The 288,358-nt window shown below is 42.7% G+C and overlaps 2 protein-coding genes, 2 non-coding genes and 2 pseudogenes across 7 annotated transcripts; 3 read left to right on the plus strand and 3 right to left on the minus strand.

Annotated features, from left to right (window-relative positions):
- Positions 1 to 10,962: 10,962 nt before the first annotated feature.
- DOCK8 (dedicator of cytokinesis 8) lies at positions 10,963 to 231,962 on the plus strand. Of its 4 annotated transcripts, XM_037061714.1 has the most exons (48): positions 10,963 to 11,186; positions 55,750 to 55,852; positions 76,517 to 76,692; positions 79,591 to 79,662; positions 99,060 to 99,183; positions 103,188 to 103,400; positions 107,736 to 107,821; positions 111,758 to 111,824; positions 113,970 to 114,119; positions 117,553 to 117,633; positions 118,721 to 118,880; positions 121,689 to 121,825; positions 123,397 to 123,490; positions 124,473 to 124,635; positions 150,200 to 150,317; positions 151,795 to 151,865; positions 152,916 to 153,054; positions 153,807 to 153,908; positions 157,379 to 157,474; positions 158,168 to 158,402; positions 160,923 to 161,087; positions 162,279 to 162,448; positions 164,650 to 164,745; positions 167,816 to 167,911; positions 174,215 to 174,364; positions 176,374 to 176,487; positions 178,482 to 178,637; positions 180,530 to 180,669; positions 184,059 to 184,228; positions 189,692 to 189,831; positions 191,710 to 191,892; positions 192,251 to 192,380; positions 193,307 to 193,394; positions 197,236 to 197,332; positions 198,724 to 198,858; positions 199,734 to 199,886; positions 200,922 to 201,080; positions 201,788 to 201,888; positions 202,934 to 203,126; positions 207,296 to 207,439; positions 208,937 to 209,068; positions 209,520 to 209,654; positions 211,145 to 211,234; positions 214,697 to 214,933; positions 217,552 to 217,695; positions 219,192 to 219,298; positions 230,320 to 230,490; positions 230,894 to 231,962. In XM_037061714.1, the coding sequence occupies exons 1-48, from the start codon at positions 11,134 to 11,136 to the stop codon at positions 230,952 to 230,954; spliced, it is 6,297 nt and encodes a 2,098-aa protein (XP_036917609.1). In that variant the 5' UTR covers positions 10,963 to 11,133; the 3' UTR covers positions 230,955 to 231,962. The 4 variants fall into 4 exon arrangements, with proteins under 4 accessions (XP_036917609.1, XP_036917610.1, XP_036917611.1 ...); XM_037061715.1 differs by lacking the exon at positions 164,650 to 164,745 and having other exon boundaries at positions 184,059 to 184,227; positions 189,691 to 189,831; XM_037061716.1 differs by lacking the exons at positions 10,963 to 11,186; positions 55,750 to 55,852 and adding an exon at positions 57,002 to 57,104 and having other exon boundaries at positions 184,059 to 184,227; positions 189,691 to 189,831.
- LOC118997842 (peptidyl-prolyl cis-trans isomerase D-like) lies at positions 130,598 to 131,863 on the plus strand (annotated as a pseudogene).
- On the minus strand, positions 139,763 to 144,519 carry LOC118997843 (angiopoietin-related protein 3-like). Its single transcript, XM_037061718.1, has 3 exons — positions 143,921 to 144,519; positions 141,213 to 141,323; positions 139,763 to 139,867 (listed from the first exon to the last, which is right to left on the minus strand). Exons 1-3 carry the CDS (start codon positions 144,395 to 144,397, stop codon positions 139,796 to 139,798), a joined length of 660 nt encoding a protein of 219 aa, XP_036917613.1. The 5' UTR covers positions 144,398 to 144,519; the 3' UTR covers positions 139,763 to 139,795.
- Positions 220,880 to 220,986, plus strand: LOC118997893 (U6 spliceosomal RNA). The gene has a single exon (XR_005068751.1). It is a non-coding gene; the product is annotated as a U6 spliceosomal RNA (small nuclear RNA).
- A 38,914-nt stretch (positions 231,963 to 270,876) lies between the features above and the next one.
- On the minus strand, positions 270,877 to 286,187 carry LOC118997880 (lysine--tRNA ligase-like; annotated as a pseudogene).
- LOC118997889 (U6 spliceosomal RNA) lies at positions 273,398 to 273,504 on the minus strand. The gene has a single exon (XR_005068746.1). It is a non-coding gene; the product is annotated as a U6 spliceosomal RNA (small nuclear RNA).
- Positions 286,188 to 288,358: the final 2,171 nt, after the last annotated feature.

Consider the following 288,358-nt stretch of genomic DNA (forward strand, 5'->3'; position numbering starts at 1 on the left):
GTTGTTAATCTAGTCACTCTGTACTCAGCAGTCAGGCTTAAGTGCTATAGTTCAGGGCATAATCCCTGCTGGGGGTGGGGCTATTGCTTCCCCTTAGGTTGCTGCCACTCAGAGGGGAGTGGTCTGCTTGAACAAGATGGCTGCTGCCATATGGAGGATGACTCAGCACCAGGATCCCAGGGGCTACTTTCTCAGTTCTTTTCCCAAAGCCTCTGTCCCCACTCTCTCCTCAAGCGTCTCTAGTCCACTCTGCCCCCCCTCCCCTTGCCAGAACCCAGGGTAAGTGGCTGCAGATGAAAATTTATGTGTTGGCCCTTCGAACAGCTCTTTGCATTCCCAGCCGTCTGTTTCCGGCAGAGAGCAACCCTGCTGTTTTTCATAGTTGAATGTTATCTGTGTACTTTTCAGGCTCTAGTGCTCTAGGCTGGGGAGCCCAGATTGGGGTTTAGACCCCATACTTCTCAGGGGGGATCCCACCAGCCACTTAAATATCCCTCTGGCTCTTCAGCTGCAGCCTGTGGGCCCCCAGCCAGCCCTCTTGCATCTCTATTGCACTTCTTTACCACTCATGTGCTAAGGCTGATTCTTCTGTCTGTCTGTCTGTAGTTATAGGCTTGTCTGTCACTATTGTTCAGTTATTTATTTCAGATGATTTCTCCATAGGTCAGTTGTAATTCCAAATTGGTCCTGGGAGGAGGTTAGTGTAACTTTCTGTCACTCCTCCGCCATCTTCAGTTGTAATTCCAAATTGGTCCTGGGAGGAGGTTAGTGTAACTTTCTGTCACTCCTCCGCCATCTTGAATCCTCTTCTGGTTTATAAATTGTGTGAACTAACAAAAGCCCAAATTATGTTTTTAATTTTTTTTCACTTTTTATTTATTTATTTATTTTTAAAATATATTTTATTGATTATACCATTACAGTTGTTCTATTCCCCCCTTCATTCCCCTCCACCCGCACACTCCCTCCCCCACCATTCTCCCCCCCTTAGTTTATAACCACATGTCTCAATTTCTTTAGATTCTATATTTCCCCCACCAGTGTTGCCCGCCCCCGGATCTAGTTTGTACCTACTATATGTCCAATTTTTTTTAGTTTGTTTTTTTAAAATATATTTTATTGATTATACCATTACAGTTGTTCTATTCCCCCCCTTCATTCCCCTCCACCCGCACACTCCCTCCCCCACCATTCTCCCCCCCTTAGTTTATAACCACGTGTCTCAAGTTCTTTAGATTCTATATTTCCCCCACTATTCTCGCCCTCCCCCCTATCTATTTTCTACCTACCATCTATGCTATTTTCTGTGCCTTCTCCCCCCTTCTCCCCCTCCCACCCCCCTGTTTCTAACCCTCCATGTGTTCTTCATTTCTATGGTTCCACTCCTGATCTAGCTGTCCTCTTGGTTTGCTTTTGTTTTAGGTGTGGTTGTTAATAACTGTGTGTTTGCTGTCCTTTCACTGTTCATATTTTTCATCTTCTTTTTCTTATATAAGTCCCTTTAGCATTTCATATAATAAGGGCTTGGTGATGATGAACTCCTTGAACTTGACCTTATCTGAGAAGCACTTTATCTGTCCTTCCATTCTAAATGAAAGTTTTGCTGGATAAAGCAATCTTGGCTGTAGGTCTTTGGATTTCATGACTTGGAATACTTCTTTCCAGCCCCTTCTTGCCTGTAAGGTCTCTTTTGAGAAATCCGCTGACAGTCTGATGGGTACTCCTTTGTAGGTGACTGTCCCCTTATCCCTTGCTGCTTCTAGGATTCTCTCCTTCATTTTAGTCTTGGCTAATGTAATTATGATGTGCCTTGGTGTGTTCCTTCTTGGGTCCAACTTCTTTGGGACTCTCTGAGCTTCCTGGATTTCCTGGAAGTCTATTTCCTTTGCCAGACTGGGGAAGTTCTCCTTTATTATTTGTTCAAATACGTTTTCCACTCGTGGCTGTTTCTTTCCCCCTTCTGGTACCCCTATAATCTGGATATTGGAACGTTTAAAGATGTCCTGGAGGTTCCTAAGCCTCTCCTCATTTTTTTGAATCTCATTTCTTCATTCCTTTCTGGTGGGATGTTTCTTTCTTCCTTCTGGTCCATTCCATTGATTTGAGTCCCAGTTTCCTTTCCATTGCTATTGGGTTCCTGGACATCTCCCTTCATTTCAATTAGTTTAGCCTTCATATGTTCCTCTAATTTGTGACTGTACTCTACCAATTCTGTGAGCATCCTGATAAATAGTGTCTTAAATTGGGCTTCTGAGAGCCTGGCAATCTGTTGGTCGCTTAGAGTTATTGGCTCTGGGACTTTGAGTTCTCCTTGCACCATCTTTTGGGCTGTTCATGCCTGTTAAGTAGCAGGGTCGGAGCCCTAGGTTTTCACCAGAGCAGGGCAACTCAGTGGCTGGGTTGTGACCTTGTATGTGGGGGCGGGGTCAAAGAGGGACAATGGCTTCCCTCTGCCGCCTGCTGCCGTGACCCCCACCGGCACCGCAGCCACCACTGTCACCAGGCCCACGCGTTTCGTTCCACTGCACGCGAGTGTGCCACCGCCGTCAGCCCTCCACCACTGGGTTCGCCCCCTGGGGCCTCTGTGGTCCGTCTCACTGCGCGCGAATGTGTGACCTTGGTCAGTCTGCCCCGCACTCCGACTGGTTCTGGGCTGCCTGCGCTCCTAGGTCTGTCCTGTCCGACCCAGCTCCGCTGCTGGCTCCACCTCTCTTACCGTCCTCGTTGAACGGTTCGTAGCTGTCGGACTTCCGTATAATTCCGTTTTCTGGTCTCTGGGTGTGTCTTAGTTCTCCAAAACTTTTGTTGTATTCAAACTTGGTTGTGGGAGAAGGCACAGTGCTTCCACCTATGCCTCCATCTTGGCAGAAGTCTCCTAATTTTATTTTTTTATCTTTAATATTTACTTTGAAAGTGTTTGTAGTTACAGAGCAGGAATTTCTGTATGCTGTTCATCCAGATTAACCAATTGTTTTATTAAGTTATTATTATTGTATTTTATAATTTTATTTTGATGCTATTAATATTATCATTACCATTATCATCATTATTGATGACTATCTGAGAGTAAGTTGTAGACATTATACCATTCTTTTCTTTTACCTAAATACCTTCAGTGCATGTAAGTATCAAATTTAGGAAGTGTGACTTTGATACTATACTGTTATTAAATACACAGTCAAGATGCAGAACTTTGCAAGTTGCCTGGGTAATATCCTTCATGTTTTTTAACCTGATCCAAATCCACTCTACTTTCTTTAAAAAATATATTTTATTATTTTTCAATTACCATCTTTTAGTCTTTTAATCTGTACCAGTTCTTGAGCCTTTCTTTTTTCTTTCATGACATTGACAGTTTTTAAAGATTGGCAATTGTTTAGTAGAATGTTCCTCATTTAAATTTGTCTGTTATTTCCTCATAAATTAGAATCAGAGGGCTTTTTTTGGCAAGAGTTTATAACTTTTGACCTAATAAATTCCACTTCTGGGAATCCATTGTGAGGGAATAATAGTAAACATGTAAAAAGAAAAAAAACCCCACCAACTTGTATGACTTTAAAGCAACACAATGTTGAGTAATAATAAAATCACAGCCCACATGTTCTAGGATCATACTCAATATCCAACAGTTTACTCTGTCCTTTATGTGCATTATCTTACTTAACCTTCTCAGTAAAAGTAGCAGCCTCTGTTCACAAGTCTCCCCTTTGACCCTCTTTTGTTTTGGCAGCTCAAGAGAATGAATCAGTAGTGCTAAACCAACCGTGATTGCGACTCCTGTCTCCAGATACTTTTTCCCAGCCTCCCTTGCAGCTGAGGAGAAGTATCATACTCATTTCTTGTCAGTGAGTTCGAAAGGCATGTTTCCTGGGGGACCGTTGGGAAAAGCAGAGCCTCGTGTGGAGAAAGATTTGGCCGACTTCTCTCTTTCTTCTTAAGGTGTTGGTGTATGCTGTGCCTGCTTGGGATCCTGGGGACCACCTTGTAGCCTTGAGGTCATACGAGTGACAACTGAAGGTCTATGTGCTGAGGATGATAGAGTGGAGTGAGGGAATAAACCAGGATGCCTGATGGCATGGTGGAGTTGCTGACCTAGTCCTGGACTGCCTACCTTGGGTTTACTTGGGTAATAAGAGATTAGCCAGCTTTATTTGGACTTTTGGTAACTTTCCACAATAGGTATTTCATGTAATGATAATGGGAATAATTATATATCATTATAAAAATTTTATATTATTTAATCTTTATAACAACCCTAGAAAGAGGTACCACTGTTAATCACACTTTATATGTGACAACTGTCAACTACAGCCTGGACTAGAAGCCCACCACCAAATCCCCCCAAGCATGAATCAGAGCCCACTTTTTTCCTCTGCAGGGACAGCAGAAACTGGGAGGCGGGGCCGGTATTAGAGTGCAACATTTAGCAGATGCCTGGCACATTGCCCATACATAGAAACAAACTGAGGCATGGGGAACTGATTCTTCCTTTATGGAAAAGAAAGTAGGCTGATAGGGAAGTGGGTAAATTGAGAGGCCTGAGGGAAGTCAGGGAAAGAACTGGGAGTCAGGAATGAGGCAATGACCACATCCAGGTAGGGTATTTCAGTCAGGACAGAGGTAACCAGACCAGAGGACCAGTACCTGACTCTCTGCTCCATAAATCTTCCTCTTCTCTATGAGATACAACTTTGGGGAAATTGCCTAAATTTTTCCGTAAAGAAGTTTTTATTTCTTCACTAGTGTCCAGTATGTAGAAGGTAAGAATGGCAGTGCCAGATTTAGGAGGTATAATTCTTTCTACCCTGTGCCTATACTCTACTGGACCTTATCATGAACTGCCTGGTGGCAAGAGGTAGGCTGCAGGAGACAATGACCTAGCTATAGAAATAGCTAGCACCATGTGGTGGTTTTTATAGCCTGTGGGATAAAGTCCAAATTCCTTGATAGGACCCTCACACTCAGGCCCTGCCCACCATCAAATCTTCATTTCCTGCCACTTCACCCTGCACCCCTGAGCCCCCATCGCCCTTTTAATCCTGGGATAGGCAGTGGGGTCCCATCTCCCTACCTTTGCATAGAGTGCTTCTTCTGCCTGGAACATCCTGAACACACTCCAATGCTTACGTGTTGAAGACACAGTTCCCATGTCTGTGTCGGCAAAGTCATTCTTCCTCAGCGTCAATCTTTCTGCCAACACCCTCTCCACAAGAATAAATCATTTCCTCTTTGTGCTTCCTCTTGCTCACAGAAGCCTGTGTGGCAAAACTCTCCTGCGTGGCCTCCCGGAACTCGAGCCTCCTCCATCCCTCAGAACGTGTTTCTCGTTCCTAAACCAGGCATTCTCTTGGAAGTCAGGGAAAAAGTATTGTTCATTGTTTGCCACTCGTATAATTTAGTACAGAAGCTTGACATATGGAAACCACTCAGTAAATGTTTGGGGAATAAATAGAGGGCACATAAACAATAATGAGAGAATTAATTCATTCACGACTCATTCACAAGGTCCTTTTAGTTATAAAATTCTGTGGTATAAATATTCCTATTAAATATGAAATAATGCACACTAGAATATTATCTAAATCCTAAATTTAAAATAGTAATATGTGTCATGAAATATACCTGTAAAATGTATAATATGTGCATACATATGTGTGTGGGTATATATGTATATATTGCCATGATAACTTTAAAAGAAAGTTTCTTTTTTAAAAAAATATTTTATTTATTCATCTTTAGAGGGGAAGGGAAGGCAAAAAGGAGAGAAATATCAATGTATGGTTGCCTCTTGTGCATTCCCTGCTGGGAACTGGCCCCCAACCCAGGCATGTGCCCTGGCTGGGAATCGAACCATGATCCTTTGGTTCGCAGGCCCATGCTCAATCCGCCAAGCTACACCTGCCAGGGCTAAAAGAAAGTTTCTTAATCTTTATTCTTTTCATAGATTTCTCATGATAATATAAAAGTGAAGTGGAGAAAATAGGAACTCTAAATTTTAATGTCTGAGCTACAGCTGGCTTTAAATACTAGCACACAGAACTTTTTCTATCTGTCCTCAAGTTATAAGACAACAATAAAGATATCTGTTTGCTAGTACTGGTTTCATTTCTCACTCCAGGAGACAAATACAAAAGAAAGCTGGAAGATATTCATAGAACAACACAACTGAAATATTCAAGAGGATAAAACAGATTTTTACATCCTTCTGAAAGACACATGAAACCTGGCCACTTATTCAAGTTCACTTTAATAATAATTTATTGAGTGTCTGTTGTGTTCAATACTGGATCAGTTACTCATTCGTTTATTCAACAAGTGCCTATTAAACACTTACTCTGTGATGGGCATTTTTCAAGGCAATAGAAATAATAAATAAAACCAAAAAAAATCTCTGCACTCATGGAACTTACATTCTAGAAGCACGAGTGCTAACAAATACACAAATAAATACAACATATATTGTATCAGGTAGTGATAACTACTTTGGAAAAAAGCAAAATTGAAAAAGGAGTTGGAAAGTATCTGGATTCAGGAAGGGGGGCATGGTAATATTAAATTGATTGTCAGGGAAGGTGGTGTCTGTTTCTGCTGTCGCTGAAGGGAAATATCTGATGCCGATCTTGAATGGTTTGGGGAATATGGAAGATGTGCAAGTGGACATGCTTTTCTCTAGAGTCCTATGGACCTTGCATTCTATTAGGCTATGTGTATTGGTGACAACCTGCACTTTTTAACCAGTTAAAAGGTGCTGTCAAACTAGAAGAGTTACTCTTTTCAGTAGAGGTAGAATTTAACAAACTGACTCAAAATTCGAAGGATGGAGAGTGATATGCCCTGACAGATGTCAGTTGAGGATGGCAGGAAGAATGACATAAGCAGAGGATGCCCTAGGTAAAGAAAAATACTGCCTTCTTTAGGGGCAAGTGGGAGAGATTCCCTACTTCATCAGGGAGGAACAGGATAGTGCCAGTTATATGAAGCCAGGAAGCCACTACAAGCCAGTTGGAGAAGGTCCCACTTGGTCATAGAGACTATGGGAAGCCACCAAAGTTAAACGAGCAGGGAAGAAAGATGGTAAAACAAGTATTTTAATAAAGTTAATACTGCTAACCATGTATTAATTTATAAGGGCCTGGCTGAAAGTGGTGAGAACAGTGATATTTTTAAAGGAATGATATTTATAAAAATAAAAATGACAGGCCTTGGTAAATGATTAGATCTGAAGGGTAAAGAAGAGGAAAAAGTTAGAGCAGACACACTCATAAAGTTCAGAGAGGTGAATGAATTGTGTTATTCTAAGACCAAGTAATCTGTGACCCAAACAGAGTGTGACTCATTCAGGATCACAGTAGTTTAACGCTTGAAGCCAGAACCCAGATTTCCTGCTTCCCACTCCAGATGACTCCAAAGTTTTAAACCTGGCAGATAGAGAAATAGTCCCACCAACAGAAATGTATCAGTATGGAGGGAGAGCAAGCTTACGATTTGGTAGAGGAGATGAGAAGTTTCAATTCTATATTCGTGAAATTTAAATATATTAACTGGAAATATCTGGGAGATAGGCAAAACTTCAGGTTTGGAAACCACTCTGTCCCTTACCAGCTTGTGATCTTGGGCAAGTCACTCAATTTCCTGAGCCTTAGTTTTCCCAGTTACAAAGTAGGGATAATGTTAATTATGTAATGGTTACTAATTAATTAATTAATAATCGTAAAGAGCTAGGAACAGGCCTTGGTACAAGGTGAGTGTTATTTAATTGTGTGCTAAATAAAATAGGTAAGGTGCAATGGAAGGAAAGAGGTTGTCTTTCCTGGGAGGTAAAAGGAGATGTGGAGAACACTATAGAATTTGGGATGATTGATATAATATCTGTCACAGAAGTCAAGGGTGGAGTTTTATGAAGGTGACAAACAAAATCAAATGACACAAAAATGCAGAGAAAGAGGCCAAGAGAGGTAATAAGATGTGGAAAAGGGAGGCCTTCAAAATACGCTTTCCACAGAGGGGCAATGAGGAGACAAGCCAAACCAAAGGGACCTGAGAGGTCACAGGGACTCAAAAGCAACGCACTTAGCTATTTTTGAAAGTTGCCAATGATCTGTGAATGTATTCAAGAGCAGGTAACGTTTTAAAATAGGCGTTTGACTAAATTAGTGGAACCATATTCGCAGTGGATTGTCGAAAGCTATTTAGAAAAATTGGAGTCATTTCTAACCATCAGAGAATAGACAGCATGGAGGATGTTAATCCTGGCCTAAACTCCATAGTTAGGTACCGCATACTAAGTAGAATGCAGCATGAATTGACAGTAAGATGGGAGATTTTATGATTTCCACCCTCCCCCTCATATATATTATATATGATATACATTTATTTATATATTATTTGTTAATATGCATTTATTTATAATTTATAAAGATATATAATTTCTATTTATAAGTTACTTATAATTTATTTATAATTCAATAAATATATGTATTTCCTTTAGTGAAAATTCTCAGTTTGAGATGCTCGTATTATATTTTTTCAATAAAGTATATGAAAGTATATATCACAAACATTCAGAAATTTAAAGAAGCCCATCCAAAAGGCCAACTTACTATATAGTGAAATAAAGACTCTGGTTTTAAAATTTCACCTTGTATTTGTTCCCAGTTTGAAGAAGTACTCATAGTATTGTTCTCTTAATTGTTTTAAGAACAATTGAATTAGAATTGTGTTTCTATCTAAATGTTTGGTTATGGGGGGGAGCTGAGTTTGCCACCCCAAAATATGCCTTTTGGGATGTTGATTATTTTAAGCTGATTATTTTTTAAGAAAGAAAAGAATGAGGAAAAATCTTCCCTCAACTGCTTCAAAGAATTTAGATGGAGAACCTGTTCCCAAAAGGGAGATATCATCATGGATAACCACAGTTCAACAGAAACTAGTGTGACAGACAGGGAGGAACATAACAAGTCCTTGACCAGAGTCCTCTCTGTGTCCTATTTTTAAAGATGGCCCAGCAAGCATTTATTTGCCAGACACTTGCTTTTCCAGCTCCATGTATATTACCTTTCTGCCCCTTAAAGATCCGAACCACAACCCCCTTCTCCTTAGCTCAAAGTGGAATATAGAGTATGAGCCTCAACAGCCCAATCTGTCCTTCAGCCCCATATTCTTGTGGAAACCCCATATGCCCATATGTAATGGATTTAGTTATTTTTCTCCTGTTAATATGTCTTACATTAATTTGATCATTAGTCCAGCCAGAAGAACTTAAAGGGGAGAAGGACAATTACTTTTCCTTCCCTACACTTACAAATCTCAGTGCCGTAAGAATACTTCAGAGAATTTAGAAAGTCAGAAACTCCACATCTCAAGAAGCTTTCTTATCTTTGGATCTCTTTTTCATGTCCATGCAATGTTAGACTAAACTTTGTCTTAGATGCTTAAAGGCATTGGTATTTGGGAGCAAAGGTTACCTAACCAGCTTTGCAGTGTTGCTAAATTCCCCAAGGCATCCAAATCCAGAGAAAGGAAGGTGATGGGAACAGACCAAACTCAGTGCTCAGGCATTTCGGTATTAGGTTGTAAATTGCAAACAAGCACTGTCCAATAGGAATATAATGTGACCCTCGCACATGAGCTATATATGTAATTAAAACATTTTTAATGCAACACATGTTAAAGAGGGAAAATAAACAGGTGAAATTAATTTTAATAGGTTTTATTTACTTAATATATGAAAAGTATTGTTTTAACATGTAACTGACATAAAAAAATCATCAACAAGGTATTTTGCATTAATTTCTCAGTACTGTCTTCAAAACTCAGTGTATATTTTACACATTCAACACATCTCAATTCAGACTAACCATCACTTTGCATGGTCACTAGCCACTTGTGGCTAGTGGCTAACACATTGAATAGTAGTGCAGCTTTGAACCAAAAATATCTTGCTTTAGCGTTTTATTTAAGGGCAGGTTGACAGAGGCATTATTCAGCGAGTGTTCTAGTAAAGGAAGCCTTAGTGCAAACCAGTAAGTTGAAAGAAACATGGACTTTCCCACTCCAGCAAGCAATGGGACTTGCTGATTCCTCTTGAGTTTGGAGCTGGGCTTCTTAGTACAATTCTTACTCCGAAGCTGAAATAAACAGGGCGGCAGCATATTCTTGAATTACAGGAAAGCTGTGTGCAGTATTTCACAGGAGAAAAGCATTTAACCCCAGGCTGTGTGTTTATTCCTTGGATAGATCATTATTATTTAAGGTACCCCAGGAAGCATGATGGACATATTGTCTGCAAAAGTTTATTTGTATTCTGAAGTATCCACTGGTTCGTTTTTTTGTTGTTGTCTTTTGTTTATTTGTTTTTAAGCTGCTTTTTCCTAGTCAGGGGGTGACCCCTTAATGAGGCCTAGCGTTGCCCTGGCGGGGTGACTTGGCTGGAGTGTGGGCCGCTACACCAAAGGGTTGCGAATAAGGATTAGGGTTTGATCCCTGGTCAGGACACAGAAGTTGTGGCTGGATTCCCGAGTGGGGAGCTACGGGAAGCAACCTATCAATGTTTCTTTCTCACATGTCTTGCTTTCTCTTAAAGTAAGAGGATTTAAAAATAAAAAAAATAGTAATAGAAATAATAATAGTAATAATAATAATAATAAATACTACTAATAAGGCCTCGGGTAGAAAGTTCCTGAGTTGGTTTTCCGACTTGCCAACTCCGGGATTCCCCCGGGAGGTGCGGGACGACCCCTCGCCCTTGAGCCCCCGCCGCTTCGCCGCTCTGGCAGAGGGAGTTTCCGGAGCTCAGTGGTCGCCGGGTCACCCGCCCGCGCTCCTTTCTGCCTGCGGTCGGGGAGGGCAGAGCGCCGGGTGGCAGCATCCGGAGGGCAGTCCGCGCTGCGTCCACACCCTCCTCGTCCGCCCGCATGCCAGGCCGGCGCGGGTGGCGGGGCTGGCCGCCCAGAGAAGACTGGGCCCTCCCCCCGGGTCATCTCAGCGCAGAAGGTGGAAACGCGGAAGTTTGCAGCCAGCGCTGACAGATGCGGCTGTGGCTCGCTCCGAGTGCACTGCCGCGGCTCTGCGGCACCCCGGGTCCCCTCCGTCCGCCACCCCGACCCTAGAGGCCCACCGCTCGCGCGCCCCGCCATGGCCACGCTGCCCACCTCTGAGCGCCGCGCGTTCGTGCTCAAGATTAACAGGTAAGACGCGCCCCACGGGGAGGTGCACTAACGGCCGCCCGGTCCCAGCCCGCAGAGCGCAGCACGGGGCAGCCGAGCGGGGCGCTGCTGGCCGAGTCCCCGGGAGTCCGCAGCGGGGCACTCCTGAGACCCGGGAGTGCTGGTCCCCTGGGCCACCGTGGTGGGACACCTGAGCGTGCACGGGTCCCTGCGTAGGGCTGGGCCAGCTTGTCTCCGAGAACTCTAGCCCTCACGCTAGTCTCCGGCCACCACTGTCCTGAGAGCGACCTACAGGGCCCCCTCCCTAACCCCTTGCCCGAAACGCCCTCGGGCTTCTGACAGGTGGCCGGCAGGGGAGTGTGAAGGGCCCGGGGTTGGCTCTGCTGGGCGCGCCACGGAGGCTCCGCTGAGAAGGGGAGAGTAAAGAGGTGGTTGAAATGAGATTTTGCCCTGAGGCAGCTGCTTCAAGACTTCAGTTGTCCCCAGCAGGGCTCTTTCCCCTCTTGTTTTATATTTTCAGAAAAAGTTTGGCTCCTGCTAACATGGCTATTTTTATTCCCCTGGTCCAAAGGAGCCCTGAAGTGGAAAAAGTGATTTTTTTAAATTCTCCATTTAAATAAACAAAAGGAATGGCCTGTAGCTGACATTTTTACATTTATAGTGCTCCAGCGAAGAACTAAGGACATGGGTCCAACTCACAGTCCAATTCATAATCAAAATTGTACCAGCCAAATGTGAGCACATCAATGTGTACTCCTTGTGTAAGTTCTCACCAGAGGTGTTTTAACTGCAGTTTTTCCACCACTGAAAACTGCTGACGAGTGTTTGGAGACATTTTTGTCTTGCCCTGAGAAATCTAGACTCTGCTGAAAAGATAATGTGAAACTCCTTCTGAAGGGTCAGCTTGTTATTACTGCTCTCACTACTTTAGGACTTGGTAGTCTTTTAACGGCCTTTGCAAAGGCTGGCTTCACAGGAGGTTTATTTCTGGGTTGGTAGTGTGTGAAGAAGTTTGAAAGGAGGAATTAGAAGCCAGGAATAAGGAGGTGGTAAGGACCTCCAGAGGGCATATTGAGCTTCATAGGTGATTTTATTTCCACATGCTGTGTGGCTATGAGCAAACCATTTCTCGTACCTCTTTCTTCATCTTTAAAATGAGTTTAGCCCTGGCTGGTGTAGCTCAGTGGATTGAGCATGGGCCTGCGAACCAGACGATCGCGGTTCGATTCCCAGTCAGGGCACATGCCTGGGCAGACTGGTTCCCTGCAGGCCAACTCCCAGCAGGGGATGCACGAAAGTCAACCATACATTGATGTTTCTCTCCCTCTCCTTCCCCTCTAAAGATAGATAAATAAATAAATAAATAAATAAAATCTAAAAAAAAAAAACCCATTAAAAAAATTAAAAAATAAAATGAGTTTAATTACTAATGTGTACTGTATATCAATATTGGAGACCAAAGGTCTAGTCAAAAGGCATAAGGTCCCCCCTACATTAGGTTTCCTAGCTGTTGCACACCAGGAGGGGCAATTCATTTGGGAGTCAAACTGAAGTTACTGATGGATGTACCGCTTTCCATAGCTGCTACTCCGTCCTTGTAAAAGCTGAGATCAGAAAGCGCGACTCAGACAAAAAGAGACTGTGGGTTGGATGGAGTTAATTGGTGGAGAGCAACTAATCCTATACTCAGTCTTGAAAGCAGCAGTGAGATTTGCGTAGACTGACAATCATATTTGCTTGTCAGTAGGCTCTCTGTCACAAACTACGTGACAGTGAGCATGTTATTTAACCTCTTTACACATTAGTTTCTTTATACTTCAAATGGGGCTAATTATAGTACCTATCTCTTATTACTGGTGGGAAGGTTAAGTGAAGTAATACCTACCCAGTGCTTGTAGTGCCTGGCTCAGAACAAATGTAGCTATCCTCATCAGCATTACCATCAAATTAATCGTTGTCATCATCATCTCTATTATCACCTCTTTGAGATCCTAAGAAAGAAAGGTAGGAAGAAAAGTTGAAGTTGGAGGACTTCTCATGCAGAGGCTGGTTTGGGCTTTTCATGGTGATGCCAATGGCTGATTGAAGCTGCCTTGGGGTGGATATTCTTCCTCATACACCTTCTCTCTGCACTGAGAATATCAGACACATCCAATGGAACAGAATGTGCGATGCAATCTGTGTAAGAGTCCCCCTCAAGTTAAATAAAATATAAAAGTTTTCCTAATTCTCAAGCAAGAATAAATATTGGATATTCCTATTTTGAAGGTTCATTTTGTGTATGGGGGTGGGAGAGCTGTACTAAGGAAGTTGGCCTTAAGTATAATTTAAAGGAGTCAATTAATAAGGACATAACTAGTATTAATATAATCTTCAAACTCACTGTTCATTGATGACTTAACTATGTCTCAGAGACTATTATATTCTTAATGGATTATATCATTAAGTCCTTACAAAAATCCTGAGGCTCACACGAAGCCTCACATAGAATAAGAAAATGAAGCTTGGAGATGTTGTGCCTGAGGCCACATGATTTGTTTAAGACCATACAAACCGAAGGGGCAGAGCCAGGGTTCCAAACTGCTCCCCAAACTTTGCTTTTAATTGGCCATAAGCTATTCTGATCAATGCATGTTAAGAATTTCCCTTAAAAGCAAGAGGGAATTAGTTTTTTAAAAAATTGTTTCAGTAGCAGAACTGACTAATTGTCCTATATTTTGTTCAGTGTTTAATATTTAAACAAACTAATAACGTGATGTTTTGCAATTTTGAAGCTGAAAAAAATTTTTTCTCTTGGGTGCCTATTTTGTCAAATAGATCAACTTGCAAAAGTAAAACTGTTGAAATAAGGCCATCAGTATATTCTGCATGGGTTCATGTTCTTTACCTTCCTACACAGAATGATACAAACTAACCCCTGGAATTGCTTATGGGGTAAAATTAATGTGCTTCCTATTAAGGACATGTTGACATCTGCTGTGTTAAAAATCTTATTTTTCAAGAGGCTAGTTCTCCCCCCTCCAATCTCAAGAAAGAGTGAGCAGACTACCTCACAGTGGGAAAAGAATGTCCCTGCACTTTTCAGATTCTGTGGCTTCTTGCAAGCTGTACTGCCTGGTGTAGGGGCAGGGCAAAGTGAAGGAGGCAACTGGGAGTGTCCACCAGTGCCCATTCTCCCACAACTGCCCTAGCTCTCTCATGCTTTTATCAAGCCTACTCTTCCACGCGTTGAGAATCATCATGTAAGCCTTTTTTTTTTTGTCTTGTGTTGAGCACCAAGTATAATTGTGTGACTTGTTACGGTTAACCATTTCTCTAAATCCACAGCTCAGGGAGACGTGAGAGAAAAGATCCACCACTGACTTTTTCTGAGCTGGAAGAACAAAACAGTTTCTTATAAGTGTTATAGACTTGTCTTTATTTCAGTTTAATTGTCACTGACTTCCTGTGCCCAGAGAAAGACTAGATCTGAATTAGGCTATTCATAATAATGTTTGCATTTGGTATTTGAGGCACTGCTGCATTAAATGTCATGATACAGTTTTTGTACGAGCACCAAACGTTGTCAACTACCTTTTCTTCTTACTGGGGTTTAGTGCTTTCATAGACTATAAAAATATTAATAATGTCCTGAAAATTTATTAAAAATCTTTGTTTTTTCAAACACAGTGGATGTAGAACTTGATCAAATATTTAAAAAAATAAGGATTTTGAGCAAGGAGGACAAAAGTGCAAAATGTAGAAAAAACATTAATGACCCTCTGGACATTCATGATTGAAATAAACAAATAATAGTGGCTTATGCTTGTATAATGGTTACTGTATGAGAGGTACTGGTCTAAGTCTTAACATATTATAACTCATTTGTCTCATAAAATAGGAACAATATTATCTTCATTTTACAGGTGGAGAAACTGAGCACAAAGAAGTTATAAAAATTGTTCAGAATCACAAATAGCTAATTAGAGGCAGAGCTGATTCACATACCAGAAGCCTGGCTCCAGAACCCTCTCCCTTACCACTACAGCATGCTGCCGTCTCAGTTTTATTTTAAAATAATAATAAAATAATTGATATTTATTAGCTATTTACCATGTTCCAAGAACTTTATATATCCTCATTTCATCATTGTAGAAAAGGAACAAAATGTTAGGCATAATAATTGCCATTAGTGAGTGATTTATGGAAGATAAAAACAAGGAGCTAAGCACACAGATTGAATGAAAAAAAAACCCTAATACTTTTAGGCATAAGGACCAGACAAGTTGAAAGTATAGAGATCTTCCTGAGAAGTATTTGCTAATTTCGTGTGCAGAGATGATGCAAGCATGATATTGTATATGTATTCACAGGTATACATGTATGTCTGCAGTGTAACCGTGCTGTACTTCAGTAGTGATGACAAAGTGGGGTGTTGGTGCTTTCAGGAATTGCTTCATTTGCCTGGTATGTTCTAGGTCAAGGACCAATAGTAGAAGCTTCAGACTTAGAATTTTGGTCTTTCACATTCAAAATCATTTTCAGATTTTTGGGAAAGCCTCTTGAACTTTAGGCATCTTGTGTGATTGAAAAAACCTGCTAGCGTGAAACTTTGAGCTCTGACAATTCATGTGTATGTGTGACTTGATGTTTACTTCTACATGAAAAAGAAAATATAACTACCTCATGTGGGAGATACATGATGTAATTATGTCATGGGAGAGAGGTGCCACTCAGGGGACTAGGTCTCCATCTCAACTCCCTGCATTGAACTAGTGGTGCAGTGGGATGATATTTAAAATACCTCCCCTTTCCATCCTCTCTGACAGGCACTTTGAGAAGGCAGGCATGTGGCAACACTCAAGACTTCTTGCTGGAGAAAGTTAAGAAATAGGAGCCCTTAGTTCTTTTGCTGGGGAAAGTTAAGAAATAAGAGCACTTTTTTGCAGCATTGAACAACCAGGTGCTTATTCATGTCTTAGTCAATAATGAAGGGTTAAAACAACAGAAATGTACTGTTCCTAGTCCTAGTAATGTTCAGTCTAATTCATTACCAATTAACAGCCATTGAGCTTCTCTTGGCTATAAGAAAACACCACAAAGCTTGTACAGTGTGATTAAGTGTGGTCCCTGTGCTTCTGGAGTTTGCAATGTTAGTGGTACAGTTTTTTGTATTGACAATTTGGGGGCGCAGAGAATAAAAACAGGTTGAGATCTCTGAGGGTATACATGAAGGCATCTGTATGCAGGGGTTCAATGAAATCAAGCAACTTGGTGGTTAGTGTAGGAATAAGACATTGTGTCCCACTGCCTTCTGATCAAATGCACAACCAGAAAGCAGAAATGGTAGTGGCAGAACCAGAGCTTCTCCTGCCCTTTATTCTTTTCGTTCATGTTCATCATTAGAAGTAGAAAAGTACAGTCAGTAAACATTTCTACTATCCATGAGTTACAGCTGCTAACATTTGGATGTGTATCCTTTCATTTTTACAAAAATGGGATCATATTGCATATATTGCCCTAGGATTTGTTTTTTTAATTATAAAACATGAACAACTCTCCATGTCATTCAATGTAGATCTATATTGTAATTTACATAGGCTGTGTAAAATCGTCTTGATTGGATATGCAATGATCTATTGAATTCTTTATTACTGGGCCTAAAGATGGTTTCCAATCTTTTATAATAATGTACAGTGCTTGATGGAATCGTCTTATACATACATCTTTATGTGCTAGTGCAAATATTTCCTTGAGTATTTCGAGAAGTGGAATTACTTGATCAAAGGAGAGAAACATTTTTCAAGCTTTTGTCACATGGTAAACTTGTCTCCCAGAGGTTATTCCTATTTACACTTCCACCAGCTGGCTTAAGTGTGATAATTTCCTTACATTCACACCCTGCTGCGTTTTATCATTCTTTTAAATCTTTATTTGAAGTTTTGATCTCTTCTCTTTAATGTGTCAGGCCTCTTCCTGTCATTCTTTGGGGATTAAAATAGCCATGAATTTATCCTTTTTTTTTTCTTGATGTACAACTAAAGATCGTGGTAACCTCTGCCTCACTTTCTGCCTCTGTTCATTGAGCAGATGGGTAAATGGTAACGGTAGGTTGTACTAGCAACTTAGTTCTTTCTTGATTCTGTTTTAGACTCTGTCACACTTGCCCTTGCTTTTTACTTTAACAATATAATCCAGTCTACCCTTCCTTGCATAAGCTCTAGCCCTTTTAAATGGCAAATAGAACATCAGGATCCCTGTCTATTACAAAGTAAGATTCCAGGTGACATAACTCACTGTGTTTTCCCTTGAATCAGAGTATAGAGAAATGAGCTTATTTCACACTTTTTGGGTGCTCCTCTTCCTCTGGGATTGGCTTTGGTGTTAAGACAATATGTTAATATCACTCTGCCCGGAAACCTCAAAAGGCTTCATGAAGTTCTATTACTCCCATCATACAAAAGATAAAATTCATTGTTCTTCCTTTTGAGAGGCGAAGCATAAAAACAACATACAAGTTATCCAGTGATATTCAAGCTAAACTGGAACGAGTTCTTAACTTGTTCACTGGAATAAGTTAAGAAATGCAGAACTGTAAAGTAATTGACCCTTCTGCTCTCTCCCTTCTCTTGACTTTCTGGCTCATGGATGAGTTAATAGGCTTGTAAATCCTAGACTGTTTAGTTTGACTGTTCATTTATTCGTTCATTCATTCATTCCAGCTATGGAGGGTATTATATTCTAAGTACTGTGGTCGGCCCTGGAAATACAAAGACAAACAAGTCATGGCTTTGCCTGCAAGGAACAAGAGGTTAACCCCAAATCATGGGCTGAAAAAGGAGGGAGACTTCCCTTACCTCCTACCCCTCCATGCTGGGTACTGTGCCTTCTAAGTAGTCATCTCGGCAGTGGCAGTGGCAGTGGCAGTGGTGGGGGTTGGTTCTGTCACTTATTTCAAGGATAAAAGCATTATCCAAAAAACATATCTGGAAATCCTTTTAGAATTGCTCTCAAAAACTGGAGTACAATTATTTTTAAAAATAAGTTCAGTGGTATGAAATCTTTTTCCTTTGATGGAGAATTTCCTTTTTTTTTCTTAGAAAGTGTCAAAAATATGGCAAATTTAACGATGTGGCAAATAGTGGAGGGCCCACTGACCAGAATTAACAAATGTTAACATGTGGTCACGTTTGCTTTAGAAACGTTTAAATTAAAAAAGAGAACATTACGGATGCAAAAAACCAAAATTCATCCAAGTTAATTTGGAGACCTAATTGGCTTTATTAAGCGATTCACGAGTCTGGGAGCATGAGATCTACCAACCAAAGGGCACCCTGAGAGGTTGTACAAAATGGAAGGTTTTTCTAGGCAAAAAGAGGGTGGGACTGAGACATTAAAGGAGAGTTATTTCAGGCAAGGACACCTTCCCTTAGGGGAAGGCGAGGAGTCTTATCAGGAAGAATGCCTCACTAGTATTGTTCAGGAGATTTCAACTGAGCAGTTTAAAATTCCACTTCTGGAAGAGGTTGAAACTGCAATTAGGTTAGGCGTTAACTTCAGTTTGGTGATGTGGCTTAGCAAAAGTGACTCTATTTTGGCTGGTTTTTTGTTTTTTAAGATTAAAAAAAAATATGTATTTATCTTTAGAGGGGAAGGGAGGAGAGAAGGAGAGAAATACCAATGTATGGTTGCTTCTCATGCGTCCCCTGCTGGGAACTGGCCTGCAACCCAGGCATGGGCCCTGATTGGGAATCGAACTGGGATCCTTCAGTTTGCAGGTTCGCGCTCAATCCACTGAGCTACACCAGCCAGGGCCTGTTTTGTTTTGTTTTGTTTTGTTTTGCTTTTTAACATGATAAATTTGAACACAGCCTTTGCTCTGCTCAGCACTCCTATTTTCCTCACCTTCAGAGGCCAGCCCTATCTCCAAGTTGCACTTTTATTGTGTGTATGTCCACACATATCTATAAACAACACATTGAATGGTTTCTGGCATGAACCATAGGCATTAGTATTCAAGGAAGCCAGTTAAATTAGGTAATATCAGTTTGAGGTAAAGATAAGATGGGACTATCTGTAATATGAATGGAGCTATGTTTCAGATGCCTCTTTACATGGTCCTGAAGGCAATCACAAAGAGGGGTTCCAAGGGGGACTTCAGGAAGGCAGCTCTAGTAGAGTACATTGTATGACACTTCTTGTGTGGAATTATTAAAAACAACAGTTACTTAGATATGTACATTCTGGTAATATTTTTCAATAATTATTTACCTTGTATTCACATTACTCGTTCCCTAGAATGGTCAGCAAATTTTTTAAGAACATTCTTTTCTCCCTCAGATGAATGTAGCCATGATTTTCATTTGAGCTAAGTGTTTGAGGTGATAACATGTTTATTTTTAAACAATATGTTTTAATTTTATTTAAAGTAAATAAAACAGTAAAGATTTTGTTTTCTTGCCTGGACATTTGATTAGGGAAAGTATGTGGATTAACAAAAGAGGGTGTGGTATTTGCTCAAAAGTCTTTATGTTGTTACTGTGGCCTTGGTATGCCTGAATGGGCAGGGCTGATTATCCTGTGTTCAGGGATACATAGTCTTTCTGTTGTACCACACTTCAAATTTAGACAAACAGGGAAGAATGGCCGTGGGGAGAAGAATGGCTTCTCCCCAGTTTCCGCTTCCCCTCGCCGTTGCGCAGGGCCGTCCTCGGCACACAGCAAACAGGTTCACTGGTGGAACTATTAAGAGTTCTCGGTACTCAGCTCCCTGCTGTGGACTGAGAGCACTGAGAAGTTGGGCTCCCATCAAGGTTACCGACCTGGGGTGCAGGGCTACTGGGGAAGCAAACAAGGATTGCCTGTGGGGTGCTAGTTATGATGCAGTAATTTATAGTAAAATGACAGTCCCCTTTCCCTTCTGCTAGTAAAATCTCGGGTTCAAAGTCCTCTAAACATGTACTTTATTCTACTACTTAACATAAATGTTGTTTCAAGACAACAGTGACCATCTGTTCTCGGTGGGAACAAGATTGTCATCTCCCTGTTGATAGTCTGGCTGGTTTGCTTCACCTCCAAGTATTTTACTCTTCATTCCGAATCACTGCTTGTTCTCATAGTATCCCTTTAGATGGGGTAGCCAACTCACCTACAATATTTTGTTCCCTGTCCAATAATTTCATTCAATTCAACAATAATTTTTTAGATTACCTGTAACTTTCTAGAGGCATTATGAGAGGCAAAAAAAAAACAACCAAAACCAAAACCAAACCAGTATATGCCCTCAGAATTCAGCTGGAGTGAGCAGGTTAACGTAAACGCAAAAGACAGAGAACACGGAGGTGGTGTTTCTGCAGCTGGGTAAGGGTTAAGGACAGGAATGCTGGCAGAACTCAGGGGGCAGGAGTTGCAGCAGCCCTGGAGGGTGAAGAGATGAGACTTTAGCCTGTCCTGAAGGACAGGGTTGTGACAGACACTGATATAATGAGAAGATTAACTAGCAGAATGCAGAATGGTTGGAGGGGATTGCATAAGAGGGATAAAGAAGGAGCTTCAGTCATTCTGATATGAGGTGATAAGGTCTGGGATTAGGCTGGTGTAGGGAGAAAGGAGTGAAAGGGGATTGTGTCTACAGGTACTTCATAGGGAATCTGCTGAATATTTATTCATTTGCTCATTTTGTCATCATCGATTGTAGCCTACTATATGCCTGGCAGTGAGTGCAGAGGATAGAGGCATAAGACGGACAAGGTCATTGTTCTAAAAGCAGCAATTTTCCAATGGAAAGACAAGAAAGAAATAAACAGGGAAACATCAGATACAGTAAATGCTATGCAGAGAATGCAAAAGGGCCATTAGGAGGGTGTAGACACTTTAGAGAGAATGGTCAAGGAAGGCATTCCTGAAGAGGTAACTCTGGGCCAAGACCTGGCCATGGAATTAGCGAATACTGGACCTGATGCAAGAGAAAGTTTGCAGTGCTGGAAGGAAACAAAGTCAGCGAGTGGTGTCTGAAACAGAGTGAAAGAGGAAGAGAGTGGTAGAGATGAAGAGAAAAGTAGGCAGAAACCAAATTACAGAAAGGCCTTATCCGCCATGGGAAAAGTTTAAATGTTATTCTAAGTGCAATGGGAAGGTCTAGGAGCAGAGGCATGATGTAATTGACTTTTGTGTTTACAAGATCACTCTGGTTACCATATAGAGAAGCAAAGAGTGGAAGCAAGGAGAGCAGCTGGGAGGTAGTGCAGGATCCTGGATGATGGTGGGGGGACAGGAGCTGAGATTAGGGAGGGAGTGAAGCACTCAGCTCTGGGATGTGTTTTGGAGGTTAGGCTGACAGATTTGTTGTGTGGTGAGGGACAATGAGAGTAAAAAAGAAATCAAGATGTCTCCAAAGATGGAGTGGTGTGTGGATCCTGATGTTTCTAACAGAGATCGAAAAGACTGAAGGAGGAGCAGGCTTTTCGGGTAAATCAAGAGTTTCATTAAGTCTGAGATGTGTGTTAGAAAGTCAAATGGCATTACCTATTAAGTGGTCTTGTCTAGGCCTTTGAGACTCAGGGGAGAGGCCAGAGCTGGGCATTTAAATTTGCAAGTCATTACCATATAGATATTTTTAAATAAGGGAGGAAGAGAAAAATATTTAAATTATCTTGAAAAGTTTTAATAGCCACAAGCTATATGCATGGTATGATATTTTAATCGGAAAATAAATATGTGTGTATCTCCCTGTAGAAATAATACAATAGAACAGCAAGGGAACCAGAAGGACATATACCAACATGTTATGAGTGTTATACCTGGGTTAGTGTAGTGATGATGTTTTGTTTACTTGTTTGTGAAGTATATGAATGCTTCATATACTTCACAAATCTTCACAAAGATTTTCCAAATTTTCTTCAAAGACTGCTTTTGTAATAAACTAATATTTGTAAAAAAGATAATACCAAGAGGATGCCTATGAGAAGTTAATGAAAATTAGGAATTAGAGTTAGTTTTGGGAGGATGATTTTGTATTTCTCTTGTAGAGTTTTTGTTTAAGAGAATATAGTAGACTGAACATTTACATGTATTTGCCCTCCCTTGCTGTGAGTGGATTTTACTTTTACCTTATTGAAGTTGACATCGATGTGGTCATTTTGAGGTGACGCTTTTTAAAAACTATGTTTATTAATTTTAGAGCAAGAGGAAAGGGGAGAGAGATAGACAGAGAGAGAGAAACATCAATGTAAGGGAAAAACATTGATTGGTTGCTTCCCATAAGTACGCAACCAGGGATTGAACCTATAATCTAGGTATGTGCCCTGACCGGAAATCAAACCTGCAGCCTTTCTTGTATGGGATGACACTCCAACCAACTTAGTCACCTGGCCAGGGCTCCATCTGAAGCATTAAGAACTGGCATGGCCTTTGTCACATCATTTTTTTAAATGTATATTTTATTGGTTATGCTATTACAGTTGTCCCAATTTTTCTCTCCCCTTTATCTTCCTTCTTCCTGTACTGCGCCCCTCACCCTCCAGCACTGCTCCCCCACCACAGTTCATGTCCAAGGGCTTTACATATAAGTTCTCTGGCTTCTCCATTTCCTGCACTGTTCTTAACCTCCTTCTGTCTACTTTGTACCTAACTATGCTGCTTCTTATTCCCTGTACCTTTTCCCCCATTGTCCCCCTCTCCCTCAACACTGATAACTCTCCGTGTGATCTCCATTTCTGTGATTCTGTCCCTGTTCTAGTTGTTTCCTTAGTTTTTGTTATTCAGGTTCAGTTGTTCATAGTTGGATTTTGTTGCCATTTTGCTGTTCATAGTTTTTGATCTTCTACTTCTTAGATAAGTTCTTTTAACATTTCATATGATCAGTGTTTAGTGGTGGTGAACTCCTTTAACTTGACCTTATCTGGGAAGCACTTCCTTATCTGCCCTTTTATTCTACATGACAGCTTGCTGGATGCAGTCATCTGGGATGCAGGTCCTTGCCTTTCATGACTTTGAATATTTCTTTCCAGCCCCTTCTTGCCTTAAGGGTTTTTTTGAGAAATCAGCTGATAGCTTTATAGGAACTCCTTTATAGGTAACTCTTTCCTTTCCTCTTGCTGCTTTTAAAATTCTCTCCTTATCTTTAATCTTGGGTAACCTAATTATGATGTGCTTTGGTGTGCTCCTCCTTGGGTCCAATTTCTCTGGGACTCTCTGGGCTTCCTGGACTTCCTAGAAGTCTGTTTCCTTTGCCATATTGGAAAAGTTTTCCTTCATGACTTGTTCAAATAAGTTTTCAATTTCTTGCTCTTCCTTTTCTCCTTCTGGCCCCCCTATGATTCAGATGCCGGAACGTTTCAAGTTGTCTCAGAGTTTTCTAAGCCTTTCCTTATATTTTTGCATTCTTGTTTCTTCATTCTGTTCTGGTTGGATGCTTATTTTCCCCTCTTGTTCCAAATTGTTAATCTGAGTCCTGGTTTCCTTCCCTTCGCTATTCCCTGTGTATTTTCCTTTATTTCACTTTGTATGGTCTTCATTTCTCCCATCATTTTGTGACCAAACTCAATAATTTCTGCCAGCATCCTGATTACCAGTGTTTTGAACTTTGCATCTGACAGGTTATCTATCTCTTCATTGCTTAGTTCTTTCTCTGGAGTTTTGATCTGTTCTTTCATTTGGGCCACACTTCCTTGTCTCAGTGCACTGTCTGGTTGAATGTTTCTTCAACTCCTTGGTTGTTGGACTTCTATGCAAATGTTTTTCTGGCAGTTCTGGTTGTTCTTTGATTTTAAATTGGTTGTTTTCCTTCTTTTGGTTGTGTGAGGAAGCAAAGCGTTTCTGCCTACACCTGCATCTTGGCCCTCTCCTCTCAATATTTTTGTCATGTCATTTTTTCCTTATTCTATACAACCAGCAATGTTCCAGGCAGAGGCTGATCTGTTGGCCTGCATCCTCGAGTAAAGATAATTAGAGTAGAGCCATTGTTGCTCTCTGGAGGTCCTTGTTTTTATAAGCCACTAAGATTTTTGGATTCTTTGTTAGCACAGTATCACTGAGCCTATCCTAACTAATGAATATAAGTGAATATAAAATGTGCAACATTTTCTTTCATTGGGCAACTCGAGATATAGGATTAGGCTTGAATGATAAGTAGGATAGAAGATATTAATTAGCGAGTCATCAGTGAGTTGGGAGTGGGAATGAAGAATAGACACATTTCTTAGGTAGGAAAGTGTAGTGGAAGAGAAAAGGGATGGGCGTAGGGGAAGAATCACTGCCAACTGGTGTGAGAAAGAAGAGCGACAAAAAAAGGAAGAGGAAGCAGTATTTGGCCAAGATATGACTGACGGAGGTAATTTAGAAAAGGGAGTTAACAAGACAGTTTAAAGGGTCAGATGTCAGATGCCAAATTATGAGGACAAAGAAAGAGCCATTGGCTTTGCCTTGACAGTGGTCAGTGTGAACCTCTGAAACAGCAGTTTTTGTGGAGTTGTGGGGAAGGAAGTCAGATCTCGTAGGGTTACAGAGGGAGGCAACGCAGAGGAAATGGAGGAAGCTGGTAGAGACCACTCCTTTAGAAAGTTTGGATGCAGCAGAAGAGAAATGGGTCAATGGTAACCAGAAGGTTCTGACTGTCTTTTACACAGATATAACATGCAGTGCTGAACAGGGTAGAAGGGAGAAAGATATATTTTATTATTCCCATAAAATATATCTTACATGGGGATAAAGATGATCTGAATACCCAGTATTCTTTAATGTATAACAAATTTTGCTTTGCACTAGCATTAAGACTCCTAACAATAAGTAAAGTACTCTCTTTAGATATTTTCTTCCTAGGAGATTTTGGCTCTCTCTTGCATTGTTATCTTTAAGAATATGATAATTCTTCCTATTTTATTATCTGCACATTTATCTTCTTAAGTTTGAAGTATGAAAAAGTATAGGAAAGAGTGCCCCTATCAGCTGTGTTTTCCTGTTTAACAAACCACCTGTTGTGGGTTGATTTGTGTTCCTCCAAAAGATTCCTACACCCTGGTACCTCTTAATCCCCTCTAATTTTAGAAATATGGTTTTTACAGGTGTAATAAAATTAAAATGAGATCACGGGGATTAGGGTGCATCTTAAACCCAATCACTGATGTCCATATAAAAAGAGGCACAGGGACAAGCAGGGAGGAGGCCATATGAAGACAGAGGGAGATATAGATGTTATACCACCATAAGCCAAGGAACACTGAAGTCTGCCAACAACCACCAGAAGGTGGAAGAGGCAAGGAAAGATTCTTTTTCCCTAGTGACTTTGGAGGGCTCATGGCCCTGCTGACACCTTGCTGTTGGACTTCTGACCTCCAGAGCAGAGAGAGTGAATTTCTGTTTTTTCAGGCCACCAGGTTTGTGGTGATGTGTTCCATCAGTCCTAGGAAATAATACACTACCCCAAAGTTCAGTGACTTAAAACAACAGTAATTTGTTATCTCACATTTATTCTGCTGGTCTTGCTGTGGTCATTCACTTAGCTGCAATTACCTGGTGGCTCTGCTGAAGCTGGGGCGACTAAGACGGCCTCACTCACATGTCCCAGCAGTGCTGCTGACTGTCCCTCTTTACATGGCCTCTTATCCTTCATTGCTGCTGACTTATCCTTCCATCCTTCTCTTGGTATTCCTTATGTGATACTGGGAACATTCTAAGAGGATAAAGGTGGAAGCTGAAAGGCTGCTTGAGGCTTAGTCTAGAATTCATACAGCGTAACTGCCGCCACATTCATTGGTCAAAGCAAGTCACAAGGCAACTGTTCTTCGAGGATTAGGGAGATAGATAGACTCAGTCTTTTGATGGGAGGAGCTACAAAATATTTGCCCATTTTAATCTGTTTCAGCACACAACAAAGAAAGTAATCATATCCCATTTCAAACTTCACATATTTAAGCAGAAGGCCTTGTCATTCCTAGCGAAGATTACAATACCCATTTTACTGGCAGAGAAACTGGAAACAGATTAAATGGACTCCTTCAAAATTACCAGTGAGTCATACTTTGTGAGAGACTTTTTTGGCCCAAGGAAGACAGCTATATGTTGGGAAGAGCTAATCATAGTTCTGCCTGGAGGCAGGTAAGTGAACTTAATAACTTCTTAGGTTTCTTTTAAATCTCATAATAACATTGATGGAGCCCAGATTGCAGAGCTGTCTGGTTCAGAGATGAAGCAGCAGTTTGAGACTATCAGAGAGAGACTATGCATGAAAATTGCTATGTGTCACTCAAAGGAGCAGTTTTAAGTCTAACTTCAATGACTAGGAAAAGGGTCAGTGAGCTCTTTGTCCTTGAGAGTTACCCAATGGGCTTGGAAATTCAGTGAGCACTGTGGAAGTGCTAGGCTGGGAAGAATTAGAGTGAGTAGAAGAGAAAGGAGCAGAGAGGCAGAGAGACCAACTTGTCAGGAAGATTCATGCTATGGGTTGTTTTAGAAGGATCGCCTTAGTATCTGTTAGGATTGCTTTTAGCAGCTGCAAAAAACAGACCACCCAGCTTAAATAGTGACTTAAAGTAGGGGCTTATTTACTTTCTACATAACAAGAATTCCAGTGGCTGGCCATCCAGGCTTGGTATAATAGCCCAAGATTCCACTGGAGACCCTTGTGTCTTTGTGTTCTACCATCCTTAGTGTGTGGTTCTCATCCTCATGGACTCGAGATGGCTCCTGAAATTCTATGTATTGGAAGAATATTGAAGACAGGAAGAAGAGGGAAGGCAAAGAGGCATGCCAGCTAATTTTTCTCCCTTTTAGGAAGTTTTCTGGAAACTCATACAATGGCATTTGCTAGATATCTCATTGGTCGTATCTGTAGTTTTATTATGCCAATACATTGCCATTCCAACAAAACTAGGGTTGAGTTAGAAGGAAGGGGATAGTGGCTATTGAAAGGCAACTAGTGGTCTCTGCCATGACCCCCAACAATTATTTTATTGGTGACAGGACTTCCATTGTGGTATCATGACACCTCCGCCCCATTAATAATTATAGTAGATTCAAGCTCATCTAATTCCAGGTCCTTTGCATACTGAGGAGGAATATCTGGGCTTCTAGGTCCAATATTCGTTCATCAAGGTAAACTATCTGCTGTAATAAGTAATCCCAAAATCTCAGTGGATTAACCCCACAAAAACTTACTTCACATTCATGTTGTAGTCTGATGCATGTCAGGTAGCTCTCCTTCAAGCTAAGGGACCCAGGTTGCTTCTGTTTTGTGAGTTTCAGATTGTTCTGGCATCATTCAGCCAATGGTCATGAAAGAGAGTGAAAGATTGTGCATCCAGTTCTCAAATACCTCAATTCAAAATTAGTGTGTATCAATTCTGGGCACAATCCATCATAAGGTTACTTACAAGGTCCATTGATATACAGGAGGCCTTGGGAGTATAGTTCTTGTCTGGCAGGCACTTTACATCAACAACTCTTCACTGTGAAAGGGGAGTGTGAATCTTTAAGAGTCAGGTAGCCATCTGTGCTGCAGGGTCCCAGTCACAAAGGAGGAGCCAATAAACATTTGTGTTGGCCTGGTTTGCTGTGCTTTTGGCAGATAACAACCATGTGGTCTAAGTCACAGGGATATGGGTGTGGAGGCTACAAGGAAAGCAAAAACCAAATCATATGGCTGAAGCACTTGAGATTCCAGGGGGAGACAGTGAGAATACAAAGCACAATTATCCTGTCAGGCAAGGTGGCTGATAGTAGAAAAACAGTTTAAAATCTAAGCACAGGTCAAGGAAACCAGAAGTGCCATGTGCAACCCAGCCCTTTCTAGAAATCCCACAGATGGATAAGGAACCAAATTGTTCAGCTACTTTTGTTTTCTGAGCTCAATTGACTTTAAAGTATTTTAGGAAAAACCACAAGATTAGGCTAATTTTAAACAGCTTTTGAGTGATTAACTTAGAATTAATATTTTATTTGACAGGTAACAAGATATTTCTGGTGTAAGAGAAATGAGCATTCTAAAATGCTTACTCCCATGTGAGGAGGAAGGGGTCACAGTCCAACCTCCTTTCTAGCACAAGACAATTTTGATGAGACGTTGGGTCACTTTACTTTTTGTGACGGGTTCACTTTGGGTCTGTTGAATTCTGTTTTATTTGCCTTTTAATCATTTTAATAATGATTAAATTCGAATCCTCCTGTTTTATTTGCCTTTTAATCACCTTAATAATCTGTGAAATCAATCTTCCTTCTTCATGTTAACACTTGTAGTGATGATACCAACTCACAAAGCCCTCACTTCAGACAGAAAACAGCACAGACATTCAAGTTGGAATTCGGGGAGGCAAACAAGTCAGATTCCTGTCCCAACTCCAATCACTGATTCTCAAGGGGAGCATTTTACACAAATTCTATAACTTCCCTGTCTGAGTTTTCTCATCTGTAAGACAGAAATAATAATACCAACATCACAGGGTCAAGTGAAATATCATCTCTGAAAATTGCTATATAAATCAAAGAGTACCAAACACACATTAATGAAATGATTATAAAATGGGAATAAGTGTCACATTTCTGTGATTAGTCAGTGAGGTAACATGACATACACTTATTACGGGGTGTCACACTTGGTAGCTGCTCATAAGAGAAAACAAAATTAAAAAAGGACAGAGTAAATCCACTGGAAGGGAGAGTTGGAGAAATGTTAACAACAGCCACCACCACAACAGCATAAATTAAGGTCTTGACTCATTTCAAAGCCTGTTCTCCTAAAACACACACATAGATGCGCATGGACACATAATGGTAAACTTGTAAGGAAGGAGATGTAAAGGCAAAAGGGGAATTTGGATCTTAAATTTCCCCATGACCTCACATTTTATGAATACTGAAAGAGATGACAGACACTGTTATCTTTTCCAAAAAATAACTTTTATGGGAACTTTTGGCAGTTATGAAAGACTACAGAGGAAACTTGGTAGAGCCACTTAGGTAATGCATGTCATATGATCCCAGGAATGCTTATAGGAGACATGGGAAAGAAATGAAATGTTAAAAAAGTAGAACCATTAAGGAAAATATGCAATTCATTTTGAAGAATAGAATCTAGAACTATTGGAAACCTTCAGATGTGTTTCCTAGCTTTTCCTAGAATAAAAAAAAATGGCTTCCTATGATGAAAACTATGTATGTGAATTATAGAAAGGTCAGAAGTGCACATAAACAAAAATTTTAAAAATAAAAATTAGGTTCTGGTCAAGATGGAGTCACAGGTAGAAATGCTTCACTTCCTCGCACAACCGAAAGAAGGATAACAATCAATTAAACAACAAAAAACAACCAGAACTGTCAGAAAATCAAACTGCTTGGAAGTCTGACAACCAAGGAGTTATAGAAGAGACATTCTTCCAGCCTGGTAGGAGGGATTGAAATGGGCATCGGTGGGGAGAGGACTCACAGCAAGGTGGTGGCAGACTGTGGCAGGTGAGGTGGTGACTGGAGGTTGGGATTTCCCACATATGAAGGTGAATAAGCCAGGAGGAGCAACTGGGGAGTGAGTCAAACTGTGCAACCCAGGGTCCCAGTGCAGGGGAAAAAAAAGCCTCAAAACCTCTGGCTGTAAAAACCTGTGGGGGTTGTGGCAGTGGGAGAAACTCCCAGTCTCACAGGAGAGTCTGTTGGAGAGGCCCACAGGGTCCTAGAATGTACACAAGCCCACCCACCTGGGAATTGGCACCTGAAAGGGCATAATCTGTTTGTGGGAAGTGGGGGAAGTGACAGAAAGTGGGGTGAAAGCTGAGCAAGCTAGCAATCGACATTATTCCGTGTTTGACCCCTCCCCTATGTACAGTGCCACAACTCGGCAATGTAAGTTGCCCCTCTCTAGCAAAACCTAGGCTCTGCCCCTTACAACATAACAGGTGCACCAAAATAAAGGAATATGGCCCAAAATAAAAGAACAGATCAAAACTTCAGAGAAAGAACTAAGCAACAAAGAGATAGACAACCTATCAGATGCAGAGTTCAAAACACTGGCAATCAGGATACTCACAGAAATGATTGAGTTTGGTCACAAAATGATGGAAGAAATGAAGACCATACAAAGTGAAATAAAGGAAAATGTATAGGAAACTAACAGTGAAGGGAAGGAAACTGGTAGTCAACCCAATGATTTGGAACAAAAGGAAAAAATAAGCATCCAACCAGAACAGAATGAAGAAACAAGAATTCAAAAAAAATGAGGGGAGGCTGAGGAACAGTGGGGACAACTCTAAACATCCCAACATCCAAATCAGGTATGCCAGAAGGAGAAAAGGAAGAGCAAGGAATTGAAAACTTATTTGAGCAAGTAATGAAGGAAAACTTCCCCAATCTGGCAAAGGAACTAGACATTGCAAGTCCAGGATGCTCACAGAGTCCCAAAGAAGTTGGATTCAAAAAGAAACACACCAAGACACATAATAATTAAGTTACCCAAGATTAAAGATAAGGAGGGAATCTTAAAACCAGCAAGAGAAAAGGAGACAGTTACCTACAAAGGAATTCCCATAAGACTAACAGCTGATTTCTCAAAAGAGAACTTAGAGGCAAGAAGGGGCTGGAAAGAAGTATTCAAAGTCATGAAAAGCAAGGACCTACATCCAAGATTACTCTATTCAGCAAAGCTGTCATTTAGAATGGAAGGGCCGACAAAGTGCTTCCCAGATAAGGTCAAGTTAAAGGAGTTTGCCACCACTAAACCCTGATTATATGAAATGTTAAAAGGACTTACCTAAGAAATAGAAGATCAAAAACTATGAACAGTAAAATGGCAACAAAACCCAACTATGAACAACTGAACCTGAAAAACAAAAACTAAGCAAACAACTAGAACAGGAACAGACTCACAGAAATGGAGATCACATGGAGAGTTATCAGTGTAGAGGGAAAGGAGGACGATGAGGGAAAAAGGTACAGGGAATAAGAAGCATAATTGGCCCTGGCTGGTGTGGCTCGGTGGATTGAGCACCAGCCTGCGAACCAAAGGGTCACCTGTTCATATCCCAGTCAGGGCATATGCCTGGGTTGTGGGCCAAGTCCCCGGTTGGGGACTTGTGAAAGGCCACCAGTTGATATATCTCTCACACATTACTGTTTTTCTCCTTCTTTCCCCCACTTCTCATTTCTCTAAAAATAAATACATAAAATCTTTAAAAATATTTTTAAAAAAGAAACATGGATATACAGGGGAAGTTTATGAATTATGTAGGAAATGGAGAAGCCAAAGAACTTATATGTACAACCCATGGACAGGAACTAAGTTAAAGGGGTTCTGGAGGGCTGGGGGATACAGGACGGAGAGGGTAAAGGGGAGAAAAATTGAGACAACTGTAATAACATAATCAATAAAATAAAATTTAAAAAAGTTATTTCTGGTTCTTTGACCCAAAGTTCATTACTTTTAACACTCAATTTTTTTCAGATACACATATGCATGTTTTCTACAAAATTGGAGCATGCTTATATACTGAATTTTACCTGACTTTTTGTTTATAAATATATCATGAACAACTTTTCATGTCACTAAATATTCTTATATTACATTTTTAAATGAATGTACAATGTTCTATTGTGAGGGTGGATCATAATTTAGACTATTGCTCTACTGAGCTGAATTTATTTTTTTTATTCACTACTAGAAGCAGAACTTCACTGAATGAGTTTATGCTTTCATCTTTAATTACATTTTTAATGATTTCTCAGGATAAATGCTAGAAATTGAATCAAAGACTCAAGGTGTCCACTGACACATAAGGCTTCCCAGTTGTCTTTCTGGTTGGTTTTGTGTGACATCTGTTTTTAAAATGATGTGTAAAAATACTTGAAAGATTTGGCACTCCTTAGCTTTACCTTGATACTTAGGGAAAGTTGTTGAAAGATGGTTTGTGTTCAAATAAGTATAAACTGGTAAGGGTAATCTTTTGTAGATGCCTTCAAGAAAAAGTCAACCTCAAAAGACTGAACTGAAACTATTATAACTGCATTAGTGAACCTAAATGTGAATTTATTTTGGACAAATACTATTATTGCATTGAGTTTCCTTGTGACCACAGCTCTTAAAATGAATGCTTTTCTGGATAATCTTAGTCCTATTTTAGGCCATCCTTACATGAATTATCAACATTTCCAGCTATACCCAAAAATCTAAAACTAGCCATTTCAGGCAGTTAAATGTAGATTTTCTTTTGGATTAATTATTGTGAATTAATTAGACTGTACATGCAGTTTACTACACAATTTATTTAAGTTATTTCTATATAATGTTAAAGTACATATATCCTTTATAATATTTAATATCATATAGCTATGGTAATGCCATAAGAATAAGTAAAATTAACATGTAGGTAAACTTGATATTAATTCATAATCTCTAGTCATTGAGGCCTGTCCTTTTCCTCTGGTTTTTATTTGCTAATCTGCTTCTGCTGTCCTCGCTATTCATTCTCCACAGCATTTCAGACCTCTCACAGTTATATCTTTTTTAAAATTTTATTTTTCAATTACAGTTTACATTCAGTATTATTTGGTAATAGTTTCAGATGAACAGCATAGTGGTTGAACAATCATATACTATATTTCTTAAGGAGAATAACGTTATGTGGAAGTATACGATCACCTAGAGAAAGCTGTTAATGTATTATGCACAATGGTTTTTAATTGCCAGAATTACATACCAATTACATTTTTTCATTCCATTTACATTTAATTCTGATGCTTATTTCTCTGTTATATCCCCTTATCAGTTCACTAATTAACTAATCCATTCTTTCATTTACCCATTCATGCCACAAATATTTCTTCAGCACTTACTATGTGACAGGCATTGTTCTAGCCTTTAGGGTTATAGAAAGACTTGGCCCTCTAGAGTTTCCAGTGGTAAAAACATCATGAATAAATACACAGATCAATGCATAGTATAATGTCAGGTGGTGTTAGGTGCTGTTCAGGAAAACAACATAGGGTGAGGGCTTATGAAGACATTAAAGTATTTTCAACCAAACATGAATATGAGTCACCCTAGGGTTCAAATACCTGTTTTATCACTTTTTAATCAGTTTTCAGCAAGTTGCTTAGCTTCTTTGGGCCTCAGTTTCCTTATCTGTTAAATAAAAGGGTAACATTCTATTCCATAGACTTACGAGGATTAAATGAAACTATGTGGAAATTACTTACCATGTAGGTGTTTGATAAATATGAATTGTCTTTCCTCTTGGCATTTAGAAAAGAGAAAGTGATTTGGTATAAATGATTTTCACTTGAGATTAAGAAGTTAGCAAAGTCTTTACTCCTCTTTAAAAGAAGGAATAGGCAGATTTTTTAAGTGTTTGGTTGTGTTTGAGAGCAGCTGCTTCTTTGCAGAGGAGGTGCCGGAGCCACCTCACCAAGTGGTTCCGGTGGTTCGGGTCCGCTCTTCCTGTCTTGGAGCACAGCCCCTTTGGGTTGCTGCACACCACCTGAGGCCCTTAGGAGAATCACACCTTTCGTCTTTCTGGGTCTCAGTTTTCTCAAGATAGGGTTATAGTGAGCTTTGTAAAAATTCCTTTCCAAGATAACATTACTTTCTCTGTCTTTTTCTCAATTCTTTGCCTGCTAGATCCTCTCAAAAAGATGTCTGCCAGGCCCCAGACTATCCTTGAGAAGAAATTTGGGACCTAGGCCTTTCAAAATGATAGCAACTTGACTATGACTTTTCCCAAAATTCTGTTTTACTGAGAAGTGGAAAGATCAACTGTATAATTTGTCTTCATTGACAGGGGAAGACTGATACAAACTAGGAGAAACTGAAAAACCAGTGTATATTTCTTGTCATGTCAGGGACACAATGCAATCGCTAATAATTATTTTAAAAAATTAATTCTTGCATTTATTGGACACGTAACTAAGTCCTTCAGATGGATTACCTTGTATGATTCTCCTAACAGCCTAGAAAAGGTTGAGGGTGTTCTCATCATCCTGAGGACGTGGATTTGGAAGCTGAGGCTGGGTGAGGCTGTGCCATCTACCCAGGGAGGAGTGGTAAGGCTGTGCTAGAACCCCAGCTCTACCTGAGACCAACCCGAGCTCTCCACCACCTGCAGTTGCCACTGCCGCCTGCAAACCATCGCCGCCAGCAAACCAACCCTCTTGCTGAAACGAACTTCATCATGGCCTTGCCATGGAATCTGTTGAGCCTGTTTTTTCCATATGCCATAATATATTTATGGAAAATAATCCTCAGACTGGTCAGATGATTAATTTTCAAGAGAAATGGATCATGTCCACTCTAAACACAACCAGAGGTAGCCTTACAGCATCTGAAAATCCCATGGTGGTATCTTTTCACAGCTTGAATATGATTCTATGGGTTTTTTTTCTATCATTCCATGACAGTGGGCCAAAACTGCCTTGATTTGTCTTTGACATTAGCTAGGAGCAAAGACGCATTTTCAAACTAAAGATTCTAACTTTTTTCTAACTCACCACACTGTCAAAAGTAGAAACAGTCCACTAAAAACACTGCCTGGCCTCCAGGGGCGTAAGCAACTCAGGAGCGCATAATGCATGAAACTTGGTTTTCAGATGGAAGAGAGAGTGTTCGGGATGTTGGGAGGTGACCTCTCTGTGCTTCAGTGTAACAAATATATTTCCATTCACCTTTAACCCCTTCAAACCAGTGCACAATTCCACCCCTGAGTGCTACTGACATCATGAGTCACTGCAAACCCACAGAAAGTCACTGTGGTGTTTGTTGTTTGGGGAGACATCAGGGTGTAGAGAAAGAAACTCTGTCCTGGTGATGAGACTTGGGTTCTAGTCTCTCCTACCAATGAACTGTTCTCTACTATCAATGAAATTAGAGTTTTAGAAACAAAGATGAAAGACCTGGTTAGCACCATGAGAGTTTACTATTTACTGGTTGGTACACGTTTTCTTCAATGTCCAGATTCCCAGGGTTCCCCACTTTGGATGACCCCTGTGTCCCAACTGCAGAGCTATGTTATTTCTTCTCTGCACTTCTCCTTGAGGCCCCAAGTGGCTCTAGATAAAGTGGAGTGGGTGGAGTGGGGTCAGGTGGTCCTATATGTCTCAGTGCCCAAATCTAGACGACTCTGCCTCCGAATGTGTTTCCCGCCCCACCCTCTGGAAGAATATGTCAGTAAAAGGGACCCCTTGGCTCACAATCCCCCTTCCTCTCCACAACTCTATTTATTATCCATCCTTAAAGACAATCCATGGACCCGCTACTCACAGTCTTGTTCACTTGGTCTTTAGTGTCAGCCTTCCAAGTTTTGTCACCACAATTCATGAAGGAAATACACTTTACATTTCAATCTAGTACTCTCTCCCTCACACACACACACACACACACACAGAAATGAAACCTTCAAGAAACCATATTCACTTTGTATTGTTTCCAGTACACATTGATGTTTTCTATTCTGTTCTATTTTTTTACATGCTGGTCACAGCCTAGTAAACTGATCTTAGATTCATTAGTTAGACTCCCCTTTTATATGCAGAGAACACCCCATGCTCCTCCTTATTTGCACTTATCACAATGTGTAGCCCTAAATTTGTGTGATTGTTTACGTAATGCCCCCGACTCTACCTGCCCCTGTAGACTGGAAGCTACAGGAGGGTACGTTTTTCCCTCATATGAGTCTTTAGAGCCTAGCATACACAAAGCATACAGGAGACATTTCATAAATATATATTAAAGAATTCATTAATTGATTTGGCCAAACTTCCCCAGGTCTGCATGGTTTTCCCCTGGAATTCCATCACACTTCTTAAGTTCAATGTCTCCTCCCAGGTGTGGAAGTTTGAAGTTCAAAATTACTGGAGGTTCTTCCCCATTATAGACCTTGAAGGTCCCGTTGCTGTTTTCTTCCTAGTTCATCTGTGCTCAATTGGGAAAGGTGGGCCAGTGCCTTTGAAGAAGGCTGGTTTCTGCTCACCAAGCCCTGAGGGGCAGGTGCCTCCCTCCCAGGGAGCTGGCGGAAGGGCTCTCCACAGTGGGGCAGACCTCTGAAAGCCACAGCACACCTGGTTTTTCTGAACTGCTGGCCGCTCGTTTTGCCTGTGTCAGGTGGGTTTATCATTCTGGCTCACCTGCCTCCCGAGGTTCTCTGGCCTTGGCTGTTCTTCCCTGTAGTCTCCTTGACTTGTGCCTCTGAGATAAAACAGGTTAACATCACCCTGTTCTTTGCCTCCAGCACTGAATTATCTGTCATGCTGCATAGCCTGACTCATGACTGGAGGTGGTCAATTTTACATTTCTTCCTTTCAGAGAAGTAGCATTCATCTATGTCAAGTGCTCTTTTTTTCCTCTCTGATTCATCTACCGAGGCCGGAATAAAATTGGGACATAAGTAATATTAACTGTAGATTCTCCACCTTCCTGTTCCCTTCCCTGCATGGCTCTACCCACTTGAGCAGGTTCTGGGATTGTCATCCAGACATGGTCTCCTAGGGTTCTGTGTGTACCTGTCTGTCTTGTTTTCCCACAAGCACCTTCAAAAACAGCCTTCAGCTGACCCACCCTTCAGCATGAGTTGGTCTGTGTCTGGTAAGCGTTTAGTGGATAATTGCTCTTAGAGTTACTTGCATTTTTACTGAGACAATGCTGTTACCAAATGCAGAATTGCTGCCTGAGGCAGCAGAACTGACTCTGGAAAATGGGGACTTCCCAGAAACATAATAATCTTATGGATGGGCACTTGTGGCCCGATATTGTCATTCCATTCTAGATGACAGAGTGAGGTGAGTGTAAAGTTGAATGCAGACTTATGAAAGGAGGATTATGCTATAGCAGGGAGATCATATTCTCCCACGTTGAACCCGGTGCTTCTTCCCACTTCTCTCTTTGACCTTGCTTGTCTGTGCAGCTATTGTTGCTGCTCTAAAGTACTTCCTTTACCTGGCACCTCACGGGATGGGGTGAAGGTGGAGGCACACAGGTGCTGGAGAGTTGCCCCAGATCTTGGTCAATGGCAAGTTTTCAAGAGCAGAGATACCCCTATGATGTGACTTTTGGGGAGAATTGTGTTCACCAGAGTATTCACCTCACCCTAAATTGGCCTGTTGAGTTCTCATCTCTGAGAGTGGACTCTGTAGACAGTGCAAAGACAAGTCACCATTGAAGGCTCAGCCTCCTCAGACCTCAGCCTATTCCTCCATGAAGGGAAATAAAGAAAATCAGTGATATTTTATATACCATCAGTACCAGTCTGACAGCCTCAGTGAATTTGCCTTCAAACATTTAATGTATCAAACCTTTTCTTCTCTGTTCCTGGTTGGTTAGAGTGTATCTCATTTGCCATGCCATTTTTAGCCCTTCCAAGGCTATCTATCCTATTACTTTTAATTATAGCATCAAGAAAATGTATAACATCCTGAAAACTCTACAAACTTGTCATTGGCCCCAAGGCCGTCTCTTATTTTAGAACACAGGCTTTGTAAGGAGGAAACATGTCTTGTGACCATCTGAACTTTTTGACTGTATCCCCCACACTAAGGGTCATTTACGTTGTCATTATGTCATTATGCCCTGGCACAAGCATTTAGCATATCTGTAGGAGCATGTAGGGTTCACGATGTGAGGGCAAGAAGGGCTGGGTTGTTTATTATTAAACTGACAGGAAACAGCAATGGCTCAGGCACTACTGCATTCTGTTGGGCAAAAGAGGATAAGTTAATTGCTTTACAGAAATTCCTTTCTGTATTCTTTAGGGAGAATTTTTCCATGTGAGCTAAATGATCCAAATGGGCAGTGTGGGGCTCAACAGCTTTGACATTGTCCCTTGAAGGAAGGAAACCATTAGAGCAACTGATTTCCTGTGAGAAAAGGCCATGTATAATAATTTGTCTACTCCACAGAAAACATTCACAGTGGACTCCTTACAACAGGACACTCTAACACTGACGTAATACCGGATTTCTCATTACTAGGAGTCCCCCCTTTTTTTCTTCAGTGCTTTCCCATGTTTTAGGAATGAGATTACTCATCTTTTGCAGCTGCTGATTCTTTGCCCCTCAATCTCAAATGCATCCAAGTACTGCCATTTGGGAATGAACAACACCTAGGGGGCATAAAGGGGAGGGAAACCAATTCAAGAAACTGAGGACAATGGACTAGTAGAGTTGAGAGTTTGTGTATAATCCCAGGGTGGTGTTTCAGCAAGGATGGAGAAGGTCAACAGTGTCTGATGCCACAGAAAGGTCAGTCTAAAACTGGACTGGAAAGAGGTCATTGGTGGCTGTATCAAGGACAGCTTCTATGGAGGGTGGAAGCCTGAGAACACTGGATTAGGGAGTGCGAGGGAGTGCAGGAAGTGGAGGCTTCAGGGCAGGAGAAGAAGAGAGATAAGGGACTGGAGGATGAGGGGTTTTTTTTTCTGGTGGAACTTCATTGACCCAGTTTCTAGGAAGAAAGCGAGGAGCCTGGGTGTGGAGAGAGCTGGTCAAGATAGTATAGGAAACATTTGATACAAAAAAGACTTTGATTACAAATTTGAATGAAATTTCTGTTCTAAGCACCACCTCTGCCTTCCCCATTCTGCACTCTAGAAAAGTATTTGTTGCATTTTGGACTTCAAAGGCTTCACTTTTATTGTATTTGAGATTTTTTTTTGGTGAAACATGAAGAGACAAAATTATACACAAAAAAGAGAATTGTTGATGAAAAATCAGTCTTCAGTAATTGCTCTTAAATCTTTCCCATTCTAATGTGAGCATTCGAATTACGTTTGGAACATATTCCAAGACTGCTCAGCCATGGAAGGATTAATGATATTGGAGCAGGATTCAAACTTTCAGCGACAAGCCAAAACCTGTTCTCAGTAGTCAGGATAAAGTTTAATATACTTCTTTCAGAAAGCTCTCACACATTAAGCTTTCCATTGCTGAGCTGCTAGAAAAGGAAAATGCCAGAAGTTTAACTCCTACAGGAACTTTCTTATGCAAGTTTCTTAGCCTTTCTTGGTCTTAGTTTCCTAATTTGTAAAGTAGAAAGAAAAATATCACCTCAAAGGACTGTTGTGAGGATTAAACGGGACTAAAACATTCCCTGTCAGAGAGTAAGCACTCGTTAAGGTGACCCAGCATTGCTAAGTGAAGTAATGGTAGTTATACATAGTAGTAAGATTTTCTAGGTTATAATGATTATAGATACTCTCAGGTTAACTCAGATAATGGTTAATTATTTTACAGATACAGCAAAAAGCAAGGAGAACAAAAAACTACTTAGCCAGAATTAGGTCTGCAGATCCAAGAGTAATTCTTGTGTTTTTTTTTTTCTCCCTTGCCAACATTACAAACTGCAGATTTCACATGAAAATCCAGGACTAGGCATGTACTCCTACATACCAATGATGGCCTGGAGCTGAGTAGTCACATCCCCAAATGTGTCTGTGATCTTGGCTTTCCTAGGTTAGTACCGATCTGTGCTACTAAGCATGGACCCAGGCCCTCCATGTAAGGAAGGCTATGTAGGTTGCTCACCGCAACCTACTGGGAGGCCAAATACGGGCTGAATTCCTATAGTTTGGCAAAGGCAACTCTTATAGCCCAACAGCTTTGAGATTCCAGGTCTCCCTCTTTTCTTCATTTCTCTACCTGCCCCCCTTCCTCCTCTGATAGCCCTGTCGACATCCCATCTCATGGCTTCTGCTCACTGTGGCTTCTACTGCTTTGCCACTTCTGCCCACTTCTGTGTGTCTCCAGGCTTCTGCCCACTTTGTCATGTTTAACAGGGTCAACTAATTTGCCCAAGATCATACAATCAGTATGTGATGAAGCAGGATTTGAGCCAAGTTATCACTTGTTGGAAAATGATTATTCTGTAAATTAGCGTAAAGATATTAAAGATAATATTGTTAGATTTGCTTATTTTTATTTTATTTTTCAATTTCAGTTGACATACAATGTTACATTAGTTTCAGGTGTACAATATAGTGATTAAACATTTATATAACTTACAAAGTGACCACCCACATAAGTCTAGTGCCCATCTGACACCATGACATAGTTATTATAATATTGTTAACTATATTGCTTATTTTGTACTTTACATCCCCATCATTCCTATGACTATTTTTATAACTGGCCATTTGTTCATCTTTAAATATGTTTTAAATTTATTTATTTGAGAGAGAGAGGTTGATTTGTTGTTCCACTTATTTATGCATTTATTTGTTGATTCTTGTATGTGCCCTGACCAGAGATCAAACCCATAAACTTGGAGTGTTGGGGTGATGCTCTAACCAGCTGAGCTACCTGGCCAGGGCAATTCATACATCTTAATACACTTGATTATTATAAAAAAATTTCCTGTGTAGAATTTCTTGCATATATTAGGGCAGGCTTTTATTGTTTACTTTTATTTGTAGTCAGCATGCTTTTGCACTAACTCATTTTCTAATCCAAGGAAAATGGGAAATGGGAAAAGTTGGTCCTGGGTACAGAATGCATTATTCTGTCCTTGGGACAAGGGTTTGATCCAAAATGCATTTGTTTGAGATGAGCCTTGAAAGCCTGCTTATACCTTCTTTACTCTTCATCCCTTCTGGGAAAGGACTGGATCCCCATTCCCACCATTGCTTCAGGGATTCATTGTCTTCCTCGGCTCCCTACGTCCCCACAGTCTAGGGGGGTGGTCTAGGCTTCCTTTCCTCAGTGTTCCTGTATGAAATTAGTGGAAATAGACTGAGCTGATGTAGTGATCTGACACTATCGTAGGTTTACTTTATAGATTATTCTCTAAAGTCACTAGTCATTCAACCCAATGGAATAGTTCGTATACGATTTAGAATGGTGGGAATTACAAGCATAATAAATTATAGTTGGCCAGGGATTTTTTTTTCTTTAAATTACAACACATAGATTTCTGCCTATTGTGACTACTTAAAGCAACTTTCTTTAGAAAAAGAACACAGTCTACTTTCTTGGGCATTAAGAGAACGGAGTTCTTGTCCCAGCTTTGCCACTTGCAAGGCATGTCAGCTTTAGGCAGTCCTTCAACTTTACTGAGTGTTGACTTGTCCCTTAACTGAGTGCTGACTTGTCCCTTAACCTCCCTAGGCATTGTTGACTTGTCTTGCCTACTTCATAGCAGTGAGGCTCTTGACGGGGAAGGTGAGCCTTTGTAAGGCTCTGAAAATTATGCTAAAATAAGATACTAGCAAGGGTAGAGACATGTATAACTGCCTTCCTGTGGGGAACACCTTGTTCTTGACCAAAAATGATGCTGCAGAAAGAGCTATGTGAATATTGGCTTTGCTCCCACCACACATCCTTTCCACCATTTTATTTCAGAAACCAGTTTCAAGCTTTTTGATCTCATTCATGTTGATTACTGTGCATTAACTCCACCTCAGCATGTGTAGTGCAGTCAGCTGGTGTGATAACTACACACTCATGCACTGAGACCAAGATTTTGAATTGTGTTCAAATACAAAAGGCTTTTAAAGCACAAAGTATTGTACTGTAGGAAATTAAAGCTGTTATTCCTTTGTTGAAGGTAAAAAAGAAAACTATTTTTTGGGAGAGTGCTTTTCCTTGTGTGTTTGATATTGGGAGCTGCATAGGAGAGCATTTCAATAGGAGTTGTGATATCAACAGTAAGATACATTATTCAGGTAATAATAGCCTGACCCAGAGCAGAATTTGCAAACCCCTGGTGGCGTGCGGGTAGCTACTAAAGAAGGGTTGGTCAGCAAGATCTCACTGAGGGATGAATTCCACTCCTCAGTTTGTTACAGATTAAACTTTCTGAACAAGGCCATCCTTCTAAACCTTTATGGACTCTGCAGAAAATATGAAGCCAGAAAATGAATAATTCCTGACTCTCACTATTTAGTTACTGGCCGGTATGCTGGCTTAGCTGAGTCAATGCCTTCTGAAGCAGATTCCGCATTTGCAGTGCAGTTCTCTCTACTTATGTGAGCAATACTATGTTTCTTTTCTTTTTTCCTATAAAAATTCCTTTTCTTCCTGCCCATTCCTCTTTTCTCTTTCCTCTTTCTTCACTTGTGTAATCTACAATGCCTTGAGCTAGTTTACATAGTGGTGAAGAGGAAAATATTTACTTGGGGTATCCTGGGAACCTCGACTTTACTGCCTTATGAATAAATAATTCCCCTGCAGAAGAAGTGGGGAGTCACAGACAGAACCATGTAGGCGCACATTCTCCTAGTTCCAAGTGAGCGCCAAGTATGTATTATTACCTGAGATTTCCAGGTTGGTTTAATGATGAGCTAAGTTTCTGTCAGGTTTTCCATTGGCTTTGAGTTCATGAGGCAGTTGTTTCCTGTTTCTCAAGGTGTGCTTAGGTGTGCACCTGACCCCCTGGGGTTGTTAATTTTTAACAGATTCTGGCCATGCTCAGGCTCATGAATCAGAATTCCGGAGATGGGACCCAAACATCTGCATCACTAACCTGTTCCCTACCTTTTTCTTTTCTTTTTTTTAAAGATCTTATTTATTTATTTTTAGAGATATGGGAAGGAAAGAAGAAAGAGAGGGAGAGAAACATCAGTGTGTGATTGCCTCCTGTGTACCCCCTACTGGGGACCTGGCCTGCAACCCAGGCATATGCCCTAGGTTGCCCATGACCTGAATTGAACCAATGACCCTTTGGTTTGCAGGCCAGCACTCAATCCACTGAGTTGCACCAGCCAGGGCTAATTCTTATGTATGCTAATGTTTTGAGGCTCATTGCCAGAAGGAAAAGGATTCCAGGACAGGCATGGCAAAGGCAATGTTCTAAGTTTGGTTAAGTTAGCCTTGTTGTTATGATATTAACTTGAAAATCTGGAGGTTTCACATTAAAATTTTCTTAGAAAGAAAAATTGAAGAAATAAAAACATCATCTTAGAACATAAAAGAAAGACTGTTATATATATGCCCAGTTACAAGTATTTTGCATAATTTTCTAGGAGGCTAAATAGAATATCTTTAGGTTGTCTTTAAAATTATTTTGAGACTCTTATGACAGTTTTGATTTTAAGATGAATAACAAAGAAGAAATGATCAATTAATGGAGTTTTTCCCTATACAATCTTTACAATGGCCATTTGGCTCTTAAAATTTTTTTCTGTAATTTTACCAATCATGAGCACTATTCTCTTATCATTTCTCAGTATTAAGTAAAATTTATATCCATTAGTATAAATTTTGCAATAAGTATAGTATTATCAAGAAGTATACAAGAAGTATAGTATTATACTATATTTTATATAAGAAGCATAGTATTATTTTAATATTCTATTATTCTAATATTTTGAAAAATCCTATATAAGAAATTTCTTTCCCCCCCAAATTAGATAAACCGGTGTTTTTAGCCTGTATTCTTGACATAAAATACCTCCTTGGTCCATAACTCAGGCCTCACAATTTTGCCAAAGCAAATACACTAAAAACAGTCACCTTGAATAACTGTTTAGTAACTAGAGTGTACTCCTCTTTATTAAGAAGTGATTTAAGGGTGTTTTACTTCTGCATGTGTCTTACTAACATGAGCAACATGTTACCGAGGGATGAGTAAAGGAGCTTATTTTAACTAGATAGAAGTTTGATTACAGGTACAGCATTAGGATTTTTGTGGCAAGTGGCAGGTAGAGCACAGAAATGAGCCTCTTCCTATCTGAGGCCAGCAGGAAAAGATATTTACAGAAATGTTAAAGGGCATGGTGGCTTCCCAGAAAATGTCAGGAGACCGGGCCTCACTTCCAGAAAAGGGTGAGTGTTAAAGTTAAATGAGTCTAAACATGCCCGTCCAGGCAAGGGGAAGAAAAACCTAGGAGCAGATGACTTGGTTCCTTAGGTCAGAATAGACTCTATCTCAGAACTTGATTCGATCACCCAGCTCTTCCCTGCTTCAGTTTCCTTTTCTGTAAAGTGGAGCTATGATTTCTCTCATGGGAGTTCTGCTATAAAAATGATTTTGGCTTTGTAGAATATGCATAATACTTGGAACTTATAAAAAATACACAATTTAGAAGCCTCAGGGATGTATCCTTTGCTCTGTGGGGGGCTAAATTTGGTTAGTTGAGGCGGAGTCTCGTTTGCTTTACTTTCTAAATAATTGTTCCTTACTTGAACCACCTTCTCCCCTCCCATAGAGGCACCAAAAGATTCTTGCCGCAGACACCCACTGCCATGCAGCACGGCAGTACCATGGGCTGGAAGGTCATCTAGGGCAAGGTCATCTAGGGCAATACTTGATACAAAGTAATGATGGCAGAAGCTCAGGCATCAATGCACATTCAAATATAAGACTCTTAAGGGCAGGGACTTTCATCTGCTTTCCTCACGGTAGAACCTTGAATAAGTGGGTGCTCAGTGAATCTTTGTTGAAAGAACAAATCAATGTCAGACTTCTGGGTATATGTCTCAACTTTCCTTTCTATTCTTAACTAAGAGATTTTCTTCATTCTACAACGTTCCTAACCTTGCTGTTTTTCCCCCAAATATCCTCCTACTAGTTTCCACTCCCCCTTACTTCAGAGCTTTTGTCTGAAGTAAACAATAGTTAACCATTTATATATAGCTTAATAATTTTGGAACAGTGCAGTTTCTCTGGTTTACAAACCATTGCTTTCATTCTTCAATCTAAAATAAATTTCGAGAGAAGATGGAGATGGTTTGGGGAACAAGGGAATGGAGAAGTGTGTTTATTTGGGGGCAGACTAACTATTTGTGTGAAGTAGCATATTTTAGTTAAATCTGACTAAGTGGGAAATACAAGCATCATTGGAAGAATGTCTGTTAGAATCTTGATTTTCGAATTAACTAGCTGGGTAGGGTTGTTAGGCTGAGGAAGGGTCTGAAGTCTCTGAGGGAGGATGAATGAAAGGCGAGGAAGGAGTGGCCGGTCGAGCTGGAATTGGTCTGGTCAAAATGGAGTGCTAGCTCTCAGACTTCAGAGTGCGGTCCCCTCAAGGGCTCGTTAAAATGCAGACTGCTGGGCCCCACCCCCAAAGTGTAGGATTCGCTCCGTCTGGGGTGAAGCCCAAGAAATCACATTTCTAATAGGGGATGTTGATGTTGTTGGTCTGGGGACCACACTTTAAGAAGCATTGCAGTTCAGGTTGCCCACAAAGATACAACCAACCTTACAGTCCTCAACTTAGTTCAGCTGTCTGCCACAGGCCGAGGCTGTGTTGAAGGGTGAAAAAAAAAATACCTTTCCAGTCTCCTTGTAAGTTCTACAAGTTGGTGAAGGAAAGTCACACAAGTGGAGGGAGTTATGATATCCCCATTTTACCTCACAGTAAAAGGCATTTTTAATTCACAGTTGCAGTCACCTTGGGTAGCAGCTGCCAACTGTCGGAGTCTTATTGAAGCAACCTCACCAAGACACAGAAATGCTGCTAATTCACTGACCTGAGCAGTATATCCGAAACAAACAGCCCCATTGTGGCCCTTGATGAAAATGCAGTATGTGGCCTCTAAATGGCCAAGGAGCTGGCCGTGCCCAGGACAAATCACTTAGGTACATCACAAGTCGGAGTAGAAAGTGCAGTGCTTTTAATCAGTACCACCCAACAATGCTTGTTGAGTTTAATTGAATTGGGTAGATAGGGAAGTGGATACGAGAGGTCAAAGTGTGCTGAGAACACAGTTTTACTTAGAAATTCCAGGAGGAGACTGGGAAACAAAATAGTAATGGTGAAAGGAGCCCTTAAGAGACTCTTAAGATGTTCAAGCTCATTCCTGTTTTTCAACAGAAGAATTTACATTATTCAGAAAGCTGACACGAATGTAGGTTAGAAATGTGTGTGTGTGTGCGCATGATTTCTAATGGCAACCATAGCACAATTTGGAAAAAGAGAATGGGGGAAAACATTCTGTTATCTTGCCTCTCTAATATAGCTGTGAATAAGATTCCTTCTAGTGGTTTTCCTTCTGTATATTTTTAAATAGTGTACTTAGATTTAAATACATGTTTTTAACTTTATATAGTTGTAGTGACTAAGAGCAAGGTCTTTGAAGTCAGATAGCTTGGGTTCAAATCATGAATCCAGACATTTTCAGCCCTGAGTTTCCCCTTTGTTAAATGGAGAAGACAAATTTGGTTCATAATGTTGCTGTGAGGATTCAGTAAAATGAGCCAGAAATTTATAGATTGGAACTAGTGTAAGCACTCAGTGAATACTGGCATGATTTTCTGTTCTCACTATAAAGCTATGTCAACCTTCCACAATCCTTGTAATTGGGAAATTCTTCTCAGCATCTAGAAGCATCCCTATTTTTATTTCATGAGTTTGATAAGATTTCATCCCACAAATTCTTCTGTGGTTCAGATGCTGCTTTCCAGATCTTTGACCAGCTTGTCGAGAGCTCCTATTACCTGGGTTTTTCTCAGAGATCGAATTCATGAAAGAGGAGTCAAAGTCAAAACACATGGATGACCATTTGTTTTGAGAGGTTGGTTAGCTGCGCTCTCAGCTAGATTGTGTGGCTTTGCTCCAAGACCACAGATTCTAACCACACCATTGCTAGGGAGATGGGTGAGAAACCAGAGGTGGAGAGGTGGAGAGCTCTCACTGCTACTGGAAAAGCAGCCTCAGACTCAAGCCTAGCCAAATTGACATCTGCACCCTGAACCTCTCATTTCTGCTCCAGATCTGTTTATCCAACTGCCAACTTGACCTCCACTTGGAGTCCTCATCAGGCCCACAAACTCAGTACACCTAAACCAAATCTCCAGTGCCTTAAAGTCCTTTTACCTAGAATTACTATAGCTACATCATCTTTCTTTCGACTATTTTTACATAACTTTTCTTCATCCCTTTGTAAACAGTTTATCTAGGAATTTACCCGAGAAATGAAAGAATATGTCCATATAATGACTTGCACATGACTGTTTCATAGGAGCTTTATTTGTAATAGCCAAAACCATAGATAAATCTCAAATTAATTATGCTGAGTAAAAAAAGCCGGATAAAAAGAGATGAATTGTCTGATTTCATTTATATAAAATTCTAAGAAATGCACATTAATCTACAGTGACAGAAAGCGTATTAGTGGTTACCTAGGGGCATGGGGGAGAGATAAAGAAGGGGCATGAAGAAACATTGTGATTGACATGCTGGTTTTTTATGGGTGTGTACATGTGTCAAACTTATAAATACACTCTTTTAAAAAAGACTTTATTTTCGAGGTTCGATTCCCAGTCAGGGCACATGCCTGGGTTGCAGGCCAGTTCCCAGCAGGGGACTCATGAGAGGCAACCAAACATTGATATTTCTCTCCCTCTCTCCTTCCCTTCCCCTCTAAAGATAAATAAATAAAATAAAAAAATACTTTGTATATTTATTTTTAGAGAGAGTAGAAGGGAAGAAAAAAGAGAGGGAAGCATCAAAGTGTGGTTGCCTCTCAAGCTCCCCCTACCTGGCCTGCAACCCAGGCATGTGCCTGGACTGGGAATCAAACCCACGAGTCTAGTCCACAGGCCAGTGTTCAATCCACTGAGCCACACCAGTTAGGGCTATAAAATACACTTTCAATATGTGCAGTATACTATATGTCAAATATACCTTAACAAATGTCAAAAAATAAGGCATGTTTCTTGTAAGTAGCCAAGTTGTTTATATAATTCGGTGACTTTTGTAATTGGAGAATTTATCTGATTATATTTAATATAATCACTGACATATTTGAGTTTAAATATATAATCTTACTGTGTTTTGTCTTTTTTCAGTCTGTCTCTTGTTTCTACAGAGATTACAATACATACTTGACTTATTCAGTTTCTAATGTTAATTGGCACTTTCACCATTTCCAAAACAGTACAAGAATTTAGGACATACGAACTCCATTTATGCCTCTCACCTTTTGTGTTGTGGACATGTATTTTAATTCTGTGTGTATTTTAAATGTCACATTATTATAATTATTTTTTGTATTTTCACTGTCACAGAGGTTTCCTTGCATATTTACCCTACTGAGTATTTTGTTGTTTCAGCACTTCCGCGCTTCCATCTGGGGTCACTGCCTTCTGCCTGAACAACTCTCTTGACTATTTCATTTAGTATGGCTCTGCTGGTAGTACATTTTCTCACTTTTTCTTTGTCTTTATCCTTTATTTGTGAAGCATATTTTCACTGGGTAGAATATTCTACATTGGTAGTTTTCTTTCAGCACTTTAAAGATGTTGTTGCATTGGTTTTTGGATTCCATATTTTCAGCTGAGGAATCAGTATTATTACATTTTGAAGTAATATATTTTTGAAGGTAATGTGTTTTTTTCCCAGATTTTATCATTTAAGAGCATTTAAAGAGCATTTAAAAAGCATTTAAAACTTCTCTTTGATGTACAGCAGTTTTACTGGGAAAGGTCCAGGCGGATTTTCCTTATTGATTCTGATGGGCATTTATAGAGCTTTGTGAATCTGCATCTCCAGTATTTTCTGTCAACGATACTTCTTTAAATATCACTTCTGATCCTGTTTTATCTCTCCCCTTTTGGGACTTCAGTTTACATATGTTAGAGCTGTTTCTTTATGTCTCAACACAATTTTCTGAAAAAAAAAAAACCCAAACATTTTTTCTGTAAAATTACAAACACAAAGCACTTGATATTTATAGGTGTCCTTTGAAGTGATTATGCTGCCTCATCCGCAGGTAGCGATCATGTCAGGAGAGACACTACCGTACATGATGATAAATAAGGACTGGGGAGAGGGGGTGCCTTTAAGAGACACTGCAGATAATCAGTAATCCTTTTCTAGGATTGCTGTGGGAACCCTCACACACTTAAGTCATCCAATAAATATTTTTCAGTAGTCAGAGGAATTTTCCAAGGGGAAGGCATTCAGGCTCCCGTGTGAGGGAGAAGCATAAACTCCCCAGCTTGTTAACAAGGAGCAGACGTCTCTTCCTGGTCATGTTTTCACCTGTTGAATCATCTTTATGGAAGTTGTATGTTTATGGCGTGTCTTTTTATGACAAGAGATGGAAAATATGAGAAACATTAAACCTGAAATATCTATTATGAAGCCTCAGGCTGGCAAGCTTCTGAGCAATTCATTCAAGACTTCATTTCTCAAAACAGGTATGCAAGTATATGTATATGTAAGAATAGAGATATGTGAATGGGTATTATTATGTGGTATGTATTATATAATATTATATATAATACACATATAAGATTTGCTATGGAAATTAATTTTCTAGCCCTTTAAATTTAAAGGTGTACTTTACTGAAAGTATCTGAGGATAAACCTCAGAATAAGTCTTAGTTTATTTCTCTGTGGTCAACTCCACGAACTACTCAGTCTTGAGCCCAGCCCTGTGATTTTGGCCTTATACACACCACATACTGTGATCTAACCCTGTGTTATTTACATCATTGGAGCTAGTTTTTCTGTATACAACAAATTTTAAAACATTTATTTTTTAGTACTACAATGCCATAACATTGTAATTCAGGAAGTCTGGGGGTAATATTCTTTCAGTGCTTACTTGGTATAAATTATTTCTAGTCATGAAAATGGCTATTTTGTAAGATTCAGTTATATCATGTGTTTGTGGCTACATATGCCACCCACAAGTGTCCATAATTGTTGTTTATTACTAGCTATATACTTTACACTTTGTGTTTATTGGGTGTTTTCACAGTCAGGTATTAGTTACTAAGAGTAAATTATATGTTTGCTTTTATTCTACCCCTTTCACTATTGTTTAAAACCTGTCAGATTCAGGAAACCCTAAACTTCTTTCAATACTTATAGACAAGGTTTCTTCTTGAATCAGTTTTAAAATCCTTCCAACCATCTTGGCTGCTGGCCATACCAGCATAGTGAAAGAATTTTCTTTCAGGGATGAAAGCCAGAGCAAAGCCTTCCGGGGCTGTTTGGTTTCCTAGCACAGCTGCTGGTGTAGATCACGGTGCTGATTGTTCTGCCTGAGATTCTTAAGTGTCTTTGCCAGTTAGGGCTGGAAGGGTGCCCAGGAGATCATGTAGCCCAGCCCCTTCATTTTACATCTAATGAAACTAAGACCCTGCCTGGTTAACTAATGTACTTGAACTCAAACAGCTGGCAAATGGCAGAGCTCAGGACTAATTCACCTTCTTATTCTTTGCTCTTTTAGCTGTGTTAAGAAACAGGACAGTCTGATGGTTAAAATACTTGAAGTAGGAGTATGGGAGACTAATGTGTAGATGCTATGAAATATTTTAAAAAATGCTTGAAATACATTGTCTTCTTTTCCATTAGTCCTACTCTTACTCATTTTTTCTTTTTTTCAAAATGTGGTTCAAAGTCCTCATATCCCAGAAGCTTCCTAAGCATTCCTGGGCTGAATTAGTAACTTCCTTTTCTTTACTCGTAAGACACTGTGTTTATCCTGCATTATAATAGTTATTTTTTTGTATTATAATTATGTATCCAATTATCCATCTGTCCTCCTCCTTCCTACCCACTGGACTGAGCTTCCAGGAATAGCATAGCATCTTCCGGACTTGACAAAGAACCCGGCATTTTGTGTGCCCTCCATGTTTTAGGAATGAATGAATGAATGAACCACTCTCTCATAGCCTTTAACTATCAATGAATGTTATGTTTTATTGCATATGAAAATCACCTGGACTTGGTTTAAAGTGCAGCTGCCAGGCCACAACACAGAGATGCTGATTCAGGACGGGGGTAAGGTTGAGGAATCTGCACTTTTAAATGTATTTATTTATTTATTTTTAGAGAGAGGGAAAGGGAAAGAGGGAGAGGGAGAGAAACATCAATGTGTGGTTGCCTCTTGTGCACCTCATCCTAGAGACCTGGCCCAAAACCCAGGCTTGTGTCCTCACTGGGAATTGAACCCGTGATCTCTTGATTCGCAGGGCAGCACTCAGTCCACTGAGCCACACCTACCAGGGCAAAAATCTGCATTTTTATTAAGCAGCTGATGATTTGATGCAAAATGGTCCTTAGGCCACATTTGGCAAGCTCTGCTCTCCCATTAGTTCTACTGGTATTTAGTCCCAACTGTATACATCCCAATTATCTGTCCATCTGACTACACATAGAGCTTCTCCCACTCTGACTCCTCTGGTAGGGGTGTCAACATTTTAAACAACCTCCAAGGCCTCTTCCCAATTAAATTTGTAGAAATAAAGATACTATGTATACAGCATTTTGAGTGACTAGAAGTACAGTGTCTTTGTTTATCAAGGAAATATTATCGTGATATAAACCAGGCATCATGAAAATTATGTTAGACATGTTGAATTTGGTCTGAGATTTAAATGCAAAGGAAATAAAAACCAATATACAATGCTTGCATGGACACCAAGCTGTATGAACTCTTGCCTTGGCTGGATTCTCTTATTTGTGTAGGCAGGCTTCCCCCTTCTCTGCGGCTGGCATAGAGAAGAAAAGGGTTGATTTAGACAGTGGGGTGCTAGGTTAGCTGATGTTTACATTATTTTTAAATATTTCAAGTACTGCATGTATGCCTGCATCTGACTTTATATGTATGCATTTTTTAAAAGTGATGAAATTAAGCGATTTTACAGGAGAAAGAGCTGAATGAGGTAGTTACTAAACTGCCTTTATATAACTACCAAAAGGATTTCTCATCCTTGTGGAATATTTATACATATATTTTAAGGTATTTGTATTCAGTTTGACATATTACTTTTTTTAAAAAGATTTTATTTATTTGTTTTTAGAGAGAGAGAGGGAGTGAAACATCAATGCGTGGTTGCCTCTCACACACCCTGTACTGGGGACCTGGCTTGAAACTCAGGCATGCACCCTGACTGGGAATCGAACCAGCAACCCTTTGGTTTGCTGGCCGGCACTCAATCCACTGAGCCACACCAGCCAGGGCATGCTTTTTACTTATAACTTATTTTGTATGCAAATTTCTGTGGATCAAACTAATTCAAATTTTTTTATTTTAAATAGTAAAACCATGTTTCATCTATTTTATGCTATTATTTACTTACTGTTCTGACAAGTATTGGATGCTTTGGTTTTTTTCAGATATTTGCTATCATATACAGAGTTCTTACGCTCATTTCTGCTTAAATTATATTTTCATTTGTATGAATTCCATTGTGTATATTCTCCAAAGTGAAACAATTAGATGAAAGAGTAATGACAGTTTTATAGTTCTTGTTGCATATTGCAGTATTGCTTTCCAGAGACACTGAACCAATATACAGCCCACAGTGATGTGGGCGTGGTGGCTTTCCCCCAGGATTGACCAACGTGTAATTTTGTCATTCCAGCATAGTTCTGCTAGTTTAATATGAGTGCAGGGCCTCTCCAGACATATTTTATTGTGAAGTTCTTTAAGTGATATGAAGCAATTCTTTTTCACGTGGGGTAATTAACTATTTTCATTTTGAAGGCAAACAGTTCATCTCCTTATTGACAGTTTTGAAGGGACAGGTGTAACTTCCATTTGTAAAATTTATTCTGTAGAGATAGGAAATAAGATCCGTAGGTACTAGGTAAGGCTCAATGTGTCGAGGAACATCAGTTGTATAGATCCGAATTAGGAAACTTATGTGAATGGCTGCAACAGAAATATCAGCTGACTCCACTGAAGGAAGACTGGAGAGCAGAAACATGATAATTTCATGATGAAATAAGTATGGGGGCTTTGTCGTAGGATGAGATATTTTGCTTCAAAATGAACACCAGAGACTATTCCTCCCGTCGATCTTTGATATTCTCATACAATTGCACTTCCTTTCCTGAAATTTCAAATACCCCAGTTTCAGGTAGATTCCTGTGGTGCATGACAGGAAGGACTTTAGAATGACCAGGGAACTAAAATGTGCTATTTGAGAGGTCTTGGCAAGAGACCTGGAGACAGAAGTCATAGGAGCAGCCAGTCTCCTCTGTGAACAGTCAACTCGGATTTTAAAAAACACGCCTTTTCTGGGTTGTCTCAGTGCTACAGGGGCATGGCCACCTTGTCGAGTAAACAAGCAGCGTGGCTGACATGCTGGTGTGGGTTTCTGTGGTGCCCAATGCAATGCAATGCAGTTTATGTAAGATGGGCCTTTTGTTTTGGACAGTGGTCTAATTTGTTGATTTTTTTAGGAATTGGTGACAGTCCAATGTATAATGCAAATCAGCCTATCGGGATCATAATCTGAATGTTTTCCTCCATTCCTGGCTGTCATGGTAAATTTGGCAGTTCTTACCTTCACTCTTGTCTCTGTAGAATACTTATGCACACAGACACATTTGTATCTATGTCTGTCTGTCTATCTATCTATGTCTGTCTGTCTGTTTTACCTGGAAATAATTCACATACCACAAAATTCACCCATTTAACATGTACGATTCAATGGATTTTAGTATATTCACAGAGTTGGCATTCATCACCACAGTCAATTTTAGGGTATTTTAATTCCCCCCAAAGAAACCCCATTCCCATTAGCAGTTACTCTCCATTTGTCTCCAATCCTCCCAGCCCTGGGCAATTAGGGTCTATTCTAGACATTTTATATAAGAAATCATATACTACATGGTCTTTTGGTTTAGTGCCTTTCACTTAGCATAGTATTTTCAGGATTCATCTATGTTGTGGTATGTATCAGTATTTCTTTCCTTTTTTATTACTGGATAATACTCCACTGTATGACATGCCACATTCTGTTTATCATTCATGAGGTGATGGGTTGTTTCCACTCTTTGGCTATTATGAATAATGCAGCTTCAAACATTCATGTGTGAGTTTTTGTGTGGAAATATGTTTTCAGGTTTCTTGGACATATACCTACGAGTGCTGGGATGTGTGGGAACCCTGTTTAACTTTTTTTAAAAAGGTTTTCTAATTTATTTTTTGACAGAGAGGGAGGGAAGGAGAGAAGGAGAGAACTATCAATGTATGGTTGCCTCTCATACGTCCCCTGCTGGGAACTGGCCTGCAACCCAGGCGTGTGCCCTGACTGGGAATCGAACTGCGATTGTGTGGTTCGCAGGCCCGTGCTCAATCCACTGAGCTACACCAGCCAGGGCCCCTGTTTAACTTTTTGAGTAACCGCCCAACCAGTTTCCAAAGCAGCTGCACTGCTTTACATTCCAACCAACAGCGTATGAGTGCTTCCGTTTCTCCACACCCTCACCAGCACTTGCTACTGCCCATCGTGTTTGTTGCAGCCATCCTAGGCAGTGACATCTCCTTGTGGTTTTGATTTGCATGTCCCTGATGGAGAATGGAATCCTTACTCCTTAGCTTAGTATTTTTCTTATACTGTTATAAAAATACGTAGCATGCTTTAGGAAAGTAAAGAGGACAGTGAAAATGGGTTGCTATAACTTCCTCTGGGGTTTCTCACATCATTGCATCATAATGTAAGGAGCCACCACTGAGTGAGTGGGCGGCAGTCATTTTCTTCCATTCTCACTTCCATTCATCATTCACAATCCTGGGAAGGAGAGATCATCGTCCTGTGTTGGGTTTTGTGCCCACCCCTTTGCTTTGTAGTTATGGCTAGGACTAGACAATGCACAACAGGAGTGTGCAGATCCTGAAAGGAAATTGAACTAGAGCACGTTTCCTGCCTCTGGATGGAACACATTGCCAAGGTTGGGAGCCAAGGACACCTTGTCAGAAACCTCACCAATAATGTCAGGAGCCTGTGTTATTAATTATGCACTAGCACACATTATAATGGAGAAAATATAAGAAGCTTTATTTCTAATGTTTAAATACTATGTTTTAAAATTATAAAATTTAAAATGTATATATCCTATTTGAAACACAGCATGTTTCAAATACTCATATATGATCTCATTTTGTCCTCAATAATCAGTTAGTTTCTAGTCATATTCTACAGTGGCCTCATTGTGGTTTAAGGGCAGGTTTGTGAACTAGCCTCGGAATCTAATCACCACCAGTGATTTCCTGAGAACGTGTTCTGAGTTCCAAACAAATGACGAACAACTGAGTGCCCAAATGTCAACCTGCTCGTAGGCCAACGTATCACTGGTCATCAGGGTTGTGCTGGCAGGGGTGGGTGGACAATGGAGAACAACTTTCATGTGCTCCATCTGGCTACCAGGGATGTTGACACCAACGTCGATACAGTGACTCAAAGGATCTCTCTACTAGGAGCAGTTTGGAAAAAATGCAGTCCTTGGAATTCCAGCTACCATCTAAGGTGCCTCAGGGAGATAGATGTGTTCATTTAACAGTTCTCTAATGTTTTCTGTTGCAGCAGGCAGCTGACCAGAAGGGTTTAACTGCTAGAAAGGAGAACGACTAGGTCATAGTGGCAGATGAGGGGTTTAAAGGGCTCCAGGCAGAGACAGGTGTTCTTGTGCAGGGACACTGCCTCCGGACGGCCTGGGAAGAAGGAACCAGGTGCCCTGGACCTTTTCTTGGGCTTCAAGTTCTTCCTCCTCTTCGTGCTGTCATCCATCCCTCCAGTACTGGGCAGAAGCCACGATTGCAGCCATCCTGGCCTCTGTGAACTTCTCAAGGGTACCTATTATCACACAAAAGTCCACCCACAGGACACTGCAGACATTTTAGTCAGTTCTACCAATTTCTCCGCCCAAACAGAAAGTTTATAACATGCCATCCGAGATTGTATCTATAATTGTGATGATTTTTAAAAATAATCACTTCATTTAGGTTTCTCTATTTTTAACCCAAGGTATTCTTCACCGGATGTAAGGAAACAGTTAACTCTTCCACCAAACCTTGGCCAGTACCATCGACAAAGCCTAAGTACCTCCGGCTTCCCTTCTCTTCAACTAGTAAGTATGGGTTACAGCTTTGCTTAGAGCTTGGTCAAGTGCAGAAGTACCCGGTGAACGCTTCTGGATTCTCCTTAGGTCTTCCCGCTGCTGCTCCCTTGCATGACTAACCACCAGGATGACTAGGATGACTAGCTCTGTGCCCAGTTTTTAATATCAGTTTCCCTCTCCTCCTCCCTCAACTAGGGCTTAGAGTGCAAAGTGGAACGTTAAGAGTTGTGGTTCTGACATCCCCGGACTTAGTGAACTCTAGGCTACTTGATTTCACCCAAACGATGAGTCGTATTTTAGGGAGGGGGAGGATTACACTGGAAAATGACTACCATTTGTAACATGCTTTTATTGGGGAAAGATTGTATTCCAAAACCTGAAAAACAAAGTTACAAACCTTAATTTTTAAAAATTGTTTTCTTGGAAGTATAATTTTCATACAATAGAATTAACTCGTTTTTTATTGTGTGGTTTGGTGAATTTGGCCAACTTGTAGTTATTTAACCTCTACTCAATATAGAACACTCTTTCCCCTAACACATTGAGTTATTCCCCTTTTGTATCTGTCTCCTCTCCCAGCCCCCAGCCCCAGCCCTGGGTAATCACTAATCCACTCATGTCCTCATAAGGCTACCTATCTGGAACTTCATATAATTGGATTCAGACAGTTCAAACTCCCATTTAAAAAACCCACTACCACTATGTATGGTGCCATGTGGGTATTGGCAATATCAGGGGGGCACACTTTGAAAAGTATATGATTGTCTAACCACTATGTGGTACACCTGAAACCAATAGAAAATAAAATTGGGTAAACTTCAATTGGAAAAGACCTGAAATATTTTTTAAAAAAACCACTCCCCCTTAAAAGTTGAAGGTTGCTTTTTTTAACACCAGTTATTGAGCATACATATATGTGTGACATTATCTGAGGACTAAATTCCATCTTATTCTGATAGCTACAGAATCTTCAGATTTAAATAAGATGGTTTGTAAAACCAGAAGTGAGTATTCACTTCCTTTGCGAGAGAGCTACAGCCTCCACTGTGCTCACTTCCTCAGGCACAGCACAGGGCACTTGTTTGCATGTTCTGACAGTTATCTTGCAGAGGTTATGGGTTTTTTTTTTTTTTTTTTGCTCACTTATTACTTCAAAACCACTTCTGCTCTTAGAAATTTTGTAACCTTCCACTGTTTCCTGTAGCCGCCATTTTGTCTGCTATAACAATTTGCACGCCGTGTGACTATGTTTCTTTTAAAGGTATGTTTACTGGAGTGATTGGTGCTTATTTCAGTAGGATAATTTGTGTGTTGTGTCATTGATGAAATAGTGCTACTAAAAGTCTAGCACCTTGTACTGCAAGAGGGAGATTGTGATGACACTTTTTCAAAAAATCTGTTTAATGACTTTGGTGGCTTGCTAGACTGCTGTTTTTGTTTGCCCCTTTCCTGCCTGTTTCAGAATTGCAGGTTATAATGAAAGCCTGGGAGGTGCATAATGTTCATGCTTTCTGAGATATCAGATAAACTTTGAACCAATATAAATTAGAAATGCTTTTTGGTTTAATTTGGTGCTAATATATGTTTTATTGAAAACCCCCAAATTATTATTATATTTCTGGCTAGCATGTACTCCAAAATATGCACAATTCATTTAAAAAATGACTGGGTACACTTTCTAGCCTAAACAAGGTGGGGAGATGGGGCTTGGTGTTTTGCTTCTTTGTGAGTGAAGGCTGCAGCTCTCTGCCCTGGCAGTCTTGAGAAACAGTGTGGCCATCACTGTGGAGAGGCGTGAGGAAGTGTAGCCAACAGGCTTAACCCCTTCTCTGCAGGCCAGCTCCGACTTGAATACTTGGAGCCTTACATTTCTTTGGGAGAAATCTCTTAACTTTGAAGTCTCAGAGAAAGAATTCGCTGAATGTCTGTGGGTGTTCTTTGGCTAGTTATGCTGCTTCATCAGTAGGTTTTGACAGGAGTAAATTTTGATGAATTGCTTCATTAGCTGGATAGTCCAGTAACATGTGGCCTAACGACCCATTTTCTAACAGAAGATACCAAAGAAGTAGTGAAAATCTTTGACTGTACAAGAATCATGTGTTTGTACCTGTCATAGTTTATCCCTTGTTCCATTTGCAAATGAATAGCCCTTAAAATGTATCACTCTGGGTTATTCCAGTTTGCTTTGCTGAGTATCTTTCCCCAGATCTCTACTACAGCTGCAGGAGGTCTATTGCCCCTGGAGTCAAGTGACCCAAATTCAATTGCCATTTAAAGAAAAAAAGCAGGACCTGCTTAGGAAATCACCCTGATTGATGGTTACGCGCTGGTAGTGCTGTAATGTCAGAGTGAAGTGACTGTTCTTCCCCTTGAGTCACCTTCCCCAATGAAGGTGCCCCCAACGGAAATCAACTTCCACAGTGGTCTCCCTTTCCCCCAGAAGGGTTATTTCGTTTCATAGAAAGATAATGAGGCATTTCAGTACAATTCATCTCTGGCAAGGCAGAGAAGTAGTTCTTTTATTATCTAAAGACTCTTAACCTGAAGCAGCTTTAAAAAACTTTTCTTTAATGAGAAGCCATAGACTGTTTATTGTATTATTTTGAACAATGGAAAAGTAAGACTGAGGGCATTTTGACTGTTGTTTCTCTTACATTTGTTTAATAACCAACATTTCAACAACTCCACATGCTGATACAAATGGCCGTTTAACTTTTTAAAGTATTTAATTGACACAAGGTTATTTAAAACCCAATCATTTATAAGTTTGTTTTTGTGCAAGAGGAAAGAACTTGGAGTCAGATGAATCTGGGGTTTGTTTTTTTTGCATAGAAACTATATTGAGATCTTCATTTTGCACCATGTCCCCTCCAGTAAAAGTATAACTTAATAACTCATGTATGAAGTATATAACTTGGGGCAAGTTGCTTAACCTCTGTCAAGACTTCAGTTTTGTCACCTGCAGTATTGGCATGCAAATGCCACCTCCATTAGGGTTTGTATAGAATGACACAATAGATGCTGTGTAAATAGTGGCTAGTATTACTGTCTACGTGCTTGGTGCTGTGGAGACACTGTGAGATTGAATGAGAAGATGAATGGTAGATGGTTTCATCTCTGAAGGGCCCTATGATCTATTTGAGATAATATAGGAAATCCACACTGACTTCAAGTGTGGTAAGTTTTCAGAAGAAAGATCCGTGATATTATGGGAGGTCGAGACTTGAAGGGGAAGGCTGAGGGGACCTACAGGAAGGTCCTCAGCCCTGACTGCCAATCAGAACCACCAGAACCTTTAGAAACACCNTTGTCATCTGCAGTATTGGCATGCAAATGCCACCTCCGTTAGGGTTTGTATAGAATGACACAATAGATGCTGTGTAAATAGTGGCTAGTATTACTGTCTACGTGCTTGGTGCTGTGGAGACACTGTGAGATTGAATGAGAAGATGAATGGTAGATGGTTTCATCTCTGAAGGGCCCTATGATCTATTTGAGATAATATAGGAAATCCACACTGACTTCAAGTGTGGTAAGTTTTCAGAAGAAAGATCCGTGATATTATGGGAGGTCGAGACTTGAAGGGGAAGGCTGAGGGGACTTACAGGAAGGTCCTCAGCCCCAGCTGCCAATCAGAACCACCAGAACCTTTAGAAACACCTGTGGACAGGCCCACCATAGAGCGATTAAATCAAAATCCCAAGGAATGGGCCCAGGCGTCAATATTTTAAAGTTTCCTGGGGCTTTAACACGTGGGCTGTCTATAGTAGGAGTGTTCCAAGCAGGAGGAAGAACGTAAAGACAGTGAAGCTTCTTGTGTTGTCCTAGTTGCACCGAGTTTCAGAAAGCATGGTAAGCAGGGACCACTTGCTGACCTTATGGGATACCCTTATGCAGAGATAATGGCCTCTGTGAGAAATCTGATAAATCAAGTGAGAGGAAGGATACGTTTGATTTTTTTCCATTCGATTAGGTTTTTGTTTTTGAACTCGAATTGCAAATGTTAGCTGTGATGCTAGTGTGTGCAAACATTTTCAAAGTAAACACAATACTTTTAAGTTTTGTGTTTTTGAATATGAAGAGGAACCACCCTTTGCAGTTGTTTTTTGGACGTGGTGATCAAACTGTCGTAGAGCTTTTTGGCAGTCCCATCAGAGTACCCTGTGTCCCGCGTCACGGAGAGTGCCCTCGAGTGTAGCATCACGCACTGGTCTTGGCACTCGCCATTGCGAGTGAACAGGTTGGCCAGACACCCTCTGATGTCAGCCACCTACACGGGTAAGCATCTCTGTATTTGATCTCCTCGTTAAATCGAAATGGTAAAATACTAAAACTGTTTTGATCATTCAGAGTAGAAAGGGCAGTGAAATAGGCAAGGGAAAAAAGGCTGAGATCGGTGCCCTAAGGTATAGAGGAGAATTTGAGACATTGTGCGTGGAGTTAACGATCTTACCCTACATTTTTATGGAGGGAAAAATCCTACTTTTGAAAAATGAGAATAGAAAAGTTTTAAAGTGAAGTGGAACGAATCAGCTGGGCCATAATGGCCCTGGCTGAAGAGAAAGATGTGAAAAGCCACATCCTGGGTATATACCAAACACCATGGCTACATGCCATGTTTGTATACTATGCCATTTATATTGAAAAAAAGCCCCATACCTGAGAAAGCATTCGTTTTTGGTTTGTGTTTAAGCTTCTGAACAGTAACCATTTTCTTTTACTGCTAACGGTGATCTACACTGTGGATCACTTGGTGAACACGGTCCTCGTTAGTTTTTCTAATGCTGTTGTTCTTGTGTGCTTCGGCTTCCAAGGGGTTGGCTGTTTTTAGGTTTCTTTGATTTCACTGGAGGGGACATGGGTGGAAAATGAAGATCTCAATATAAGTTTTATGCAAATTCACAATGGGAGATAAATGAAACAGCAGTACCCTGCACGCAGAGTAGGAGTTTCATAACTGTCATTGTATAAAGCATGGGGATCGAATCCATCCTGGTAAAAATAGACGGAGGCCCGTGATGGCATGTCAGCATCTTCTGCTCCTGGGGTATCAGTGGACAATCACCATTGGTGGGAGTAGGGAAGTATTATTTATTCTAAGCCATGGAGTACCTGGAAATTACTGAAGCCAGAAGAACCTATCTTCAGATCTATTTGATTAAATTTAGCAGAGAGCTGAAAGGATTGTCTTAAAGATTCATTCCTTCCTTCAAGAAATACATACGTTGGTAGTAGTTGCATGAGGAACTGGGGATACAGTGGTGAATATAGCAAAAGGTCATGGAACTTACATTCTAGCATGGGAGACATGGACAAAAAAAGTGTACAGGGAGTTTTTAAGTATTTGAAGAATGAAACAGAAAAGGGGAATAGAGAGTGACACAGAAGAGGGGCTATTTGGGAGGTTTGTGAAGGCCTCTGCTGGAAAGGAGACACTTGGGAAAAATTCTGAATGAACTTGGCAGGCGTCTGAAGGAAGAGTATTCCAGTCCGAAGAATCAGTAAGAGCAGTTTGCAAGGCAGAAGTATGTGGCATAGTCCAGAAACAGCAAGGAGGAAAAGTGTGAGCTGAGCAGAGTGGGCAGTAGGAGATGAGATCATTAAGAAAGCAGGGCTGGGTCATAGGCCTCAGAGGCACGGGAGAACTTTGGTTCTCCCCTTGATTAACATGAAGTCTCTGGAAGCATTGAGCACCAGCCAGGCGTGATTGGAATTTTTGTGAAGATCGCTTACAGGGTTCTTTACATGAGGATTGCTCTGGCTGTTTCATGGAGAATAGACTGGGCAGGGTGAAGCTGTCACAATAACTCAAAGTAATTGTGGAGCTTTGGAATAGGGTGTGGCAGTTGAGAAGGTGAGAAGCGGTTGGATCCAGGGTATATCTCAGAAGTAAAGTGCATAAGGATTTTCTGATGGACAGTACATAAGGTGTGAGAGAAAGAGAGAAATCAACATTGACACCAAAGCTTTTGCCCTGGACAGCCTGTGGAGTAGAATTGCCACTGGCTGTGATATGGAAACTGGGAAGATATGGGAAGAGCAGGTTGGCAGGGAAATTAAGAGTTTGTTTTGAATTTGTTATGTTTGATTGCTCTATTAGATCAATGAGTGGTGGTGTCGAGATATAATTGAGAAAGTCAACCTGGTTTTTGAGGCAAAGGTTGAAGCTGCAGATGCAAATTTGTAATCTAAAAACCAAAAAAGGCATTTAAAGCCACATAAGTAGATGAGATCATCTGGGAGGGAATGCAGATTGAGACAATGTTTAGGACTGAACACTTAGGCACTACATAGCTGGAGGAGAACCTAGAAAAAGTGGTGTCTCAAAGGGAGTGCATGACTGACCATCTCAGTTTGCTTGGGACTGAGGGGCTTTCTGGTACGCGGACTTTCAAAAGCTGGGACATATTAGGGCAATCGATGGCCCTCCATCTATAGAAAATGTTTCAAGAAGGAGGGAGTGATTAACTGTATCTAATACTGTAGATAAACCGGGACTGAGCAACGCCCACTGAATCTGACAACATGGAGGTCTCCCGTAACTTTGACAAGACTCTACATGAAGCCAGGTGGAGCTGAGAACCACCCTGCGTGGCAGTAAACATTCATGAGGATACAAAGGCAGGGCATCTAAAGACATCATGCCTCTTTTCAGCCCCACACAGAACACCAGGAAGCTTCCCCAATGCTATGTAATAAGGGACCAAAGTCCGCTGTGATCACTAGTGTGATTTGGGTCAAGTCGTTTAACCTCTCTGTTTTTCAATTTTCTTATTTGCAAATTATTGTCCAGAATTGTTATTTTAATCTGCTATCAGTGTGCCATCTGCATACTACATTGTGCTAGGAACTACATGAATTAATTTTAAACAGATATGGTTCTGGTGCTATAGGAATTTTTCTTAGCCCCTTCTTTATTTTTTAAAAAATATTATAGTGTTTATGCTACTATAGTTACTCTAGTTTTTCCACCTTTCCCCGCTCCATTCAGCTTACCCCCAACTCCCACAGTCAATCCCCATACCGTGTTCATGTCCTTGGGTCATTCGTATATGTTCTTTAACTAACCCTTCCCCTTTATTCAACCAGTCCCCACCCCCTAACCCCTCTGACAGCTGTCAGTCTGTTCCATGTTTCTCTGCCTCTGGTTCTATTTTGCTTGTTAGTTTATTTTATTCATTAGATTTTACTTATAAGTGAGATCATATGATGCTTGTCTTTCACCGACTGGCTTATTTTACTTAGCATAGTGGTCTCCATTTCCATCCATGCTCTCACAAAAGGTGAGGATTCCCTCTCTTTTACTACTGCATAGTAGTATTCCACTGTGTAAATGCACCACAGCTTTTTTATCTACTCATCATCTACAGATAAGCACATGGACTTTTTCTAAATCTTGGCTATTGTGAATAGTACTGCTATGAACACAGGGGTGCATATATTCTTTTGAATTGGTGTTTTGGTATTCTTAGGACATATTCCCAGAAGTGGAATTGCTGGGTCATAAGGCAGTTCCATTTTTAGTTTTTTGAGGAAACTGCATTCTGTTTTCCACAGTGGCTGCACCCATCTGCATTCCCTCCAGCAGTGCACTAGGGTTTCCTTTTCTCCACTTCCTTGCCAGCTCTTGTTGTTTGTTGATTTATTAATGGTAGCCAATTTTGGCATTGTGGTTTTATTTTGCATCTCTCTGATTGCTAGTGATGTTGAGAATTTTTTCATACGTCAATAGGCCATATGTATGTCCTCCTTGAAGAAATATCTAGGTCCTTTGCCCATTTTTTAATTGGATTGTTTGTCTTCCTGTTGTTATATAAGTTCTTTATATACAGGGTCTGGCAGAAGTAATGCCTGCTTGAGTGTGGTTGGTAGGTAATAACATGGGTGTAATCACTATAGTTTTAATTTGAACATTTTACCTAAAATATTGCATGGTATACTTGGGTGTGGCAGTGTTATGTTACAGAATTGCATGCTTATGATTTTGTAATAAAAGATTTTGTAGTAAAAAAGGGGCATTATTTGTGCTAGACCCTGTATTTTGAGAGATTAAACCTTTGTCTGATGTATCATTGGCAAGTATGATTTCCCATACAATGGGTTTTATTTTCATTTTGATGATGGTTTCTTTTTTTAAAATATATTTTATTGATTATGCCATTACAGTTGTTCTATTCCCCCTCTTCATTCCCCTCCACCCTGCACACCCCTCCCCAACCATTCCCCCCCCTTAATTTTATGACCACGTGTCTCAAGTTCTTTAGATTCTATATTTCCCATACTATTATTGCCCTCCCCCCATCTATTTTCTAACTACTGTCTATGCTACTTATTCTCTCCACCTTCTCCCCCCTTCTCCTCCTCCCACTCCCCTGTTGCTAACCCTCCATGTGATCTCCATTTCTATGGTTCCACTCCTGATCTAGCTGTCCTCTTAGTTTGCTTTGTTTTAGGTGTGGTTGTTAATAACTGGGAGTTTGCTGTACTTTCACTGTTAATATTTTTTCTCTTCTTTTTCTTAGATAAGTCTCTTTAACATTTCATATAATAAGGGCTTGGCAATGATGAACTCCTTGAGTTTGATCTTATCTGAGTAGCACTTTATCTGTCCTTCCATTCTAAATGAAAGCTTTGCTGGATAGAGCATTCTTGGATGTAGGTCTTTGGATTTCATGACTTGGAATACTTCTTTCCAGCCCCTTCTTGCCTGTAAGGTCTCTTTTGAGAAATCCGAGGACAGTCTGATGGGAACTCCTTTGTAGGTGACTGTCCCCTATCTCTTGCTGCTTCTAGGATTCTCTCCTTCATTTTAATCTTGGCTAATGTAATTATGATGTGCCTTGGTGTGTTCCTTCTTGGGTCCAACTTCTTTGAGACTCTCTGAGCTTCCTGTATTTCCTGGAAGTCTATTTCTTTTGCCAGATTGGGGGAGTTCTCCTTAATTATTTGTTCAAATAAGTCTTCCACTTGTGGCTGTTCCTCTTCCCCTTCTGGTACCCCTATAATTTGGATGTTGGAACGTTTAAAGATGTCCTGGAGGTTCCTAAGCCTCTCCTCATTTTTTTGAATTCTTGTTTCTTCCTTCTTTTCTGTTTGGTTGTTTCTTTCTTCCCATACTTTTCTGGTCCACTCCCTTGATTTGAGTCCCAGTTTTCTTTTCATCACTATTGGTTTCCTGTGCATTTCCCTTTATTTCAATGAGTTTAACCTTCATATGTTCCTCTAATTTGGGACTAAAATCAACCAGTTCTGTGAGCATCCTAATCACCAGTGTTTTGATCTGTGCATCTGATAGGTTGGCTATTTCTTGGTCACTTAGAGTTATCGGCTCTGGGGCTTTGAGTTCTTCTTGAGCCATGTTTTGGTCTTTTCGTGCCTGTTACATATGAGGAGCAGAGCCCTAGGTGTTCACCAGGGCAGGGCAACTCAGTTGCTGGGTTGTGACGCTGTATATGGGGGGCGGGGTCAAAGAGGGGCAATAGCGGTCCCCTCTGCTGCTTCCCACCGCTGGGGCCTGCGACGTCTGTCTCACTGCTCGCTCTTTCACTGGTTTATCTGTGCATGAATGTGTGACCGAGGTCAGCCTGCTGCCTTGGGCCCTCACTGAGTCTACCCATTGCTATCCCACACCTGGGACCCACCCACGGCTGCCTGCTTGCCTGGGTTGGGGTTCTTTCCTGCCCAACCCTACTCTGCTGCTGGCTCTGCCCCTTTTACCAAAATGGCTGAACGGTTCATTGTTGTTGGACTTCCGTATAGTTTGATTTTCTGTGTTTTGGCTGCATTTTTGTTACTAAAACTTTGTTGTTTTTAAATTTGGTTGTGGGAGAAGGCACAGTGTTTCCACCTACATCTCCATCTTGGTGGAAGTCCTGATGATGGTTTCTTTAATTGTGCAGGAGCTTTTTAATTGGATGTACACCCAGTTGTTTATTTTTTCTTTTGTTTCTCTTGCACTAGAAGATATATTGGCAAAAATATTGCTGTATGAGATATCTGAGTTTTACCGCATATATTTTCTTTTCCTCGAGGATTTTTATGGTATTGCAATTTATAGTTAAGTCTTTTATTCATTTTGAGATTATTGTGGTGTAAGGTGTAAGTTGGTGGTCCAGTTTCATTTCTTTGCGTGTACCAGTCCAGTTCTCCCAACACCATTTATTGAAGTGACTGTCTTTACTCCATTGTCTCTTGCCTCCTTTGTCAAATCTTAATTGACGATGAAGGTGTGGGCATATTTCTGAGCTCTCTATTCTGTTCCATTGATCTGTGTGTCTATTCTTATGCCAGTGCTGGAGTGTTTTGATTACAGTGAACTTACAGTATACTTTGATAACAAGTATTGTGATCCCTCCAACTTCGTTCTTCTTTCTCAAGACTGCTGAAGCTATTTGAGGTCTTTTTTGTTTCCCTCTAAATTTTTAGAATATTTGCTCTAGATCTGTGGAATATGCCATTGGCATTTTAATAGGAATTTTGTGACTCTTAGATTGCTTTGGGTAGCGTGGACATTTTAATGATTTTAATTCTTCCACTCTGTGAACATGGTGTATTCTTACATTTATTTGTATCTTCCTCAGTTTATTTCTTCAGCATTGTATAGTTTTCCAAATACAGATCTTTTACCTCCTTAATTAAATTTATTCCTAGGTACTTTATTTATTGTTGTCACAATAGTAAATGGGGTTCTTTTCTTAGTTTCTCTTTCTGATAGTTTATTATTGGTGTATACAGAAATGCCATCAATTCTTGAGTATTGATTTTGTATCATGTTACTTTGCCAAATTCATTTATTAGGTCTAGTAGTTTTTTGGTAGATCCTATAGGGTTTTCTATGTACAATATCATCTCATCTGTGAATAATGACAGTTTTACTTCCTCCTTTCCAATTGGGTATCTTTCATTCCTCCTTCTTGTCTGATCACTGTGGCTAGGACTTCCAGTTGTATGTTTAATAGGAGTTGTAAAAGTGGACATCCCTGTCTTGTTCCTGATCTTAAGATAAATTATTCTAGTTTTTGCCCATTGAGTATGATGATGGCTCTAGGTTTTTAAAAATATATGGCCTTTATTATGTTCAGGTATACACCCTCTATTCCCACTTTGTTGAGTGTTTTTATCATAAATGGGTGCTGGATTTTATCAAATGCTTTTTTTGCATCCTTTGATGTAGTCATGTGATTTTTATCTTTCATTTTGTTTATGTGATGTAGCATGTTTATTTATTTGTGAATACTGTACCAACTTTGTATCCCTGGGATAAATGCCACTTGATCATGTTGTATGCCCTTTTTAATGTATTGCTGGATCCAGTTTGCTAATATTTTGTTGAGGATTTTAGCATCTATGTTCATCAGCAATATTGACCTATAGTTTTCTTTCCTTGTTGTATTTTCACCTGGTTTTAGAATTAGGATAATGCTGGCCTCATAAAAAGAGCTTGAAAGTTTTCCTTCCTCTTGAATTTTGGGGATAGTTTGAGAATAGGTGTTAGTTCTCCTTTGAATGATTGTTAAAATTTACCTGTGAAGCCATCTGGTCCAGGACTTTTGCTTGCTGGGAGTTTTTTTTTAATACTTTTTCAATTTCACTAGTTGTTATTGGTCTGATCAGGTTTTCTGCTTCTTCCTAATTCAATTGTGAAAGATTATATGTTTCTAGAAATTTATCCATTTCTCCCAGGTTGTACCATTTCTTGGCATATAGCTGTTCATAGTATTTTCTTAAAATCCTTTGTATTTCTTTGATGTCAGTTGTTATTTCTTTTTTTTCATTTCTAATTTGATTTATTTGGGTCCTTTCTCTTTTTATCTCGATGAGGCTGGTCAAAGGATCATCAATTTTGTTTATCTTTTCAAGGAACCAGCTCCTGGATTCATTGACATTTTGAATTGTTTTTTTTTAGTATCTATGTCATTTATTTCCATTGTAATCTTGGTTATTTCTTTCCTTCCACTTACTCTTGTTCTTATTTGTTGTTTTTTAAGTTCTATTAGGTGTAGGGTTAGACTGTTTACTTGAGATTTTTCTGTTTTCTTGAGGTAGACCTGAATGCTATGAACTTCCCTCTCAGGACTGCTTTTGCTGTGTTGCATAGGTTTTGGGTGTTCATTTTCATTTGTTTCCAGGTACTTTTTAATATCACTGATGACTCGTTCATTACTTAATAACTTGCTGTTTAACCTTGATGTATTTGAATGTTTTTTAAATTTTTTGTTATGTGTGGTGGATTTCTAGTTTCATACCATTATGACACAAGAAAATGCTTGATATGATTTCAGTGTTCTTGGATTTGTTAAGACTTATTTTGTTTCCTACTATGTGGTCTATTTCTGAGGATGATCCATGTACACTTAAGAAAAATGTATATTCTGCTGCTTTAGGATAAAATATGCTATAATTATCAATAAAATTAATTTGATCTAGTGTGTAGTTTAAGGTCACTGTTTTCTTGTTGATTTTTTGTCTGAAAGATCTATTCATTAGTGACAGTGGAGTGTTAAAATCCCTTGCAGTGACTGTATTGCTGTCAATTTGTTCCTTAAAGTCCACCAATATTTGTTATATATTTAAGTGCTTCTATATTGGGTGCACATGTATTTACAAGAGTTATAACCATCCTCCTGTTGGTTTGATTCCTTTGGTATCATGTAGTGACTTTCTTTGTCTCTTGTTATGGCCTTCATTTTGAAGTCTATTTTGTCAGATATAAGTATTGCTATCCCAGCTTTTTTTTATAGCTATTTTCATGGAATTTTTTTCATCCCTTTTTTCATTCCTATGTAAATCTTTTGTTCTGGAGTGGGTCCCTTGTAAATAGCATTTATGTGGGTCCTGTTTTGTTATCCATTCAGATACCCTATGTCTTTTGATTGTAGTATCTAATCCATTTACATTCAAGGCTATTATTGATAGGTACTTATTCATTGTCATTTTTTTCTTTATACCTCTGTCCCTCTCTCTATTTCTTTATCTTCTTAAAGCAGTCTTTTTAGCATCTCTTGCAATACTTAATCAACTCCATTATCCTTTTTCTCTCTGGAAAGCTCTTTTTTTGCTTTCAATTTTAAATAATAGCTTTGCTAGATAGAGTAATCTTGGTTGCAGCTCCTTGCTCTTCATTACTTGGAATACTTCATGTCAATCCCTTCTGGCTGAAGTGTTTCTGTTGAGAAATGAGCTGGCAGTCTTTCTTTTTTAAATTTAATTATTGTTCAAGTACAGTTTTCCACCCCCACTCCCATCCCAGCCCACCCCTCTGTGCTCTCCACCTCCCTCCCATTTCCACCCCCCTTAGTTGTTCTCCATGTGTCCCTTATGCTGTTTCTGTGAATCCTTCCCTCTTTACCCTGAAATTCTCTCCCCTGTCCCCTCTGGTCCCTGTCAACCTGTTCTGAATTTCAGTGTCTTTGGTCATATTTTGCTTGCTTGCTTGTTTTGTTGTTTAGGTTCTTGTTAAAGGTGAGATCATATGGTATTTGTCTTTCACTACCTGGCTTATTTCACTCAGCATAATGCTTTCCAGTTCCGTCCATGATGTTGCAAAGGGTAGTAGCTCCTTCTTTCTTTCTGCTGCATAGAATTCCATTGTGTAAATCTACCATAGTTTTTTGATCCATTCATTTATTGGCAAGCATCTAGGTTGCTTCCAATTCTTGGCTATTGTAAATTGTGCTGCTATGAATATTGGGGTGCATAGGTTCTTTTGGATTGGTGTTTCAGGGTTCTTAGGATATAATCCCAGCAGTGGAATTGCTGGGTCAAAAGGCAGGTCCATTTTTAGTTTTCTGAGAAAATTCCATACTGTTTTCCATAGTGGTTGTACCAGTCTACAATCCCACCAACAGTGAACTAGGGTCCCCTTTTCCCCACAACCTCTCCAACATTTGTTGTTTGTTGCTTTGTTTATTATGGCCATTCTGACCAGAGTGAAGTGGTATCTCATTGTGGTTTTAATTTGCATCTCTCTGATAGCTAGTGATATTGAGCATCTTTTCATGTGTCTCTGGATCCTCTGTATGTCCTCCTTGGAGAAGTGTCTGTTCAAGTCCTTTGCCCATTTTTAATTAGGTTGCTTGTCTTCTTAGAGTGGAGTTGAGTAAGTTCTTTCTAGATTTTGGATATTAAACCATTGTCTGAGGTATCAGTGGCAAATATGTTTTCCCAAACAGTTGGTTCTCTTTTTATCTCAATGCTGTTTTCTTTAGCTGTGCAGAAGCTTTTTATTTTGATGAGATCCCATTTGTTTATTCTTTCCTTTATATTCCTTGGTCTAGGGGACATATTGGTAAAAATGTTGCTGCATGAAATATTTGAGATTTTCCCACCAATATTCTCCTCTAGGACTTTAATGGTTTCACAGCTTATATTTAAGTCTTTTATCCACCTTGAATCTATTTTGGTGTATGGTGTAAGTTGGTGCTCAAGCTGACAGTCTTATTGGAATTCCCTTGTAGGTAACTAACTCTCTTACTGCCTTCAAGATTCTTTGTCTTTAAACTTTGCTGTTTTAATTATGATGTGTCTTTGTATAGGTCTCTTTGCATTCATCTTGATTGGGACTCTCTGTGCTTCCTGAAGTTGTGTGACTTTTTCCTTCACCAGGCTAGGGAAATTTTCTGTCATTATTTCTTCAAACAAGTTTTCTATCCCTTGCTGACCTTCTTCCCCTTCTGGTATCCCTATGATGCAGGTTTTGTTACATTTCGTGTTCTCCCAAAGTTCCCTTAAACTATCTTTATTCTTTTTAAATCTTTTTAAATTTTGTTGCTCGACTGGGTGTTTTGTTCTTCCTTGTCTTCCAAATGGCTGATTCTATCCTTCATCTAGCCTGCTTTTACTTTCCTCTAGTGTATTCTTCATGTCAGATATTGTATTCTTCATTTCCAACTGGTTCTTATTCATAGTTTCTATGTCCTTGTTCATGCTGATGGAGTTTCCACTAAGTTCCTTATAGTTCTAAGTTCCTTGAACATCCTTATAACCACCACTTTGAACTGTATGTCTAATAAAATGCTTGCCTCAATATTATTTAGATCTTTTTCTGGGGATTCCTTCTTTTCTTTCGTTTGGGGATTGTTTCTCTGTCTCTCCATTTTGTTTGTTTTTATGTATTAGATAGATATGCTTTGACTCCCTGTCTTTGTGAGGTGACTTTGTGTGGTGGAAGTCCTGTGGGACTCAGTTGTATAACCTCCTTGATTTCCTGAGATGGAGGTTCTAGGAATGTCCCTGGTGTGGGTTGTGGGAGCATTCCTGTTGTATTCCGGTCTTGATCATCGTTGGCCTGCTCACTGGTGGTATCTTCCCTCTGGCGAGGTAACTGAGAGGCTCAGCCCCCACCACATCTTGTACACTGTTGTGCAGGTGCTGACAGAACAAAATAAGACAACGCAAAAAACAGAACTAAAGCAAGCAAAAACAAAAACAAAACTTAACAACAGCAGCAAAATCAATGACAAAGGAGCAAAGCATAATAAAAGTAGAAAGAGAAATAGAATGGTAAAAGAAGAAAAAGAATACAAGATGACCAAAGGGGAAAAAAAGATTATAAAAGGAGAGAAGGAAGAGGAACAATAAGAGTAAGGAATAAAAAGAGGAAAACTGCAAAAAAAGAGCAAAGTATAAGAAAGAGTTAAAAATAAGAAAAGGAAAGAAGTAGGAGGAATGGAATAAGAAAAGTGAAGAGTAAAATAAGAAATGTGAAAGAAAAATAGAGAAAAACAGGTAAATAAAAGAAAAAATAATAGAAGCATATGAAAAAGAAAAAAATAACAAAAATAATGAAAAGACCAAAGTGGAATTTGGCTCAGCAGAGTTTAGTGCTTGCCTGCTGGCTTCTTCCTTTGGATGCTGTCTCCCTCTGATGCTGTCTGACGCCGGCGTAAGCCAATGTCAGATGCTGTCCACATCTAGCCCTCAGCAGCCTGTTCAAATCTACAGATGATCCACAATTTTTGGCTGTCTCCTCCAGGCTTAGCTGTGCCCCGGATGGGCCACACCACACTGTAAGGATGGTTTTTATCAATGCAGGACCCAGGGGTGGGTCAGCAAACATCCCAAGTTGCTGAAGGATCCACTTCCACCTGCCTCTGCCTTTCAGCGTGTTGTCAGTCTCAGTTTAGTCACTTACCTGACTCTTTCTTAGAGGGTGTCTGGCTGAATTGAGAGAGTGAGACCCCAGGATCTCATCTGGGAGGTGCCATTCAGACTTCAGGAAGATGGTGGGTGGGTTCCTCTGTCCTCATATTTGAATCTGTACTGGATTTCCGGGAACCTAGCAGTGAAGAGCCCCTAGTAGGGGAGCCTGAGGGGTCCGGAGCCCAGAGTTTGGGTCTGCAAGAAACCAGCTGATGTTTCCGTGGCTCTTCCGTGAGTGCAAATGCAGGAATTTTCAGTTTCAGATAAAACTGAATCCTACCCCGTGTCAGGAGAACCAGTCTTTGATGTGCATTGAGGGACAAGGAAAAGCTCAAAGTCCCTTAAATAACTAAATAATTAAAATTGTGAGGGTGTTTAAAATCTTTTTTGTGTATTTCTAGTATTCTGTTGACCAGGCCTCTGAGAAAAAGTAGCTAGAAAGAAAGACTGCACAAGTCTGTACTAGAAAAGTGTTGAAAAGTGCTTCAGGACGGGGACTGTGTCCCTTCAGCCTAGTGCAGCACTGCCGTAGAACCCCAGTGAGTATTTACTGAATTAATGGAAGTAGTGTGTTAGTCCAGGTTCAGACAGAGCAGCCGAACCAGGAGGACACATAAGTATGCATATTAAAAAATTGAATACAGGGAACTGATTTACTCACTGATGGTGACTGGCTATGTCCCCAAGACAGTCAGCAAGGCAAGATCAAAAGCAAGCTGGAACTCCAGGGCCTGAGCTGAACCTCGAGAGGGTCTCTACCTCCTTTGAAAGGGTATCCAGTTGATTTAGACTACCCAGAATAATGTCCCTTCTGATTAACTTAAAGTCAACTGATTAGTGACTTTAATTACTTTGATAATAATCCTTCACAGCAGTACTTAAATTAATGTTTGATTGTATCACTAGAAGGTGTATGCTGCAGCCCCCTTTCTGTCCTCCAACTCTGGCAAGAGAAAAGTCTCGTAGCCCACCCCACCTGGAAACAGGCTGGGAAGGAAATGCCAGGCATGGAGCTCAGCCTAGCCAGACCGACACATCACAAAGCCATCACAACAGATAAGGCCTGACTTAGGGTAATTTGTATTATTTTTTTCATTTTTAGGGGATGTTTTTGTTTTGATTATTTGTGTTTTTTTTATTTTAACAAATGATAGACACAATGTGATAATTCATTGTGTAAGGTAATTTTGAAATTACTCTGGATTATACTATTTAAACTAGTCTTGGATCTCCACTGACTAGGGTGCCACGCACAGCTCAGTAGCAGAAAAAACAAAATAACTTAATTTTCATATTGGGCTTTTGGGTCCCCAAGTGCCAAAGTCCTGTCTTAGGGGGTGACCTTATAACACCTCCTACCCCATTCCCAAACTTCAGCCCCCAATGACGTGTAATACAACTGTAACACTCTCTGGTATTTATTTTCTCCCTTTGCTTATCACTGAATAGGCATACTGTGTGTATCTGTATGTATGTGTTGATTGCCTCACAACACATCCTACTCTTGAGATTAAGACTTTAAATCATTTAGGGAATAGAAATCTCACTTGGTTCCTGGTTATTATTTCAATTTGCAAGAGGAATAATATGCATGGAGGCTTTGTTAACAGCGTGGGCTCTCCACCCACTTGCCAAGAGCAAGACTAGTTTACGTCACATTTGGAAAGAACAGCTTCCACCCTTGTTAGTTTCACTAGAGAAAGGTAGAGGAGACTATTAAATGCCAGCTTGTGATAGTGCTAGAACCATCCTCAATAATCCTGTCATTACAGTTTGTGTTTACAGTCTGTTCGGTCCTGAAATATTCAGACCTCAAAAGTTTATGGCTTTATGATCTGGGCACATTGCCACACAATTAGTGGTCAGTGATGATACCGTGTTTTTTAGCATAGCTTTCCCCTTTAAAGATAGTGATTTACGTGTGAGATTTACATGTAACAGACTTCACCATCTCATGATCGTTGACTAAAGATCCATGGAAAGATGCATGAGAGTTATGTCCTGTACTCTCTTGTGCCCCTAATGCCCAACTCAGTGGCTTGTGCTCAGCAGGAGCTCAGCAAATAACTGCTGAATGAACGAGGCAGCCACCCTTTTTCCTTGGTTCTTAGAGATAATAGGAGATGCTATCAGCCAGGTTTTTCATCATATGTGGCTTTGAATTTCAGGGACATGACAAGTACAATACTTGGGTAGAAACTGAATTTTTTTTCTCTTCGATGATTTCACACACATGCCATTTCTCCATAGAAACTTCTGCTTACTAGTTATTAGTGCTAGAGTCACACTGCTTCAAACTGTGCTTTAATATAATGTTTAAGTATATATTTGCAGTACCTCTGCTTGAGTAATTGATATTCTTCATATTAAACTTATATTTATTATTCATTTCCTTGTTTATTGTTATTACTTTGAGCAGCCAATCTCATGAGAAGCTCAGAGTGTAAAACTTTACAGTAATAAGATTGAGAATGCAAAACATTCCGTTTTCTTCACTTCAAAAGTTTCGTTTCAGTTCCCAATTCCAAACTGCTGGGTTGTGGTGAGGAGTGAGAAAGTTCACTTTCCCTGTCGAGGTTGGTCTCACATAGGTCTGCAGTAGATTTCTTGTTGTTGCATGCATAGATGATGCCTGTCGTTCCCTGTGGCAGAGGTCAACAGTGTCCTTTTGCAAAACTCTGCGCCCACGCTGGCTCATGCACGGGCTGATCTCTGACTCCCCCTGCCCCTTCTGGTCCCCATCACTTCCTTTTGAGAGGCAACCTTTAAGGACTATGGTCTTCTCCTTAGATTTCCAAAGCCCCTTCCAGTTAGAAGCAAGGGGAACTTCTTTGGCCTCTGTCACACCACATGGAAGCCAGGGGGAGCTAGGGAGAGTGCCTTTGCTCTGCCCTACTGAAGTATGTCTGTTGCTTTTTCTCCTGCCCCTTTTGCCCCTTCTGGCACTGTGTAAGTCCTCCGACTTCAAGAATCTCAGGCAGCCCTGGCTGGTGTAGCTCAGTGGATTGAGCACGGGCCTGTGAACCAAACAACCATGGTTCGATTCCTAGTCAGGGCACATGCCTGGGTTGCAGGCCAGTTCCCAGCAGGGGATGCACAAGAGGCAACCATAGATTAATATTTCTCTCCCTCTCACCTTCCCTTCTCTTCCCCTCTAAAAGATAAATAAAAGATAAATAAATCGAATCTTTAAAAAAAAAAAAGGAATCTCAGGCAAAAAGGAGGGTGACTGTTTACTCAATTTTCAACTTTGTTCTCACTCCCCAACATGTCACTCATGTCTCTCCCACCACCAGCGACAGGAGGGACAAGAAAAACACATTTATATTCTCTCATCTTGTTTCCTTTTGTCTCTTCAATAGTACTTTGTTCCTCCTCTTCAACTTGGAACTCAAGCACCTAGTCTGGTACGCAGTTTCAGGGCGATGAAAACCGGTTTTATTAGCACTGCCTTCGGACCTGTCCCTGTTTCGTGTCAAGGCAGCACAAGTCAGGAATTTGGGGTGTTTGCTTTGTTGGTCCACAGAGCAGGGGATCAGAGGCAGAGAACAGCGCCTCCTTGGGCTGATGACTGCAAATAGTCTGGCATGGATGAACACTAGAGGGCTGCTGTTATTATTATTATTATTATTATTACACAAATCAGCTAATCTAAGTGATTCTTTTACTCCTTTAAGGCAGTGGTTCCTAAGTCTTTGGACTTCACAAACAAGACAACAATTTGTTGATATTGCCAACTTTTTATTTTATCAACTAGAGAAAATTATTTTTTTAATTACCTTCACTATCACTTCTTTTATCCTCTCCACTGCGCAAAGACATAACTGAAGAGGGAAAGAAATCCCATCCTTCTACACCCGGTGTTGTAGCCATATGAAACCTCAGCCAATTGCCCTTAGTTTGCTCATTCAAATGCAGTCAGTGGGAACGTCTCCCCAAGCAGCCCCGGGTCAGCCCAGCAGTGTCTGGAGATTACTGCCTTGGAGTGTTTCAGCCCCCAAGTCTGGTTCATTGCGGGCCGTGATTATGAAAGAAGTGCTCTCAAGAGTCAACGTATAGGATAACTCAGGCCAAAGGAAACAGTGTGTCTAAATAGTCAAAGGAATGTCGAGTTTGCCTGAATTTCTGGAAAATTGCCTCTATTCACTACTTCACTATATTTGAGTAAACATGGCCTCAGAGAGCTTTTGCAGGAAAAATTATAAAAATTCAGCAAAGCCTTATGATCTCATTTTGGATCTCCTCAGGGTTTCTCATCAAGCGGCAATTAAGCAGAGAAAAATTCTGCCTTGGGGTATGATTTTAAGTGCTTGTCATGTTCTGACTCGACTTTCCACGCTGCGCTGCTTCTCCCTATCGCTGCTCTGTCTTTGACAGCCCCTCGCAGGGCAGCTCCACCGAGCTGTGCACCAAGAGTGAGGCACCCACTGAGTGGGAAGGGAGAGTGAGGCAAGCACCTGCTGTCACCCTGGTGCTTTTACCTGGAAACCTCCTTTCAGGTAACCTCCTTTTTTCTTTTCCCTATCCCTACAGCCTCAGTTTTATGAACCAGTGGAGCCAGTGGACTTTGAAGGACTTCTGATGACACACCTGAACAGCCTGGATGCGGAGCTTGCCCAGGAGCTGGGAGACTTCACGGAAGACAACTTGGAGGTGGTGTTCACACCCAAGGAATGTCGGACTCTGCAGCCCCCTTTGCCGGAGGAAGGGTAAGTCATTTTTCTTAAGCTGTAAATGGGATTGTGACAGTCATGCCTGTTTTTGGTAAGGGGGTATGCCCTAATTCTGGACTTCCAAAAAAATAAACAGAATTACTCAGCTCTAATAAGATGTGCAGGATGACTACTGTGATGCAATGAGCCACACGTAGACAAGTTTTCAAATTGGTTTGACCAGAAGCTTCGAAAAGTCGTGTGGGAACTGCTTGGGGTGCAATGCGACAAACCAGAATGCTCACTAAGAGGTGAAGGGTGCAGGATCTGGAGTCAGACTGGCTGGGTGTCAGCTCAGTGAACTTGGGCGAGTCATGTGACCACATGGAGCCTCAGTTCCTCCATTTGTAAATATGTCTAGGTTTTTTATAAAAAAATAGTTTTTTTAAAAATGCCTTCATTCACAAGCATTTTAGTTTATGGTTGGATCAAGTTATAAACATAAGTTGAACCCACATTTATTGAGCATAGGTACTGGGATAAAAAGTTCCTTCCTCTGAAGAAATGTTTGTCAAGTGGAAAAACAATGGAGAAAGCTCCTTAGAGTGAATATATGGATAGTTATTTAGGGCTTCATTTTCCACAGTGTATTAGTCTATGTGTTTATAGGTACAGGTATTAGTTCTTGGTATCAAACAATAAAATTATATCTAAACAAGACTCTTATTACTTCTGTCATATAAAAAACAATGCCTCTTTGGAGGTATAGCATGAACTTTTATTTGCATTCATTTTCAAAACACAGTTAAGATTCACATCCCCCTGGACATTTTTGACCTTCTCATCTTCCCCCTCAAAAAAGTCCCCAAAAGGAGGTCATGAAACATGGCCCCCGCCCTCATTACTCTGGGCTCTTCTAGTTCCAGTTTGTATTTCTTTTAATCACAGTTTAAGGAGGATGGATGACAGTAATACGGTATTTTTGACCCTTTGCCCTGCTGTTTAGACAGTTTGCATTCACATAGGAGAGCTGACCACACAATCAGTTCTTAACATTTTGAAAATGCTTCCCACAAAATAAAAACTGTATAATCCTTGGGAAGCAGTTTTCCCTGCTTTCAGTCCATTTGTTCAAGTATGGCTTTAATATAGGTAATGTCTATTATTTCTACCTTTGGAAGAATCATTTAACATGATTTCTTTGTGTAAAATTCATGGTTAATTTTTTCAAATGAATTAGAATCTTGGAAGAACCTGTTTTAGATACCTGCAATAAATTTACAGATCAGAGGATCTTTATTTTCTGAAGTATGATACAGGAGTTAATTTTTTTCTTAGCGTTATTTTTTAGTGTAATACTGCTTTGTCACTAGACTTTATAGCTAACATTGTTTGGTGACTTGAAAACAGCCACCTGTACTAATTCAGTCCTTGCCCCCAAGGTGTTGTGTGTGACTGAAGTTCCGTATGCTCATCACAGTGAGCAGGAGCTGGTCTGTTGAGCCCCCTGGGCTGAGCCCAGGACTGTATGTTGAGCAGTGATATGTGGAAGTTATAAGCCTGCGCTCCAAAGGTGAGCTGCCTGAGTTCTGGTCACCGCTTGCAGGGTGACTTGAAGCCAGATCCTTCTCAGGTCATTCTTCTGCAAAATGAGAATAATGGCAGCACCTGCCCTATGGGGCTGATTGAGAATTAACTGAACTACTTCATTTGAAGTGATCACATCCCTGCCCAATGCTTAATAAATGGCACTTGAGTGTGATCTGTCAGATGCGGGACATTCTTCTAAGCACTTCACAAGCTAGCTTATTTAGGTGGTTTCTGTAGTGGAGTGGTCATCACGCTCACCTCACAAGCTAACTGACTTAAACTTCATCACACCTCTCTCAAGGACATACCACCCTATTAATATCGCCAATTTAAAGTGAAGAAACTGAGGCACAGAAGGGTTGAGTGGCTAGCCCAAGGTCACATAGCTAATAAGGAGTGGGGCTAGCATTTAGGTCATCAGGGCCCAGGGACCACATGTCTGTCTTTTACAATATTTCATCTAATACTAACAGCAAGCCCACACAGTAAATATTGGTCTCACACCCTCCTTACAAACAAGAAAATTAAACTTGCAGTATTTAGACCTTTCTATCTCTAATACCAAAACACTGGGGAAAATCAGCAAATAAACTTTGTTACTGTGGGAAATTACCATACTTGCCATGTATAATGTATATTTTTTGCCCAAATTTTTGAGGGGAAAGTAAGGATGGGCATTATACATGGGTATAATGATAACATACCATGGGTATAATAGTGGGTATAATAACCCCAGTACAATGTGCACAAAAACATGGGTGCATTCTGCATGAGAGGGCATTTTACACAGCGAAATACGGTAGTCATTTCTGATTTCAAGACTTGGAAGCTTCTGAAGAGTATCTCTCATGACACTCTCCTATGTGGATGTGACAAGAACCACCCCAAGTAATAATCACCCACCAAAGCCAATGCCTGTCAACTCCTCAAAGCATAAGACCACTGTTCTTCATGGCTTTCAAAAAGAAAACATGCATGTCCTAACAAGGTTACACATGAGCAAAAAAAATCTCTAACCTACTCCAGTGAAAAATTGGTATTTATACTTGTTTTTCTTGTTTTGTATGCGATTACAGCTCATTCTACCTGTCTTGTGTCAGAATGCCTTTAGGGAGAAGTAGGATTGAACATGATTCTCTGCAATAAAGAAAACCCACAAAGCATAAAATGTTAACATATTTCTCACCAAAGTAAAAATGTTATTGCTTCAGGAATTCACTTGGATGAGTGTGTAAGAATACCCCTACCGTTCTCATTTGACATGGATTTGAAGTCACGCTGCTGTCGCCTGGGTTATGATAAGGGATTGCTTTGTTGTTTTCACACAGTGGTAACATGACTTTCTTTCATTTCCCATCTCATTAGAGTTGACCTGGACCCTCACGTCAGGGACTGTGTTCAGACCTATGTTCGGGACTGGCTGATTGTGAACCAGAAGTAAGTTATTTTTTCATTATTCATGTACATATTTTATATTGTTAACTTTTAAATTTTTATTTAATTAATAGATTTATTTAAAGAGCAGATTCAGGTTTACAAAAAAAATGGGTAGAAGGTACTGAGAGTTCGTATCTATCCCCTGCCCCTACCTCCCAACAGTTTCCCTTATTATTAGCATCTTGGGTTCTTAATCTTTTTTTAAGTCTTGTTTTTTTTTTTGCACACGTCTCTGAATGACCATAAATATTGATTTGAGGGTTACAAATAAATTTTAGCGAGTAGGAGAATTTGCAAATACAAAATTCATGAATAATGAGCATTGACTGTATATCTTGTATTACTCCCCTGCTCAAACACCTTCTAAGTCCTCCTACTGCCCACTAAACCAGACATAAACTCCACCTGCTTGCCTTTCAAGGACTGTGATCATTTATCCCACTCTGTCTGCTAACACTCATTTCTCTTAAGTCCCAGAGTCATGTCCTTTCTCTGTACCTGCCTCCTCTTCCTCACTGTTCCACCTCTGCCCTTTGGCTCTTGTGTCCCTTCTGGGCACGCCCTCCCTTCACTCACCTATCTGCCAAATCCTGCCTGTGGACTAAAGGTCAGACAAAATTTCTTTTACTTTTCATAGCTGTCTCTAACAGACTCAGCCTTTTCTCAATGGATCTTAGGTATGATACATTTCTTAAAATTAATGAGCTGATATTGATAATAGTAACTAATGTCCAAACTTTCCACTAGGGCTCATTTTTGTGTTGACAAAAATGTAATGCCATTTCTCTGCCATGATAGAGTCATACAGAATAGTCCCACTGCCCTAAAAAAGCCCCGTGCTCCGCTTAGTGGCCCTCCTTCAACCACTTATCTTTGTTGTCTCCATAGTTTTGCCTTGTTCTTCCGTGTTTTGTGGCTTAATAACTTATTTCCTTTTTTGATGGCTGATATCGCACTACTTGGATTTGCAACAGCTTATTTATTCACCCATTGAAGGAGAAAGCTACATTTCAACACAAAGAATAGCGTCTTTTGTTTTGTTTCCATTGTGATGAATTCCTGGGGGTGGGGTGGTAAACAAATTGAAACCTGGCCTGAGATTCAAAGGTAACATTCAAATTTATGAGCAAGAAATAACCTATTGCTAGCCTACTAGTACAAAAGGCTGTTCTCTCCTGGGTTAATCAAATGTTTTATGACATTGTCCTGAGCTTTTTGTCCTTATGCCACTGACCTGGACAGCAGTCTCTCATTAGAAACATCTACAAACACCAAAATTCTCAACCTGTATGTGTGTATTGTGTTGGGGAGGTGGCTGGGGAGTGTCTGCAGAATGGGGGCATACCCTACTAGAGAAATGTCAGAGAACCTGTGGCAACTCTGTGGCAACAGTCCTTGTTTCTTCTTCTTTTCTAAATTATATTTTATTGATTATGCTATTACAGTTGTCCCAATTATTCCCCCTTGTCCCCCTCCACCCAGCAACCCCCACCTCCTCAGGCAATCCCCACATCATTGTTCGTGTCCGTAAGTCATGCCTAGGTTCTTTGGCTACTCCATTTCCTATTCTGTACTTTACATTCCCATGGCTATTCTAGCTATTTCTACTTTTTAAAAAAGATTTTATTTATTTTATTTTTAGAGAGGGGAAGGGAGGGAAAAAGAGAGTGAGAGAAACATCGATTTATGGTTGCCTCTCACACGCCCCCTACTGGGGACCTGGCTTGCAACCCAGGCATGTGCCCTGACTGGGAATCAAACCAGGAACCCTTTGGTTTGCAGGCCAGCACCCAATCCACTGAGCCACACCAGCCAGGGCTCCTATTTGTACTTCTTAATCTCCTCACCTCTTCACCTGTTTCCCTACACCCTCCTCTCATCTGACAACTGTGAAAACACTCTCTGTATCCATGATTCTGTCTTTGTTCTTCTTGTTTGTTTAATTTGTTTTTTTTTAAGATTTAATTGTTGACAGATATGTACTCTATGCCATTTTATTGTTTATAGTTTTGATCTTCTTTTGCTTAAATAAGTCCCTTTAACATTTCATATAATAATGGTTTGGTGATGATGGACTTCTTCAATTTTTTATTGTCTTCGGAAGCTCTTTATGTGCCCTTCAATTCTAAATGATAGCTTTGCTGGGTAGAGAAATCTTGGCTGTAGGTCCCTGCTTTTTATCACTTTGAATATTTCTTGCCAGTCCCTTCTAGCCTGCAGAGTTTCTTTTGAGAAATCAACTGACAGTCTTATGGGTACTCCCCTGTAGGTAACTAACTGCTTTTTCTCTGGATGCTTTTAAGATTCTTTGCCTTCAATCTTTGATATTTTAATTATGATGTGTTTTGGAGTGGACTTCTTTGCACCCACCTTGTTTGAGACTCTCTGAACTTGGATGTCTATTTCCTTCACCAAATTAGGGAAGTTTCCTTTCATTTTTTTTTCCAAATAGATGTCTAATTTCTTGCTTTTCTCATCTCCTTTTGGAACCCCTGTGATGCAAATATTAGAGTGCTTGAAGTTGTCCCAGAGGCTCTTTTCACTATCCTCATGTTTTTGGATTCTTTTTTTCCTTCTTCTTCTGATTGGCTTGTTTTTGCTTCCTTATGTTCCACATCATTGATTTGATTCTTGTCTTCATCCACTCTACTGTGGTTTCCCTGTAAATTTTTCTTTATTTCAATTAGTGTATCCTTCATTTCTGATTGGATCTTTTTATGCTGTTGAGGTCCTCACTAAGTTCCTTGAGAATCCTTATAATCAGTGTTTTGAGCTCTGCATCTGACAGATTGCTTATCTCCATTTTGTTTGGTTCTTTTTCTGGAATTTTGATCTGTTCTTTCATTTGACCCATGTTTCTTTGTCTCCTCATTTTGGCAGCCTCCCTGTGTTTATTTCTATGTATTAGGTAGAGGTGTTATGACTCCTTATCTTGGTAGCATGGTGATATGCAGGTAGAGTCCACTGGCAAGCCTCTCCTGTTACTCAAGCTGGGTACTTGAGGTGTGCCCTTTGTGTAGGCTGAGTACACCCTCCTCTTGCAGTTGAGTCTTGATTGCTGTTGGCAGATCAATGGGAGGAATTTACCCAGGTCAGTCAGCTGCAGGGAACAGTTGTGACAACTGAACATCAATCTCTGGCCTCTGTGGAGGATCAGCTGTCAGGAGCAGGGTGGTTGTGCTCTGACATGGACTGTTGCTGTCCACTGCATGCACAGGCCCTGGGGTTTTCTGGGTGGTACAGGCCAAGGTGGTACAGGCCCCCATCTGTGTTTTGCCTGGGGCCACCCTGCCTCAGCTATAAAGCAATCTGAAATGGCTGTTATTTGTGCATGACTTGGAGAGTCCCAGGAGAAGCCAAGCTGTGAATCTAGGTTGGTTGCTGGTAGTGCTGGGCCTGGGGCCACTTAGTGAGAGGGAGCTCACTGAGGCTGGCTGTTGCTTGTTGGAGAGGATTTAGGAAATTGTGAAGTATGAGCCAAAACCAGCCATTCATATGGAAAAGCAGCTGGGTGGGCCTGTAAATTGGGTGGGATGGAGTCTCTGGGGATGTGCATAAAGAAGCAGTTTTAGCCAGGTTGGTGGATTCTCAGATATGGCTGGCTCTGTGGCTCTGTGCCTCTGTGGGCAGAGGGTTCAGAAGAGAGACAATGGCCTGTGCCTACTTTTCCATCTGAGAGAAAGCTGTCCCCCAGTTCTTACCTTGATACCAGACACTTCACTTTCTCCCTGTGTGGCACTGGTGCCTTTCAAGCTGCTACCCTGCTGCTGGAGCTCAGAGGGAATGAGTCTGACTAAATCCATGTGTGGGTTCTTTAAGAGGAACTGCTTGGGACTCTAGAAGCTTCTTCCACTGACTTAATTCCCACTGGTCTTTGCAGCCAGAAGTTATGGGGACTTATCTTCTTGGCAGTGGAACCCTGGGCCCGGGGGGCCTGGTGTGGGACTGGGACTCTTCATTCCCAAGCTATCCCTTCCCAATTTTTATTTACCACACATGGATGTGGGACCATTCCATTCCACATCTGTGCCCCTCCTACCAGTCTGGATGGATGTGGTTTCTTTAATTGCGTAGTTGTCAGACTTCCACTCAACTCAATTTCTGATTGTTCTGAGTGATGGTTGTTCTATATTTTAGCTGTAATTTTGATGTGGTTGTGTGAGGAGACGAGCTGTGTTTACTGTTTACACATCTTGACTAGAACTCAACTGTCTTTTTTTTATCTGCAATTTTGCTTTCTGCAGTTTCGGTTACCAGCAGTGAACCACTGTTCCAGAAATATCAAATGGGAAAGCCCAGAAAAAATAATCGATAGGTTTTATATCGTACACTATTTTGAGCAGCGTGATGGAATCTCGCAATATCCCACTCCTCCTGGCACATGAACCACCCTTTTCCATCGTCTCCACAATGTATGTGCTCCCAGCCCATTAGTACCTTGCCATCTTGGTTATCATATCAACTTGTGGTAGTGCCTATGTTCAAGTAACCCGTATAGTAGTCTAATGCTTCATTACAATGCCTGTGTCATTCCTCTCGCTTCATCTCACCACTAGGCATTGCATCATCTCACATCATCACAAGAAGGGCAATTACAGTATAATACAATATTTTGAGAAAGGAAGCACATTCACAGAACTTTTATTATAGTGTATTGTTATGTGTCCCGTTTTATTATTAGTTATTTTTGTTAATCTCTTAATGTGCCTAATTTATACATTAAACTTTATCATAAGTGTGTATGTATAGGAAAGAACATAGTATATGTAGGACATGGTACTATCTGAGGTTTCAGTACCCACTGGGTGTCTTGGAAAGTTTGCCTTTCGAGTAAGGGGAGACTACTGTAGTTTAAAGTTCTGATACCCCACATTGCCTACACCTCAGTAATAGTCACTGCTCAATGGGGTAAACGATGAAAGACTTTAGGGATTGTGTTTTATCTAGTTCCTGGAAGTGTGCTATTGAATTTGTGCTGATATTCTTTGGAGTAATGTCAGTATGCATAGTATTTTCAGTAGCCGAAAAAGAGAAAGCTTCACTTGTATAAAATAATTAAAAGAAAGTTAGTAGCTAATACATCATCTGTTCTAAAGTAGATGGAAAACCAAGAGTGCCAGCCAGTCAAATAAGATTATGCTTTCTTGGTAATAAATAAAAGATTTCAGAACAAGTTGTTCTCAAGCTTTTATATGTTATAAGTAGAGATACTTTCCAATAGTGAGGTTCCAAAAAAAAAATCTGGGAAGGAACAATAAATGGAAAGGTCCATTTTAGTACATTTAATTTTTATTTGCTATTTGGAACACTACACTTCTTTATTCCTACTTGTTTCATTCATGAAGTTGAATATCATGGCAATTCCCACTAGGATATTTCTTTACTTTATTTTGCACAAACTTAAAAGAAAAAAAAGACTCTTTTTAAAAAGAGCACTCATGGTAGAAATTCTAGAGATTGCTGCATAGGGGAATAAAAAGAGAAAACAAAATCACTCAGTTTCACCATAGACAGATAATCATAATTAACATTTGATGTAGAGCCTTTGCATCATGTTTCTTTGTATATATATTTGTATAAAAACTAAATCAGATGATAATACTACTTGTTAGCATGCCTTTTAATTCTTAAGAGTAAGTGGTAAATACCTCTCTTTCCTATTACATATTCTTCCTCAACACAATTTTAATAGTTACAATATATTTACACTAAAGTTATTTAACCAATTTTAACATATGGATGATTCACCGTTTTTAGTATTATACCCCAATAAAGCAACATCCTTTTGCACACTATGATTTTTTCCTTTCAAATAAATTTCTGTAAGAGGAATTTTGTGTCTAAGTGTATGTACAAATTCAATAATTTGAAAATATTAGCATATTTTTAGATATATTTTATTGATTACGCTATTAGAGTTGTCCCATTTTTCCCCTCTTTTTTACTCACCTCTGCCCTGCATCCTGCCTCCCACCAGCATTTCCCCTCCTTAGTTCATGTCCATGGATCATACATGTAAGCTCTTTGGCTTCTTCATTACCTGTACTGTTCTTAACCTCCTCCTGTCTATTTTGTACCTATTTTGTATTTATTCTTAGATAGAGTGGAAGGGAAGGAGAAAGAGAGGGAGAGAAACATTGGTGTGTGAGAGAAACATGTATTGGTTGCCTCTCACACACACCCCAACCAGGACAGGGCCTACAGCCAGGCATGTGCCCTGACCAGGAATTGAACCAGCAACCTTTTGCTTTGTAGGATGACACTCAACCATCTGAGCCACGCCAGTCAGGGCTGTGCACATTTGTGAGGAAGATCCAATAAATTATTGCCAGACACCTTTCCTTCATCTCCCAACACTATTTCCATTTAAGCTCAGCTGTTTTCTATGGTTGTTTCTATGTGGTTGCAGAATGATGGCAGAAACACAGAGGCAAGGAAGGTGGTGGTCCTGGTTATATGGTTCATATGAGTGAAAGCAGGTGTACTGCCCTGGTTAAGGAGAGTTCAGATTTCTGGCTGACTTTTTAATGACTGGCAAGAAAGAACCACTAGCTCCATCTGATCCACAGTTTCTGTCCAGATTTAGGCATTAAGTTGTATGTAAGTTTTGGCGCGTTTCCACTTTTCTGTGTCTTTACAGGCAGGCGGGGAAGTCAGAGGAGGATGCAATAGGGATTGCTTGCCAGTTGATAGTTAATGATCAGTTGGCTCTCCTTACAATTTGCTATTTTATGTGGCAGATGATGCATGCTTGTTTTGAAATGAACGAAGTGATACAGAACTATATTAAGTAAAAAACAAGACTCTTGTCTCATGCTCTCTTGCTCCATCCATGTGTTTCCATTCAACCCACTCTTAACTACATAGAGGTTGCTGTGTAGCCTTCGGGTGTTCTTTCCATGTCCTCACATATATATGTATGTGTGAATATTTATATTTTTCACAAATACGTATGCATGTAAAAATATGTGTGTATTTATATATATGTGCCCACTCACACACAAGCATAGATTTGGTCCTGTCTGAAACATCCACAGAGACATTTGTTCCACACCAAAATGTCCTTAAAATTTTGTCCTTGATATGAAATTTTGTCCTTGATATTTAGTCCTATACCTAAACCTTCACGGAGACATTTGGCCCACACTGACCCACCTACCTGGTCTCATGTACCATTACTAACTAGGCTACCGAGGCAAAGGGGTTATTACTGGCAATACAGCCAAAATATAATTATTAGACCAATAAAACATGGTATTATTTTAATGTAGGAATCCTGTAAACCAAAAGTAGAAATAAATGTTATAGGGTCTTTGAAATCAAGGGCGTTTTCTAAGCACGAATGTTCAGGACCAGATCAAATACCTAGGACCTTTTGGTGTGGACCAAATGTCTCCATGAATGCTTTGGACAGGACCAAATGCCCTACAGAATATGTGTTTCTCTTCAATAATATCTTTGACATCTTTTGCTGTCAGAGATCTATTTCTTTCTTTTAAAACTGCAGGCTGGTATTCCAAGGGTGAAGAAACTTGTCGTAAGTTGTCTCCTTCTCTGTTGATAGACATCACAGTGTGTCCATTTTTACAGTTTCAGATAATAACACAGTGAACATTTGTGCACAGTTGCCCCTGGACATGAGTGTGAATGTTTCTGAAGGTAGAAATGGAACCAGTGCACATGATACGTTCTGATATGTACCGCCACATTTTTCTCCAGAAAAGTTGGACTACTTCGCCACCTTCTACCGACTGGGCATGAAATGGCCCTTCCCCCCAAGTCCTTGCCAATTCTACATATTATTGATTAAAATAAAATATAAAATTTTCCAGTCTTTTTCTAGTTATTATTTTCTACCAGGAGCTATTTATAGCTATATTCTAAAACTCATTGTCTATCAGTAAGTTTTCTTCCCTTACCACTTTTAAAACCCAAGTTAAATGTACACTTACCATATACCCTGAAGTCTAGCCCGTAGGTATTTACCTGAGTTAAACAAAAACCTATGTTCACATGAAAATCTGTGTGTAAATATTTATAGCTGTTTTATTTGTAGTTGTCAAAGACTTGAAACAACCCAAATTGTGCTCAGTTGGGAAATGGCTAAACAAACCTTGGTATATCAACACAACTGAATGCTACTCAGTAGTAAAATGGTAAAAATTATGACATGGATGGATCTCAGATGCATTATGCTAAGTGAAAGAAGTCAGACAAAAAAAGATTAACTATATAATTTCACTTATATGATGTTATGGACAACTCAAAGTCATAGGGACAGAAAACAGACCAGTGGTGGCCAGGTTCTGAGAGTGGAGAAAAGGGGTTGGTTGGTTGCAAAAAAGTCCACGTGAGAATTTTAAAGGGCGTTACATGTGTTCACTACCTTAATTGTAGTGGTGGTTACAGAACTGTGTGCATTTGTCAAAACTCACAGAACAGCAATCAGAAACAGATGAATTATACTGTACTTCAAACTCAGTCAATAGAACCCTAGGACAGTACCTGGCATTAAGTTATTACTCATTAAATGTAAGGTCTATTGCTTTGCTATGGTTTATTATCTTATATTACAGAATGGTGGTTTCTCTGGAGCAGGAGTAAATAAATCAACTCACGGCTCCACCACTCACTAGCTGTGTGACCTAAGGCAAATTATTTCTTTGTGCCTCAATCTTCTCATTAGGAAAGAGAAACTAGAATAGTACCTGTCTCATAAATTTTGTTGTATGTGATAAATAAAATAACATGTGAAGCACTTAGAAGATTTTTGGCATATGGCAATAATTCAATAAATATTAGTTACTATTTATTAAATAACATTATAGAATAAGATTAATTTGTTCATGCTCAGCTGACAAATTACTTAAATTAGACCAATTAGTAAGCTCTTATATGTGAAGGAAAACAGCAAGGGGCAATTCAGTGTTATTGAAGATTAATTTGATGATGCAGGGTAGCTATCACATCACAGGCACAATAATTTATATGTTTATGGAATGAAATGGAACAGCGTTAAACATTTGGAAAATGATAAGATTTATACTGTAGGGCTTATCTAGTTCCAGTTCAACTTGTCTAAAATATTCCTCTCAAGTAAAATAAGATTTTCTGAAAATTTTTGAAAAACACTCATATTAACATTTCAAGGAATGAACCAAAAATTCTACCCCATATATTTTAATGCACCATGGGGGAAAAAACTACCTTCCTTCTATAGGACCACACTTAATGAAGAGATTTTGCCTTTTATGGACAAATCTGTGTCACCCAAAACCATGCAGTCAAACACTAATTTAGTTAGCTCTTTTATTCCTCAATTATCTCCTTGCTGATATTACATTTCTCCATAATATCTAGGGTTAGTCTTTTATGTCCTTGCTATCTGTGATAATGGCCTTGAATCCCACTTAGGGGGCAGAGGAGTGGAGTAATGGCCACTTCTGCTCTCTCCCACTCTCATTATTCTGTCATGCATTTGCCATTCAAGTTCTGTAATTGAGACTCTTAAATCAGACAAATAATACTGCCCATGAAGGAGAGAGGAATGTTTCAGAGAAAGACTAAGTTATACGGAAGCACAAAATACATGATCTCTTTTGGGGGTAAATATGTTTTTTCTACTTGAAATGTCTGGTGTCCTTGCCCTAGAAATAATAGTGCTTTTCTCTCCTTCACTTTTGAAAATGGCCATGAACTTAATGAATAGAATGGTGCCATGGTTACTTGTTTATTCCATCTTACCTCCATCTATCTATCTATATGCACAAACACATGTGTGTTATTGATTGATTTGAGAGATAAACATTGACTTGTTAGTTCCACTTATGTATGCATTCATTGGTTGCTTCTTGTGTGTGCCCTGACCAAGAATTGAACCCACAACATGGCATATCAGGACAACACTCTAACCAACTGAGCTACCCAGCCAGGGCTTACTTTCATATGTTTTCATAATTTTTGTATGGGTTGGTATTTGCTGGCATCCTTTGGGTGATAATAAGTGCTTTAAGCATTATATCCTGTCATTTTCTCTAAATGAGCTAAAGTGATTAACTTAAGAATGTGTTTGATGTGTTGGTGGAGAGTCACAGTCTTAAGTAATTAAACTTGTTTACATGCTGTCTATTCTTGGTGTATTATTCACAGCAACAGTGAAACATTTCATGAGTGTTATGAGCAGCATCATAAAAGCGCTTATACTTTGTCTTTCATCTTGGGTGATTAAGGTAGTTCAGAAGGAAGGTCATGCTCAAGGAGAGCTGGGATATCAAGGAATGGGGTATCATTTGTTTTATTATGCCATATTTTACTCCCAGTGAACTGGTAAACAATTAAAATTCAAACACATCAGTGCAGATAATTCAGTTACTCCCTGGACACCATAAAAATGTCTCCCCGATCAATAATTGCTTATTATGACAGGCATTTGTTGTGTTGGCTGTCAAAGTGCTTAGCCATTTGCTGTCTAAAAGTGTGGAAAGCGTGCCGGGCTTACCAGCCTATGCAGTTACCAGGAGCGGCACAGCTGCGGACGGCACTGAGTCACTCCTGACCTGTTATGTGGGGACTCCTACCTCACGGCTCCCCAGCCACTAAAGCCTCATACAAAGGCCAGGGCTTTCACAGAGCCTTCCCTGACCTGGCCAGAAGTAATGACTCCCTTCTCTGAATCTTCAAAGCATGCTGTTTGTATTTCTCTTAGAAGGTTTTGTCATACTCTACATCGCCTTCTAGTTACTTGTCTAAATTTGTATCTCTCCTCCTAAATATGTGATCTTTCTCACTAACCTATCACTCCCTGAGGACAGGGACACCTTTAGAGCTAGGATTCTTATGTCTTCTTGTCTGTATCCTTTATTCCCAGGAGATACTTTAATAAATGTATGTTGAATGGAAGAATGAATGGAAGTTTAACAAGCGAATATCCATATCATGTTGTTCTAAGATAAGTGTTCTCAGATCCGTCAGAGTCAACACTTCCTGTGTAACAAATATTTTAGAATACCACCTTTATAACCCATAACCTTTCTCGTTTTCAGAAGTCAATGAAGTGTCCTAACTGTTATATAAAGTAGAAATTAGAAGCATAATATATAAAATAGCATGTATGCAAGTATGCAAATGCTTAGGCACAACTGCACCAGAGAACGTGATGACAGCTGTTTGCAGCTGCGGGAGGAATACAACACCTACAAGGGCAGACTTCAACACTGTGTTGTATGGGTGATTCAGATACCACAAACAGCATTGCCAATGGAAATGTGATTTTTCAAAATGGAGAAAAACTCTTGGTAGAACTTGAATCAGCATGAAGTTTAATTTCCCCTACATTTACATGGTAGTTGTTTTCCTGGAACATTCAGTGCAAAAACACTTTGCATTTATTTGCACAATGGTATAGAGTTTTGGCTTAGACATTCTACAAACTAGTTTTTCACCTCCATAAACGTCCAACAGGAAATTTGATAGTTGTGTTGGATGCTGAATTTGGGGTGATCTGTCATGATGTGTGATGCCCCGTGTGTGGCAGGACATGAAATGTAGTAGCACACCCCAGTCATTGAGACAATCGGAAAGGGAAGCATCAATTACCTTCATTGGGAATCATTACTACTAAGGTGTCAGAATAATGGAATCCCAAAATCCATAGTTTACACAGCACATCTGGGAAAGAAAAGCCACAAAGACACCCTGGAAGGAGTGGAATGAAACAAGTTTAATCAGAATAATAACCACTGTAGTGGGTTTTTTGTTGTTGTTATTATTGTTGTTGCTGTTTTTTGTGGTTTTTTTTTGTGTTTTGTTTTGTTTTTTTTGCCAAAAAAAAGTGGGGCGGGGGGGCATTCTACAAGTGGAATCGGAGCACTTTTCAAAGTTCTACTTTTGTTTTTGATAATGAAGTAAATTTCCCATGTAAAAAACTAGTTTAGCAGAAACAAGGTGTTAGGACACTTTAACATATTCATAAAATAAGGGTATCTAGATCTATAATACACATGCATTGGTATTGCATCTGATTGTATTGTCTTGGATGCTAAAAATAATACCTATCATTTATTGAGCTGGTGATTCTCTCGAAGTTGAGTCCGAGACAGGGATTCAGGTGGGTGAGATTTTCAAGAGCATGCTCTTTAGAAAAAGCCTGTGTGGGAGAGAAGCAAGATAGGGAAGCAGGAGGCAACTAAAGTTGATAGCACAATAAATTCTTAGCCTGATCCACAGGGTGTTCTGGAGGGATCACACTGCAGAGTTGCTCCACTGTCCCACTTTGAGTCAAGGGGTGGGACTATTGGAGCCACCAGCTATGCAAAGTTAGGGGGCTGGGAGGTAGAGTGAATCTGTCAGAGGTCTCTGGGCATGACAGCTCCTACACTCCGGCAGCGACAGAATCGGTGCATGCGTTAGTCAACAGGACCCACTACGATCCTCATTACAGCACCATACCCCTAACATGTATTATTTTCCTATTTTGAAACAGTTTACAGACAACTTGCAAATATAGTACAAAGACCTTCCCCTCTCTTTCCCCAAACCATGGGGAGTAAATTGCTGATATAATTCTCCATTTATTACCCCAAATACTTAGTGTATAATTCTTACACACAAAGACATTTCCATCTTAATTACTATAAAACCATCACATTCAGGAAATTCATATTGATATATTATTACAGCCTAATACTTGGGTCCCACACAGTGTCCCACGGAGGCCTTTTGGAGCAAAAGGATCTAGTTCAAAGTCATGCAATACATTAGGTTTTACATGTTTTCAGTCCCGTTTACTCTGAAACAGTTAGTTCCTCGGTGTTTCCTTGACTTTTCATGATCTTAAAATTACATGCCAGTTATTTTTTTAGAAAGTCCCTCCATTTGGGGTTTATTGTAAATGCCCCAGTCCCCATCAAGCTTTTGATTTATTTGTATCAATATAGAGTTATAGTTTCCTATGTTTTAATCAACTTCTTTTTTAAAATGCATTTGATTTTCATTGTTGTTCAAGTACAGTTTTCTGCCTTCCCCCCACTCCTCCCATTTTTTATTTTCATGCTCAAATTGTCCTCAGCTTGACTTGTGTGAATCCCTTCAGCTGGTTCTTGTGTCTTTTTCACATGTCCTGGCAGTCAGGGATCACATCCTTGCTTTCTGCCACAAGAGATTCCAGGCTGATCTTACGCTTTCCTTTCCTCACCCCTGGTCATTTCTCCAAGAAGTTTTTGCTCCTTTTAGTGGAAAATGGTACTCAGAAGCCAAAATGTAAATATTGGCTGTGTTGATTGCTTTTAAGATGTTGCTTTTCCTATATCTTCTCAGTGAATAGAACTGTGTGTGTTTGTGTTGTGTGCTGCAGGCTATGAGTTTTTTTAAAATATATTTTATTGATTATACCATTACAGTTGTTTTATTCTTCCCTTCATTCCCCTTCACCCTGCACACCCACTCCCCCACCCTTCCCCCTTTAGTTTATGCCCACGTGTTTCAAGTTCTTTAGATTCTATATTTCCCATACTATTATTGCCCTCCCCCCTATCTATTTTTTACCTACCATCTATGCTACTTATTTTCTGTCTCTTCTCCCCACTCCCCTGTTGCTAACCCTCCATGTGTTCTTCATTTCTATGGTTCCACTCCTGATCTAGCTGTCCTCTTGGTTTGCTTTTATTTTAGGTGTGGTTGTTAATAACTGTGAGTTTGCTGTCCTTTCACTGTTCATATTTTTCATCTTCTTTTTCTTATATAAGTCCCTTTAACATTTCCTATAATAAGGACTTGGTGATGATGAACTCCTTTAACTTGGACTTATCTGAGAAGTACTTTATCTGCCCTTCCATTCTAAATGAAAGCTTTGCTGGATAGAGCAATCTTGGATGTAGGTCCTTGCCTTTCATGACTTGGAATACTTCTTTCCAGCCCCTTCTTGCCTGTAAGGTCTCTTCTGAGAAATCTGCTGACAGTCTGATGGGTACTCCTTTGTAGGTGACTGTCCCCTTATCTCTTGCTGCTTCTAGGATTCTCTCCTTCATTTTAATCTTGGCTAATGTAATTATGATGTGCCTTGGTGTATTCCTTCTTGGGTCCAACTTCTTTGGGACTCTCTGAGGTTCCTGGATTTCCTGGAAGTCTATTTCCTTTGCCAGACTGGGGAAGTTCTCCTTTATTATTTGCTTAAATAAATTTTCCACTCGTGGCTGTTTCTTTTCCCCTTCTGGTACCCCTATAATTTGGATGTTGGAACGTTTAAAGATGTCCTGGAGGTTCCTAAACCTCGCCTCATTTTTTTTAATTCTTGTAACTTTACTTTTTCCTGTTTGGTCATTTCTTTCTTCCTTCTGGTCCACCCCCTTGATTTGAGTCCCAGTTTCCTTTCCATCACTATTGGTTTCCAGTGCTTCTCTTCATTTCAATTAGTTTAGCTTTCATATGTTCCTCTAATTTGTGACTATAGTCAACCAGTTCTGTGAGCATCCTGATAAACAGCGTCTTGAATTGTGCATCTGAGAGTTTCGCTATTTCCTGGTCACTTCGAGTTATCAGCTCTGGGGCTTTGAGTTCTTCTTGAGCCATATTTTGGATTGTTCATGCCTGTTACGTATGAGGAGCAGAGCCCTAAGTGTTCACCAGGGCCAGGCGACCCAGTCACTGGGTTGTGACACTGTACGTGGAGGCGGGGCCAAAGGAAGGCAATGGCAAGCACCCTTTGCTTCCTCCCGCTGCCACCACGGGCCTCGCGATTTGTCCCACTGCTCGCAAATGTGCGACCGAGGTCAGCCGCTGCTGGGTTCGTTGCCGGGGGCTGCGCGGTCCGACTCACTTCTCACTCCCGCCGTCCCAAGCCCTCACTGGGTCTGCCCAACGCTACCCCGGATGCCTGGGCACCCTGGGTCGGGGGATCCTTCCTGCCTGACCCTGCTCTGCTGCTGGCTCCGCCCCTCTTACCTGTTGGGTAGAACGGTTCGTTGTTGTTGGACTTCCGTGTAGTTCAATTTTCTGTTCTTTGGCTGCGTCTTTGTTCTCCAAACCTTTGTTGTATTCAAACTTGGTTGTGGGAGAAGGCACAGTGTTTCCACCTACGCCTCCATCTTGGCAGAAGTCCTATGAGTTCTTGTCAATATGTGCTATCCCAAGCCAACAACACAGTGTTCATCTAGTTTTCTTTTTCTCCATAGTTTTAACTTGCTTCTCAGATAGTGAACAATCTGACTCCTATTATCTTTAATATGTTTACTTACTTAGTTTCCCTGTATGGAACCGTTGCCAGCAGCCCTCCATCCCCATAAGGTTGCTTTCTTTTTTCTTTTTTCTTTTTTTAAGGTTGCCTTCTTCATATTCTGACACCCTGCATCAGGCTTGCTCTCCTCAGCCTGTGCTGACACTCATTAGCCAGGACATTCCTCTACAGGGACACCCTTTCATCTTGCCTTGGCACTGAAACCCCATGGCAGGCTTCTCTTCCAGGTATATGGCCTCCTCTTTCTTTTCAGCCTCTGCTATCACATGCCAGGCTGTGTCAGGCTGCCCCAGGCTTGGATGCCCTTCTCACACCCTATGGGTTCTGATTCTCCATGGCAAACAGCCCTTTTGAATGTTTGACCTTCAACCTCCCACTCTGTGCTTCCTCAGCTACCCCCACCCCCCAGCATGGATGGCTACCTTGTTCTGATGGTTCTTATACATTGTACAGGAAGGGAAGGGAGAGAAAGGAAAAAGGTATAGGAAAGGGAAGAGGGAAAAAATGAAGAGGCATGCATATTATTTTCCTGTCCTCACAATAAGCCTTCAGAAGAGCCATGTTCTCCTCTACTTTACACTTGAGGAAACGGGTTCTGAGAGATGAAGTCACTCGCTCAAGTTTCCATAGCCAGTATATAAGGAGCCAGCACCTGAATCCAGGTCTGGACATTCTGTCTACTCCACCACACTGCCTCTAAAGAGAATACTCTCAAAACATGTTTGGTCTTTGGATTGCCCCAAATGTGTACCGTAATATTTGAGGAACAGAAATGCAGTTCTCTTGAGAGGCAATACGTTGTGTCCATCCCATGAGGGTAGTCTTTCTACCGCTTGGCCTGCTTCCCCATCTCTTCTGCAGATGGGCTCAACAGAAACATGGCTTTGTTTCACTCATTGCCTGGGTGGGGCAGTGAGGCTGAGACTCTGGTGGCCAGGGGTGCTCAGCCGGCAGTCTCACTACCTACCCAATGGTGACATCAGCCTGTTGTGGCTGGCACTTTTGGAATGAATCATCTGTACAAGCTTGCCAGCCCTTGTCCTCTCCTCCCCAGCTAGCTTTACTTTTACTGCCGCAAAGGAGCTTGACAACTTTTGGAGATTTTGAATGGGGAAATAAATGCTCATCTCGGACAAGGAAGGGAAAAGTTTTGCTCTGGTGTCAAACACACACCTACAGCATACATTAGTCTTAATGCTTTTCATACCAAACATTCGGAGGGCTGACATATACATAGGATTAGAGTGTATATGCTGTGAAATGAACCTTTAACACTATTCTGTAACTCATTTTTTAAATGCTCATTTGTCAGTGTCTTTGGGGTCTATGTAAAGAACTCTAGAAAACATTCTAACAAAGCCGAGGACAAAAAAATAAAAAAGAAAGAAAGAAAGCCTCTACTTGCATAAAATAGCAAAAGAATGACTATACCAAAATTCCCCCAGATTTAAACATCTTTCGGGAAGAAAATTTGATCTGAATTTTTTTCAGGTATAGTGTATGTACTTTTACAAAATTTTAAAGCTGGGAGAACTATCCTAGAATTTATGTTACATCTGTGCCTCACCCTGTGAAGCAACAGAGACACAGAGAGCAGAGGCTGGGGGTGCTGGAGGCGAGCACACCTGGAACTATGTGTCTGCGTGTGTGTTTGTGTGTGTTGTTCACGTGTAAGTAAACCCTCTTGGAAACCATACATTTTATGAGACAAGAAACAAAGCTAAAACAAATGTAGTTCTGGTCACCGAGGGTGAGGTCTACAGCTAGGGCTGAAACTTTGACACCCATCCCCTTTTTGCAGTACGCAAGTCCTAAGGAAGGCAAAAGGCAGATACTAAAGTGTGAGATTTGAATTTTTTAAAAGACAGGGTATTTTATTTTTGTGTATTGATTGATTGATTCCAGAGAGAGAGACAGAAACGCTGAAGTGAGAGGAACATCAATCAGTTGCCCCCCATACCCGCCCCGACTGGGGACCAAACCAGCAACATAGCATGCGCCCTGAGTGGGAATCAAACCTGTGATCTTTTGGCTTATGGGACAATGCTCCAGCCAACCGAGACACACTGGCCAGGGCTGAAATTTGAATTTGAATTGGCCTTCAATCTTAGAATGAATTAATAATAGTTAATTCCTTTGGGAATTTTCTCCCTTAAAATTGGATTTTTTTTTTTCAGAAAAAAGGATCATTAATTCATCATGTTATCACCGAGGTAGATTAATCTTAGGATGCAACTTGATACTTGCCTGTATCTGCCGATACTTTAAGTTGGGTGGCTTTTTCCCCTTGACATTAGATCATATGACAGTGTTTTTTTAATCCATAGGGAGAGTCCCAAAAAGTCACATCATGCACTAGAAAAGCCTGCCCATCCAGCACACACATACACGCCGCTGCCTGAATCCACACTGGGGAGAATTGCTTTTAAGAAGCTAGCAGGTGTATGAAATCCCATGGGAGGTTCTCTCTCAAAGGGTCTGTGTTAGAAACTAGAAGACACATATTATAATATAATGGAGACAACTGTACTTGAACAACAATAAAAAAGTTTTAAACAGGTCAAAACAAACGAACAAACAAATAAATAAAATAAAGTTTGGTCACATGTGTGTTTACTCTTTTTTACCACAATGGTCTACACACTTAGAGCAACTGGAACCAAAATTATTTTCTTAAGTATTTCAAACAATGATTACTTCTAAGGAATTGTTGGAAGAGTTCTCCAAAGTACTGTTGGTTAATTGAAGAGTATGAACAATATAATTAACATTTTTTATTTTACTTATTTTGTTCATGTTTAGGAATCTCAAACAGAAGTTATGCTGGATATTTCTTTTAAAATTCTTTCTAAATATTTAGTCTTATTTCTTTATTCAGAGTACACCTTTCATTTTCTTACTGCCTTTTTGGGTCCCATTTTGGCCTGCTGCCTACCCAGCCTGGCCAGTTCAGGGTGGGCCAGGGGAACACCAGCGCCCAGGAGACATTGAAGGCGGAGGGCCCTTCACAGTAAACCTTGACTTGAACTAGTCATCAAGTGCATCATACCTGTCTTTTAGGCTGTTTCTTGTCTTCTTTTACTCAAAATAAATTGCTCGTCTTTAGGGTATAATAAAATCCAATGAGAGTGCAGACAACACAGGGAGGGAGGTGTCATTTTTTCATTAACTCAATGGACACAAATTGATGGAACACTTGTTCTGTGTGGGCCCCTGTGCATAACCCAGCACTCGGCCCCCCCAGAGTTAGAAACTGTATTTGGGTCACTGCTAGTGGCTCTCCTACACCTCCTGCTGTGTCTGTCTGCCGCTTCATCTGCCTGATCAACTCATTTCAGGCTCCTCCACCAACTTGCTCAGTGTTTTTTCTGACAGTGTGGGGTGTCAGACAAAACGGGCACATGTTTGTGCTGTTGACTTTGTAGCATGTTTTCCAGGAAGACTTTGAATCATAAAAAGGGGGAATAAATACACACACTGGTTTCTGTGGTTATTATTTGCCAACTTATACATAATGCTCCTCTCATTATAAAATTATGGTCTAATTTATTTTCCCAGTGACAGTCCCGGACATTATATTTTAAACCCTTTCCATGGCTACACATTTTAAAAACACCATTTTAATGGACTGGATGGAGTGGAGATTGAGAATTTTAGCAAAGGTTTTCCATATATAAAGCATTTATTTCTAGCTTTTCATAATCATGTCCTGCCTTTTTAAAATTCATTATTAAAAATATTGATGTGGAATTAAGTGTTTTCCTCTGTTTTTATCTTCAAACAAACTTTAGTTGCTGCCCCTGCACATTGCTAGATTTATTCCAACTCCTTACACTAGAGTCATAGTTTAGCTTTAACTTGGAGCCAAATGCCCCACAGCTGAAATGACCACACCTCTGAAGTGGCATTTTCCCAGGCCATTCCTGCCTTTAATAATGAGCCAGCCAGGAGGCAAGTTTGTATCTCATTACAAGAGAGCCTTGTATTAGGCCTGGTGCATAATTAGATGTGAAGAATTACAATTGGTCCTCTCTTTGCAAAATCTTTCAGCACCAAGTTTATGCTTAAGCCACTACTGTTATTATTTTTAATCTGATGATTTTGCCTCTTTTTCTCTCTCCCTCCCTCTTTCCCTCTCTCCCTTTCTCTCTCAATAACAACAATATAGAAACCAAGGAAGTTCAGAGATTTGCGGTTTTAAAAAGACTGGATGCCGAAAAGATTTTCACAAGACTCTTCAGAAACAGACATTTGAATCAGAAACCTTGGAGTGCAGTGAACCCAGAGCTCAGGTATTTTCTACCAACAAACCTGGTTACCAGGTTACTGGCTGTTCCACCCAGGGTTTTATTAACTAATAAAAAGGCTAAGTTCATAGAATATTAGAGGAGGAGGAATTTTGCCATCTGAGTCAGTGGGGTTTTTTTCAGACCTGTTTGTAGCCACAGACATCAGTGTTAAAAAGAAAGAAAAAGAAAAAGAAGAAACCTAGAAGCTCAGTAATTAGAGTAGAGAAAAGTGGGGAGGCTGTACCTGCTTGGGGGAGGCCACTGGGCCCTATCCATATAACATTCCCCTGGAGACTCAGAAATGCCCCTCAGCAGGCTGCAGAGTGGTTAAAAGCTCCACACTGAGCCTAAGGGCCGGGGTTCTCTGTGATTTACCACCTCTAACCCTGCTGCCTCAGGCAGAGTAACTGAACTCTGAGCTTCAGTTTCCTCCCCTGGAAAACAAGAGTGGTAATAGTAACTAACTCATGAGGTTGTCGGAGTATCCAACGAGTTAATATGCATACAGCACTTTGGACCATGTCTCAATAAATGCTGGCTTCTGTTGTTGTTGTTGTTAGTTATTTTCATCATGGAGTAGTTACAGTTTAAAAGGCAGCTCTATACACCTGTGTTTATAGCAGCGCTATTCACAGTAGCCAAAAGGCGGAAACCACCATGTATCCATACACAGGTGAGTGGATGGATAAACATGTGGCATACACACTCAATGAAATATTATTCAGTCTTAAAAAGAAGGAAAATCTGACACATACTGTAACATGCGTGAACCTTGAAACCAATATGCTAAGTGACAAACCAGCCACAAGAGAGCCAATTCTGTATAAGTTCACTTACGTGAGGTGCCTAGATTAGTCAGATTCACAGAGACAGAAGTAGCATGGTGGTTGTCAGGGGCTGGGAGGGGGCAGTGGGGAGTGCTGCTGGACGAGTCTGGCCCTTCAGTTCTGGAAGATGAGAGAGCCCTGGAGGTGGGTTGCACAACAGTGCAGATGTGCCTGACACTACTGTGCTGAACACTCAAAAAATGGCTAAGTGGTAAATTTTTGTCATGTGTATTTTACCACAATTTTAAAAATTTTAAAGCCAGTGCTCTAGTCCAACCTGTCCATTTTATAATTGAGAACAAAAAAATATAGAGGAAGAAATTTGTCCAAGGTTGCATAGGACTTCTTTTTAAATCAGTATAGTTTTTGCTTTTAGGTGCTATCATAACCCAAGCATCTCACCGTGCTTACTGGAAGGTTTCTAAATAATACCTATTTTTCCAACCACATGGTCTCTATCCTCATGCCAACTACCTACCTAATCTGAGCTCTACAAAGGAATCAGCCGTCATCCCAGTGCTGAATATGACAGGCTTCCCGAGGCCTAGAATATCTGGATGCTGTACTCTCTTGGAGATTTGAGGGACTTTTCCTTGGTAATTTTGATTAAATTTGGTTTTCACCATACATGATGACCATGTAAATTGTTCCTTGTGTCAGTCAGGCAGAAGCACACTAGATACTTCCACAGAAGACATTTAACATGGGGAATTGATTAAACAGGTTTGGGAGGACTAAGAGGCCCAAGAAGAAAAGTGGAGTCATGCAGAAATCGTAACTGCGAGAAACAGCACGCCACCCTGGGGCTGGGGTCTAGGGCAGCAGTTCCCGAATTCTGGTGTCTTCAGAATCCCTGGAAGGGCATGTTCAAACACAGATTACTGGGCCCCGCCTCAGAGTTTCTGACTCACTAGGTCCGGAGTGGAGCTTGAGAATTTGCATGTCTAATTAGCATTTCCCAGGACCTGCTGCTGGTCCCAGGACCACGTTCGAAAGCTATGGGTCCAATGGGAAGAGCTTGGAGGTGAGAGCTTAGAAGCTCAGAAGAGGGGCCCCTCAGGGGCTTAGGAGGGGGTGTGGCCCAGCAGATCTCAAAGGAAAGACCTCAGAGAGGCCGGAAGTGTGGAGTTAGAACTCCTAGGAGGAGGAATAGTTCAGGTGGTCTGGTACCTCCAAAGAGCTAAGATGAAGATGGTTCTGGAAGTATAAACAGAGGCTCAAGACTAAAATAGCAGCCACTGACAGTGGCAAAAGGAACTGTAAGCAAAGAGGAAGGGGCCAGTCTCTTCTCCCAGCTCCAGCTATCCAGCCTCCCTGTAGCACCCCCAATTGGCATAATTTAAATGGAGTAGCAGGCAAAGCAGAAATCTGATTTGTTGAACATACATCTAGCATTACAGAATTGTATAAAAGGATGAAGTTAGAGCTGACAGACAACAGGTGAATGACCAGCACACCCATAAGGCACACTCATTCCTCCAGCGGACTAACACAGCACTCAGTGATGTCTGGCTGAGTTTCACAGCCAAGTTATGCAAATATTATGTTTTTGAGTATTAGATTAACACTCATCCTGGAGAGGTACTCAGATCGTGAGACAACCAGCAACATCTTCCCTTTGGTTCTCAGTCTTACATACCTTATCAAGTGGATTGGTCCCACCAAATGCCTGCATTTACATAAGCTTAGTATATGTGTGATGTGACTTCACAGTACTCATGTTTTTCATAAAATTAGGTAATCCTATATAATATTGTGTAACTTCCCTTTTCATATTAACAATACAATGTACTGTGATCCTCTTTTCTCTTCCAATGAATACATGTCCTCTTTTTTAATGGCTGTATAACATGCCATTGTAAGAAAGATCTAAAATCTCTTAATGCTTCTTCTTTTATGGGGTATAAAAGCCTTTTCCCAAGGCCTTTATAAATTCTAAAACAAACAAAAGTAGTAATAATTAAAGTATTAATATTGATTATTGCTAGCATATTCAGTTTAGATAAAATTTATGATCTAGTAAAGTAGCATTTTTATGAGCTAGATAGATGTCACAAAAGTATATCTTTTTAAAAAAGATTTCATTTATTTTATTCTTAGACATTGGGGAAGGGAGGGAAAAAGAGAGAAAGAGAAACATCATTGTGTGGTTGCCTCTAGTGCACCTCCTACTGGGGACCTGGTCCACAACCCAGGCATGTGCCCTGACTGGGAACTGAACTGGCATCCCTTTCGTTTGCAGGTTGGCGCTCAATCCACTGAGCCACACCAGCCAGGACACGAAAGTATATCTTATAGAGAAATTGTATAGTAGTAGTCCATTTAGTAGAACTTTAGGATAACATTCTACCATCAATTTTATAGATGTTTATGATAGATCCATTGATATTCCTATGACATATTGTTGATTATGGTTATATGTTCTTTGCCAAGTCTTTGGTTAGATATGCAGGTCCCAGTTTCAAAGACATTTCTAATGGAATAAAGAATTCATTTTGTGATTGATTTGAAATAGTTTTTTCAAACACACTGCAGCTAAAACTGGATACTGCTTGAATAGCAAATGCTTTTTCTTTTTCTTTTTTTTTTTTCTGGTGCTTATTCCTGTAACTGTTTCTAAAGTCCTGTAGGAAAGTGTTCCCATGCCCAGAGCTGTGTCTCCAGAAACATAAAACTCAGCTTTGGAGTTCATATAAAGTTTAATTTGGAAGACTCTGCACAGATCATCTTATTTTCTAGTTTCAAAAACTAAGTTCTGGAGTTGAGATTAGGATGAGGTCCCTCTATTCCCCAGTCCAGTCTCCTTTCTGTTATATCTTTTTCCAGTCTGTTCTGCTTCAACATGAGACGTGGCTCATAAGATGCTTGCCTCCCAATCTTCGGAAAAGCACACCAAAACTAACAGGGACACGGTGCTGTTTCTAAATGTTTCCTCAAGGACAGGTCTATCTACATGTGATGAGTAATTACCTCTTTCCAGGTGAGAAGGAGAGGTTTAATTTTAGCATGATCAGGCCAGGAAGCTAAGATGTGATTTTTGTGAAACTCCCTTTCAGCTCAGAAACTCCTTGAGGCCTGATTCTATAATAGCACATTGGAGCAGTCTTGAGACATCCCAGATTGTTTAGTGCTCATTGTAGATCCACAATCTCTCTCACAAAGATGTGTCTTTTCTCACAGGCAGGCCCCCACCACTTAAACGCGCTGTGTGATGTGTCTGGGAAAGGCCCCCTCACTGCTTGTGACTTCGATCTCCGCAGCCTGCAGCCTGACCAGCGGCTAGAAAACCTCCTGCAAAGTGTGAGTGCAGAGGACTTCGAGAAGAAGAATGAGGAGGCCCGGAGGACCAACCGGCAGGCTGAGCTCTTTGCCCTTTACCCATCCGTGGACGAGGTGGGTTTGACCTTCTTTGTGCTGGGGAATTTCAGTGAAGACACACAGAGTCTCCAGGAAAATAGTGCTGTTCGTCATTACTGTACAGCAACATCAGGATGCTTAATCGTATGGCTTCTGGGGCTGCTTATTCTACTAAGGCAAGCCTGCATAATAGCAGAGGCAATTATTGGTCAATGATACACATGAGATTCTAATGATAACTAGGATTTCCATAGCACTTCATGAAACACTTTCACTGATATCTTCTTTATGCTCCAAAATGTGTCAAGGGGTCACATGCAGTGATCCCTCTCAGCCAGTCAAACCACTCAGTTACTTTGGGGTATGTTTTGCAGGTAATCCGTCAAGACATGCATTCTTTAGTGCTTTAATTTTTTTTAATCTTCAAAAGCATTCCAGCCTGCAATATCACAGCCTTAGTCCCAGTACATTAGGCTCTTGATCGTCCACTTCTTTATACACTGGACCTGACCCAGAACAATTTGATGATTCAGGCCTTGCCGTGGTCACTCCTCAGGGCACTTCGGATGGGATGAGGGATGGCCGTTTTTCATCACTGTTCCAGCTCCTCGTACTTTATCTGAGGCTCTCGGTCTTCCCTTCTGCGTGTCAGAATGCCCACACTTCCGGGTCTTGCCAGAACAGAGTACTGCAATACCTCTGCTGTCCAAATTTTATTCAAAACTCGGTTGCAAGGAAAATGATTTGGGGAAATTTTGCATAAACAACCCATGTCTCTAAGTATTTGAAATTTGATCTTTGGATCAAGCAAGACCATCAGGGAGCCTGATTCTTACACCGTGTGAAGCCCCCACCCGTAAGAATTATGTCAGCTAACTGGTCTTTTCATGAGCTCCCCACTGGTCAGCAAAATGGACCATAAGGTTCAGCAAAAAGGACAAAAGCTCACCCCGGTCAGCTGTCATGAGATATGATATTGTGTCCACTGTGTAAATATGATTGAGAACATTGACCTACTTATCACCCAACACCCACCTCAATAAGGATCAGCAGGGAGATTGTCCCTCAAGCCTTCAGACAAAGAAGAATTGTGCTTCCATGGAAAAAATGTGACTGCTTAGAGATTGTGTGCATCTTGTAATCAACTCCCCTAAATTCTTCACTTAGTGTCAACTTTCTGTCCACCTCTGCTCAGTCTGGGAGCTTTTTGGTGTCCTGAATTTACTTCAACTTTCTTTTTTTCTTATTCTTATTTCCAACTACTTTTGTCCTCTCACCTCTTTTATTTATAGTCATGTCAGTGGCCTCAAATCCTTTCTGAATGAGGCAGATTAAAAAATAAATATGAATAACGTGGACAATGTTATCATCTTCGTGTTTTCAGATTGCAAAGTAAGAATCAGAGAGGGTAAATTACTTGCTCAAAAATCAACAGGTAAGTTAAATTATAGGGTGGAGATACTAAACCATTAATTCTAACTGTTGTGTTTGCCTGTTTATTTATCCACATATGACTACCAGCTAGATTAGCACACGTAACTGAAATCCAAAGATGATATAAACAACCCCATTTTATCTCAAAACTTTTTAGTTTCCATCTACAATCTGTTAAAACTTTTTAACAGATTTGTCCAAGAAATGTTGTTTGGCTGACTTGACCTTCCCTTGCATTCCTCTTCATCCCGATTCCATGTTGGAGGAGTCAGTCCATAATAAGGAAACCCGAAGTGGGCTCCAGGAGAGAGGAAACATTCAAGGACGAGGAGGACACTTCCAGCAAGACGCCAGCTCATTAAAACGTCCCTCAATGGATTAAATGGAGAATATCCAGTCTGAGTTGACTATAAAGTGAATCATAGACTGTTTTGAAGGAACTTTGTTTTATGGTCTCTGAACAGTGCTGAACCTCAGTTGAGACTGAAAGTTATAATCTAGCAGAGGTCCTAACGGGATCCACCTTACCGAGTGAGGAGGAATGCTTTGTAATTAGTGTAACAGTTATTTGTAAACTGGTGTGTAGAAAATGCTCAAGCACCCCTACACCAGCCCTTTAAGATGTTGTAGTTGCATTTGTACTTGTAGTTTGTACTTACTTCAAAGAAGGTCCTGAGGAAGAAAGGTAAATTTCTGGCCTGCCATGAAATGATTAAAAATGCTGAATTTTTCATAGCACATTAATGAAATTGCTTTATACTATCATTAATTTATTCCTTGGTGAGGAAAATCAGAAGAGAGGGGAAACTATTGATCAGAATGATGACTTAGTTACAGGAGAGGTGAGAGGAGAATTCAACCACCAAGTTGGATGAGGGGAATTCTTCCTTGATTCACGGAGTCTATAAAGCGTGTTGTCCTGTGTGTTGATCCCTAAGAAAGTTGCCACTATCCTCCAAATCACCGAAGAGTTTGCATTTTGACTTCAAGTGACAGAACCCAACTAAAATCAGTTAAAAAATGGGGAGACTTACTGGCTCACATAATGAAGGTACAGGCAGGCAGACATAGAGTTGGCCTCAGGATTCATTTGGCCGATTGATGGAAGGATGTCATCTCTCTCATTATCTTTCTCTCTTACATCTCATTCTCTCTCTCTCTCTCTCTCTCTCTCTCACACACACACACACACACCCCACACAACTCCCAGCAAGATGAAACAGGCATGGTAAAACTTTACATTTCCTCTTCTGTTTCTTTGGGAATTTGTTCCTTTTTTGGATAACTATAAAGGCTCAAAAAACTCATAGGTTGAAAGTAACTTTGGAAAAAAGATACCCCCCCACACACACACAGTTTGGATCCTGATTATAAAAACTAACTGTAAAAAGTTAAGACAGTTGGAGAAATGTAGAACTAATTACATATTTAGTGACAAGAAATTTTTGTTAATTTTTTAAGGGTCATAATAGTATTACAGTTACGTGTTTTAAAAAGTCCTGATCTTTTAGAGAGTTGTACAAAAATATTTACAGATGAAATGATATGATGTTGGGGACTTGCTTTTAAGTAATTAAATATTGAGTGGGGGAAGGTAGCAAGTGCAAGTGTAGATGAAACCAAGTTGCCCATGAGTTGAAATTTTTGAAGGAAGTTGATGGGTAGAAGTGGTTCATTACATTATTCTACTTGTATTTGTTTACAGTTTCCCAAATGAAAGTTTTTAAAGGAAAAATTGAATTCAGACCTAATGTAGTCTTAGAGACCCATGAGTGTCCTTCCATTGAGGTTGTTTTCCACTAACAGTGACCTTCACCCTCCAGTGTGCCTGTTCTGATCACCCTAAAAAGTTCCACCTTGCCCTGAGGAAATTCAGCTCCGTGTAGGCATCAGAACCATGCCTTCTATGAAACAAACAGCAGCTCCACCCCACAAGGTGGCCAACTGATTGGGTCTTGAAGGAGAGTAGAGCTTATAATGGTTGTGAATTTACCACTTTGGCTAGTCCACCAAACTGGGAACAGATTTGCCAAACAGGTGGCTTTGCTGCTGTTAGTCAAAATGCTGTGGTTGCTGTGGAGTTTTGGTGGAAGCCCCCACCCTTTCTAGCAAAATACAATGAAGACCTGTCTCTGTTCTTCACACCCTTGTGAGCTGCAGGCCACCTACTGGTATTTGCAAGAGCAGGAATTAAAGTTTTCAGGGATTTGCACTGTTTGTCTTTGCATGCTTAAATATAATGAAGATACTGTGATAGTTTAGATTTGAATGCTAAAAGTTACAGTAGGGACTTGTTATTTCTCTTTAAGTCTTGAGTCCCAATCTGATAAGATATAGGTATATCTTTTAATTTTTCATTCCAAAGCTTTTCTGTACATAGAACTTCAGCAAGTTTTAGCCAGACATATTTTTACAGAACCTATAAATTCAACCCCAAATCTCTATCATCTGTTTAAGAAAACAGTGAACTGAGAAAGACACTGTATTATAGTATTGATGGTTTACAGCCTTAAGTGAACTGTTCTGGCTCAGACCTCAAGTCTGAAACGCACATATTTACTAGCACAGTCCTGGGCAGGAGAACTATTCTAAATGTGTACTTAGAGCAGAAAAAACAAATGCCAACAATAGGTACAAGATTTTGCAATGCCATCTGGTGGATGTTACTAAGTCATATTCATGTTCACATTTCCTTCCTCCCTCAGTCTCTTTGTCTTAAATGCTTGGCTTCCTGAAAGGAGAAAAATGTTTGAAGCTTGGGGGTTGGATAACACACTCTCTCATAAATCTCTCATAAATATTTTGCTATTGGAAATAAAGCAAGTACAAGTTGAATTGAGCAGTGGATGGCAGCCTTCGCTTCCCTGGGTGGACTCCAACTGGAACTCCTGCAATAGAAATTCACTAATGATTTCTTCACCATGTGATTAATACTAGGAGGATGCTGTGGAAATACGTCCGGTGCCAGAATGTCCTAAGGAACACCTGGGCAACAGGCTGTTGGTCAAGTTGCAGACCCTGAAGTAAGTATCAGCAATGGGTAACTACACTGAGGTTTCTGTTGCCCTTTAGACACAAACTGTGTCTTTAACATCAGAGCCTGAATCAGGGAGGCTCTCCCAACACATTTAACAATGGGCAGCTGTGAGGTGGTGGAACGAGCAGAGTTTGGAGTCAGCTAGATCTGAATCATATTCCTACCAAGACTTGGACAATCTTTCTTCCGTAATAGGGAAGGCAAATGCTAAGATTAAACATGTAAGGTAATTGAGTAAAACTGCCTACATGAAGAAAAACATCCGTGAAAGCCAGTGATGTGCTGGAGTCAGCTCCGACTAACTCCTGAGAGCTGACTGCATTTCTCTTCCCAACTTTCTATTCAGTGGTCACATTGGTGACTTGAAATTGGCCACAGTGGAAGACACTTCTTTTCTAAACATTTACCCAGCATACCACTGTTGAAACACAGTGATAAATACACCTAAAACCCAGTCTCAGTGCCAGGACACCATAGAGAGTAATGGGGACTGTAGCAAACTATTTTTCAGGGGCACTCACTATCTAGGACCAAGCCTTGACATCCGAGTAAACAAGCCCACTTTTCTCAATTGTCTGATTTCCCCCCCCCAAAATCCAGGTTTTCCTGCATTATTTTCTTACTTAAAATTTTCTCATTTCCTTTTAGAATACCACACAATTCAAATAAAGCCTGCCTGCAGAGTCAGCTTGTAGGCCAGTTATTTGTCACATCTGCTTTAATGCAATTGTCCTCAAGGTGTTTAGTTGTTTACTTTGATACTAGAAAACAGTCATGCCTTCCATAGGTGTTTATTAATTTTGTACTTGCATGTTAGACATTATATACGTTATAAAACATATATAATGAAGAAATTGTAAGGGCTGAACTAAGCATTTAAAAACAAATCACAGAGTTTCTTTCTGCACTCGGGGGATGCCTTGTGGGCCCTGCGGTGCTTGTGCTCCCCTCTCTCCTCTTTGCAGGCTCTGACTTTAGAGACTTAGTTCTTTACTTCTTCAAATCACAGACCCTTTTGAAAACAGTAAGTGGTAAATGTTCTGCCTCGGCGAAAGTACCTGAGCATGTTGTGTGTTCCACTCTACTAGGATAGTCATCCCTCTGTTAAAATTAATTCACAGACCCCTTAAACAGCACCTGCAATTAGGGCATCTGGATGCTGGATTCAAGGCTTCGTGTCAACCCTGAGAACCTCTCTGGGATTTTGACTCCTTTCCTTTAACAAAGTTGTTAGAGCAGATAGTCTCACAGTTCCCACCTGTCCTAAACTTCTAATCCTAATGCATAGCCTCCCCGGTTCCTCTCCTCAGAACACAAGCCAGCATGACTGCTCACCTGGTGGTGCATGCTCTCTTGATGTTGCAGCCCCCGCCCCCTAGCCAGTTCTACCAGCAGGTAGAAAGAGGCAGTTGGGACCTTTTGTCTTTTGCACAGAGATGAGCAGCCAGGGAGCCTGGTACCTCTGTAACAGGTGAGGGGTACAGAAAGGCAAAGTCTAGCCCTGGCAAGCCAACCAGAGGTGGGGGCCTCCTAGTCTTTCAGCAGGAGGACTGAGTGGAAGTGGCTGTTCATTCTCCTCTGCCTTGTGCAGGAAGTCCACTGCATCGTGTGAGGCACTCACCCACCCCCCCCAGGATGCACTTTTAGATGCAGTAACTTTGCTGTTCAGGATTGGAGGAATTCTCTCTGGTGATGCTTATCACTAAGACTTCTAGAACTTTCTAATAAATGGCAGCTGTTCACACTAGTGGGAAAACATGGCCACTAAGATAGATGTACATTATTAAAAAAACAAATTGAATCACTTGGTTTTTTCTTGATGAAAATTGTGAAGTGTAGTTTCTAGTGATTTCCCCCCCAAAATGCCAAAACAGAAATTAAGAAGCACTGAGGTGCTTGTTCAGTGCACTTGGTCTGCTCAAATGTCTTAAACAGTATCCATACCAACAAGAGCGATGGACTGAAGAGATAGTCGTAGGTATAATTACTTTGAGCAAACTGGATTTTTTTTAAAAAAGAAGGCAAATTCTTACAAGTAAACCTAGGAAGTTAAAATATGAATAGTAAAAATTTAATGATGATGTTAAATACACGTTTTCCCATTGATATGCCAAATCCTGTTTCCCATTGATCAGTGTTTTCCCATTGATATGCCAAATCCTGCTATAGATTTTATCATCTAGGGAATTTTTTAAAAGTTATTGAGATCTGTAACTTTCTGTTTTGCCTTTGAGAAGTATCGAAAACCTCGAGCATACAGAAAGAATTAGGCTAGTGCCGAGTCTGTGTGTATAGTAGCAAGAAAAAAGAGGATAACAGCAGAGTGTTTTTTCTATTTTACATTTTAAATGGAAAAATGTTAAGTTTAATTTAAAATGTAATTCTGTCTTGTGTCAAGTTAGCTCAGCTCAAAGGAGCCTTCTTAGTGGTAGAACTTTAGTGTGCATTAAATTTACCCAAAGAGCTGGTTTTAAATGAAGGTTTGGGGAGACTTCCTACCGCCATTTTCTCCAAGAGACTTGTTCAGTGGATTTCAGGTGGGACCAAGAAAGCTGCATTTTGACCAACTCATTTGCTTCAAAATGCTAGTTTCTGGAAACCACACTTAGAGAAACACTGGTCAGAAGAACTCAGGTTCTGTTGTCAGAAAGGACTGGGCTTGAAACCTGAGTGTGCCCGTTCCCAACCTTGTGGCCTTTGGCAATTATTTAAGCGCTCTGAACCTCAAAAATGGGGTAACATCTACATCGCATTAGTGTTGTGAGTCTAAAGGAACTGACGTGTGAAGCACTTATCACAGCACAATTGCAAGTGTTCGACAGGGTTAACTCGCTCTTTCTTTCTCTGAACCACAGAGAACTTAACACTCAGTACTACCTAGGTGAATTACAGGAATATTCAGGCCTTTGTGTATCAGGGAATAGACAATGAAGTACAAATCAATCATGCCAGGCAGTAGCTGGTGAGCCTAGACACAAATATCTTCTAAGAAGTTATCTTTTAAGGCAAAGCTATAGAATGGTAAGTCCATCTTCTGAAATATGCCTTGAAACAAAATGTACTCTAATTTGTGCGGATTCTGCAGTAATGTTGGCCCAGGGCCTGATTACCAGTGTTCTCAGCTGGCAGTGCCCAAGGTCATGGATTGTTGACCTGAGATACTTGGAAGGTGCACATATGTGCTCCAAGTGCATATTATAACACATGGCAGGATTATGCTTTGGGGATACGTTTTCTTCAAATCCACAATTTTTCATGAGGAATGGGCAACTAGGGCCAATATGAGGGCTCCTCTTTCCAGCCATCATTGGGTCCACACACCTTAGTATTTATCATAGTGCTCAGTCCCCTCCCCCTACCTCTCCTCAGCAAACTCACTGGCAATGGAGTTCAGAAGGGCCTCACCCACATCGTAACCCAATCTTCCTCTGATGGTCCTGCAATAAATGCAAGGAAAAGGAACTGAACTTTTCTTATTTTTAGTATCTGAAAAGTCCTATCCCTTAGAATTGAATAATAGGGATTTTTATACTGGGACTAAACTGTAAACTATGAATAAAGCCTGTACCTAAGACCTCTGAAAACACAGCAGCTGCAATGGTAAGGAGTGCCATGCTGGATGAGACCAAGGTCCGTCCTGCCCACTTTCTCTCGTGGTGCCACCAACAAGCACTTTTTGGGAGAGTGCACCACTCAACATGGTCTCAAATAATTAAGAATGTTCCATGACCTTCCATGGTTCTCCATTAATATCCTAGCATGATTCTCATATGCATGGAGTTATCAAAATATTTCTGGAAACTACTTACATCTTTACGTATATTTATATATTATATACATTTATGTATTTAGGCACTTAGAGAAAATTCAAAATTATTTAAGTTAAAATAATCATACAGATTTTTCTTTCATACTCTCACAGGTTTGAGATTGAAATTGAGCCTCTGTTTGCCAGCATTGCCCTCTATGATATTAAAGAAAGAAAAAAGGTAAGAAAGCAAAAAATAACCTGTCCCTGGGGGTACACATGTTGTTGATGAGTCTTTGAGTTTCCTTTTTTAAAAATTGTATGGGATTTTAAAAAGATTTTATTTATTTTTAGAGGGGAAGGAAGGGAGAAAGAAGAGGAGAGAAACATCAATGTGTGGTTGCCTCTCATGCGCCCCCTACTGGGGACTTGGCCCGCAACGCAGGCATGTGCCCTGACTGGGGATGGAACCAATGACCCCTTGCTTTGAAGGCCTGCACTCAATCCGCTGAACTACACCAGCCAGGGCTGAGTTTATGTTTTTAAATCACACTTCTATTCAGCAAAAACACATCAGATTTGAAAGCAAATGACCTTAGACATACCTAGTTCAATTGCCTTGCAGTTTTTGAGGGAATAATCTGGGAATGTTAGCTATTTATATTCCTTGATGACTTTAAGGGAAAGCCTGCTGGAGGTTGGCCAGAGGATGGCTAGAGGCCTGGTTGGGATAAGAGAGAAATGATATTGCAGTGTAGAGGGCTACTCGCAGAACAAGGCAATTTAAATACATTTTTAACAAGCTTGGATGTGCATGCAGCATTTCCTCACTTGGGGAGTTTTTTGCATTGTGAAGTAGGTTCACCATGAATGGAAGGTTTCTTGTGCAGCAGAAGTTTAAATCTGCTGCAGGGCGGAAGCCACCCTATGACGTGCTTTTAATTGAAAACAGTTCAAAGACTTAAGGCTTCTCCATGGATGTTTTACTGTTTAGTTATTTTGTGACCCCTAAAGAAAACCAAAAATAACAAAACCAGAGTGAGATGTTTCTGCCCCTCTTTACCCATAACCATTCTGTGTTTAGGGAAATATGTATTTCTTGAATAAATACTAATAATCACTGAGAATTGTATGAGTTAGGACAGGATAACTACTGAAAGTTTCTACTCTCAGAGTTTCTGATTCAGTAGGTCTGGGTGGGGCCTGGGGATGTGCATTTCTAACAGGTTCCCAGGTGATGCCTAAGCTGCTGGTAAGGGGGTCACATTTTGAGAACAACGGGCTTAAAGAAATCGCTGGCTTTGTGTCCCAGCAATGGGGGGCTGGGTCAGCAGTGGTCTGAGCCCCTCAGTCATTCAGGAACCCAAGCTGGCAGCAGCTCCTCCATCTTCAATATGTGCTCTCCCCAAGTCACTTTTGTCATTGCCATTGCAGATACTGAAAAAAGGGGGGGAAGATGGGTGAGGGTGGCCTGGGTGTTTGACAGACACATCACATATGCTCATAATTCACTCCTAACTACAAGAGAGGATGGTAAATGTAGTCTTTGCCTGAGCAGCCAGTTCTCAGCTTTAACGCTACTTGTGATGAAGGGGGGCCCAACTAGGCAGTGGCTTGTAAGTAATGCTACACGAGTGAGCCAAGGAGCGCCCATCATGCCATGCTCTTGCTCAGAACCTTTAACGGATCTTCACTGCCTATAGATTTAGGAAACTCTTTAGCTTCCATGCCTGGCTTTCTTCAGTGTAGTTCTCCTTTGTTCTCCTCCCCTCTACAGCCTATGCAGAGTCAAGCTGGACTCATCTCTGTTAACTGAATTCACTCCAGGTTTTTCAGCCTCTGAGCTATTTTGCTGCTCTACTCTCCCTGGTACATGGTCCCCTTCCCCCTAGCAGCATCTTCTTCCACGGCCCATCTACCTCACTCTGAGGGAAGTATTCCTCACCACCCCCACTGAATGGGATCTCTCACCCTTTATAACTTCCATGGTGCTTTTTTGTATGAATGGGGTCACTTATATTTTGCTCTTCCTATAGTTTCATATTTGACTTCTTCCTCATTTCTGAATATAAACTAACTGAGGGCAGAGGCAGTGTCCTGGTCTTCTCAGTGCAGTATATAGGACATCATCGATACTAAGAAGTTATTGGTGGGTTAATAAAAAAATATAATGTTTCAAGGAACATCTCTCAAATGCCTCCAAAATACCCAGAGATTGTGACAAAGCATGTATCCGATTTTCCAACAGCCACTAGTCATGAACCATGTTTATGACTACATTTATGCCTTTAGAGAAATTTCTTTTTGTTTTTTCACTTTTTAAAACCTGTTTAGACCATGAGAATAGTAGCTCTAACTTATTTTCCATTTTGCTACTCCTTTACAGATCTCAGAAAATTTTCACTGTGACCTGAACTCTGATCAGTTCAAAGGATTTCTGCGTGCCCACACCCCCTCCGTTGCCCCTTCCAGTCAGGCAAGATCTGCGGTGTTCTCAGTCACCTATCCATCCTCAGACATCTACCTAGTAGTCAAGGTAAACACAGTCTCATTTGCACATGCAGCTGTTCCCATTCCTGCGTTATCCCAGGTACCTGCATTTACCTGGTACCAGCGCATGTACCAGGTAAAAGAGGTGTCCAAACATCCCTCTCTGTCTTCTGAGAGAGTCACTTCATTTCCTTCTCAACTTAATCCATTCTCCTTTACAAGCAAATTCTGTGTTGAATACTAGAAAAGCTATGCATTTGAGAGTCATACGGCCCTAGTGTTGAAACCTGGCTTTACAGTCTGGTTGTTATATGACTTTGGGGGCAATCATCGAATCTTTCCGAGACTTGGTTTGCTCCTCTGTAAAGTGGGGATAGTAACACCGCCCTCGATGTGTAGTTGTGCAAATGAAAACCTGGCACATTGTGGACACCCTTCCTCCTACCCGAGGAAAGCACCCTCCACTGTCCAGCCCCAGGAGGCTGCTGCTGCATCTCAGACAGTTTCCTTTGATGAGCATGTTCTTCTAGAGGCCCACAGTTAAGTGGCCACGAGTCCGGGCTCCAACAGGTGGGGGTATGGGCTAAATTTTCCAAGACTTACTCTCCCGTTTTATCGTCATCTCACAGACTGAGTTATGTTTTGTGAAAATCAAAAATCTCTGGGGCAAGTATATGCAGAAGGACCTTTCATTCTAGACTGTGCTCTTTGCTGATGTAAGACAACCAGAGACTTTCTCTACACACAAAATGACTGGTTGGAAATTAACAACAAACATTGAGTATTTTACCTACCTTAAGTAAAATAACTAGTTGCCTTGACTCTTTACCCCAAAATTGTAAAAACAAATTTAAAGATCAGGTGATTTGATTTCATGAACACCCACATGAGTACCCGATGATCCCATGGGAGTAGCATAAAGATTTCAGAGACTGTAAGTGACTTGGAAGTCACTTAATATGTAGCATATGTCTTTCCACGCTGGCTTCTTTTCACAAGACTCTGAATGATCACTGTACCTTGAAGGGAACTTATTTAAACTCATGGAAGCTATAAATAAAATCCCGTCACTAAAATGACATATCTGTTGTTGTCAAACATTAATGTGCATTGTTTTTGTTGCGATATTACTTACACGTATAGAAAAATTAGCTTAAAGCTCACTCTAGAAGCCCCGTAGTTAAATTCAAAATTCTCTTTAAACTGGGAAACCAAGGAAACCAACACTCAGTTCTACAGAGCCAAATTTTACTTCAAACTCCAGTTCCCAGTGGATGGCTTTATTTTGGTTAAGCCATAGTAGTGTGCTAAATGTCAGCAGTTCCCTGTGGGTTACTGTTACGTACTAAATATATTCAAAACGTTTCAAGTGTATAAATGCATTCATTTGGCAATAACAAACATTCTCTTAATTGTCTGGATATAGCTAAGACTCTCAAATCCACTCATACAGTCCCTGGTTTGCTTCTGATGTTTTTCTTTTCTGTAATGACATCACACAGCTTCTTGCCCTCTAAATATATAGTAAATGGTGGTGTAATACTCAGCACATTTATCCAAGGGGTTGATGTACAATAAAGAGGGCCTCCTTTCTTATTTTCATTGTCAGGCTGCACACCAGGATATTAACTGCATTTTAGGTAGGTTGCCTTGTTTAGTATTGGTGTGATACTGCTCTAGGGGGGCATTTCAGCCTTAGAGCTTCTGTTTCTCAACCGAAGGATGGAGAGTAAGGAATCTGGTATAAAGCTATAAAAACAGACATGCCAGGCATTGAACCAGCCTCCTTCCCTCGCAACCCCACCTCCCAAATGGAGCAAAGGGTAAGCTTTTACCTTTAAAAAGTGCCAGGTAATGCTGATATGTTCCTTTCCCCTACTTACTGTTATTTCTTGCTCACTCATTTCTTTCACACACAAATCACTAAGGACCACACAGTGGGCTCTCACAGCAGCCTGCAGCTCCTTCTCACAGAGGAGCTGGAGGTACACTTCTCCAGCCCGGTGAGGGAAGTGGTCTCTGCTGGTCTGCTTCGATCTGAATTGTCCCACGTCCACATTCTGGGGATTCCACTCCTGTGGGTTCCACACGTGAAGTCATGGTGTTCCCATTCCTTGCTTTAGGGTCCTAATGAAGAGGTTTTCATCTCTGTCCAAAGATTATTTTAAAGACCACGTTTTTATCCATTGGCTATGTGGAGAAATTAGCTTCCTTCCAGTTTGATCTACAGGCCCCTATGAGCTTCAGGAGACTAGGGCCAGGTGTACAATATTCACCACCTTATCTCCCAGCAGCCACCACGTGGAAGGCACCCAGCAAATGTCCTCAGAACTGACGAGTACGCCAATGATTCCTGACTAGCAGGAATACAAGTCTCTAGCTCGAGTGTTATGAATCCGTGTTTTCCACCTGGGGCATCTCTCAGGGGGTCAGTCTTGTCTTCTGCTCTGGCAATGGAAAGGGGTTTCATACCTCTCTCGTGAGAAGACAGTTCTGGCTCGAAGTCCCCTGAGATACATGTCCATTGGGCAGTCCCATGCCACGTTCCTTTGAAACTTCATTAAATACCCTTCATCACTAGGGTACTTCTGATAATACCGGTTAGGAATGGGTGCCTACTGGGATATGTTAACCCAGATTTCCTCCTCAAGAATCATCTCAACTAGTGATACAGACTGTTGATGGGACTAAATCACTTTTCTCCACAACATCTAAATTAATTTTTCTTTGAATAGAGTGTTAGGAAATTTCAGTGTTCTCCTTTTCTTTCTCCCACATATGGTGCCCAAACTCCTGGCCAGCCAGATCCTCTATCTGAGGCAAAAACAGAGAAGACGTTGACAGTGGTAGCATTTTCATGTTGCCAGCCAGGCAGCAAAGCAAAAAGCTGTATTGTCTCCCCGCTTCTGGTTTCTGTGCAAGCCTGTTAAATCCGGAGAAGCAGCACTAATAGGAAATACAAGGGACACAATTACGGATAATTTATTCTATTCATTTATTCATTTTGTGGAAGGTTTGAGTCCTCAACCTGACTTTTACAGAGGTCATAAGTCTTTTTTACACTGTAAGTAATAATAAAGAAAATGAGCTTTTCACTTCCTGCCTGTGTCTTATGGGTTTTGTTTTATGAAATAATTTTTATCACATTTTTATTAAAGGTATAGTACAAGTTTATTGTTTAAAAATAGAAAATACATGTAAGCAATAGCAATAAAATAAACAGTGCATAATGTCATCATATAAAGATAACTATTAACATTTGCTGTGTATCTACTGCCATCTTTTCAATATGCTTTTATGATCTTTTTACAAAACTGTATAGTACTTTTTATACCAATTTTCTAAATAGAAAATAAATCACAGACATGTTATTCCCATATCAACAAATATTGTGATGAAACCTAGTTTGCATAGTTGCATAGATTCTGTTACATGGATATAATTTATGTACGTTGTTCTAACATTATTTTTGTGGGCAGATTGAGAAGGTTCTTCAGCAGGGAGAGATTGGAGACTGTGCAGAACCCTACATGGTCATCAAGGAAAGCGATGGTGGAAAGGTACGATGTTTGAGCACTGCTAAATGGTGACATCTTAGATTATGCAGATATTTTTCAGAAGTGCTCCACAATAGAGTTTAACGGGGTTTAGTCTATAATGTATTCCCATATGAGTCACTAAAAATTATATTTGAACCAAAGAAAGAAGAGAAACTGGTTGTTGATGATAACTTTTTAAAGAAATAAATTACTAAATTCAGCAAATGATGATATCCGCACTAGTGTCTAATGGTAAAAGTTAACCAGGGCAAAGCCATTCCCAGTTGCCTTGGCTCTGAGGCTCTGACCCAGCTCACTGGGGGCACCAGGGAGACCCTGTGAAGCCGGACCGAGGCGGAGCTCCTCTGGCTTCTCCCAACAGCATGGGCCACCGTCCTTTCTGGTGCGGATGTTTGGAGACTGGCTGAGATGACTGTACCTCATAAAGTCTTTAGCACAACATAGGTTCTGGACCCATGAGAAGGTCATCTCTTCTCAGCGCCCAATATGATTTTGAAGGCCTGGCCTTTCTGGACTAAGACGTGACTAATCAGCACCACTACAGACTTATAAACTTCAAACAAGACTTATTGGGCTCAAGATATCTTTAAAAAATCTACCTTTTATTCTAAACTTCAAAAGAACACCTGGGAACTGTTGTCAACCTAAGAAGGAACTTATCTGGAACATTTATAGATCTTTCCCGAGTTTTCCACCGCAACTTTTGAAAAAACAGGTTCTCCTGAGAGCTTGGTCGATGATATATGAAAGGTTTTATAGCAAGATTTTCATGCAAATTCAAGCCGTGTAACTAGCCCCTAAAACTGGCCATTGTTGTTTAGCTTGTGTAATAAGCCTTGGACTTTTTTTTTTGCTGAAGGTATATTTAATAGTCAAGTGTAGTCTTTCTTTAAACTCCTCCTTTTCTAATCTGTATTTCCTTCTTAGTTATACTTCTGGCCTAGGTTGTGTCATTTTTCTGCCTATTTGCTCTTTCTAATCATCAGGGTAGGGATTGGAAACACCTGTCATATCCATTGCAGGCTAGTGGACTTGATGCTGGTGCCCTATTGTTTGTTTCTGCTTATTTCTTTCCATTTTCTTCTAGAGTAAAGACAAGATTGAAAAACTAAAGCATCAAGCTGAATCCTTCTGCCAACGTTTGGGGAAATACCGGATGCCCTTTGCCTGGGCTCCCATAAACATCGCGAACTTCCTCAATGTCTCCACCATGGACAGGGAGGTAACCGATGTGGACTCCATGGTTGGTAAGATTTTCAGCTGCAGTGGGAAGTCTTGGGCTCCCCAATGTACCAACTCTGAGGTCACTGCTTATTAGTGGGGCTTGGGGTACAGGGAGGTGTGGGAAATGGGAAAGAAAAAAGAGATTAATGGGTAAGACATTCTTATAGTAAGAGTAGCTGGATTGCAAATGCATAATTAGATGATAATACCCCCAAATTATCATGAATGTTCGTGGGGTTTAAATGTTCTTATAGTAAGATTTTTGGTTGGAATTTTGTGGCCAGATACTTTAAAAACTTATTTTTAAGTACCCAGCTGTTCTTAAAAGTAAAATTCTTGAAAATAACAAGAAAATATTATAACCACACACGGCGTGTTAAACAGGCACCACGATTGGCTCCGAAACACGAGAAGAACCACAGTCATGGAGGTTTCAAAGGAAAACTCAGGTTTCTTGGGAGATTTTCCAGTTCCTCAAAGTTTATTTTGCCAACTGCAATGAAAAAGTGGGTGCCAAAAGAATATTTAGTTGCCATTCCAATTTATTTCATATATTTCTTTTTCATCACCTCACCCTTGATCTGAGTCATTAATTTTTAAAACAGGTCGGATCGGAAACAGTCCAAGAGGGTTATAGAATTTTCAAGTAGACCCACCCCTATGTGTGGCAGAGTTTCTATTTTTCCTAAATGTCTTTGGATCCAACAAATATTTAAAGCTAGAGTCCCATTTCTCGAGACATTTCTTGAGACATTTCTCGTGCATTCCTTAGCTCTACCACCTCTGAAATGTTGCCTGTAGCAGAGAGTAGAGGAAAGGGTATTTGGTCATTGCTGCTGCTATTCTGGAGTTATTGTAGCATAATTGCCAGTCAGAAATCCTGTCTATTTATTTTTTCTGATTTGTCAATAAGAAACCAAACTTTGGTGCATCCTGACCTTCACACCACAATTTTTTTTAATGCCAACCTTTATGTAGATCCAGGTAGCCTTATTAGAAAGAGTTATGCATCAAGCCTAGAGGATGCCATAAATGAGATGAATCTACAGATTCGGGTGTAGGGCTTACTGAGGTTTATTAATCTCTGGGTCGAGGATGATTAACCTGATTACAGAGGCTGATTCTTAAGAAGCAACCAGAATAGGCAGTGTGGGAAGTTTAGATGGGCCATAGTAGCAAGAAGTTCCAGTTCGGTATCACAGCAAGAATTTGGGATAAGAGAATATTCAAAGACAGGGTTGGCAATATTAGAGTTCTAAGCAATTCGACTATTCTCAACAGATCCCCTGGGTTTTGCAGTAGAAAAGCAACAAAATCCTCACCTAAATCTCAAAAGGGGATAAGAAACAGCTAAGCAGAGTATTAGGGTCCAGCCTAGGTTTGGCTGTGACGCAGGCTTCTAACCCCCGTTGGGCAGGTCAGTGAGGTCTGCTGCCTGCCTGGTCCAAACAGCGAGAGCAGAAGAAAGCTGGGATTCAGCATTTACCCAGGCTGACCCTAGCATGTTTGGGTCACAGTCTCAAATGCCTTCCAGGGCATTTGAGAACATGTCTCTCCCAATGGAATGAAATGTAAAAATAAAGCAAAAACAAGCACTGTTGACTAAATAAAGCTTAAGTGCACACCCCATTCTGGCAACAGTTCAGGACTCCTGCTGGGTGGCGTCTGGCCTGGCCTCTGTGAGGAAGGGGGCTGCCGCTTCTCAGGGCTTCTCCACTCTGGTCAGAGGGGGAGTAGGGGCTCCCCCGGGGGTCTGAGAAAGGTAGGGGTCAGTGGAGGGAAATTTTTATACACAACTAAAATGGCCATGTTCAGAGTTTTTGTTCAGCAACTCTAAACATGCACAAAGTCTGTCCAGAAAGTATCCAGCCATGTACTATGAGAAATAGAGGCATTTGTTGAAGAAGGTACAAGATACAAGAAACATTGTACATAGGACAATGATGCCTCGGTCCCCTTCAAAACAGGCACATTGGGACCTCACACAGTTTTCCCAATTTCTGTCAGCTGCCCGGCCATATTTTCTTGAATCTAATTGATGGTCTGAAATCTCCTTTCTGTCAAAGGTGATTTTAGTTTTGAGAAAAGCCAGAAGTTACAAGGTGCCAAATCTGGGCTGTAGTGGGGCTGAGTCACCTGAGTGATGTTATTTATTTTTTTTTACAAAAAAATTCTGTACAAGTTGTTATACTTGAGCAGGCACATTGTCACGATGAAGCTACCAATCACCAGTTGCCCACAGCTGTAGCCTTCTGAATCATCTGAATAGTTTCCACGGAGGAACATTCAAGCTTAATGCAGTATTAGATGTAGATCTGTTCTACTCACTCAGTCATTTTGAATGCAACAGCNGAGTCACCTGAGTGATGTTATTTATTTTTTTTTTACAAAAAAACTCTGTACAAGTTGTTATACTTGAGCAGGCACATTGTCACGATGAAGCTACCAATCACCAGTTGCCCACAGCTGTAGCCTTCTGAATCATCTGAATAGTTTCCACGGAGGAACATTCAAGCTTAATGCAGTATTAGATGTAGATCTGTTCTACTCACTCAGTCATTTTGAATGCAACAGCCATACAATACACATGCTCAGTCAGTGATGTCTACTGCCTCCACTGACTAGTGCAGTGAAGTGGTCATTGTTCAAGCATATGCATTCTAATCCACTCTCCTTGTCTGCTAGGTTACATTGATGTCATGCAAACTGTTCTCATTGTATTAAAAATGGTTGGATTTTTTCTGGACAGGCATCATATATGGTAAAGTTAATAACTATTGGGTCTTGAAACAGAAGGGCAAACTTTAGAATGACAACTGTTTTCCTTAAAGGAAGAGGCCCTGTGGGTGAGCGGAGAACCTTGTCCCAATCTAGAAGGCTTTCTGAAAGAGCCCTCTCCTTGGAGGAAAATGGGGCTGGATCCAACTACAAGCCCACCACCATGACCATCACCAGCTTTTACAAGCAGGTATCTCTCCGTGTTACAATATGTCTGTGTTTGTGTCCATAATGTCATGGCTTTTGGAGTCCAAAGGAATAGGATATGTAGTGAATAAGAGAACGAGTTGGTTAACCTCACCAAGCCTAAATTTCATTATCGACAAAGTAAGGATGGTGGTGCCTGCTTCATGGGGCCTTTAGGGAGGATTAATGACATGAGGCAGGTAAAGCTCTTCCCAGAGTGCCTGGCACATAGCAAGTGCTCACTGAGTGGTAGCTGTTCTTATGGAGAGAACGATTCGCTCCCATCAGTACAAATGGTCCTATCTGAACAACTCTCATGGTCCATTCATGTATTAGACTATGAAAACAGTCTGGCTGAAACATTGTTCCCCTTGGTCTCAGGGTTTCTGGTCTGGCCGTTGTCCTTCTCACCACTATTCCATGTGCACATTGCAGGGCTTTCCTACTTGCTCAGAGAAGGTGCCCATTGCAGATGGTACTTTTTGTAAGCTCAGTCAACACTGAGACTTAACACACAAAAAATTTCCTACGTGTGATCAAATTCATGGAGGCAGAGAGTAGAATGGTGGCTGCCAGGGGCTGCAGGAAGGGGGGAACAGGCAGTTGCTGTTTAAAGGGTACAGAGTTTCAGTTTTGTGAGGTGAGAGAGCTCTGGAGATTGGTTGCATAACAATGTAAATGTACTTAACACTAGGAACTGAACACTCAGAAATGGTTAAGATGGCAAATTGTGTATTATGTGTATTTTTTCTACCAAAAAAGTACTTTAGACTTTGACTCTGTCTTAGAAAACTTTCCTTAGCTCAGTCCTCATGGGGCATTTCAAGAGCTTGTGTTAATAACCTGACATGCAGAAGGGCTGTTGAGGGTCTGTGCACCATGCCACATGATAGCATGCGACTGAAAGGGTTTTTATTCCAGGTATATTTCCAATTATATTAACTTGGTGGGGAGGGAGGACAAAGTACTTGACTTAACTAAGTCTGAGTTTTCTCATCTGTGCTTGGGAATAAGATACACCTACCTTCCTACCTTACCAGGCTGTTGCAAGGGTTAGAGCTCTTGCCCATGGGCCCCTTGGTAGACAGCCTGTCCCATGTAGGCACGCAGAGCATAGTATTCGTGCTTAACGTTCTTAGCCAAGACAAATATGGAAAAAATGAGGATAGGAAAAAATAGAAAGATGCTTTCCCCATCTCTAAATCTTTGAAGAAGGAAGTAAACTTAATCGGTATCATTCCAGGGAGTAAAACAAGCATCCGTGAGCTTCAGTTATAGGGGGAGACACTTTGGGCTGAGATTTCTAATGATCCAACAGACTTCCTCGGAACGCAGTAGAAGCCCCACCCCCAGAAGGAGTGATGAGTGGCTGAGTGACAGCAGGTCCAGGAGCAGTAGAGGAGGAGCCCTGGGCAAGAGGTTGAACTAAATGCCTTCAGCGTTGCCCATAACCCTGATTTCTATGAAAGACATGCTAAAGTGACATTTAAAGATAAAAACCTTCCCTTACATCATTGGTTGCTATGCCAGCAGGCAATGGTACATCTATACTAACCCTGATTTCTTTCTTGGCAGGAGGGAGATCGCCTTAGTGATGAAGACTTATTCAAGTTTTTAGCTGACTACAAGAGATCTTCATCCTTACAGAGAAGAGTCAAGTCAATCCCAGGTGTGGATGACTTGTCTTTATCCTCTTAAGCTGTGCCAAAGCCATTTATAACTAGACACATTATTTGTCTAATGGTACAATTTATAAAATTATGTATACCAGATAAAATGTGGGATTTTACATCAGGATTTGAGTGGGAATTGGTCTACTTTTCTGGGAATTCTATTAACATTTTCTATTCTATTAAGGGATTGATTCTGCCCTGGCCAGGGTGACTCAGTTGGTTGGAGCATTGTCCTGTAAACTGACGGGTCGCTGGTTTGATTCCTGGTTGGGGCACATGCTTACATTTGATCCCTGGTTGGGGCGTGTACGAGAGGCAACCGATCGAAGTTTCTCCCTGGCATTGATGTTTCACCCTCTCTCTCTCTCCCTTTTCCTCTCTCTAAAATCAATAAGCATGTTCTCGGGTGAGGATAAAAAAGAAATAAAAATGAAAAATAAAGGCTTGATTCTGTAAAAAGAACATACTTTAGATCTGGTTTCTCAGCTAATCTTATATAATTGAACATAGGAGCCTTTTTCATCATATAAAAGGTCATATGGACCTCTTAAGAGAAAAAGAAAAATGAAAAGAGATGCTTTGGTAGAAAGTAAGACACCTTTTTTATCCTCCACTTAATAGCTCCGAGGTGCTTTTCCAGGACCCCAGGTAGTCGAGGACCCAGTTCGAAAACCACCCATATTTACTTACATATGTACTATTATAGTGTGGTAGTTCTGCAAGGAAATTTTAAAATCCTCTCATCTATGTCTACCCATTCTACAATTTCTTCCTTTTTAGTTTCTAGAAACTAAATCTCAAAAGTTGTCATGACCTGCTTTTTATCCAGCTATGGGAAATTAACTGGGAATTGCAAAACTCCCACACTCCCATCACTTATCCTTATTTTCATGAGAGAAATATGCTCCAGTAATCCTTCTTGATTCCTTTGTAACATGACAATGTCTTCGCTAAAGCAGTCCCATTTTCTCTCTTCAGGCTTGCTTAGACTGGAGATTTCTCCAGCGTCAGAGGTGATCAGTAATTGTCTGACTCCTGAACTACTGCCAGTGAAGCCTGTCCCCGAAAACCGGACACGTCCACACAAAGAGATTTTGGAATTTCCAATCCGGGAGGTGTATGTCCCTCACACTGTGTACAGGTAAGAAACAAAGGCTCTTGAGAAACCACTGAACCCAAATTCAGAGTCTTGTTTGCATAATGTCTTCATCACCCTTTGATCTATCTTCCTACTAAGTTTTGGGGAAATTATGTTTACCTAAGTGTAGATAATTGAATAGATTTCTTTCTAGAAATGACTATCTAATTTTCTTTTTTTAAAAATTTATTTATTTATCTTTAGAGGGGAAGGGAAGGAGAGAGGGAGAGAAATATCAATGTATGGTTGCCGCTCATGCACCCCCTGCTGGGAACTGACCTACAACCCAGGCATGTGCCCTGACTGGGAATTAAACTGCGATCATGTGGTTGGCAGGCCCGTGCTCAGTCCACTGAGCTACACCAGCCAGGGCTGACTATCTAATTTTCTTTAACAAGAAAGTGTTACTTTAGTCATAATTGGAATTTAGGGTTATAGCGGGTATATTCCTTCCAGAAATGAAAAAAATCCTCCTAATCATTACCTTGGCTTTGTTATGTGCATCAGAATGTATTAGGGAAAAAGCAATGGGACCAAAAATGTTCTTGGTATCTATAAGATGGATTCTACCTTGAAACCAGCTGTGTCCAATAAGATGTATAGTAACAATGAAATGTCCTCTATGTGTGCTGCCCAATATAATAGTTACTGGCCACATGGAACTATTAAGCATTTGAAATGTAGCTAGGACAATGGAGGAACTGAAATTTTAATTTTATTTAACTTTAATTAATTTGAATTTCAAGTTAAGTAGCTGTGGCAGGTGGCCACCCTCGGACAGCATGGAGCTAGACAGTAAAGACCAAAAGGTTAGGCTGCCTCCATCTCTCCAAGGCCTTTACTTGGGGCTGGGAGGGAACTTGTCAACATACATCTGTCAAAGCCATTGCTTTTAAGAAGATTTTTTTTTGCCCTGGCTGGTGTAGCTCAGTGGATTGAGCATGGGCCTGCGAACCACATGATCGCAGTTTGATTCCCAGTCAGGGCACATGCCTGGGTTGCAGGCCAGTTCCCAGCAGGGGACACATGAAAAGCAACCATACATTGATATTTCTCTCCTTCCCTTCCCTTCTAAAGATAAATAAATAAAATCTTTATTTAAAAGAAGGAGATTTTTTTAATGCAGAGAAGAATGCTATAACCATCACCTTTTCTCTACCACACCACCTTGAAATGACATTGTGTGTGCACAACTGTACTCACTAAGTTGCAGCCTGCTTTACCCCCAGCCTCTCGTCACAGACTTCTGCCTTGCCTGCAGAGCACCAGTGATGAGCCTGTGTGTGTCCTGTCTTCCCTTTTCTCCTGTTTCACATGTATGTGCATGTACACATATATGTACCTGTGAACACCCAGTGGTATCATTTTCATATTTGCGTTTTTAAAGAATTATTTATTACTTATTTAATGAAGAATATTCATTATTTATTTACTTATTTGAGAGAGAGAAAGGGAGGGAGACAAGAAGAGAAACATTAGTATGAGAGAGAAATATTAATAGGTTGCCTCTTGTACTCTCCTTGAATGGGCACCAAGGCTGCAACTAGGCAGGTGCCCTGACCAGGAATTGAACTGGAGACCTTTCAACCACCTGAGCCACACTGGGCAGGGCTTTATGTTCATTGTAAGTGTCCATCTATGGCTGTACACTCTGTGTTTACTGCGGTTTTCATCCAACAGTGTGGTTTTTTCTTTTTTGTTTGAGTATTACTGTGGACTCATGAATTTCATTGATTCAATATGTTATACACGGTTACAGTCATTATCCTTTGTAGTTACTTAGATTTTCAGGAATTTAATAATAGGAGTTACTTGACAGCTTGTATTTAGAAGTATTAATATTGATTTTTATAGAGCTTTGTCATCATTGTAAACTGCTGTGTAGTATTCCTTTGTGTAAAGAGAAATTATTCATTTTATTTTTTTAACTGGTAGACATTTATGCATTTTTCCAGTGTGGGGCTCTTACCAGTGCTGTCCAGTGAGAGTTTCTGTCTTTGTCTCTAGGCCTATGTATAGATGTTTTCCTAAGGAATAAGCCTAAAAGTGAAATTATTGGGTTACAAGTGATAGGTATTTTAAGTTTTACTTATACTGCCACTTTTTTCCAAAACTGTACCAGTTTGCAACCCAGTTTGTACCAGTCAGAGAGTTGGGTTCCCCCAGACCCTCACCCACACTTTGCAGTGTGATTTGTGTGTACGTGGGACTGCAAAAACTTTCAGAACTCGCCCAACCCAAACACACCCACTTCCACATTTCCAGATGCACAAAATTGAGACCAAGGTAGAAATGTGTGGTTCACTGGGGTCAGAAACTACGGTGAGAAATACAGCCATCCACACAGTTGGAAATGGAACTCTTCTTTCAGTGTTGGAGAAGTTCCGTCTCCCCCATTTAATCCTCTCTGAAGCAGCTCTCCGTTTTCCATCCTCAATCCTTAAATACAAACTAAACCCAGGTCCCCCTCTTAGATAAATAAACATTGCTGGGCCATAGTTGTTTCAGCTGTCATTCCCTTGAGGGTGATGGAGGCATAAAAACATTTGCTTATGGATGCTGTGTTTGTATCTTTAGAAACCCTAACCTATAATTGGAAAAAAAAATGCTTGTGGAATTGGAATAAGCTTTCACTAAATGAGTTCTATAGTTATTCAACTTCCCCTCAGCATTTAATCACCCATGGGAAGCATTTACAACTCTCCACTCCTTGCTGCAAACATTACCCTTAATTACATCACAGCGGGGCTCAGAATGCAGTAGCACGCCGGACGGCTCAGAAAGGCAGGAGTGCTGAAGAGAACAAGTCTGGAGGACCACTCTGGATCCAACATGGCTTCATGGGAAATGGACCCATGAGTGCAAAGTGGATATTCTCTAAGCTGTTCTGTACCCTATAAAAATGCCAAAGCTACCTGTTAAAAACTGGGTTCCTACCCTTCAGAATGACAGAAAAAACACTTTCCTCCAGTGTGGCTGTAGGAGCTTCTATTGGCTCCCAGCCAACCATATTTTAAACCTTGTTTAAGGAACAAGAATTGTAGTGAACTTGGTTCAGAATCTTACTACGTGAAAAGTTCAAGGAGTTTAGAGAGCATCTTGTGTAATCTCTCATGCCGTTGTTAAATTTTTAATATTTCTTCTCCAGGCCTCGCATGAGTTGTAGTGGTTTTGTTTGGGCTGGTCTTCACAGTAAGCAATCCTAGGTAATTCCCCCTGTTCCTGCACCTGCACGGCCATCACACAGAGTGCACGTGGGCAGCTTGAGGCGGGTCTGAACCCCCCGCCAGATAGGCAGGTTGACTCATTTTGCCTGTGCTGACTCAGTCTTCTAATTTCTTCACTTTTTCCTTCTTTTTGTTCCTTGCCATCTCCCTGTACCTCGTGGCTTTTCTACCCTCTCCTGCTTGCCAATCAAAGTCTCTTTTCAAGCAAAAGTTTTTTAATTTATCTACATTATGATATCAGTATTCGATATGGCCTAATGCCTTATCTCTCCCAAGAGTATTATTCCAGTAGGGACAGCAGTTCCTATTTCATTTCGGAAAGCTTTCCTTCAACTTAGTTGAACTCTGGACATCCTTCTAAGGAGTTAGTGAGTGGGGTAACTGGCATTGCTACTTCCAGGATGCCAGTCCTGGTCACAGCTATATCCCTTTCAGGAAATGCAACCAATGAAAATTAAATTTATGGAGCAGATAAATTCATGAATATTTTTTGATAGAGGATTCACCTGATGAATATAAAATATGATTTGACTTATAAAAATTTGATCTATCTGGAAGTTATGAAGAATATACCTATTAGGCCAAGGAAGGGTTGCCTTCAGTGACAAAGCCAGGATTCACAGTTCAAATTTGTGTACTTTTCACACAAAATGCAGAGCTCCCCTGGGTGGGGGGAATTATTATGGATCTAATGGCAGATATTGTCCAGCCTTAAGTGTGCGTGGAGGCCAGAGTCACACATTACAGGATTCTAATACGGGTGAAATTTCAACTTAACACCCATTGAGTAGAACTCAAGTTACTTTATCTCTCTTAAAGGAGCAGCTCCCATGGAACCTCAAACAACATTGGCTTAGAATAGGCTGAAACTGCCTTCCCTCAGTCTCCGCCTCCTCTGATTGCGCCCCCGCCCCTTTCTGGTGCCGTCAGCCATGGTCACCATGTTGTACCACAATGGGCACCATTCACATTGTGTCCTCTGTGGATGCTGACCTTTTTCTTACTGCTTTAAGGAGCAATCTAGATCAGTTACAGGAGAACTAGACTCGGAAACATCCCCTGCAGCATCGAGGGCTGGTCACTGATAAAACGAGCACCTTCTCTAAGGGAAGAAGCGAACTTCTAGAGCCAGAAGGGCTCATCCCAGGAATGGCCAGCGTCTCCTGGTCTGGGGCCCCCTCTGCTGTGCCGTGTGCCACCTCGATGGGTTACAGGCATGGAACCAGACCAGTGTTCCCTGAAACAGACCCAGGCAGGAGCTTTTGCGAAACCACAGAGGACAGGAATTCTGTAAGTAGAGCAGAACAGCTGGAAAAATTAGGTTGCTAAATAGGATCATCCCTTTTTCCACACCCAGGTTAAGAAAACACTAGTTGTTAGCCCAGGAACACGTTTGGACTTATTCTCCATGTGGCCCAGCAGCTGGTAACGGAGACTCCAGCTGCCTTCTGCTGGGGCAGAATGAAAACAGCACAGGGGGCCGAGGCCTAGTGAGACCTTGAAAGGCATTTTATCCCGTGGCTGCCACTGGGGGCGTGTACGGAGATCACAGGGCCTGAGGTTGTAATGAGCTCCTTAAGCTCCTTTCCATCCCTTTCACTGGCGGTTACATTAGGGGAAACCACATGAAGTAGGTTTTCATTTCTCATCCCAGCCCCCGAGAGCCTCTGAGGTCTCTTTAACCAGTGATCAAACTTGCTGTGGAGGACTGTGCCCACGGAGAACAGGCCTATCAGTTAGAACATGATTCCTTGGGTGGACAATTAGCTGTTTTCGGGCCTCTTCATATTCAGGTGGATGTTCTCAGACCAGAAGCCTACTTTGTCAAAGCTTGCCTGATAACTGGTCTGATAGGTGCCTCCTCGTCACAGCGCAGTTTTCAGGAATACTGCCAGCCTGGCATCGGACAGGGGCAAAAAGAGCGGCATAGAAGAGATAAATGTGCAAGCTGATCTTGAATGAATGCTTGCAAGTTGTCATTGAAAGAATAGGATTTCTAAGGAAGAAAATGAACTGGAAATAATTCTGGATGAAGTGGTTAGGAAAGGTTGGGGCATAGGGAATGGAAGCTGTCCTTGAGAGGGACTTTATTTTGTCCAAGGAAATGGACTCCCCCTCAGAGCCCGGTTGGCTGTGTGTCCAGACTGGATCTTCTCGCTGCTGTGGGTGAGGGGGTGGGGTGCGGCAAAAATGGTGGTGCCTCAGAGTCTGTTGTTGAGCTTTACAAAAGTACAAATGTCCGTCTTGGAGACTTACCTACCTGGAGACTCCCGTTCAGGAGGTCCAGCCCAGGGCCTTGGGCCTCCTTTAAGAATCAAAGCCTCCCCCTCCCCTTTATGGAGTCCCTCCCAATGAGATCTTCCAATCTATGGAGTTCACAGTGACTTCAGCTGCCAGAAACTCAAGGAAGAGGGCCATGCAACACCATCCACCTGACTTGGGAAGCCGTCCCAGCATATGCAGGGAGATCAGGGGGGATGGATAGGCCAAGAGCAAGCATTTGTTTATCAAGAATCTATAGCACAGCAGGAGACCTCTGCACACGAGGACAGTTTTGTACGGAGTATTGTCCCTCAGATGCTGCAAGTGCTCCAGTGTCATTGCTAATTAACACTGGTCACTTCTGAAGTGTTTAACCCTGGTCTGAATCACTATCAAAGCAATGCCTTACTTCAATAATTATCAAAATAATAACTCCCCGTTCTTATTTGTTTCTCCAGTTGTTTGAAGTTTATTTTGGATTAGGTAGCTTATTCTAATGGTTTAAATTTATCAAAGTACAAAACACAGAGTGTGAGCTACCAGGTTGCCACAAGGTGCCTCGAGTCTGTTTCCAAACGCATCTGCGAGTCAAAATGTCGTACCCATCCCTCAAAGCTAAGCCCTCCAACCCCAGTAACCCCTGGGTCTCCTTTGACATGGATGTTGGAGGTGAGCGAGTTGGTTGAATTGTCTTAGAATTGTGTGCAGCTATTGTGCTCAAAACTGCAGAAAACTGTCATGCATTGTGTACACGAGAAAAAGGCATTGGACCCACGACTGGGAAACCTCTCCATTTCAAAGGATGCCCATGCCATCGAATTACTAAGAAATTTATGATTGAGGATGCAGGCTGCTCAAATCAGAATGGGACCAGTGGAGAAAGTATCTAAGGTGAAAAGTTGGAAGATGAGAATTTCTACTATAAGCATGACCGGGAGGGCTTATTGGGCGTGGCAAACGCAGGTGGCAGTACAAATTGTTCTCGGTTCTTTATCACCACAATTCCGACTCCTCATTTGGATGGGAAAGGTGGTGTTTGGCCAAGGAACTAAGGGAGTGGGTGTGGCAAGAATTCTGAGGAATATAGAAGGGACAGTTGAAAAACCTGCCAAACTACGCCTTATTGCAGCATGCGGAGAACCGGAGGGAGGGGGCGACTGGGGAGTATTCCCCGAAGATGGTTCTGGTAACAGGCATCCAGATTTCCCCGAGGACGCAGATACAGATTTTAAAAATGTAGATAAAATATTACTAATAAAGTAAGACTTAAAAGCATTGGAAATACTTTTTTCAAATCCCGGAACTGGGAGATGGTCACTAAAAAATACTCAAAGGTTTTAAGATACATGGAAGGTTCAAAGGCTATATAAGTGAGTGCGTAGGTAGATTGAAGCTGCAACCTGTAGCTTTAAGCTGCATGCTGAATATTGGTGCTTGTAAACCAAAGATGTAAAATTGGCGGGGAGCAACTGACCGTTGTTTGGAGGCCCCTGACCCATGGAATACAAAGCACCGTACCACAGAGCTCAAGGACGGCAAGGATTGAAAGACGGCGACCAAGCGTTGGCTGATCTTAAGAAAGCTCAGGAGTTAGCACCAGAAGATAAAGCTATCCAGGCAGAATTGCTGAAAGTTAAACAAAATATAAAGGCACAGAAAGAAAAAGAGAAGGCAGCATATGCAAAAATGTTTGCTTAATAAGGAATTCAGTTATACTTAAATATTACACATTGATGTATAAAGGCAGTGAGAAAATTGAGGGGTTTTTGTCTAATACATGTTCCTTAATGTATATCCTTTGATAGTTCAGTTCCCATTGTTTACAGTTTAGAAATACTGATGTCTGTTCACTCTTAAGTGTTACAAACTAAAAAAAAAAAAAAAACCACACACACACACAAAAAAAAACCAGAATGAAATTTCTCCCTCCGATTCTTGACCTTCAGCCATCCAGGCCTCCTCCTTGAAGATTACACACACACGCACACACACACACACACACACACACGCACACATATAATGATATATATTTGAATATTTGATTTTACCCATTTATTTATTCCACAGATATTATTCAGTGTGTATAATGTGCAGGCCCCTATTCTAAACACTGGAGAAATACTAATGAACAAAACAGGTGGAAAAAAAAAAACCATGTAAATTCCACAGCTGAATCCTATTTTTGATGATTGGAAACAGCCATTTAAAAAATCCATTTCTTGTGTGTCCTTCCAGAAGCGACCTATGTATGTGCTAGCCAGCATAGCCCAGCATGTTTCCTTTCACAGTGCAAATGCAGCGCAGCCATCGCACTGCTCTGAACCTCGATTTTTCACTAAACACTGTAGTACGGAGAGCAGTTTATATGAATGCATAGAACTGCCTCCTGCTTTATTTAAAGCTGCCCTGAATCTCATTATATGATGTGTCATGATACATTTAACCCTATAACGATGAGCCACCTACGCTGCTGCCAATTGTTATTACAAATAAAGTTACAATGAAAAATCTTATAGAGTCTTTCACACATATGCAAGCATATTTCTTGGATAAATTCCTGCTTTTCACTCTGTAAAGAACTCTGCCTTAAGTGTAAGACAGCCCTGAAGCCCGGTCCTTGGTTTACTAAGCTTAGCAAATAGTTGCTTGTGGAACAGGAAGCTTATTATGAACAAGTACTTAATTTAAGAACAGCAGTGCAGCCCAGGCAAAATCAAATCTTTTGAATTAGTCAAGTAGTGGAGACAAAGGCAAAGTGATTCCTGTTGCGTGGATTATCCAGATCATTAAGTCCTTGTACTCAACTCTGCTGTGGTGCATTGGTCTCAATAACACCAGTACTCTCAGGAGCACAGCCTCCACTTTGCTGATGCCCTGCTCCAAAACTCAGTCGTCCTCCTCTTTTTTTCCAAGAAAAATGAAAAAATTCAGGATAAGCCCAATACCTAAGATTACTTAGTTAACAACTGCAGGTTTTACAAAGCTATCCTTTCAACCACTGGAGGGCACAATTTGTCCACTTTCTAGATTCAGGCACAATTTGCTCTTTCCTGCTACAAAAGAGTTGTGCTTTTAACGAAGGAAAACACATTTTATTTCTTTGCTCTTTTTTTTTTTTGCATTAAAAAAAAAAATCACCAAAAAGTGTTCCGGTATCCCAAGAGAGCACTGTTATCATTTTTTGCAAAGGATTTTATTTTCACCTTCTGAAAGGAGTCAGCTTCTGCCTTTTTTCGTTAGTCAAGTCATGACCTTAGGAATCTGGAACTTTTTGGAAGATGCAGTGGGGAATCTGTATCCCGTGGTATAGACAGAGAGTAAAAATCTCATTTCTGGGGGGCGTTGTTCACTATATGCACATCAACCAATCCTGACTCATATGCAGAACTGAAATAGTGTTAAGGAGGTTCTGGGAACATTGTGTCACTGTCTCCACAAGCCACGACCCCACATTATACTCACTGATTTTGATCCCACTGTGCTTCACTGTTACTGCCTATAAACAACCGTCCTAAAAAAAATTGGCTCTATCCACTTAATGATGGCAGACATCATTTCATTCATAGATTCTTTACATAGATTCAGCATGAAGGTTCATGAAATATCCTGCTTTTTCATGGGTTTGGAGTCAGCTAGGGGCAGAAGCAATATAAGTGGTCATAAAGGTAAGGCAAGTCTGGGCTTGTGTTTGGTTATGATGACAAATAGTTTGCTCAGATCAGAAGCAGCAGCCTAAAATGGAAAAAGCCTTCTTTCTTTGATTTCTATGCTTTATTATTTTAAAATTAGTTCTTGTAGTAACTTGTCTTCTGATGAGATCTCCCTCAGGGAACCGTTCCCTCTAATTTTTCTACCACTTGGTGGGAGGGAGGATATCTTGTCTGCTTTTCTGGTTCTTCATTCTTAGGTCTGTCTTTCCCGTGGACTGTAGATCAGCGTTCATCCTACGAGATGGCCTACGAGCTGTTTGGCCATCTCCAAAGCAGAGGCACTTTAACAGCTGTCAGTGGGTGTCCTGTGGTTTTGAGGCCCCAGACAGGCTGCCCTTGGCCCCTCTCAGCACAAGTCAGAATGCTCTGGGCAAAATATTAGATCACTGTCGCCATCTTCCAGTGGGTTTGGATGGAGGCCATGCATGCTAGTCTCACTTCACAAAGTAAAAGAACTATGAGTAGGGAAGGACTAAGTTTGGACAATGTGATAAGGTAATTTAAAAAAACATGGCGAATCAATTGGATATCATGTTTTTTTTTTTACAATTGAAAATGAATTTCATTTATCCACTGGCCTAAATACCAGAAAGCTTATAAAATTTCCAAAACTGTCTGGTTCCACCTCATTTGTTTTATGTTCTTTGTTTGAAAATCTTCAAAATGTAAACTGAGATCCATGCAACCATGTGGAAATATACATATTATGGTTTAATAAGGATAAAATTAGAGGAACTCAAACTATTGGCTAATTTAAATGATTTTTATAAGATCTCTATGCTAAAAATTTTACATTTAGCAATAAGAACATCATTTATCGGCTTTCCCTAGAATTACAGTTTTAAAACCAAGCCTGTGGTTCCTTTCGTATCAGTCCACTTGTGGATCGGGGTGACATGCGCAGTGTTTTCTCTCCTACCAAAGTTTCCTCCAGGGACTCACAGATGGGAAGCAGACCAGTCTCCTTATCTGATTAATAGATTTAGATTTCTGTTGTGTCAAAGTGCCAGTTAATGTCCTCAAAGATGACATGCGCAAATATATCGTAAACTGTGTCTCACTTTTGAGAAGATGAAAAAGGAGTCCAACTCAGACACCTTAGAATTCTGACTCATTTTCTCGATCAGAATTGGGTGAGTTTGCCTCCCAGAGCAGGTACACAGGGATTCTTCTTCAGCTAATTTTATTCTATTCCTTTCCCCCTCGGATATGTCTTCTGAGCTTACTTGTCCTTCCCTTTCCTCCCGCTGCTGTCAAGGTGAGAACTTGGCCTCTCCTCAGCCTGCCTTTGCTGAGAGCTCCCTGTGCCCCCCAAGCTTGGCTTGCCTCAAGCTCAGAGTTCTGTTCGCTTCTTATGTCCTCAGCCTTTACAATTCCTGGCTGCAAAACTTTTTATTTCACGGATGTTGAGCCGAAGGCTGCCAATGTACACACCATTCAGGACACTCAGATGCTACTGTACTTCTTTCATAACATGAGTGAGTTGTTCTTACTGGGGTGGGGAAGAGATAAGGGAGGTGTTTCATTTTCCTTGGACAGGTTTTCTTTCACTCTGATAATCACCCAGCCCGTGGGTGGATGGCTGCTTCCTTTTTAGTTGAGATCAAACATCAAATTAGTGGTCTGTCCATAGTTTGTGAGAAAGTAAACTGGTAACAGTGGTGCTCCCCAACCCCCTTTCCTACAGTATTTTGAAACCACCTCCAAAACCCAGACCAGACTTCTCTCCCATCAAGTACCCAAAGCAGGTATATGTTTCTACAGGTAGTGGGGGCGTCAGGACAATTCACCCTTAGTAAGCCTGCCGTTTCTTCTAATTCCATACTTTCTTCTCCAGCAGCTAACAATATTAAAATATCAGGAATGGTCAAGCAAGCATATTAATATTGATTTAATGGTCAAGCAAATCAATAATATTGATTTATTCATTGGCTGTTTTTTAATGGTTAGAAGGCTAATAAAGGCTCTACCCCAAACCAAAAGAAAAACACGAGTCGTCTTCTGCGACAGCAAAAACTGGAAATTTTCTCTATGTGTATATGTTTTTCTTAGCTGGCAGATTTGTTTTAGGAAACTATTTGCAGAGCCTGGAAAAATGTGCTCCCTCCATCCCTTAAAAGAACACGCAGGTTGGCTCAATCAGTCATCCATGTGACAATTCTGACTGGTGATCTTTTAAAGCATGCAGCCCTGTCAAGATTTGGCATCAAAACGATATCTTTAAACTTGAGTTTTTGTTCTTTTACAAAACCAAACATTGAAACGTATGCTTTGTTTTCACTTGGGGAGGCTTTCATTAAAATTGTTGTTTTTAGGGAGAAGAAAGTATGTTTGTGGGAGCTACTATTTAGCGTTCTTTTACTACTTTTATCTGTCACCGCCTCTTTAAAAAGGTGTTAATTTGGTTAATAGAATCAAAATAGTAGCCCCCAAATGATTTTTTTTAATTCTGAGTTTTTATACTTAGTTGCAGCTTGGATTGACTCCAAAGAGGCTACTTTTGATATTAAGACTGTTGTCTATAGGTGCTCATTATATTGTATTCCTTAGTCTGGGAGAGTAACCTTGGGAATCAGTTAAGAGGAATAAATTTTACAAGGGAAAGTCATTTTTCAAGGAAATTGCATGTTCGACTCTCACTGAATACCTGACACATAATTTTTAAATGTATTAATTCTTGCTGTGTAACAGAAACCTTTGCAGCTTTGAACAGCAAACAGTGATCACCTCACAGTTCCCATGGGCTACCCAGGTGTGGCTTGGCTGGGTGCCTCTGACTCAAAAGGCCACAGTCAAGATGTCAGCCAGGGCTATGATGACCCCAAGGGTCAAAGAGAGGAGGATTTGCTTTCAAGCTCACTTTTGTGGTTGTTGACAAGATTTAGTTCCTTTTGGACTGCTGGGCTAAGGGCCTTAGTTCCTTACTAGCTGTTGGCAAGAGGCCTCCTTATATTCCTTGCTGTATTAGTATCTCCATAGGGAAGCTTGGAACATGCTAATTGGCTTCTTTGAAAGAGAGAGAGAGAGAGAGAGAGAGAGAGGGAGGGAGGGAGGGAGGAGAGAGAGAGAGAAAGAAGAGACAGAGAGAGNTGCCTCTGACTCAAAAGGCCACAGTCAAGATGTCAGCCAGGGCTATGATGACCCCAAGGGTCAAAGAGAGGAGGATTTGCTTTCAAGCTCACTTCTGTGGTTGTTGACAAGATGTAGTTCCTTTTGGACTGCTGGGCTAAGGGCCTTAGTTCCTTACTAGTGTTGGCAAGAGGCCTCCTTACATTCCTTGCTGTATTAGTGTCTCCATAGGGAAGCTTGGAACATGCTAATTGGCTTCTTTGAAAGAGAGAGAGAGAGAGAGAGAGGGAGAGAGAGAGAGAGGGAGGGAGGGAGGAGAGAGAGAGAGAAAGAAGAGAAAGAGAGAAAGAGAGAGGGAGAAAGAAAGAAGGAAGGAAGGAAGGAAGGAAGGAAGGAAGGAAGGAAGGAAGGAAGGAAGGAAGGAAGGAAAGAAGGAAGGAAGGGGAAAGAAATTAGAAGTCAGAGTCTTTTTTAACCCTAAGAATATTAGGAGGGGGGATCACTGGGAGACATCTTAGAAGCAGCAACCACAGTTCTTAAGCAACCTGTACAAATTTGGGGTGCTCCAGTCCTGTGAACTTGAAGGAGTGTGGGGAGTTAGGGGAGTGAGTCAAGGAAGGGGGTTACGTCTGTGGATGCTGAGGACAAGGCTCTCCATGGAAGGGTTAATAGTTGGCCTGGTGTGTTTCTAGGACGTCTGCGACATTTCACTCCCTGATAGGAAAATAACTGCTTCTTGACAGATTCTCAGTGGTGAAAAGTGAGCCTACACCTACCCCTCACTAACCCACACTCCGCAGAAACAAGTCTGTAGTGCAGGGGGAAATTATCTTTTTCACCTGTGTTAAAGCAGATTTCCTAACTTTTCTTAGATTCCAGGTAATAGAAGAAAACCCTGAACGGCACATACTAAGGAATGGGATCATTTATCCCCTTGCTCGGCACCCAAGCACCTTGCCCGCCCCACTCTCTCTAACACCCTATACTCACCTCCCAGGTACCTGTAAATCTGTATGTGTATATAAAGTCCCCTGAGTGAGCTGTGGCTGGTGTGACTCAGTGGATTGACTGCCGGCCCATGAACCAAAAGGTTGCCCCTTTGATTCCTAGTCCAGGGCACGTGCCTGGGTTGTAGGCCAGGTCCCCAGTAGAGGACATGAGAGAGGCAACCAATCATTGATGTTTCTGTCCCTCTCTTTCTCCCTCTTTTCTCCTCTCTAAAAATAAATAAAATTTTGGAAGGAAGGAAGGGAGGGAGGGAGGGCCCTTTAAAAAATAAAAATTTTTTAAAAAGTCCTCTGAGTGAAATGGGAAATGTAGCTGTGGGAGGGTAGGTTTTGCAGAACATCTAAAATGTATATTGCTAAAGTAGTTCCAGCCTCTGCCCATGTAGAATAAAATATATTCCTTTTACATATTTTCTAGTCACCAAAAACCCCACTGGAAAAGGGTTCTAATAAAACTAATTCACACCGAGATGAGAGTGAGTGATATATAAAACACTTAATACATTATATCTGCAGTGTTTCCAAAAAATACTCAGTAACATGGATCTCTGAATTCATAAAATGTCGGTTAGTTCAACAAAGTATGGTTTAATTCCTTTTTTCAATTACAGTTTATATTCAACCAAGTATGTTTTTTAAAAAGTGTCAAACAAAGTTAGAGATTTTTTTTTAATTAGTCAGCTTTCCCTAGCAGGTTTCAAATGTTTATGATTTTGTAATTCTTTTCCATGGAAATCTAATCCAGATAAGACCTAAGATTGTAAACAGCCCAACTTTCCTTTTGGATCTTTTGCTATTGAAAAGTAGTTTGGTCCTGGCTGGTGTGGCTCAGTGGGTCGTGTGCGGGCCTGCAAACTAAACAGTCGCCGGTTCGATTCCCAGTCAGGGCATCCACCTGGGTTGCTGGCCAGGTACCCAGTTGGGGGCATGTGAGAGGCAACTGATCAGTGTATCTCTCACACGTCAATGTTTCTCTCTTCTTTCTCTCTCCCTTGCCCTCTCTCTCTTAAAAAAAAAGTAAATTAATAAAATCTTTACAAAAATATTTTTTTAAAAAAGCAGTTGGACTTTTCTTACACAAGTGAGTTTTAAGGAGTGCTCTGGTGCTTCTGCTCGTTTCTAAAAGGGAAGATTTTCTCTGCCCCAGACTGAGGTGCTGCTTGTTTAAAAGGAGGAAAGCTAGTTGTCCAAGCCCTTTCTTAAGAGGATTAATGGGAATTGATGTGATAGAAAAGGAACCCTGCAAATACAGGGTAGGTGAGCTTTTAGTCCATGTTCAAAACAAATTAGTAGTAGTAATAATAGCTGTTCAATATAAAGACACCATCTCTGATGTTCAAATTGTAGTTCATCAGTTGAGAAAGAATGAATTGTTTTTCCCTTCCAACTCTTTAAAAGTGTTGCAAAAACAAGTACAATGTGAGAGTTTGCTGGCTTCCTATTTATTTTTCTCCCTCTCATTTGAGTGCATTTTTTAAACCATAACATGACTATGTATGGAAAGAATACTTAGTCATTTATTGTAGTGCTTCTAAACAATTTGGTAACATTTAGTCTCTGCCTACTTAATTGCATTTGCTTTTTGTTGGGACGGGGTAGAAGATCCCAGTGTTCAGAATATAGTACCAGCATTTACACAAAACATTACAGCCTAGCCCACAGAGTACAGAGGTTACTACGGGGCAAGCTGCTGCTTGTGACGGCCCCGCCCCGCCCCCCTCCCCAGCCCCGCCCCCCCGCCCCCCAGCCCCCGCCCTGGTTCCTCCTGCTAATCTTGTGTTATTTCCCAGGACACGCAGCCTTGTGTGGACTCGGACTTGTGTCCTAGACGGGATTTGTGCTTCGTTTTTCTTGCTCTGATTTCTGAAGTTGGAATGTCCTCTTCACCCTACACATCAAGTGATTTCTTTTTGTTTCCAGTTTTCACTGATTCCTCTGTGGGTTTGGTCTTTGATTTAACCTAAAGTATTAGAAATATACACAAATCATGGCATTAGATCATGGACTGACAAGATAGGGCAGGGGCACAGTGTTATATTTTTATAAACTTTCTCATTCTAAAGGGTATCTGAGGCAGCTTATGCAAATTGTAAAACAAGGCATAAAATTGCTGGGTGAAAGGAAAATAAGGAGAGGGAAATCAATTTAAACCTGGATAAGGTTAATACTCAATATATCTTTATGTCCTTGGCAATACCTTAAAAAGTCACTTGCAAATTTGACTCGGAGCTTCCTAGCAGCCAAGAAAGCAAAAACACAACAAACTACAAGATTCCTATGTGTGCCAAATTAAAAACAAACCAGGAATCACTGCTTCTCAAACTTCAACGTGCATTTGAATCACCCATGGTGCTGTCCAAAGGCAGATTCTGGTTCAGCAGGTCAGTGGTGCATACTAAGTGGCCCCCAGATGCCACTGATGCTGATGCAGCCCCCCTTGGACCATTCTTCGAGCGACAGAGTCTTAGCTCGTTGTAAGTATGCATTTACAAGGTATGCCCCCACTGAAAATACATAGCCATATTTGGTTTACAGGCATTCTAGGTAATTCCAGAATATACCTAATATGGAGCTCTAAGATTTCTAACTTAATTTGCACTTGATGTATTTAAAACATCCAAATTTCTGTCTAACACTGAGGAACAGTAATTATTCTCATCTTCTAATTTAACTGTTATTTCAAACCTTTTTTAAAGCTTTACTTTAAAAGAAAGTAGTTTGGGGAAACTTTCTTTTGCCCTTATAAACAATACAATAAAAGACCACATTGTAATAATGTTCTGGCGAATTCGACTGTTGACCAAAGGTACCGTTTACTGTTGTTCTTAGAAGTAGCAGTGGTTATGGCACTGGGTCTGGTGTGAGCTTCAGAGCACCCAGATTTGGACTGCCCTGTGCCAGCTGCGGCACCTCAGGCAAGTCACGCGTCCTCTCCGCACCTCAGTCCTGTGGTCCACCTAGTGGGGCTAATGGTAGAATCTGTTACGGGTACTACTAGCTACTATTAGAATAGTGCCTGCACATAGTGAGAATTAAATAATGTTGGTTATTTGTCGTCATTACATTTACAGTAGATTTTCCTGGCAGTGAATGTGAATGATAAATACAACCACCTCCTCCGTTGCTCATTTTGCGTAAGCGCCTTAAAAGAATACATCTAGATTTGCAATTTTCTTTGCAATCCTTGAGTAGAACACGCCAGATCGGTGTAAGATGTTGTTGATATTAGGAGGCATTTGAATTTTGTTCTGTTGGAATCTAAGTCTGCTGCCAACAGATTACTGAAGGGGGTGAGAGGCACCAACCTTTTCCCGGAGTTTTTTAATGAGGGTATCTCGTTTGTGCGGTTGATTTTGCTGCATTTGCACTTCACCAAATAGTTCATCAATTCTTTGGTTCTGTCTTTGCACAGAGGGCTGAAGAAGGAGAGTTTTAAAACACAAGGAAAGAAAGAGAAATTACTTTGAAATTGCCAAAATAGGTAGGCGTGCTTTCTCTGTATAAAGCAGTTGTATCAACAGAACCAGGTACTAATTTCCTAGCCTGTCTGCTTCAACCCTACGCATGTTGCCTGTGGTCAGCTAAAAACCATCACTTGTGTCTCAAGCTATAAGAACACAAATAAAATTTAAAAAACAATTTCTTGGTATTTTATCCTTTCCCTCTTTGATATCTATATCCAAGGAAAATTTAAGGCCTTCCTAAACCCCAAAGTACTGACCATGTTATTTAAAACATTAAGATGCACCCACTTCCTTGTTTGTTATAATACTTTATATATAATTTTATAACAGTCTATAAAGTTATGGGGTGGGGGGATTTTCATCTGTAGGTGAAATTCAGCAGAATTGCTGTTAATTGTGAAAACGTTGGATTTGTTAAGCATTTAATTTAAAATTCATGAATTTTGGTTTTGAGCTTTTACTTTTTGGATTTTGGAGTTATTTTTGGATGTTTCAGATGTTTTTGTGGGGTTGTAAAATGTCCATAGACTTAAGGCTCTGTGTTGATCATCCTGAGAGAAATACGGCCTTGCTCACAACCCCGTCCCAGCTCCAAGGGGGAACTGGTCAGACACTTGCAAAGTGGTGACGAAATGGATTGTAGTGACTAGATGGACCTGGAGGAAGAGCATTTTGTCATTTTCTGAGGGTCCATGAGAGAGATGGGAGAGGGTATACCCAAGAAAGAGAGAGACTGGGGTAGATAGGCAGAGAGGCAGAGAAAGACACAAACGTGGATTAGAGACAGACAGGCAGATGCGGAGAGACAGAGACAGAATGAGATGGAGGGGTGGAGAGAGAAACCCAGAGACACTGATGGATTCCCTAAGTGACACACAAGGGGAGGCCCCCAAACCCCAGAATTTATTTATAGAAACATGTGTATTTACTCTTACATGTTTAAACTTCAGTCACCTTCAAAGTACTCTCCCCTGGATGCAATACACCTATTGAGACATTTTTTCCACTGGTCAAAGCAGATTTTGAACTTGTCATTTTGATGCCTTTTTGTGCTTCTGTCATTTTTTTTGTTTCATCTCTCCCATATCAGCAAAATATTTTCCTTTATGGACTTTTTTCATCCGAGGAAACAAAAAAAGTCCCTTGGGGTGAGATTGGGTGAATAGGGAGGGTGGGGCACAGGGGTTGTGCCATTTTGGTAAAAAACTGTTAAATACTCAGTGTAGGGTGGGCAGGTGCTCTGGTAAGTCACCCGTCATAAAATGGGTAAATACATTGAAAGAATCTTCAAAAATATTCTCGGAAGCTGAACCCAGCCTCTCACAACAGCACCAGCTGGTACACAGATACAGATGGATTCCTAGAACACTCACCTAGCCAGGGAAGCCTGTACTACAAGGGGCCTACCCTCCCAAAGATAATAACGGGGTTTTTTTGGTTCCTCCTTATATACTAAGATCTTATAGTCCTGCAGAATGTTTAGAACTATATTTAAAGTTTACTCAGAGTTTTACACAGTCCTGATAAGCAGATAATCCTCTTTTGTGTCATATTCTGCAGTTTATAGGAAAGCACTTGTCAGGTATCATTGAATTGACACTTACTCCCAATCTTTTTATTACAGGTGAGGTAATTGACTTGTCCACCTTACATTTGTAGAGAATTCTGTAATTTTTTAAAGGACTGTTCCACCCATTATCTATTTGGTGTGGGCCACTAATCACAGCTCTTCATACAAGCCCATCTTCCCTGGTGTGATAGCAGCTTCAATTATGGGCATTACTGACATTCAAAAGACAATGGAAATACCACAGGCAATTTTTTATTTTGTTTTTTAAATAGTATCTATTTGGTATTAGTACCTTGGTGTAGCTTCTGTACTGAAATAAGAGAAAGAAAACAAAACCGACACCAATTCCATTTCAAAATCAAATCTTCTTTTTTCATTTCCTCGTATCATCTTCTAGCCCTGACCCTTCATGCATACTTAGGTTTTAGATCTTTACAGCCCTGCCATAGATAACATTTTATATTCTGAATTTTCACTCAACATGATGCAATGAGTACAGGCCATTTAATTCACTTCAGCCTCACTTTCAAAGAGGGACATAAGAAGCACCAAGGATTGTTTGACTTTGAACAACTATAGTTAATCCTTTTGTTCTCGTGGCCAACCCCCAGGCTCTGTAAGTAAAATGTTCTCAGAGAATAGAAAGCTACCTTGTTGCTTTATGACATGACCGAGTGTTCTCCCACCCACTCCTTGGGAGCGAGTAACACAAATTTCTTTTATTCAGAACATGGTTTAGGTTGCCATTAGCGGCCATGGAAGGTAACTAAGCGTTTGCATCTCGTGGGGTTGATCCGCACCACCCCTCTCCTTGACCAGGCTTTCTCACAGCAGAAGTAACTCCTGTCGTGATCTTCCTTTGGGGTCTGTTTTGCAAGAGGATGATATTTCTATTTAAAATAGTGATAATAGTATTAAAACATATTTCACTTCCAATAAAATAGCAGTCGACTAAATTGATCAGTAAAGGTCTACTCACCACGATGTCGTCCACCACCTGTGTCAGGGAGAGCCCCTCTGCCTTGAGGAGCACAGCGTCCTCCATCCTCCGCTCCAGCAGGTCCAGCCTCTCCCTGAGCTTCTCTCTGCACTGTATTCCTGCCACCAGCTGATGCTGGAGCTCAGCGACCAGCTGACGGAGGCTGTCACTCCTCCTGTCAAGCTGCTCAGCTCTCCTCTCCAGGTCTTCGCCCTTTCTCTCCTGCCGGCTAACTTGAGTTAGAAGCTCGGCTAAAGAGGTGTTCAGCATGGCCAGTTGTTTAAACAGGTGGCCAGTGTGATTTTTGCTGTAGCTCACTTGCTTCTTGAGCTCCATTCCTAGCTGTAGAAGCCCCTGGGAGAGAACATTGATGTCATCTTGGGAATAAGTGGCAGGAGCATGGCATTCTCTTTGTTTCTTTGCACTGGATACAGAATAGGCTAAACTGAGGAGGAACCAAACTGGTGCTTTTTTCATTATGGCTTTGAAAGATTTCAAGGTCCCTCAGGATAACCTGTTTTCAGCAAAGAAAAGAGAAGACTATCCCAAGACAGCAAAGAACAGAAACAGTTTGGTCAACGACTTGATCTAAGAATGATTAAATCCCACCAGTTAACCTCTGAATTCCTGGAGTTGCTAAATCACAGCAGAATATAAATTAGTTAAGAGGCTTTTGCTGAATCAGTGGAAAGAATGTGGAGTTTCCAAAACAGTTTGTAATCGAGAGAAGCCATCTGAAGTAGCTCTGGGAAGAACATTGTTGATGAATACCAAATGTTCCGTTCTGTGTTGCACTGCATATGACTGGAGAAAATGATTTTTCTTGGGGGAAGGTGAGCGTATACTAACTGCCTTGCATCCACATTGGACCTATATTTGCTAAGGAAGCTTTCAAAATAATTTTGCTACACCAAGTAATTCCTGTTTTGGTTATGGGCTATCCTCTCAAAAGTCACTAGGTATAATTCTTCGGGTTTTCTCTAGCTAATGAGACCTTAATTCACCACATATAAAATATATGAGCCTATTAATCAGTTTGCTAATAATTACTTTTAGCTGCTTTAAGCTCTGTGGATTATGGCCCATGAAGGCAGGTATCTTCCCTCCCAATAGAAAATATTATTTTCTTTATATTCATGTCTTTAAAAGCTGCAGATTTAACAAAACATGTCACTTAGCATATTTTCCATTAAGAAATATAATGATTTTTGGGAAAATGCATTTTTCTAAAAAAAGTGTTTAGGCGAAGTTATTTAACCACCCTGGGAGTCGGTTTCCTGGCCTGCAGAAAGGGATGTTGGACTAAATTCTCTCACCGTTTCCCTGTAAATTCCCTCAGGTCTGTACTTGGAGGAAAGTGTATTCAGTACCAGGAAAGACACTGAATGTGGGGACATTGTTTGAACTTGGGGTCAGTAGCCCCTTCGGAAGCAATGTGCAAAATTGTCGCCAGTGTTGGGGGATGTGTGAGATGCGTAGCTGGTGCCCTGGCGTGGGGCTGAAGGGAGGAGGCGTGCTACGGCAGCAGGCTTGCTCAGCCAGTCTGGCAGGGCTACTGCCGTGGTGATTCACATGGTCCCTTTCATCTAGCTACTTCAAAGCATTTGTACCAACCGTGGCTCATTATTTCTTCAAGCACAGCATAAAGAAAGGTTGATTGGTGATGTCTTTTCAGTTAATTCAAAGATGAAGAACTATATAGAATTAAATGGGATTCTTCCCAAAGGAGACTGCATTGCAGAGGGGGAAGAGATACATATGTACAAAGTGTTTCTCACAGCTTTATAATTTATTTAAAATGAAATCATCTAAGTGCTTATTTTTGGAGATTAGCATAAATTAGGGCACATTTATAATAGGAGATATCATGCAGCCATTAAAATCATGGTTATTAAAAATATTTGCTCTCACCCTGGCTGGTGTGGTTCAGTTGGTTGGAGCATCATCCCGTAAGCTGGAAGGCCATGGGTCTGATTCCTGGTCAGGACACATACCTAGGTTTCAGGTTTGGTCCACAATCAGGGTGTATCTTGTATACAAGATGCAACTGATCAGTGCTTCTCTCTCACATCCATGTTTCTCCCCCTTTTCCTCTCCCTCTCCCTCGATTCCCCTGGCTCTAAAATCAATAAGCATGTTCTTAGGTAAGGATGAAAAAAGAATATTTGCTCTTTACATAAGTGGCTTGAGATGGCCTCTGAATGGTTTGCTACTCACTTGACCTAGAAAACCCCACAAAATCATACAAATCAAGAGGCTCAAATTTGTGTGTTCACTTTAAGAACACTTGTGGAACTGTCCAGGCCATCAAGGGTATGCATACCCAAAAAGTCACCAAGTATCTGAAAGATGTCACTTTGAAGAAGCAACGTGTGCCATTCCATCCATACAATGGTGGAGTTGGTTGAGTGTGCCCATGCCAAACAGTGGGGCTGGACATGGTGCCAGTGGCTCAAAAAGTGTGCTGAATTTTTGCTGCACACACTTAAAAATGCAGAAAGTAATGCTGAACTTCAGGGTTAAAATGTAGATTCTCTTGTCCTGGAGCATATTCAGGTGAACAAAGGTCCCAATATGTGCTGCAGAACTTACAGAGCTCATGAACCTATCAACCCGTACATCTCTCCCTGCCGCACTGAGTTGATCATACTGAACAAGAGTAGATCAACGACACAGCAATTCTACTTCTGGGAGTACATCTGGAGAAACCCAAAGCACTGATTTGAAAGAATATATGCAGCCCTATGTTCATTGTAGTGTTATTTCCAATAGCCAGTATTTGGAAGCAGTCCAAGTGCCCATCAGTAGATGAGTGGATAAAAATGCTGTGGTACATTTATTCCCTTGTGGTACAGTGGAATACTACTCAGCTGTAAAAAAAGAAGGATCTTAGCTTTTGCAACAGCATGGATGGACCTGGAAAGTAATATCCTAAGTAAAATAAGCAGTCAGAGAAAGACAAATACCATATGATTTCATTTATACATGGAATCTAGTGAACAAAATAAACTAACAAACAGCACAGAAATGGAGTCGCCGATACAGAGAACAGACTGACAGCTGTCAGAGGGGAGGGTGCTGGGCTGGACACAGACAACAGTATGGTGATTACAAGAGGAAGGTTGTCTCTCATATATGCTCCAGTGGGGTACCAAACCCTCAGCCCAGGCTTGTGCCCTGACTGGGAATTGAACCAGAGACCTTTCACTTTGAGGAATGACACCCAACCAACTGAGCCACATGGATCAGGGTGCCAGTTTATTTTTTCTTTCCTGTACTTGCCAAGTACTCAAAAATTTTTAATGGGTACATATTATTTTTATAACCACATATTACTTTCATCATCACATGTATTTATACTGATCTTATCATTATGAAAGAGAGAGGGAATGTGTGTGAGTGGAATGAACCAATTAAATAGGATGATAGGAAAGACCTCTTTGAGGACATAATGTGTGTGCCGAAACCCAAGCAATGAGAAGGAATCAGTCACATAGCAAACTGAGGGAAGCAATTCTAGGTAGAGAGAACAGAGGGCACAAGGTAAGAATAAATTCGGAATGTTTTAGGCCTTCAGAAAGGCCACTGTGGGAAAGTGATGAATGGTAAAATCAGAGAAATTGCCAAAGGCCAGATCATATAGGCCTATGATATAAAATTTGGGAAACGGCTGTAGGACCTGGCATGACCTATTTTACACCTTTGCAAGATCCTTACACCTTTACACCAGTATGTAAGGAATAGATTGTAGGGGCAGGTGTGGAAATCAAAAGATGAGCTGGAAGATCTTTGCAGTGGTCTGGGTGAGAAATGAGGGTGGTTCAGACGAGCGTGTGTAGATTGAAGTGTGTAACTTAGTAGCTTTATGGAAGAAGCGATCATCATTTAGCTATCATTTATTAAATCTTACTCATTAATGCCCACCATAGCCCTAGGAGGTAGAGAGACAGTTTTTCACCTCACAGGAGCTTTGGAAAGGATAAGTAACTTGCCCGGAGCCAGCTCTCTGGCTCCAAAGCCAACACCCTTAACTGTTCCCTGACACCATGGCTCAGTAAACACTAGCGCTGCTGACAGAAGCCGTAGCAGATGAACAGGAGTTAGAGAGGGGTCCACAGCCCACATGGACCCCTGCACCCAGCTGTGAACTGCCTTCTGTCCCTACCACATCCGTGTCCACTCCTGATGGTGCCTGAGGTCCCCCTGTACCTACCTGCCTCCAGGCGGAGCCCCCTCAGTTTGACAGAGGATGATTGTGAAGGCGGCATCACTGAGACAGCCACGCTGTGAGTCCCTGCACCCGCTCTGTGGCTAACTCGGAGTGAACTGTCACACTGCCCCTCAGGGCCTCAGTTTCTCATCTTTAAACTTTGGGGCTTGGGCTAGGTGCCTCCCACCTTGCACACCCCAGAATTCTATGCTGTTCCCTTTATTGTGTCACAGCCTGGCATCTGCTTTTCTTGGGAGGCCATCTACATGTCACTGATATTTGATACTCACTCAGTATTCTGCCCATTATCTGAATTTATTTCCTTTTGATGAAATCGATGTCCTGCGTTTATCTTCTTTCTCACCAGAATGTAGGAAGTGGTCAATGCTGTTGACCACTTATAGCCAGTTATGACCCTGTTAAAAAAGAACAGGGCTGCATGGTAGCTAGACAGCTGGAAGTGAAGACCAGCAAGGGAGGGAAATGTGGTCCCAATCGCTACCATGCCAGGGTAATGACATGCAAGAGGCAGGGTGGGCTAGACGGGTCATAGGACACAGCAGCTCACGTCTGTTCCCAACACTGTGTCGCCCCTATCTTGCCTCCAGTGAGTTATCACTACAGAGAAACTGTGCTCAAGTAAGATGTAGGAATGCTATTTATTTGCTACCATGACCTTTGAACTTGCACAGGCAAAGAATAGCAGCTCCTGTGTGTTCTTGGCAGTTTTCAAGGATTTTTTTTCTCCTTGAATATGTGAGAGCATTCATTATTGTGCAAGGTATTTCACTAGAGAATTCTTGTGCTCCGACTCTTCCTACCTTGATGTGGAATGTTCTTCTATAGCTATAAAAGCTATTTCAGTTTTTTTCCCAAATGATTTCTGAGAATGTTAAACTTGTGAAATAGACCATGAAAGGATAAATCAATGAAATGTGTTCTGAGGTCAAAAACTTGGGGAAAAGGGCAGAGTCTCTCCCCCCTAAGAGATTCACAAGGCACATTCACCTGTTTATCTTGGTTTACACAGCCTTTTCCAACAGCATTCTGTCATTCACCCTCCTCTTCCTCACACACTTGCTAACACCTTGCAGAGCTCTGAGGTTTTGTGGGCCAGACTGAGAAATGCAGGTTTATGGTGGTACCTAGTGTAAGACTAAAGTTTTTATAAGATTCAGTTAAATACATATCTTTGCTTTTAACAATGAAAAATTACATGAAATATTTTACATAATAAACCTTTAAACTCACTCTAAGAGTTCATCTAGATTGAAATATGAAAAAAAGGACCTGATTCCTAGACCCTCTAATCTAGTATCCACTTAGCTCATTAAAAATACTCACATTCATTTATTTATCTATCAAAGATTTAGTTAGCACCTACTATGTCCCAGGCACTACTCTAGCTGCTGGATATACATTAATGAATTAAAAACATCAGATAAAAATTTCTATTCTCATATAGCCTACCTTTTAATGAAGTATACTAGAAATAATGCAAATACAGAGAAAAATATGTAAAGCTATACTGAGTCTATAACTGTCCTGAAGTTGTCGAATAGATATCTCATTTATATCGTTGTTATATTACTATCATGTAGCTCATTTGGACTGTCATGTTGGATAAGAAAAGAAAGCTAAACCATTACAGAATGTCATGTCACTTAGAAAGTTGAAACTAGAGAGGAAGTGAAATGAGGCCATCATCTATGGCCATGAATTCTGTTTAAAATGAACTGGACCTTTTTTGGTTTTTTATCTGTGCATCAGCTATATGATTGCCTCTAGGCGGGTTTACATACCCAAGACATTAAGACTCTTTCAGCTGCAGTCGACACATTTTTATAGGTAACAAAACAAAGAACACTGTTGGTGATTATCAGATGACTGAGGCTGAGGAGGAAGAAGCAGTAGTATCTGATTTACTCCTTCAAAAACAATTCATTTCTGAAAGGGAAACCTCCTTCAGAAAAATCACCTCATGGGTGCAGGCTTTAGCATTCACTGGAGAACGTGGTTAAAGTAAGCTCCAAGCCTTGTTCACTGGTTCTTCATCTTCTCTTTTCCAGAAACCTCCTCTACGTCTACCCACAGCGGCTGAACTTCGCTAACAAACTAGCGTCCGCCCGGAACATTACAATAAAGATCCAGTTCATGTGTGGAGAGGATCCTAGCAGCGCGATGCCGGTAAAGAGGGAAATGAACGTTTGCTTCAGACCAAGGAGTCCCGAACCTCCCTTGTCAGTTCACACAGTCAGAATCCAGGGCTCATGAGCGCACTCAGTAGGTCTGTTCAGCAGAGCACTACTCAGCCTGTGCAGAGGCCTTTGTGGCTCATCCAGTTGGTCCCAGCAGGCTGATGGGGAGGCAGCGTCAGTCTCAATGGAAAGATTCTTTCCTAACTCATTCCACTAGGAGCTGTGGAATTTGGAAATGCAGACTCTATTAGAAGACTGAAAGGTATCATCATCGAGTCCACACCACCCTCACAGCACGAGCCACACCACCCTCACAGCACGAGCAGTAGAGAGACGGGCCCAGCACACCCGCCGTGCCCGCCTCACCTCCAGATGTGCGCGGCAGCATGCAGCTCCCCACGCCCAGTCCACGCCGAGAGGAGTGTAAAGGGTGCCTGAAAATAGTACAGACACTCCATCTCAACACCTTTTGGGACTGGATGTCCATCCTGAGGCAAAATATAAATCAAATAATAAGTATAGAATGCAATGTTCTCTAGGGAACCCCAAATGCCAGAATTTGTATTTTTTTAACCATCTGCCACAAATGAAATTGATAATTAGCTGTTATGATTTTCTGTAAGTCATAGAATTCAATTATACCTTCCTCCTGAAATAATTTTTTCAGTCTTTCCATTAGTTGAATATCTCCTTAAAAAAAATCCTCCTAATATCTCACCTACCTTCCCAGTGCAAGGTATTCTCTTGCAGTGGTGCTGGGGAGGAAATCCTAGAGGAAGACCCCCTGACTCTCTCTGCTCTGGCTCTGGCAAGTTCGCCAGAGCTGCCAGGTACAGCTGGGCAGACCTTGAATGTGGCCGAGGTGCCCAGCCAGGGATGAGTGGGGGCCAAACTCCAGCCTGTTCTCTACTCGCCAATCCCTGGGACCTAGCAAAGGGGTTACTGCATCCCTTTGCGATAGAAAGGTGTAGTAAATAAAGGTCACCTTTATTTCTTTGCCCAAAGGTGAGTACCCTTGTCAAATCATGTACTGTTAGGCCCAAGAGGTGTCTTTTCTAAGTAGCACAAACCTGTGGGCAGTGAAGATCCTGATCAACCCAGTGACCAGGCCCAAGTCTCTGGAGGGAAAGGAGTCATGACCAGGGATCTTTAACTATGGATAAAACAACATGACTTTGCCTGAAAATACAGACCTCTAGGCAGGCAGGCAGAGTGGGCAGAGCACCAGTTTTCCAGTCTCACAAACCTGTGGCCCTCAGTCACCAATGTAGCCCCTTTGGGCCTCACTGTCCCCTTTTTTAGCCAGTCCTTTCGAATCTGTGTGCTTGGGCTAGTTGTGGAGCTCAGCACTCTGAATTCACAAGGTAGAGCTCCGTGAGAACCGAGCATCCTGTTGGGCTGGTGAGGGTTGATTTGACATATCCGAGTATCACTGTTAATTTGGTCCTTTCTATATTGGTGTACAGGTTATCTTTGGAAAGTCCAATGGGCCTGAATTTCTGCAGGAAGTGTACACAGCTGTCACATACCATAATAAGTAAGTATATTTTGGTTCTAAACCCATGCCAAGATTGTCTTGTTATCTGCTGGCTTTTCTGAATCCCATCCTGCTTCCTTCCAATGGTGTTTACAAATCAGGGGCTCAGGGACAGAGGAGATTCACGATTCTCTGTTGAAGATGCACAATGTTTGCCACTAAGACTGGGAGAAGAACATATCCTTAGGAACCTAATGTGGTTTTGACTTTCCTGGAGCCTTCTCTTCTAGTATAATACAGAGGGGGTCTTATGCTGTAAAATAAAGAAGTACATTTCTTAATTGGCTTTGAGGTACTGGAGGGGACCCAGAAGCAAAATCCAGCCCTCCTGTTTCTGTCACCTTGTCTTCTGCACACCACGCTACACCTGCACCATGACCTGGTTTGAGAACATTTAAGTTGCCCAAAGGGGAAATGGAACACTTGTATTATGTTTTGAATTCAAAAATAATTATTCTTCACATTTTACAAGTAGGGCAGGGTGCTGTACAGGGTCAGGCAGACTTGGGTGTGATCCTGGCTCAATAACTTTGGCTTGATAACATTTAAGTCTTCATCTCAACCCGTGTCCCTGAGTTGGGATGAGGAACAAGTGAGTGCTATGCATGAAGCCCTTGGTAAAGTAGCTGGGACTTCATAGTTTAGTAACATCAGATTCCTTTTCCTCCTGCATCAATCATTTGTTCCTCCAAAACCCTTTGATGTGCCTGTCTTTGTTCTTGGGGTGGAGAGAGAAAAGGAGGTCACAGCAGGACACTGAACCTCATCCCCTTTTCAAGTTAAGTTGCTGGATTTTTCCATTGTGTGGGGAAATCCTCTCTATGGGAAAGTCTTTAGTCTCCGAGTGCTCTTATGTAAGTGAAATGTATCTAGTGGCATGAGTGTGGTCCCAAGGACTTCCAGCGTAAGAGCAGAATGATGTAAAATGAAAAGCAAAACACCAAGCAGACAAATTCTGAAGAACAAAGGGTTCGCCGTGCTACAATTTATAGTCAGAAAAGTCATCATTCTCGCTGCAAGTTATGTATGTATAATGTGCTTTTGAAACAGGTCTCCTGACTTCTATGAAGAAGTGAAAATTAAGCTCCCCGCCAAGCTCACAGTAAATCACCACCTCCTGTTCACCTTCTATCATATCAGTTGTCAGCAGAAGCAAGGAGCCTCCGTAGAAAGTCTCCTGGGATACTCAGTGAGTCCTTTTCAACGTGCCGATTCACACTGAAGTTCTTGGTGCATCCAAGGTCCCTGCAGAGATAAACAACTAGATTCTATTCCATTGCTTTTTCCTGTCGGGAGTAACACAATGTACCAAACTGGTTTATAGCAAAGAGCGGGAATGACTTGTCTTAGCCAATGACAAATTTCAGAAATGGAAAGCTACTGGGAGATAGATATTGAAAGAATATTCTTTTTTTAAAAAAAAAAGCATTGCATATCTAGTAGTTTGAATTTTTTTAATATATGCTTCACATACAGGGTGGGCAAAAATAGGTTTACAGTTGTTCATATAGAAAATAATACAATAATTAATAAATAATAATATAGGAATAAACTCCGTATTTTACACACGCACAACTCTCAACTATTCTTGCCAACCCCTGTATAAAACTAGCTCTTTTCTTCTCCAAGGAGCAAAAAATCATCTCTTTAAAAAATATAAAACTTAACCACAACGTTGGTGTTGTTCAGACTCACACAAACATTGGCTTGAAAGAAAAGTGCTACCACTTTGGCTCCGAAACAGTGAATCACTGGTGTGAGGATCTCAGGAACCCTCAGATCATTTAAAATGCAAAGGACTCGACAGAAATTACTGCCGAAAAGAGTCCTGGTCAATATCTAATCATCGTTTAGTTGCATTTGATTATTGTGAGCTAGATAAATTGCCAGAATTATATGTGGTAATAAATTCCACTTTATTCTTTACATCATCTGTTTCAGTGGCTGCCAATTCTCTTAAATGAACGTCTTCAAACTGGATCCTACTGTCTCCCAGTTGCCCTGGAAAAGCTGCCACCCAACTACTCCATGCACCCAGCAGAGGTAACCAGCCAGCTGGCCGCCAGCTGTGTCTTGCCCGGCCAGGGGCTAGGACCACCTTCCCAGATCCACTTCCCAGTCCCTTACACAGGATTGAGGGTGCGCGGCATGTTTGGGGGAGCAGGCGTCTGTCAGCATATGGTGTTTTCTGAGAACACATGGTTCTGCTGGGATGGAAAAAACAGCTGGCCCTGAAAACTCACTTATTTAGAAATCACCAATTCAGAATGTTTAGTAAATGCAGCCTGTGCCAGAGGCAACGTTACCTCGCATTATCTGCAAAAAGGGATTCACAGAATAATGTGTTATGAAAGGGGAGACAAATAGAGCCCACTTGTGGTAACAGCCACTCTCAGCAGGGACACCCTGAAAAACGCTTTCCAGGCTAGATTCCACCCGTTTCTCCCCTGGGTCGATTTTCAGGTGGATAGTGAGGTTTTCATTCCCTTGCCAGTGCCCACGGCCTTTCCCGCCTCCTGTCCCCCCACGCTGCCTCCTGCCCACCCACTCTGCTGTGGTACAGCCGTTGAAGGGGAACCCTTGAGCTCTCCATTCTGGCCACACCAGCACCAGTTCTCATGTTCTCAGCCTGGTTGGCGTGGGGTTATTTCTTTTCTCTTTGTCATTGTATTTGGTTGATTCCAGTTGGTATTATTTTGAAGAAAACCCCAGACATCGTAGCATTTTATTTATACATATTTTAGTATGTATCTCCAAAGATAAGGGGTATTTGTTTAACCATCACAATATCATTGTTATACATTAAAAATGATAAGTCTTTAATATCTTCAAATATCCAATGACCTAATTCCCAATTATCTCATCAATGTCATATTTTTATTTATAGTCGTTTGTTTGAACCAGGATCCAAAAAGGTCTATACATTGCTATTGGTTGACTTGTCTTAGAAGAGGTCTTTTAATCCATACAGATTCTCCTTCATCTCTTTTGTGTTTTTCTTTTGTAATTTAAGTTGAAGAATTTCCCAGGACTTTATTTAGTCCCAACCTTAACAGTCAACTTCTTTTCCTACTCTGACTACCCATCCATCATTCCCAGGCTATTCCATTTTTCTTTTATTTCCTTTTTTTCTTTGGAGAGAGAAGCTTTCATTGCCCTAGGCACAGTCACGTGCCTGGCTTTAGACCAAAGTTGCTCTCCTCGGAACCACCTGAGTATGTTCACAGATGTGCCCTGATTACGCTGTATGATTTGGACACATAGTCCCTTCTGATGCCCTCAAAACCACCTTTCTATCATGCGTAATCTAATTGCCTAGGACCCTCATTTATCTCCTTAATACTGCAGAACAAACCTGGGTTTTAAAGACAAGGTTTGATACAAAGTCCAGATTCTGCCACTCCTAGGTTGTGTGAACATGAATGAGCCGCTTACCCTCTGTGGGCCTCCAAGTGAGACTAGCCCACATCTGCCCATTAAATGAAATAACACATATCAAGCTTCAAGCTCTCTGCTTGTGTAATCACTATTTCCTTTTTTATTCTTGCCCTAAGTTGTCATTGTAGATATGCCCTCAGCCCCTCCTTGTATCTTTTAGACCTGCTCTGTCCAGTACAGTTGGCACTAATCACACTTGGCTTGTCCAAACTGGGATGTGCTGTAAGTATAAAAATACAAACCCAGTTTCCAAGGCCCAGTAGGAAAAAAAGAACGTAAAGTATCTCATTAATTATTTTTATATTGATTTCATATCAAAATAATAATCTTTAGGTTATATTGGATTAAATGAAACATAATATTAAAATTGCTATCACAGATTCCTTTTTAATTTTTTATGTGGCTACTAGAAAATTTTAAGTGACATATATATGTCTCACAATACATTGTTTAGTGGACCGTGCTGCTTAAGATCATAGATGGCAGGACTCCAGTGTCTACAGAGCTGGACTCATGAATGAGTGCCATCCCTGGCTGGTGTGGCTCAGTGGATTGAGCACCAGCCTGCAAACCAAAGGGTCATGGGTTTGATTCCTGGTCAGGGCCCATGCCTGGGTTATGGGCCAGGTCCCCAGTAGTGGGTGCACAAGAGGAAACTACACTTTGATATTTTTCTCCCTTTCTCCCTCCCTTCCCCTCTCTCTAAAAAATAAATAAATAAAGTCTTTAAAAGATAATGAGTGCCAGATCCTGGTGGAATTTGTCCATGCTGGAGATTGCCCACTGAAGGTCACAGCTGCTCCTCCACTCCACAAATCAGTGCCGTTCTGGGATGCAAGCCCAGTGTCTTCCTATCTTCTAGTTCTCAAAAGAAGTTAGACAAATAGGCTTTCATGTGAAATTTTCTGACTTTTAAATGTTGGCAACTAATTCAAAGAACTTTCTAACACTGAGCCAAACAGAACTTGTCTGTGGGCCGGATCCAGCTTTGACCCCAGTTTGTGACACTCTCTTAGATATTCCCACAAGTACCCACCCCATCCACACACCCAACCCTTGCAAACACAGCATGCTCCCTTCCGTTATAATGCAAGAGATGCAAAATCCACTCTCACCTGGCTGTGGCAGGCTAGGCCCTCCTCACCCAGCGCTGTCTGATGTCTCTAGAGGAAGATAATTCCATGGGAATTTAGGGCAAGGAAAGGCCTCTTCAGACTATAGAGCTATTGATACGTAAAAAGTATAAAACAGTCACTTAAGTAATTACAGCAGGATCCCAGCAGGACTGCTCCTTGGAAACATTTTGTTAAAAGGGAATGTAATTGCAGGCACTCAGAAACATTAAAATTTTATGTCATGTAAAGATACTTTACACTCTGCCCTGACTTTCCTGATTAATGAGGAAATCGCCAACGTATTACATTATTTTAGTTCCTAGCATCAGTGATTAATCAGTGCTGGATGGGAGCTTAAAGACAGATCACTCAGTTTAAACCTCTCCTTTCAGCACTAGAAAAATGAAGTTCCAGAGAGTTTAATTGACTTGGTAAAGTAAAAGTACTCTATTTTGCCGCATGTAATGTGCACCCATGTTTTTTGGCCCAAACTTGCAGGAAAAAAATCTTTCATTTTAGTTTTTTAATTCAACTATTTATTTATTTATATTTAGATACTTGTTTTTTTGTATTATAAAGGAATTTTAGCATTTATTTTTTATCACGAATATCATTATTGCTTTTCAAGAGTTATATTTCTAATGCATAAGCATAAATAAAAGAATTAAAAACATTTATAGAGACACAGAATTAGTACTACCCATGTGTAATGTGCATCCTTCTTTTTCCCTCAAAAATTTGGGCAAAAAGTACACATTATACACAGCAAAATACAGTACATAGGTTCAGTGCAGAACTGAACTTAAACCCAGGGCTTCTAACCCCAAGGCCAGTTCTGTTAATTTCCAGGGAGTTTTCTGTTTGTATAACCCTGACATTTACAGCCAAGTGGCTTCACTCTGCTTGTTAACAATCAGAAAAGGGGATTGAATTGTTATCTTTTTTTTCTCTCTAACACAGAAAGTCCCTGTACAGAATCCTCCCATTAAGTGGGCCGAAGGACATAAGGGAGTATTTAATATCGAAGTGCAAGCTGTTTCTTCCGTTCACACCCAGGTAAGGAACATCAAGGCCCCCTTCACATCAGAGCCAGAAGGCTGGCAATGAAGGGGGGCCGGGGCAGAGAACCTTCTAAGGACAGTCCGGTAGAAGACCAATGCAGAGCTTTGTGCATGGGTAGAACAAAAACAACTGTTAGTTCTTTATGGGGGCTTACAAGCCTGTTCAGGTTGAAGTTTTGTTTAAATGAGATGACCTGACGAAGAGGTTGAGCAACTAAATGAAGGAACCCAGTCCCTGCACTGTTGGCTAAGCAATCATGCAGACTTCATCTGAAGTCTCTGTCTCATTTCCCTCCGTAATTCTGCCCTTTCACCAGCCTTCCCCCCCCCGCCCCACGTCTACACTCCCTCCTTTTCCTGCCCCTGTTTGGGTTTCGCACCAGCTAAGTAGACCCCTTTTGGCTGGGCTTACCTGTTGTCCTTGCGTCTGCCTCCAAAACGTGTCAGAGTGCAAACTGTGTTCTTCTTCACTTCATAATTATTGAGAGGTTCTATTTGGTGCACACCATTCAACACAGTAGCTCATAACCTTATTCTGGAATGTCCGAGTCTTAGAAGTTCTGGTCTAAAACATGGGATGAGAGGATCTGCCTATAATGCACCTCTTGTATTTGTGTTTGTGAATCCACTGGTGAGTGGTGAGTCTTGGCGGGGTAAGACCCCTGAGACCTGCTGTCTGCCCTCCCAGGATAACCACCTGGAGAAGTTCTTCACCCTCTGCCACTCCTTGGAGAGCCAGGTGTCCTTCCCCATCCGCGTGCTGGACCACAAGATCAGCGAGACCACCCTGGAGCATGAGCTGAAGCTCAGCATCATCTGCCTCAACTCCTCCCGCCTGGAGCCTCTGGTGCTCTTCCTGCACCTGGTGCTGGATAAGCTCTTCCAGCTGTCCGTGCAACCCATGGTCATCGCTGGCCAGACAGGTAGGAGGCTGTGGGGCTGGGAAGAGGTAGGCAGGGCCTTGTGTTAGGGAGCACAATTCTCCAGAAATCCCGGGACCAGGAACAGTGTCATCTTCCCTTCTGCCAATGATGCGGGTCCAAGGGAGGCTAAGTCCAATACTATTTTTTGACTGTCCCCGGATGTTAAACAAAATAATTAAGATTCAATGCTTAAAATCATAGTTTTTAAAATAAATATATTGAAAGATTAGAGGTAGTCTTTCAAATTCCATTCCTGGTCGTTGATGTATTTCTTATACTTCCAAGATATTTTTATTTTCTTGAACCACATGGAAATATAATGTTTTAACAGAATAAGACAACTCATTAAATGGAAGGAAAGGAATTCTAACTTGAAATGCAAGGTGATCACTTTCTTACATTGAGATGCAATGTACATACCATAAAACTCACGTAGGTGTACAATTCTGTGGTTTTTAATATAGTCACAAGGTTGTGCAACTACCACTACTAATTCCAGAGCATTCTCATCAGCCCCAAACGAAATCCCACACTTCTTGGCAGTCACTCCCCACCCACCCCTTCCCTCAGCCCCTAGCAACCATTCATCTATTTTCTGACTTAGAATATATTTTAAAGGCTTGTTTTAACAAATTAACATTAAATACAGTGTGCAGAACTTCCTTCAGAAATAATGTCCTCTGAGATGTGGGCCCCGTGGTTCTCCGGCCTCCTGCAGGGGCAGACTGGCTGCTGTCGGGCCGATTTGTCTAACCCTGTTTTCAGCTGGGTTTATCTTATCCTGTGCACCGAGTGTAGCAGATGGCTTTTGGGTACCATCTCTGCTCCCAGTACTGAGCTAACCGTCGTAGGCTTCACAATGATAAGCATGTCTGACCTCAGAGGACTTACAATACGGTGCACAGCAGCAGCACAGGACAAGAATCCTCAAAAGGACCCAGGTAGATATTAGGGGAGAGGAGGTGTTACAACATCCGTCTGGGAGGATGAAGGAGGCCCCTAGGAAGGAGAGAGTGTTTGATGTGACCTTGAAGGAGGGATAGAAAGAAAGCAGCCAAATTGGGGACAGTGAAGTTAGAGTGGCAAAAGCAGAGAACCAGAAAAGCACAGGAAAGTGAGGAAAGAAACAAATAGCACAGCTGGGCTGCAGAATCTGAGAAAACTGGCGGTGGCCGAGGAGTAAGAGGGGTGCTTGCTGAACTCACAGGCCAGGGAAGAGCATGTCTTCTCAATTCCTTTGGTTTGCAGTGCATCCTGGGATGCTGCTTTTGTGGTTCTGCAGATAGGTATCGCAGGCTACATTTCATATGTGTAGCTGTCTCCTCTCCGGCTAGATTCCTGCGAGCAGTGACCTCCACCCCACCCCTAGATGTCTTTCTATGTCCCCACGTGTCTGGCACACTGCTTTGAATATTTCAGTTATTTAATGTCGTGTTGTGTATTAGACAAAGTGTTCATTCATGTAATTTGAGCCTCTCCTCCATAGCTAGTTGCCACTTTGTTGTGTGGGGACAGCAGCGTGTTAGAGCAGGCAGAGTAATAGATGCCTTTAGATTACAAGCATTTATTCAGACCTGTCTGTGTCTGACACCGTGGAAGGCACAGTGGAGAGACAAGAAAGTATGAGAAGTACACTTTGCCTTGGAAGGGCTTCCAGCCCCCTGAGAAGGACAGGATTTTCCACCCGAAACAGCCAGAGAACCTGTGACTTGGTGTCAGTTAAGACCTGTACTGAGCGGCATCAAAGACTTTGTGGAGGAGAGAGCATTGTGCTGAGCGGTGAAGGGTTGGTGTGATTTTGCAAGGAGGGCTTTCTGGGTGAGGACAACAGCGTCAGCAAAATTGCCAAGATGAGAAAGAACAAACGTGTTGCGGATAATCCCACAGTACCTCCTTCCAAGGGAAGCTGAGTTGGAGCAGAAAAGGGCCGAGGGCTGGATAAGCAAGGTGGAGCCAGACTGTGGAGGGCTGAGCTCCGGAGCAGGGGGGGATATGGTAAACCGATCCTCTGTACAGGTCCAGTAGGGAATGACATCATATTCATACGTTTTCAGATTCATCTGTACTCCAAGATGCAGCAGTGCATCTCAGACAGTAGTGTGCATGAGAATCACCTGGGCGACCTGTTAAAATGCAGGTCATGGCTTAGTGGTCTGGGAAGGGCCTGAGATTCTGCATTTCTCACAGGCTCCCAGGTGATACAGACAACATCAGTGCAGACTTCACTGAGTAGCACCCCTTCGCATCATGCTTTAGAGAGGGGAGGGTGTCGGGACAGCCTCATGTCCTTGTCATGAAAAACCAGTGCTGGTGGGAGGGGGAAAACAAGGGAGGAAATGAGAAATCACTGGCAGTGAGCAGAGCCGGCAAGCCAAAGCTCCCTAAAACACTCCGCCTCAGACCACCATCTTGACCACCCTGGACCTCTTGGTCTGCGGGCAGGGCTCCCTATCTCCGCCTCGGAGAGTGTTTCCCTAAGGACCAACTGTGAAGCTGTCCACTTTTATCTCGGTTCCTCAGCCAACTTCTCCCAGTTCGCTTTCGAGTCTGTGGTGGCCATCGCCAACAGCCTGCACAACAGCAAGGACCTGAGCAAAGACCAGCACGGGAGGAACTGCCTGCTGGCCTCCTACGTGCACTACGTCTTCCGTCTGCCGGAGCTGCAGAGGGACCCGCCCAAGTCAGGTAGTCGGAGGCTGGGAGTGTGGCTGCCTTGGGGGCGCCCTCACCCCGCCCCACCCCGCCTCACTGCCACGTCATGCAAAACACAATAAAACACGAAAGTTAAATTATATTTTCACAATAACAAAAAATGGTAGGAATATTAAAAGGAAAAACTTATTTCTAGATTTTTCTCTTGCTTTCTTCCTGCCACCTTCCCTCTTTATGTGAAGCACTTGTTTTTTCTGCCGTTTTGATAATCCCTCACGGGTCTTTACCCCGTTGGTAACTTCTGATTCAGTTAGGCTCTCTTTTTTAAAATGTGGAGAAATGACAACAGACGCCTAGGATTCTGGGATAATAATGACAGAGAAAATAATATATACTTGATAGTAGTGTATAATAATATATACTAAATATGTATTTGATAATCAGTGGTTCCCAAATTTTTTATAATGAAAAATTGAATCCCTTCTCTCATTTCTCCCAAACTAAACTTTTGAAATTAAAAAAAAATTCACATTTCCCCACTCTTAATTATTTACATAGGTAATAATGAAACAGAACTTCTGGTCAGCATGATAAAAAAGGTCGCATCAGTGAGTTTCCAAAGTCCCAGGCCCTAACGAAGAGTCAGGGCACTTTTATTAGTCCATGCAGCCTCATTCATTTCAAGTAACCCTGCAATTTCAATTGTTTTTTTTTTTTTAAGTTACAGTAGTATATCATAGACTCGTCACAGAATCACTTCTGGAGACAAGTCAATACTTAAAGGTGAAAAACACTCATATACGATATACATTGATCCTCATTGGGTTCAGATGATTCCAGGGATTTGAAATCTCAGCGGACCTTACTGTGTCACTTGCAGAGTTGTCATCACTTAAGTACTAATCAACAATACCCACATCTCTAGCTTGTCTTGAGAAATCAGAAGCTCTGTCGACCCCGGGGGGCCAGTTCCCCGTGGCAGTAGTAGTAGGCTGGAGCTGAGTGGCCTTAGACCAGTTCTCACCCCTCCTCTGCCTCACAGCCTATCCACCTACCCCAGATCTGGCCTCCCCTAGGCACTTGATCAGAAGACTCTAATTCCAAACCCGAATCTGGTAGCTTTTCATCCCACTGCCTATCCCATCCTTCTTATGTTCCTTCTCAAGCCCAGTAAGTGATTCTGACCCCCTTTCTGTTGACATGTCTGTACCTGATGGGGTGCAGGTGGCCCTACCGCTCTCCCCGACCCTCGCTACCACACATACGGACGCACGTCTGCCGCTGCTGTGAGTTCGAAGCTGATGCAGGCCCGGGTGATGAGCAGCAGTAACCCAGACCTCGCAGGGGTGCACTCTCCAGCAGACGAGGAAGTTAAGAACATCATGTCCTCGAAGGTAGGGAGGATGTCAAACTCTGGAAAGTGATGTGGGCTTTTTTTATTTTTAGCTAAAACTTGGAGAAATAAGACAAAATCAGCCACTACTGCTGACTGTGGTATTGGTCAAATGCTTTCATGCTCAGCTTTCTAGTTACTAATATTCTTTTCTTTGAAGTGATTGAGGTCATCCTGAAAGAGGCAGAAGCAAGACTGGCGTCAAGGACCTGCTCAGTTAGTGCTTAGTTCAGTTAGTTTGTTAGTTCAGTTCGTTTGCTCTGCTCAGTTAGTTCACTCTAGTAGGAGGCTTTTAGGGTGTAGCTGGTTTAACCACAGGACTCAATGAATATCATGAATTTTATTTTCAAGGGAAAACGTTTAGCTTTAACTTTTTTGATGCCTAGAAAGGTTGTCATTATTTTGTTTTGTGTTTTCGTAGCTGCCTGTTGCATTCATTAGCATCTATTGATTGATTATCTTATACAATAATCCCAAAGAGCACAGCCACATTTTACAAACAAATGAAACCTGAGATCCTGAGAGATTTGGTGAATTACCCTATATTGTGTGTCCTGCCATGAATTGGTTGCTTTTTCTGGATGAACTTTTTATTATTTTATAACAGTCTTAGATTTGTAGGATTATTGTGAGTATAGTATAGAATGTTTTTATATACTGAATACCCAGTTTTCCTGTACATTATAATAGTGCATTTGTCATAATTAATGGACCCATATTGACATGTTATCATTAGTAAGTAAAGGTCATATTTTCTCAGGTTTTCCCTAACGTCCTTTTTCTGTTCTGGGCCCCCATGCAGGACACCACATTACATGTAGTGGTCATGCCTCTTTAGGCTCCTCCTCCTTGTGACAGTTTCTGAGACTCTCCTTGTTTTTGATGATCCTTCTGTTTTGAGAAACTCTGGTCAGCTATTTTGTAGAGTATCTCTCATCTGAAATTTTTAAAAACTGTGATATAATTCACAAACTATACAACACACCCTTTCAAAATATATAATTCAGTGAGTTTTTCCTACGTGAATTCTTGGTTTGAATTATTAAAAATAAAATTATGTAAAGTGACAGTTAAATAAGTGATATTAAAAACAATGGTGACCTAAATGCAATGTGGCGTCCTGGACTGCACCTTGGAACAGAAATAGCACGTCTGCCAAAAAGCTGGTGAAATGCAGAGAAAGGCTGTGGTTCAGTTACGAGAGATGTGGCTGTGCTAATCTCTCAGTTCTGACAGACGGACTGCAGCTGTGCAAGACGTTAGCCTCAATGGAATCTGGGAGGAGGGCGCCTCAGAGCTCCCTGTACCACCTTCGCAGCTTGTCCAGAAATCTAAGTCATTCCACTTTACAGAGCTTATCCCCTCAAACCTAATCCCGTCCTCATCATTCTACTGCATTTTACTGTTATCTGTGTGCTAGAGATCATTTATGTCTATTGTATCTGTTTTTTGGAAACAATATGTAATGGTTTCCTACCGCACATCTCTTCTCAATGTTATGCTCAGTGACACCATGTTAAGTTGAAATAAGCTATGATGGAAGAAGTTACAGCACAGAAAGTAGCAAGTGCTACAATTCAGTCCCCTCCTCACTTCATCCCCGAGAGCTGATTGTTAAACATTTGCTAGCGCCCCATGGTTCGTGCTCATATATAAGGTCCCTTTAAACAATGTCATTTTGTGATTTACCAGAGGAGAAGTGACCCACAGTCATCATTGACAGCTTTAGTCACCAGGGTTTAACAAAATCAAAATACTGAATTTCCATGTAGACTGGATTAAGAATTTTCTAACTGTTTTGCAGCAAAGGGATAGAAGTTTATCCCTGCAGTTTTGGACAATTTCTAACTATAGTGTTTGGAGGCTAGGTGCAGTACCACAGTAACCCACAGAGAGGCACTGTTCCCACACATTTTTTTCCGCTCTCCCAATGAAGTCACAGAGACTGTTGAAGGAACTGTTAAGCACCCTCCCTGGTATTTAACGAGGTTTCACTACAGGTGAAGTAGGATTAGGCGTAGCTTTACCTTCTTTGCTTGTGTTATATTTATGTATGATGATTGTTTTACCTTTGTAACCAGGGTAAAAGTAGGAAATGTATTAAAAGATGAATTTTGAGGTTGTGACTTCAGGCCACTGGCTCATCTTCCTAGTGAACCACCGTCAGTCACCTGTTGTTGAGTCACGGTTTGTGTGTTTCAGATTGCCGATCGCAACTGCAACCGGATGTCTTACTACGGCTCTGGCAATAATGATGTTCCCAGTGCAACCGGAGCCCCAAGGGCAGCCAGCAAAAAGGTACTGAGCAGGGCAGTGTGAGGATATTTGCTGGTGCCTTGTTCCGGCCCTTCACACACACACTCACACACACACTCACACACACTCTAGACATTTGGGGCCCTGTCCCTATCCCTCATTTTTTGTAATCACTTATTAACTCAGTGCTTCTGCAACTTACTAAGTACCAGACCTACCTGGGTGGTTTGTCTGGACCCCATCCCCAGAGTTGCTGATTTAATAGCTCTAAAGTGGGGTACAGGAATTTGAGTTTCTAATACTTCCCTAGCCCATGCTGGTCCAGGGACCACACTTTGAGAACCACTGCATTAGCTTTTCCGTTTAGTTGAAGATGAACTGGGGACAATTCGTCCTCAACAAATGTGAATGGAAATAACTAGGTTTCATTTGTTTTAATATTTTATATATATATATATCAAAGAAATATGAAATGCTTCCTCGTAATCCTTTCTAGTCAACCTGTTGTACGAGCTCAGAGACTTGACAAGTAGTAAAACTGCTCACCAGACCTCCTCAGACCAACAAAAGTCTCCAATCAGAGTCACTGCCCCTGTGGTCGAAGACGTGACAGGGGAAAGCCGTCTCTCCCGAGTTTTCTTCTTCACCATGCACCCGAGTTTTACCATTATAGTGAAACTATAGTGCTACTTAAGTTAAGGCCTTGAGTGTATGTCAAGACTTCTATTAAGATGGAAGCCATTTGCAAGACTTCTATTAAGATGGAAGCTATTTAAGTTAAGGCCTTGAGTGTATTTCAAGACTTCTATTAAGATAGAAGCCATTTGCAAGAGCTGACATCTCAGGAAAATGTGTATTAAGCGGGGAGGGAAGAAGCGAACCTCAGTGGAGCTCACATGAGACTGGGTAAGGGGAAAATCAAGCGTCTAGAGACCATGTGGGCTGTACACCACAGTCATCCAGGCACCGTAGATTTGGGAAGAGGTACCAGGAGGTAACTGCAAAAGAAGTGAAAGAAGATTTGGGTAGGTGCTGAAAATAAATTTTTTTCACTTATTCTTAAACTTAGCTTTGTGCTTTGCAGTGACTGGTTACAGGTACCATTTTCCTTCTTAAAACCATGGTGTTTCCTGCAGCCTGACAACCTCAAGGCAGCAGCTGGTTTCTTCCAGGGGCCATCATTATTTTGTTTTGAGTTACTTTGTTTTAACTTGGTTTCTGGTCAGCTCAATGACCAGAAGGAAATTGTTTTATTTCAGAGGGAAATTTAGCCAATGTGTTTCCTTCTTAGCTGAGCAGACAGGTTTTAGCTGCCTGGCTATTTTCTATAACCTCTAGAGCAGGGTGTTCATGTAATAAGCATGAATTACCTTAAGAAGCTGTTTATCCTTTTCTAATCTCCTCTCGCCATAAGGCGCTGGCACTCAAACTGACCTATTTTCCAGAGGTTGCATTTGAAGCTGGTGGAGCGTCATCTGTCCTGCAAGGAGAAGACCCAGGTGTAACCAGTTACCTCGTGTGCACAGTTAGACCACCTGCTAGGCTAGCACTCAGCCTCATTCCTCTCCTAGAGGGGAAGCTTCACTTAAGACTCCCAACAGCAAACAAGTGTATTAACGTGCATTGAGATTATAAAGGCTTGACTCACATGGGAGAATGAAGTGGAACCCACTGAGGAGCTTCAGCGTTCTCCCTTCATTACCAGAACCAGTCAGGGGTGGAAATAGAATTCCCAGACATCTGCGTATATGGACATTTTCTGTTTTTCTCCTTTCGGTTTAACTAACTCTAAAATTTTAATGTACATAGGAATTAGTAAATTGGATTGCATGCATCCTGTACATTGTGGGTGATTTAAAGGTTGGTTAAGGGCAGTCTTGCTACAATCAGTTTTGGCTTTAGGCAAAACTCACCTGCCACATAACCCAGCACTGTAGGGTTAGATATTAGGGTGTTCGAATACTTTTGGCTTTCTTACCCACAGAACAATGAAAAAACTACTTCATCTGCCTTATTCTGTGTTTTGTGGGCATTTGATAAGTGAAATCCATAGAAGATGCCCATGTTTGTCATTAGTTAGGGTCACCAACTACCCAGTTTTCCCAGGACGGAGGGGGTTTCTCAGATGCAGGACTTTCATTTTGAGACCAAGACAGTCTCAGGCCAACTGGGGTGAATCGGTGCCCTGCCTTTAGTCCTAAACTTCTTCCCATTAACACTGGTGCCAAGGACATTAACAAGTAGCCAGATAGAGTAGAGAATGGGAAAGGTACAAAAGGTGGGAAAATTACCATCTGCTGCGTTTGCCGTCGAGCAGTCAGATGACTTAAAGGGAAGTGTAGACATGAAGTGGAGCTCAGGAATTTTCATGCATCTGACTCTGGGATGTCGAAGTTTAGAAACTGTTTGAGTTCAGGCTGCTACCGCTATACCTTTTAATGCAGAGGATCTGCTCATGAACTTAACCCATTATGTTTCCCACAAAGCCATAGCGGGATATAAAAACAAGACCCGTCCAGTCGGAAGGGAGTTTAGATACCGTGTAGTCGTTGGTTCTCGAATGGAGGTCCCCAGCAGGAACTAGTCAGAAATGCAAATTCTCAGGCCCTGCCCCAGACTTACTGAGTCTGAATCCCAAATTCTGGGTGTGGGCCCAGACTGCTGGGGCTCCCAAGCCTTCTGGGGATCCTGTTGCACATTCAAGTTTGAGAACCATTGCTGCCAACCAGCAACAGATTTTGTGGGTGAAGAGAGGACTGGCTTGCACAGAGGGTTTGCTGCAGGATCTGAAAGGAGAACACGGCACCCCCAGTTCCGACCACCGTGCCAGAGTGCAGGCTCACTCCGGTGCTGAGGCCCATCCTTGAACCCTAGCTCTCCTGTGTGATGCTGCCACCAGCCTTCTCCTACCCAAATGTCCTCCCAGCTCAGGTTATTTCAGCATTGACCTTGCCGTCCATTTGTGGCCTAGGACATCTAGGACACACGTGTCAGTAACTAAAAGCTATCACCGTTGTTACAGAAAGAAAAGAGGTGTTGGGATGTTAAAACATTTGTCCTCGCAGCCTGTCATACGTGACTGTGGTTTCTTGTGTGTGTGTGTGTCGTCCAGCACTTCCACGAGGAGCTCGCCCTGCAGATGGTGGTCAGCACTGGAATGGTGAGAGAAACGGTCTTCAAGTACGCCTGGTTCTTCTTTGAGCTTCTGGTGAGATTTTTGCATGTTTGCATCTGTGCTCAGCAGGGCATGAAAGCACATTGCAGGCAGGCAGGGAAGTGCCCTGTGTCAGGAACTGGCATTTATCCACTGAGTTGCTCCTGCTGGAAACCTGGATACATGACTTAAAATCTTACTCTCCTTCACCTCTCCACCCATCTTCCACCAAATCTCGTTGATTCTGTTTTGAAAATCTACCTCCAGCACCTTGGTTCTCACCATCTTCACCACCCGCCACCTGGCTAAGCTGCTCTCATCTCTCAGGTACCTCTTGTCGTAACTTCCTCCTTGACCTGGCTGCGTGCCATTTTGCCCTAACCGTCCATTCTCCATGGCGCTCCCCAAATTAAACAGATCATGTCACCCTCCTCTTTAAAACGCCCCAGTGATTTTTACAGCACAGGAAATACGCACCCCCTGTGGCCACGGCCCACAAAGCCCTCCTGTGCTTCTGTTTACCTCTGCCTCCAACGGACTCATCTCATGCCTCCCCCACTCACCCAGCCGCATTGTTTCCCTTTTCCTTCTCTGAGGATGCCGAGGCCTTTTGATCCTCAAAGGCTTTTTCAGATTCTCTCTCCCCTCCTGCCTCTCCTCCCTCCCATGCACACACTTTTCTGGTTCTTCTCTGTAGGTTTCCGCTTCAATGTCACCACCTCTAAGCGGCCCTGTCTGACCGCCTGATACTGTACTATGTCTTCCAGTCAGCTATTCTGTTCAGCACCTTATTTCCCTTCTAGCACTTTTCAGAATGGATCATTGCTTCCTGACTTTTGGGTTAGATTTCTAAGGTGCTTGTCTCTCCAACTACCCTACCTCTAGACCCAGCACACGGCTTGGTGTCATACAAGCACCAACTAATATTCGTTGGGGGAAAAAAATGAAACTTGTAAATCTGTTTACCCTACAATTTCTATCAGTTCTCTAGCAGAAAAGCAAAAGTACAACGTAGTTCTCTAATGGAAAATAAAGAGAATAATAGTAAACCTATTATTTTGTTTAATTGTTCCTAGAAATGAAGAGTTTTAACATAAAGCCAATAAGAATAACTTTTGTCGATAAATGGAAATGCATTGTGACGTGATGTTAAATGAAACAGGTATAAAAGGGCAGACACCAACCACATAAAAATGTACAGATAATCAGCAGAGTAAGAATTAGGAGTGGGCTGATAGTTAGTGATAGAGTTAGCTTTATATGTACCAGATTCTTTCTCCTGTGGCATTAAGTGGACAATTTTTTGTGTGGAGAGACAGAGAGTCGGGTTTTCACCTGAGCTGTAGCGGGTCTACGTATGCTCAAGCCTAAGAAAGCGGTGACAACACTAAACACCACCACTCAGAGAACAGGAGGGCCGAAGGAAACAATAAAACACACACCGAGGTGGAAGTGGGAAGTGGTGTGCAGGAGGGTTTTAAAAAACTTCAGGCCCATGCCACAGAAACACACCTAGGATTCAAACTCCTGAGAGTTTCACCAAGTTCTGACTCCCAGCTGAAGATTGGTTTTGCTAGAGAAGTGTCTTTTCAAAATTCAGTCTCAGATCCCTGCATCATGATCACCTGGGGTGCTTGGCAAAAGTAAAGCCGATTCCCGAGACTCTCTGTAGAACTACTGAATGCAACGAGGAGGCGTGGAAGTCTGCCTTGTACATTAACCTGTCTTCCCGGGTGGCTTCTGAGCACACTGAGGATCCGTGGTCTCCGCCACCTCTGCTCTGAGGCCTAAACCAAGCCAAGGGGGTGCGTGCCGAGCCCGGGCCCACATTCTGCGTTCTAAAGTCCATGCTGACGGAGTGGGTGGCCGCAGCTCACAGGTCTCAGAGCAACAACTTTAGCAGTGACACGTGAGCTCTGCATTCTGGCAGCCAAGTGGACTGGCCATTAAACTCTTTCTTGAGGCATGAGAATACCAAAGCCAACGTTCATGCCCCATACACCCGGCTTCTACTTACCCATCCCACCTGCCATCACATTTCTCCATAAAGAAGATACACTTGGGTCATAATCCTTCTATAGATAATATGTACGAATGATCTCGATCTCAAGCTAAATTCATCTGTCATACTGCAAGGTTTTTAAAAAGCAAGAAGCAAAACCTGAATTTGATATTGTAGACTCTCACAGAGAAAAAGGCTCTTCAACGGAAAGTAGTGTCTCGATATAAAGATGTATTGTCATTTGCTCCCATACACGCATATATACATGCACACACACTTCACCTAATCATCCTTAGATATTATTTAATAATGATGTGTTATGGGTGCTACAGCTGTCACACTGGAGAACCTAACTCTTAGAATGTTGGTCCTCAAACTGTGCTATGTGAGAGTTCCGATAGCAGCTCTAAGGGCCACTTAATGTGTCCTTGGAACCTCAGTGGAGCCCCGTGCAAGAGCAGCCCCGAGGTTTATCGCCACTGTACCCGCAGGACACGAAGGCTAAGTGGGGGTCTGCCCAGGCCTCTCAGCCAGTGAGGGGAGGAGCCTCAATTCTGCAACTTTCTATTCCTGTTCTATGTCTGCCATTTGCCTCCTCTTGGAAGGTCAAAATTACAACACGTATTGACCACATGCAGAAATCAGCTTTAATGCATTGCTGCAATTATTATTCCATTCCCAATTAGAACGAACTCAGCAGTGCTGGCCACTCCACATGGCAGCCTGGAGCTCTCCTATAAAGGTACATCGGCATTCTATGTGTGGGGGGCAATGGCTCTGGCCTTTGTGTAATTCTACTAATAGCTGGCATCTCTGAGAAAGGAAAATAACAACATCGAAAACATGTTGTACATTTTACTGTTTGTGCCAGGCCCCATTTTAAGTGTTATCTCATTTAATCCTCAACTTTGAAGCTGGAGTTTTCTTCATCCCCAATTTACAGACAGGGTCCAAGGGAGGACGGTGGCCACAGGAGGAGTCTCCAGGTCCACCCAGGGCTCCATCAGGACCACTTTGTTGCCCATCATGGCAGGGAGCTAAGGACTGTGGAAAAGGTGAAAATTGCTTTTGACATCCTACATTTATTTACTGAGACTTGGTGGACCCAGGAGAGAAAGCAAAAGCTATAGCTGATAGTGCTTCTTCTCTAAGAATCCCTTATGCTAATCAGATGCAGTAGTTGGAAAGAAAGCTCTTGGCAATCTGAGCACATGGAGGAGGTTGGTCAACTTGCAGATCACCCAAGACACCATGACCCAGGGCTCCGCATGTTATAACCTAAGTCCACCAGGGTCCTGACAGGAAAGCACTGGCTTTACTCAAAAGGGTTAGCTGCAAAGCATGCACTGGAGGGGTTTCCCCTAGGGTGACGTAAGGTTACAGAAGCAGAAAGGGTTGGTGAGGCACCCACAGAGCAGCAAGTGCTGGAAGCTGTTACTCTGGCTCTAAGGAAGCAAGGGTAGGGAGCACTGTGCCTGGGGCCTAGAGGAAGCTAAGGCAGAGGAGAAGGGCCCTGTGGCAGAAGCTGGAGTCCTAGACAAGTATTGCCACTGCCAGGAACTGTGCTGTGGTGGGCGTGAGGGCAGTGGCATGGAGACACACCAGGACCCCTCTGTCCTCCCACCCACGCATCCCTTGCTGGTGGCTCCACTGGCCAACCTCAGCCAGAAGCCCAAGGAAGCCTGAGAGATGTGGTCCATGGAGATCAGCTTCTTGAGGTTCAGAGACAGGCAGAAAGGGGCAAGAAATGGGTCTAAGGGATCGGGTGGAGGCAAATGGAAAATGTCAGCCCCAGCCAGAACTTTGCGAGGAAACTGATCTCAGGCTCAGACAAGACGCCCAGTCCTCCCTGCATTGTTCATGCATTTGCTTCATGGACGCCTAGGAACTTATTTAAAAACCAAGACAGGCCCAGGCTGGGTGGCTCAGTTGGTCGGAACATCCTTCCCTACAGCAAATATTGCAGGTTTAATTCCCAGTCAGGGCACATATCAAGATTGTTGGTTGGATCTCTGGTCAGGGTGCATATGGGAAGCAATCAATCAATGTTTTTCTCTCACATCGATGTTTCTCTCTCTCCCCACCCGCTTCTGCTGTCTCTAAAATCAATAAACATATCTTCAGGTAACAATTAAAGATAATGATGATGATGATGAAATAATAACCAAGACAGTTTTATTTTGCCCAAGAATCTTGACAAGAAAGAAAGGACAGCCTCCTTGAACTTGGCCAACAACCTGGGAGGCTTAACACCTTTCAGTTGTGTTAATGCCCAAGCAGTAATGAACAACCACTTTGGCATTCAAGCTGTTGAACACTCCTTTTGTGAGTTTCACACTTGCTAATGAATAAATCTCTGTGCTTCTGTAAACCTCCGAGCCAGACTTTGGGGACCCAGCAGTAAATGGGTGACCTAGTTTACTCAGGACATGAACTTCTGCACTAAGGTGTTCTTTTGGAGGTACCCAACTTAGAATGGGTCCCAAAAGCCAATATGAGGGAAAATATTTTCCTGCCTTACCCCTCCCTACAAACAATGGGCCAAGCACCCACTAGCATTTCTACTGGGTGCTCCTCTTAGAGGTGCAAAGACACAGTAGCTGGCAAGTTGCTGACGGTCTGGACAGAGGCCATTGGTTGGAAGTGCGGTATTGTGAGAATTATTTATTTGGTGGTATAATGGCCAGGCTCAGCAGGCAGGAGCCGGGTACCAGTGAGCTCTAAAAGCCTGGGGCTGGGTAGGGTAGCCAGCAGAGGATCGGGGACAGGGTGGTGCCAAACCAAGAGGCCTTGTCTTCCACGGTCCTTTGTCAGCACAATGAGAGACGGTACTGTCAGACGAAAATGGGGTCCAGTCCCCACCCCTCGTTAGGCCCTCTCACCAAGTGTGTGTGTCTGGGGTGCAGACGTGCCCATGTGTGCTGGCCCGAGAAGAACCTCACAGAGAAGAGGGGCCACGGCTCCGACCCTGGGCTTTGGGACTGCGTGTTCTCAGGTCTTCCCAAGCCGGCCACAGCATTATCTTAAAACGTGAAGTGCATGAAGCTTATTGGTCTGTTTTCTCTTCTTATTTTACCTTTTCATGTTTTTTTTTATATATATATGTTTGTCTCAGTGCTGGTGAAAATTGCCAGTCCTGCACTTTTAGAAATCTGCTGTTAGTGCAAAGAAGTTCCCCCATGGAGCTCTTAGGAATAGGAGTCCTCTTCCCCGTACAGCTGCCTTTCTCCCCTCTTCCTCCAGCCCTGACCTGGGGGGGTCACCTCCAGGCAAATGTGAGTGATTTAACTCCAGGGCCCTTTCTTTTTCAGCAGTTCTCTGACTAGCCTGGACACATTCTTGAAAATAGCCTCAGAGGGTAGGCATCCAACCAGAACTCCTAGTTTTGCCCAACAGACTGTCCCTAATAGCTCCCAGCAGATTCCAACAAGGCCGAGATGCAGCCTCCGTCTGTATCCAAGGGAGCGGTATGGACCCACGAATCTCCTGGTCCCAGGGAAAAGTCTAAAAAATAAGCACATCTTGATTTAAAATTGTGGTAGGCATTGCGCTGGTGGTGTACTGGTCATAACACAGTCACCAATTGACACACAGGTTTTTATTTTCATATATATATATATGTCAAATATATAAATATAAAATATCAATGAATATATCAATGTATTTGAAATATATGCATACATATTTTTATACATATATCAGTATACATATTTAAAATATATATAAAACAAGTTAGTTTTATAGAAGTCAAGATGTAATTTCTCTCAAGGCAGTGTTTTAAAGAGTGGTGGAGTTCCCAGCTAGCACACTGTGGAAAGGTTCCTGGGAACAACGTGCTCTCCATGTCAACTTGAAACCAAGACAGGAGGGGCACCTCTTCCCATGTCCCCTTGCTTCAGTTTCAGGGATGGCAGTGACGTCAGTGCACATCAAAAAGAGTCTGGGAAACCGTCCCTCTGTCGGGGTGGTGCGCTGGGTTACGACAGACTGAGCGCTAAGTGACCTGGGCAGCCTGGCCCAGGTCTGCCCCCGTGACGTTGGCAGTTGAGAGAAGGGGAGTCTTATGACACGGTAGCGAAAGAATTAAGCTCCCGGCTTTGTCAGCAGCAAGGAGGAAGCCCCCTGACTTGGGGTCAGGAAGAGGACACCCTTCCCACCTCCTGCCACCATGGTAACCATTTGTGTGTCAGGAGCATTTTTCAGTCCAGAGTCTCCTGCTGGGGCAACGACCAGCACCAATAAAGTGTTAGAAAGTCTATTGTTAATAAGCTTTTCTTCCAGCCTTTTCTCCTTTTCTGCAGTGTTCAGGCAGGTCACCAGTCTCCATGTTGACATTTCCTCCACCCCCACTGTAGGTGAAAAGCATGGCCCAGTACGTACACAACACGGACAAACAGGACAATTTTCGGAGGACTCGCTTTTCCGACCGTTTCAAAGATGACATAACCACCATTGTTAATGTGGTCACCTCGGAGATTGCAGCCCTCGTAGTAAAGCCTCAGAAGGTAATTGTGTCGTTTTACTCTTTACTTTCTAAATGTTCCACCTGAAACATAGGCTGTGTTCAGAATCAGAGAAAAATAGGCATCCTCTTAAAACAGTGATTTTAAATGTAACTGACTACACCCGACAACTAAATGCTACCGCTTATACTGGATGGCCCTGGGGCGTGGCAGGGGGGTTGCCATAAAGAAATTGCAACATAGAATTGCAATAGTTTAAATTAGTGCATCAATGTAGAGATGAAAGAGAATATTCTTGTTCTTAGGAAACACACCCTGAAGCATCGTGGGGTAAATGGGCATGATATTTGCAACCTACTCCTTAATGGTTCAGAGAAAAATTGTACGGATAGGGAGAACAATCAAGCTGATGTAGCAACATGTNTGTGTTCAGAATCAGAGAAAAATAGGCATCCTCTTAAAACAGTGATTTTAAATGTAACTGACTACACCCGACAACTAAATGCTGCAGTTTATACTGGATGGCCCTGGGGCGTGGCAGGGGGGTTGCCATAAAGAAATTGCAACAGTTTAAATTAGTGCATCAATGTAGAGATGAAAGAGAATATTCTTGTTCTTAGGAAACACACCCTGAAGCATCGTGGGGTAAATGGGCATGATATTTGCAACCTACTCCTTAATGGTTCAGAGAAAAATTGTACGGATAGGGAGAACAATCAAGCTGATGTAGCAACATGTCAAATATCGATGAACCTGGTTAAAGGGGATACAGGAGTTCTTTGTGCTGTTCTTGCACCTTATCTTGAAGTTGAAAATTCTTTTAGAATAGGAAGTTAAATATATAAGATGAAATAAAAGAAAATTTTAAAGGTAGCTGTAAAATTTAAGCCAGCAATGATCATATTAATTAGTATTAATAATATTAAGTTCTCATTATAAAGAACTTGTATAGTACCAAGTTCTCAGGAGAAATGACCACTTGGTTTTTCTCATGGCAAACTTTGTGATAGCGGCAATGCTGTCTCCATTTTGGTGGGTGTGAAAAATGAGGCACAGGGAGGTTGGTGAATTTTCCCAAAGTCACACAGCTAGTAGCAAAACCAGACTGGCAGTTCCGTGCCAGGATATCCAGACAGTTGCGTCTGCCACCCAGCAGTGGGCCCTGTGCAGGATGTGGAGGGCACACGGACTTGCTGCTCAGTGATACTGGGGAGACTTCCTTATCAGGTCTTCATCTGTGCTGGTGGCTGGTGAGCTTGGCCGGAATTGGCAAACTACACAGCATAACGTGAACACATCTTCGATAGCATCAGAGAAGACGATTTATCAGTCTGAGAACAGGACCCATGACCATGAACAAGTGAATTCCCGGTTGCTCTGAAGTACTGTAAAACCCTTCAGAGGTATGAGCACTGTGGAGTCATGAAAACAAAACCCTGGCCTCAATTTACACATGAGTTCACTCTACCACACATCACTATGACTTCCTTTAGGCCGGAGATCCTGCCTAATTGGAGGGGAAAAGCCCCTAGGTAAAAATGGATTATTTTACCCAGATCTGATTTTCGCAACAGTCCTTACAAGAATCTGTCTCATTGAAGTTGGTCAGTACATTTCAAGTTAGTTTTGCCAAAACAGCACTTACCAGAATCAAATAAATTATGGTAGAAAAATGAGAAACTAGAATATAGGAAAATGTTTATTATGTAACATTGAATGAAAAAATTCAGGACTGACATTGTACATAGAGCATGAGCTCAATTATATACACATAAATGTGCATGTAGGAAAAAAGACTAGAAGGAAATGTACCTTAATATTAACAGTAGACAAAGAATTACTTGATTCAACCTAACACTCCTGGCTTCAGTTAAGTTCTAAATGATATTTGCTCCAATTTTGCAGGGTTACCTGCTTTGTCCAGTGTCTCCCAGAGGAACACCAACTATAAAAATAGGACCTGCCTCTCCCAACTTTTCCACCAGGCACCTGGGAGTTTATGACCAGGGTTTATCATGAAATGATTTGGGTGTTTGTTGTTTTTTTCTAAGGAAAATGATCAGGCGGAAAAGATGAACATCAGCCTGGCTTTCTTCTTGTATGACCTTCTCTCACTCATGGACCGAGGCTTTGTGTTTAACCTCATCAAACATTACTGCAACCAGGTGAGTGTCCCCTCAGACACAGCCACAGCGTTCCTGGTTCTGTCTTACCCCCCAGGACACTCACAGCCGTGGCACGCTCTCTTCGCCATGGCCAGCTCAGGCAGCCCGGCTTGTGAGCGTTCCGAGTTTGGTGCAGTGGGCACACCGAAACACAGTGGCAAGCACTGACTCCTGGAGCACTTCCCAAGCCAGTGCTGAAGGGCCAGCAAGTCACCCTACGGAAACTGAAATTTGTTAGTGATAAGATCTGCTTTATCAGTTTATCCTTTCACAGAAATTACCTGGCTGTAGCATTCACTCTTTGACCAGGTGTAGAATTCAAAGTATGACATCTCTTTTCAATACTAGTGTGGTTAATAAATTGTTCTTGTGAAATTCTAACTTTAAAGGACCCTGATAAAATAAAAAGAGACTGAATGTCACTGAGCACAGAGTAAATATTTTGTAATCCAAGGATCTTATCAGTGCCATCTCCTCAAATATTTTAATGGAATTCTTATGTTCACTGTCCCCTTCAGACTGCCCCAACAATAGTAACATAAATAGCAGCTGTCATTGTTACTCCTCCTTTCTTTCCGTAACCCTATTGTAGTGTCACTACCACTGTCCTCTGCACCACCGCCTGCCTCCCTTGTCCTCACCTGCCACTCCCACCATCACTGCCGCCCACCGTGTCTACCATCGCCACCTCCGCCTTCACCCACCATGGTCACCGTCACTGGCTTCTTCCTCTGCCTTGGGCACTCTGTTGGGCACTTTATAAACTCATTTCTTTTACTCTGCAAGGTGTTATTGCCAACATTTTGCAGATGACGAGGCTGAGGTTTAGAGGAGTAATGTAAATAGTCCAGGGAGAAAAGAGCCGTGTCTGCGTGACTCCCAGGCACAATGGGTCAATCGCCCCGTTTTACCAGGCCTGGCTCCCTGTGGTTAATTCCTTAGTGACTTTAAAGAAGTCACTCAACTTCTGTGGGTCTCATTTCCTCATTCGTAAAATAAGAAGATCTGCCCTTCTCCCCCCAAAAACCGTGACTTCTCTAAAGGAACTCCCCGTAAAAACACTGACTTATAAAAAGAGAACCCTAAGGAAACATCGGAAGTCCCAGAGCACCGGTACCTGCTGCGCTCTGACCTCCTGACCTTGTGTGGGCCTTCTGTGCCATTGAGGGTGGTTTCCTGTGCCATTGGGAGGTTCACGGTCCATCAAAACCCTTCTTCCCATACTCTGCCTTAAGAGGAGCTGCCTCTGGGTCACAGCCCATTGAGCCAAGGTCCACTTTCCTTGGGAGGGAAGCAAGAGACCTCTTCCAGACTTGTCACCTTTGCAGCTTTTCATTGCTAATTTCATGGTTTGTTTGTTTAAGAAAAATTTTTCCTAAAAACTCTTTCAGCTTTCTGTTTCTCCCTCCTCTCCTTCCTCTCCCCCTTTGAAGCAAACACCGTGGCCTTTTTGCAGGGACTACATACTCTCCTAAGTGCTTTGACGCTCTCATCCAGGGAACTGGTTTGCGAACTTCGCATTGGGGTCTTTAATTAGAAACTACAAAAGAACACTTGCGGCATTAAGGTCATCCAGTCACAGTCCCTTGGTTTTGTGTGGCACCATGTGGGGTCCATTCCTTTCATTTAGTTTCTTGGATGCAGTAGGGTTTTTGTAAAATTAATTATACCGTGTTATACTGGTACATACCTCCAGATCATTCCCAGCAGGGGCTCACTGTGGTACTAGAGATTTGACAAGGCTGGGATTTGGGACGGGAACCCTCCTTTTGGACAGTGGTTTGGCTAGAAGCACGAGGGAAATAGCGCAGGGAGGACAACTTAGCTGGGCCTGCCTGCACTGCAGGTTGCCATCTGCTGCCCCGTCGCATTCATTTTTATTAAACTGCCTGCCTGCCTTAATCTGGGGCGAAAGGGTGTTTTTGTTTCTGTCAACCTCAACTCCATTGACCTTATAGTAAACGCTTCTTTCCTTTTCTTGTTTTTCTCTCCAGCTGTCGGCCAAGCTGAACAGCCTCTCAATACTCATCTCCATGAGGCTGGAGTTCCTGAGAATTCTCTGCAGCCACGAGCATTACCTCAATCTGAACCTCTTCTTCATGAACACTGACGCTGCCCCGGTGTCTCCCTGCCCCTCCATTTCCTCCCAGGTAATCAGCTGACTGAAAGAATTGTACTCGCTATTTCTCTTCATTAGCTTAGTTTAGTCACGGATTCTGTAAAGGCTGGTGTTTCTAATTAAAAGAAAAATCAAGCTATTGAAATAGATCAGTTGATGCAGATGACTACAAGTGTGCTACCTAAAGTCGTACCGCCTAACCGAGCGTTTACATGCTAAGTGATTGGTTTCTTTCTAGGCTCCAGGGTCCCTGCAGAGGCCAAGCAGAGCAAGGAGTTCATACGCACTATGAAAATTTAGTAATCTGTAGAAGAGTCATATGCCTTTTTCTGTCTCACATTGATCATCTTTCTACTTTAGCTTGATAGTCTCATTTACTCACTTCAGTTTTCCTAAACCCCTGTACCACAAAATGTATGAAATTGCAAGCTCTTTTATATTGTTTCCAAAATGATCTAATAGTGTTTTTTAACATGGATATTATATCTTCGAACTTTCTTAGACCTTTTTGCTGATACTGTTACAGAGTGCAAGTCAGCACAAGATGAGTCCACCTTGAATCATAGTGCAGATAATTTAGCTCTTGAAGCACTGAAAAGAACTCATTATAAACCAAGAAGACAACCTGTATTATAGAGAGTACATTTCTAACAAGTCTTGGACATGATCAGCCAAAAAGAATAACATTTGTATTAATACTTAGAGACAGAACTTTGGCCAAGAACAGTGTTTCTCAAGTTAGGTTTGGTGGGCCCCAGATTCTGGACAATTTTGAGAGGTATTAGGCAAATACAGGATTCCAAAGTCATATCAATTTTGGAAACCCTGACATATTCTTTGCAGAAGGTCATCCAAGAGTCTCCAACTTGTTCATGTAAGTTGTGAATACCCCAGAGAGTGGTGCAGGAGGAAATGGGAGGGGCGCACTGTAAGCAGTGATTCCCAACATGATTTGACTTCACAAACTTTTTGTTTCTCTTCCACAGATTTCTCAAAGGATTGGTGTCCTTTAGCAAAACTTTAAGGAAATGCTATTTTATAATCACATTCCATTTATATGGAACAAACCAGTAGCTCAGAGAAGCAAGTGGGATTTCTCAATATTAGGTTCTATTTCTGTCGCATATTCCTTGATACTAGCACAAAGGTGAAAGCTTGTCTTGTTAATTAAAAAAAATAATAATAATCTTGCCAAAAGACATGAGCCAGATATTAGCTACATGACTGTGAGTGTGGACTGAGAAAGGTCTGTCTTGCAAACACAATTCCAAATGTGCTAACTTTGCCCTAGGTCCTCACCCACATTTCCCTTGTGACGACCCCAAGGAGTTAGGAAACTGTCAAGGGTTTCCAGAGACAGTTTAGATTCTCTTAGTGAAATATGAAGTTGCCTCGTAGGCACAGGGATTGCCTAAGACTGGTCAGTCTGACCCTTTCCTGGGCTTGGCACTGCTTCTAGTTTCCAGGCCAGCCGCATGCAAACACCATGCGTAAACCACATTTAGTGCAGCGCAGTATACAGGGGCCTCTGTGTCACAAAGTGGGTAGTTCCTCAGAGTAACTGCCAACTCACAGGTACAGCATTGGATCCAGTTTCCATTCCCCTATCCAATTGTTATCCTAGGATTTTCATCTTCAACTTCTGATTGTGGGTGGGAAGGAAGCGTTACTCATTGTGTGACAGACTCTGGATGCTTTCGTTGTATCTCCCAACGGGCGGTCCTCTCTCCATGGGGATGGGGAAGCTAAGGGACCACTCTACGTCCTACCTTCCTCATCTGCCCTGTGGAGATAGTAGAGGTACCTGCCTCACTGGGTAGTGCTTACAAGGCCTGGCCATACCATGTGCTCAGTAAGTAGCAGCTCTTGTGATCTTAATTCCAGTTCTTGTTACTCATAGAACTTCCCCTTGCATTTCTGCAGAACTCGAGCTCCTGCTCCAGTTTCCAGGACCAGAAGATTGCCAGTATGTTCGATCTGACTCCGGAGTACCGCCAGCAGCACTTCCTCACTGGGCTTCTCTTCACCGAACTGGCTGCTTCCCTGGATGCTGAAGTGGAAGGGTATGTTTCTGACATTGCAAATGGAATATGAAGCAAAAAAAAAAAATTCTGCTACCTACTCAAGTTTGCAGTTCAACCCCTTGTGCTTGGTGAATAACATTGCCATTCACCAGTTCCGAAGAGTAAGAGCATCAGTGCTTTCAGAAAACTACGCCCACAGGAATGTGGAAAGGCATGGGGGAGGGGGAGAAACCGTAGAATGGCATTTTCCAACCACTTTTCATTGAGAAGAACTTACCAGCTCTACTGTGTAGCAGGCTTCCCAGAGCTGCTTGAGCAGTGAGCTCCTCAGGAACGAAGCCATTTTCAACACGTGCCCCTGGGGGGTCAGCATGCACACAGAGGTAGCAGAAAGATGCCACCAGGCTCCATGCTGACAAAGAAAGGGGCTGCTAACAAGAAAGCAGTTGCCCTTTGTCCAGATTTGCAAGAGACTCTCCCAAGCTAAGAGATGGCTCAGGGCCAGGGCTTATAAATCCTTTGATTTCTTCTAAACCTGATCACCAAGGGGCCCATGGCAGTCTCCAGCCTTGAAGTCAATGGACAGGGAGGATGGTCGACCACCAGCTTCTTTCCTTCTCCAGAACCATATGCTCCACAAGCCCATATGATCAGAAAATCACCATCTCCCCAATTTGGTGGAGGCAATGCTTTCCAAAATATTATATATTCTATGAAACAATTGCTGAATGCCTTACACGGGCAGACACACTTGAATGTTGGAGCGTATCAGAATCTGTGCACAAAACAGACAAAATTCCCTGCCCCCACAGAGCTCACCATTCAGGGACTCAGATCCCAAGGTCATTAGGATCGGAATGTAATCTGGTATTTAGATTAGACTCATAGGAGTGAAGGAACTTGCCCAAAGTTACATAGCAGAACCAAATCCTGAGACACAGTCTTCCAAGCCCCTCCCCAGTGCTCACTCTCCCTACCACACCATCTCCTGGCCTGGGAAACCTATTTCTATGACTCGGCCCTCTATCTTCCTCTGCTGAAGAAGTTTCTGGGGGAAGTATGCTGATTAATGGCAGTGTGGCTGTATGTTACAGATTTTTGTTTAGCTGAAAGTTCTCAAGTTCTCTTAAAGTGCTTATAATTTAGTGAAGGAAACAGGACATTTCTGCATGAAACTATTACAGGAGCACATCCAAGTTAGAGTAACTGCACTAACAAATAGATTTTACATGCTTTACTCCTGCTGATACTGCCTAAGTAAATGTATGTCTCTGTCTGCTAGTGAGTGTGGGAAACCTCATGTTCTAGCTCTGAATTCTGCCTCTTCCTGAGTGTATCCTTAGTGAGCTTCATTTTCCAAGGCTTCAATTTCATCTTCTCTCAACTCTAACCAAACTCCTCTTAATTTTCTCGGTAGCATTACTAGCCTATAATTAACCTGAATTTCCACAGCAACACAAAGTACCCTGACGCATTCTGATAGGGTGCTAACACGGAGGTCTGAGCCCAAAAAAAATTGTCTTCACACATGCATACACACACACACACACACACTTTTTTAACTGTCCTTTAATAGGACTGATTTACATGATTTCTGAAAGTACTCTTATTAGTCACATTAGAAGTAGTTCTGTTTTCAATTTCCCTTCTAGTCAGATGTCTGAAGAAACAGCCCTGACATCTGTTTTGATTCCTTGCAAATTTGTTGCTGTTATTATACTAGCAAAACACACCCTACCTTTTCTCCCTGCAGTGGGTAACTAATTAAGATCCCATAACACAATAATCCCTGATTTCTGGGTTGACCAATTACTCTCCCAGTAAGTCTTTAGAAGTACTCCCACAAATTTTAGCATGTGTACTGAACTCTCAGAAAGATCTCATCCGTTAACAATACTTCCTCTTGATCAGTATCTCCTTTTGCTGCCAAGACAATCAGTAGACCCACCAACACCTGCCCATCTGTGGTGCAAGGGCCAGGGGGACAGATCTTAGTACCTGGACACCTGAAAGGAGCTGCAACTCCAGTTTCTAATGGATCTCCCTGCAGCCCTTTTTACCTGGGAGTGTCTACAGATGTCCTCACATCATTAAATCTATAGTGTTTTTGCCCTGGCTGCTGTAGCTCAGACGGGCCTGAAAACCAAAGGGTCACTGGTTCAATTCCCAGTCAGGGCACGTTCCTGGGGTGTAGGCTGGGTCCCCAGTGAAGGGTTCACAAAAGGCAACCACACATTGATGTTTCTCTCCTTCTCTCCTTCCTTTCTCTCTAAAAATACACAAAATGAAAATCTTTTAAAATTTTAAATAAATCTGTAGTGTTTTCAAGCATGTGGAAATTACCTGGCACCAAGGTGCCAGCAGATTCAGTGTCTGGTGAAGACCCCCTTCCTAGTTCAGAGATGGTCATCTTCTCTGTGTCCTGCATGGCAGAATTGGGCAAGGGAGCTCTCTGGGGTCTCCTAAAGGAAGGGTCCCTTTAGAGGTCCTAAGGGTTCTGCCCTCATGACCTAATCCTTGCCCACAGGCCCACATAGTCACTTAGGGGATTAGGTTTCAGCCTTCGAATTTTGTGGGGACACAAACGTGTCATCCATAGCACCTTCGTACACATTAGGATGGCTAATAAAAAAGACCAACAGTAACAAGTGTTGACAGATGGACTATGGATACTTCATGCATTCCTGCTAGGGATGTAAAATAGTGTAGCCACTACTGAAAGCAGTTTGAAGTCCCTCTAAAGGTTAGTCACAGAGTTACCTTATGAGCCAATAATTCTACTCTGAGGTATATACCCAATAGAAATAAAATTTGTATCTACACAAAGACTTATACAAAAATATTCATAGCAGCATTCATAATTCATAATAGTCAAAAAGTGGAGCCCTGGCTGGTGTGGCTTAGTGGATTAATTGCTGGCCTATGAACCAGAAGGTCGTAGGTTCAATTTCCCAGTCAAGGCACGTGCCTGGGTTTCAGGCCAGGTCCCCAGTTTGGGACATGTGAGAGGAAACCAGCTGATGTGTCTCCCCCATGTATGCATTGATGTTTCTCTCCTTCCCTTTTTCCCTTCCTTCCCTCTCTCTAAAAATAAGTAAATAAAATCTTAAAAAAGTAGAAACAGTTCAAATATCATCAATGGGTAAATAAAAAGTCATATACTCATGCAGTATTCTTTAACAATAAAATGTAATGAAGTGCTTAATGATACAACATGATGAACTTGGAAACTTCATGCTAACAGAAGACCCAGGACTAGAACACAGGCAGTCTGTCTCTGAGCTGTACATACTGCCATCCAATTTTCCTTGATTTTTACATTGTCACCCTGTTGTTTAGGAGCATTCTGGTCATGTCTTGTTGTTTAAGGCCATTTTGGTCACTCTCCTTCATAACCTCCATAATAGTGTTCTGTGTTGTGCCAACAGGATCAGCAAAGTGCAAAGGAAAGCTGTCAGTGCCATTCACAGCCTGCTAAGTTCTCACGACCTGGACCCGCGCTGTGTCAAATCAGAGGTGAAGGTCAAAATTGCTGCCCTTTACCTGCCTTTGGTTGGCATCATTTTGGATGCTCTGCCGCAGTTCTATGACTTTACAGGTAACCATACTTTTTGTTTCCTTCTCTGGGTTGACGAGGGGTCCTGCCAAGTGCTCCACTAGAATGAGGTTTCTGTCTTTAGCTCTAGTGCTGATATGGTTATGTGAACAGTTCTGCTCACCGGTGCTCCCCAATCCTTTTTATGGCCCCAATACTTTTTTTATTTAAGGCACATAGCCCTGTGTGTGTTTTTATTTAGAAATTATTTGTCTGTTCATCTGTTCATTCATTCACTCATTCATTCATTGGTCTGCTGGTATATAATGAACTTTATAAACTAGACACCACAAAGGATGAGATGATAACAAAATCACAGTCCCTTTGGAAATTACTACTCCAATGCCTTAAAATACAGGTACTCCTTATTTTTTCTTTTATGAATGCTTAAGCAAAGAAGCAGCCTCAAATGAACCTAAACAATTGTTCCATGCAAAAAGAAAAAATCATGGTGTCTTTCAGTATTAGGAAATTCTGCTGTAGCAGAGGAATTTTGCCCTTGGCGCTAAGAAGCTGATGCTAAGGTTTGCAAGTAGGTATCTCACAAAGAAAGAGAGGAAAGGATGAATTATGTCAAAGGGTGTATACTACAGTGTGGATTAGGGAATGTAAAGGAGCAAAACTGCCCTATACCTGAGAATAACAATCTCATTGCCTACACACACACGGAGGATTCTGACCACTTCAGAATGGTTCTTTGCTTTTCCCCTAACTCAAGAAAGGTTCTTAGAAATTACCACACTGCTCCCTGGCTGAGGAAACATCCTGGGGTCTGAAGAATGCTTACACGAGCCCAGCATCCTTGCAGGCAATAATCCTTGGAATCTTGGAACCATCCACATTTTCCTGCTTCCTCTAATGCAAAGTATCATGTATGAGTAAATTATTTCTAAAATCATTGTTGGTGAAAATTATTTAGCTCATAAAATGAGCAAAAGAACAGCCAAGGAAAATGGCCACAGAAGCAAGCTTGGTTCCCAGGGTGAGCAGGCTGTGGGGTGAGATGCCTAGAGCTTCCTCTAAGCAGTGCCCAACTGGAGGGTGAGAGCAGAACAGAATCATCTTCAAATTTTTGAGATGTAGTTCAGAGCAGGGTATCTTGCAGACCGCTGCCAGAGTTTTGCATGAAAGTTTCTAAAAAGTTTCATTTAAAGACCCATCACTGGTTTGTTCACAAAACATACATTGTTCCTTGCTGACTAAAATTTTCCAAATCAGTTACTCGAGATAAAAACTTTTTAGCACTTTGCCTTTGAATCTTTTAAATCTCACTAATTTCTTTACATATACATTGAACTCTGTGCTTGTGATGTAGTGACAGGTGGGTAAACAGTAAAACGTATCCCATTATTAATGTGATATAATAAATTTACTGTATATGTAATCTTTAGTTTGATAAACAAATAAGAATATAGTCTTTAGGACTTCCAGCCAAGATGGAGGCGTAGGTGGAAACACTGTGCTCCCTCCCACAACTAAATTTAAAGACAGCTAAGTTTTAGAAACAAAAATGCAGCCAAAACAGTGAGAATTGAACTGTACGGAAGTCCAACAACAACGAACCACTCAGCCAGACCGGTAAGAGGGATGAAGTCAGTGGCGGAGTGGGGTTGGGCTGGAAAGATGGTTATGTCTGACCAACCCAGGAGCAGAGGCAGAGGCGGTTGATGGATCCCAGGCATGCAGTGGCAATGGGCGGACCCAGTGAGGGTGCAGGGCGGCTGGCTGACTGTGGTCACACATTCGCGTGCAGATAAACCAAGTGAAGGAGCGAACAGTGAAACAGACCACTCAGGCTAGAACCCCAGCGATGGAAATTAGAGCCTGAAAGCACCAACTGGAAAGTCTTTCGGGGTTGAGGGGCCGGGAGAAGCTCCCAGGCCCACAGAGTTCATTGGAGAGACCCACAGGGTTCTGGAGGGTACACAAGCCCACACACCCAGGAACCATCACCAGATGGGCCCAATTTGCTTGTGGGAAGCTGCAGAGGGGACAGAAATCTGGGAGAGAATGGAGCAGAGCAAAGCGCAATTTTTCTTCCCCGCCCCCACATACCACATCACAACTCAGTGACTGGGTTGCTCAGCCCTGGTGAACACCTAAGGCTCCGCCCCTCATACATAACAGGTGCGAACAGACCAAACATGACTCAAGAACAGCTCAAAGCCCCAGAGCCTATAATTCTAAGTGACCAAGAAATAGCCAGCCTTTCAGATGCACAGTTCAAAATACTGGTGATGCTCACAGAATTGGTTTTTAGCCACAAATTAGAGGAACATATGAAGGCTAAACTGATTGAAATGAAGGGAAATGCACAGGAAACCAATAGTGATGGGAAGAAAACTGGGACTCAAATCAAGGGAGTGGACCAGAAAGAAGAAAGAAACAACCAAACAGAAAAGAAGGAAGAAACAAGAATTCAAAAAATGAGGAGAGGCTTAGGAACCTCCAGGACATCTTTAAACATTCCGACATCTGAATTATAGGGGTACCAGAAGGGGAAGAGGAACAGCCACGAGCGAAAAACTTATTTGAACAAATAATAAAGGAGAACTTCCCCAATCTGGCAAATAGACTTCCAGGAAATCCAGGAAGCTCAGAGAGTGCCAAAGAAGTTGGACCCAAGAAGGAACATACCAAGGCACATCATCATTACATTAGCCAAGATTAAAATGCAGGAGAGAATCCTAGAAGCAGCAAGAGATAAGGGGACAGTCACCTATAAAGGAGTACCCATCAGACTGTCAGCAGATTTCTCAAAAGAGACCTTACAGGCAAGAAGGGGCTGGACAGAAGTATTCCAACTCATTAAATCCAAAGACCTACAGCCAAGATTGCTCTACGCAGCAAAGCTTTCATTTAGAATGGAAGGGCAGATAAAGTGCTTCTCAGATAAGGTCAAGTTCAAGGAGTTCATCATCACCAAGCCCTTATTATATGAAATGTTAAAGAGACTTATCTAAGAAAAAGAAGATAAAAAATACTCACAGTGAAAGGACAACAAACTCACAGTTATTAACAACCACACCTAAAACAAAAGCAAACTAAGAGGACAGCTAGATCGGGAGTGGAAACATAGAGATGGAGATCACATGGAGGGTTAGCAACAGGGGAGTGGGAGGAGGAGAAGGGGGAAGAAGGTACAGAGACTAAGTAACATAGACGGTAGGTAGAAAATAGACAGGGGGGAGGGCAGGAATACTACGGGAAATACAGAATCTAAAGAACTCATGACACATGGACATGAACGAAAGGGGGGGAATGGTGGGGGAGGGGTGTGCAGGGTAGAGGGGAGTGAAGGGGGGAATGGGACAACTGTAATGGCATAATCAATAAAATATATTTTTTTAAAAAAGAATATAGTCTTTAAAAAAGATACAGCCCTGGCCAGGTGACTTAGTTGGTTGGAGCATTGTCTCACACCAAAAGGTTGTAAGTTTGATTCCCGGTCAGAGCACATACCTAGGTTTTGGGTTCAATCCCTGGTCAGGGCATGTGAGGGAGGCAGCTCATCAATGTTTCTCTCTCCCTTTACTCTTTCTCTAAAATCAATAAACATATTCTCAGATGAGGATTAAAAAAATAAGAACAATTAAGTTAAAAGGGTACAACTTAATTCAGGCTCCAGCCCGTTTATTACTACATGGGACCTTGGAGGAGATCCTCAGCCTCTGAATGACTTCCCCTCCCCAGAAGGGAAAAATGTGACAATGGGCCTGCATCTCAGAGGGAGCGAGAGAACTTCTATAGGAGCCCTTTGTGCAGCGTGTGTGGAAACCCTTCCTTTTCTTGTGACCATAACCCTGTGCATATTTACAGGAAGTGAGAATGTATCCCCAAATATCCCCATAGTATTATCAGATCTTGTATAATTTCTCTGTCATTCATTTTACCATTTGTTTGAAACTCCAATTGCCTTAAAACATAATACTGAATTACTATTTTTAAAAATTGAGCTCTTAACAAAACTGAGTTCTGTTTGTAGAACTTTAGCAGATGAAAAGACCATTCATACTCTACTTTTTCTGAAAAATTGAAGGTCCAAATACTGCTAATGTTGACAGGTCTAATAAAATATGAGTTGTTAACAGACCCATCAGTTGCAAGTGTTTTAACACAGTTTTCTAAGCATTTTCTAAATCCTTTTTGTATGTGTGATTGGTAGTGTTCTTAAAAACCAAGCATTTGAACCTTTTTGTTTGCATACATCTATGCCTATGTATAAAATATGTTATGTCTATAATATAGATATGATAAGCTAACATTCATTTCAAAAACTTAAAATTTAATGAAGTATTGCTTAATTTATGATAAAAGCTTGTTATTCCATAAAGTACTTGTTTAATGCTATAATTACAAGCTCCTTTATATTCAGTTATTGTGTAAAACATGTGTAAATTTTTTAAATATTATTGGAAAGTGTAATGAAAGCTTTGAGATTTTCATTTTCACAATTTTAAAATTAATTTCTAGCAGTATCTTATACTGGACATTTTGTCTTTTATTATTAGCCTGCTTTTCCCTGTCTATAGTGACAGATAAGTAATGCTGAACATCAGGGTGAAATTTACTGTGCTGGCTTCAGGACTGACAAGGATCAGTCGCATGTTCAGTGTTGGGTAGGGGACATAGGAAAGCAGAATTCTTGGCTTGACATTACCAAAGATTTTTTTTAAGACTTAAATTTTGGGGTTGGTTTTGAGAATCACTGTTTTTACTTTTTATTGCATTTTTTCCCCACGAGACAACTATTTAAAGCAGCTTTCAGCTTACAGCAAAATTGAGGGGAAGGTGCGGAGATTCCCCGCACACATACCTCCTGCCACGACACATGCATCGCCTCCCCCGCTAGCAGCTTTAAATCCACCAGAATGGGAGGTTTCTTACGAGTGATAAACTACCGACGCGCCACTGTCACCTAAAATGCGTAGTTTACATTAGGGTTCACTCTTGGTGTTGGACCTTCTGAGGGTGTGGATAAATATATAATCCATCTCCATCTCCGTAGTATCATAAGGAGCTTCTCTGCCCGAATCCTCCTCTGTGCTCTGCACAGTCATCCCTCCCTTTCCCCTGGCCCTTGGCAACCATGGAACTCTTATTGTTTCCATAGCTTTGCCTTTTCCAGAATGCCACGTAAGTAGAATTGTATAGTACTGTAGCCTTTCAGATTGGCTTCATTTACTTAGCAGTATGCATATAAGGTTCTTCCATATCTTTTCATGGCTTGCTAGCTCATTTCTTTTTCGTATTGAATAACATTTCATTGTCTAGACGTACCAGGATTTTTTCATCCATTCACCTGCTGCAGAGCATCTTGGTTGATTTAAAGTTTTAGCAATTATTAATGAAGCCACTATAAACACTTGAATGCAGGTGTTTATTTGAGCATAAGTTTTCAACTCCTTTGGGTAAATGCCAAGGAGCACGACTGCATTGATGAGACCAATGATGTTTGAATTGCCGCTGCAGATACCCGTGGTGGGAAAAACCGCACCAGTTATTCAGAAGAAGAACAAGACGGGATCGGAGCAATTAACCATAATGTGGCACCGGCCATCGCTGGGAATCATTTGAAGACAAATGGAACAATGCTGTCTTCCTTGGTATGTTGCCCATTTCCCTAGTTTATTTTTCTTTTTATGTCTTCTCCTATTTTTTGATGAGCTTGCTTTTATAATCACCTATTAGAACCTACCATAAGGTAGGCAGTGAGATTTCTGCTGTATTGCTTGATGCTGGAAGGAGCCACCATGAGGCGGGCAGCTGTGCAGGGAAATGGTGCAGATGAGGCTACGCATGATCAGGCAGGGTGCTGGCCCCAGCAGGAGAGTCACAGTTCAAATTCAGAGTCTCAGTGGTGCCAAGTTCAAGGCTCAGAAAACCAGGAAAGAGGTGAACCTGGGAAACCAGATTATCGCAGAGGATCAAACCAAGGCTCCCTCGGGTGGAAGGTTTGAGCTATGTTTATTCTTTGTATTTGTTATTCATAGTGTGTCTGCCTCAAAAAAAATATTAAAGGTTACTTGACAGAGTACTTCTTAAGCAAAGGTCTTCAGGTTCTCTGGGTTCCCAGAGACTCTGAGCAGAGGCATTTGGCTCTGTCCTCATGCACAGACTATGGGTTTAAAGAGGGGCTCTTCCTGGAATAACCCTTCTGATTCACTTGAGATGCTAGCTCTCTCTGTTCTGTGATGATCTCTGCCACCGCTTTGTCAAGTCGGCTCTGCGTCCTCCAGCTAGTTTGACTGAGCGTTACTGTGTGGAGACCATCTTCGGAGGACTCAACTTGGTTCTCTTCTGGGAAGGCAGCATCTAGACCTAATTTGTCCTTGCTAGATGACCTTTTTCTCTTTCCTCCAGCAGTTAGTCACTCTGCCACCCACATCCCCAGTAAACAAACCCCCATGAGGGTTGGAGGACCAGAGGGAAGAAAAAGGCCTTTGACAGTTGATAGCACTCATCCTGTAGTTTGGAAAATACTGTGTGTTATGACTTCCTCCACCTTTCTAATATCTATCGAAGGAAAGTTAGCTACTTGAGGTGCTGGGTGCCTTTTACATTGTTGTTTGATCTAAGGGCAAATGCCAAATGCCCAAAGCTCATCTATTAGAAGATATTCCCTGTGAAGTTATAGCTAATCATTTCATATCTTCTTATCCCCATACTCAGAAAAACTAAAGTAGCATCATAAGCCCTATCATTACCATCAATACCAACATTTCCCTCTCGTACTCACAAATACCCCATTGCAAGTTCACCACTGTTTTCCACTGGATGCTAGCTACGTCACTTGAACCGAGGCTGCAGCTACATACTGTTCTTGGTGCTGATTTGATAAGTAGCAGAAAGGATGCCCAGAACTCTAACATGAACTCTCACGGCCAGTGTATTAAAGGAAATAGCCTGAAGCCCCACACCCACACACCCAGAAAGACAAATTGTGGTTAAAGTCACATTGCAGAGGACTCCACTACATTATGGATTTGGTTAATTTGTTGAGCATATTATACTTTAGACTCTGTGACAAAGAAATTAAATTTTGAACAATAGGGTGTTTCTGGAACCTAGCCAGGCCAGTTCTCTGCTATAAGACTCTGCTTTAATCTGTCCGGTGTCCAGATTGAAGGAGAAATACTTAGAGATCTTAGCAGCATGGGAGCCCCTTTTTATCATTGAGATTACAGGAGGGGGGTCAAGTTCCAGGGCAGACCACCAGACCACAGAGCTCCTGAGGCAAAGAGTGCCCAAGGATACGTGGCTAAAAGCCTGGCTCAAACACTGTCCCAGGTGAGCCCTCTGGCCCGGCAGCCCACAAAGAACACAGCTTCCTCAGCAGGGAAACACCGAGTCCCTGGAGAAGACCCCAGCCGAGTTAGAAATACAGTGAGAGTGTTCTAAGAGATTAACACCCCTTAAAACTTTCAGTGTTTCTGCTGCTCAGCTCCTTCCCGACATTTTTCTCCCCATCTGCCTACTTCCAGCCCTACAAGCATTACAACATGCTAAATGCCGACACAACCCGGAACCTCATGATTTGCTTCCTCTGGATCATGAAAAACACAGACCAGAGCCTCATTAGGAAGTGGATTGCTGACCTGCCATCAATGCAACTGAACAGGATTCTAGATCTCCTTTTCATCTGTGTCTCGTGTTTTGAGTACAAGGTAGGTGCGCGATGGCTCAGTTTTAGACTCAGGCTCATCTTCCACATCCCATCCTGTCTTGTGTTTGTCCCCCTCTTTCTGAGCAGTGGAGGCATCAGTAATTTTTCTTATTTCTTTATTAAAATCCATAACCTATTTGCAAATCTATAACCTCTGTAGAGTCCACAGGGAAAGGATCTCTGTCTTCTGCAGAGACAACCCCACCCCTGTGAACAGGACTTTAGCTGTGGGATCCCCCAGAACAGTGTCTCTGTCTAGCACACATCCAAAGTGGCTGGAGCCACCTCGGAGTACAGAGATCTCACCATGGACGTAGATCTTACCAAACTCAATGTCCTTCCCCCTCTGTCCTGTCCAGGGAAAGGCAAGTTCTGACAAAGTCAGCACCCAAGTCCTGCAGAAGTCGAGAGATGTCAAGGCCAGACTAGAAGAGGCTTTGCTCCGTGGTGAAGGGGCCAGAGGGGAGATGATGCGGCGCCGGGGTCCAGGTGCGTTGGATCCACCCTTCTCTGTTTTCTGTCAGAGTTCTGCACCTTCTGTGGGAAAGAATGTCCTCCCGACATGAGGAGACACCATCATTGACTTAAGGCATTATGGGAATAGAGACTGGCAGGTTCTGGGATTCTATGCATGGCATGTGTAATGTTAGTCCTGTGTCTATAAGGAAAAGCTATGTTCCTGAGGTCACAGGAACCCCAGAAATGTCCGCAGTGGGGGTGGTCAAAGATCACATCCAAGAAGGGGAGTCACTGTGAGAGAAATGGTGTCTCTCTCAAGGCTGAAGGCTCTCCCCAGGATATTTGACTTATCTCTGTGGAGCATGGTCAATATACAGTTCCAGTTCCAAGATCATCCCCCCAAATCATTCAGGGCACTCTCAGAATGGAACAAATCTCCCCAGTGCTCTCAGAGTGTTCTGGTCCTCCAGAGACCCCAGTGTACCAGGAATGGTCCCGAAGAGGCTGAGCTCACTGCTGTAGAATAGAAGTGGTCAGGCATCCTCAGTCTTATTGATAGCTCGCCCCATGCAAGGGACACAAAGATCAGGAACTTGAAGGGAGCTCAGCTTTTTCAGGGGTGGTTGGGCCCTTCATTTGACAGCCACCCTGTCCTTTTCAGTAACTCCGCGAGAACCTCTCACGTGGAGTTTCACTGGACCCCTGTGTTCATGAGAAACATGCTCACCAATACCCCCAAAAGACCGGGTTTCTCCTAAAGCTCTAGCTTGTAAATCAAAGAACAAGCCTACGTGGAGATGGACAGGGGCTTTGTCTCCTACCAGCATCCGGCATGCATTTTGATTAGCCAGAGAAGCAATGCTGAGTCCTCTTAGTTGACATTTTTACAGAACTTGTGGTTATTTTGGAGGGTTTCATGCTAATCAAATTCTTATCATGCATTTCTGAACTCGCAGGGAATGACCGATTTTCCTGCCTAAATGAGAATTTGAGATGGAAGAAGGAGCAGACACATTGGCGGCAAGCTAATGAGAAGCTGGATAAGTGAGTCACTCAGCAACTTTGTGCTACTTTTACCTAAAGTTCCAAACTATTTTTCCCAGGCTACTTGTATTACTACTTCCTTCCAAGGGTAAGAAAATAAATCATATTCTATGTAAATTCAGTTCATCTAGGAGCTTGGTATAATCAAAAATATGAGTTATGATTTCCAGCTCTTAAACATTTCTCACACTGATAGACATTGAAAGAAAACAAATATTTAGCAATGTCAGATAGCTTCACAAAAGCTGCTGCTGGGGGCTGCACAGGGTGCCCAGGGTCCCATAGTGCCAATGCGCATTTCCTCTCCAGACCTGCTTCTTCAGGGATGTTTCTATCAGCATCACATCAAGTTATTTTTAAAAATTGGAAACATTCTAAATGCTCAAGAATAGGGAAATATTAGGCTGGCATTAAAATGTTTTGAAGTCATCTTAATGACATGGGAAATGCTTATGATATAGTTAAGTAAACAAAAGCAGGATAGACCCTTGATTTGAGAGTAGAATCTTAAATCTCTAACTATATATAGTAAATAAAATTTTAAAGTACTAGAAGGAAATTTACCAAAATACTAGCAGTGGTTTTCTTTTTGAAGTAATGGATGTTTTTTCCCTTTATGCTTTGCTGTATTTCCTACTATGGATCTATTACTATGTATATTATCAGAAAAATTATAAAGAAAGAAAAATCTTGCCTGGTTTGAACTATGTGAGATGTGTGTATACCCATCATCTGGGTCTATGAGGGCATAGAACTAAATATGCTGAATGTATAGTACATGTCTGCTATTTCCCTTAGCAGTAGGTGGCCTAATGGGTCCCAGGGTTCACTGAGCAAAGCATTGCACAGCTAAAGGCACCCCCACCACACACTTGACATTGCACAGCTAGAGGCACCCCCACTATACACTTGACATTGCACAGCTAAAGGCACCCCCACCACACACTTGACATTGCACAGCTAGAGGCACCCCCACTATACACTTGACATTGCACAGCTAGAGGCACCCCCACCACACACTTGACATTGTACAGCCAGAGGCACCCCCACCATGCACTTGACACACCCCCATCATGTATAAAGCACCCATCACAAGGGAGAGGAGGGTGGGGCAGACTTGAGTAACAATGTTATTTTATAATTAAATATAAGTCACTGTCTTTGTTGTTGCCACAGAATACATCATTCTGATCCACTTATAAGACTCTTGGGGATCTAATTCATTTTAAAATATTAAAGAGATAAACATATTTTTATTATTTGGAAAGCCCAGTTACCGGTCTTATCATTGACATCCATTTGGTTCGGGTATTTTATTCTTGCTCTATGTCTCCTGAACTGATTTATAAGGTACTGGTTCTCAGAGTCCATAAGTTCTAGATGAGCCAATGAACAACAGAAAGCTCTGACCGATGTAACTCAGTTGGTTGGGCATTGTCCCGCAAACTGAAAAGTCACAGGTTAGCTTCCTGGTCAGGACACATTCCTGCCTGGGTTTGGGTTCGATCCCCAGTCGGGTTGAGAGGCAACCAATTGATGTTTCTCACATCAGTGTCTCTCTTCCCCTTTTTCTCTCTCACTTCCCCAACACTCTAAAAATAAATAAATAAATAAATAAATAAATAAATAAATAAAGTCTTTAAAAAGGTTTTTTAAGCATGCATGCAGTAGGTGATAGAGAACTGCGTGGATGGTTAGGACATCTACTCCGTGAGATTAAAAGGAGACCTTGATAAGGCATGTTTGGCTTGGACGCTGCAAACTGGCATTTGGGGAGACCTTTCCCTTTTGCTCACCGAAACACCACCGTGCTGAGCCTTCCCATCCAGGGTCTCCTGGTTCTCTCTCCATCGGTTCTCATACCAGAACTCCTTGGTGGGCCACACTCACTGTCGGACCTAATGACCCACCTCTGCAGATTTTCAGGGCTGGGGCCTTTTTTTAATTGCTTTTTTCCCTCTCGTCTTCCTTTTTTAAAAAGAAACCATAGCAAAATTAAGCTCTTGATTTAGAAAACTTTTTTGGAAAACTCTTTGTAATTACAATAGTGGTGTCTTGCACCCCTTTCTTTCAGACCACGTGTCAGTCATTCTGGCTCTGTTCCTTTTCGAGCTGTAGTTTCCGACTTGGGCTGTGTGTTAGAACCACCCAGGAGCTTTTAAAGCTGCCAGTGCCCAGATGTACCCGTGGCCGTTTAGTTCAGAATCTCCAGTGGTGGGACCCGGCAATCAGCATTTGGTAAAACCCCCAGGTGATTCTATTATGCAGTCAAATTTGAGAGTCACTGTTTTACAGGAAGAGTTAATGGGCTTTTTAAAGGCCAGATTAGCAGTGGTGATGGTTGCACAACACTATGAGTGTGATAAATACCACCAGACTATACACTTAATGACGGCTCACATGGTAAATTGTATGTTATGTGTATTTTAGCATAATGAAAAATTTGGAAAAAAACCAAATTAGGATACCCTAGACTCACACCATCCGGTCTAGCAGCCACCACGGTAGTGGTATAAGGGAAAACTACACACCGGGTTTTGGAGACTGAGTACAGATAAAAGATTGTAAACTATCTCATCAGTAATTTTTGTAGTGATTACACATTGACAATATTTTTAATATATTAAGATAAATAAAATACATTACAATTAATTTCACCTATTTCTTTTTGCTTTTTTTAGTGTGGCTTTTGCAAAATAGAAAATGACATGGGTGGTTCCCAATAGGTTCCTGTTGAGCAGTATTGCTCTGAATCTAAACCTATCAGTGAAAATTAATAAAAAGTATTTTAGCTTTTATATTTTACACAAATGTTATCAATTGGAGAATGAGGAAAACATGTAAAGCAGCTGGGGACCCAAGGTCCTATATAAGCAGGAAAACATTTAAAACTAAGGGAAATACTTATCCTGAGGTATCGACAGCATGAACGTCGATGCTGCCCCCACTGTTAGGTGAAGGGGTCTCGAGAGCAGCTGGCGATCGGGTCCAAGACTTTGGAGCTCACCTCATGACACCCCAAGCCCTGTGCTATCAATTTGGCCACTAGGACATCTTGGGGAAGTCAATTCTTTCCATTCCCCTTTCCTGGTAACTGAATTTAGATGATATCCCTTTCCAACCTCACTTGGATTTTGTAAGACTGGATGAAGTTGTGCATAGAATGCTGAGTCCCTAAAATGCAACCTGGTGGATAAGGAGCACCAGTCAATTTTCCACTCCCTAGTGGGTAATAACCAGTCATGAACATCCAGTAGACGCTAGATGGCCCGCTACACAGGAATGCGATCTCACTTCCTATTGGAAAAGGACAGAAGGCCCGTACTTGACTGTGCGACCCCAGGGCAGCCTCTGGAAAGTCAAGAGACTGACCCTTTCCTGACCCAGTTCTGAAGCATCACTCTTCCCTAATCCAGCAGCATTGTTGTTTGCCAAATTCATATCACTGTCAGTCTCACTGCAGTTGGTTGCAGAGGCTCAGGTGTGGAGATGGTTCTTAAGTGTGAACTGTAGGAATAGCCCTGTGGTTTTATGCAGCAGCCTGATTGGCTTGCATAATTGCTAGTAGCAACCAATAATTGCTTTTCTATCCATCTTGTTATTTCTGTAAATCTCCTCATTATTTATAATAGTGGGAATGAGATTGGATTCAAGACTCTACCCAGACACTTATCCCCAAAGCACCCTGTGCTCCTTAGTTACCCATAGCCAGCTTGCTTTGTATTCACCCCAAAACTGACTATTTAGAAGATTTCTCTATGCCTTATTGCATAGATTGCTATCATTGGGACATGGCCAGGTTTGATATGTGCTTTAATTGGATCTCTTTTTTGTTTCTTAGAACAAAGGCAGAGTTAGATCAAGAAGCCTTGATCAGTGGCAATCTAGCTACAGAAGCAAATTTAATCATCCTGGACATGCAGGAAAACATTATCCAGGTGAGGACAGCAAACACCCGAGCTCTTCAGCATGAGCATGTTTACTGCAACTTCACAAAGAATGCTTTAGAGGAACTTGTGAAAGAAATAAACATGATCTCTAAGTGCCTTTTTAAAAAGAAGTGAAGTTAGGCAGTTTACAAGTGTCCAAATTACAAATTCCAGAGATAATGAAAAGTCTTCAGGCTTTTTTTGGACTCGCTGTTCATTTGGAATGAATTACGTGCTTTATAAACTAGACCCTTGTAGTTAAATCTGCCTGAGTGTATCAAGTTTATAATGTGATGGTGGGCTTATCAGAATAAGGATGGTCGCTAGGGTTGTTTATTGTTTGTCTGTCTGTTTTTTGGGGGGTGGGTCAACTCCAGTTGAGTAACGGTTGATGTCTGGTATAGGAGCTACGATTATGACTAGATTAGGTGTAGAAAAGAGGGTGTCTGTTTTGGGCACAAATTAGTGAAGGAAAGTCATTTGTGCCCTGAATTTGCCATCCCTGCTGTAGAAAAGCGTAGCATCACTGTGAACAGTAGTCACTGTGAACAATTCAAGTCATCATGTTAATTTCCTCTTCTAAGTGAATGTTTGCCAAAATTACCAAGATGTCTAGGTTATATTCAGTTTTTAGTTAACCTGAAAAACGAGTCCTTTACATGTTTCCAGTGAGAAGTCATCAGAGTAGAGCCAGTGTTTGTTTTGGGGGGCTAGAAGGAGAAAAATTGTTGAAACTCAGTGGCATTTTAGGCATCCAACTTTCAAGTTGCCTAAAATCAGGGTAATACTGGTACAAAATAAATATAAAAGTATGTGGTATCTTTGATAACTTAAACTCTTGGCATCACATTGATTATATCTGTATATAATATAACTTTGAGCGCTATGTACATAATGCCAGTCCTCAACATATATTTGCAATTTTTGAAGGAAGCTGAAACTTGTCCTTATCTTTGGTGGTTATAATCTTACTGTGGCAAATAAACAAACTTGTATTTAGAAATGTTACTGCCACAAAGCAGCCCCTGTTGTACTGGGAAGGCCAGAATTGTGTTTTGAAGCTCAAAGGAAAGCTGAGACTTGTGTACAAAAAAAAGAACATTCCAAAAATTTTTCCCCAGGTTCAGGGAGGTGTGCCTTATAACTTAGTTTAACAGCCCAGAATTAGGTGTAAACCCCAAAACAATTGGGAGTTTGAGAATAAAATCATTTGGAGATAGGTCTTCAGCTCTCATGGTAATGGATATACGTGGTGCTTTATAAAACCTTACGATCTCAGATCGAGAGAAATGGACTTCAGCATCCCTTTGCTAATTGTCAGAAGTGTCTGCTTGTGTCTTCACCCCTCAGTCCACTGGCACAGCACAGGGTTTAGTGATGCTCTCCTTCCATTTCCCCAGGCAACCTCGGCTTTGGACTGTAAGGACAGCCTGCTGGGAGGTGTCCTCAGGGTCCTGGTGAATTCTCTGAGCTGTGATCAGAGCACCACCTACCTGACTCACTGCTTTGCAACACTCCGGGCTCTCATTGCCAAGGTAAACAAGGATTGCTTGTTTTCTGACTCTTAATTAAGAGTTAAGATTCTCATCTAGCTTCACGTATTTCCCTTCAGGTGTACCCAAACCCACAGAGTACTCTATTGACGCCACAGTAAAGGTCGGAAGTCTCCCTAGAAAGAAAGTAGAGGCACCCTGGAAAGGAAAAACTGGGGCTCTCACACTTGCAATGTGGGCTGAACTATAGAAGTTTGGAATGGCCACTCACTGGAGATATCAGAGCAAAAGTCCATTGAGTGACTTTGCCTTGTACTCTTGTCTCTAAATACCTCATCTGAGTGAGATTGAGGTCCTATGCATGACTCTCATTAGTAAGTCTTATAAAAATGTCATGTCATAAAATATCAGAAAGTTTAGAAATAAATCTTTCTTTTTCATAGCCCGAATATAGATATTCCTTAAGTTAAATGGTTTAAGGCAGTTCACATTCTCCCCCTTTATTGCAAATCTCAGTTGATGTCTTCTGCATGAGATCTTTCCATTAGAAAGTAAAATTCTGTTTTCCCCAAGCAGGATCATTTTCTCTTTCTCAGTCACCAATAATTTTTAGGGAATCCAGTAAGTCAGGGTAATTCCTTCAGAGCTGTGACTTTGCCGGTGAATGCAACCTGACTAACAAAGCAATTAATTACACAGCCCTGTTCTTCGTTGTGCAGTTCATAACTAAGTCTTAAGTCAACTCCATCACTTCAATTCATCTTCTGACTCAAGTAGCTCATTATCTTTATGGAGCCATGCATTAACTCTTCTGGGCTGTTTGCGTGTCCAAGCAGACATTCGCATATGTCAACAAGCGTCCAGAAAGCATATGAAAGTGCCAAGTGATGCCTAATAGCCCCTTATGTCTCTCCTAGTTCGGCGACTTGCTGTTCGAGGAGGAGGTGGAGCAGTGTGCGGACCTGTGTCAGCGTGTGCTGCACCATTGCAGCAGCAGCATGGACGTCACCCGGAGCCAAGCCTGCGCCACCCTCTACCTCCTCATGAGGTTCAGTTTTGGCGCCACCAGTGTAAGAGCTCAGACCAGCCGGGTGATCCAGATTCAACAGAGAAAGTCGATGCAGAACATTGGTTGAGGGAAAGTTGGCAGGGTTGCAATTTACTTCTTCCTGTGTGAAGAAACAATCAAGTATGCAGATGGGGAGCAGCCTTGGTTTGAATTTGCATCCAAAAGTAAACATTAAAACTGATGAATGCAGTGGTTTCCACATGGGTGTTTCAATAAAAATAACACATGAATACATGTAGATTAAAAGTTGGCATCTGTGGGGAAAAATACAACAAGCAGGTTAAGAAGGCCAAAGAGTTTGTCCTATTTATAAACTTTGATTAACTGGTTCCATAATGACCTGTGGAAGAAGATTGTATCATGACACCCGAGTTTTCATTGAAGTTTAGGCAGCTTTGGAGTTGTTTTATTGCAAAAGACTCAACTTTTGCTTTAGCTTGTCTAGAGATTGCCATGTTTATTTGGAATTTACACTTGTAGTCATGTTAATGAGCATGCCTAAGTGATATTAAAAGATGGATTGGCCCATGGGAGAAAGGCGGTGTTCTCAGAATGTATTAGGTATAACTATCTAAAAGAGGACTTTAGAATAGTCATATGTCTACATGGGCCTGGGAGGAAAGGAGACACAGAAAGTCACTGCCTTCCCAGGGTCCAGAATCTCAGAAATCCTGGCCATGGAGAGAGATCCTGTTCCTCTTTGCAGTTTAATTAAAATTCCAAGCAGAAAACTCTTGGCGCAAGAGGAGACATCCTGTGACCCAATTTTCTAAGAAACTTCTAGCCTGGCAGCATGGAGGCTGCCCAGGCCCCAGTGAAAATTTAAAGGGAGCTGACAGATTTATGTTAGAGCAATATTCTTTTAAACCATTTAAACAGTATGAATCCCATACAAAGTATGCCTTACATGGAAAGAAAAGGAGATGATTGAAACTGTAAAGCATTGGAGACTTATTCGTGTCTGGCTCTACTGTCTTCAGTTGTCTACTAGCTGAGTGCCTCTTATTTGTTCCATCTTTTCTTTTTCCTGATGCAGAACTTTGCGAGAGTAAAGATGCAAGTAACCATGTCTCTGGCATCTCTGGTGGGCAAAGCATCAGACTTTAATGAAGAGCACCTGAGAAAATCCTTGAGGACAATTTTGGCTTATGCAGAAGAGGATGAGGCCATGCAGACGACACTTTTCCCCACCCAGGTAGACTGAGGAGCACACCTGGTCTGATGATTGGGTGGGGATCAACCACTAATAAACATATATGTGTATATTACATATATATATATGAGTTTATGCGTGTGTATGTATGTGTGTACATATGCATAGATATACACACCACAATATTGTTATATATTATATATGAATATATAAAATATAAATATTATATAACTATATACACATATACATTATTTTGTGTGTGTGTGTATGTGTGTGTGTGTGTGTGTGTGTGTGTATATATATATATATGTATATATATATATATGTATATATAATGTGGAACCTAAGCTGAAGTCCTTAGCTTCCCCCTACTTGGTATAAAACGCCCTGATATTCCAGATTACAGTTTAGGGCTTTTCAGGTTGCAAATAACTGAAGCTAGTTCAAACTATCTTTTTAATAAAGATAATGAAGAGGGAAAAATAGTATTAAGGATTCAGGGCTAATTCGTGGGTCCTAAGGGCCAGCCAGTTCGCATCTGGGCTTCAGAGGCACCTGGACCTGCAAAGGTGAAGGCCACGGAGGGTCCCGTCCAGACTGCCTTCCACTCGCTTAGGCTCAGACTAATCTTGACTCTCTGAGAGAAGCCTGCTCCTGCTGCCCCTTGCACTTGCCATGCAACCCTAACTCACTGCCCTGACTACATACAGAGTAAAGATTATTTGGGGGCTGTACACTCACCTTTTCAGGTGGAAGAACTGCTCTGCAATCTGAATAGCATCCTATACGACACGGTGAAAATGAGGGAATTCCAAGAAGATCCTGAGATGCTTATGGATCTCATGTACAGGTGAGATTTCTGTGGATCTCATGTACAGGTAAACTTCTCTGATACAGTCAAGAAGGGGTCACTTGTGCATCTACGGTGTGTAACTGTGGGAGTCTTCTTAATGTAATTATCACAGGCTCTGTGGGTGCACTGTCTTAGGTGACATCAGAAACTGTATGTAGAAATTGGTAGAAATTAATCACTTAGAGTAAGTTGATTCATGTGCAAGTTATCAGGAAGACCTTCCTAATTTAGAGTAAGATGCCTATTTTCTAACACTATCTTCTACTTACTATAGGGTGAGAGAAAAGAACTGTCAACTATTATATGAATTACTTCCTATGTAATTTTTTACTATTCTATTAAAACATACATGTACAGTTTTATTTAAAAATCATACTTTACTCTGTAGTTTAAATTGTTGCCTTACAGCCCTTCTCCAGGAGAAACTACTTACAAAAGCAAATTGTTCTAATATGGTATAGAAATGGGAGTACTTTTATCTCCTATTATTTTGAGAAAAAGGAAAGAAAAGGAAGAAAACTGCTAGAGATCCATTAAAATAGATATTATTGCTCTGGCTGGCGTGGCTCTGTGGACTGAGCACCAACCAGCCTGTGAGCCAGAAAGTTTCCTGTCCAATTCCTGGTCGGGGCACATGCCTGGGCTGCAGGCCCCTAGCTGGGGGCGTGCAAGAGGCAACCAATCAATGTTTCTCTCGCACATCCGTGTTTCTCATCCTGTGTTCCTTCCTCCCTTACCCTTTCTCTAAAATAACAAATAAATAAAATCTTTAAAAAAATAAATAAAACAAAATAGATATCATTTTATCAGTTCTTTTTCCTCCCATAAAGCTTTAATTAAATGTTATTTCTTGGGGTCCAGAACACCTTAGACATGGAACAAAAACAGCTGGACTGATGAATATTGGTCTTTTATCTTGTATTCTGAATGTGTGGGTAAAACTCTTGGGGAAAAAATTCTTAGAAAAACCAAGTGGCCATACACAGTAGGAAAGCAGTGTCATTGAGCAGTTGTTCTTGAAACTCTCCCACTCTGTCCTCAGAATCGCCAAGAGTTACCAGACATCTCCAGATCTGCGGCTGACCTGGCTCCAGAACATGGCAGAGAAACACACCAAGAAGAAGTGCTACACGGAGGCCGCCATGTGCCTAGTGCACGCAGCTGCCTTAGTGGCCGAGTACCTGAGCATGCTGGAGGATCATAGCTACCTGCCTGTGGGCAGCGTCAGCTTCCAGGTGGGGGGCAAGTTCAGCTTTTCCTGTAGAGCAGTGGTTCCCAACTGGGGGCAGTGTTGCCCCACAGCCTAGAAGGCATTCGACAGTGTCTGGATGTTACCACTGAGGATGGGAGGGTGGGTGCTACCGGCATCTGATAGGTAAAAGCTGGGGATGCTGCTAAACATTCTAAATATAATGCTTAGGACATCTCCACCTCAAAGAATTGTCTGCCCCAAAGATCGATAGTGCCAGGGTTGGAAAACCTGCTGTAGTGTATGATATTTGTCTCTCTGCATTGCTGCACCATCTTGGTTTGTTTTTTAAATGATCAATTACACTAAATGTAGAGCTGATAGGCACTTTAGACATTCCCAAACATGTCACATCCATGATTTCATCTGACCTCCCCACCCACCAGTGAAGCAGGCGGATAAGAATGTATTACTACTCCCACTTCACAGATAAAGAAACAGAGCAATTTTTCTAAGGCTATTTAATCTCTTTCTCAAAGACTTGTGAACCATTTTCCAAACATTGGAGAAATGATCTTCCTTATGGCCCATTCCTTGGATTACAGTTCCCAACTCTGTAGTATCCCATTCCCTAACCCCAAAACTAAGGAAGAACCAAACTGATGTGGGAAGGGAATAGGGGGCTGAATCAATACTTTCTTATGATGAGCCGAGTATTCCCATAGCTAGCAAAGGGAATTTGTTTGCCAGGCCTGAAAATTGGTTCAGGTGAGAATGCTAAGTAGCCACTGGGACTGTTTTCACAAAGTAGTTTAACACAGTATTTAGAAAAAGCGTTGAGTACTGTTGTTGTTTTTCAAAGAGACATAATCTGTAGGAATGGCCAACCCTAAAACCACAAACAATATAATTGGTACTAATTAAGTCCCTTTCAAGCCAGACTCACGAAATCACTTACAAGCATTTGTGTTATTCTTATTTGAATTTGCATGACTGGTTTTATAAAAGGCTTCGTTCTCATTATTGTTCTTCAACGCACTTTTGTGATGCTGTGTGTGAAGCAGAGAGAGCGAGCAATTGAAAGTAGCTTTCACAGGTTTAGAGAGTAAATCACCAGATCTGCTGCTGGTAGAGCCAGGAGCTTCTGATTTCCCAGAATTCCATTCACCTACCACTCTGGGAATGCCTCATATTGTTAAATCTTCTCTTATGGTCTTCATAACAAAAATTTCTATTTTTTATTCTCAGCAAAAAACTTTTCCTCTCAATTTAGAATGTTTGTTCTAAAAACCAAAAATTAAAATCTCATTGAAAAAGCATAAATATATCACATTGGTTTTGTATCTGCTTCTTTCATCAACTTTATTTTGGTCATTTGTTATTATCAAGGGTAAATATTATAAATGCTAGTCTTTTAATACCCAGAAAAATCTTTAGGTTTATCACTTAGCTTTGAATTGTATTGTCCTATTTTCTTGTTTCATTAACAGAACAATTGTTATTCTTTTATGCTTGTTCCCAATTATTCTATTTTATTTGATATCTATCACTTTAGTAAGTATTAAAACTTATGATTCTAATTTCATCTAGAATTTGGTTGATCTGCTTATACTGAATTAAGCCACAGTGAGATAGGATCTTTATTCTAGAACCTACAGGAAACTCCATATTGTCCTTGCACGGGGGTGCATATAGCTCTAGTTTTTCATATTCTTTATCCATTCATTCATTCTTTTCAATGATATTTATTAAGCACCCATTCTGTCCTCATGAACTTTTCATTCTAGCTGGGGAAAGTGACATCATATAACTGTTTCACTCCTTATTCAATTATAATTATGATAAAGGCTATAATAAAGGTGCTGCGACCCAGCCTGGAGGTCAAGGGAAGCTCAGAAGGACAAGGAAGGGGACGGGGAGGCAGAGGAGCTGTGAAGTCTTCGTGATACACAAAACATAGCGAGTTAGGTGTTCTTAGCTACAGAAGAGAAGCCAAATTATGTTGAACTTAGGAGCTCGTTCTCTTCTCTCTCAAATGAGACATGCCAATTCCATTTGGCAATTTGTGTTTGCAAGGGGCAAAACACCAAACCCAGAGTGGACAAAGGTAAAAATGGGGTTTATCACTTTGCATGAGGGAGGTGAGCCTGGAGTAGCACCTGCCAAACTGGACCTAAGGGCCCAAACAATGTCACCAGACCTCAAGGCCCCAAACAGGTGTCCACACCGTTTCCTGTCTCTGCTTTCTGTTATGTTGGCCTCATTCTTCACGGGTTTCCCACACTTACTGAGAAATATTTAGGCTTACATCTTCCTAGGTTCATGTCCAAGAGAATAGACAAGTGCCTCATATTTTTTTTTCCTGGCAGTTCCTGAGAAAGTCTCAGTGTATTTCATTGGTTCTGATGGGATCATGTGCTCTTGCCTGAACCAATCATAATGGGGAGAGAAATGGAATGAGAAATGGAATTGGCTGGGCCAGAGTTGAGGTTGACACCTGGAGTTACGGATGGCTCCCCAGGAGGCTTTACTTTATAGAAGGGGAAAGAATTCTGGCAGCATTAATAACAGATGTTCAGTGTTGAGTTCTTAAATGCTTTGTGCTTTAGTTTTCAACCTTGTTCTGCTCCAATAAAATTGAATTTTTGGAAAAGAATAATAAACTGGAGATAATAAATCTGTGAAAAGAAAATAACTTCGAGGCCACTGAATTCCAAAAAACTAAGATCGTTGAAATTCTATGCTCTGGAGACACCATTTGCTTCGCAAATGTAGATACGGACACATTCGCAGATACTGCTGTTACTTTTACCTCCTGATTCTGAAGCCAGGAAAGTCTGCCCAGAATCTTTTTCCTATGACTACAGCTAATGAAACTACTTAATTTCAAATCTGTTCCTCTGCATGTAGAAAATTGCATACAGTTCTGAAAGTATTTATTTTGGGGGTTAGATTCTTTCGAATGAATCTTTTGGATTTTCTGTTATCAGAAACTTCACTGTAGAGAGAACACATTTGGAAGAAAGACTGGCCACAAAAGATTCTGAAAGCCTCCTGTATTCTTACAACTACATTACAGTATCGGATGTGAAGCTATGGGACCATAACAACTGTTTTTTCCTCCATTGCTAAGGTTGATTCACTTGATCCTGCGAGGCCAAGCTAGGAGGCAGACAGATTTTTACTTTAAAAGCCAACTCTGGCCCATTGATAGTGGCCAACTAGAGTGCTGTGCTAAGAAGACTATTGAGACTCTATCTAAGCTTCAGGGGAAAGAGTGCTATGATTGATTAGTTATACCTGCCATGAGGGCAGGAAAAGGAGAGTGGTATGTGTGTTGTTTGAAATTTCCTAAGCTAGAAAGATTTCCTATTTTGTCTATGCTCCATGTACATTTCTTCCACAGCTGTGAGACAAGTTGAAGAAAAGGACTCCTGACTGTTAAGAGTGTGAGGGTCACTGCCAGGGCCAGAGCTGGGGTGAGGCAAGGGAGGGACACGAGGCATAGAGTTTGAGGAAGCGTTCTCAGGGTCGAGCGACTTCACGGCCAGCACTTACACAGCCCTGAGAGTAAGTGCTGTCCTGGGTTCCTTGAGGTTCACCCTAGTCACTGCATCCACTGCCAGAGACTTTGAACTTCGGTTTCTGCAGAGGAAGTGTGTAGGAAGTAACAAAATGTTTGGGGATAAAGGGAGAAAACTGCTACATTACCATAAAAATTTCCATAGAGAAGACATTCCACTTTGCTACTGGCATATAATATTATGGCTGTTCATCTAAAAATCAAGGCAGTAGTAGCAACGTTCTTCAGAAAAACACCCTGAAAACTGAAAGGTTCACTCAGCCAGTGAAACACGGCGTCTAGTCAACTGTTACTTAGTCTTCGCTCTTTAGAAACCATGGCCCCAGCTGGATGTCCCTTAAGGTCGTTTCACTAAACTAACTCTACTGTTTTTACATTGAGGTAAGTATCCTTTATATACCTCCTAATGGCTATTAAGAAAAAGAAAACTGTGGGATTTGAAGACCAGTTGCTCACATGTGCTTTCAGAATGCGTGGCAGCCAGAGGCTCTTGCGGAACCACAGGCCCGTGGAACCTCGGGCCTGCTGCAGATCTTTGCGTGTGGCTCTCAGTCCCACATTTTGGATTTCTGTGGTGCCTTTTGTTAGTCTGGTTTCCCTGCTCTCTGACCTGGTACTGTGGTCTGTTCCAGAACATTTCTTCCAACGTGCTGGAGGAATCTGCCGTCTCTGAAGACACCCTATCGCCTGACGAGGACGGTGTGTGCTCCGGCCGGTACTTCACCGAGAGTGGCCTGGTGGGCCTCCTGGAGCAGGCGGCCGAGCTGTTCAGCACGGTGAGCACACACGGGCCCCGGAGCGAGACCCCCATACTGGGGCTGAACTCCTGGTGCTGTGAATGTGGTCTTAATGGCCAAGCCAGTCCCACTGTGCATGACAACACATTGCACACACTGGAGACTTTGATGGATGCCAATTGCATCACCTCTCAAGGGCGGGGAGAAAGCCTTTCATCACGGCAGCAGTCTGCTTTTAGCGGCATGCTCATTGGCCGACCAGCAGTTTCGCGGTATTATTTCCTTTATGAGGGGTGGGAACAAAGCCGCGGAGAGGTGACATGGCTTGCCCAGGGTTGCACAATAAATGATGAGGCATGTTTTCACTGCCTCATCTTCCCTCTCCTAAAGGAAAATGTTAGGGTGGTGCCATTAGAAGGAGAGGGGAGGGATAAATAGGCAGCATCGTTCTTCTTAAAGACTGACTCATCTTCGGGATCACTGCAGGCCAGATCCAGCCCCCAGAAAGCGGGGAGCAGAAACCACTGAGACCCCCTACGTTAACCCCATCTGGGCATAAACACTCCTAATAAGAGAAAATATGTACAGATTAAACCAGGACTTTTCAGCCTTTTCCTCTCATGGCACACACAAACTAGTGACTGAAACTCTGTGGCACACTCAAAGTGTATTTTTTGCGATCTGACAACAAAATAGGTGTAATTTTGATTCATTCACACCAGACGGCTGTTGTTGTGTTGGCTGTCGTCATTTTTTCACTTGACAGTCTAAGGGAAAAGAGGTCAGTGCCCCCGACTACGTAGCCAGGTCCCACATGTTTCTAAGATTCTTGCAGCGCACCTGCTGGGGCGGACTGGGCGGAAATCACTGGGTTGAGTCCCTGAGAGTCATGGGCCGGGGCCGGGGGGGGGGGGGTGCATTTTAATAATCTCCCTCTTCCCTCAAATTTTAAGCCACATAAATAGTTAATACTTTACTATATTTAGATGATCTGATTTTGTTTTCATCTTTAAGTTTTTCTGCCTTTCCTACTTTTTAATTCCAAGTTCCCGATCTACAAACCTCTGTGTATTTTAATTATTGTTTTAACTATCTTCTTGCTTCTTTTTTCCTGATTTGCTTTTCAGGATTCAGAAAAAGTCCAAAACACACCTACTGATATTTTGCCTGAAATTTAAGGAAATGAACTATTAAAATCCCACTAACTCCTTCCTGGCATATCGAACATCTGGTCATCAGTGGGCCCCTGATTACATTTAAATATGCTAAATCTGCCTTCCTGAACTGCTCTTCTTCTCATCTCTTGTCCTGTTTTTTCTCCATGAAAACCCTTTTCTCTGCTTAACATCACTATGCAGAACCATTTAGCACGTTCAGTGTGAGTGCCGCCACCATCCCGAAGATGTTCAGACGTCACTCCTGTTGTGTAACATATTGTGGTGCCAGCACTGAACCCATTCTCCAGTGCACCATGAACTCTGGGTGCTTTTCTAAGTTTCTGAGGATTAAGTCCTTTGATTTTCTTCTCTTTCCAAGGGTGGATTGTATGAGACAGTTAATGAGGTCTACAAACTGGTCATTCCCATCCTAGAAGCACATCGAGACTTCCGGAAGCTGACCTCCACTCACGACAAGCTGCAGAAGGCCTTCGATAGCATCATTAGCAAGGTAGCTGGGGATCCTGGCCAACACTGTCACCTGGCAGCAAATGACCCAGAGATGCTTAGCCCTCCATCCTCTCTAGGGAATGATTTACCTTGAGCACATCGTTACCACAGCCCTCACCTACCAAACAGAAAAGGGCTAGGAATAGACAGGAGGACTGACCCTGATTCAGAGTATGAAAGGAGGCAGCTTGAATTACTTTACAAGCAGGAAATGTGAGAATCTTTTAAACTCACTTAAAAGGAGTCTAGAAATTTTTCATGGGATTTCTTTTGTTATCACTTCCAAAATTTATTCCATAAACATTAGCTTTTTTAAGGAGTGATTTCTGTTTATATTTTCCGTAGGATAAAATGCTTTGTAACACAACCATAAAAGACTCCTGTCCTTTGCAATACAATGGGCCCTTATGAATTACATAACTGAGGAGAGGTTTTCCTATTTTGCTCATCAGGGTCATAAGAGAATGTTTGGAACCTACTTCCGAGTTGGCTTCTATGGATCCAAGTTTGGGGATTTGGATGAACAAGAATTTGTTTACAAAGAGCCTGCAATTACGAAGCTTCCTGAGATCTCTCATAGACTAGAGGTAAGAAAAGCAGCTCTGTGTGCCTAACATTGTATACTTTACCAAAAGAAAGTTAGACTAAGTCATTCCAAAACAACAAAGGGTCGTGGAGTCATCTTTGATTGACATATAAATTTTTCCACGTTGCACGTAGAATATGAACCTATTAGGTGAGATCATGAGGTAAAGCCAGATTTGGATCGTTTCCCCCTAAGATTGTGTGTATACTTGTCAAAGTTTGTAAATTTACAGGGTGAGTATTTTCAAGGCTCTCCAAAAATTCAGCCAAAGTCATGTGCTTTCTTGTAACCCTTTCCAAATATTAGTCACGGTTTTTCAGGTCAAAGGTTACCTTGACTTTGAAGTAATGTGATTACTGAATCACTCTTAGAAAATTCTGTGGCCATCTTTTTGGTGTCACTGGACAACACATTCCACTTCTGCCACACAGATGCTCCCAGGAGCCACACTGGGGGCTATGGCTCAGCAAGCTCTTCCTGCTGATCCAGGGAGAAGCCCATTTCGAATAATTAGAGTCAGCATCCCAACCAGTGGCTGGCAGCCCCAAGTTCAACCTACTGTTTACATATCGTCTGAAGGTAGCGGAAGGGAGCAGCATGTTCCTGGAGGAGAGGCTGAAGGAAAAGGGAAACGGCAAAAAGAAAAGTGGGGAAAAAAGGAAGCAGACATTGAAAGAGCCAGACACACTCTTGTGCCTTGCCAAATTTCTCCTTATACTACCTCAAGAGCCCCCTGACGCCAAGGTGCTTTGATGGTGCTGTTAGAACTTAGGAGGAAAGTCAAGGGATGTCCCCAAAACAAAATCCTCTCTCAGGGTGAATAACTAGGGTCCCCTGAACTACCGACAGCAATTCACCAGAGATTCACTCCTTATGTTTTCAAGTTATTGTTTTGAATGTATGCCTTACCGTGGCTGTAAAACTTAAAACACTCTTGTGTCTTGCCAAATTTCTCCTCATACTACCTTTCATGCCAGATAAAACAGAGGACTCTAATCCTTACTTTACTCTAAGAAGCAGTAGCCCGGAGTGGCTGGGTGACTTGCCCACAGTCACTGAGCTCAAAGAAAAACTAGCAGTTGACCCCAGGAGCATGTGTGTTCTTAATATGTTTTCCCAACTTAGAAGTGCCTATTTTGTCTTCTTTTTCACTGTGGTTTGTCACATTATGGACAGCCTAGTGACCCTAGGGTACAACAGGCAAGAAATAGACAGTGCCACGCCCCTGGAGCTGCTTCAGGAATTAGGATGGGGCTGGTGGAATCAGAGGAGAAGGGTACATACTGCAGGGAAACACGTGTCTGTTTGCAGTGCTGGACTTCCTTACGTTTTTGCTTTTGTCTCAGGAGAGGCTGGACTTGCCTCATTAGACCAGGGGGACTTTCAGTAATCAATGAGCAGATGCTGCCCTATTCCAACTGTATTCCACTCCTGAGAGAGAAAGACTTGCATTAAAATAACCTTTATGATATGTTGCTTTTTCTTGCCTAGGGATTTTATAGTCAATGTTTTGGTGCAGAATTTGTGGAAGTAATAAAAGACTCTGCTCCTGTGGACAAAACCAAGTTGGATCCTAACAAGGTATGGGGAAATCTGCAAAAAATAACCATCAAGCTCTGATTTCCTTTGTTCTACCCCAGGAAAACAAAATGACCTCCTCTGTTGGACTCTCCAAGTCAGTTCGGTGCAGCCAAATATTTCTGTCAAGGGTTCCACTACTATTTGGTTAGATCTTTAAAAAAACCACCCTGACTAATGTGACTCAGTTGGTTGAAGTATAGTTCCATAAACTGAAAGTTCACGGTTTAATTCCTGGTCAGGCCACAGACCACTTGCGGGTTGTGTCCATGGTTGGGGCGCATACAAGGTGCAACCAGTTGAAGCTTCTCTCTCCCATTAGTCAGTCTCTCTCTCTCTCTCTCTCCCCCCCCTCCCTCTCCCTCTCCCCATCTCTGCCTCCCCCCATCACCTTCTTTCACCTCACTGAGCATTTCCTCAGGTGAGGATTAAAAAAAAAGCTGTACTCAGGCCCTGGCTGGTGTAGCTCAGTGGATTGACCGCGGACCTGTGAACCACACAATCTCAGTTTGATTCCCAGTCAGGGCACATGCCTGGGTTGCAGGCCAGTTCCCAGTGGAGGACTCACGAGAAGCAACCATACATTGATATTTCTCTCCTTCTCTCTTTCCCTTCCCCTCTAAAGATAAATAAATAAAATCTTTTTAAAAAAGCCATACTCAAAGGTAGGAATCATAATAAGCTACTTGTTAAACACCAACTGTGTATCTACAGCTGCATTAGGCCCTACATATATCATTTCATTCTCCAACTGCCTTATGAAGTAGGTGATATTGTTCCTGTTTTATAGATGAGAAAACTGAGGTATGCAATGCTGAAGCAGCTTGCCATGATCATTTACGTGCTGAAGCCGGTATTCAGACTCAGGGTCTATCATTCCCGAACCATACTCTTGCTCACTGTCCCTTGCTGCCTTTTTTATAAAAACTTTAAACGCTCAATGTAAAACATGTTAAAAAGATGCAGCCCTCTCACCGACAGCTGTTTTCGGCTGCAGGTGCTCTGCCCCAGCAAGGGCAGGGCCACCGTGCTGTTGGGGAACGATGCAAGGGGCTTGGAGTTCAGTTTCCTTACTTCCCACATGAGGAGGTGTCCTGTCTCACCCCTAACCAGAGTGGGCGTCACACGCCACCAGGTACAGGCCCAGTCCCCCACAAGCCTGCTCTCACTTCAGACACCAGTAGGGCCCCGGGCTACCCGCACTTCTGACCAGATGGCTACAAATTCAGAGATTCCCACTTCACTCCTCAGATCAGAAAATTCACTAGAATGACACCGAACTCAGAGAAGTGTCCTACTGATGGTTACAGTTTTATGGGTAAGGGTGTACAGGGCAAGTCTGAGAAGGAGCCCAGAGCTTCTCTGCCCTCTCCTGGGGAATCCAGGCCCACCAGCCTTCTGGCCCGTCCAGGGGTTCACCAACCAGGAAGCCCCGCTGAGCCTTGGTGTCCAGACTGAACCAGTCCAGGTGGGCCCGATGCATGAGTTCATCAACCACATAATGGAACTCAGTCTGCAGCCACCCTCCCAACCCCTCCGCAACCCTCCCCAAGCCTCTAATCTCATGGTTGGTTTTTTGGGGGACCAGCCCCAATCCTGAAACTATTTAGAGACCCATCGTGCAAGAGTCACATCATTAAATAAAAAAGATACTCATATCAGTCATAAAATTCTAAGGGTTTTTGAAGCTCTGTCCCAGGAAATACAAACAAAGATTAGATATATTCTTTATTATACCACAGAGTGATGCCTGTCCGCTCAGCCCACAGACAGATATGTTCATGAGAGAGCTTTCTAAGCTGCTGGGAAAAAAATGCAAGTTCAAGGTCTTGTTAAGGGCTGGGGGACAGAGGAGCTGCTGCCATCTGGCAGGCCTATAAATGAGGAGTCCAAACTCCTCTCTCAGTTCCGCCCTCCAGGGTATTAAGAAGATGAAGCAAGCAGGGAGGAACTGGCCAAATGTAATGGTTTGTTTTTCTCCGTATTTCAGGAGCCTTGCACATTTGAGACACACTCCCTAGTCTAGGGTTGGTTGAAGCAAGCAGTAACTGGTGTGAGGCCTGAGCTGAGCTTCAGACAGAAATGTCTGAGGTCTGTGAAGGCAGGAACTGCCTGTGTGCCCACAGTGCTCTGTGCATAGCACGTGTTGCATAGAGTCACCGGTGACAGCCCCGACACAAGGTGTTCTTCTTCCCTCTTTTAAAATGCCTAAACTAGGTTGTGAGAGTTTTAAATAAGAATCCAAACCCAGAATTATAGCCAGGTTTCATCGCACTAATTAGTGATTTACGGCCTGAGATCAGTGACCTCACCCATCCATTTCAGTGGGTGGGTGTGACAGCGTCTACAGTCAGTGTCATTCTTTTCATTTTTTTAAAACGGCCTTCTTTCTTAGTAAATTGACCTTATTCACAGTGTGTGTGTGTGTGTGTGTGTGTGTGTGTGCATTTTTAAATGAGATACATGCAGTAAAATTCACTCTTTTGGTATTCTAAGAGTTTTCACGAACACATGTAACCACCACCACAATCAAGCTGTGTAAGGGTTGTGTTACCCCAAAGTACGTCCCCGCCCCTCTGCAGCCATTGCCTCCCTCTGCTCTCAGCCCAACAGTCACTGATCTGTGCTCTGTCTCTGCAGTTTTGCCTTTTCCAGATGTCATGTAAATGGAATCCTAAGTAAATAAATGGAATTGTAGGGCCTTTGGAGTCTGGTTTCTTTCACTTAGCACAATGCACTTGAGATTTAACAATGTTGTGGTAGTTTGTTCCTCTTTATTGCTGAGCAGTATTCTGTTGTACGGATCTGTCAGCATTTGTTTATCCATTCCCCACTGGAGGAACATCTGGGCTGTTTATAGTTTTTGTCTACAATGAGTAAGGCTGCTATAGACATTTGTGTACAAGTTTTAAGTTGAACATAAGGTTTCACTTCTCTTGGGGATGCACTTTGGAGTGGGATTGCTGGGTCATGTGGCCACTGTAATGTAACTGTTTGGTTAAGTGGCTGACTGCACCATTGTGCCTTCCCACTGTCAGTGTATGGGAAGTTCCAGCTGCTCCCATCCTTCTTAGCACGAGGTGGTGTCCGTTTCATTCAGTCCGGCCATCCTGCCAAATGTGCAGTGGTCATGGTTGTCCTGGAGAGGAGAGTTTGTCTCTTCCAAATAGCAGCTGGCAAACTTTCGTACCAGGTTTCAGTTGGATCAGTTAGAAGGGGTGGCTTGTGGACCTGACTTCACAGACACACACTGCCCTCTCTTTGCAGGCCTCTCTCTCCCCGAGGCTGGAAAGAGGGCTGGTTGATTGCTGAAGTCTCGTCTTGCCTAATGTACTCAGCTTCTGTGGCTTTAGTGAACTCAGAGGGGCGGTGCTGCTGCGCTGGTTCCAGCATGCCCCTCCAGTGCGTCCTGGTGGTTGTTTGCGCATAGCTCATCTTCTCCTTCCCTTGCCTTTTCCCCCTCAGGCTTACATACAGATCACTTTTGTGGAGCCTTACTTTGATGAGTACGAGATGAAAGACAGGGTAACCTACTTTGAGAAGAATTTCAATCTGCGGCGGTTCATGTACACCACCCCCTTCACCCTGGAGGGGCGGCCTCGTGGAGAGCTGCATGAGCAGTACCGGCGGAACACGGTCCTCACCACCATGCACGCCTTCCCCTACATCAAGACCCGCATCTGCGTCATCCAGAAGGAGGAGGTAATGGCACCCGTGGGACCAGGCTGAAGACCAGGCTGCCACGGACCAAGTGGGCCTGGGTAGCCTCCCTGACTGACAGCACAAACCTCCTCCATTGCAGACTGGGGTGCAGTCTAAAAAGGGAGACACTTGCAATGTTATTTTGCTGGTTATTCTCTCATACTTGTGAGAGAATCCCATTTAGGCAGCTACATGTTTCATAGCACTACTTTATATTTAAATGTTTTATATTTTAAAGTTATACCTTTAGTATATAAACATGTTTATATTATTATAATTTTAAGTTGTATTTTAATGATAAATTGATATGAAATGTATACATTTAAATTTTAAACACTTTATATAAGTGTTTGTATATGTAAAGCTTACAGGTGATTCAGCCATGCTTGTGTTGGTAACGATCAGAGACAGACACAGCAAGCTGGCAGCCCTGGCGAGCGAGTGGTGAAGCCATAGGCGGGGCACCGTGCAATATGGGTGAGGAGGCCGAGGGACTGCCTGTCCCAGCTTCCTCCTGTGACACAGCACAGGCCACTGTCTTCATTCAGTTCCCTCATCTATGCACTGGCAGGAGCCCTCGCTCTTCTCTGGTTCTGTGTACAGAAGACTTCTGATCCATGAGACTAGTCATGAAAGTATCTCAAGTCACAGATCATTCAAAAGTAACATACATTAAACATTTTCTCTTACTTTAAAACACATTCAGGTACATTTTTGTCATTCACTTTTATATAAGGCCAAGCCTTCTCTCTTATTTTGGGTTGGCTGATCACAATTCAGCATTGTCTTTCTTATGTAAACCCTACCCATTAGGCACTTGCTAAGCACTATAAGAGAAGAATCCTGGATTTTTATGACTTTCTTATGCCTAGCCTTTTATAGTTGTCTTGTGCACACCTAATATGACAGGAATATTTATAGCAGTAACTTTCATAATGTCTTGCCCAAGCATTGAGCTTGGTTTTCATAGAAACAACTCTTTTTCTTTCCACACCCATAGTTTGTGCATTATTAGATTAGGTCATTCAAATAACAAGTATAACAGGCCTAATCAAGTTGGTGAACAAACACAGATGAGTTGTGGTGAATATGCACCTCACTGGGTCAGAGCAGAAGGGACTGAGCCCACAGGAGAGCGGCCCACTGGCTCAAGTGTTCAGCAGGCACATCGGAGAGTGGGTTTCACAAGGGCAGGGAAAACCTGAACTGTGACCCAGTTAGGAGGAGGGTGGCTTAGGAGGCACCTGCTGTGTGCATTACTATTTTGGACTTTTGAACACTAGGACATTAGGCACAGTGCAGAATTAAGCTCACGGTCCCAATAAAAGCCTTTACAATTGTTGTTGGCCATCTGTTGTTCTCTGAGAACCTGTTGGGCTGCTTATTGTCTGTTAGGGCTGTTTTAGCAAAATATCACCAACTGGTTGGCTTAAACAACAGAAATTTACTGTGCCCCAGTTCTGGAGGCCAGAAGTCAAAATTCAAAGTGTTGGCAGGGTTGGTTCCTTCTGCGGGCTGTGAGGGAAGGATCTGGTGCAGGCCTCTCTCCTTGCCTTGTAGGTAGATGGCCACCTTCTCCCTATGTTTCTTCACATTATCCTTCCTCTGTGCATGTGTCTGTGTCCACATTCCCTCTTCTTACAGGGACACAGGCCATACTGGATTAAGGCCCATCTTAACGTCTTCCATTTATCTTGGTTACCTCTATAAAGACCCTGTCTCACGTATGGCTGCGTTGTGAGCTCCCGTGGCTCAGACTCAATATATGAGTTTAGGGAGACACAAGACCACTCATAACATTTGGGAAGGACCATATCCAAAACCACCAGAAATTAGCAACCAGCAGATGGACCCTTAAAAGAATTCTATGTAACAGGAATTCGCCCTCAGGGTAATTGGGGAAGGCACACGGGGTGCCCAAATCCTGTGTTACGGTGGGGGAAGACCTTGAATGCTCTTCTTCTGATAGCTTTCCCACTTACAAGTTGGGTGACTTGTTTAATTACATAAAAGGAAACCTAGCAGTGTAGAAAGGACATGGATTTTGAATGTAGACATCACCATGATTAAATTCTGGCCTCCCCACTTACTGCCTGTGTCATTTCACGGCACTTTCTTCACCTTAAAAACCCCTCTTTAACTATAAAATGTAGAAAGAAAGGAGGTTCTTTAAAGGAGTAAATCATAAATGTATGCACAGCAGAGCACGGTGGTGCGCACCTGTAGTCCCAGCTACTCGGGAGGCTGAGGCAGGAGGATCGCTTGAGCCCAGGAGTTCTGGGCTGTAGTGCGCTATGCTGATCGGGTGTCCGCACTAAGTTCGGCATCAGTATGGTGACCTCCCGGGAGTGGGAGGGGTGAACCGGCCCACGTCGGAAATGGAGCAGGCCAAAACTCCCATGCTGATCAATAAACGTATGCACAGTTCCTGGAACATAGTAAGTATTCAAAAATATTAGGCCCTTCCTTCTTCTTAACCTGTGCAGATTATTTTAAATTACTCTGAAAGTCTCCTTAGCCACTTCTTTAAATCCAAGTGCACTCTATGGCATAGCTACAGGTTTTCTGTGCCTTATAAGACTAGACAATGACTTCCTACATTTTGGTCTTACATTCAGTTTGTTTTGACACCAATCGAAGTTGCCATTGAAGATATGAAGAAGAAGACCCTGCAGTTAGCGGTTGCCATTAACCAAGAGCCCCCTGACGCCAAGATGCTTCAGATGGTGCTCCAGGGCTCCGTGGGAGCGACTGTAAATCAGGTAAGCAGAGCCAGCTGGTGGCAGCCCCTCTGGTTCTTGTTATTTTCATGATATGCTTGCACTCTCCTCCCTTGAGGTTGTTGGGGAGTCTGATGAACATGCAAATGATGTTCCTAAACTTGGACTGAACACTTGTGAGCTTTAGGACACTTCGAGAGACCTCTTCCACTCACAGAACAACCCACGGTGGAAAAGAAATCCTGGAGATGAGTGGACCATCGAAGGAGCACCATTTTCTCTCAGTCTTCACTCAGGACCAGACTGGACATGATCCAGACTTGGGGTCCTGTTTAAAACTGCTTAGTTAAGCCCAATTTAGGCACAGGTTTTGCACAGCTTGAGGCTAATCTAAGAATGCCTGTAGGAGAATGGGGAAAGGGTCTAGAATAAAGGTCCTCAACAGTTTTGGTACCAGGGACCAGTTTTGTGGAGGACAATTTTTCCACGGATGGGGGCTGGTGGTGTTGCGGGGCAGAGGCGGAGCTCGGGTGGTAGTTTGAGTTTCCGTTGCCCAGCTGCTCGTCTCCTGCTGTGCAGCCCAGCTCCTAACAGGCCATCGACTGGTTGGTAACCTGTCCAGGGCCTGGGAGTTGGGGACACCTTGTCTGGAACATGCAACCCCTTGGTCAATCGTCTGATGAACCCAGCATGCCAGGAGTCTTGCTAACCAAGAGTGACCTGGGACCAGGCTTCTCAGGTCACTTTAGACCAGACCAGATCTTCTCCGACCCATTAGGATCCTGACTCCCAAATTCAGCATGGATTAGTTAATCCAGTCTCAGATGGGGGAGGTACTAGCTTCGTATTCTCTGGCCAGAGGACCACTTTAATTTCAGATCTAAACCCACTCTTGTCCACACCCCACACTCCAAAACTGGGTATTGTGACTCTCCCCTCACTCAGCACAGCTGAACCCCCCTGCAAAATTGTGTCCACATGACATCAAGGGAACAAAAATAGCAGAGAGGAGAAATTACTATTATATTTCCAAGATCAGAAAATATTAGGAAGCTTCTGCTTTTTAAGTCCCAATCCTTTCATGAGACTGGAAACCTGTACAAACCCACAACCATGGACTACATATGTCTGCACTTTCCTGACTCAAGCCAGGAACTACACAAAATGGTACTTGCCACGAGGGTGACTGGGCAAGTGAATATGAGTGGAAGGGGCAAGACAGCCCCCATTCTTAGAAAAGCACCTCACAGCCCTTGATATAGTAGCATTGTTGTTTTATATGAAGGGAAACCCATGATTAGTAGCATTTGGTCAAGAAAACACATTTATACTTCTGACTATTCTCTGAAAACTTTAGACTCCTCACTGAGAATTAAAGATTCCTGAAAAGTTTAAGACCTTCTTTAATTTTTTTTTGTTTCTTTTGGTCAAACCAACTACAAAATTAAATGTTCAAATTGAGAAATCATGCCAAGATTTTCCCACGTGATTTTGTTTTCTTTCCAATGTCAGTGTTGTTTTTTTACTTGTTCCTTCAGGGACCACTGGAAGTAGCCCAAGTGTTTTTGGCCGAAATCCCAGCTGACCCCAAACTCTACCGACATCACAACAAGTTGAGATTATGCTTTAAGGAATTCATAATGCGGTAAGAAGGGAATGGGCTGGGAGTCAGTAGGCAGAGGTTCTCAAAGTGTGCTCCCCGGGCCAGCAGTGCCAGCAGCACCAGCAGCGCCTGAGAACTCACTGGAAAGGCAAATTCTCAGGCACCAGTCAAACCCCCTCAGTCAGCATCCGCAGATGGGGTCCCCCAAATCTGTGTTTTCACAAGGCCCGCGGGGTTTCTGACACATGCTTAAGGCAGAGAACTATTGCCATAGAGGAACCCGCTTGTACTACTGTTTACTGTCTGGCACTTCAGCTATACAGTGCTTGTGTTTATCATCACACGCATGCCTCACACTCATGTTATAAAACAAGTATTATCGCCATCTTCATTTTACAAGAGAGGGAACAGAGGCTCAGAGGTGGAAGGTGACTTTACTTAAGGTCACACAGCCAGGTAGCAGCAGAGTGAAGTTCAAATCCAGGTCTTCTGAATCCAGCCAAGTAGCCCACACTTCCATCAAGGGGCTGATAGTCCAAGATGCATTAGCGCCTGAGAGGCTCATGGCTGTGGCAGCCTGTGTAGTTTCCCGTGTCACTCAGCACCTTTTTTGTACACATTTAAATATAGGCACTGCCTGGAATTGAGAGACAAAGGCAATGTCTAAAACTGGGCTTTCCTGACACCTCTGGCAATTCCCAGCATCAGACAAGACTCTCCTCTGCTCCCAAATTCCGCAGCGAGGCCACCGTGAGAAGCAGCCTGCCCAGCCTGGCCCTTTGGGCAGGGTCTTGCAATCTACCACAATATAGACACGTTTCTTGGGATTCCGTGGCCCTAGAAAGGATGATTATGAAGGATGTGGTGGCATTTCACTCATAAGAAAGAACATCAGAAATATGCGTACCAGTATTTCTTTCACCTAGAACCTTAGAGAAGCGTACAAAGCATAGGATTATCCTTACTTGGTATAGATGGGGATATTGGAGGCTAAACGTTAAAGTTTGCTAAATTTAGTGAAAACTCGTCAGAATGCTAATGCTGGGTGAGACTGGTGATATCTCCTCCTTCACAGGCTTTGGTGGGACAGATGCAAGTTTGCTATGCACAGAAGAGAATCACAGCTGCTTGGCAGTGGGAGGAGGTGGCTCTGTGTGATGTGTGTGTGTGTGTGTGTGTGTGTGTACATCCATATGCACACACAGAGATTATATATACTAACATTTGGGTATTTGAATTGTTTCCTGTGTTTGATAATGTTTGACAACAATTCTAGCATTATACAAAAGCTAGATTTTCTTTCATAGTGTATTTTCATGAAACAGAAGACTAGAAAATATTGGGAAAATTTTATTTACTTTTTTTATGTACCTTCCACATATCTTTTTTAAAATTAGTTGTGGTTGAAGGCTGCTGAGGTTGGCAGTGGTCCAGGCCTCTCCGGACATCTGAAGTGCCCTATGGAACTTTTAATGAGTGTGTAGGCTGACCCCGGTCTGATAGTAGTTGTGACAGTGCCGGATCTGGACATCCTTCTGCTCCTGACGAGAGGACACATATTCACGGGGCTAAATAACAACACAGCGCAGCATGTGCTAGGGACTGTTAAGGGTGCACTAAACTGTGTTTGCTTCGGCAGCACATGCATCCCCATTGGAACGATACAGGGAAGATGAGCATGGCGCCTGCACAAGAATGACACACACATCCATGAAGCGTCCCATATTTTCAAAAAAACAAAAAAGAGTGCACTAAATATAGGGCTCCAGAGTTCCTAAAAGAACAGTCCTTTATGGGCTGGAGTAGCTGGGGAAGGCTTTGTGGGAAGTATCGCTTAAGCCTTGTCCTAAACGTATAGCTGGCAGAAAGTGGCAGCGGGAAGAAGGAGCTGCTCCAGGTAAAGGGACTGAGGTGGCCACGGGTCTGAGAGGCAGCAAGGTCCAGGACACCCCTGGGCTCCTCTGACTCAGCGAGAGCAGCACACTCTCCCGAGCGTGACTGGACAAGGAGGAGAGACCTGAAAGACAGTGGTGTTGGTAAACGGGACTCTGAGGAGAATTTAAATTCTCCTCGACAAGGTACACAAAAAGAAGTGGGTTTTCCTGGGTCTGGGCCTTTAACAGAATCCTGCATTGGACTTTTGGCAATGTTACCGTTCTCCCCTAGATGGTCTGCAAAAACACTGGATTTTCAAAAGCAAATTCCCCATTTGAAATGTTCTCCAACCCTTCTAATGGTGACCCCCGTGGGGAAGCAGGCTACAGTCCCGCCTGCCCCGATACCCATTGGGCTACTGCATTTCCCATTCCAGGCAAGCTTCAGGCTGCTGGGGCTGCCGAGTGCAACTGAACTTTGAAGAGAGGCTGCAAAGCCACAGAGGCTGCTGGATTGCCCACTGCTCACAGTTTCTTTTCCCTCCCAGTCCCGTCCCTCGGGGCCTTAATACCTCAGGCCACGCCTTTTTTTACTCACACAGTTTTCCTTTCCTTTCCTCCCTTCGAAATAGTAAGTAGCTATACTGTTACACTTTTGCAATAGCTGTAGAGTCAGTTCATTCACTGGTTCAGCGTTTGTCAAGCCCACGCTTTGTGCCGGGTGCTGTGCTGCCCTTGGCAAAGTGGAGGAGTCCCAGTGCAACGGGACAAGGCTATAGCCAGCACAGTGGTGCTGCTCTCTGTTTCCCGCCCAGGCATGAGCAGTGGCTGGCTTGACTTTCCTTTCACGTTAGTTCATGCAGATCAAAATTCGTAGGAGCGATTGTGGGGAAGGTTGTTTAACTGTATGAACTATTCAGTGAAACTCCTCGAAAGGTACATTTAAAATGGGTGAATGTTACCATCTGTAAAGTGTACCCTCAATGCCAGTGGTAGGTGTGGAAGCCTTCCTTTCCCCTCACTGCTTAATCCTTTGTCAAGTCCAGTCATCCGTGACAGCTTTTTAATGCATAGAGTGACAATTTTGTGCAGTTTGTTTGCACCTTGTTTTTTCCTCCCCCGACTCTGCTTTCAGACAGCAGAGGTGACACAGGAGTGGAATGTGTCGGGGACAGGAAGGGGGAGGGGCGGGGGGTGGTGGGAACAGCTTTCAGGTTTTCCCTCCAGGGACCCCACCTTCTCAGCAGACTTGAGCTACAGATTGATACGTCCAGATATCCACAGTGAACGGAAGTGCTCCTTCCGACTCTGATCGCTAATAGTGGGAATGTACGCTAGCTGGGCACGCTGCGGCTGGGTCCCGCCACTGGGCCGTGGCTGTGCTGACTCAGCCGCAGCGGAGCCGGATGCAGCCACGAAGCATCTGGCAGGCTGACAGGGGCAGCAGCTGCTCATCCAGCCAGTTCTGCCGCTCCTTGGATGGTCGCCGAGTTGGGACCTCACCCCCCTCCTACCTTTTCCTGCGATAAGGAAAAAACACCTCAGGGTTTTAGAGCCCAGGATGGACAGATACAAACATTCTGTTCCCCAGCCCCCACCTGCTCCCCAAAGCACTGAAACTCTTTTAGGTGCTGCAATTTGTGCCAATCTGTCTTTTAAATTTTCTTCTTCTTACATTTCTGTCTTAATGAGCTCAGGCTGGTAAAACAATATGCTGTAGACTGAGTGGATTGAACAGCAGACATTCATCCCTCACAGTGCTGGAGGCCCGGAAGGCCGAGATTAAGGTGCCGATTCAGTACCTGGTGAGGACCCTCTTGCCGCTTCTAAATCTCTCTGCATCCTTAGGTGGCAGAAAGAGGAAGAGGGAGAAAGCTCTCTGGAATTTCTTCTTATAAGGCCACTAATCCCATCATGTGGGTCTCACTCTCATGACTCGATTTAAACCTTAATTTCTCCCCAAAACCTTACCTCCAAATACCGTCTTTAGTCCCTAATATAATCTAAACTTTCTTGATCCTGTAAAGACTAAATTATTTTTAGATTCACTTTTATCAGCAGTACGCATGGCCCCAGGTACAGATTGGTTTCAGATACACCCAGACAGAGTTCCAATGCGTATGTATACTCACAGAATCAGAAGATAGTTTTGACCGGTGGTGTTTTTAAATGAGAGTTAAGGTCTATAAAGAAGAAGGAGAGGGAACTGGGACAAGTGGCCAAAGGAAACCAAATGTCTACAGTGTAGGTGGAAACTAAAATACTAAGTAGAAAGAGATCTGAGTGTTTGATGGGACAACAGAGCCTTAAATATGAGAGATTGGCTCAGAAGCGGCTCAATAGTGGGGACATATGAATGACTTTTGTTACTTTTCCAGGGTCACAGAGACCTGTTCTGGTGGCCCTGGGATGCTAGACAGAAAACTGAGAGACAAGTGGAGCAGCTTACACATACGCAGATGCACATACATGCGCACACGTGCACATACACGTGTATGGCTAATCCCCCTCCCATCCAGCTACAATGATTCTAAAGGAAAAAAATCTAGTTGTGTTACAATCTGGTCCCGTCCCCACTCCGACCCACCCCACCCCCAGCTCTTTCGATCAGGCTCCGGGTGCCCAGGGCCTGCCAGCCCTCTCCTGCTTCAGGGAGGGGGCCCTGGCTGGAGGGTGGCTGGGCTGACACCAAATTAGAGAATGCTATCACTGGAACCATGGACTCTGTGACTCCTCAGGACAGAAGCCCAGGGCCAGCGTGATGTGAACCAAGAACCAAAGACAAACCTACAGTCTAATCCAGGACAGACCCCTCTTACCCCCCGCCATGGGTTCTAGTGTGTTTAGTAGGTCTTCAGAATCTGATTCCAGGTGTCAGGAATGAGAGTGGACACCTTCCCAAGCCCGTAGTTCTAATTTAGCCCCTTTCCCACACATGACCTTAGGAGAGACAAAGGGTCACTGCGGCTTCCCTGATGGAGGTGGTGACACAGGCCCAAGCAGGGGAGGCCAAGGTGGCTCAGAGGGACAGCAAGAAGACCTGCCCGCAGTTGTTCCTCCTCTGCCTGGGGGTGCACTCCCTGCCCCCACGGTGCTGTGCACTCTCAGTCTGGTGCCTCCCCATCCGAAGTGCAGGGGGCACACAGCAAGAGTGCCTCTTGGTGGGCTGCAAGCCCTCTTTGCTCCAGGAAAGGCAGGTAACGTTGACTCATCAGCCAATGGCACTGGCAGCTATTCCACTAGGTCCTCGTATACCTGACACCATTTCATCCCCATAAATCCATTTTATAGGTGAAGAAAATGAGGTTGAAGGAGGTTATGACTGGCCCAAGGTCACCCAGCAAGTAAGCAGCAGAACCAGGACTTAAACTGTTCTTCCACTGGGGCAGGAGTGCCCTTGGGGCCGGGGAGGGGCGGGGGGGAATCTGGTAGAGGTCGGACTGCGAGGGAGGAGTGAAGGGCAGGCTTGGAGAAAGCTGCTGGGATTCCCTCCACTGGAGCTCTTCTTTGGAGAGGCCAGAGATTCCTCTGGTGCCCTGCCCCCAAATATTCCTTCTCTATCTTAAAGGGCCTGGAGCACAAAGGGGTGGGCAAAAGTGCGTTCACAGCTGTTTGTATGGAAACAGACATGCAGGTTATGATTGTTACAATTGCTTCTTAACTCAGAAGAATGTCACTCGCGACTGCAAACCCACTTTTGCCCACCCCACATCTTTCGGCCAGTCGTGGCAGGGGCCTGGGAGCCAGTTCCTCAGCGTCTCTGGCGTCTCTGTCAGACTCCCCCCTCACTCCAGCCACTGTGTTTGCCCTGGGCCGTGAGTGGGGGCTTGCTGAAGTCTTACCAGGAAGAAACTGAGAAGGGCAGAATGCTACAACTTGGGACCCCAGGGAGAATAGCTTCCGCTTGAGACCAAGGCCATCTGCCTGGATGGTGGCTGGAAAGGTCAATGTCTTTTGGGGCAGCATCTGGGAGGTTGGGGTCAGGAGCGCAGGCTCTTGAGCCAGGTTTCCTGGGTTCAAGTACCCACCCTGCCTTAACTAGCCATGTGCCCTAAGCAGGTTACCCAACCTCAGTTTCCCCAGCTGTGCAGTGAATACTTGTTAAAGTTTACCTCTGGATAAAAATAATAATAAATAATGATGATAATAACTGAGCTTAGGATAGGGCTTTGGCACATAGTGGTTGATAAGTATAACATTATTCAATGGCACAATTAGAAACTTTATCAGTTGGGATAAGACCAGAGATGTGATCTGATTTACATAGAAAGATCATCTACCCAGGGCCTGTCTGCATCCCTAAGGTTTGCACCACAAACACATGAAACACCCCCATGAAACACAGTGGGGCTGGTGGAACACTGGCCTGGGAACATCAGGATCCTGGATTTGCATCCAACTCCGCTGGTCCCACAGGGTGTGACTCTGGACAGGGCACTTGGTGCCTTTTCATCTCAGTTTCATCAACTGTGAAACAGTTTCATCAACTGTTTCATAACTGTGAGAGCCTGGAATATACAATTTTTAATAGTCTGCCACTCTCAGATTGAACAGATAGTTTCTGTACTCAGACTGGGTCTGTACTAACCACTGTGTTCCAGGCTTCAGCTATGTGTCAGGACTGTTCTAAGAACTCTGTATGTTCAGCTCATTTCATCTTTACAATAATTCATGGGGGAGGCTATTCCCTTCACATCACAGGTGGAGAAACTGAGGCACAGGACGCTTGAATAACTTGCTTGATGTCACAAAGCCAGGAATCAGCAAAGCAAGAGTCAAATTTGAGCACTTTGGCTCCAGACTCTTTCTCTTTAACTACTGTGCCGTGCATTATTTCTCTCTAGGAACTACATTCACTTGCTAATAGTGGAGAATTATTTAAAAATTTAGAAACTTATTCTATCATATAAAATAAGGTCACATATAGTGATCCCAGAGCTGTATGTGGACCTCAGAAATCATCAGTGACCCTGGCTCTTTCCATTTTTTTACTCTAACATACTGGTTATAGTGCATCCATCCTCACAGTCACAACATGGCTGTGAGGGCTCTGGCCATCATGACTGCATCCTTGAGTAGCAAGAGTCTATGCCCCTTTAATGACCTTTCCTAGTGACTTTATGTTCTATCTCATCAGCCATTCCTATCTGTTAAGGGCGGCTAGGGAATGTAATTTTCCAGGGGAGTGGGGGCATTCCTAAAGATGAAAGGGAATGGATATTGAGAAAACAACAGCGTTTTTGTGCCGTGTGGAAGGACTGTGTGGGCTGTGCTGAAGGAGCATTGCAGAGGAGGGAGGCCAATAGATGCAGAGAGAAAGGGCCGCATGACCACCCTGTCTGCAGGAGGCCCCGGAAAGTAACCGTCAACAAAAGCCAGGAACTGTGTTCTAGAAGCACAACTTCCTGCCCTATCTGGTCCCCTTCAGACTGGTTTGTGGGCTGCGGCTGCTGAAGAACCCCCGGCGCATTCTCTGTAAGAAAATGTTCTTGTTCAGTGAACTTACCAACAAAGGCAGCAGCAGAGGAGTGGAATTGTGGTGTCAGTGAACCTAAGGAAAATATTACAGATAACACCATTTTTAAAGAAAGTTATTTGTAATGTAGTTGTGATCCTGTGTACATTTCCCAAGAGATACAGCTATTCTCTAGGAGGGAAATCTAGTATATGGCTCTCTTTAGTTTGTGGATTTAAATTAACATAGTAGAAATTATTTAATTTTAACAAGAAAATCTAGATAATATAATCCAAATGGAAGAAATACAGGAAATGTAATATATGAAACAATTTTATAAACTCCAAAATTGGTTAAGATATAAAATAACATCACTACAAAAATATGGACATTGTTCGCTCCACCTATTATTTGCCATTATAAAAATACTATGTTTATGTATTGCTGTGTAACAAACTGGCCCAAAACTTAGTAGCTTAAAACAACAACAGTAGCATTTACTTATTATGCAGGTGGTTCTCGGGGCAGGCTGGGCTCAGCGAAGCAGATTTGCTCAGGGTCTCTCACTCAGTGACAGTGGCCGGGGCTTGCGTTGCCGAAAGGCTGCTTTACTTGTGCATCTGGAGTCTGGTTCAGCCTTCCAAAGGCACCTGTCCCAGGAGAGGCAGCCAGGCAGAGCCACACTGCCCAGTCACACAGCATCACTTACAGCATATTGTGTCTACCGAGGTGCAGTCATTGCTGTGACCACTTTGAAAAACAGAATCTGCCACACTCTGAAGGCATGTACCTACCTGATCATCACGGCTTCTCATCCATTGTCCCAGCAACTCTAGGGGATTTATGAGATGATTATTCCCATTTTACAAATGAGAAAACAAGATTTCAGTGGCTAGGTCATCGTGCTAATGAGTAGTCGTAACTGGGTTTCAACCCCAGCTCTGCCTGCATGGAAAGCACCTGACTCACCAACAGTATATGTCGGGTAGCTGTTATTACTTCTGATAACACAGACTACAGAGAATTTAGTAAACTCCCCCAAAGTTGTCTGAGTGGACGTCCCCAAGTTAGCAGTCAGCTTCTGCAGGCCTCTTGCAGTCCACCCGTGTTACTTAGCAACCTGGGCCTTGGAGTCATCCTGAAACTGATTTTATTTTACGTGCATGGTAGCTCACAACTGTTAGTGAAGCAGCAATAAAAAAATAATAGGGGGTGAGGTAGATTTCTGAGGATTCAAAGGCCATATACCTCCCCTTCCTACCTGTTCCTTGAAACCTTTCATATATAACCTCAGGTGTACTACAATTTGCTTCGGTTAATGTCAGACTTAAAAGACCGGTGAAAATCCAGCTAAAGGAGTTCTTTTGACTTCTGGCTGAGTTAAATCCACTCCTTCCTTCACAGCAGGAGAACTCTGTGATGAAGCTGTGGTCATAAGCTTACTTTTTCCCAGGCCAGGTAGCTTTCCCCGCCCTGTAGCAACAGGCCATGCTCCTCCCCTTTGACTGCCATCCTGAAAATGGGTTCAGTGGGTTCACTGGTAATGGGGAGAACTTGGTAACCAGGTCTGGGTATCCTCTTAATTTTTTTTACACCTAAAATATTTATTTCAATGTTTCCTTATGATGTTAAAATAATGGGAATAAGATAGAAAAGGTTATATATGTTAAAGAATTATTCCTCTTAATTTAACCAAAATGTAGTGCCACTGTTAGGAAAACAGTTTAAACATTCATCGCAAGAATCCTATTCATCTGAAGGATAATAGAAACATTACTAATTATTACGTGTCAGCTGAATTTCAGCCATTTCGTGGCCCCTTCAAGGCTAGTTGGTATGTAAGTTCCTTTGAGCAGAATGATATAAAGGGCAAGACGTTATTACATCTAAGTAGTATGATTTTCTCCTCAGTATGTGCCGTGCTGTGTGGGAAACCAGGAAAACCCTTGGCTTAACTGTCCCCACATTAGATAAACACAGGTTTTTAATGTTTCCTCTTTAGTGCTCTGCAGGGTCCCCTCTGTGGGGCTGGGTATAGATCTGTTCTTGTTGGTTAGGGGACTTCTGTTTTCAATTGTGGAGAATTATCAGCTGTTATCTGTGAATGTTGCCTCTTACTCATCTTACATTCTTTGAAACATTCTTCTAGATGCAGGTCGGGCAGCTCCATTATATGCTTATCTCCTGGTTCCTTAAACATTTTTTTCGTACTTAAAATTTTTTACCTCTTTGGTGATCTTCTTAGATCTGTCGTATGTATAGTTCATGAGTTCTCCGGTTGTGTCTCGTTTATTGTTTAACCTGTCCATTGAGACCTTTTCTTTATTTTAGTGACTCCATTTTTTATTTCTAGGACTTCTGTTTAGTTCTTTTCTCAAATTTTCCTGATCTCCTGTTTCGTACTGTCCCATCTTTTTCATAGATTGTGTACCTTTTATTATACCTGTGTGTTAACTTTGGGCTTTCACATCATCCTGTTATCTCTGATTCTCATTGGGCTCATTCTCGTGCCTGTAGTACCTGTTGGTTCTCCCTCACGGTGGTTGGTTCCCGCATGTGGTCTGTAACTATTTTACTGTGAGCTCATCTTTGGCAAGGGTGCCTCCATCCACGGGTAGCACATGGGCCCTGATTAAGAAACTTTTTCTCCAGAGCAGCTTTACACTTATTTCTGCCTGAGCCCTAGGGATTTCAATAATATTGGTCTGATTTTATAGTTAATTGGAGAATCCACAATAGAGGAATATACACCCACAATAGAAGAAAAACTCATACCCACAGATGGTGCAATCCTAGAATTCCAATTTCTTTAGCTGACTTTCTTTCCATTTAATGGCTCCAAACTGATAACAAACTTCACTCCACCCTCTGGACAATTTTCAGCTTTTTTTCCAGACCCTTTTACACACATGGGGCAGCTTTTCAAGGCTCTGAACTGTAGCAGACCCAGAACCCGGCTTTGCCCTGGGCAAGGCTGCGTCCCTCCTCCTGTGTGCGTGTGCAACCTGCCTCCTGGCGGCCGCCTCCAGGACCAGGTGCCCAGATCCTCGCAGGCGGCCCTCCTGGTAGCTGCCACGGCATCAGCTCCTGCCGTCACTCTGCTTTTGATTTTTCTTTTCCTTTCTGGCACCTGGAGTTTCTCTTTCTCTTTCAACCAATTTTTGTTGTGTTTTCCCGACATTTTCATGTCTGTAGCGGGGAGGCCTGAACGGCATTAGCTGATTGTGCTGCGTTGCCATAAGTCACAGTGAGTTTCTCGTAAGCCAAGAGCTCCCATTCTGCCGTGACCTGAGTTTGAGTCTTGCGGCCACCACGTCCCCACAGTGTTATCTTGGGCAAGCAACCTAACATTTCTTAGCTTCAAGGTCAAACTAGAGATAAACGTTGACTTCCCAGTTTCATTGGAAAAATTAACCACATGATACATGTGAAATTCCTTGTATGGCGCCTAGAACACAGTAAATCAGAGCATCAGTCTCACCTGGGCAGCTTTTTAAAAATACAGACTCCTGGGTGCTGCCCTTTAGAGATTCTGATCTATGAAATCCAAGGTGGGGCCCAGACACCCGCACTTTGAAGTGCTACACCGGGGACCGTGATGCGCCATTGCGTTCGCAGACGCTCCTGGGGTCACGCTGACAGGCCCACCGGGCCACCATCCCAAGTTTCTAAGCCCTTCAGACTCCTCTGACGTAAAGCCTCCTTTCCTCCCCACCCTGGAATGTGCGTCTCAGGTGCGGGGAGGCCGTGGAGAAAAACAGACGCCTCATCACAGCAGACCAGAGGGAGTATCAGCAGGAGCTCAAGAAGAACTACGACAAGCTGAAAGAGAACCTCAGGCCCATGATCAAGCGGAAAATTCCAGAGCTCTACAAACCAATATTCAGAGTAGAGAGTCAGAAGAGGTGAGACTGGGGCAGAGAAGGCCCCTTCCCAGGGGACGAAGGGCGGGGCGTGAGGCCGGGCCCTCAGGGCGTGCTCTGCTGCTCCAGCCACGGAGGCTGGGAGTGGGCCTGGGCTCGGAGAAGCTGCCCCAGTGAGATCTGCGGGGCGTCGCCCCCATCCTCCCTGTACCTTCTCCTGTCCTCGCCGGGACCCTCCCTGTTGGCCCTGTGCCAGCCGTCCTGCACTGTGTATTTTCTGGCACAGTGTAACAGGGCCTCAGCGCCTTCTCTTGTTATTTACTGAGTTCTCTGATTGATGTCCTTTTCCAGTGGGCGATTCCCCTCCCCCCGTCGCTCTCTTCCAAAGTCTAATTGATCTTTCTTACCTCCTTTTTTTTTTCTCGCTCTCTCTCCTTAATTTCAGGGACTCCTTCCACCGATCTAGTCTGAGGAAATGTGAAACCCAGTTGTCACAGGGCAGCTAAGAAAAACTGTCTTCACCTGTGGAGACTGGGACTGCGACTCTGCAAACCCAGAGCAGGACTCGCCGGTACTTAAAACACAGGACATTTGCCAAGCGGGGCAGACCACAGGCTCCCTGACCAGAAAACTTCAGGATCCAAGTGACCGCAGTGGGGTCTGGCCACATTTGGCCCATTTGGGGGGCAGAGGTAACAGAGTGTGGTTAACCAGGGAGCCTGTGTATTTACTAAAGCATGGTTTTTCATAATGTCGCCCGAAACGAGGCACAAACAATGTCTCCTGCTGAGCGGTTAGTTCCTGTCCACCTGAAAGGTGACTTCCTCTGGCCCATGTTAGGCTTTACATGATCAACCCAAGTTGCCCGAGGGAAAATGGGAACCTCACAGTGAACCTCACGCATCCCCTCTTTATGGGAAAGGAGGGTGAGCTTGCAAGAGCGCAAATCGTGTTCAATGGACCTGTGAGGGCGGCCTCACCAGAGACATAAAAATCACCCTGGTTGGAGCCTTGGTCATAACCTAATTACCTGTGACCTTGTTACCTTTCAGTAGCAGTGGACTAATTGCTGTATAGTTATTTTTGCTCTACTGTTAAGTTAATTAGCATGTGTTCATAGAGGAACACACTGGAAGCTCTGATTGAAGAGACACGGTACTCTGAGCGGTCAGCCTGGAGTCCTGGGTGCCACAGTCACCTAAACTGAAACAATTCTCCTACAATGCTTCGTATTTTTTCTGACGCTCAAGCTTGCTCACTCTTTTTCTCCTCCTCCCTGGGATCAAGTTTATTTTTATAAAAGGGTAATATCTCTTCTTTCATATCAGAATTCAGTGCTGTCAGTCAGCATGTATATATCACTTAGAGCATACAGTCACCTTTGCCTTCTTTTTACAGTGTACTTTAGGAAAAAGATGAATAAAATCATTGTTTGAGAATTAAGTTATATATTTGTAATATGACTGATTATATTGACTGGTACTAAAAATGTAATATGAATTTTAAATAAAATGTTTCCCATCGCAACTTGTGGTTTTTATTTATTTATTTTTAGGGAGGGGGAAGGGAGGGAGAAGGAGAGGAAGAGAAACATCTATTGGTTCCCTCTTGCATGCTCCCAACTGGGGACTTGGCTCTCAACCCAGGCATGTGCTCTGACTGGGAATTGAACCGGTGACCTTTTGGTTTGCAGGCCAGCGCTCAATCCACTGATCCACACCAGCCAGGGTACAACTTGTGTTTTTTTATACTAACAAGTCTTAATGTTTTGTGAAGCACTTCAGAGAAAAGAAGTGTGCACAATCGTGACCTTGGCCAAACAGTGTCACCCCGGATCGTAGCTCTTCTCAACATTTGCTCTTGGTGGGCCTGAGAGTTTAATTTAGATATTCCAGAACGTGTTCTTTATACCATTAGGTCTGCATGAATTTATATTTTGAGGGAGGACTTCTTTTTAATCACTAAAGTTGAAGTTTGAGTGGCAGTTTGTTTTTTAAGCATTTGGGGAAGAACTGTTTATAAAATATATTACACACCTAATTGCTTTCTTAAACGAGTTTCCACAATGCACTCTCATTCCATACGTTGGTTAGCATCTTCTGTGTGGGAGAGACTGAGTGAGGCCAGTGAAGTCACACTGTCACTGCCCCCGAAGCCTCTCAGCTTGGTGAGGAAGACACTGTGTGTGTGTCTACAGCCGGCCGTTCCTGAGTGACTCAGGGGTGGCACCTATGGTATTCTGCTCTCAAACCACAGGGGTTAGATGCTGAGTTATACAGGGCTGGCTTTTAATGCTAACCCCAATCCCAGCAACCTAATGACCCCAATAACCTAGGATATTCCTGACCAAACGTCCCCTGCTTTTAGATACCTATTGTCACGGAGTGTCTTTTTTCAGTCTCTCTAGTACCACATTGCGTGTCACTGGCCTCCCAAGTGCAGGGACTGTGCTGACCGCTGCGTTCCTGCCCCATAGCCCCGGGCCCGTCACACAGGAGGCGCTCAGGTGGCATTTGCTGAATGACTGAATGAGTGAGTCTGAGCAGGCCTGCTGCTAGAACAGTGCTGTCCGGTGGGAATATAATGCAAGCCGCACTGGACATACAAAGAAATAAACGAAGTGGGTTTTAACAGTGTACTCTGTTTAACCTGATACATACAAAATATTATCATTTCAAAATGCGATCAACATAAAAATCATTCATGAGGTATTCTACATTCTGTTTTTCATACTAAGTCTTTGAAATCTGTATATATATATATATATTTTACAGTTACAGATTTTATGCTTTACCCTTAATATCACTGAAGACGGGTCACAGTTCAAGTGCTTCATTAAGCATGTGGCTAGTGGCTTCCAACATGTGGCTAGTGGCTGCTGTACCAGATGGCCCGATTCTAGATGCTTCCAGCTTTCACGGTTTGATGCCTGTGATGTATGGGCTCAGAATACAGACAACCAACGTGAGGGAATAGTGTCCAGAGGAAGAACAGCAGAATTCTTTCTGAGAGCCCGCAGCTCACCTAGAAGCCCAGCTTGCGGAGCGGGGCGTGCGGACTGGCCGCCTTGTGTCCCGCTGCGCCTGCTCCACCTGAGCTCAGCCCCGCGCTTGTCCCGGTTCGGGGCGTTGGCTGTGCCGTGAGTAGAAGTCGTGAAGAACTGGAAGTGTTGGCGCACTTCTTTCGTAGCATAAACAAAAAACTTGGACATGGGTCCTCTGATTATGTAGTCTAAATATGGGGTTAAGAAAGAAGCATTTTAATTATTTTTCTTGATTTTGGAGAGAGAGGAAAACGAGAGACAGAGAAAGTTTGCTTTGTTGTTCCACTTATTTATACACTTACTGGTTATTTCTCGTATGTGCCCTGACTGGGGAGCTAACCAGCAACATTGATATATCGAGGTGATGCCCTAACCAACTTAGCTCCCTGGCCAGGGCCAAGAAAGAAGCATTTTAAACATTCCTAAGAGTGAAACAACTTAGGCCTTTTGTTTTCTGAACATTAGAGAAACCCAATAGGCCATGAAAGCCATCTTGATTTAACGTTGAAAAACTCTTTCATGAAACCTTATTGGAGAAACCTTCCGATTAGTTTCATGCCTCTCGGCCTTCAGCAAGGTCAAGGTGCAACGGTCACTATCTCATGAGAATCTTAGAAAAATGAAGCTGAATCTACTGCAGAAAAACTCTGACGGAGTTTTCCTGACATACATTGTCTTACAGTCCCCACTTCTGTTCAGTGAGGAACCCTGTCTGTGACAATACACTCACTTTGAAACAAAAACCTTTCAAGCCTGATGGGTCATTTTGATCGCAAGTATGTTTTCAAAGACAGGGAACCTCTGTGTTCGCCTTGAGTTTATTTTTAAATACCTGTTTTCTCAAATGTTGTCAAGCTGCAGTTGATTGTCACTTTGCACCCCCCACTCCCTCCCAACCACCCCCCAAAGGTTTTAATGTATTCCAGAATGCTAGATACGTCCACAGAATTCAGCGTGTTCTTTTGGACTTCGGGCAATGCTTCCCAATCTTCTTCACGTCTATACTTCCTGAGTATAAATGGTGGGTATAAATACTGTTTATTGAGACATAGTGAAGAAACCCAGACTAACTAGTTTAAAAGAACAGTAAGTATGGACAATAAGTATCTCGCCCAGTCCCTGCGGATTAGGACTTCAGGTGTGGCTCAGCTGAGCCATCTGACCTAAGGTGTCACATGAGTTCACAGTCAAGATGTCGCGAGAGCTGCCTCATCTGAAGGCTTGACTGAAGCTGATGGATCTTCTTCCAAAGAGGCTCATTCATAACGTTGGAAAGTGGGTGCTGGGCATCGGTGGGAGGCCTCAGTTCCTCCCCACGTGGCCCCTCCCAGACTGTGCAAGTGCCCTTGTGCCACGACCACTTACTTTCCCAGCGTGAGCAATTGAAGAGAAGCAAGGCCACAGTGCCGGTCTCTGTTATGGGCTAGCCCCAGAAACCATCCTCCCTCATGTCTGGCAGGAGCAAATCACCACATTCAGTCCACATCCAAGGGGGGGGAACTAGGGTCCACATTTTGAGTGGAGGACTATTAAATAACTTTTAATCTGTTTGAAGATCACCGTAGTAGGGTACATTAAAATTTTGTATTTCTTCCCTCACTAGGAGAAGCAGATAAAACGACTTACTGCTGGAGATGACCTGCCCGGGCAGCCCCGGAGCTCTGCTGCCCTATGTGCATCCCCGCCAGAAGGTTGGGGCTACCACTCCCGAGAAATAGCTACAGCCAGCCCACCAGCACACCACCTGGCAAGGTCTACCCCAGAGACAGTTCTCAGTGGGTGATCTTTCGTAAGGGACAGAAAGTCAAACTTAAATCAGAATTTTAAATGGGGTGGTTGAGTTCATTGGCTCGCTTAACAGAATAATCCAGAGGTAGTAATGGTTCAGATTCAGCTGGATTCAGGATTAATACAACATCTCTTGGGGCCATTTTTCATCTCTGCTTCCTCATGGTTGGCTCCATCCTCCCATTTTCCCTGGAAATTCCAGGCTCATTCATCCCGGCAAATGCCATCCTGAGCTTCACAACCTCATGCCACCAACCTCCTCAAGGAGGAAGGTCCTGGATTTCAGGATTCCCAGTGCAGTTCTTGGGTCCACTCTACTCGGAGTGGCTCAGGAGGACCAAGTGCCTCTCCTCGCACTAGAAGTGTCGGATCGACAACAACTCCAACCACGAAGCTGAGGAACTGGTAGTTCTGCAGGGAACGAGAAAGAAAGGCTAAAGGATGGAAAACAAATCATAGTAGCTCTCTGAAGGGCATTTTGCTTTTAAAGAAAATGCATTCAGAAAAAGGGACTCATGTGACATAAGGATTATAGTTCATTTCATGTCACGTTCACAGCCTCTGGGCTGGCAGGACCATCCACCGGAAGGAAAATAAAGGGGACCCTTGGTGTCTGCAGGAGGACCCAGGGTTTGTCACATTCTGAAGAAGAATGGGAACTGGGATAGACCGATGCAGGTGGTTTTGCTGACCAGTGATTCATCCTGGGAGTGTCTTGCCAAAATGGTGCCAATGACCAGGAATCAGAAACACAGAGCTGGGAGAAGAGTCAGAGCAACAGGGAAATGGGATAAATTAGATTTCAGTGGGAAAAAGTCAAACATCAAAACTGTCTTTTGCTCTTCACTGTTTACCCAGCACGTGGCCCATGGCAGACGACACTCAATGAATGCTTGTACAGGCCCGAAGTGATGCTCGGAGGGCCCATTGGTGACGAGTTCCGCCAGGCTGCCCCTTTTCCGCAGCTCTGGGCTGAAAGCAGCTCCTGAAGGAGGACAGATGGTAAGGGTCGAGGCCCCAGAGGGAATGGCTTTCCATTTCCTGTTGACTTTATCTATTAACAATGGGTAAGCACGAATTAAGGGAATTCTTTCTCCTTTCTGGTGCTTTCCCTCGAATCATCCAAGACAATCTTACCCTTAACAATCTTGAACCCAACCTCGCAGAGCCTGATTAAGAAGCCTAATCCCTGATGGTCACTTAGGGTTTTCAGTCTTAGAGTTACTGGAGGAACTGCTGCATGGCCTCAGTGGAAGCTGTTTGGGGAGCTGCGTACCTTCCTGGTCCCTGAGGCCTGGATGCTGTGGCCCATCCCGGGGGCCTTGCTGTCTCTGGACGGATGCTGCTGAGTCCAACCCAAGCTCGTGCTTGACCATGATTGTTATGCCATTAGTTGACAGCTAATTAGTTGACAGTGGCTTTCAACGTTACTGGTTTCCCCACACATTGGAAGACAGCAGGTCAATGGTAGCAAGGATAAGGGAGTGCTTTCCAGGGTCCTGTAGTTCTAAAAGATACAGGCGAGACATCAACTCACATATCTCTCATCAGTTCCTTTATGTGATGAGAGAGAGAAAACATGACGTGGATGAACAAATCGTTCTGTCATCCAGCAGGTTATTAGTGAGATTAAAAATCAAAAATCAAAACTAAAGACAACCATGGGGACTGCCAAAAGCCTCTGGACCAAGGCTCAGAGTCCTGGTTTCTTATTCTGCCACTTTCTGGTGTTACAACTCTGGCCAATCTCCTATTGCTCTTTGAACTTCAGGTTTTTTCACTGTGAAATAGGTATAAGAGTTGCTCTGTCTTCCAACCTGTTGAGGAAATCCAGGGACATGATCGATGCATGTGAAAGTATTTTGGAAACTTGAAAGCGCTGTCCCAAATGTAAGGTAACACTGTTTGCAATCAACACCTCCAGAAAGTCAGCCAGGCCCCACACAGCTGTATCTGCTGCTGGCAACATTAATCAGAAGCAGGCCAAAGGTGCAGCCAGGACAGAGGCTGGATGTGCCAGAAAATAAAAGCCTAGTCTTTTCAACTTGCAGTGACACTGTACCCTGTCCAGGGAAGGCCAATAGCAAGAGCCCTCAGGGCACAAGGAAAAAGGCTATCAGGGGAAGGAGAGGGAACACAGGGGAGCCTGGAAACCCCACCCGAAGCTGCTTCCCCGCTCCCCTGTGGCAGGTCTCCAGTACATGCCTCTGGGAGGTAAACGCACAGGTTGCAACAGCCCACCTGTGTGTCCCCAGCCTGTAGGTGCTCCCTGAGGGTATCGAAGCATACCGACTTCCACCTGAAACTGAGCAGCAAGTTTCCCAGAGAGCACTAGGGAAGAAAGAGAGAACTTAGCAGCCAAGACGGATTTGCAACAAGTAGGCTGACATTGCTTATATGGAAACCCAGAGTTTTTCTGGGGCCTCCCACTCTCCACTCCATTGGCTCCAACTTTGCGGCCAGGACGCAAATGTCTCCAGGTTCATGTTAAGCAAAGTTTCTGAAAAGAATTGCACAGAGCAACAACCACTGATTAAGAGATTCATTGGCCCTGATCCACGGAGAAATGAGCTAAGGGTGCTCCAGCAAGTGCAGCAGTTTAGATGGAATTTACAAAATCAAGCGCCTCCACTCTGGCACCCACCCACCCCCGGCCCTCGGGGCTTAATGCGCATGTGCTGTGGAGTGGTTTTTGGCGTTGGATGCGGGAATCAACCTGCGCAGTACCAGCGGCTGGAAATTGGGAAAGGGAGTGCTACCGCAGCATCGTTTGCAGATTCCTCAGGCCCTTTTTCCTCAGGAATTGCAAAGCTGCCTAAGAAAGAGTCGAAGTGGGAATCGGGTAAAGTACATCATGGCAAACGGGCATGGACCTAAAATCTCCTTCCTGGGCTGCTCCAACAGAAGGAACCTGGGTGGTTGCAGCTAAATGGGTATTTGGAATAAAAGGGGGAGAAGAGCCCTGGCCAGGTGCCTCAGTTGGCTGGAGCATCATCTTCTGGTCCTTTCTCCACCGAAAAGTCGTGGGTTTGATTCTCCGTCATGAGAGGTACTTGGGTTGTGGGTTGGATCCCCGGTCCAGTGTATATATATGGGGGGAGAACGGGGTCTGGTGGGGGGTCTCCTAAAGTCTCCCCTGAGAGGAACTTCCACCTTGTCCAGGGTTGGTTTCCACCCTTCTGAACACTGGTTCTCATGGCAAGCCCTCATAGCTGAGTGTGAAGCAGGATGTCTTTCCTACAGAGATGAGATAAGAGCCGGTCTGTGCCCTAAGGGAGCACCCCCACACATGTGTGCATGGCTATGAGGCTTGAAAGGCTCATCACCTTCCATTGCATTTGAGCTCCAACTTGGAACCTCTAGTCACAGGCTAATCGCCCACTCCACACTTACTTGAAAATGTCTTCTCTTTCCCACACACCCCTCTTGGCCTGTTATTCTCTAGTTTCACCTGTGTGTAAAACTGCCCTCTCCACTCAGTTGGAAGTTCCTTGAGGCCAGGAGCTATCTCTGTTTTTCAGCAGCGAAGAGATGGAAGATCAGGAAGTTCTTGTCCAAGTGAACACCAGCCATCCCTGTAGTTAAGATGGACCTGTTTGTAGTTCCTGCGGTGATTCTTGTCATCTGAACTAGACAATGGAAAATTGAAATTCTCCCTCAACTAAATAATGCCAAGGTTGTTGTTGTGCAAGGAGTGGGTCAAAGTCATGTTAACAGAGGAAATAACACGCGCTTGAAGTTGCTTGTTTCCTCGGTAATGAATGGGAAAAACCTGCCACAGCTCTCACTGGGATCTGATCACCCACCAGCATCTTCACCTACTAGACTGAACCTCTCAGAGCTGAAAAAGTTGGACCCAGGAAAAACCACAGTGCCAGTGGAGGCTGTAAATGGTGGAGTATGTAAGAAGGCACCATGAAAGGATCGAGGAGGGCACTAAATATGGGGGCAAAGAGATGGGCTTTCCCACAAGAGAGTAAGGACACTGGGCTGAGGGTGTGAAAGAAGGAACCACAAGGGGTAGGACAGGAGAGAGGTGTGGGGCACACTGAGGGGCAAGGTCAAGAGATGGGGTTAATCACAGGAGAATCCCTCCTTCTTAGGGCCCAACTGCGCCCTCCTCCCTGTAGTGGGACACAATCACAGAATGAAGTAAGGAAAAGTCAGTTTCTGGTCCTTCTTCACTCAGCTGTTCTATGAGGTTCATTGTCATTCTTTAGTAACAGAATGCATTTTCTTAACCCGCCATTGGAGGTGGGTGTTGCCACGTGAGGGCTTGTGAGCCAGCCAGCCAGGACCAGGGCTGACTCACTGAGCTAAGAAACACAAAAAAGAAATCCAACATCCATATTCTCCTGCCTTTGCTTCAATCAGAGATAGCAAGAAATACCCTTGTGTGACTGAAAAGAAGGGGCCAAGTTATATCACTTAGACATGGTCTTGAATGTAATTGTTGGCACTTGGTAAATAGCTGGTAAACAAAAACAAGCATCTCCGTTAGATTGTGTGGCCCACTTTATCCACAGCCTCTTGTCTAGGGCCTGCTCTGGCCACAGTCTCAGGAAGCTGCAACTGTCTCTTCTGAGCGACCAGGCTCCTGCCACTCCCCCAGACCATGGCTGACTGACCAAGGAAATCAATGTGATCTCTGGGAGGTGAGGCACAGCCTCCAGCCCTGAGTTTCCAATGCTTTATGTCCACTTCCTTGGGCTGGGGTTGCCCTCAGTTCTATGGGGATCTACTATAGATCCCTCTTTTTATGAGGTAGCTTGGGTGGGTTTCTGCTCCTTGGTACCAAATGAGCACTGTCGGGACCCGATGCTCATGGGAATGCTGAGCCTAGGAAATGGAGGTGAGGTGGGTGGCCACAAAGACTTTCCTGTCCCTCCCTGGGATCTGTACGGCCTTGTGAGCTTTGCTTTGGCCCATAGAATGCAGTGAAGTGATCCTGTGAGAGTTCTTGCCTAGGTCTTAAGAAGCTTGCCAACTTCTTGCTTCACCCTTGGGGAGCTCTGAGCCATTGTGGACAACTGTGCCATTTTCTGCTGTGTATAATGCATGGCCACATTTTTGGCCCAAACTTTCAGGAAAAAAAATTCTTTTGTTTTAATTTTTTACATCATTTATTTATTTATTTATTTCTATTTAGAAACAAAACCAATTATCGTATTCCAGGGTATTATTTTGTATACGGATATCATTATTGCTTTCCAGAGTTACTTTTAACACGTAAGTATAAGTAAAAGAATTAAAAACATTTGTATAAATACAAAATTAGTACTACCCAGGTATAATGCATACTCTTATTTTTTCCTCCAAAATTTGAGCTAAAAGTGCACCTTATATACAGCAAAATATGGGCAATTTGCAGGACCCGGTGTAAAATGAGAAAGCAGGGCCCCTTGTTTACAAACATTTCAAGGCAGTGGCCACAGAGCATCAATACAATACGGGGTTCTTCTGGGTGTAGGGCTTGTGTGAGTGCACTTGGTGTGTTCCTTTGAAGCCGGCCCAGCTGGCCATGCTGATGGAGTGACCTCCTGGGAAGAGAGATCCCAGCCCGGTTCTACACTTCCAGCCATCCCCACCTGGATGCTTGACCTGGGAGTGAAGCCATCCTGGACTTCCAGCCCCAACTGAGTCTGCTGATGAGAGGCATGAGTGTGGGAATGACTCTAGGTGAGGCCAACCCAGGCTGCAGAACTGCAAGCAAATACCTGGTTGTTATTCCAATAGAGCTCACTAAAGCACTCACGGCAAATGGGCATAGTCCTCAGGGCCACTTACTCGGGGTGGTTTGTGTACACAATAGATGACTGAAGCAGGAGGGAAGAACCCAGTGCCTGAATACGTGCTGTGCTCCTGGCCCCGTGCTGGTGCTTGGCCTGTGCTGGTGCTTGGCCTGTGCTGGCTCAGCTGGTCCACACAACCACCTGCGCCGTGACTTCCGTGTACAGGAGAGGCCACTGCAGCTCTCTGGGCGTGGGACTGGCCCACTGCTCCACAGGCAATGAGTGGCAGAGGCAGAATTTGAACCTGGGGCAGACGGATTCCATAAGCTCTCCAGTATACCTATAATGAAACAAAGAAAGGTCCAGAGAAGGGGCATGGACTCTGGAGACTGCTGGGTGAGGGTCTAATGCAGCCTTTTTCTAGTTTCCTCACAAATCGAGAGAGCTGAAATGTCAGACAGGACAGCATCACCGTGTGAAAGGCCCCCAACAGGGCACCATCACAGCTCAGCTATATCATTCTGTGCTGCACTTCCTGTGATCCAGGGGCCATTAGAAGTGCCCTACAATGGGGCTTACTCTGGCATTCTGATAGGGAGGATGTTAAGAAAATTTGATGTGGTTAGCTAGGGGTAGTCACCACTTACTATTATGTGCATTATTCCCCAACAAACCTCAGGCATCCATGGTCACCTGGGAATGTGTCCCACCAATGATCTTGCCCTCAGAAAGAACGAGTGTTGCTTTCAGCATTAGACTAAGACACAGTTAATTAAGAAGCCAAAACAGCTGGCCCTATGTGATGGCATCCAACAACAAAAAAGACTTTCTGTTTATATTAGAATTTTATCTATGGAGCCTTCTTGAGTGTCATCAACGGGTGAGTGGGTATGTAAGTAGGTGCCTTTCTGTCTGCCTGCGGGTCATGAACTCATCACGCTAGGTCAGCCATGAGCTCAAGGTTAAATGCTAAGTCAGCCTCAAGCAAAACAGTGACATTCCACAGCACAGAGGAGATGCTGGGCAAGACAGCAATGTGGATCAGTGTTGATGAAGCAGTTCTGGAATCCAAGGTATACTGTGGTTTTATTCTCAGGCCTGCTTCTTATGCATTAGTGATTGCAATGAACTGAATGCTTGGGTCCCCCCCCCCCAACTCTTACGTTGGAACCCTGGTCCTCCATTCGATTGTACTAGGAGGCGGAGCCTTTGGAAGTTCATCAGCGCAGGAGTGCAGAGCCCTCCTGAATGGGATTAGTGTCCTTGTGAAAGGGACCCCAGAGGGCATTCTCACTCTTTGCATCATGTAAAGACACAGAGGGAAAGGGGGCCAGCCAGCTGCAGCCTGGAAGAGGGTTCTCACTAGACACCGAATCTGCTGGTGACTCGCTCCCAGACTCCCAGCCTCCAACAGTGAGAAAAAACTTCTGTTGTTCAGGAGATACCTGGTCTATGCTACTCTGTCCTAGCATCCTGAACAGACTGAGAGAGACAGTGATATTGGGCGAATTGTCGAGTTTTGTAAGCCCCCGCCTCCTGCTTAGACGAGATGCATGAGGGTGAGGTAACGTGTGACACATTCAGCAAGGTACCAGGCCTAGGACAGGGGCTTAAGAAATGTCAGCTGTTGTTTATTTGATGAACAAAAGAACATATACACTCACTCTTTGACTGCCCCCTACTTCTCCCCTTGTCCTTTCTCTAAAAGTGTGTGTGTGTGTGTGTGTGTGTGTGTGTGTGTGTGTGTGGTGATATCTACCTTCTCTCCACTCTCCGTCATGCGCCGTTTTGTTGCTCCCTCTTGCTACCTGTTTCCCCTGTTCTCTCTCTCTCCCCAAGTTTTTTCTACTTCTTCTTCTGAATTGGGGTTGACATGGGAGAGATCAGAGAGGACAAAAGGCAGAGAGACATCAGTGTCAAGGTGACAGTGCAGCGCTATGGAGCTGCATTGCCCATCTCTGAGGGTACCGTTTCCCCGGGACTCCAAACAGAAGAGACCCCAGCAATCATCTAGTGATGCCCAACCCCCCCGTTTCATGGGGAAGGAAACTAAACCATGGAGAGGCATTTACACAGCCTCCCCACAGAATCGGCCAAGTCTGAGCAACGATCCAGGTCTCTCCGATGTCCAGCCAATAGAAAGCAAGGCCAACCCCATGCTCCGAGCTCGCCCAGGATCCCCTGTCTCCCAAAGCGCCTTCTTTCTCGCTCAGCTGTGGAAATAGCAAATGTACCATCTGTGCATACTTAGATGCTCATGTTCCTGGATGAATAGCAATATTATAAACAATTACCATTACCTTTTTTTTTCCTGCAAGCTTACTATTTTCTATGGAGTGCCTTAAGTACCAACGTCTTAAATGGGTGTTTTTCTTTTTGTGTTTTCTTTTAACTTGCAGCATTGGAATCAATGTTTGACTTCTAAGCCAAATTGAGCAAAAAGAAAAAATACATATCTGTTTTCTAAAATTTTATTGCCCCCAACTTAGTTTCTTTATATGGCAAAAAATAGCTTTGCCATGGCAAAGGATGGGCCGGCCAGCCTACGCCAGTTACCAAATGAGGCACGTGGCTCAGACTCAGACAGGTCTGCAGGGCCGCCACGGTGGCAGCAGGGAGCAAGTCACAAGGAAAGATGCTGAAGCCCCGATTGAACCAGAAAAAGCCAGTTTCCCCCACACAACATCAACAAGTCAGCCAGGTACCCAGAGACATTGCTAAAAACATCGGTACTGCCTTAGTCAGCTGGAGCTGCCACAACAAAATGCACAGGCTCATTATCTGACCACTCTGGAGCACGGGGAGTCTAGGACCAGGGTCCCAGATGACTCAGTTCCTAGTGAGATGCCTCTTTCTGGCTCCTAGATGGCCAACTTCTTGCCGCATGCTCGAATGGCCTTTCCTCAGTGTGTTCATACAGAGAAGGAGTAAGATCTCTCTTCTTACAAGGCCATTAATTCCATGATTAGTGGGATTAACCCACCCTCGTGACTGAACCTAACCCTAACTACCTCCCAAAGGCCCCATTTCCAAATGCCATCGCGTTGGGCGGCAGGGTTTCAGCATGACAGTGATGGGGGCACAAACATTCAGTCTCTGACACCAACCCTGATCACAGATGTGCACACCTGAAGCTCACTCTCTTCTCTTACCACCAGGTCACACACCTGTCACCAAAATACTCTGGAGGATCGTCTTACGAAAAAGGGAGGGACCAATACAAGATTAGCCAGTTACCTTAAAACAAGAAACTGAAACAACTCTTGGAACCAAAACTTTTCTAATGGCAGAGACTAAGATCCGGTTAATATTGGTCAGCGCAGCGAAAGCCAAGGAGGACTGGGGGCATCTGCAGAAAACACATCAGGCACATTTACTTAGTACACTGTGCATAGTTTGGTAATTTTTTCCCCATTGCATGAAAGGAACAAATCACCTGTAACTCTACTATCCTAAATATTCATTACATCTTTCAGGTATTTCTTGTCTGCTTGTTTTACCTATGCATGATTATTTTAAATAGCTGCAACACATCTTCATGTGATTTTATATGGTGCTGTTTGTAAAATTCATCACAATCACCCTTTTCACGCTGCTATGTGGTCTTCCTAACCATCAACGTTACTGGCGGCATAAACTGTTAGTCTAAACTCTTGCAACTGCAAGTAGCAGAAAGCCAACTGCAACTACCTTAGGACAAGAGGCATTTCATGGAAAACACTGGGGTTGCTGACGGAACTACGAGAACCCAGCAGCCCTGGACTCCTGAGTGTTGGGAGCCAGAGGCTTGATGTCACCAGAGTTCTTACTATTCATTCTCCTTCTAGACTTCTCCGTATGATGGGGGCCATGCCACCTGCAAATGTGGGGTCAGTTATACAACCCTCCACCAAGAAGGGAGGGCAAAGTCTTTCCAACAGAGCAATGTCAGGGAAGGCCTTTGACCTGGGTCATGTGTCCATCATGGACCAATCACTGCGATGAGAAAGAAGGGATACGGAAGCTCTTTCTGGGTTGATTTTCCTCTTTCTTAATGGGGAGGAGAGGGAGGGTGGCATGTTAATAGACGAGGGGTGATGTCTGCAACACATAGCTGATTGAATCAGCTTATTGTTTCACATTTAGGTTGTGTCTGATTCTTCTGCTGTTTGAAAAGATGCTGTTTCAATGATTTACATGCAGACTTCCTCTTCCTTGGGATTTTTTACTGACGAGAGAAGGGAACTTCTGTGTACTGATTGCCTCCGTGCCAGGAGGCCAGCTGCACGGGGCATGTTTCCAGTAGCCATGCTGCCCAGCAGGTAAGGAGGGGCCAAGGGGGTCAGACGGCTCACTTGCGGTGATTCGGTGACAGTGACTTGAAAATGCGCATCTTAACTAAGATCTACGGGTTACCACAAATACTTCTAAAAGAATGTAAGAAAAGCTGCATAGGATAAAAGCATTAGATTTCAGGGGGCCGCAGATAAAGAAGAATCCTAATAGTTTTTCACTCCCCCCACTGTGGCAGTTTTCTTCTCACCCCAGCAGTCTGGGATCTTCCTGACCTCTGGCTCGCCCACGAGAAGTTCATGATGACATTGTTTTCAGAAGCCGATACTGTATCCTCCTGTCTCTACTTGCAAGAAAATAACTGGGCTCCCAGTAAGTACGGTTGGTGTTAACAGTGATTTATGATGTACCCAGTTCTCCAGATGGCTCTTCACATAGAGATTATTTTTCCTGAAAACAGAAAAATACAGCACTTTTTTCTCATCAGGTTATAACAGGTCTACAATCCACTCCGTCAAAACTAGAACCAAAAGCTTTGAAAGAGTTCCCTCAAGACAGAGAGGAACACAGAAAACACATTCCAGCTGGTAAATAATTGCTGGGCTTGCATTCCTGTGCATTCAGGCACAAGCTGACTTGTGTACAGCATAAAACTGTGAAAATGTCTAGGTTTAATGGGGCGTTATGAGATGAGATCTAGTTAGATCTATCCTACCCTCAGATCACATCCTTCTGGGGTGATGGTGCAGCCTGGGACTCCCAACTTACCCAGAATGGGATGAGCTCGACAGACATCAGATGATTCCAAGATGCCTGAGAAAGTTCAGTCGTAAGTACAAAAGGTTGGACAGACACATGCAGCCAGGATTCCACACGAGTAAAGAGGATTATTTGCTGAGGTCATTTTCAGATGACCACAGCTGCAGAGCAAAGTCAAATGTGGTTCTCAATTCCCTGTCTTCTTCCTGAAGAACAGGTTAGAAAATGTTCCTAAAAGCCTGTATCAATCTTGGGCTGGAATGCCTGGGAGTGGAAACACCATTCAGCGATTGCCAATGAGTTACCAAAAGGATTTAAAGTAGTTAACCTATAGTAGGTTAATTTCCACTGGTGGCTTTAAGTTGTGATCTTCATTCAGAAGGAATTCTTTTCGCCAAAGCTTTCCACCGAGGGAACCAACTTCCCAGCAACTGACACCACAGGTTGGGAGGCTTCAGTTAGAAATAAAGAGGAGAGATTTATCGAGGGGTCTTGGGCTCTGCAAATGACAAACACAGCCAAGCGATGTACCCAGAGTGTTCCAAAGCAGAAAGAAAAGCAAAGAGCTCTTGTACTAAAAAGTACATTCTTGAGAAGAAGCATCCTTAGCCTCTGGATTGGTCTGAGATAACCGATACTCTCCCAGGTGTGCAGGGTCTTGGATAATGGTTGTCAGGTGACCTGGACACATGACCATTTTTTCTTAAGTCTCCTTCAGGGAGTGATCAGAGGGTTCTCTGTGGAATGTGTAACTGGGGAGTTAAAAAACTTAAGTTCCCAAGCTAGTTAAAGGCAGAATAGAATGATTTCCTCACGCCTCAGCAACTCAAGTTTAGTAATTTAGCAGCTTGACTATAGTGACTCCATTTTATTTTTTCACTCGCTCTCCGTTCTTCATCAGCTGCCTCTGGAAGCACAGGCAAGAGAGCCGTGTATTAGAGATGTTGTGGGGAAGATCCAAGAGCTTGGGCAGCTGGACTTAAATTTTGGCTCCCAGACTCAAATGCCTTTAGGGGACAGGCAGTTAAATTATGCAATATGTTAAGGCATTAGGAAGTAAATGAAACAGCAAAGGACTGAACAGGCACATCCCACCTATAGGCATCCAGACTTAATATTTTAAAAAATCAAGGACTGGCCTGGCCAAAAAAAAAAAATCTCTGCAGGATTTGGCCTGTGGACCAAGAGAACAGTTTGCCACTTCTGGAATATCCTGGAATATCCACTTCTTAAAATATCCTTAAGTCTTCTTTGACTTCTGGGTTCTGTGATGTACGTGGAAACAATGTACTCTTATCTATGAACACCCCAATACTTATGTTAACCTTTGTGGTAGGAGGAGGCAGGCTATGGAGTATAAAAGGTGGTCTCCATCCTCTAGGAACTCAAAAATATCTTTAAACAAGATGTGCTCATTCAAAGGCTCCTATCAATGTTCGGCAAAAAATTGTATCAAGGCCTGTAGTCACGTGGAAGAAACTCTGCTAACTCACATCTAGATTAGTCCACAGAGAGCCACAGAATAAGCAAGGCCTGATTTGGGCTTAAACAAATTAGCAACATTAAGATAAATGGATAGTAGACTTGTCAGGTGATGAGAATAACAAAAGAAGAAAAAAGCCAAAAGGTAAGGGGGAGAAGAAAGGTCCTTGGACCCTTGTAAGAGACCTCACAACTTTTTCCCCAGACTCTGGAACTGGCTTCCCATCACCTACTCTGTAATCAGCTTGGGTCCTGCACCTCCGCAGCCTCCAGCCTCCAGCCTCCAGCCTCCAGCCTCCCTCTTACCTGGAACTGAAGCTTTTCCTAGGGCCCCAGCTCCCCAGTTCCTCTAGCTGGGCCCCACCACCTGCAGGCAGAGCCCTTAGAGCTCCCCTTCTATGGCCTGTCCCACCCCAACCCCATTTGCAGACTTGATATCAACAGGCTGTGAATCAGCCACCTCTAGGACATTTACCTGTGCCACGGCAAATTAATTCCATTTTCACGTGAGGAGGGTAATTCTATTTTTTCGCTGATGAGCATGAAGTGAGGAAGCAGAACCCATATTCGAAATTTGAACTTGTCTTTGAAACTGCTTGTTCGTAGCATGCACTTAGGGGTGTAGCAGTTGTCATCAGTAGCTGACAGTGACTCACTGCTCACGAGGTGCCAAAGTCTGCACTGAGTTCAGGGCGCACACGCCCACACTCGCCTCCTCATAACAGCCTCCAAGGTGGGGCCCATGATTATTCCCTCTTTAGTGGTGAATGCACAGAGGCACAGAGGCTCAAGGAGGTAAAATAAGGTGCCCCCCCATCATACAATCATGAGGGGCACAGATTCAAACCCAAGTCTCTGGCTACCATCAGCGATTGCAGAAGGCCACCTCCTGTCGCTGCGCCACTCCTGTGCGTGCGCCAACCCACACTCCACAGCGCAGGGCTGCTGCTGGCCAGTCATTTGATGTCAGCATGCCTCAGCTCCTCCAGAAGCACCCACTGGACATGTGAATTTGTATGTTTTCCATACAATTCACTGCAAGTGAAGAGCAGTCACTTGCTCTTCAGATAGTTTCACATTCTGACTACATTACAGTCACCTGTAGCATTTAAAAAGTATTCAACCACCAGAGATGCCTCACCTCCAGCCCCTAGAGACTCTGCTGGACTTGGGTTTGAATCAAACACTGGTGTCCCTGAAGTTGTCCCCTGGTGACCCTGTTGTGCAGGGCAAGTTTGAGAACACAGGCGGTGAATAGTGGTTGAGAGCCAGGGCTTGGGATCCGATTTCTGTAAGCATGGGGCAGTTATGGTGCCTGAGGGAGCCTCAGTTTTCTCCCCTGTCAAATAGGAATCTCGGAAGTGTATGCTTTGTTTTACTATATTTATCCTCACTTGAGAACATGCCCGTTGATTTTAGAGAGAGGGAAGAGAGGAAGAGAGAGAGAGGGAGGGAAAGCATCGATGTCTGAGAGAAACATCTATTGTTTGCCTCTCCTAAGTGTCCCGACCTGGTACCAAACCAACAACCTAGACATATGCCCTGACCAGGAATCGAACTCACCTACTTCCAGTTTATGGGACAACCCTCCAGTGGAACCACACCAGCCAGGGCATAAGTGTACATGTCAGAGGGCTGATATGAAGCTCAGATAAAATGGGGAAAAATGGTACACAGTGCTGTTAAGTCCCTGGGCCTGCCCCTGAAGGCTTCATTGATCCATAATGACACTGAAGTTTATAGTTTCTCATGCAAATACACCACTGGCTGCATAAGAAAATGCATTTTTCCTATTTTCCACTCAGGTCTTCTGACACCACAGCATAGAGAAAGGGGCTGGGCAGGCTCTCCTTCGAACTTGCTAGCTCTTTGGGAGATGTAAATGCTTTTGAGTGTCAGACAGCTAACATACAGGTGTGAAGTGACTTTGTAAATGCCCTGCAGAGTGCCAGAATCAGGTGTGATTCCAGATAAAGTTCTCTCAAGTTTACTAAAAACAGCAGCCGCTGCGTAACAATATGGTGCCAGCCCAACAGATCCATCGATGCCCGTCTAGAGCAGGTAGGGTGTCAGTTTGCACCCCGGGGAGCTGCACCTTCAGTTTTGCAGAACCAGGTCAGTGACTGCTGGCTGCTTCTGCCCCAGGTGAGCTGAGAGAAGCCACTTCCCTCCCATTGGAAGCCCGGGATTTCAAGGACACTGGCCTTGATTGTGGGTGGGGCCTGCCAACCACATTTGAAGTTCTTAGAAGCAGACAGTGGTTAAAAGTTCCGCCTCGCAGACAGACAAGGCGGAACCCCCTGCAAGCCCAACTGTGCCTCAGACTGGCGGTGCTGCCTTAATTTACATCTTGGAGGCGGTGTGCTCACCTATAAAAGGTGGATAAGATTATCCTTCTTTTGAGGTTGTTGTGAAGATTAAAAGGACAACGGACACAGAGCGCTCAGCACAGTGCCTCCACTCTCTGCACTCCGGATACGTCCGCTTTTGTCTGATGTCGTCATTCTTCAGTCAAGTGAGAAGAGCCTAAAGCTCTGTCTCGCTGTGCCCTGGAAAATCAGTTAAACTAGAGATATACAGCTCATTCCAGTGCATTACCTCATCCCTCTTTTGGACCCACAGTCACGAGCATTGGGAATCAAATTTGAAAGAGACAGTGAGAGGTGAGATAAAGGGTGTACAATGACAAAAACTAAAGGTGGAGGATTTGTTTCTGGTTTGTGCTCAAGGAGCATGGGGCCAATGGCTTGCTGAATAGGGCACGGAGAGGTGACACAGGACTCCTCCCGGCGTGCCACGGACCCCACCCTCGGTGCCTGTGCTTCGGATGAAATTGACTTTGTCCAAGTCTCCTGGGTGTGCACGAGGTCCTCGGGCCTGGCCAACCTTCGCGTCACATTGCTCTGATCCAGTGACAGGTTCAGAAATGGGCTCGTGATCTTACAGAGGCAAAAAGATACAAGGAAAATCTGTTTTTAAATGGCTTTATTGCGGTAGAGCATATACCATAAAATTACCTTTTCAAGTATACAATTCAATGATTTTTAGTACATTTACAGAGCAATTATCACAACAGTCTGGTTTTAGAAGATGTCCACAATCCCCAAAAGATGTTTCACACCCATTTGTGGTAACAAGGAGACTTTAGCTGAGGAGCTGGGAGAGCTTCCCACATTCCCGTTGGCTGAGTCTCTGCAGGGATGGTGGAAAGAGCCTGGAGCCACAAGGGGCCATGTGCAGGGCCTGAGCCCGAAGCAGTAACTGCAGAAGGAGGATGAAGTAACGTGAGTCTTGAAGTCAAGAGTGGACCCTCTGAGCAAACCAAACCTGAAGCCTGTGCTTCCCTTGGACTTTTCATTTATAAGAGCTAAGAAGTTCCCTTTGGTCTTAAGCCAGTTTGACATGGTGTTTTCAATCTCCTGCTACAGGAATAATGTCAGACTCTAATGAGTCTGGTGACTAGCTGAAACCTTTGTCAGCTGAATGTTGAGCTGGGAAGGCCCATCTTCAGATCTGTTGTAATTACAGAATTATTTTCCCCATGGCCATAGAGCCGTTTAAGAAATGAGGATTCAGCCCTGCTAGGAAAATTGCTTTACCAGGACACATAGCAGCATGTATGTGAACAAATCCTCTGCTCTGTGTAATGCTGAATTGATCCTGTCTTTCTCGCTCCAGTTATCATGGTAATCATTGCCATTATCTCTTGTAAGATGTTTAATATGAGGCGGACCTTATTCTAAGTATTTTGCAAACATTAAGTCATTTAATCTTGACAACCAACTGCTCTACAGGTAACTTCTGTTATTATTCCCATTTCACAGATGAGAAAACTAAAGTCTACAGAGACTAAGCAACTTGTCCAAGGTATTATAGCTTAGCACAGCGGGACAGGACTTGGACTCAGGTGCACCGGCTGCAGAGGCCACGTCAATGGCCTTCCTGTAAATGGCCTTCTTGCAGCTTCCTGTAAATTCTCACCAACCTAACGGCAGCTTTAAATCCCCATTCAGCTGGTCTTTTATTCAGAGGCACTGCCTTTTCCTGAACTTTTAATTCACTATAAAAATAGAAAACAAACGAAAGCCCCAAACATATTCGATAGGCTCTTCAATAACATAACACAATTTTAATCTAGCTAATTTCCGGGAGTCATAAACTCTCATGCTCTTTGCGGCTTTGTCCTGCCCTTCTCAACGCACAGTGCAGATAAGGACGAATCATGGCAAAAGCCTTATTTTATGTCTTCTCGTGGTGAAACACTAGGTGAGGGCTCTGCCTTTCTCATTTCAATTACTATTTAATGACAGAGTGGTTGGTATTGAATATTATAATTTTATATGAAACTTTACATTTCAGATCAGTCAACTGACAAAAAAGTTAAAGACCTTAAATTTAAAAAAACACGTACAGAAACAAAATATACACACAATAAAAGTAAAATAAATGCTTTCTCTGATACCTTGAAATCACATGAGAAATGCACAATGCTTTAGAAAATCTGAAATGCTACATGAGTGTAACGTACCATATTCTTCAACACTTTCACATACATTGTCTCAGCTGATCCTTACCCAAACCATGTGGTTGGACGGGGATTATCTGGTGAATAAACGTTGGTATTTTTAACAGCAGTTCTGTAGAAGGTTTTTATTCTTATGTAGCGGAGTGAAATTTACTTTTATGTAGGAGTGTCTTGTTCCTTTAGAAAATTCAGCTGGCAGGCACTGGTCGGTGTGACTCAGTAGTCGCTGGTTCAATTCCCCATGGGGCATATACTTGGGTTTCCCTCTAGGCCCCCCAGTTGGGGTCTGCAAGAGGCAACCAATCAATGCATCTCTCACACACCGGTGTTTCTCACCCTCTCTTTCTCCCTCCCTTCCTGTTTCTCTAGAAATAAAGAAATAAAATTTTTGAAAAAATTCAGCTGGTGGTGTATATAGGATGATTGGGGGTGGAGGGTTGTAGGAAAGAAGAACCATTCGGAAGGCTGCTTTCACAAATACCTCAAATATATATGTTTTATAAATACAGGGGCCAGCAAAAGTAACGCCTGCTGGAGTATGGCTGGTAGAGTAATAATGTGGGTATAGTAATTTATAGTTTTAATGTGAACATTTCACCTAAAATGTCATACGGTGACATGTTACAGAATTACATGCTTATGGTTTTTTAATGAAAGATTTTGTAATTAAAAAAGGGTGTTATTTGTACTAGATCCTGTAGGTCGAGTTCTGCCCTAATCTTTGAGACTGACTTGGATCCTGGGGGGCAACAGAGCTTTGTTCCGTGTTCTAAGCCCTTGTTAGAATGAATAGGTCATCAACAGGACACCTGAGAGCCCTAAGCGAAAGGGAGTGACAGATAATTGGAAACCTGGGGGATGTGTGTGCTGGAGGGTGGGAGGGTGGGTTGGAGGTACTGAGGTGGAGCCTGGGCAGGTTATCCCGGGCAGGTCTGCTCAGTCTTCCAGTGATGGAGGTGGGCCAGAGTCTGGCTTCCAAACCCTCCCCCAGCGACCCCTTACTGCTGAAGGCAGCCCAGTCAGTCGGTGCCCACAAGGGTCTGGGTACAGACTCCCGCAACTTTATTTTTAATTCACCCTTTTTTGTCCTTGTCTCTTTTTGTGTTGCAGCAGTTTCATTTTTTAAATTAGTGTGGAATTTGCATTTCAATGTGTATGTAGCTTGATAAAGGGAGTGCCTGCCTTGGGGACTCATGAAAATTTGACAAGAAGTCAGCATTTTCTCCTTCGGATCTCAAGCCCCATTTTCCCAAGCTCTCATTTCCAGGTTCCTTCTGAGGCCTTGCATAATTATTTCATATTCATCTTGTAAACAAAACAGTCCAGTGTGCCCACTGACTTCCTAGGAACACAGTGCTAACTAGCTAATCTGCTCTGTGAATCCCGACAAATATGGGGGCACGCTGGGGACAGTTTGTGGGTGACTTGTGTGCATTTTGATGGAGGTGTTTTCTGCCTTCTGAGATGCCCTTACACGGTCCCCTGTGGCAGGGATGTGAAACCTGAGAGGAGAGGGCAGAGCTGCTGCGGAGGGAGGCTTTGCAGCAGGCCCCTTAGTGCCTGCTGGTCACAGCAGGCTTCTTCCACCTTCATTGCCCTTTCCTGAAAAGGGAGGAAGAAAAGAAACAGACTAAAGTTTTCATTCACTCTCAGATTATTTTATTCCAACTTGGAAAGCGAAATCCTGGACTTGAGCCCTGTTTCCGCCACTGACACGTTGTTTGAGCTTGGCTGCGCGAGCTGATCTCGGTTACTCCAACTGCAAAGGGCAGTTACAATAACACCTTCTCTGTCTCCTTTGTGGGAGAGAGGGTTATTGGGAGAACACAGAAGTCAGTGCATATGGAAAATGCTTCTCATTTGCTGTGTAAAGAATGGAACGCCAATAGTGACCACCACTCTCATTTGAGGTTGGGATTCTAATACAGCTCTCTGTGGACATGTATAACCTTGGTGTTATGGGTACAAGAGAGTCTCAAACAGTATTAAGTGTATTGTTCTAAGAATGGCATGGCTTCTGACACTGTATTTTGCAAACCAAAGACTGTAAATTTAAAGATAATAGAATGCTGCACTGGCTTGTGTGACTCAGTAGATTGAACACAGGCTTGGGAACCGAAAGGTTGCTGGTTTGATTCCTGATCAGGGCACATGCCTGGGGTGCCAGCCAGGTCCCTGGTTGGGGTGGCACGTGAGAGGCAACTGATCAATGTATCTCTTGCACATTGATGTTTCTCTCCTGACTTTCCCCTCTCTCTAAATGTAAATAAATACATTTTTTAAAAAAGATAATAGAATGCTAAAAGGGAAGTGTTCTGGAAAATTGAGGACCTATGGTTGGCAAAGAGGTATTTTTTTAAAAGTACTGGGCTAGGGGCTAGGAGACTTGATCTCTAGTCCCTCCTCTGTCAGTGACCTTGAGCCAGTGTGGCACCATTCTGGGCCTCTCTTCCCCCAAACTGTAGAATAAGGGTGCTTGACCCATTGTTTCTTCACAGGGATGAATTGGGGAGTCACCAGGGAAGACACCCAAAGGCAGGACTTTATTTTGTTTTTCTTGCTGTGTTTCCAAAGTATATGAAAGCACTAGACACCGGGTAGGTACTCAATAAATATAGATTTGTAATGAATGAATAAGACATTTTGAACATTCATAGGCCTTGCTCCACCCCTGGACCTTCATGCAATATGGGGTAGAAGCTGTATGTGTTCTGAAGAAGCCCTCTGGACCATTTTGCCAAGCACCCCTGGCTAAGAACCACTACACTCAAGAAGCCCCAAGGTTTCTTACACGTGAAGTGGCCAGATTTAGCAAATAAAAATACAAGACATTTGAATTTCAGATAAACAATGCAAACTTGTAGTATAAATATGTACCATGCAATATTTGGTTGTTGCAACTTACATGATTAGGTAAGGCTACTGCTTAGGCTGAGGGTTAGGGCCAGAGAGCGGCTCTGTGGCACTGGCCCAGATTTGGGAACCAGACAGATAGGCTTGGCTGGAGTCTCTGCCATGACTGTGCGTTCTTGGCCAATGGCTTAGCTTCACTGGGCTTCAGAACTACAGTATCTCTCCTGTACAGTTGCTAGAAGTGTTAGGGATAACGCAGGTGTGATGGCTAGCACGTAGCTACTAAAGTTTAGATGTTATCACTGCAGTTGATATATTAAGTTGGTTCAAAGAAAAAAACCTCAGTATTGATGAGACCTTTATTGAATGGACTGTCAACTAGTAAACTGGCCTTCCGAAATGACCAAGCTCATAGTTAACATTCCAGGTAGACTTGGGAAAGTTAGACTGACGGCTGACCTTCCGTCCAACAATACCTCTGTGTCCGGGGAACAAAGCAAACCGAACAGGTGCGGATTATACAGGATAAATAAAGAGAGGAAGTTCTTTCATTTCACTCCTTATGAATGTCATTTGCTGAAGTTCCTTTTTCTAATGTCAAAGGTAAATATTTGTTCAGGTTTCACAGGGTCACTCTAGAGAGTGATAGGCCATTACTCGGGCAATGGAAGGACTTCAATCCTGACCCAGCTTATTTCTTTTCTAGGTTAAAAGCGTCTTTTGTTTCTACAGTTTTTGTTGTTTCTAGAAATTTCTGATACATCTTCTCTGGTTAAAAAATAAACACGTATGGCAACAAATGTGGAATGCTCATTAAAAGGAAACAATTCTTTCTAGAAACATGTATTTGAACAAAAATCTCTAGGTAATTTCATTATCAAGAGGCATGGCTGGAAAATAAATTGACCATTAAATTTTCAGCCGAGTTAATCTGATCGATCTCTGCGAGCATTAGGCTCCCTCCCATCATTACATTGTTTGTCCAACACGTCATATTTATGGTGAAGCCTATATTGTATAGCAGAGACTGTCGGAGGGCTAGGGGTCCCCAGTGAATGAAATAGACCCAGATCCTTGCTTTTGCGGAGTTTGTGTTCTGGGGTAGGCAGAGGCATGAAGGCATACTAAATAAGAGCATTCTGTAGCATGTGGGCTGTAAGTGCTATGAGAAAGGAGAACAGGCAATGGAGCATGGGAGTAGGTGATGGTGGTGGCGTGGCATTGCAGTCAATAGTGGGTCTCTTTGGGAGGATGGCCTCTGAGGAAAGGAGGTGATGGAAGGAGCCATGCTGATGCTGAAGGCAAGAAGAGGAATGTTAAGCACACATGACCTGAGGCAGGAGCCATCTGGAGTCTTCCAAGAGCTGCAAGGAAGGCAGCGTGGCTGGGGGAAGAGAGGGAAGAGCAGAGAAGGGGGAGAGAAGACAGGTTAACCAGTATAGTCTTAATCATGATGAAAGACCGCAGGAATATAACCTCCAATTTTTACTCTTTATTTATTTACTCTGTGACTGCTAGGAAATTCTGAATTACTTCCCAGGAATGGTGGTCCTTTACTTGTAAACCATGAGTAGGTTAGAGATGTTTCACAAAGCTACGACTAGAGGGAATCAGTATAGCCTAGTGATGACATATGTGCTTTGAAGGATCTGAGTCCACAGTCTGACTTACTGCGCCCTGAGCCAGCCACTTAACCTCCCTGTGTTTCATGTTCTGCGTCTGTGAAGTGAGGCAACCACAGGGCCTCCTTTGCAACTGTGAGTTGTAGGAGAGGGTCCATGGAAATTACTTAGCATAGTGCTTGGCACATTGAAAGTACTAAGTAAATATGCTTATTATTAAAAAGCATAATTAGGAGGATTACATGTTTTTGAAATATCTATTTCAGTAGATGTCTGAAATGTGTATTTAATGACTAAAACATGCTTTTGAGCAAAAAATGTCCTATTATTTTTATTAATAATCGTGGTAGACAGCCTCTAAGATGATTCCCCAATGATCCCTGTCTCTGAGCATCAACCCCTGGCCCTTCTTTAGTCTCCCACATTGTCCTGGGGTCTATGAGACCATACAACACGGCAGAAGTGATGGTCGGTCACTTTTGAGATTAGGTTATAAAAGCCCTGGCTCATGTGGCTCAGTGGATTGAGTGCTGATCTGTGAACCAAAGGGTCATCGGTTTGATTCCCAGTCAGGGAACATGCCTGGGTTTTGGACCAGGTCCCCAATAGGGGGCACAGGAGAGGCAACCACACATTGATCTTTCTCTCTCCTTCCCCTCTCTCTATGAATAAATAAATAAATAAATAAATAACATCTTAAAAAATAAATAAAAGACATTGTAGCTATCATTTCGGCTGTTCTCTCTCTCTCATTACTTGCTTTGGGGGAAGCCAGCTGCCTTGCCAAGAGCAGCCCTGTGGAGGGGCCCTCTACAGAGAGGGTGTGAACTAAGGCCTTCTGCCCATATCCGTGTGAGTCACAGCCTTCTTGGAAGTGCACCCACAGCTCTGGACAAGGCTTCAATGTCAGCAGCCCTCGTTGACATTGTGACTGCCACTTCATGCAACACCCTGTTAGATAGATAAAAGACAGGCAACACAGAGTGGGGAGCCCTCCTAAGGCACACAGACTAGAACAGAGGGCAAACACATGTGTTGGTCAGATAAGCAAACTGCCCTTGATCCAGCCTGAGATGGTGAATGCAAAGGAGCTGGGTGCACTTATTGGTTAAGATAATAGTAATAATCGTTTTCTCAAATTCTGTATGTTTCCTGTCATTCCTAGGAATGACAGTAGACAATAAAATCCTATGTGTAACTGCCTTGGCTCCAAGTCTCAAAGCTGAATTTCAGAGAGGCTGCTGCCCTGAACTAAAGCCATTGGCCCTGACCCTGAATCTGCCCCCTCCCCTTTCACCATTCTTCTCCACCGCTTCAGCGGTACTTGGTCAGGCTGTGCAATTGTACCTGGAAGAGAAGAGTTGCCTAAGCTGTTCTTTGTTGGAATTCAACACCATGTTGCACATACCAGGTCTCCTTTGAATGCGCGCTTGCTAAAAGGCCCTGACGTGATCAGAGCAGGGAATCCTCATTTCTCCACCTTGGTCAGTCCTGGTGCTCAACCTTGGACTTTACCCACCCACTATGCTGACAAGTTTTGAGGACCGCTAGGTAAGCAAGCTCTCTTTAACATTTAAAAAGTAACTAATGATTAAAGGAGCCTCACTTAACTGTATCAAGGAACATTAAACGTGACTAATTCTAAAACCACATCAGGCTCATGCCCATCAGTCTCTTGAACTAGATGAAGCCCTGCCAATGGGGAGAACAGTCAACACTTCTTTAGTGACAAGATTGAGGTTGTACTGACATCCATGCTCCTTACTAGGTTTCAACTGTGATAATCTAATTGTCATTGAACGTGGGGCAGCCTCAGGGCCCCACCACCCTGGAAGACTCCCCGACCCTTTAGCTTCACTCAGAGAGCCTTCATTTTTATCTTCCATTAAACATTTCTTTGATTAAAAGACTCTGAGGCTCCAAGGCAGCTCAGTTATGTGAAAATGACTGGGTTGGAGAATGGTCATATGAGGTCAAAGTTAAAAGGTCACCAGATCAAGGTTTCCTTGCCAAGGAAGAAAAAAGCTTCAGTGACAATGACTCAGTGCAAACTTATCACCAGAATTTTTTAACGAGTGCTGCGCATATGCTATCCCAGCTGGAGGTGATTGGTGCCGAGTTCCGACTGCACTCTGGCCACCTGCGTTTGAGTCCTGCCTTCACCGCTTCCCACAGTGTCTTCCTGCAGGTAGTTCAACCTTCCTAAACCGCCATCTTTAATTCTACAAATTGTGGACAATAATCATGCCTACCTCACAGGAGAAGAAAGAGTGCAATAAGGGTTTTCAATTATTAAAATTACAGTTTAAGCTATAATAATACTTTATATTTTCCTTAGGCCAAAGTAAATTTTGTCTGTGTGTTCACTCCCCTAAGAGACAGGTAGCTTCTTGGGATTCTTCATGTCCTTTATAAAGCTGACCCCAGTGTTTTGGGCACAGTAGGCCCTCAATAAGTATTTGTTAAATAAGTAAATGTTCTAAATATAGTTGTTCTGCAGGGACAGGCTTGTACACCTAATCCCTCCACTTAGCTTTCTAGAAGAATGCCCTATACCCTTTGAATCCTCTATAAATATTTTATAATAGTAACAATGACATAATGTAGATCCTAATTGTGAATAAAGATTACTCTTAGCTCAAATTTCCTGAACTAGGGTCATGTCCTTCAGCAACACATAAAATGTATTCGAACAGGGCTTCATCTTAACGCAAACCGAACACTTACTTGTAACATAACTAAAGCAAATGAATCAACATATCCTTTACCTTCCAAATTGTTATTTCCAGGAACCACAAGAGTGAGACTATTGTGTTATAGGTTGAAGTAAATTAGGTCCTCTTTTTTTTTCTAGATTGAGATAATTATGTGTTTTCGGACACGGGCAGCAACTGGCTTTGACATCCATTTCCTAAGCTGAGTAGGGCCACATGATGTCACTGGGGTGATCTCAAATAAACAAATGACCCATTAAAAAAGGGCCCCAGGAAATTTGCTATGATCTTAACAGTCGCCATACCTAGGAGATGGAGCCATAAGTGATTGGCTCCACTGTAAGTTATTTCTCTTTTATCCTCTTAAATATTTTTCCAAAGTTTTTTTTCTTATAATGGGCATGTATTACTTTTATAGTCTGAAAAACTATTGTGTTAGCTTATAACATCAGTGTTAGCTTATGTTATAATGTAAATATATATAATTATCAAATCAAAAACCTGTTTCAAAGGACACTGTGAAGAAAGTGAAAAGGCAATTCACAGAATAGAGGAAAACTTTACAAATCATATCAAACAAAGGACTAGTACCTCTTATCAGATTTAAGTAAAGACCTCTTTCAACTCAACAATAAAAATTTTTCAATGGACAAAAGGTTGAATATACAGTTCTCCAAAGAAGATATACAGATGGCCAATAAAAATATTAAAAGATGCTCAACATCATTAGTCACCACGGAAATGCAAATTAAAACCAGAAGATATCACTTCATACCTACTAGATATAAATGATCAAAGAGATTAGAGTAACAACCATTGTCAAGGACTTGGATAAATTAGAACCTTCATAATGAGAATGTAAAATAGTACAGCCACTTTGAAAATTTTTTAGTTCCTCAAAAAGTTAGAGAGTTGCCATTGAGCCAAGAAATTCTACTCCTAGATATACACTCAAGAGAAATAAAAACAAATATTTACACAAAAACTTGTACACAAATGTTCATAGCAGCATTGTTCATAATAGCCCAAAAGTAGGAACAACCTAAAATGTCCATCAATGTATGAATGGATAAATAATGGTATTATCTGTGCAATGGAATATTACTCAGCTATAAAAAGAATGAAGTACTGATACATGCTACAGCATGGATGAACCATGCAAATATTATGTTAAATTTAAGAAGCCAGACCCAAAGTCTGCCTGCTGTATGAAATGTCCAGAACAGGCACATGCATGGAGAAAGAAAATAGATCCCTGGTTGTCTGGGACTAAGTGTGGGGAGGGGGTGCTGGGGGCGACCGTAATGGTTTTTTTACTGGAATGATGAGAGTGTTCTGGACTTAGTTGTGACGGTTGCATAACTTTGTGAATAATGCAAAATCGGTGAAATATACCCTTTAAGAATAAATTTGTGGTATATTTTCTATTGATATTCTATTGTACATCAATAGAAAAATGATGAAAAGTGAAGATTTTCAAATATAAATCCAGTAAAAACTCAGAATGTGCCACACTTGATTAGATTTGCCAGCTTTTGAGGGTCTATGAAATAAATGCTTACTAATAGTAAGGAAGGAGAAATAAAGGGTGCAGGGCACTTTGCCTAAGCAGGAGGCTCTCTCATTTTCATCTCCCCATTCATCACCTTGGGAAGAAGGCTTTAAAAAAAAATAGAATCATAGGTATTTGGGGTGGGGTGTATTTTAGAACCTACTGAATCCATATATCTATTACACAGATGAACAGACTGAGGCCCAGAAGGAGGAATTTATTTACTGTTACTCAGTGAGCTGGCAAAGGGGCTAAGAGTAAAAATGAGATTTCCTGTCCCCAGTATCTTTGAGCTGCCCTTCCTTCGCCTGTCCTCCTAACAAGCAGGGACCATCAATTTTAGGAGTTTGCATGTCTTTTTTGCCACCAACAAGTGGAAGAGCATTGATTTCCCCAGCTTCTCCTCCTTCAGAGGCCAGCATCTCAACTTGTGAGTTTTGATGGCTCTTGACTTTAATCTACTTGCAAAAAATACTGCGACATGTGCAAAGCCCTGCTGAGTTGAGCTGTGAAGGAGCTCTTAAGAAAATCAGTAATTAAAGAGCTGGCATTAATGTTTTTTGTTTTAGTAATACTTGTTTTTTGTCAGTCTTCCTGTCCTGTTTATTCAAACTGCCTTCGGATTGATAGACTCAAGTCACAGACTCTTAACCCTTAGTCAATTTCTCCTGAGCCCACTGAAATTGCTCCGATCCAGTGTCCTAGTTCAGTCCTCAGTTCCCGAGGCAGGCACGGCGTTTTCTTTGGAGTTCCCAGAACATCTGCACCCTTCTGGACACGCACTTTCTCCTTTACACGGAGGATTCTGTCCTGAGGCCGAGCAGAAGCGAACATACGGAGACACAAAGCCGGTCCAGGGAACAGCAGGAGGTTTTTAGCCGCCTCTCAGAGACTCTCCGGCTCAGACAACTGCAGCAAACGAGACTCCTGCACGCTCCGGAGTCCCTCTCTCAACTCGGACCAGAAAACAGGCCCACAGCACAGTGCAAATTCTTAGCAGAGTGGAAGGAGGCGGCAGTAAAAAGGCACTAGACGGGAGTGTCAACACGCCACCCCTTCGGCACCCAGGGACGCCTCCGGGTCAGAGATAACAGATCTGAATTAAGGCAGGTTTCACTGGGGGTGGGGGGTGGCGGGGTCGTGGGGGCGGAGGAAGAGGTAGGGGGGGATGGGCTATTTCCCTCCGTGGTGAGGAAAACTAAACCCACGTGGGCAGAAGGAACGTGCCGGGGCGGGTTCCAGCGGTGCAGTGGCCGGAAGGCCGGGCGCGGCCGGGAGGTGCGCTAAGGTGCTCGTGGGCTCTGTGGGGTTGGGGCCGCGCGCAGGCGCACTGAGGCCTGCGCCGGCCGGTCTCCGGGTACAAAGAAGCGCCTCGGAGAGCCTGGTGTCCCGGAGGTTTAAGGTGCCGCCTGGGGTTCCCTCCCGTCCAGATGGGGGACGCTGCCACAGTCATTTCCCATCCGGCTTCTGAGGCTTACTAGTCTCCCCCAACTTTGCTTTGCCTTGGTTGCCGGGCCCGGGTAGATACCCTGCGTTTCGGAGTTTAATTCTGGCGCTGGCCAGCCGGGGAAGGCTCCGCCCCCTCCGCCCCGCCCCTCCTACGGGTCCGGGTCCTCGGCTGAATCTGCGAGCCGCCCGCCCGGCGCTGCAGGTTGGGGAGAGCGCTTGGAGGTGAGTGGAACAGTGGTCTGCACTGCGCTGTTTTCCCCGGCAGGGTGGGCGCGGGGGCGCCGGGGCTCCGATCTCTGTTGGGCCGGCCTCAGCCCAGCCAGGCAAACTTGGCGCGCGCCAGGGGCGCACGCTGGCGGTGCTGGAGCGGAGAGGCAGCCCGGAGGACTCCCTCGCACCCAGTACTCTCGGCAGCTCTGGAGCAGGGCTAGGGACGGGGATCATCTCTGTTTGGCGTGCGCGCTGCGGCCGCAGAGCTCTGCCTGTGTGGAAGGGTAGCGCGGCGCGCCGGGCTAGAGGCAGCGGGGAAGTCCTGCCCCGGGCCGGGGCGCACTGCACTTTGGTACCCCCAGGCCCTCTAATCAGCTTGGGATGGGGCGAGAGATTCTCTCTGAGACGTCTCCCCGCGAGTTCTCAGCCACAGGAGGGACTGGCGGTCGACCCCATTATTATTCTGTCCCAGAGCAGCAGGTGGCCTGGAGTCGCCCTCAGTCGACTCAGAGATTACTCGGGTCCGGGTTGGAGGAGCCGGGAAGTGGGGGAGGGGTGTGGGAACTTTCGGCCTCCGGGCTCACGGAACCCGGTCCGGACGGCGTGGGCTTCTGGAGCATCCGCAGCAAGTTGAGGGAAGGGGCGAGTGTCCTTACGCAGACTTGGTCCCTGAACGCCCACCTCTAACATGCCACTTAGGCAAGCGCGCAGGGAATGCTGCGCTCAGGGCAGCTACCTCCTGCCCTTGACCGTTCATCCCCTCCACCTGGATTCCCGTGGAATTTTCGGAGGCAGCTTTTCGCGGCGAGTCTTGCAGGTCACCTAGAACTGCGCTGCACTGGGGGGCCTCGGTGAGGGCTTTGGCCGAGTTAGCGTGAAAAGCAATCTGTGGCGTCCCCCAGCGCTTGCTCTGTGCATGTCGTCTTCACGGAGGTTCATCTTGTATTCAGTATTCGTGAAATAGTATGTCAAAACGAGGGTGCTAGACTAATAGAAAGGTTAATAATCCAGATCTATAATTGTACGGTTTCTTGCCTCACCTCCATCCACCGCCCCCAGCCCCCGTCGCACCTCTGAGCCGCATTGAAATCGGGGCCTGTTTTCTCATTTTTCATTCATGAGTTTATTCAGCTTGATTTTAATTTTTAAATTAACTTTTTTAGTTTTATTAATTTTAGAATAGAGAGACACCGATCCGTTGCACTTATCCACACATTCACTGGTTGACCCCTGTATCACCCCTGACTGTAACGAACCCCCAGCCTTGGCATCTGGTCCCTCTAGTCAATGGAGCTACCCGGCCAGGGCTCAACTTGAGCTTTAGGTGGTATTCAGCGTTTTACCTGGTAGTTGTTTGTTTCCTCTAGCTTTTTGTAAAAAAAGTTGGGTGTTGGGCACTCCTCCAACTTTAATTTACTTAAAAAGTGAAATAACAAACATGCCGTACATTTGCCCTTTTAAAGTGTACAATTCAGTGGCTTTTATCATATTCAGGAAGTTATGCAGTCGTCATTACTTCCTAATTCCAGATGTTTTCCCAAAGCTACCCTGTACCCATTACCTGTCATCCTCCATCCCCCCTCCCCCCCTCCCCCCGCCCCCAGCCTAGTACTCCCTCATTTTAAGGTGACATTTTCCCAAGATGGAGATTAAGAAAACTAAGAAGTTACTAACTTCAAGCCTTTTCCACCCAGTAGATTTGGGGGAAGGAAGGTGCTGCTACTGAGACAGTGGAAGAAAGATTAAGTATGGGCAGTCCTGTGTCAAGATGAAGATGTCCAAGGATGAAGGAGAAGCCTGTCCTTGGACAGTTTAATCTTCAGGTGCAAATTAGGAATGTGGTTCATCCTCCTAGGATGTGGGGGTGCATTGGGACACTCTTTTCGCTCTCTGGATTTGCTGAGTCCACAGGTTATTCCAGTTGAAGTTCTGCCTCAGCAAGAGTGAGTTTCGAAGGCGGGGGGTGGGTATTTGCATGTGCACTGTGGAGGATGAGGTTAGGAAAAAGGCTGAGGATTTGAAAATCGTTTTGTTGTAAATCATCCACAATGGCCCACAGAAAGAAATTAATTACAAGCCAATGGCCACTAAAATCTGTACATTCAAGACTTAGGTTCATTTTGTGAGTCTCAACATCTGCTCACAGATAGTCACATGAACTAAACTGCTCATGCATTAATCCCCTAGTCCAGCAGGGAGGAGGATGGGAAAGGGTCTAGTTGGAGGGAGTTAAAGGAATTGGGGAAGAGGTAGGGGAATGGCTGAAAGGGGAGCCTTTGTGGGAGCTGGGGTCTGTTAAAACAGAATAGCTGTAGGATGAGGGATTCAGAAGCAGCAAAAGGGATCTAGGTGAAAAATTAACGTAATTTACGGAGCATTTGTTGGATTATTTGTGCATGTTTTTAAAATCACATTTTAGGGAGTTGAATTGAAGCTGGGTAAATTACACAGCAATTGCTGCACTTCTCTTCTGCTCTCCAATCAGATGAAGAAGCCAACTTGGTTGCAAAGTTACAGGAAACGTTATGCCTCTTGTGTGGGTGGCTTGGCTTATGCCATCTTTTCTTTTTAAGTAGTTAAAAAAATGAACTATAACATACAATATGACAGATTTTTACAAAATGAGTGTAAACTTACAACCAGCACCAAGACCAAGAAACAGAACATTGCCTTATTGCAGAAGGCCCCGCCTGCTCTTTTCCCAACATTCCCTCTCCCCGAGGACTAGTCTAACCATAGATTTGTTTTGCCTGTTTTCATGCTCTGTATACAGGGGATCAGTGGGCTGGTGGAGTGTGAGCGTATCTTGTTTCTTTTTCTCAGCATTGCTTGTGAGATTTAGCCAGGTTGTTGCACGTGGCTGTAGTTCAGTCATTATCATTGCTGGTCAGTATTCCATTGTGTAATTACACCTAGATTTATTCATCCGTTCTAGGGTTGATGGGCATTTGACTCCTTTCTGAATTTTGTCATGGTGAATTGTGCAACTGTTGAACATTCTAGTACATCTTGATGCACGTGTGCACGTTTGTATTGGGTGTGTACTTGGCAGTGAATTGCTAAGTTCTAAAGTAGAGTTTAGTTTAGAAGATACCGCTAAACAGATTGCAAAGTAACTGTGCAGTTTATACTTCTACCAGCAGTGTGTGAGGTCTCTGTCCTACTCTTTTTTTAAATTGCGAAAGCAGCAAACTTACAGAGAATTTGACAGATGGGCAAAAGGTGACCCATGTTAACCCATCTCAGCAGACTGATTATTTCTGTTGTGTTTGATTCCAGTACTTTTCCATGCCTGTTCATATTTTTATGAAGTCATAATCCTAATATTCAATTTTGAATTTTGTTTACATCTTGATACTGTACCTTTTGAAAAAATAATTATTTTTAGAGAAGGGGAAGGAAGGGAGAAAGACAGGGACACATCAATGTGGGAGAGAAACATCGATTGGCTGCTTCTTGCATGCCCTGAACTGGGAACCTGGACTGCCACCCAGGCATGTGCCCTGACTGGGAATCAAACCAGTGACCTTTCAAACTGGTGACCTTCCAGTTTCTGGGACGACGCCCACCGTCCACTGAGCCACATCAGTTAGGGCTTGACACTGTGTCTTAAAGTTGCTCTTGTGCCCATGATTTTTTAATTCCTACAATCCCATGGCTATGTTTCCTTTTAATCTCCCCAACATTGAGAATGTGTTAAATTCTGTAGTTTTACTGGTATACATGGTGGGACCAACAAACAGGCGTATAGCTCTGAGTATGCAAACTGATTTTTCTTGTGTTGTGTATTAATTGTATTTCCCATAGGAATAATGATAAGCCTACTTCTGCCCCACCCTGTGTATTGCTGTAGGAGTCATCTTTGTCCCCAGGGTGTTTCCACTTCTTTCCACTACTTTATAAACTAGAGACTTTCCTTTTGAGGAATCGGATTCTTATTGTTAAATCGTTACCTGCACAATCAAGTTGTCCACGAATCTATTATAGAATTCATTAAAGAAATCTTAAATTGTCAATATGTTACTTGCAAAAGGTGTCTCATTAGTTTAACTTGCAAATTCTCAAAATAATGGTGAGGTTGGCCATGATATCTTCTTGATAAATAGCATAAGTATGACTTTTGTTGTCATTTCATTTGCCAATCATATAGTATTTTTCTTTATAGGCAACTTCTTTGCAAAGGTACTGAGCTCGGAGCTTTAGAGGATGTAAAAAGGAGCATACCATTGAGTAGCTTATGGTTTAGAAATTCTGTATAAAAATTAACAATACCGCCTAGGCAGAATTCGTATATGAGACAAAGGAATGTTTAGTTCAGTTAACAGATACTGAGTGTTTGTATGAGTTCTGAGTCACTAACGAGGTCTGTCTTGCCTGGTTGGTTACAGTTGGCTTCCATAAGTAATAAGACTTGAGCTGAACATTAAAAGGGTCTTTAGAAAGTGACTAGGGGCAGGTATTTCTGAAGAAGAAAAGACCACTGAGCTCTCTCAAGGGGGCAGATTAAGGTCTACAGACCACTCTGGATAATGGGGATGATGCTGTTCCCTTACCATTCTTTGTCTGGAAGATACTGAAAATAAGCAAACTAATATAAAGCTGGAAAAATGTTTAGAGCAGAGAGCCTTCCAGAGTTCATAGCAAGTGGGGAGACAGATACAGGTTATAGTAGGTGTCAGAAGGATGAAAATAGCTAATATAAATGGCTCATTCTGAAAATGTAGGGGATAGAGAAATTAGTGCTCGGTGGAGAGATTTGGGTGGTATTTAGGTACACTGAGCCTTGAGACCTGTATGGGTGGACATGAAATGGCATTGGTGTTTAGGTAGTAGCTTTGAAGAATCAAGGTAGTCCAGCAGGGTTTGACGTACAGTAAGTGTCAGTCACGTGCTCGGATACCCAGGTGAATGGCAGTTTGAGATTGTACCTCTACTCCGTGGCTTGTGACTGCTGATCTTTGTCGAAATGTAGCTCTGGACCCGGACTTACTAGTTGGAATCTAAGTTCTGCCACTTGATGTGTGATCTTGGTATAGTTACTGAACCTCTCTGTGCCTCAACTTCCCATCTCTAAAATGGGCATAATAAAATCACCCCCCTTGTGGGAATATTGTGAGGATTAAATGAATTAAAACACATGGAGTACTTAGGAGACTGCCTGATACACAGTGTGTGCTAAACCTGTTGTTGTTTCTTTAATTTTTAAAATTCTCTTTCTCCAGCTTTATTGAGGTATACTTGACAAATAAAATAGTATATTTGAAGTATATATACCGCATGATGGTTTGATGTGTGTGTACATTGTGAAAGAATTGCTTTCATCTAGTTAACACATCAACACTATACATATTTTTTGTGTTAGAACACTTAAGTTCTACATTCTTAGCTAATTTCAGTTACACAGTATACGTTATTGAATTTCTGAAGTCATATCTATACCTTGTAGGAATGCAGTAAACAAGGAAAGGTTTAAAATGCAAACCAAAACCTGTCACTCTTCTCTGATCCCAGTTCACAGTACAGTGTCTTTTCAGGTGTGTTAACTGATGGCTGTGTATTTACTTTAGTTCTTCTGGTGATTATCATTAAACAAACTACCTTGAAATTTCGTGGCTTAAACGATTGTTTCATGGTATCCTGGCTTCTGTGGGTCTGGGATCCAGGTGGGGCTCGGCGGGGTGCCTCTGCTCCGTGTGATGTTGACTGGGGTCTCTGTGGCACTGAACTGGTGAATGGGCTGCTCTGCGGGGTCCGAGAAGGCTGTGCTCCCGGGTTGTGCACCTCGGTGGGGGATGGCTGGAAGGCTGGGCCCAGTGTCTGTCTGTTGACCAGAGCCCGTACAGGTCATAATTTAAGCACGCTAGATGGTCAGACCACTTGCGTGGCCACCAGATTCCCTCCATATACAGTCATGCTCCATGTAACAATCGGGATTTGTTCTAAGAAGTGCGTCGCTGGGTGATCTCATTGTTTGCACATCACAGAGTGCACTTACCAGAACCTAGACGGTATGTCCTTCTCCACACTTAGGCCACACCTAGGCAGTCTGGCTACTGCTCCTGGACTACAAACACCTGTGCAGTGTGTCGCTGTACAAACCATGAGATTAAACCAAGCACCAGAGCAAGTGATGCAATCGAGGGAGAAAGCGAAGGCAGGAGGCTGCTGTGGGTGCGACAGGGCGTAGTTAGGAAGACCACCCAAATTATGGAGGGCAACCTGCTTTACCCCGAATTCGCTCATCAGAATGTTGATCTCATCTCAAAACACCCTTCGTGCTGACACATACCATTAGCTCAAGCTGTGAGCACCTCACGGGAAACAGTCGGAAATTTCATGGCCTTTTAGGACTTTGCCTCCAGAGTCACAGGACTTCCCTTTCACTGTTGGATGGAGCAGTCATGGAGCCTGCTTGGGCCCAAGGGGAGGGACACAGACCTGCCACTCGATGGGACGAGTGTCAGAGAATTTGCAGCCTTCGTTTTAAACTGTCACTGTCCACACCACTTGATTTCGAAAATTTGTCCATAGCTTTTAACTCCCTGCTAAGGAAGAAGGGAATTGATATTGCTCCCCTCCCCTCCCCCCTCCCCACTGCTTCCCAGTATGCTCTTACTTTTATCTTATTATCTCTAGTCCTCTTTTTGTTAGCTACCTTTATAATTTTAAGTAAAGCATTTTATACTCGACAGGGCCTGGAGAGGTGGAAAACCAGGGTTTACTGCAGTGCGCCCGTGTGTGTGTGTGTGTGTGTGTGTGTGTGTGTGTGTGTGGTGGGGGCAACAAAGGAGAACACAGAGCCATCAGGGGCTGGGGGTGGGGGGTGGGGGTGGCTGATGGCGAGGCTCTTACTACAACAGTCCAGTCCCTGGACTCAGGCATTGCCTGTGAGCCTGCACTCTGCATGAGTGTAGCAGGTCACTTAATCCAACAGTGTTTAGTTCCTCCCTTTGGCTTTTAAACTTGGATACCTGCTGGCTTTTTCCTTTCTTGGGCTTTGCATTTGAAGTATGAATGCTGGAAGCAAATGAGATTCTCACTGATGAAGAATCTTAAAACAGATAACTTGTCCAAAGTAAATATTCCCGTGCTTTTTTTCATTACAGAAGCAATCAGTTAATTGGAAACAGTTCTATATTTCAAAGTGTCGGGAAGCCTGGAGCTCTGTTGTTGGTTTGTTTTTTTTTTTAATTTATCTAGTTAATGGAATTGAGCAATGGAGCTTAGTTTAATTCTCAGAAGACATACTAACCACTTTTTATAATTACCTGATGCCCTGGGAAGCCCACAAAGACCTCTGTTCTTGTTGGTTTACATATATGTATTTTGAGAGACAAACAGTTTATTTGGTAACAAGGTGTAAAAACAGAATTCTCAGTTTCTTTTCTCTCTTCTGGTGACAACTGCGAGAGTCAGGTGGACAGTAGCATACAAGAATTCCCTTGCAGTTCCTTGGTCTTTATTTTTTTTTTTTTAGTTTTCAAATCTGTTTTTAATTTTATGAATGAAGAGTCATATTATGCTAAAACATCCATAGGAAGTTTTTCAGCATACAAACAAAAGGAAGTAAAGAGACACAATGAAGGAATATCACAAAGAGGTTCAGAAATAACTTAAAATTTCTTCTTAAAACATTATCAAAATGTGTAAGCAATGTGTATGTCCATGCATATAAAACTCCTGGAATAATGGAAGAAGCAAAATTCAGACAACTTCCTCACTGTTTGCTCAGAATTTCTGTGAACCTTTACCTTCCATATTCCTTTAAAAAATATTTTGTTAGTTTATTTTTTAGAGTGGGGGGGAAGGGAGGGAGAGAGGAAGGGAAAGAAACATCCATGTGCTAGAGAAATATTGATCTGTTGCCTCTCACACCACCCCCCTCCGCCTCCCCCACCCCAGCTGGGGACCTGGCCCAGAACCCAGGCATATGCTCTGATCAGGAATCGAACCAGTGACCTTTTGGTTTGCAGACCATGCCCAACCCAATAAGCCACACTAGTCAGGGCTACCTTCCATACTCCGTGTTTCAAATGATCCAAGAAAAATTTCAAGGTATTATAGACTTAGCACCTTTAGGTCAGTTATTTATAGACAAAGTTTAAACTTACATTTGATTATTCCAGCCCGGAAAGGTAGATAGGAACTCATTGTTTTGAACTCACATGTTCTTTTGTAGAAATGCAAAGGGGGATGGTGATGGGGGGAGGGGGAAAGCAGGGGGAGGATCTAGTCAAGGAACATGTATAAAGGACCCATGGACGTGGACAACAGGTTGGGGACTGTCTGTGGGGGTTGGAGTGGGTGGGGCAGGGGAGAGCAAGGGGGTGGGAATTGGGACAGCTGTAATAGAACGACAACAAAATAAAATAAAATGAAAAAGAAATGCAGAGGTGCCTGAGTTCTATGACTTGAAATGATCATTTTCTAGACAAAAGTGCCAGCTGTTGTGCTTTCCTGTGTATTAGCAGTTGCTACGTTTTCCTTCTTGTCTTCGGGTTTCATGGAAGGAAACAGTAGCACTTCTTTGATTTCATTGGTGTCTGTGAGAAACAAGGTGACTCGGTGCACGCCCGTGCCCCAGCCACTGTGGGGGCAGCCCTTGACATCTGTGAACATGGCCTCATTATTGCCAGTGGCCTTGGCCTGTTCTTCAGAAAGCTACCACGTGGGGTTATTCAGCTCCTGTAGACATTGCGTATTTCCTTCTTCATGGCAAACAGTTCAAAGGACTCAGTCAGGCCCTCTTCACAATGACGCCGTTTGACCAAAGGGCTCATTATCTAGGGTTGATCCCAGATTAATGAGGGATTGATGTTTGTCACTTCCAAGCTTATCGAGGAGCCTGGCTGTGGTCCCAGGTGTAGGGCGTTCAGTGGCTTACACCACACAGATATCATCAAGGATTTTGTTTGTTTCTTCAGTTTCAAAGAGCTTCTCGTTGAGGGCTTTCTCAAGGTCTTCTGTAATGCTGAGCCTCCACAAGGGTAGGGGAAAGTCACCCTCCTAGACTTGGCCTTCCTGGCCCTTTGGATGGTAGGTGACCTTGTAACTGCCGGTCATGGGCTACACCATTCCTGAAATCATCTTCTCCGTGATTTCTGTGAGATCACGGTAGTCTGCGTAGGCCTTGTAGAGCTCCCAGATGGTGAGCTCAGGGTTGTGAAGCAGATCAATTCCCTCGTCCAGAACTGGCGTCTGATTTCTTAACCCCAGATGATGCCAAAACCAACAGCATCTTACAGTAGCAGTCTGGAGCAATTGGATACATTCAGGCCCGGCTCATGGTGNCTAGACTTGGCCTGCCTGGCCCTTTGGATGGTAGGTGACCTTGTAACTGCCGGTCATGGGCTACACCATTCCTGAAATCATCTCCGTGATTTCTGTGAGATCACGGTAGTCTGCGTAGGCCTTGTAGAGCTCCCAGATGGTGAGCTCAGGGTTGTGAAGCAGATCAATTCCCTCGTCCAGAACTGGCGTCTGATTTCTTAACCCCAGATGATGCCAAAACCAACAGCATCTTACAGTAGCAGTCTGGAGCAATTGGATACATTCAGGCCCGGCTCATGGTGGTAGGTGCTGGGAGGCCCAACCACGGCCCCTCCGGATGGCGCTCATCACGGGATGATGTTCTCCGGGGGTCCCAGCCCCTCCAGGAACCTTCTTCTATGTGCGATGATCTTGGAGTGGAGGAGAACATTTTGCCTCACAGAGTCACTCAGGGTCAAGTCTAAGTGTCTCTGATGATTCGTGCTTCCATATATTGCATATCGTAGATAAAAGTTCTTTTGATATTTTATACCGTTTTTGGCTTGATTAGGGGCAAAGAATGTAAGTTTTTGATATCTGTGTTATATTTTTTGGTTACTTTTGTTCAGACCTCTTTTGGGTTATTCTGACTGCTTTACCCTTTGACCTTGGGGAAAGGTCATGGGGTAAACATGAAAAAATAATTAGAGCAAAAGTAGAAATCAAGCGTGTATTCATTCATTCTCTCCCCTGACCCCTTCTCTCATATTCTTAATAGAGCTGCTTGTTTCTATTAAAAACTGATTAAAAGAGGCCCTTTTTCGGGGCTGGGATTGCTCATATTATTGTGATGCTACAACTCACTTTTCTGCCAAATACTCCTTCATATCCCTTCCCCCAAATGCCGTAGACCCAAGCTTGCTCGTCTTCATCTGCCCCCTTCCACTCACTGCTCTCGCCCAAAGGCTGTCCTTCTGTGTTAGAGGTTGCTCTGTCAGTTTCCGGACTCTGTGTGCATGGAGTCGCGGATGCGCACTCTCCTGTGTTCGGCTTCTCTCACTCCCATGTTGTGTTTGTGAGGTCGATGTGGCTGCGGTCTGCTCATTCCCATCGCCACACTGTGTTCCTTGGTGTGAATATTGCACTCTTTATCCATCCTACTGGAGAGATGCACGCTGGGATGTTTCCAGTTGTGGGCCGATACGGACGGCGCTGTCATGAACACGTGTGTGCGTGTTTTCTGGTGAAGACGTGCAGACATCGATGTTGGAAATGTATTCAGTAGTGGGATTGTTGGGCCACACGGTGCAGCCGTGGCAGAACCTTCCAGAGAGGCTGTATTAATGTGTGTTCCCAGCAGTGGCATGTGCTCCATCTTCTAGCCCATACATGTTGTTCTCTGTTGTCTTATTTTAGCCAGTTGGGTAAAGGTGCGTCACTGACTTCTTCCGACTAATGAAAATAAGCACCTCAGAAAAAGGCTTATACTTTTTATTTTATAGCGTAGTGAAGTAGAAAAGCTAGACCAGCTAAGGAATTCATCTGGAGACTTTATATCCGTTTTTAAATTGGTCTAGCTTTTCTGTTTCTCCATGCTATAAAATTCATTCCTCGTGGGTTTTATTTTTGTCTTTTTTTAAATTTAATTAATTAATTTATTTATTTAACTTTTGTTCAAGTACAGTTTTCTTTCTTGTATAAAAATATGGAACGCGTCACGAATTTGCGTGTCATCCTTGCGCAGGGGCCATGCCAATCTTCTCTGTATCGTTCCAGTTTTAGTATATGTGCTGCCGAAGCGAGCACTATTTTTGTCTTTTAATTGGGTGGGAGATACATCTCAAGAGATTTACTTATAGAACTTAAAAGAGCAGAGTTTATGAACAAACCCTACTGGTTGTGAGAGTCGGTACTCTGGGTTTGAAGACAGCTCTGTGGTCTCCCTCTTTCAACTTTCCCACCTTGTTAAATCAGTCTGTTGGGGTTTTTGGCCTTTCACTGTGATATTTTTAGGTGGGAATTGGTCTGAGTCATGCTCTGTTGTTGGCCAGGAATTAAATTTCCACATAAACATGTACAAGAAAATTTGGGTTCTGGGTGCATAATTTTTAGAAGGAGAGAAAGAAAGGGGTTTGTCGTCACAGGGATGGGTGGCAGACTGAGGCTGCGGCGGCAGTCAGAGTTTTTGCCGTTTCTGAAGTGAGTAGATTTTATGAAACATAACATAGGATTTGGGGTGCTTGAGTTTGTTCTGATTTATTTCCTGTTGGCCCTTTGAAATTTCACCCTTCAGCTTCTATTTATGGCACTTATTTTATCTTCTTAATTGTTTTTTTTCCAAGGATTGCGTGCTTCTTTAAGAATGCAGTGTAGTTTAGTGCTTATTCTGGATACATGTTCCATCTTCCCTTAAATGGTATCAGGGTATTATTGATCAAGGGTCAGACACTGTGGGTTTTAAATACCTTTAAGGTACTTGTGGGTGCCGCATCGCCCCTTGGTGGCAAGGTTAAATCCTGGATGACGTACTGAAAGTGTCTTTGGAGGATCTGGGCTTCTGACCTTGAGGACCAAATAAGGTTTCTCCGCCTCCAGAACCCCCGCACTTTGATCTCCCGTCAGCATTATAATTCACGAGTGGGAGGAGAGTCTGATGAATCCCTATGGAGGAGAGGAGTTTGGGAGAGACATTACTGAAGTGTATTTACTACAACCAAAGGTTTCTTAGCCCCACTGGGGTTTCAGTGACAATTTGGAGAAACAGTTCAGGTAGTTACTGATATGAAAGTTTTGTCCATTCAAAACACTTCTTCAAATGTTGAGGGAACTTACAGTCCTATGCACTTGCTTGTGTTCTAGTAAGTTTTCAGTGGCGGGAAGGAAAGGGGAGCAGCTGTGTCTCTGGAGCGGGATCTGAGGCTTGTGCACAGCGCTGGGACTGACGGGGTGGGGGGGGGGGCGGGGAGGACCCTGCAGAGACGGGAGGAGCAGCAGGGGCTTTTTACAGAGTGGCCTGATGAGAGGCGGGTGGGAGGGATTAAAAAACAGTCGTTGAATGAATATGTGTGACTTCATCAGAAGCTGCTGCATCTGCCCAAAGGTACCGATTCGATTCATCAGTTCCCGTAGCGGTGTAGGTGCCCACTGCGCGGGGACCTGTCCTGCAGGTGATCAGGAATTCGTGCTTCTGACAGCTGAAGTTTAAACATTTGGTTATGAAGAGATTTGTCCTTACAAGATTTGACCCTACCTGCCAGGTATGTGTCTGAGGTGGGTGTTTGTTCTCCACCAGTCATCTCTAGTCACACCTTTTTCTGTGTGAACTTAGAGCCATGAGGGTACTGTTAAGTTAGCCTCCCCAAACTCAGTGGATCCTTTTTTTTAGGAGACTTTTAATCATTTTCGGGGGTAACAGAGAAAGAAAACTGTTTCTTTCTCCTTTTGGGGATGGGGCGAGGGTGGGGGGTGTGGAGTGTGGGAGTTCTTTTAGCTGATCTTGAGAAACAAATTTGGATGCTCACGAACACCAGGAAAACCTAATTGGAAGGCCTTTGTTTTCCTGTCATGGAATTCCAGGTGCTCATACCGCTTTTTTTTCACACCTTCCAGATAACCAAAGCCTCTGTCACTCAGAAACAGGGCCTCTGTGTCCGGCTCAGGCCGCTTGTTGTTGGGAAGGGCATGCCAATGTGCGCCTCTTGAAGTCAAGAATGAGCAGGAAGGTCTTTAGCACTCTTAGTCCATAACAACTCAGTGAAGTATTTGCTTTAGTACAATGGAAAAAACGGTCACTTTCCCCTGCTCTGTCAACTTTCCTTGCAAAAGGGAGGAAATACTGTTGAAGGGACTTGAAGTTTATATGGTTTATCAACCATTTTCTTGCAAAGAAGAGAGTGTTGGGAACCTCTGGCCTCATATCCAATTTCACCACGTAACTGTGCTCACCTGTTTACCTGGTCAGTGTCCTTACTCACATGGGTGTCTGTGTCTGATTAAGCCTGGCTCCCGGGCCAGATCGGGGGCACCCAACCCAGGGAAACTGCTTCCTCCTGAGCATCTCTTATTCTCTTCTTGACCCTCATTGACTCAGAAGAGCTTTTTCTTTTCCATTTCTTCCCCATGTTACCTTTATTTTTAGTCTGGTCATTTTGAAGGGAGGAGGTTCAAGATAGGGCAGTGGGTAGACTCTTGGGTTCTAGACTCGCAACTCTATTGCTTCCTGCCAGGCATGTTTCCCGTGCCTCTATTTGTCTGAAAAGAAACAATATCATGAATCCATTGTGTTTGTATCGCACGTGTGCACGAGGTGGAGTGGGGAGAGCAGGGGGTGAAGATAAAGAAACAGTCGGGATGTAGTATTTCCTGACCATAAAACTCCCTGGGAAGTTTTAAGAGCTGCCTTTTCTCTATGGCTAGAGGGGCAGAGGGAGGGCCGTGGTCTCAGGGAGCCCACAGTGGATGTGGGAAGAACCTGGGAGCACGTGTAAGGGCCAAGGCCGGCTCAGGGACCTGGGGCCCGGGGAGACCCCAGGTCCTTGAAGTACCACCAGCCTTCTCCCCTCTCTTCAAGAGGATCTGTGAGGCAGTAGATATGTGAGCCTTACCTGCACGTTGTTGAAATCTGCTCACTCCAAGAGAAGCTCCTCCTGCTGCCCCAGGCCAAGGAAACTTTCACTGGTTGTTTAGAATAGTGAGATGGTAATTGCTGGGAAGTTGTCGAGGTGTTGGATACTTGACTGTGGGGGAACATCTCTTATGACGGTGGCTATGGTTCTCTTAAGGGCTGGTGCGGACAACCGTTCACCATTTATAACAATGTTTCCAGGGTAGAATGCATAAACGCGGTTGATCAGCTGGGCACACTACTGGCTGTTACGTTGGTGCGTCCTTGTATCTGAAGCTTTGGGGGAGTGAGGGTAGTATCATTATATTTACAGCGTAGGGCCTATGCAAAGGCTGGGGCCCACAGAGTTGACTTTCCTTAAATCAGTGACTGTATAGACCAAGAGGATTGGGTCTATTTCTCAAGGCAGCATGCACTATTTTGCCTATTTTCGAGCTCATTACAATTAAGAACTTTCATTCAGCAGTACAAATTAAGAGTGAAAAGACAAATCACAGAGTAGAATGTATTTGTCGTCTGTGTATCCAACAAACAACCTGTGCATAATCTGTACAGAACAGCTGCAAACCCCCAAAAAAATCCTAATTTAAAAAAATGAAAGTCATCAGGAAAATGCAAATTAAAAACTACTCTAAAACACCAATGTATACTCACACAAATGGCTAAAATTAACAAAAAACCATAACCAAACATTAATGGATATATAGAAAAGCTCAAACTCACTCACACGCACTGCTGGTGGAAGTGTCCATTGATTTAACTTTGGGTAGCTGTTTGGACTGATCTGTGAAGCTGAACAAGTGCATGTAGCTCACGTCTCAGTATGTACCCTCTTAGATGTGCATGCCCAGCAGGAATGAGTGCACATGTACGAGAATGTCATAATGGAACAATAGAAACCATCCAAATGCCCACGAACGGGTAAGTACGTAAGTTGTGGTGTGATTATGTAATGAAACACCAAATGTCAATAAAAGAGAACAAATTACTGCCACACAGAACAACACGATGAATTGAGTAAAGAGGCGAGAAGCAAGCGCACATGTTGTACGATTTCATTTATAGGAAGCCAAAAAGAGGCAGAAACTAAGCAGTGGTGACAAGTCTGAGGAGGGCAGGCAGTGGCCCAAGGGCTGTTGTGACCAGGAGGGACTCGGGGGCCTCCCGGGTCCTGTGGATGCACGGACTTGGATCTGGTTGCTGATGACCTGGATATGCTCATTTAAAACTTCATGATGACAAATACTGGAGATTCGTGTATTTTATTGTATGTATGTTATTCTTTAATTTAGAAAGTTTATTAAGATCAAGCATAAAATAAATAAACCAATAAGGCTCACAGGCTGGGGGGAAAAACCCATTTTGACTGGCTTAGACAAATTAGCATCAACAATAAGGAATTTGTTGGAAGGAACCCATGAAATCCAAGACTGTGATAGCCCAGCCAGTCCTCCTGGGTATTTGTGGAGTTAGGACCTAAGTTATGATTTCTTTGAGGCCCACATGGTATCGTGTCTGCACCATTCCTCGGCTTTTCTCTGGAGACCATCTTTCTCTGCTTCAGCTCACATCTGGTAGAAAATGGCAGCCCAGCCCTGGCGTATCCTGACTTCCCATTTCAAGCCGATCTCTTTTTCTTATTGTAATTCACTCTTTCTAGTCCTTTCTCCCTATCTGTTCCTTGGCTTAGCCTATACTTCCTTTTCCACCATGATTCAGTCAGCTGTGGCCAGGGAGGCTGGCATCATGTAGGAAACAAAGCAACCAAAGTTAAGGACAGGTGGATTTTTCCAGAACCAGAAATATGTGTGAGGAAGAAAACGGTTGCCACCTTAGCACATGTTCTCCTGCTGAATGTCTGCTTCCTCCCATTTTCTCCAGCTGGTAGGTGGAGCAGGGGTGGAAAGAAAGTCCCCAGAAATTCTTTGATCCCTTCCAACCAAATCAGATTCTCAGGTCTGCTTCCAAACAGGACACCCCTGCAGCTCGACCTAAGAGTCTCCTGAAGTTCTGGTTTTACCAAGATCAGCCAAAAATTTGTCTTGCAGAGGGAGCTGTTGTTACCTTGTACCATTTTGGGATTATGAAAGAATTGCCAAAATACATGATGGCCTCACATATTCTGGGTATTAACTTTGTTACAAATTGTAGGAAATACTGTTCCTAACTTGATGGAAATTTTGTAGTGCAGATAGCCTTTCTGATACTTATTATGGGCTTGCTGAGGCTTGTGGAGAGACCATAGGCTTCAGATTCATGACTCACAAGAGTGTATAGCATTATGTCCCTCCCCATTCTTGGGAAAAGTGTAGGTTTACAATTTTCAAGGTCTGTAAACCTTGACTTCATTTTTGCGTGTATGGGATTTCTTAGTATTGCTCTTGACCTTTGACTAGGCACCTTTTCACTGTGCCTTTTTTTTTTAATTTCTCTCCTCCCAATTAAAACAAATTCTCACCACAGCCACTTGATGTGACACCCTTTCAGCTTAGCCCTAGTAAGTTTCTAAGTTTCTAAGTTCCTGTGGACTTCCAGCTCGTCAAGACCTCATCACAAATTGGTCAGACGTGATGCTGAATATTTTTCCTTCAGAAATTAAGTTTCAAATGAACTTACGTTTTTTTCATGAGTGGCTATGAAAGGAGTCTTATTGCTGGGCATTGTTTTTCTTCGACTTCTAAGAAAAAACTGAGAGTTCTAGTAATTTTTACCAAGTTCTGTTTTAATCGATCATTTGAAAAGCTATTTGTATCAGATCTTACTGGTAAGATTTCCAGGCAGGGACCAATACTAAAAAGCTAAAATGAACCTAGACTTTTTTGGGAATGGTTTCTACTTCCCACAAAATCCCAGGCAATTACATTTCCTTGTTTTGCTAGGAGACTGCTGTGCAGGTGAAGTTTATGACCTTGATTCTTGTTCTCTTCCCCCTATCAGTTAGAGATTAATTAATTACAAGACTGTGGAAGGGTGAGCTGTTGAACTTTATCATCTTTGACCTACCATTGTTCTCACGAAGGTCTTCTAAAGGTCAGTAACTTAAGTTTTCCCCTCCCCCCCCCAAACACAGTATTTATAAGGCAAAAACTTCAATTAGAAAAAGGCAGATGCTATTTTCAGTTTATTATATTTGTTATGTAGATGGCTAGCCTGAAAATTTCCTGGCAGTAAGACCTATATGTCCGTTTACCTTCCTTAGGCTGCCCTGGGTATTTATTAATCATTCCACTGAGGGTGAAAGCATTTTAAAAAATAAAGTGTTGGTTTCATTTCTCAGCATAGATGCTCAGTGGCTTAAAACAACGTATTTTAATTTCTCGTTCACGTTACGTGACAGCTGTGGCTCTGCTTCAAGGGTGGTGGCCTTTACTCGGGATCCAGGCTGAATGGGTCACCCTCCTCTGGGACAGAACCTCATGGCAGTAAGAAGGGGCGAGAAGGGGAGTGGCCAGTCCCTGAAGAAGTCACGTGGCTAAGCCTACCAGCAGTGAAGTGGGGAGGCAGGATTGACTCTTCCCGCTGCAGACTTTGTCCCAGGACACTGGGAGATGTAATCCTCCTACGGGGAGGGCAGCAAACAATCAAAGCAACAACATAATCTGCCACAACGCAGACTGTATTTAACTCAGAGAGGGTTAGTGGCCTGTATGCCGAAGCAGAAACAGTTTTTAGAATTGATTAAGCCTGTATCTTAGGGTTTATTTGGGAAAGGTTATGCTTCAGAAATCTGCCTTGATACGGAGAACAAGGTCTAATTTTTGTATACAGGACTGATTAATTTTGTATGACCTGGAAAGCTGTACCCACAGTTTGGTAACTTTCCACTCATTGTTTCTCAAAGGTCTGGGTCTGTATCTTAATTAAGAAATTACTCAGTGCATTCTTGACTTTTAATTTTTCCTTAAAAAAAAAAGATACCTGATACCTGATTTTTCGTGTATCACTGCTATCTCATTGGTCATTGTTTTTGTTTAATTCCTTGATTAATGTGGTCTTGGCCGCCAAGGAAAGGCAGATGGTTCTGTTAAGAGACTGGTAGAGAAATGGGGACTTTTGTTGAAAATAAAAGTTATTAGGGCCTAGTAAGTATGTCCTGGTATTTTTCTTTCAAAAGTGAAATTATTGAGCTATTGCTAAATGTCCTCCCTGGGAAACTTCTTCCTCATCTTTTAAAAAGTAAAGGATCAGGACCTTTTAAGAAGGATAGCAGATTATAATTATGCCGGTGTGGGGTGTAGTATTCCAGCGCTTGGTCTTTCACCATCCACATGTTGGGTAGATTGAGGACTCTTTTGTTATTATTATTTTTTTTTGTGGGAAGGGGTCTTGGCCATTCCTACAGGTCCACCCTCACAACTCTTTGTGGGAATTGGGGGTTATCGGTTAAGCCAAGAGTCTTGGGTAGGTTCTGTATTTTCACGTGACTGCTGACGTTTCTGCTTGGCTGCCCTTTCAGCAGGCGGACCAACCCTCGGCAACGCGGCAGGCTGCGCTCTCGGTTCTTCCTGGGGCTGGACCGGCCCCAGCTCTTGGAGAAAACTTGTTTGGGAGACATAGTGTTAGTACACAACATTCTAAAGGACTTTACACACGAATTCCATCAGAATGTTGGGTACTGGGAATGCTGTACTTTCTATTCCCTCTAATCTCTTCTCCAGTTAGTACGTGTGGGGTCCTCAGCTTACACCATTGAGGGTAGGACGCGGGAGGAGAAACAGTCCCGGGAAACTCGCAGCTCAGGGCCCCTGTCCTGGCTCTCAGCAGCCGTCTTTGTGAAGCATCACTAGAAGAGTCACTGTCGGCCTCCATAACAGGCAGTGCTGGGACACTTCTTGAGAAAATATTTGATTGAGTGAACAGTGTGAATCTTGTAAGAAATTGTGATATCCCTGTTTGGCCAAATTCATATCCCACTGCTAAACAGCCATGTTGAACTTGACGATAGTCTTTTTCGCTTACCTAATTTAGGTTTCATTTACTATTCCATTGTATTTTTCCCTTGTCCAGCATTTAGTAATTGTTTCTGTTTTTTAAATTAAGGTAAATATAGTTCAATTTAGTTTTAAACACTTGCCTGAAACCCTTTTTGGAGCAAGGTTAGATATAAGTACATATATTGTGCTTACTTGATATGTTTGAAAATTTTAAGAAGGTCCTGCTCGTATGAGGTGCAGAGAGAGAGATACAGAGAGAGAATGAGGACTACATCTCACTCCTCCATGTACTCTCCTTACCTCCTTTGTTGTGTGCTCAGGGCCATACTGGGTTCTCTGTCCCTTGTGTTCAGACTCAGGGCAAGAGACTCTGTCTGAGCCCTTTTGCTGACGAGGAGGGGACTGCTGGTGTGCCACGTAGTGCCCACTCTCCAGGCCTAGGACCGAGGGTGGGATTGAACAGCAGAAGGCAAATGCTCTAATGGGCACTTCTTCAGTGACTTTTTCTGAGCCTTTTTGCTAATGAGGAAGGGACTGCATACTCATTTTTGGATTTGGAGCTCGTATTTCCCAGTGAGCTGCTTTGGCGTGAAACCCAGCTTACTCTACAAACTCTCATGTGCTTCTTGGACGAGCAGTGGGTACCTGCCTGTGCTCTCCTGCTCTCCAGCCTTTGACCTGCCCTGGCTTTCCCTTTACTACTCTCCCTTGGTGCTGACAGCTTGTGGTAATCAAGCCGGAGTTGACCGAAAGGTAAACTTCTGGACCATTGTGCAGTAATTTCCCACAGAAGCATCTTCCCTGAGCTTTGAGTTGTGGCTGTTCCTTTTGCTCTTGTTGATGGATAATACGAAGCGTGCCCATGTTAACTTCTTCTATACCTGCTGGCTCGCCTCCTTGCTCACTGGCATCTTCTTCTCTGCTTCCTTTGTTGGTTCTCCATCTCCTTGGCTTTGGGAGGACCTCACGTCTTGGCCCTTGATTTTTTTTCTTTTCTGTAGACACTCCCTTGGCGACCTCATCCCATCTCATGGCTTTAGTTATTTTCAGTTCGGTTCTGGTTGTTCTCATTTATTTCTCCAGCCCTGGTGACTTCTTTCCCTAACTCCATGTCTGCATGTCCAACTTCCTTCTCGTACCTTCATCTGAGTGTCTGACAGCCACCTCAAACTCGACATGACCAAAGCAATTCGAGGTTTTCCCCCAGTCCCATTCTCTCCAGGGTTCCCTGTCTTCATGGATGGGAAACCCAAAAACTGTGTAGTCCTCTTCACTCTCCTTCCTCTCACACTCCACCTCCAGTCTGTTAGCAAATCCTGTTGACCACACCTTAGAAATGTATCCAGAATCTGTGCCCCCCACCTCCTCTCCATTGCTCTCCCACCTGGATTCCTGCAGTAGCCTCATACTTGGTTTCCCTGCCTATGCCCTTGCAGTTCATTCTCAGCAACGATGCCTTAGAAACTTGGTGGCACGTGGTGACTTGAAGTCACATGGTGGCACTTCTCTGCTCAAACCCTCTGTTGGCTTCTTGTTTCCATAAGAGGAAAAGTTTTTACTGCGAACTCCGTGGTTTTCTTGACCTGGTCCCTTAGTTACTGTCTTAACTTCCTGCCTGGACCCCCTCCCCCACTTCCTCCTCCCCCACTTCCCCCTCCTGTGTTTGGCCTCCTTGCCCTTCCTCAAATGTGCCTCTGTGCTTTCCCTTAGGGCCTTGGCACTGGATGCTCCTCTGCCTGAAGCAGTCTTCTCATCCCCAGGCGTGAGCATGCTTAGTCCCTGCTGAGGCGTCATCGGCGCGGTACCTTACAATTCATAATTATAATCTGCCTTCTGCTACTCCTAAACTCCGTTATCTAGCCCGCCCTTTACTTTTGTCCTGGAGCATAATTATACCGTTTAATTTACCCATTGTGTTTAATGTCCGTCAACCCCGGTAGACTGGGCTTCCTGGGCCCTGTACCTGGTCCATACCTTTGTCTGGTTTGTTGGCAGATATTTACCAAGTTGCCAGGGCAGAGCCTGGAGATAGAAGGCACTTAATAGATATTTATTTTTGAATGAACTGCTCATAAGGATTCACCATGCCTTCAGAATCCCTCACATGAGGAAGTGTGTGTGTTTTAGTTCACTGTTAGGACAACGTTTATTTCCCTGATGAGCAAGGACATTTTATTTTCTTCCCCCGGTCATCCAAGTTGTGATAAGTCACATTCTCATTTCTGCTTTGGCTACCAGGGTGCCAGAAACTGTTTTATGCCCAGTTGTGATAGTGACCCCACTTCAATGTGTAGGTAAACTAATACAACCCTTCCCTCCTTTCCCTAGCCTTTTCTCGATGAAAACTTGTTCTGCAGTTATTTCCATTTATTTATTTTTTTTGACAATAGCTGGGCCTTGTATTCCTTGTATTGTTAAACTTTTAAAGTAACCTTGGAACAGAATGGTGTATAAGAATTCAAAACCACTCTCCAAAGAGAAGTAGCTTATTAAAGAGATTTGTTGGTCTTACTAGCTTGTAGCTGGTTTTCTTTTGAACTTCAGGCAGGTCAGCCCCATTGTGTCAGGTGGTATGCAGCTCACCAGTCTGATCGGTGTTCTGAAACAGTCGTGTGGGGTATGCTATTCCTCTGTAGGCTTTCCTTTGATTAAATTACACTTAGACAAGTATTAATAATATTTGTAAAGTATTACTGTCAGTCCCAAACTCTTGGCTCTTTTAAATGCAAGGACCCTGTTTTATACAGAATATCCTCAGAAGAATTTCTTGCCACTGCTCAAATAAAAGGAATTGTTGGTTAAGACCTGGAAGGATTCAGCTGATGTTAGGGTGTCCAGTCTGAACACACAGGCCATTGATCTCTCAGTGCGTGCTTTTCAGATGGGGGTCACTTGAGGGGGCCATTGAAAGCTATATGCTTAAATGTCTTCCTGGAGCTGTAATTTTGCTTGAAAATTTTGGAGTACTCTCTAGAATTTGAATAGGTTTAGCAAGTTTTGTCACCGAGCTGACAAAACTGTAGAATTTCCTGTTTCTGAGTTGGCCAAGTTTGAGTTCATGACTCTGGTAAATGCTGGACTTCTATTGGAGCAGGACCTAGGAGAGGAAGCCACGCAGGGTCTGCCCCTCCCGCTCCCACGGCCGAGTGCTGCTGGGCTGTCAGCACTGGACTTAGGGATTTCACGGTGACTCCTCAGAAACTGCACAGCCCATTTCCTAACGGATTGAATTTGTCACCTGATAGAGCGGTAATTTTAGTTTGTTCTTTAAATATGATCGCCAAAAGCCATGGGTTTTTACAGATTACTCGAGTTTCCTGTTCACACAGCTTTAAATTAAGTTCTGTATGCCAACACACATATCTCTAACTCTGCCCCTCACAGGGAGAAAGTGTCACCCTGGCTGGTGTAGCTCAGTGGATTGAGCGCCGGCCTGCGAACCACACGGTCGTGGTTGATTCCCAGTCAGGGCACATGCCTGGGTTGCAGGCCAGTTCCCAGCAGGGGACACACGAGAAGCAACCACACATTGATATTTCTCTCCTTCTCTCCTTCCCTTTCTCTCTAAAGATAAATAAATAAAATATTTACAGAAAAGCTTTCTGTTTAAAAAAAAAAAGAAAGTGTCAATGTACTGGGAATTTTTTATTTTAGTTTGTGATCTTAGTTATGTTAAAATGATAAAAATGACCAAGTTTGTGAGAAAATGAAAAATCTTGCAGTCTTCAAGGAGTATGACCGTCCAGGCAGTGTGTCTGAGGGATTTCTCCAACAGAACGGGTTCGTGTCATCGTGAGCAGAGGGGCGCCCCCTGAAGGAGTCTGTCACTCATGCACATTTGTGCCTTTCCACAACGCCGGGTTCATTAGGGAAGCTCTCCCCGATAAGCCAGTGGTGCCATACACAGGTTACACAGAGGGGGAGCTGATGCAATAGAAGCAAGCAAACCAGGCATCCCGTGCAAAGTCCCCGTCACTGGGGGTGTCCATGGGTGGAGAGGCAGGTGCTCATCTCAAGCCAAGTGTCTACTGTGGTGGCGTGTGTCTGGTGGAATGGAAGTCTGGCAGGGCTCCAAATGTGACCCTTGTAGCCAAGTGTGACTGTGGAGTAGTCAGAGCTCTGAGTTCTCAGAGCCCACAGTGGGTGGTGGTCTCATATCGGTGTTCAGATGGAATCCTTATCCGAGTGTCCAGACTCGTGGTTTTGGGTGTTCCAGGCTCTCCCAGGGGTGCTCCTGTAACACCCTGTTAGCTCAGTCTTTTTTTTTTAAGATTTAAAAAAAAATTTATCTTTAGAGAGGAAGGGAAGGAGAGAGGGAGAGAAACATCAATGTATGCTTGCCTCTCGTGTGTCCCCCGCTGGGAACTGGCCTGCAACCCAGGCTTGTGCCCCAACTGGGAGTCAAACCGTGATCGTGTGGTTCGCAGGCCTGCACTCAATCCACTGAGCTACACCAGCCAGGGCTGTTAGCTCAGTCTTGATGTAGCACATGATACAACCATCATGGCTGACAGTGACTGTGTACTGGATTGCCAGCAGTATGCAGAAAGTCCACTGTCCTCTTGTTCTGTACAGTTAGCCAGGCGATGCCTGTGTCCCCAAGCCGCACGTGGTAGCAGTTGGTCAGCACCAGCAGCCGCAGACCTAGCGACCCTAGGCTGTTTCTAGGTACTGTCTGAAATACAGCTTTTACCATTGTGCCGTCACGTTAGCACATCACTGACTCTCAGGTGTGAAAAACCTTGAAGATCAACTGTATGAAAAGTCTTACCAACGTTTNGAAAGTCCACTGTCCTCTTGTTCTGTACAGTTAGCCAGGTGATGCCTGTGTCCCCAAGCTGCACGTGGTAGCAGTTGGTCAGCACCAGCAGCCGCAGACCTAGCGACCCTAGGCTGTTTCTAGGTACTGTCTGAAATACAGCTTTTACCATTGTGCCGTCACGTTAGCACATCACTGACTCTCAGGTGTGAAAAACCTTGAAGATCAACTGTATGAAAAGTCTTACCAACGTTTTTATGTGTTTGTATACTTTAAAAAATCCAGTTGTTCTACAGCATTTATAAACGAAGACAGTAGTTTCTGCCCCACCTCTCCCAGTCTGATTCCTTCCCCTTCCAAGTAACTGCTTATAAATCATTTATCTTGGAATATTGTCGAACTATAAGAAAAGGCTGACATTTGATGGGCTTCGACCTGTGGAAATGCAATATTTTAAGAAAACATGCTTATCATCATCATTTCTTGATTTAAAAAAAATCCAAATTTGGATAGTTACTGTGTCCACACTCTGGAAGATGAGAATAGAACTCTCGAATCTTCTCCCAACACTCTTTTCTCAGATTCTTCTGGTATACAGTTTTTCATTTGATTAAGATAGAAATTTTTTATCGTTGTGACTATGAAAGTAATTCACAGGTGGGCCGTGTAATTTGAAGATTTTCTTCCTCATAAGCTCATTCTCACGCAGAGCTAATCATTTTGTATGTTAGCCTTACATGCCTTTCCGTGGCTCACCCTCAGACTGGAGCCTAACCCTGAAACCTCAGGGTGGTAGTTCATCTGCTGGGTAGGTTCCCTTTTGAAGTGTCCTCCTCAGTGTGGAGATGCTCTTCATTGCTCTTTCCTGGATCCCGTGGTGTCCTCTTTCCTTGCGGTCTCTCGTGGTCTCTCGTGGTCTCTCACCTTGGTAGAGGGCACTGACCAGCGGCTCCTGAGAGAGGCTACGTGGGATGCATGTTTTTTGAGATTGGGCATGTTTAAAATGTCTCCACTGCCCTCCTCCGTAGTTAGCGCAGTACACACTTTCAGGGTGGACATCCTTTCCCGGTACGGATTGGAAAAGATTGCTCCCTAACATTTCCCTTCTTCTCTTTAAAAGCATTTAGGGTCTTTTCTTTGTCCCAAGGCTTCTGATTGAGCTGTGTTCACTGATTTTTCTGGGCACAGAGTGGCCTTCCTAATCTAGAAATTTATGTTTTTTAGTTATTGGAAAATTTCTTGGATTCTCTCTGATACTTTCTCTCCTTTCTCTTGAGTGAGTTCCTGTTTTCAGCCGCCGATCCATCTGGAGCACTCCTCTGATGTTCTAACCTTTTTCTCTGGTATTTTCTAGGCTGTGGCCTTTTTCTTCCATTTTCTGGTGAATCCCTTTAGCTTTACTTACAGTTGTTTCGCTGAATTAAAAGTAATCTTCAAATGGATAATACATGGCTCAAAAGAAAGCCTCTTACTTCCTGCTACAAGCTACCATATGCCTTCCTCGGAGGCAGTTGGTGCTCATCTTTCCAGAGAGATGCTCTGTTCTTGTATAAAAGGTGTGGTGTGTGCATTATCACATTCTCGCCTCTGTAGTATCACCAGTAATAACATACTTTACATGTTGTTATACTTTTTTTTCATGTAACCGCACTTCTTGAGATTCCCCTATGCAGGTACTATTTTTCCTTTCTTTTTGTAGTTTTAAACATAGGAGCATAGTATTTCTTTTTACAGGTATTCCATATTTTGTTTAATCCATTTCCTCTCGACTTTACTGTTGGCAGCAGTTCTGGCAGGGGGAACCTTGCTCACACATTGCTTTGCTCACCTGTGGTAAAATCCTAGATATGGAGTTACTGGGTGAAGGGCGCCGTGCCTTTTCTTGTGGTAGCTGTCACTCCAAATGTCCTCCATACTCTGAGCAGCAAGGTACAAACGTACCTGTCACTCTGCATCCTCGCCAGCATGGGATGTTAGGAAACTTCAATCTTTGCCAATCTGATAAGTAAAAAATGGTATCTCGTGTGGTTTTAATTTGCATTTCTCACAGGAGGTTGAGCATCTTTTCATGAATCTGTAAGAGCCTTTCAGTGAGCTGCTGGGCTATCAGTTATCAAGTTCTGTCACTTTATATATAAGGAAGTAAGCCCTTATCTATGCTGAGAATTGGAGTTGTTCCCAGCTTATTGTTCAGCTTTTGACTTAGATTATGTTGTATTTCTCCATGTAGACAAATTAATCAGCTGCTTTTATTTTTTAATCTTCACCCGAGGACTTTTTTTTTCCCATTGCTCTTTAGAGAGAGAAGAAGGGAGAGAGAAAAACATAGATGGGAGAGAGAAA

Source organism: Sturnira hondurensis, unplaced genomic scaffold (genome assembly GCF_014824575.4).
Source record: "Sturnira hondurensis isolate 20B ecotype Veracruz unplaced genomic scaffold, ASM1482457v3 Scaffold0013515, whole genome shotgun sequence".
Classification (NCBI taxonomy): domain Eukaryota; kingdom Metazoa; phylum Chordata; class Mammalia; order Chiroptera; family Phyllostomidae; genus Sturnira; species Sturnira hondurensis.

Bases quoted from the DNA above. Each gene is read 5' to 3' on its own strand.
- DOCK8 (XM_037061714.1), top strand. From the start codon at position 11,134: ATGGCCACGCTGCCCACCTCTGAGCGCCGCGCGTTCGTGCTCAAGATT. The intron at 117,634-118,720 runs GTACGATGTTTG...ATTTTCTTCTAG, and splicing joins AGGAAAGCGATGGTGGAAAG to AGTAAAGACAAGATTGAAAA. The intron at 201,889-202,933 runs GTGAGATTTCTG...CTCTGTCCTCAG, and splicing joins CTTATGGATCTCATGTACAG to AATCGCCAAGAGTTACCAGA.
- LOC118997843 (XM_037061718.1), bottom strand. From the start codon at position 144,397: ATGAAAAAAGCACCAGTTTGGTTCCTCCTCAGTTTAGCCTATTCTGTA. The intron at 141,324-143,920 runs GTGAGTAGACCT...CTCCTTCTTCAG, and splicing joins AGGTGGTGGACGACATCGTG to CCCTCTGTGCAAAGACAGAA. The intron at 139,868-141,212 runs GTTGGTGCCTCT...CTAATACTTTAG, and splicing joins TTAAAAAACTCCGGGAAAAG to GTTAAATCAAAGACCAAACC.